At 44.3% G+C, this 287,896-nt stretch overlaps 1 long non-coding RNA gene across 14 annotated transcripts; it reads left to right on the top strand.

Annotated features, from left to right (window-relative positions):
- Positions 1-55,322: 55,322 nt before the first annotated feature.
- On the top strand, positions 55,323-216,578 carry LOC137312847 (uncharacterized). Of its 14 annotated transcripts, none has more exons than XR_010960839.1 (16): positions 55,409-55,678; positions 58,406-58,482; positions 61,684-61,920; positions 65,364-65,459; positions 90,979-91,090; positions 91,231-91,480; positions 99,129-99,224; positions 102,057-102,222; positions 117,335-117,527; positions 118,325-118,490; positions 133,361-133,526; positions 148,501-148,670; positions 158,330-158,495; positions 173,620-173,785; positions 185,941-186,106; positions 215,441-216,578. It is a non-coding gene; the product is annotated as an uncharacterized lncRNA (long non-coding RNA). The 14 variants fall into 14 exon arrangements; XR_010960832.1 differs by adding an exon at positions 210,607-213,675 and having other exon boundaries at positions 90,979-91,480; XR_010960834.1 differs by adding an exon at positions 210,607-213,683 and having other exon boundaries at positions 90,979-91,480.
- The last annotated feature ends 71,318 nt before the right edge of the window (positions 216,579-287,896 follow it).

The following is a 287,896-nucleotide window of genomic DNA, read 5'->3' as shown; positions in this document are numbered from 1 at the left end:
CCAATTGGGAAAATTGTACCTCACTCATGTCTTATTTGACTTTTGCCAATCTGTGTGCACATTTATCTCCTGAAAATACCACCCCGGATTTTAAAACCCTTTCTTTTATCTCATTTTGTTACAACCTCCCTGTTTACCCCTGGAACCTCTGTCAGTGATGTGACCCATTTGGCCTTTAACCTGTTCTTTATCCATCTGGTATTCAGCCTGCCCCACAGCTGGTCCCGTTGAATTTGCCTTCATTCCAGCCGATTCAATTGGGCCAGTTCCACTTTCAGGCGGGTCATTTCCTGTTCAGTATCATAATCTTCAAAAACCCCTTTCTTTATAAATACAGGTGGGATCATTTGGTATTACAGGTTACTTTAACCAGCAAATCTCCGCGTTGTGTTTTTCGCAATCCGCCATCTATTGCCCTGTTCTCCCGTTCGCTCAATTTAACATTTGTTCCTTTATACTGTCAGCCGTGACTAAGCGGTTGAATTCTCGATTCTGAGCCAGACGGTCATTGTATCGAACCGTAATCCAGAGATTCGAGCATATAATCTAGGCTGACACTTCAGTGCAGCACTGCGGGTGTGGTCGGCGATTGATTTTGAAAAGTATCCGAATACAAATGGGAGAGGTTTATCCTGGTACGTTTTTCACCAATGGTGCAGAGAAAACACAGACGAGGAAATCCCAACGTGTTTTCCTATCATCAGTACGTACGTTCCCATCAGCTGAGATCGCTTATCCTAAAGTACATCAGAAGACAATAGAGGGACACTCTGGGACTCAATGAGAGATTCACTCAACTGTGCCAGACAGGCGTAGGATTCAACTGTAATTTCAAAACAAAGATGGGAAATAAATATATTGCAATGTAACTAAATGAACATTTTGTGAGAATGTAAATTGTACTTGTAATCCTATTCTAACCGGCAGAAACTGCGGCACTAATACAGAACTGGAGATGTTAGGAAAGGAGACACTGACTGTTCAAAATCATGAACGGTTTTGAAAGAATCTATAAGGACAAAGTGTTTCCAGTGGAAAAAGGGCCGGTAACCATAGGACACAGGTATAAGGTGATCGGCAGAGCAGCCAGTGGCGACATGAGGAAATATTTTTTCACCCAGCGAGTTGTAATGATCTGGGATTCAGAGCATGAAAGGATGGAGGAAGGCAATTCAACAGTAACTTTCAAAAGGGCATTAGATAAACACTTGAAGGGGAAAAACACAGGGCGATGGGCAAAGAGCAGTGGAATGGTCATATTTTGATAGCTCTTTTGAAGATCCAGCGAGGCACGATGGGCCGAATGTCCACTTCCGGTGCTGTACCTTCTTTGAGACTATGACTGGAACTGAACCATTCGCGGAAATTTTCAGACATTTAAAGGCGTGTTTGTGATGGGCCAGGATTTGTCCTGTGACTCTGTCAGTAATGACAGGAAGCAGAAGGTGCAAAGTGTCCTAAACCATGAGCACATTCGTTTGATCTGTGAGACATGTTCAGCGTGGATAGTAGACTGAAAGTTGTTCAATAAATAGACTCGTCTAATATCATTGCTGGAGTTTGATAGAGAATATTTGAATCTTGGTAACACCGTACCACGTACAGAATCAATAGCCGACAGAAGCCTGGATAGTTTGGGAAATGACAAGAAGAGAAACACATTTAAGCAGGATTTACAGAATTATTAACTGGGTATAGAGATTTACCAGCCACACCAATAGCAGCAAAGATAAGCCAGTATTTTTATTTATCAATCAATGCATTAACAAAGACACAAAAAGTTGAAGCACAGAATTCCATTAAAACTGATGGTAAACAGGAAGAATAATATTAGAGTTAAACATGGTTTATAGAATTAATCACTGGACGTGGAATCTTACGATGCACACCAGCAGCAGCGAGGAGGGGATAGTAAATCTTCTGTATATCCTGAAATACTTTAAATATTTGTTCGCAAAAGGTATTGAAAATCGATCTGCGAATCCATGATTGTAATTCTGTGAGAGTGACTGATGGCTTTTATGCGAAAGCAATGAACTGACTGTATGAGTTCACACAGCGAAGGGAGCTCCTTATTTAAAGCAGGGAGCATTCATCACAGGCATTTAACAAACAGACTTGTTGTCAACATAACACTTTTCTACAACAGAATCTAGCTTAACATATAATACACATTTTTAAATTGATGGTAAGCGAATGCGAAATATTTCAACTGCCCATAAAATACCGAGGAAAAAACAGAAAAAAACGAGTTCCTCCTCCTGTGTTGAGCTAAAGCGGAGGAAGAAATACGAGATAGTGAAAGAAAAAAAGCAAGGAATGACAGCGGGAAAATATCTGGATCGCAGAAACTGGTTCTCTGTTTTAATCCATCCCAAGATATCAGGGTACACATTTCACGATAAACAACTCTTCCTAAATTGCAGAATCTTACCAAGCACGGATCCCGGCGATGGAACGATGAGCTGCTCCCAACTCAGGCCTTAAACGAGAACAAGACAACAACAACATGTTTCCAAAGAGTGACCTTACCCAGACAAACATATCATGGTTTTTACAGAGGGGGTGGAAAAATAAAAGAAGCAAAGGATTGACACCAAGGAATCAAAGGAAAACGTATAAAATATTAACAAATGAAATAATTAGCGTGGAAACATCGGAACACTCCATGAAACCCATTGAAACTTTCGCATTCTCGCAGAATAAAACTGTAAACTTTAACAGTCTCATACAAACACCCTGTAAATATGTATAAACTCACACAGCTCTCCTGTAGGTATAAACACAGTGAGAGAAACAACCTGTCACTATTTATAGATTCACACAACTAACATATAGATATAAACATGCCGAGAGAAACAACCTATCACTATTTATAGATTCACACCACTAACATATAGATATAAACATACCGAGAGAAACAACCTATCACTATTTATAGATTCACACAACTGTCATATGGATATGGACAAACACAGGGAAAAATCCTGTAAATAGTTATAAGTTCACGCAGCTATCATTCAAGTGAGAAGTGTTCCATTTTTGAAGGGGGAAACAGGCGAGGCAATGTAAAAAAATTGGTACAATTTTTAAGTGGGTGCAGGAATAGAGCGACCAGAGGGTTAACATATAGAAATCTTTGTCGGTCGCAAGACAAGTTGAGAAGGCTTTTAAAAATAATGTGGGTTCCTCGGCTTGAAAGAGAGGCATACAGTACTAAAGCAAGGAAGTTATACTAAACCTTTACAAATCACTGGTTAGGTCTCGGCTGTGGTATTGTGTCCAATTCTGAGCATCACACTTTCAGAAGGATGTCAAGGCATTGGAGATGAAGCAGGAGAGAATTACTAGAATGGTTCCAGGGTTGAGGGACTACAGTTATGTGGAGAGACTAGAGAAGCTGGGATGGTTCTCCTGAGAACAGAGAAGGTTAAGGCGAAAATTAATCGAGGTGTTCAAAATTGAGAGAGGGTTTGACAGAGAAAAAAATGAACAGTTTCCACTGGCAGGAGGGTCGATATCCAGAGTACACAGATTGAAGATAATTGGCAAAAGAACCGGAAGACAGATGAGGAGCAATTTCTTTACGCATCCAGTTGTTATGAACTGGAATTCACTGCCTAAAAGGGCGGTGAAAGCAGATTCAATAGTTACTGTTAAAAGGGAATTGGATATCTACTTGAAAAGGGGAGTGGCCTTGTGATTACTCAACATTGCCGACAGACCTCATGATGTGTCATTTCTTCAGCTCAAACCTCTTACGGATTATGACCATTATCGTCCTCCCTCAGCTGATGAATCAGTACTCATTCATGTTGAACATCATTTGTTGGAATCGCTGAGAGTCGAAAGAGCACAGAATGTACTCTGGATGGGGGAATTTCAATGTCCATCATCAAGATTATATCCGGATCATCCCAGCGGTGGATACGTTGAGCTGGCATCGACGTGGCGAGCTCACTTCTGGGAAAGGACAAAATGTCGGATGCGGAGTGGGCGTGGCAGCAGCGTTGGAGGCGGCCATGTTGGGTCATCATTGTCTTACGCGGCGAGGTCACTTCCTGTGAGTCGCACCGAGGCCAGAGCCCCTGTCCCCTCTCCCTTTCTGCAGACCTCCATTGTTCTCAATGTCTGGGGGTCGCTTTTCTTCTCTCACAGCAGGGGATTAAGAACAATGTTGAAGAGCTTCAAAAGGGTTTAAAAGGAGACTAATGTTATAAAGTGGATTAAAAAAGAGGGTTAAACGGGGTTAAATAAGTTACTGGTTGAAATGGTATTAAAGAGGTTAAAAAGAGGGCTAAATAAGTTGAAAGGTTAAAAAGGGGGTTAAACTTTTAAAAGGGGGTTGGAGGAAAAAAATTGGTTCAAGAGGTTAAAAGGTTTAAAAAGGACAGTTGTAAGCGGTTTAAGGAGGTTAAATAGTTAAACGGGCGGTAAGGGGGTTTAAAAGGGGTTAGGAGAGAGACTGTGAGCGCGGTGAGAAAGAGATGGGTTTCAAAAGGAACCACAGTCGGAGAGTTTGGAGAAAGACAGTCTCTCCAAAAAATGGGTTTAAAAAGGGGCCAAAATTACTTAAATAGTAGGGTTTAAAAATGAGGTTTAAAAGGGATTAAAAGGGGTTTAATGAAGTTTCAAACGATAAATTAAAGTGGATTTAATAAGGGGGGATAACATTGGTATAAAAAGGAGGTTTAAATAGAGGGTTCAGGGGGCCGATTGAACCTTGTCTTATTTGCGATTCTATATTTTAATTCTGGACCAGTGTGCGATGCTCATTTTCTCTCGTGCTCTGTCTGAGTTTGTGTCACACCTTTACTCTGTTTCTGTTCAATTCTCTCCCCCTCTGTCTCTCTGACTCTCTCATCTATCCCGCTCTATTTCTCACCACTTCTTGCACTGTGTGTCTCCCTTTCCCTCTCACTTTGGTACGGTCTTTCCCCTCACTCTTTGCCGAGGAGGGAATGCCATTGCCTGGTCCATTCCCACCTTTCCAGTCATCGTCAGAGAATCAACTGCAATTGCTTCTATTCCCGCTCCCGCACATTTACCCCCGCAATCCCCCATTGCTCTCCCCTTGGCCCCCGCCTATTTATCCTCTACATGCTGCGCCTCGCCGAGATCATCCGAAAACACAACGTCAGGTTCCAGACGGCCTGTGGCGATCAAGCGCTCGTCGGGATGTCGCTTTTTGATCCTTCGATGTTGGCTGTTCCTATCATTATGAGGGACAATTCACCCAGCGCTGGATTGTTCACACGCTAATATTGAACGGGAGCTCCGATCAGACCGTCGTGAGAAAGGTTAGTTTCACACCACGTAGACCTGTTGTTGCAATAGTAATCCTGCTCAGTCCGGGAGGAACCAGTTCAGGCTGCTGACGAGACCCAGCTCCACATCCCCACCATCTCTCCCGACCCCTCCACTGCCTCTGATTTGTTCGGCTGCTTCTCCGTCATCCAGCATTAGTTGAACAGAAATTTCCTCCGATTGAACGTCGGGAATACCGAAGCCATTGTCTTCGGTCCCTGCCACTAAATCCATTCCCTCGACAGTGACTCCATCCCTCTCCCTGGCCAATGTGTGAGGCTGAATCAAACCGTTCACAACCTTATCACCCAATTTGAATCTGAGATGAACTTCTGACCCCATATCCTCTCCATCACCAAGACCGCCTACTTCCGCCTCTGTAACATCGCCCGTCTCCACCCTTTGCCTCAGCTCATCTGCTGCTGAAACCCTCATCCATGCCTTTGTTACCTCCAGACTCAACTACTTCAATGCTCTCCCGGCCCGCCTCCAACCTTGAACCCTCTGCAAACTTGAGCTCATCCAAAACTCTGCTGCCGGAATTCTCACTCGAATCAAGTCCCGTGCTCCCATCACCCCTCTGTGTTCGCTGATCTTCATTGGCTCCCGGTCCAGCAACGCCACGATTTTAAAATTTTCATCTTTGTCTTCAAATCCATTTCCGGCCTCGCCCCACCTTATCTCTGAAACTTCTACCAGCCCGACAACCCTTCGAGATCTCTGCGCCCCTCCAATTCTGGCCTCTTGCCTTTCCCCGATTTTCATCGCCCCACCATTGGCGGCCATGCCTTCAGCTGCCTGACCTCTGAAGTGCCGTCGCAAAACCTCTTTGTCTCTCTGCCTTCCTTTCCCCCTTTAAAACGCTCCTTAAAACCTCCCTCTTTACCAGTGTTTTTGGTCACTTGTCCTCATATTTCCTTCGGCGGCTCGGTCTCAAATTTTGTTTGATAATCGGTCCTGTGAAACGCCCTGGGATGTTTCACTACGTTAAAGGCGCTGTATAAATGCGAGTTATTGTTGTTAATATTCACCTATATCTCTGTCAGGGTGTCAATATTCCTGAGATCAGTGGGAGTCTTTTACAGGTCACATGGTGTCTCTGGCGGGGGCGATGAAGTACAGAGTGTCTCAGTGAGAGTGTTAATATTAAGCTCTGTAATCTATCGGTGTGTTAATATTCATGAATCATTGGCAGTATGTTATTGTTTACTGGAATTCTCTGGCAGTGTTGTGGTTGGTACAGGGTGTCTGTTCATCAACTGTAATATTTACAGGATGCTTATGTTCTTTTATTAACTCATCCTGGGGGTCTCAGGGAGTGATTCCTTGCTGACAGGAAGTGACTGGCAATGTATTAGCATGGAAAGATGTCAGTATTTCAGGGCTTGATGCGTGTATCTGTGAGACTTTTCAATGTTTACAGGGTGTTTCCTTGAATCTGTTAATGTTTACAATGTTTCTGACAGTCTGTTAATGTTTACAGTGTATTTTTGTGAGTCTGTTAAAGTTTACAGTGTTTCTATGATTCTACTAATATTTACAGTGTCTTTCTGTGCGTATGTTATTATTTACAACCTGTTTCTGTGAATCGGTTAATGATTACACGGTGTTTCTGTGAGACTGTTCATGTTGACAGGTGGTTTCTGTGAATGTTAATGTTTACAGGTTGTTCCTGTGAGAAGGTTAATACCTAAAGAGCCATTCTGTGCGACTGTTGATGATTACAGCGTATTTCCTTGAGTCTGTTAATGTTTACCGGGTGTTTCTTGACTGTATAAATGTTCACTTGTTGTACAATTAAGTTTGCAAATATTCAAAGGAGTCTTCCGTCATGTTACTGAACGTTTAATTGACAATTTATTTCAATAATTTAAAGCATCTTCCAACGATTGGCCAGTCCCACAATGTCTCGACAGGAAGCAGTAGTGAAATTCCCGGCCCCATTCAAGAAGCACTGCAGGGAGCTCAGAGGTTGTGATCGTCCCCAAACCTCCATTCAAATTGGGAACCGATGATCGCATTTTGGACTGGTTCAGTGTCATAGCCGATTGACCCCAATATCTCTATAGCACAGACCCCGGGGGCGGAGCGGGTCGGACAGAACATGAAAGAGGATTGAGTTCTGATGCTGGGAATTCTTCCGTTCTTCTCATCATTTAATGGTTTTAACAATTAGAGAAAAGGGATATTTCAACATATTCTTCAACTGCTCTCTGAATTTAGTCTGGGTCACAGCATAAATACAAGTGTTTGTGCAGCAACTCAGGAGCTGGAGCATGAATCCCAGTTCCATGAGAAAGATAGGCGGTATTACATTCCGATCTTTGAAACCCAACACCCGCATCCATATAGAATACAACGTAAACATCGCCCATAACAGAATGAAATTCCACGAGATGACGAACAGTAAAATAATGGACTTCCTTCGACTCGTAATTTCTGGGTCACTGGGACCCTCTTCACTGCTGTGGTCCCGGACTCTCCTGCGGGCTCTGTTGGCCACAACAATGTGTCTCACGATTAAAACATTGAGCAGCAGAATCAGAAGAAATGGGACCCCCGGGGTTAGAATATAATGAAGAATTTCGATTGCTCCCCATACCCGCCAATCGTTAACACTGCCCTCGACAGCACAAAACCAGGGGACGTTGCCAAGAGTATACCAACGCGATAACATAAAGTACCAGGTGATGTCCTTTCAACAGCTCAGCACAGTCACTGTTCCCAGAACAACAGCCGCCGTTTTCTCTGTGCAATATTTAGTTTTCAGTTTCTGGCAACAAATGGCGACAAATCGATCAAAGGTGAAAGTGACGGTGAACCAGACAGAACAGTCTGTGGCTGCATAAAGCAGGACGGCGTGGATATTACACACGGGGAAGTTATCGAGTAAAAGCAATAGTTCGTAATAAGCAATGGGAATCTGCCTCAAAATCAGATCGATGATAACGACCAGTAGATCCGCCGCTGCCATGGCCACCAGGTAGCGAGTGACACATTTGGAGAGGCCGCACTTTCCTCGGGACAGGATCACAATTGTCACTAAGTTAACTGTAAGGAAGGGAAATGAACAGGGAAATTATACATCAAGCTGGGAGCAAAAGCAACAGTTTGATGAAGTTCGTGGTGAAATTTGCTCCTTTATTACTGCATCCAGTGATGGATCTGATTATTATACTTGTGATACGGCATTCTACTGAAGACAGTGTTTAAATATAATAATAGTGATTTGACTGGGGAACAGAGAAACAAACAGAGATTTCTGCTGGAATCAGGAGTGGATTGAGAACTAAATAAAAGAACGGGATTAAATTACACATGAAAGACAATAGGTTTCCAATGAAGCAGACCCCCCTGTAAATATTGGTAGATGCTTTGACTCAAGTGTAAATATTAATACAATCCGTGATTCCAAAGTAAATATTTTCATAATCTGTGGACCCACTTGTTAAAATCGGACCGTCCCATTAACTCTTGTCGATATGGCCACAGATTCTAAGCGCCCCTATAAACATTCAGGACATCCATTGATCCAACTTTCAATGTTCCGACAGTCTCTGGATCCTGTGTTAATGTGGTATAGTCCCTGAAGCCCTCTGAACAATTGGTACATTCACAAAATCCCCATTAATGTTGATCTTTTCATTCAGTCTCCAGACCGTGTCAGTCTAGAAAAGGGTCGGTGGACAGTGTCAATATTTCAAACAGTAAAAGAATCATAGAGAAGACAAGGAGGAAACTCGGTCCATCGTACCCGTGCCGGCTCTTTGAAAGAGTTACCAGTTAATCCCACTCCCCTGCCCTTTCCCGACAGCACTGAAAATGTTTCCTTTTCAAGTATGTATCCAATTACCTTTTGAAAGCTACTGTTAAATATTCTTCCACCACCTTTCAGACAATACATTCCAGATCATAACAACTCGCTGCATGAAAAAATATTCTCCCCATCTCCCCCTGCTTCCTTTGCCAATTTTCTTAAATCGGTTCCTTTGGTTACCGACCCTCCTGCCAGTGGATACAGTTTCTACTTGTTTACTCTCTCAAAACCCCTCATTATTTTGAACACCTTTATTAAATCTCCGCATGGTTTTTTCTGCTCTAAGTGAACAATCCCAGCTTCTCTAGTCTCTCCGCATAATGAAACCCTTTATCCCTGCTGCCATTTTAGCCAATGGCCTCTGCACTCTTTCTTTGACGAACTTTCTAAAGTATGGTTCCCAGAATTGGGCACAATACTCCAGCTGAGGCCGAACGAAACAGTACCAGAGCGTGTCGATATTCAGGCAGATGCCAGAATGCGTCAGTGTTGACATGGGTGGGTGAGTCAATATTTACAGGGTTACCAGGGTGCGTGCCCATTCAGGCAAAGCCCGAGTGCGTTGGTAAGTACAGGTTCTATAACAATAAGTCAATGCGAATCTAGAACAAAGGACCAGGAGTGGGCCATTGAGCCGCTCGAGTCTGTTCACCATCCAATGAGATCATGGCTGATCGACATCTCAACTCCTTTTACCGCCCTTTTGATCCATATCATTTGTTAATAAACACAAATCTATCGATTTCAGTCTCGAAAATGTGAATTTACCCAATACACACATCCATTTGGCGAAGAGTGTTCAAGGTTTCCACTACCCGTTGGGTCAAAAACTGCCTCCTGATTTCGCTCCGAAATGGAATAATTTGCCCTCTACTTTTGGATTCCACCAGAATGGAAACATTTTTTCGGTATCTACCCGATTCAATCCATTTGTGACTTTAAAAACGTCGATTAGATAACTTCTCAGATTTTAAACTAACGGGAATACAAAAAAAGTTTATGCATCCCACAAGTACTGACACGCACAAAGGAACATCCAGTAAAGAGTGAGAATCACTTGAGAATAACGTATAATTACTGACACACAAATAGAAAGATCCAGCAAATACTGACACAAATTTAGAAACAACCTGTAAATACTGACACTCAATCAGTAACATCCTGTACATGCTGACACTCAACCAGGAACATCCTGGAAATACTGACACTGACCTAGGAACATCCTATAAATACTGATACTCAACCAGGAACATCCTGTAAATACTGACACTCACCTCGGAACATTCCATAAATACTGTTACTTAACCAGGAACATCCTGTAAATACTGACACTCACTGAGGAAAATTGTGAAAATAATGATACTCAGCTAGGAATATCCTATAAATAATGACACTCACTCAGGAACATCCTGTAAATACTGACACTCACAAAGGAACATCCTCTAAATACTGACACTCAAACAGGAACATTCTTGAATTACTGACACTAAGCGAGGAACATCCTGTAAATACTAACACTCACCTGGGAACAACCTGTAAATACTGACACTCACCTAGTAACAGTCTGCAAATACTTACACTCACCCAGAACATCCTGAAAAAACTGTAACTCTCCCAAGATCATCCTCTAAATATTGACACTCACCTAGTAACATCCCACAAATACTGACACTGACCCAGGAACATCGTCTCAATACTGACGCTCACCTAGTAACAATCTATAAATACGGACACTCACCGAGTAACATCCTGTTAATACTGACACTGACCCAGGAACATCGTCGAAATACTGACACTCTACTAGGAACAATCTATAAATACTGACACCCACCTAGTAACATCCTGTAAATACTGACACTCAGCTAGGAACATCCAGTAAATACTGACAGTCAAACAGGAAATTCCTGCAAATACTGACACTCAAACAAGATTATCCTGCAAATAATGACACTCACTCAGGAACATCGTCCAAATATTGACACTCACCCAGGAACATCGTCTAAATACTGACACTCACCTTGTAACATCATGTAAATGCTGACACTGACCAAAGAACATCGTCTAAATACTGACACTCACCTCGGAACAATCTATCATTACTGACACTCACCGAGTAACATCGTGTAAATACTGACACTCACCGAGGAACATCCTGTAAATTGGGACACTCAAACAGGAACATTCTGTAAATATTGACACTCACCTAGGATCAGCCTGAAAATTATTACACTCATCCAGGAAAATCCTGACAAAAACTGAAACTCACCCAGGAAGATGCTCTAAATACTGACATGCACCTAGGAAGAATCTATCAAGACTGACGCTCACCTAGTAACATCCTGCAAATACTGACACTCAGCTAGGAACATCCTGCAAATACTGACACTCAAACAGGAACATCCTGCAAATAATGACACTCACCCAGGAACATCGCCAAAATACTGACACTCACCCAGGAACATTCTTTAAGCACTGACACTCACCCGGGACCCTGCTGTAAATACAGACAGTCAACAAGGCACATTCTGTAAATAATGTGAGTCACCTCGGAATATACTGTATATACTGACATTCAACCAGGAGCATTCTGTAAATACTGACACTCACCCAGGGCCATGCTGCGAATACAAACATTCAACCAGGAACATTCTGTCAATAGTGACACACACTCAGGGACATCATGTAAATAATGACACTCACCCAGGAACATCCTGTAAATAATGACAATCAAACAGGAACATCCTGTAGATACTAACATTCACTCAGCAACATCCTGTAAATACTGAAAATCACTGAGGAACATTCTATCAATACTGACACTCATTCAAGAATAACCTGCAAATACTGACACTCACTCAGGAACATCCTGTAAATACTGACACTCACTCTGGAACATCCTGCAAATACTGACACTCACTCAGGAACATCCTGTGAATACTGACACTAACACAGGAACATCCTGTAAACACTGACACTCAATCTGGAACATCGTGTAAATACTGAAACTCACTCAGGAACATCCGATCAATACTGACATTCATTCAAGAATAACCTGTAAATACTGAAACTCACTCAAGAACATCCTGTAAATATTGACACTCACCCTGGAACGAACTGTAAATGCTGACACTCACTCAGGATCGTTCCGTACATAAAGACACTCACTCGGGAACATCGTGTAAAGAAGGAATCTCGCCGATGAGCATCATGTAAATACTGAAACTAATTCAGCAACAGCCTGTAAATACTGACACTCATCTAGGATCATCATGTAAATACTGACACTCAAGCGGGATCTTCCTGTAAATACTCACGCACTCAGGAACATCCTGTAAAAACTAACACTCAATAAGCAACATCCTGTAAATATTGACACTCACTCAGGAATATCTTGAAAATACTGACACTCACTCAGGAATATCCTGTAAATGGTGACATTCACTCAGCAACATCCTATAAATACTGACACTCAAACAAGAATATTCTGTAAATACTGACACTCACTCAGGAATATCCTGTAAATGGTGACATTCGCCCAGGAACATCCTATAAATACTGACATTCGCCCAGGAACATTTTCTAAATAATTGCACTCACCTGGTAGATCGTGTAAATAAAAAATCACGCAGGAACATCCTGTAAATATTGACACTCCAACAGGATCATTCTTAAAATACTGACTCTAACCGGGGAACATCCTGTATGTACTGACACTCACCCAGGAAAATCCTACAAATACTGACACTCAACTAGGAACAGCTTGCAAATACTTACGCTCACTAAGGAACATCCTTAAAAAATTGACACTCACTGAGGAACATCCTGTAAATACTGACACTCACGGAGGAACATCCTGTAAATACAGACACTCACCGAGGAACAATCTATAAATACTGACACTCACCGAGGAACATCCTCTAAATACCAACAATCAAACAGGAACATCCTGTAAATACTGACACTCACTCAGGAGCATCATATGAATACTGACACTCATGCACGAACTTCCTGTAAACAATGGACTCACAGCGGAATATCCCGTCAATACTGACATTCACTCAGAAACATCCTGTAAATACTGACACTCACTCAAGAGCATCGTGTAAATAGGGAAACTCACTCATGAACGGCCTTTAATACTGACAGACACTCAGGAACTTTCAATAAATACTGACACACAGGAGCATCCTATAAATACTGACAATCACTCACGAACTTCCTCGAAATACTGAACTCACAGAGGAATATCCCGTCAATACTGGCATTCACTCAGAAACATCCTGTAAATACAGGTACTCACCAGGTACATCCAGCAAATACTGACACTCACCCAGGAAAATCGTGTGAATACTGACAATCACTAAGGAACATCCTGTAAATACGGACTCTCACTCAGGATCAACCTGTAAATATGTGCACTCATTCAGGAATATACTGTAAATACTGACACTCAATCAGAAAAATCCTGTAAATGCTGACACTGACTCAGGATCATCCAATAAATAATGACTCTGACTCAGGATCATCCCGTAAATACTGACACTCACTCAGAAAAATCCTGTCATTGCTGAGACTCACAGAGGAACTTCCAGTAAATATTGACACACAATCAGGAAGATCCTGTAAATAATGTCAATGACCCAGGAATAATCAGTAAATACTGACACTCACTCAGGAGCAACCTACAAATAATGACATTCACTCAGAAACTTCCTGTAAATATTGACACTCATTCAGTAACATCCGTTAAATACTGACACAAATTCAGGAACATCCTGTAACTACTAACAGTCATTCAGGAACAACCTCGAAATGCTGACACTCTACAAGGACTTCCCGTTAATAATGACACTCTCTCAGGAATACCCTCTAATTACTGACACTCACCCAGGAACAACCTGTAAATGTTGACAATGAGCCTGGAATGATCTGTAAATAATAACACTCACTCAGGGATCTCCGGTAAATACTGACACTCACTCAGGAACATCCTGTAAATATTGACAATCACTCAGGAACATCGTGTAAATAAAGACACTCACTCAGGATGCTCCTTGAAATATTGACACTCACTCACGAAAATCCTATCAATACTGACACTCACACAAGAATATTCTGTAAATACTGACACTCACTCAAGAACATCCTATGAATACTGACATTCGCCCAGGAACATCCTATAAATACTGACACTCACCTGGTACATCCTGTGAATAAAACCTCACGCTGGAAGATTATGTAAATACTGACACTCACTCAGGAACATCCTGTAAATCCTGACACTCACTCATGAACATCCTGTCAATACTGACATTCACCTGGTTCATCCTGTAAATACTGATACTCACCCAGGAAGAACCTTTGAATTCTGACACTGACACAGGAACATCCTGTAACACAGAAATGCACTCAGGGACAACCTGCAAATACTGATACTGACTCAGGGGCTTTTCTGGAAATACTCTCACTCACTCGGGACGTCGGGTTAATACAGACGCTCATCCTGGAACATCGTGTAAATACTGACAGTCGTAAGGATCATCCTGCAAATTACGACACTGGACCAGGAACAACCTGTAATTACTGAGAATCACTCAGGAACATCCTGTGAATACGAACATTCACCTAGGAACATGCTGTAAATACAGGCACTCACACAGGAACATCCTGTAAGTACAGACACTCACTCAGGAATATCCAGTAAATACTGACACTCACTCTGGAACATCCTGTAAATACAGACACTCACTCTGGAACATCCTGTAAATACTGACACCCACTCAGGAACATCCTGTAAATACAGACACTCACTCAGGAACATCCTGTAAATACTGACACTCACTCAGGAACATCCTGTAAATACTGACACTCAATCAAGAACATCCTGTAAATACTGACACTCACTCAGGAGCATCCTGTAAATACAGACACTCAATCAGGAACGTCCTGTAAACACTGACATTCGCCCAGGGTCATCATCTAAATAAAGACGCTCACCCAGGAACATGCTGTAAAAACAAACATCACGCTGGAAGATCCTGTAAGTACTGGCACTCAAACAGGAACATCCTGCAAATATAGAAACTCACCCAGGAAAAAAGCAGCAAATGCTGACACTGACCAAGGAATAATCCGTAAATAATGACACTCACTCAGGAACATCCTGTAAATAATGAAACTGACTCAGGAACATCCTGTAAATACTGACACTCACTCAGGAACATCCTGTAAATACTGAGAGTGACCCAGGAATAATCGGTAAATACTGACAGTGACCCAGGAACATCCTGTAATTAGTGACATACACACTGGAACATCCTGTAAATACTGACACTCACTTAGTAACACCTGTAAATACTGACACTCACTCAGGAACATCCTGTAAATACTGATACTCACGCACAAACATTCTGTAAATACCGACATTCACCCAGGAACATCCTGTAAATACTGACACTCTCCCGGGAAAAACCTATAAATTCTGACACTCACCTAGGAACAACCTGTAAATAGTGACAATGACACAGGAACATCGTGTAAATACTGACACTCACACAGGAAACTCCATTAAATACCCACACTCACACAGCAACACTCTGTAATATTGACACTTCTCCAGGAACATTATCTAAATACTGACACTCACTCTGGAACATCCTTTAAAGACCGACACTCACTCAGGAACAGTTTGTAATTACTGACACTTGCCTAATAACATCCTGTAAATACTGACACTCACTCAGGAATATCCTCTAAATACGGAAACCCTCACAGCTACATCCTGTGAATAGTAACACTCAATACGGTACTTCCTGTAATTATTGAGACTCATGCAGGAAAATCCAGTGAATAATATGACTCGCCCAGAGACATGCTTCAATTACTGGCACTCATGCAGGAACATTCTTATAATACTGACCTTTACGAAAGAACATCCTGTAAATACTGATACTCACTGAGAAACATCCTATGAATCCTGGAACTCGCCTACGAACATCCTACGAATACTGAAACGCAACTCGCAACATGTTGTATACACTGACATACTCCCAGACCCTGTGTATATACTGACATACTCCCAGACCCGGTGTATATAGTGACATACTTCCTGTACTATTTATTAATAACGACATTCTTCGAGGATTCTATGGCATCTCTGTGACACTCCAAGGTTCAGAACTTGATTGTAAACATTCCCGGGGACTCCCTGAGAAACCTGTCTCACTGGAAGAACCCCTGTAAATGCTCAACCACTCCCAAACATTCTGTAAATACTGACAACTTCAATTACACTTCATGTGAATACTGTCACAGTCCCAGGGATTATATATCAATGTTGACATTCTGTCCGGGGCCCACACCCCAAGGGCCCTCTTAAAGCAACCTCACACTCAGGCTCCCGATCATAGAGCTTAACTCCCAGGGACCCATGTTGCATTAAATCTCACATCCAGAAGACGTGCGTAAACACATCTCCCATCCTCGAAACCCCATATTTTAATAAAGGCTCAGCAGGAGACCCTGCAATTATATCTTCCATCCCGGAAAACCCCATATAGATTCAGCGACTTACCAGGAGACCCCGTAATTATATGTTTCATCCCTGAAACACCATATCTATAGCGAGACTTACCAAGAGACCCTCTAATTACAACTTTCATCCAGGAAAACCCCATATAGATACCGAAACATACGGGGAGACCCGATAATTAAAACTTCCATCCCGAAAAAACCCATATAGAGTTATAGACTCACCAGGAGAACCTGTAATTATATTTTCTATCCCGGAATCCCCACATGGGTATAAATACTTACCAGGAGACCCCGCAATTATATCGCCCTTCCCAGAAACCCCATATCGATATAGAGACTTACCAGCAGACCCCGTAATTTCACTTCTATCCCAGAAACCCTATATCGATATAGAGACTTACCAGGAGACCATGTAATTACATTTACCATCCCAGAAGATGCATATAAATTATAGAGAATGAGCAGGAGTTACCGTAATTAAATCTCCCATACAAGAAAACCCATATAGATAAAGGGACATGCCAGTAGATATCGGAATTACATCTCCCATTCTGGAAGCCTACATAGATAGAAAGACTTAGCAGGACACCTCTGCAATTACATCACCCATCCCAGTGACCGCTTAAAGATATAAAGTCCGAAGAAGAGTGCCCGTAATTAGAACACCCATCCCAGAAAACCCATATCGATATCAAGACTTATCAAGAGACGCCTGCAATTACATATAATATCCCAGAAACCCCAAATAGATATTCAGAATTAGCAGCAGAACCCCGTAATTTTATCTCCCATTCCAGAAACCACATATAGGTGCAGAGACTTACGAGGAGACCCCAAAATTACATCGCCCATCCCGGAAAACCCATATTGACATAGAGACTTGCGTGGAGTCCCCGTAATTATATCTCCCATCACAGAAAATCCTTACAGATATAGGGACAGACCTAGAATTCCTGGAATTATAACTCCCATTCCTGATACCCCATACAAATTTAGAGACACCCAAGGAGACCGAGTTTCCATCCTGGAAACCATATACAGATGTAGACTTACCAGGGGATTCCTTAATTGCATTTCCAATCCTGGAAACACCATATATAGATAATTTCTCAGCAGAAGACCTCCTTAATTATATCTCCCATCGGAGAAACCCGATATAGATATAGAGACTGAAGAGGACAGCCCAGAATTACATCTCCCATCCCGGATAAATAATGTAGCTATGGAGACTTAGAAGGAAAACCCGTAATTATCTTACATCCTGTAAACCGATATAGATATAGAGGTTTACGAGGAGACCCCGTAATGACATTTTCTATCCCGACAACCCCATATGGATATCGAGACTTAACAGGAGACCCCGTAATGACATCTCGCATCCTGGAAACGCATGTAGATATCGGACTTACCAAGAGACCCCGTACTTAAATCTCGCATCCTGGAAACACATGTAGATATAGAGACTTACCAGGAGACCCCGGAAATACATCTCGCATCCTGGAAACACATGTAGATATCGAGACTTACCAGGAGACCCCGTAATTACATCTCGCATCCTGGAAACACATGTAGATATAGAGACTTACCAGGAGACCAAGCAATTTCATCTCGCATCCTGGAAACACATGTAGATATAGAGACTTACCAGGAGACCCCGGAATTACATCTCGCATTCTGGAAACGCATGTAGATATAGAGACTTACCAGGAGACCAAGCAATTTCATCTCGCATCCTGCAAACACATGTAGATACAGAGACTACCAGGAGACCCAGTAATTACATCACGTATCCTGGAAACACGTGTAGATAGAGAGACTTACCAGGAGACGCCGTAATTACATCTCGCATCCTGGAAACAGTTGTAGATATAAAGATTGACCAGGAGACCCCGTAGTTACATCTCCTTCCCAGAGATCCCATATTGATATTGGAACTTACCAGCAAACATCGTAGTTAAACCTTGCGTCCCGAATCCCCCATATACAAATGCACGCTAAGCAGGAGCTCCAGGAGAAGTGAAGATGCGGCAGTAAATTTCGAGAACAGTAATACAGTGAAAGGTAGTTTACAAAACTAACAGCTGGATATAGAGGCTTATCAACAATAGCATCATCAGCGGGGAGCAGACAGTAAACGGGAAGAACAGTATTACAGTGAAACACGTGTTATAGAATTAATAGCTGATATATAAGTTACCAGGGACACCGACAGCAACGAGGAGGGGATTTTAATTTACAAGAACAGTAATACAGTGAAACATGGCTTGGAGAATTAATAGCTGGATATAGGATATAGAGGATTACCAGGGACACTAATAGAAGCGAGGAGGGAATTGTAAATGACAATAATAATAATACAGTGAAACCTGTTTTCTCGAGTTAATGGGTGAATATGGAGACTAACCAGGAACACTAACTGCAGAAAGGAGGGGATGGTAACTCACAAGAAATGTAATACGGTGAAACGTGGGACATATAAATAACAGCTCGATATTGAACTCACCAGGAACACCAAAATCAGCGAACTTGAAGAAATAAATGAGAGGAATATGCATACAGTTAATCGTGGATTATAGAATCGATAGTTTGATACAGAGACTTACCAGGCGCAGCAAGAGCAAGGAAGGGGAAGTAAATGAGAAGAACAGTAGTACAGTTAAACATGGTTTAGGGAATTAATAATATAGAATATTACCAGGGACACCTGCAACAGCGAGGATGGGATAGTAAATCTTTTGAATAATCCGAAGTGCCAAATATATCCGAACAGCTAATCTTAGTCTATCATAATTTGCAGAAAGATAATCAAACTCCCAGGAGAAACTCCTGCCCATTGATATAACATTCCAATCTATTGTAACCAGATTATGACCCATTGTTGTAACATTCCAATCTATTGTCTTCAGATTATGGCCCATTCTTGTCACTTTCCAATTTACTGATCTCTGATTCAGACGCTTTCTCCCACTCTCTGCAGAGCCGCTGATCCCTGTTAAGGACGGAGGTGGTACTTCACCTGACAATATGGGATAACACATTGCAAGGAGCTCCTCATTTATAGCAAAGGGAAACTCTCCAGTGAAACAATTAGGGCCCTTGGAGGCTGACTTGAATTACAGTCACAGAATAAACAGGTTCAGTTTACGCCTTTCAACACAATACATATTATATCACAACATATATTTATCCAAATAATTCACAGTTGTAAATCTAAAATTCAGCACATTATTTTAATTAATATTTCGAAGTACAGAAACTATGCGACCCGCAATCTGAGAGCATCGGTGTGCAGCGAGAGCAGCTTCAATTACAGATTGCAGATTATTTCTGAACGTGATTTATTGATAAATTTCAGTTAGTCTCTACCCATTTCTATAGGGTTGGGTTTACACTCAGAGATATGAACAGAATCATTTTACCAGTCAGCCTGAAGTCCACACTGACAATATTGGTGTAATCTCTGGATACCCCATCAATATTGGGAAGTCAACGGATTATCTTGCAAATATTGGTACAGTCTCTGGGCCCACCTTTAAGTATCGGTAATTTTTTGGATTGTACTGTATATATTCGCAAAGTCTATGGGGCTCCCTGCAAATATTCCTGTAAACTACGATAAAGGCTATGAATAATTCTGAAATTATTGGGCCATCTCATGATTTCCCATTATTATTGAAACATCTCTGGATAACCCCCCAAAATATTGGCACCCTCTCTGCATCCCTCTCTAAATACTAACACACTGTCTGCATCCCATGTAAATATTTGTCCAGTCTCTCCACGCACAGTGAAGTTCAGTGCAGTCTATGAATCTATTTGTAAATATTGTTTTTTTCTGAATCGCTTTGCAATCGTTGTAGAGTGTGTGGTTACCCTGAAATAAGAATTATAGCCTTACCCTCTCAATAATTAATAGCAAGAACTTTGTAGCAATTGCAAATATTGGTAGAGTCTCTAAGTTTTCTCCTTATATATTTGAACACTAACTACATCCATTCTAAATATTGGTGCATTCCATGAGACTATAGGGACTGACAGAAAGTGTAGTCTCCACGCTACACCGATACAGAAGAATATAAGATATCGGAGCAGCATTAGGCTATACGGCCCATCGAGCCCGCTCCGCCATTCAATCAGATCATTTTTTTTATTCGTTCACAGGATGTGGGCGTCGCTGGTGAGGCCAGCATTTATTGCCCATCCCTAATTGCCCTTGAGAAGGTGGTGGTGAGCCGCCTTCTTGAACCGCTGCAGTCCGTGTGTTGACGGTTCTCCCACAGTGCTGTTAGGAAGGGAGTTCCAGGATTTTGACCTAGCGATGATGCAGGAACGGCCGATATATTTCCAAGTCATGACTGAATTCTACCACAACTCCACTCTCCCGCCCGATTCTCATATCCCTTGATTCCATCAGTGACCAAAAATCTATCGACCTCAATTTTGAATGTGCTCAGCGACTGAGCATCCACATCCCGCTGGGAAGAGCATTCCAAAAAAAATCACATTCCTGTGAGTAAAGAATTTTTTCACATCTCAATCCTAAATATGCGACCCCGTATTCTGACATCATGACCACTTGTTCTAGACTCTCCAGCCTGGGGAAACCAACCCCTCAGCATCTACCCTGTCCAGCCCGCTCAGAATTGTGTTTGCGTTTCAATGAGTTCAACTCTCATTCTTCCAAACTCCAGAGAAAAAAATGCCCAATCAACACAATTTCTCCTCAAAGGACAACCCTCTCATCCCTGAAATCAATCTCGTGAACCTTCTTTGCACTGCTTCTAAGGCAAGTACATCCTTCCTTAGGTAAGGAGGCCCGAACCGTACACAGTAAATCAGGCGTGCACTAAACACCTTTTTAATTGCAGCAAGATGTCCTTACTCTTATACTCCAGCCCCATGCCATTAAGCATAACATATCATTTGCTTTCCTTATTGCTTGCTGTCCCTGCATTTTAACTTTCTGTGATTCGTGTATAACGACACCCATATCCCTCTGAATAACAATATTTACCATTCTCTCACATTTTAAAGAACATTCTGCTTTTCTATTCTTCCTACAAAGTGGATGATTTCACATTTCCTCACATTATACTTCATCTGTTACCGATTTGCCCAATCACTTAAACTGTCTTTAACCCTTTGCATCCTCTAGGTGTCAATCTCACAGCTTACTTTCCCACCTAGCTTTGTACCGTCAGCAAACGTGACTCCATTACACTAAGTCGCCTCATCTAAGTCTTTAATATAGATTGTAAATAGATGAGGGCCATGGACTGATCCTTGCCGCACCCCATTGGTTGAAACCTGCCAACCCGAAAATGAACTTTTTATTCTTACTCTGTGTTTTATTTCAGTCAACCGATCCTCAAACAATGCTGATATATTACCCCCAACCCCACGAGTCCTTATCTTGTATGACAACCTCTTGTGATGCACCTTATCAAACGCCTTTATAAAATCCAAACATGCGACATCCACTGGTTCCCCCTTAACTGTCCTGCTAGATAGACCCTAAAAAAACTTTATTAGATTTGTCAAATACGATTTCACTTTTATAAAACCGTGTTGACTCCACGTAATCATGTTATGATTTTCTATGTGTCCTTTCACCACAGCCCAATAATAGATTCTATCATTTTCCCTGAACACTGTTGTCACGCTTACTGGCCTGTAGTTCACTGTATTCTCTTTCCTTCCTTCCTTGAATAGCAGGGTTACATTTGCTGCCTTAGAATCGATGGGGATCGCGGGAAATCTGGAAGATGAAAACAAATGCATCCACTATCTCTGCAACCATCTCCATTAAAACCCTAGGATGCAAGCCATCAGGTCCAGGCGATTTGTTGGCTTTTAGTCCCATTAATTTATCCAGTGCCTTTTCTTTACTAATCTTAATTACTTTAAGTTCCTCACTCTCATTTGACCCCTGGTTCTCCACTATTTCCGGTACCTTTTGTGCCTTCTACTGTGAAGACAGATACAACATATTTGTTTAACGTCTCTGCCATTTCTTAATTGCCCATTATAATTTCTCCTGTCTCTGCCTCATCTAAAACCCTTCTTTTCTAACCAGTATTGTGTGCGGCATTGCTGTCGTCACAGCAAGACTACCGTTCCTGATGTGTGGTGCAGTGTTCGTACAGTGGTTACACACATGTTAAAAAATGGTGTAAGGATAAACTCAACAACTACAGACCAGTCAGTTTAACCTCGGGAGTGGGGAAACTTTTAGAAACGATAACACGGGACCAAATTAATAGTCATTTGGACAAGTGTGGATTAATTACGGAAAGCCTGCACGGATTTGTTAACAGCAAATCATATTTCACGAACTTGATTGAGTTTTTTGAAAGGGTAACAGAGAGGGTCGATGAGAGCAATGCGGTTGATGAGGTATAAATGTACTTTCAAAAGGCGTTTGAAAAATTGCCGCATAATAGGCTTGTCATCAAAGTTCAAGCCCATGGAATAAAGGGGCAGTGGTAGCAAGGATACAAAATTGGCTCAGTAATAGGAACAAAGAGCAGTGGTGAACGGTTGTTTTATGGACTGGGAAAGATATATAGTGGTGTTCCCCGGGGGTCTGTGGTTGGACCACTGCTGTTTTTGATATATTTTAATGACTTGGACTTGGGTGTACATGGCACAACTTCAAAATTTGAAGATGACACAAAACTTGGAAGGCTGTTGAACAGTGAGGAGGAAAGTGATAGAGTTCACTCGGACAGAGACAGGCTGGTGGCATGGGCGGACACGTGGCTGTTGAAGTTCAACGCAGAAAAGTGTGAAATGATATATTTCGGTGGGAAGAATGAGGAAAGGCAATATAAACTAAAGGGTATAAACTAAACGGGGTGCAGGAACAGAGAGATTTGGGAGTATATGTGCACAAATCGTTGAAGTTGACATGGTAGTTTGAGATTGCGGTTAAGAAATCATATGGGATCCTGGCCTATATAAAAAGAAGCATAGAGTAAAAAAACAAGGATGTTATGATGAACCTTTGTAAAATATTGGTTTGTCCACAACTGGAGTATTGTGTCCAGTTCTGGTCACCGCACTTTAGGAAGAATGTGAAGGCCTTAGAGAGGGTGCAGAAGAGAATAACTGGGATGATGCCAGGGATGAGAGACATCAGAGACGTGTATAGACAGGAGAAGCTGGGTTTATTCTCCTTGTAGGAGAGAAGGTTGAGAGGAGATTTGATAGAGGTGTTCAATATCATGAAGGGTCTGGACAGAGTAGATAGAGAAAAACTTTTCCCATTGGCGGAGGGGTCAAGAACCAGAGGGCATAGATTTGAGGTGATTGGCAAAATAACCAAAGGTGACATGAGGGAAAACTTTTTTCACAGCGAGTCTTCACATCCTTCCTAAAGTGCGGTGCTGGGAACTGGGCACAATACTCATGTTGTGGCCGAACCAGTGTTTTATAAATGTTCATCATAACTTCTTTGCTTTCGAACTCTATGCCTCTATCTCTAAAGCCCAGGATCCCGTACTCTTAAAACGTTTTTACACAGCGAGCCGTTGTGACCTGGAATGCACTGCCTGACGGGGTGATGGAGGCAGATTCAATCGCGGCTTATAGAATGGAATTGGAAAAAAACTGGAAGGGAAAAAAAATGCAATGCTACAAGGAAAGGGCGGGGGAGTGGGACGAGCTGAATTCCTCTTGCTGAGAGCCGGCACGGACTCGATGGGCCGAATGGCCTTCTTCCGTGCTGTAACCATTCTATGATTGTATGCTGAAGTACTGAACATCACGACCAGAATAAGAACCCACGCAATCTGAACACATGGCCTTAGACCATGCGGCCATCCTCGCTCCCGGGTGCATCATTCAAATCCATTCATCAACCGGTAACGTTCTGTATCAGATTGCCGGAAATCCTAACATGGTTAGCGAGTCGCCGTCAAAAATGTAATATTTTTTTTGTGTTTTACCCATGTTGATTGTCATCCATTTTCATAATACAGACGGTATTGGGGACTTGGGTAAAAATGTTCCGTGTTTATGTCGCCAGGAATCTAAAAAGAATTTAAATTCTCCACCTCACTAAAAAAGAACGGTAACTATTGCCCCCATTCTATCCTGCAACCACACCAAGTGCCGCTTCAATTGACAAACCTTAACTAATACCACCACTCTTTCCGCCACTATTGTACAACCTCAAGTGTGCATATACAAAGTGCGAGTGTGTTTGTTTGACTGTGATATTTATGTAATAGCAGCCTCCAATCCATCCGTGTCTCTGGAAAGTTTGTTCGTGACGATAGTCGAATCGCGCCCAGACAATACTGGAGCATCAATGTCCGGGGTCAGGCCACTCGATCACGCACGACGCCAGTGCTGTCCAATGGAAATTGCTAACTAACCGCAGGTGTGGTTATGGCGACACCGTTTTATCCACATGAACGGATTTTAATAGAAAACATCTCCTACACACAATACAGGGAAATAGACTTCACATGTGTGTATTTCATAACATCTTTCACCATTCAGTAACCAAGGAAGTAAAACACTCACAACGACGAAACGACACTCGCACACTCTGCTTTTCATCTTATCATTTTACCAACATTTTACCAACGCAGCTGCCGCATTGAACAAATTTGTAGACCTCTGTTCTCTTCTGAGTTGTTCCTATAATAATTTACAGAGCTGAGTTTCCTTGCGTAATGTTTATCACTCTCGCTTAAAACACGAGAAGTCCCTGGTTTAAAACTGCGTGGAATTATTTCGAAAACATTCATTTTTAAAACGACTCAATATAAACAGTGAAATAATTCATTTTGATGTTAAATATCAATAATATACAATATCTCACAGCCCCGGTGTAGCCTTTCTTTCTCTGTACAGTTCTACACACAAACACTACACAGATACCGGCAGTTTCTCTCCCTCACTCCCGTTCCCTGCCTTGATGATGCAAAAAGCCCCTCTCGAAGCAACACATTCAGTTTTTTTTGTGAGAGATCATTAAAGGGTCCTCAGCTTTTCGCTGTTTCCCAGCTCTCCGAGTGAATGAGGCCGCGACAACCAGAAACATTGAGGCCGCCTGTCCGACCCCGCTCTTTCCAATCACCAGCTACCGGTGGAAAGCAAGGATTCCAGACTCGCATTTCTGCTTCTCCCTGGGAAACATGATACGATGGCCCGGTCAGACCGCCGCATACAGCGAGCATATGGATATGAAATATTGGAGAGTTTGCATCTCAGTCACTCAGACCTCCTGAAGCAATTAACGAAGTCCGGAATTAGTGGAAATGTATTTGTGTTTTCATCTGGAAATGAGAGAATGCGACCACTGCACCCAGGAGTCGGGAATCTCAGGCGTTGCTTTATAGGTCGCGTGGAGCCGTGGGTTCGAATCCCAGTCCTGACGTTCAGTCCTTCACAAAAACTGAACAATTGTTGGTGCATTCGGCTGCAGGTCAGTTTTCGGCTTAGTTGATTTGCTCCTTCCAGAAAACCAACCTGACCTGCATCCGAACCATCAGGGAACCTGCTACAATTTTCCTGCAAGCAATCCGACCAACGCTGCTTTTCCTTCTTGTCCCTTTGAAATTCATGTCACTTCCGCCCCAAACAAGCTGCTAGAACAAAATGGCATTTATTGTAAGAACACGAAAGACGTGTTCAGAGAATGAAAGCACCAAGTGCGGGTTGGCATGAAAATGGAATGGACAGTGAGGGGAAATACTATCACAAGCTGCTGGTGTAACTGTTTCCATTTCCAAAACCCACCTACCTGATCAACGCATCTCCTTGGAAAGGTGCAAGGCAACGCCGGCCTCTCATGCCTCATTTGAAGCAAGTGACACTCACATTTTCTGACAGTTTCACCTGCCATCCCCTTCTGCTTCTCTCTGTTATTTTCCTCCAGCTTCCTCTGTTCCTGCAGATGACGGGGGAATGAGATGTTCGAAGCAAATGCAGCGACTGAAAATAAAACGCTTACCAGGAAAGCAGGGAGAGGGGAAGAAAGATGTTGGTCATTGAGAGATGATGGATTTTGCAGATGCCAGGATAAATAGACACAAATGTCTCAACTCGCTGTCTCTTTCAGCGACTGAATATCTTAATGCTCAAGAGAAGTTCTCACTGTCCCCGGACAATTATCCCGAATCGCACTGTCCCTGCAAATGCCTCGATTTTAAAATTCTCAATCATGTTTTCAAATCCCCCCGTGGCCTCGCCTCTCCCTATCGCTGTAACTTCCACCAGCCCTATACCCTCCGAGATCACTGCATTCCTCAAATTATGGCCTCTTGTGCACTCCTGACTTTAATCGCTCAACCATTGGCGGTGTTGGCTTCAGCTGCCTGGGCCCAAACACTGGAATACCCGGCGTAAACACCTCCGCCTCTCTCTTCTCCTTTATAATGCTCCTTAAAACCGAACTTTTTTGATGAAGTTTTAGTTCACCCGGATCTGTATCACATTTTAGCTGATTGCGTTCCTGTGGAGCGCCTTTGGACAGTTAATTATGTTAAAGGCGCGATATAAATGCAAGTTGTTGTAAATTGTAAGATCTCCAAACATTTGAAGAAGTGAGGATATGACAGTAAGCTTGGGAACTCCGAAGCGTCTATTGCTGCACCCGATTCACCGTTTCCATCACCAGCTCAGATGCATCCTCTCGAGAGGATGTATATCTTGAGACTGAAGGTATCTCACAGGGTGAAACACCGAGCACCAGTGAGTAGGAGGAGCTGGAAATAATTCTCGCTTACACCCCGGGGGAGGCAGAGAAACAACTGCCCTTGGGTGAGACATCCAAGGCCCCTAATCTCAGGACCCCAGTCATCACAGAACGTGGACTTGGTCGCACAGACCTAATGACCAGGCCTTGGAGACAGTCATCTCCCACATTCTCGAAATGGTCGATTATTTGGAGAAGTTCAAGAGCCGCATTTGTAAAACAGCACAGGAGGTATGTAATGCAGTGCAGAGCAACCTGGACAATGAGGCAGTCCAGGTGATCCCTGCAGCACCAAGGGATCTGGTGGAGATTCTAAGGGCGTTCGTTATCATTGTAAAAATTTGAACTAACCATTACCTCAACCGAGCCCATTCCCAGCACCAACGACGTGCAAGGAATGCAGATTTCACCGTTTCTAATGACGTGGAAAATGAGGGTGCTTCATTTCAGTGTGTGGTTCTGGACCGAACCTAGTAGGAATTAAATGTACAAGTGAGATGAGAGCAGAAACAGGTTCTGCAAGAACATCAACATCCCATCAGTCCAAGTCCCATTGCTGCTGCTGTGTTTGACCTGACATAGAATCGCTGGAGGGAAGATAGTTTGCTCTACATTGAAAACAGGGATAAAAGTTAAACGTTATATTCCACATACCCAAGTTGACGGAGGAGCCCGGACATAAACAGTGTATTGGAATAGGGACAAAGTGTTTGACTATTCGAGATGTGGAAAGTGACTTGACACTTTGGGCTGCTTGACAGATCATCAGTGAGTTAAACCTGGAGTGAACCTGCTGAGTCGCCCGGATCAGATCGGAGGCTGGTGGCTACACCCAGTTTCTCTAATCTCTCGACATAACTGAAGTTCCTCATCCCTGGTTTCATCATGGTAAACATCCTCTGTATCTTTTCCAATTCCTTAATATCCGTACTAAAGTGTGGTGCCCAGAATTGTGCAACATACTCCAGTTGATGCCAAACCATTGATTTGTAAAGGTTCAGCATGGACTCCCTTGTTTATGTATTCAATGCCACTATTTACAAAGCCACCTTTCCCATACGCTTTCTTATAAACTTGCCCTGTTCTGTGAATATGCACACCCAGGTCCTCTGTTATTGCATCTCCTCCGTCTCGAAATAGTATCATTTAGATTATACTGCCTCTCCATGTTGTTCCTCGCAAAGTGCATCACTTCACACTTATCCGCATTAAATTGCATCTGCCAAGTGACAGCACACCTTACCAGTCTGACTATGTTCTCCTGAAGTCTCCTGCGATTTTCCTCATTATTTACACTATTGTAAAGTTTTGTACCATCCGCAAAATTCGAAATTGTACTCCCCATACTCAAGTCTAGGTCATTTATATATAACAGGAAAAACAATGGCCCTTATAGTGACCCCTGGATGATCCCACTGCACACTTCAATCCATTCAGAAATACACCAGTTTACCACTACACTCTGCCTTCTGTCCCTTTGCCAATTACATACACACGGTACGACCGCCCATTTAAAAACATGGGCTTCTATTTTCAGAATAATTCTGTTCGGTGGCACTTTATCACATATGTCCTGATAATAGCTATAACCCCGTGATTTTAATCTTAAGCAATGAGAATACAAACATTCAGGCCGAATGAGAGATCGGGTTCATTCCCATTACTCGGGGGTGACGGGACCCGAGGAGAGCCAATCGCATATGGGTTTACAGTCTCCGAAATCAGAGACGGAAAATAGCAAATCTCATCCCATCGAAATACATCAATTGGGCTGAAGATCCGACAGCCCCTCGTCCCATCCCGGGTTTCCAGAACTGGCCGCTCAAGGGAACCTGAGAAGTCCATCAGAGGAAAACACACAGGGGCAAGAGACAGAGGCAGAGATAGAGAGATACATGCAAAGAAAAAAAGAGTAAAAATCACCAAGTTCAGTGACTGATCAGAATTGAAGGTGCAGCTTAAAGGAAATTCCATCCCATGCGGTGAAATCTTCCAGCTGAACATTGGGCTGGAGGATCTCTGAACCTCTAAGATAAGTTAGCGCTGCCTGGTACCGACAGACCTTATTTATTTGAGCATGTAACAGAATATTCCATCCCATGCGACACTGGTACAAGTACTGGGACAGGAAGGAACTGTACCATTAGAATGGACTCCACCTGAACCGAGCTCGGTCCTGGGTCCTAGCGGAAAGCATAAAATGGGCAGTCAAAAGGACTTTGAACCAGTAAATGGTGGGGGAATGCCTCAGGTTGAAAAGGTAGTATGAATAATAATTCTAAAACAAACGAAAGGGAAGAGAGTGAAGTAGTGCTCAGAAATTACACTTTAGGCACTACAGATAAAGGCAAAACTAAACGATATAATGTAATTATATTAGGAAAGAGAAATAAGAAATGTGTGAGAAAAACAACATGAGAGCAGAAGGAGAGGGTAGGGTGTGTGGCGGAAATGAAGCGTTCTTTATACATACACACCGAGTATAAGGAAGAAATTGAATGAATTGCAGGCGCAAGTTCAACTTAAAGGTTAAAGGATGGTAGCCATTACTGAGACATGGCTGCAAGACGATCAGAACTGGGAACTGAATATAGCAGGTTATAAGGCCCACAGGAAAGATAGGGAAACTGGAAGAGAGGGAAGAATAGCCTTAGTGATTAATGATGAAATGCTTCGATGATAAGAGAGGATATAATGAGAGATAGGCATGCAGTGGAGACTTTATGGGTAGAATTGAGATATAAAAAAAAACACTTAAAGCTGTAATGGGAGTTGTGTATAGGCCCCCTGAAAGCAGCTGTGAAGTGGCAGAATGTATACATTCACGGACAGGGCATACTGCAAAGGAGACTTTCTTGCTGGTCATCTTCTGAATCCAGGGCTTTGCCTATTTGGTAGATACTACACAGTGAACGAGTTATACTTATAAAATAATGTAATGCAACACCTTTATAAATCGCTGGGTTAGGCCTCGACTGGAGTATTGTGTCTAATTCGTGGACGCCACATATTACGAAGGCCCTGGAGATGGTGCAGAGGAGATTTACTTGTATCGTTCCAGGAATTAGTGAGTTCAGTTACGCGGGGAGACGAGAGAACTAGAATTGTTCTCCTTAGAGCAGAAAAGGTTAAGGGGAAATTAACGAGAATAGAGCCAGTGATATGGGACCTCAGTTAAGTGGAGAGACCAGAGAAGCTGAGATTGTTCTCCTTCGAGCAGAGAAGGTTCAGGGGAGATTTATTAGAGGTCTTCAAATTTACAAGGGCTTTTGATAGAGTGAAGAAGGAGAAATAGTTTCGACTGGCAGGATGGTGGGTAACCAGAGGACACAGATATAAGATAATTGGCCAAAGAACAGAGAGGTGAGATGAGGAGAAATTCCGTTTCCGCAGGGAGCTGTTATGATCTGGAATGCACTGCAGGAAAGGATGGATGAAGCAGATTCAATTGTTACTTTTAAAAAGGGAATTGGATAAAGACTGGAAGGGCAAAACAATTGCAGGACTATTATGAAAGCTGGGGAGTGAGACTAATTGGATAGCCGAAAAAGAGCCGACATCGCAATGATGGGCTGGAAGACCTCCTCCCGTGCTGTCAGATGCAACGACCGCTGAGGTGTTAAACTCCATGCCACCAGAAGATGGCATCTTTGCCTAAAACATTCCCACTCACCCCAGAGGACTGTTGGAAGCATAGATTCAGAGAATGGTTAAAGCACAGTAGGGGGCCATTCGGCACGTCGAGTCCGTGCCGGCTCTCTACAAGTCTAATCCAGCCAGTCCCACTCCCCGCGCTATCCCCGTAGCCCTGATTTTGTTTCCCTTCAAGTACTTATCAAATTCTCTTTTGAAAGCCACGATTGAAGCTGCCTCCACCATCCCTTCAGGAGGGTGATCATTCATTCCTGATCACAACCAATCGCTGTGTAAAAATGTCACGAGCGCGAGAGAGAGGGAGATTGAGGATGAGGAAGAGACAGAAAGGGAAAGACAAACACACACACGCACACACGGAGTTAGAGAGTGAGAGATACAGAGATAGGGAGAGAGAGAGAGGCAGATTGAGAGAGGTATAGGGAGAGAAACAGAGAAATCGAGAGCTAGAGAGACAGAGAGAGACAGAACGTAGACGGAGAGAGAGGGAGAGAACAAGAAGGAAAGTAACTGAGAGAGAAGGACACCTACGCACAGAATGACAGAGACAGAGACACACAGAGAAAGAGAGTGAGAGAGGGGCGAGAAGGAAAGAGACACAGAGGGAGAGATGGAGAGACAGAGAGAGAGAGAGAGTGACGTCAGAGATAGAGTCTCATAGAGGGACAGAGATATAGAAAGAGACATAGACAGAAACAGGGAGAGAGGGAGAGAGAGAGAGAGCGAGAGAGACAGAGAGAGAGACAAGGAGTGTGACAAAGCAATGGAGACAGAGAGAGAGAGAGCAGAGAGACAGGGAGAGTCAGAGAGAGAAAGGAAGAGAGACAGAGAGAGAGAGACGGAGAGAGAGAGACAGAGAGAGAGGAACCGTATCTGTAATGATTAACAGAAACAAAAAGAGAGAGTGAGAGAAAGGCAGACAGAGGGACAGCGAGCGAGAGACCGAGAGAGAGAAAGATAACGAGAGATAAGAGACAGAGAACGAGCGTCAGAGCAGATTGGGAGGCAGAAGGGGAGACAGTGAGAGAGAGAAAGACAAGAGGGACAGTCGGAGAGAGACAGAGAGGGAGAGGGGGACTGGGAGACAGGTAGTTGGAGAGAGAGAGATACAGAGCCACAGAGAGTCAGAGCGAATGGTGGAGAGAGCGGAGATAGAGACAGAGAGAGACAGAGAGAGAGAGAAACAGAGAGAGATTCACAGAGAGAGAGAGAGAGAGAGGCACAGCGGGAGAGAGACACACAAAGAGAAACAGAGAGAGTGTAACAGAGTCAGGGAGAAAAAGCAGAGAGAGAGGCACAGTGAGATAAAGAGAAAGACTGTGCAGTGTGAGGAGACAACTCTGAAATAATCAACAGAAACAAAAGAGAGGGGGAGAGGGAGACACAGAGAGAATGAGAGGGAGAGCGGAGAGGGGTCAGAGGGGAGAAACTGAGAAAGAGAATGACAAGAGGGTAGACAGAGAGACATACAGAGCGAGAAGATAGAGAGAGTAGAGATAGAGAGAATATAGACGGAGAGGGAGAGTGTGGTCGGAGAGAGACAAAGCAGACATTGAAAGACAGAACGACAGGGAGGGTCAGATAAATAGTTGAGGCGGAGGCAAGATTGCGAATGTAAAATAAAGACAGAGCGAGAAAGACAGGGAGAGAGAGAAATAGTGAGAGAGATAGAGAGACTGAGGAGAGAGGAAAACATACAGAAAAGAGGGAGACAAGGAGGTACAAGATGGAGAGACAGATGGATCGTGAGAGAAAGAGATCGAGATAAGACTGAGAGACAAAAGAAGAAAAAAGAGACGGAAAGAGGGTAATAGAGAGATAGAGAGAAAAAAAGAGACAGAAAAACAAAGATAGAGGGAAGAGAAAGGAAGTGAGAGAGTTGGGGCAGAGAGAGGGACAAAGATAGTGAAACAGGGTGAGAGAAAAAAGGCAAAGAGAGATAGACAGTGGGATAGAAATGAGAAGGAGAGAGAGAGGGGGAACGCAAAAGTGCAACGCAGCTGATGAATTCGGAGCTAATGTCTCCACATTTATGTCTCTTCGCCCTCACAGTGAAAAAATAGCAATTTTATTATACTTATGGTTCAGTGTATAACCTGCAGATGCTGATACAGTAGCTTTAGAGCAATAAATTCTGCAGAGTTTTACCTGATAATACAAGTCGTTCATTCAAAAGGAATGTGGTAAAGAGAGCTTAATATTGGTGACTTGAAATAGTTAGTGCTCAACTTGACATTGCTGTACATCGGAACAGAAAACGAGATTGGATGGACTGAGGTGACCTGAAAGGCTGGCTGCTCGGCTGTGCGTGGCTGCGATTTATACATTGTCTGCACAGCACTATTCGTGGTTCCCTGTTGTTTTCGGGTTAGAATTTTCGCTTCGAGCTGCTTAACTGATTGTGTATGCGAGCAGTCCCGGTGTGAAATACCAATCAAATACGGCTGTACCTCCACTGAAAGTGAAAATTGACTTAATTCCAGAGCATGTTTCAGCTCCAGAGGACAGAATGCCGAGGTTTCGTCAACGCAACGTACGTGGAGAAAAGAAAATGTCTCAAGATGTTGTGCAGATTGAAGCTGAACATGAATGTATCCCAATTCACGCGATGTCATGAACGCAGATGAAAATGCTCCTGCATTGGACGGTAATCGAACCCCAGCTTCCTGTGCGGCAGGCAAAAATTCGACAACGAAAACACCAATGTCCAAACGGCAGTTGGCTGCATGCGTCCACTTGGAAACTTGTCTGAAAGAACGGTAATTCTCACAGGCCGCAAATGAGGCTGTTTGCTGGGCGCACTAAACGAGCGCGGCTCCAGTCGCGCAATCGGTTAGCGCGCGATACTTCAATAACAGTGTAGACTCCAACAATGCCGAGGTTGTGAGTTCAAGCCTCACCTAGCGAAGTTTTACCTTTTGCTTCTGAATATTTCCACCGGAGCTGGTATGTTTCATGAAGCATCTCCTTCTTCGTGTTTTCATGTGGGCACTTCGGGTCCTCTGGCCGGACGTATCGCAAAAGCAGATGTTAATTTATTTGTTAATAGGCGGGAGAGGGAGCGATTGGCGACAGCATCAAATGACAAAGGAGGCGGCAGAAGATCTTTAAATCTAAAGAACCGAACACACAATTCTTCTTTTCGTGAAACAGACATTATTCTGTTTGAAGTGTCGTGTAGGAAAATTCGAATTTCTTTACTCGAATAAATTAGAAACTTTTTAATCCCCCACCTTCTCCTTGCAGACACTTCCAGCATCATCTCTGTGGGCGGGAGAATGCAGAGACATTCAGCGCTACAAATCAATCCGTGCTGCCTCTTACCGAAACTCGGGAACAATGTTAATCATTTCAGCCTCTCAGATGCCGATGTCGCCAATTTCTTCTTGAGCAGCCAGAACTCGTGGTCATTTCACAGTCACTGAAGTTCGCTTCACTTTCCCCAAAATTTACTCCAAGAGAGAACTACGAAAAATAAAGGAAAAGTGAGCGTTTCATCATTGGTGGCGAAGCAAAATCGCTGCTTTCATTCCTTCCACCTTTGATCTTCCTACTGGCTTTGAAACTTCTGCAATCTTCATTTTTATTAACATGACCAGGAAGTGAAACAAGTTGAATGTGAAAGTGGGAGCAACAAACTGGATCAAGCGGATAGGCGGGGCGGGATATTGCAAAACAAACAGCCAAGCAAGGAGGAGCGGGTCAGCTGTTACATAAGAACATAAGAAATAGTTGCAGGAGAAGGCCTTTCGGCCCCTCGAGCCTGCTCCGCCATTCAATAAGATCAGGGCTGATCTTCGACCTCGAATCCATCTTCCCGCCCGATCCCCATTTTCCTACACGACACTTCAAACAGAAGAATGTCTATTTCACCAAAGGAAGAATTGTGTGTTCGGTTCTTTAGATTTAAAGATTTCGTGCCGCCTCCTTTCACATTTCATGCTGTCGCCAATCGCCCTCTCTCCCGCCTATTAACAAATAAACTCACACCTGCTATTGCAATAAGGCCGACTGGAGAGCGCTAAGTGCCCACATGAGAACACGAAGAAGGAGATGCTTCATGGAACACACCAGCGGTACCTTCCGATCCGGTGGAAATGTGCAGAAGCAGAAGACTCAAATATTCCAGGTGAGGCTCGAAGTCACAACCTCGGCATTCCTCGAACCTGATACTGTTATGTAAAGACCGTACGCAAACCCATTGCGCTACTGGAACCACGTCAGAGTAATAGTCTCATCATACACTCTCATTTTCGGCCTGTAAGATTGTCTGTTCTTTCAGGCAGGTTTCCAAGTGGACACATGGCGCCACCTGCCTCTTGGGCGTTGGCGTTTTATTGGTCGAATTCGTGCCTGCCACAACGGAAGCGGGGGTTCGATTAACGCCCAATGCAGGAGCATGTTCATTCTGCATTCATGACACCGCGTGAATTGGGATAAATTCATATTCAGCTTCAATCTGCACAACATCTGGAGACATTTTCTTTTCTCCAGGTGTGTTGCGTTAATTTAACCTCGGCTTCTATACACAAAGGGTGGGAGACGTTTGAAACGCTCTTCTGCAGATGGTAGTTGATGGTAGCTCACTTGTGAATGATAATTCTGAGATTGATAGATTTCTGCGAACCAAGGGTATTAATGGATAAAGGGATAAGACACGTATATGGAGTTTGGTCACAGGTCCACCATGATCTCAGTGAATGGTGGAACAGGCTCGACTAGCTAAATGCCACTGCCACTTGCTGCCTCCTGATGTGCGCCACCTTCTCCTGCAAAAAACGGGACTTGCGTCTCGGTGATGTGCCTCTCATGGTTAAATAGATGCCAGTGTGTGTGGCCTGTGAGTTGTGGGTGGGCAGTTTGCCACAGTGGTAATGTGTAAGGGTGAGAGGAAGCCTCTGGTTACAAGAGTTGAATACAGATGGAAAGAGTTTGTTGGTATGTGGGGGATGGTGGGTGTATTTCGTGGTGCAGTTAGTAGGAGATGCCACTTGAGATTTGACCTCACTCGCCTTGACGATTCATATCAAAGCATTGAACTTCTTCCTGCACTGTATCCAAGTCTATGATGCTGTGGGACTGGCATTGACTTCGTCCTCCGCTGCCTCCCGCTGTCTTTTAGTATATGTCTAGAGGCCTCTTGCAAACCCTCCCCCCCCCCCCCCACCACCTACCCCCTGGGGATATAGGATGTCCTCCTTCGGTCCACCTCTTGCACCAAGGTCTCTCAGCATCAGCAGAGAACCTTGCTGCATGCACTTTCAAGGCCTGGTACCAACTCAGATCGGCAGATTGGTGCGATCTGGCGTGCAGATTGGAGGATGTGAGATATAGATTTGGACAACCTTTATTCAATGTTTTAACATAACTCATCCGCGTGTGAATATAACGATGGAACCTGCATCTGTGTTTTACGTGTGCGATGTCTGATCTCAGTTCAAACTCCGCGCAGACAGTAGATTGATATTTTCTGCAAATAACAGGTACCAGCGACCTTTGAGAGATTTCGAAGAAACATCTTCCCTTTAAGAGATTGAGCTCCACTGGTGGTGGAAAGTGCGAATTGATTTCACGTCCAAGGCCCGGAATGGAACGCTGATTGCAGGTGAGTCTTCGGCCAGCCGAATCTTGCGTCCTGCCTCCACAAGGGTAATTGGGCACGGGGAAACAGCGCATCACGCTACCGACGCCCAAAAATGGCCCTTTTCCAATTTTTCCCCAAACGTTTTCTGCTTGCGCCAGTCGACAGGATTTCGTTATGGTACATGGCACATGGGGCCGCGGGAAGAAATATTGTATTTAGATCGATCAATTTACCACCTCGGACGTCGAAAAGCGCTTTACAGACAATGAAGCACTTTTTGAGGTGTCGTCACTGCTGACATGTAAGAAACGAGGCAGCCATCATGCGCACAGCAAGATCCCAAACACAGTGATGTGACAATGACCAGATAATTTGTTATCGTGATGTGGCTGAAGGGATAAATGTTGAAAAGGGCTCCGGGGAGAAATAATCACCTTCAAAGACGGAGACGAGGTGATTGGATGAGTCCGAGTTTTGACCTTTGTAATGTTTTTCTTTCCTTATTTTCATCTTCTCCAGATTCCAACTGATCAGAAAACTGACATCTGAAGTCTCAGTGAATTTTCAATCAATCTGTCACTCAAAACAAACAATGTTATAAATAAAGAAATAAACCGGATTGAGACGGTTCGTTAACTTCACTGAAACGTCTAATTCCGGTTAAACCGGCGCGGCGGAGTCACAGCAGCTCATCGCTGATCTGCACTTCAACTCCATTCAGCGAAATAAACACTGGAAAACTCATGTTTCGAGACGAGTTTGCTAATTTCCTGTGAAATAAATATCACTAAACCAGCAAAACATTCCTGCCCTGATTAAACACACAGCAAGGGGATGTGTCAAATATACAGCAAGAAACCCGCGATTTTATTGTTACACGGATAGAATCCCGTGCTCAATATTAACATTAACACTGAGCGCCAGGTCTGGATCTGACCCGTTTACCCCGTGGTGCGGGACCCCGTCGCGTTTATATTTACCAAAAAAAAAGAGAATCAGAAAATAATAATCACACTCAGCAGAATTGGTGATTATTCGTATTTTACAGGACTGGATGAGGCCACTCGGCCCCTCGGGCTTGGATAGCAAATTCTGTTCACAATCTCCACTCGGTGTTGTTCTCCGAGTACATTTTTAATTAACCGATTTTACTTTTATTTTATTTCACCTCTCTCTATTTTGCAGACAGAGCGCGAAAGAGATTCGCTTTGGAGGCTAAACATTTGGTTCAAAGATTTGAACTTTGTTTATTCTGATTGTAGGTTTTTCGGCGACCCAGCGGGAGTTCAGTTCTCAGTTTCCGGATGAGTCGGAAAGAGTAAGACAATTTGCTGCAAGAGAGAAAACAATAAATGAACAACAGCTACAAAGTGGAAGGAAGTGAAAGATAAAAGCAGAGTCTGAACCACCCCTGCGCAGGATTTAACTTCATTTGGAGAACGAGTTCACGATGGATCGCGTGGCCTAATGGATAAGGCGTCCAACTTCAGAATTAATCGTGATATTATCAGATGATTGTCGGTTCGAGGTCTGTCGCGGTCGTTTTACTTGCTGGTTGAGATTGTGTCCACTGTGCGCCGTCACTGTTTTGCACCCGACCGTTTCGAACAGTCGGATGGAACGGAAATCCGTAAAATCCTGTGCTTACAGAAGTTGACCCGACATTTTCAATATTGTCGATCTGGGTGCACGGGCAGGACATAAAGTAAACGTGACCTTATTTCTACTGTTTGGATTCAGAAATGGTCGGCTCATCCATTGTGCTCTTTATGTCTGAGTCCGAATCCCATCCGTGTACTTATTGTATTGAATTTTTGATGCAGCCTTACTTAAGTTTTGTACAATCAAAATGGGCTTGAATGCTATTATTATCAATCCGACACCGGTCTGTGTCCCTGGATTGTTTATATTCTGTCAAATCTCCTCTTAACCTTCTCTGCTCGAAGGAGAAAAATCTCAGCTTCTCCAATCTCCACACATAACTGAAGTCCCTCATAACCGGTACCTTTTTTGCAAATCTCTCCTACACCCTCTCGAAAGCCTTGATGTCCTTCCTAGAATGTGGTGCCAATAATTGAACACAATGCTCCAGCTGAGGCCTAACCAGTATTTTATAAAGGTTGAGCATGACTTCCTTTATTTTGTACTCTATGGCTCTATTTACAAAGCGAAGGATCCCATTTGCTGATTTTAAAGCCTTCTCATCTTCTTCTCCCACTTTCAAAGATTTGATAACATAAACCCCCAGATCTCCATGTTCCTGCACCCGATTTAAAATTGTACCATTCATTTATATTGCCTCTCCTCATTCTTCAGAACAAAATGTATCACTTCACACCTCTTTGAGTAAAATTTCATTTGCCATGTTTCTGGCCATTTCATCAGTCTGTCAATATCGTCCTGAAGTCTGTTAATATATTTCCAATTGTTTACCACATTGTCGAGTTTCGTTTCATCTGCACACTTGGAAATTCTGCCCTGTCCATCCAAGTCCATGTTGTACACTATCTATTTCAAGCCGACACTATCAGTCCTTCTTTACCAAAATCGTTTTCAATGTGCGACTTGCATTATCAAGTAAGACTTTGCAGAATGTATGAGGTAAGAAACTACATTGTTGTCTGTATGTGCAACGGAATAAAGTGCTTCCTGATTTCACCAGTGAAAATTCGAGCTCTAATTTTATGCCCCGCCCCACCCACACCACCAGAGGAAATAGCTTCTCTGTATCTACTCCTCCGAATCGTTTTATTATTCTGAATACCTCAATCAGATCAACTTTTCAAACTGGAGGTATACAACCTGTCCTCATAATTTAACCATTTCAGACCAGGAATGATTCTGCACCCCCTCCAAGGCCAATATACCCTTCCTGACGCTCGGTGCCCAGAACTGAACGCAGTTCTCTAGATGCAGTCTGACCAAGTCTCTATACAACTGAAGCATAACTTCCTCCTCTTTGTATTCCAGTCCCCTTAAGATAAAGGCCAACATCCCATTACCTTTTGTATTGTCCACTAGTTTTTAGTGATTTGTGCACATGGACACACAAATCCCTTTGCTCCTCCACTGTTCCTAATATCTCGACATTTAGAACATTTTGCGATTGATTGTATCCGAAGTGAATTACCTCACACTTCCCCACATTGAACTCCATTTAACACAGTTTTGCGAGTCACTTAATCTGTCTTTGTCCCTTTGCAACGTCCTGATCCCATCCACACAGGTAACTGTGCCACCGATCTTACTGTCAGCTGCAAACTTGGATATACAACTCTCTAAACCTTCATCCAAGTCACTGAGGAATATTGGGAGTACATTCCTGAGTGTTCACTGAAATCCGGTTCCTTAATGTTTTGAGGACTTCTCGAAATTCCAGGCAGTCTCCCCACAGAGGTTTCAGTGAGCGCGGCATTAAATCTCGTCCTCGGGACTTTATTGGAAACCCTCAGTTTTTGCTGTTCAATCAGAATTGTCTTTGCATCCTGTGCTGGCGAGTCAGGGATTAGTGTTCTAAGAATCAGGAATAGGATCTGGAACCAGATCTTGCCGACTGCACCATTGGAGAAATACGAGTTCGATTTTTGTTTTTGATCCGCTCGAGCAGATTGAATTTGACCCAGAAACAGAAAGCGGTTTTGATTAAACTGATCCGCGGGTGAAGCGTGAAGGTGGTTGAAGCGATGAGCTGCTCAGTGATTGGATCTAGCCCGTGTGGATCGGGATCCCGGTCTGGTCTCGGTCGCTGACACTGTTTTCTCCCTGATCGGTTTCCCTCTGCTTTCCCCAATTGCCCCAGGGACCACCGTTTATATCTGGATTCAGCACCAGGCAGAGAGAGAGAAACAACTGTCTGGTGTTTATTGACTTGATCGGGATGTTAATGTCACCGATGGCTGATTCACTGAGATCTGTGCTCGGCTACCATATGGTTTGGTTCGCTGTTACGACGCTTGTTCTCGCCGGGTGAAGAAGACAGATTTTAGCTTTCACCAAGTTGTTACAATACAGGACCGGCCTAATTTTCTGTGTGAATAACTGGGATAAGTGGTCAGAGCAGGGACAGAGAAGGCTGTTGTAACCCGCAGTGAAACAAAGTATAACTTTTGACGGACCAGAATTATTTCACTGTCATTATAATCCTGCAATTGCTGGGACCTCGAGCCACAATGATGCATTCACGGCGTGCGCCATTGTCGAGAGGTGAATGTTGCAGCAAGTGAGATACGGGATGGGGGGATTTGCCCATAATTTCTGGAACATTTGCGCCGCTCCTCCGGAAGACTCAATTAAACGATAAAAGTTGTTTTCGTCGCTCAGCCCACCGTTGCCGTCAACCGTGATTCTGAATTCGCTGTATTTACGTCATTAATCGCGCCGCAGTCACTAGCAATTGGATAATAACGGCAAATGAAGTATGAGGCAGCAAGAAATGACTGAGAAAAGTCACAGACTTCAGCCTCTCAGCTTCTCTCCTGCCTTCTCACTCTTTTTCTCTCAGGTGCAACATTTTGTTCCTATTCAATCGTTTTTGTTTCTCTCTCCTGCTTTCCTTCCTTCTATACATCACCGCCTTCTTTCTTGGAAAAAGGCGCTTCTGCCATCCACAACTCTGAGAGAAGCGATTTGGTGATTTTTCACTCAGAACAAAAGCATAGGAAGGTTTGGCTGGGATTTCTCACCAATCAATCAATGAAAGCCCCAAAACGAGATTTACACCCGCAGACCAACGAACTAGAAGTAAAGGGAATTAGGGGTTACGGGGAGCGGGCAGAAATTGGACATGAATTTAGATTTGAGGTTAGGATCAGATCAGCCATGATCTTATTGAATGGCGGAGCAGGCTCGAGGGGCCGATTGGCCTACTCCTGCTCCTATTTCTAATGTTCTTTTAACCGCTGGCAATTGAACCATGCAGCCACTGCAAAATTTCGCTGCCACCCTCAGCCGATCAGCCATCCTTTCAGACTGTTCCTGTCCATCCAGTCTCGCTTTCTATTCCGATGTTCAGCACCATCGAGTTGTACACTAATTATTTCAAGTGAACAATATCAGCCTCTCTTCACCAAATTTTGAATGTACAACTTGTCTCATCAAGTAAGATTTTCTAAAATCGAAATGCTCTGAAGCCACATTGCCGTTTGTGTGAGAATAGGTACACTAGGTAGACAAGCGCTGGTACACATTTCCTAATGTAAAACACACACACTTTAAACTATTGTGCAGTCGTTGTGGGAGCTCACCCACAGGAGGAGGTCAGAGCCTGGTGTATCACAGACATTACTCACCAACATTTCGTGGGAAGAGGTGAGTAATGTAATAGGATAAGACCAGATATTGTGGAGAGAGTGTGGGAATACAACATGATGAATAGGGCTAGATATATGATGTACTGACAGGGGATAAGGAAGAGAAGGTCATGACTGATATCCATGGTTTCTCATGCAGAGACCGATGAACAAAAGATAGATGTTATTGCGCAGACGCATTGAAGGAAAAGACTCAACAAAGTCGCTTGGCACAGGTATCAATGCCATAACGTTGGGAAAGAGCAGCGCAAATGTGGCGCCGTGGCTCAGTGATTAAAGCACCTGTGTTATAAACAGGGGGCCCTGGGTTCAAATCATAGCGGTGCCTTTAGCTTATGGTGTTTGTCTCCATGTTTTGGCGAGGCCGGCATTTATTGCCCATCCCTAATTGCCCTTGAGAAGTTGCTGCTGATGTAATGTGTTTGTTCAATTGATTGTATAAATCAGGGCTTTTTGGAATGGACCAGCTCAGAGTGTCGACCGGAGCTATGGTTTCCAGGCCAACAGAAGTCAGTGCTTCTCGCAGAAATGCATTATCCAGTAATATATCAGGTACAGGACATTTACTATCCTGTTCTTGCAGCCGTTGGTGTTCCAGGTAAGCCGTTGTTGGTGTTAACTCTGCTGCAAAACTTGGCAAATTATTTTGTCTCCCTGCATGTTTTACACAGTGGCCTGTTCTGCTCCACTGGCTGAATGATGGAATGTGTTAAGTCTCTGCTCTTTCTGTCCTGTAGCAAATGCATTATAGCTGTAATTAAGTTTTATGTCCAACCCTGGCCTTGCTTCCGGGATTATTCTCTGTACTTACTCTATGTTGAGTAATGGAATGTCCTTAAATTCTAAACGTTCTCAATTGTCAAGTTACATTATATAGGGATGGGCAATAAATGCCGGCCTTGCCAGCGACGCCCACATCCCGTGAACGAATTAAAAAAAAATATCCGTTATGATATTTTTATATCCAGCCCTGGCATTGTTATTGGATTGTTCTCAGTACTTCATATATTGTCGAATGATGGTATGTCCTTAACACCGATATGTTCGATCATATAACAATTACCTGATATATTTAAAGACCATTTTTATGCCCTTGGATTATCACTGGATTAGTCTATGTACTGAATGTATTGTTGGATAATGGGATGCCTTCAGCTTCTAACCTTTCGGTCTTGTAGAAGTTACATATATTGTGAATCGAAACCTAGCATTGTTACTGGATTATTATCTGTACTGAATGTACTAGAACCAGGTGTCTTTGTTAAGAGCTGATATCAGACCACCAGGAGCTGTTAACCGTTTCATGACGGGAACTACCGTGTCCTGGAATATTTTTCAATCAATCTGTTTTCGGTGATTGATAATGAGACAGCCCAGGGTCTCAGTGTTACAAGGAGGCAGCACAAAGTCCTCCTGCCCCTAAAACATAATTCGGCTTAACCAGCATTTCAATGTATTTATTATCACTGTTATGTAACATTATTTCATCATGTGTGTATCTGACGCCACTTTTGGTGTCTGGCGACTGAACTGAGTTTGCTGCTGATTCTTTCACCTCTCCTTCTCTGCTGCACTGTGGATGAATTTACTGACAGTCATTGTAAAATGCAATGTTTGTAGTTATGTTGTGTCAGTTTGCATTGTTAAAATCAGGAGGCCATTTATCTGTGGATTATTGGTATAATGTTGCCGTTTTGTTAATTGAACAATCGCGCCATCTATCGCTTTTCTTCATAATTGCAGGAGAAGGAATCTCAATTATTTTGAGACCTGCCTGGAAGAGGTATTCGATTTTGCTTATTCTCTGATTTGCAGATGAAGTTAACTGTTAGGTGAAATAAGCAGACGTTCCTGAAAGTATCAGAAGATCAGACAGCATCTGTCGAGAAAGAGACAGAGTTAACCCTTCGGGTTGATGATCTTTCCTCAGAACGGGAAGTTAAAAATGTAACAGTTTTTAAGCAAGTACAGAGCCCGACAAAGTGGGGATGAAGGCGGGTGGGGGTTGGGTAGGTTGTGGGGGGGGGGAGAACAAAGGGGAAGATCTGTGATAGGGTGGAAGGTGAGAGTGATTAAATGACAAAATGATGCAAGATAAGCAGGGTGGCAATGGGACAAATAAATAAATAAATAAAAGATTGGTCTATGGGAACTGTAAACGACAAAAGCAGAACCATTACCAGCACCTACAGTCCGAAAAAATGAGAGCAGTGTTTATGATCTGAAGTAATTGAATCACTGTTGAGTCCGGAAGGTTGTAAAGTAACGAATGGAAAGATGAGCTGCTGTTAATCGAGCTTCCGCTGAGTTTCGTTGGAACAGTGTAAGGGTCCGAGGACACAGGGGACAGAGTGGCAGTGGGATAGAGAATTAAAATGGCAAGCGACCAGAAGGTGACGGTCAGGCAAAGCGGTTACCCAATCTGTGTTTAGTCTCCCCAATGTCGAGGTGCGAAGATTTGGCAGTGCAGGTGAACAGGTGGAGAGGTGAATGATCTGTAGATACAGTGAACTGTGCCTTGGCGGCTTCAGCATTTAACAAACTGACACAGAATAGGATCGGTGGAACACGTGGATGGTGAAAAGAATGCTGGTGTACGATGATAGGATTTAATCGGGAATGAAAATGCACTTGAGAAAGAGATGAGATCGAATGTTAGAGAAGGTGACTGAGAGAGAAAGCGATAGGCTGTGGTATGAATAATTCATCAGAATGAACTGCTGAAACTTCCACTACAATTAATCATAGAAAATGTGACTTGAAGGTATTATTATGATGTGGTCAGATTGAGTGAGTTTTTATTGAGGGATTCGCTCCTTATTTATATCCCTGTCAGGTCCTCAATCTGTTTTGTGAATTCTCCTTGTTTCCCAACTGAAATCTAAACAAAATTAAACCTTACTTAAACAGTAGAATCAGTAATTTATCGATCGTAATAAATTATTTGAATATCCTACCTTTAAAGCTCGGCTGAATTCAATAGAGAACGAGGCTGGTTTAATTAAAATTTTCAGTTTAACTTTAATTGAATGTACAAAGTAAATTTGATGATCACATTTTATCCCCTGACACCAATGACCACAGAAAAGAACTGTTGAATTTATGAGTTGGATTGTGTTAGTGGGACATATAGATTAGATTTCGTCTAACACTCTGCTGCAATCTCTTTCCCTGTGAATCCCAGCCTCTCCTCCCACTGCATTGAATCATCTGTCTCCTCATTGATTGCTTCAGTTGATCCGCTTTCTCAAACTATCTGCTCCGGACTCCCCTTCAGCTCCTCATGTCCATTTCCTTATCTCCCTCCAAATGTCACTCACTGGCTCCGTCTCCACCTGATTTTCCGTTTAGTGCCAGCCCCTGTCGACTCTCTTAACCCTGGGCAACAAATCAACAGCATCTCCCCCTGTCCCCTCGCCTTCCCGACCCTTCGCTCTCTTTCCACGTCCCAAATCCGGCTTTAATCCGCTGGATTCCAGCTCGGTCACGCCACGTCTCCTTTCCAAACCGAAACTGCGCCCTCACTCAGCCATTCCAATGGATCAGATGCTCATTTTACTCACTTTCTTTATCGATCTCCCAATTCATTATTGATCATTGTGTTTAAAAACAATTATCTGCCCGAAAGCGCTGACCAGGTCAATGAATCACTTTCCACCGTTAGATGCAGCAACAAAGCTGGAAATTTCACCCCAGATCCTCTCAAACTGCTGGTTTGGCTCCAGATCTGATCAGTAATTTCTCTGCCTCCTTTTCTCCCTCTTGCAGTTACCTTGGCAGCGATTGTGATCCTGTCCCGAGGAAAGTGCGGTCTCTCCAAATGTATCATTCGCTTCCTGGTGGGAATGGCAGTGGCCGATCTCCTGGTCGTTAACACTGATCCGATATTGAGATGGATTGGTCAGATTTATCTCCCATGGTCATTCCTGGACATTACTCCCGTGTGTAGTTTTTTCATCTTCTTGAGTTATGCAACCGCTGTGGTTTCAGTCTGTCTCACAGTCGCTTTCACCTTTGATCGATTTGTGGCCATTTGTTGCGTGGAGCTGAACACTAAATATTGCACCGAGAAAACAGCGGCTGTGGTTCTGGGAACAGTGAGTGTGCTGGGCGGTAAGAGGAAGAGAAAAGGAGGAATGGAAAGCAAGAAGAATAGAAAACAGGAGAGAGGAGGAGAAATCCAAAGATTAAAGCCGAGATAGAAAGAAATGGAAGAAAATACAGAAACAAATGCAAAGGAAAGAGTGAGAAACAAACAGATTGAAACAAAGACATGTGAAAATGGGAGCGCGAAGAAACAAATAGAGAGAAAGAAACAGTCAAAGTAGATACACAGAGAGAAATAAAGAGTGAGATAGACAGGGGCAAACAAAAAGGGACAGGAGGAAGCGGAGACAGAGGTGAAAGACTAAATGACAGATTAAGTCAGAGAGAGAGAGACAACGAGCGAGAGGGACAGGGAGGCGGTCGTTAAAAAAAGACATAGGAGGCAGAGAGAGAGAAGACAGGCAGCGTCGTACAGACACAGAGAGAGGCAAATAGTAAAACAAAAAGCCAAGAGTACAGATAGGAAAAGATAGAGAGAAAAACAGCGGCAGAGAATTAGTAATTAAAGTAGAAATAATAAGATAGGAAAACACACAGAAAATAAATGGAGATGAACGATATACACAGAAAACAGACACAATGAAAGACAGACCAATATATGAAATACAGGAGGTTCGAGTCAGGAGTGAGAATAAAACATAGAAAGCATTAAATATACAAACAAACTGTGTAATCAGCCTGGATGGTGAGTGCTGACTCGCAGAACAGCAGCAGATGAAGCCAGTGAGACAATTAATGTTTCCTTTTTTCTGGGTTAAACTCTTTTCGATTTAATTTTGACAGTTCTAAAGATGATGCCTGGAGGCTGCACAATAACGTCACTCAGCCTTGTGTAACTTACCCGGCCCATTATTTATTGCGGGAGTTTCCCAGATGCGCTGTGCAGTAAAAAAAAATCATCTGTTAAACGAAATCCTGATACTAAATCGGCTTCAGCATGTCTGGAGGAAAGGGTCTCTTAAAAGGTGGACGGGCTTTTAAAAGGATTGTTAATGGCCCATTGTAAAATACATACAGCAAAGGATAACAGCAAGAAGCACAATCCCAGGAGCGTTGGAGGTAGTTTGAACACCTGCCGACTTAACTTGGTTACATTGTGGACCCTCAGAGAAAACAAGTGAAGTGCCAATCAATCGTGGCTCTATTAGTACGAACCTATTGTTGACAAATCACCGCCCCAGTGGTTTGACTCTGTGTTAAAAAGGTCTTTAAAATCTGACCAGAAAGTGAGTGCGGAGAGGCACAGATCCACCAAGACTGCCCCGACTTCACCTTTCGCTTCCTGCCCTCACCACCACAGCTGTACTATTCATGACTGTTCGCTACCACACAGCTTGGTGCCTCGATGCATGTTCACAGATTGTCTGTGAAGCAGATGACCTGGCGACAAGAGAAAGACATGCGACTCTCCAACGGTATCCCTCAAAATACCCAGAATCTTCCCGGCAAGCTTGAGCCAACCATCAGGATATAACTTTCGTCCTGGGATTAATCGAAGATCGACATTTGATTTCCAAACGGTTATGCATTTTGGGAATTCAGAATGTATCGTTTTATTTTTGTTGAAGCGATTCTCAATCAGACATAAACCCCATGCAACATGTTGTTAACAGTCGAATGTCAATTTTCCCAATGTATTAATAATAAATTATTGTTTTCTTTGAAAGCCTTTGATTGTGCCTGAAGCTCTTTCGGGTAAAAAGCCCATTAAATTCAAAATAAAAATAAACCACGTCGAGATAAAAAACCATTGCCCCAAATTAAAGTGTAAAATCACATTGCAGCTTTTTGCTCCTCCCTAGTTTTGGTGGAGAATGCGGTCATCCTAATTTTTCACATCATAATGTTTTTGATTCTTAACTAGAAATCTTAATTTTGATATCCTGAGATATCTTATTTTGTAATTAAGGATCAGGAGATGTAGAATACAATTTTCAGGCATTCTGTGATTTTTAGAAAAGCAATCGAACTGATTTGACTTCAAGTGGCAGCTAAGACACTGCTAATTGAAGCTGAAATTAAAGCTTTAATGTACAGATATGGCGACTTTAAAGAGGAATTTGAGACTTGGAAAGTCTCTTCCCACAAATTGACAACAGAAGCGAAACATGGGCCCAACTCCAACGTAGAAAATGTTGAGGTTCCAGTAGAAATTTTGACTAACAAAAAAAAGGCTCTGGTCGAATGAATTGCTAAATGGGTAGCGCTTTGAGATTTTATGAAGCGGTTATTAATATCCCAGACAATAGACCACGAATCGTTACCAGATGAAAAGGAGAAATTGGAAAAGGGAAATTGCTGGTTTAACAGTAGAAGTGTTTTCTCCCCTACCATAGCAACACCTGCTGATCAGAGCAATAATGAATCTTTAACGTTCACTGTATTAAAAATATTGGGACCTGTCTAGGAGATATAGACAAATCAAGAACATATTAGGTTCCAAATGAAAAGTTATATGAATCCAGGACAAAGGGCGAGAAACATTTGTCCGAGTGCTGCAAGTTGAATAATTAAATACAATAGTTAGAAATACGGTTATACTCTGAATCATTTATGGGGCAAACAGTCCGTATTTCAGAAGCAGAGAATAGTGACTCAGAGGAAAAAAACGTTTGTTCTTCTGGAAGCTCCAGTGATAGATCTCTGCCCATATCTTCTTCTCGTTTCCGGGATCAGAAAATAAATGAGCGCACAGAATCAGTTGTGGTAATCCATGGTGTTAAGCATAGAAAGAGTGTAAGCACATTAACAGTAATGAATAAAATAATGGCACCAATAAGTGACAAGTCCCAGAGGACCAGGAGGTTGCCATCCCCGGGACTTAAAGGAAGTAGTTGAGAATATTGCAGATGCCTTAAATATAATCTTGCAAAGTTCTCTCGATTCAGGAACCGTTTCTTCAGATTGGAAAATTCCACATTGCACTCCGCTGTTTAAGAAAGGTGAGCGAGGGAAACCTGGGAATGATAGACCAGTTAGCCTAACATCTGTGGTCAGGAAATGACTAGATACTCTAATTAAGGATGGAGCTCCTAAATATCTTTAAAATTTCCAGCTGATCCGAGAGAGACAGCAGAGATTTGTAAAGGATAGGTCATGCCTGACGAACCTGATTGAATTTTTGAAATTGTGACTAAAGTGTTGAACAGGGGAATGTCGATGGATGTTGTTCATATAGTCTTCGAGAAGGCATTCGATAAAGTCCCTCATAAGAGACTGTTGGCTAAAGTTAAAGCCCATGGAATTGAGGGCAAATTATTGACCTTGTTAGGGAATTGGCTGAGCGGCAGGAGACAGCGAGTAGGGATAACGGATAGTTTATCAAATTAGCAGGATGTGAGGAATGGTTTCCCGCGGGGACCTTTGTTGGGACCTCAACTGCTCACTGTATTTATTAACGAATTAGATGACGGGATAGAGAGCCACATATCCAAGTTTGCTGATGACACAAAGCATTGTAAGCAACGTAAATGGGAGTATAAAGTAATAAAGATATTAGTAGATTAAATGAATGGGCAAAACTGTTGCAAATGGGTTTCAATGTAGGCAAACGTCAGGTCATCCACTTTGAAACTAAACAGGATAGATCAGAATATTTTATAAATGATAAAAAGCTCGAAACAGTGGAGGTCCAAATATACTTCGGGATCCATGTACATCGATCATTAAAATGTCATGGTCAGGTACAGAAAATAATCGAATAGGCGAATGAAATGCTGGCCTTTATATCAAGAGTACCAGAATACAACGGGGTAGAAGTTATACTGCAGCTATACAAAGGCTTGGTTAGACCACACCTGGAGTTCTGTCTTCAGTCCTGGACACTGCACCTTAGGATGGATATATTGACGTTGGAGGAAGTGCAGTGTCGATTCAAAAAATGATAGCTGGACTACAAGGGTTACATTTCGAGGAGAGATTACACAAACTAGAGTTGTATCCCCTGGAATTTAAAAGATTAAGTGGTGATTTGATCGTAGATTTCAAGACATCATGGGGAACTGATAGGTTAGATAGAGATAACCTATTTCTGATGGTTGTTGAGTCTGGGAATAGGGGACGTAGCCTAAAAATAGAGAAAGAACTTTCAGGAGTGAAGTTCAGAAGCATTTCTACTCGCAAAGGGTGATCGAAGTTTGGAACTCTCTTCCACAAACTGCAGTTGATGCGAGCTCTGTTGTTCATTTTAAATCTGAGATTGGTAGATTTTTGTGAACCAAAGGTATTAAGGGATATTGGGCTAAGGGGGCTATTTGGATTTAGGTCACAGATCAGCCACGATCTCATTGAATGGCCATGATGTAGAGATGCCTGTGATGGACTGGGGTTGACAATTGTAAACAATTTTACAACAACAAGTTATAGTCCAACAATTTTATTTGAAATTCACAAGCTTTCGGAGGCTTCCTCCTTCCTCAGGTGAATGTTGTGGAAATGAAATCCTCGAACCCTTCGCATTTATAAATCACAGAACAAAAGCTGGTGATTACAGACAGTCTTTCCAACTGCCCGTTGCCAAGGCAATCACAGTGTGCAGACAGAGAGGTGTTACCTACAAGGCCACCGAATATACAAACAATCAAAAAAAAAACAGAGAGAGCGATGCAGAAACATAGAGACTTCCGGAAGGAAGAGAAAGACAGCAAATGTCCCGTTACATTAAAAACAGATAACATTTGTTCACTGGTGCGGGTACGTGTAGCGTGACATGAACCCAAGATCCCGGTTGAGGCCGTCCTCATGGGTGCGGAACTTGGCTCGAAGATTTTGCGTTGTCGTGTGTCTCGAAGGCCGCCTTGGAGCTTACCCGAAGGTCGGTGGCTGAATGTCCTTGACTGCTGAAGTGTTCCCCGACTTTGAAAGGCGGAAGAGGCTCGAAGGTCTAATTGGCCCACTTCTGTCCCTATGTTTCTATTGGCACTTTAACCAACTACACCACGCAGCGAAATGACGCTCTCACAATCTCGTTGAGCTGCAGTCTGTGATTCTCCACCTGTTGTTTCTGAATGAATGAATTCGTCAGTTTGTATTTCTTTGTTTGTGAGCGGGAGAATTTTCGAAATGTTTTGAAGATTTCCGAGTAAATCATTCACACAGAGTTCTCCCGAACTTTGTACGAGTGCATTAATGTGAGGATCACAGACATCGTTCCCCAAACTCGTCCGCTAAAGTTTTAAACGCGACTGTGTTTATTGTGAGGCGGTTCGATTTATCCAGACACACATCTGGTATAAAGGTAACTGTGACCCCGACGTGATTTTAACTTGCAGCCTCCAGATCTGAATGTGCTACCTTATTGCCTCGAGGTCGTTGATGGTCAGTTCGCCCTTCCTGGCTATGGAGATATTTGAGGCACCGTTTCATAAATACTAGCTTTGTGATATATAAAGACTTTCAAATCTCCACCAGCTCCTGCAGGGTGTGATCCAGCCTTGGGAAGTAGAATTCCTTCTCAGCGCCCATATCGTACTCGTTTCAGCCGCCTTCTGTAGTGAATGGGAGTAAAAGAATGCAATGGAGAAAATAACGAGACTAAAGACACACAAATCTCCATGTGGTTTCCAACCCAGGGTATTAAAAGAAACAGACGAGGGCATTGTAGATGCTTTAATCATGATCTTCTACATCTCTCTTGATTCAGGAAGTTTCGTCTTGGATTGGAAAATTGCCAATGTCACTCCATTATTTAGGAATGGTGAGAGAGATAAACAAGGAAATTATATTCTATTTGTCTACCACCTGATATGGGGAAGTTAATTGAATCTGTTAGTAGAGACAGAGTGACTGAACATTTGGACGAACATGAACTGATCAGAGACAGCAAGCATGACTTTTTAAAGGGTATGTCATGTTTAACGAATCTAGTTGAATCGTTTGAGTATGTAACCAACGTGGTAAATAAGGGAGTGTCTGTTGATGTTATTTATATGGCATTCCAGAAGGCATTCGTTAGAGTTCCTCAAAAGAGACTGTTAACAAAAATGAGAGTGCATGTAATTGGAAGGAAACTATTGACAGGGATAGCGAAATGGTTAAGATGTAGATGATATAGAGTAAGGATAATGAGTGTGCTTCAATTGGCAGGATGTGACGAGAGGTGGCACCCACAGATTTGAGAGGGGGCCGCAGCTTTTCACTATATTTATAAATAACTTAGATGATGGAATGGAGAGCTAGACATCCAAGTTTGCTGACGATGCCAAGTCAGGTGGTACAGTAAATAGTGTAGATACGAGCAGAAATGTGCAAAAGGATATTGGCAGATAATTACGTGGAAAAAACTGTTTTGGATGGAGTTCAACGTGGAGAAGTATGAGGCCATCCACTTCGGAATAAAGATTGATAGATCGGAATATTTTCTAAATGACGAGAAGCTAGGAACTGTGGATGAGCAGAGGGAATTGGGGGTCCGAGTACAGAAATCATGAAAACCTGGTAGACAGGTACAAAAGATAATAAAAAAGACGAATGGAATGTTGGCCTCTTTCTCAAGGGGGTTAAAATATAAAGGGGTGTAAGTGATGTTAAAGTAATATAAAACTCTGGATAGACCACATCTCGAGTACTGTGTTCAGTTCTGGACACCGCAAATCAGGAAGGACATACTGACCTTCGAAGGGGTGCAGAGCAGTTTCACCAAAATATTACTGGGGCCAATAGGGTTAAATTTTGAGGACAGAATCCACATACGATGCTTGCATTCCCCTAAATATTGTGGTGTTTAAGATGATTAAAGGAGTTGATCGTGTCGATAGAGAGAAAATATTACCTCTGGTGGGAGAGTCAAGAACCTTTACATTAGAGCCAGGCAGTTCAGGGTTCATGTCAAGAAATATTTCTTCACACAGAGAGGACTTGAAATCTGAAACACTCTGCCCCAAAAAGCTGTTGAGGCTGGGCCAATTAAAAATTTCAAGACTGAGATTGAGAGATTTTTGTTTGGCAAGCGTACGACGGGTAAGGGAACCAAGGTTGTAGATTGAGTTAAGACACAGGCCAGCCATGATCCAATAAAATGATGGAACAGGCTCGAGGGGCTGAATCACCTACTTCTGCTCCTACGTTGCTATAAACATTAAAGTTAGGGTTTGCGTTAGGGTGACCCTAACCCATTCACACACACCCATTCTTCAATATAAACCTCACACTCATTCATACCCATACTTCATTTTTAAACGTCATACTCAAATGTATACTCCGATATTTTATAAAGCAAAAGCGCAGTCATATCCACATACCCAGTTTAAAACTTCGCCGGGTCCTGTTTGGAGCTCTCACGAAAGTCTGCACACTGAACGGTTAACTGTTTTCCAGACGCTGTCCGCATTGCTTTGTTTTGGTTTTGCTGCCTTCTGCTGACGGCAGGCGATTAATTCGAGCGCGATATCGCCCCTAGCGGCGAAAGCTGCTTCTGACGGATGTCTCCGTCTCCAGGAGCTGGTCGGGATTGGAAAGCTCTTGTGTCACACGAAGTGCCTGAAGAGCCCATAGAAACTTGAAGGTCATCAGTGCGCTGACTACAGCCTGAGGTTCAATAATAGCGTGTCTGGCATCAACTTAAAGGCGCTGTGTTCGAAATAGGTTGGGGGTCACAGTTTGTTTTTGGAGGAAACTGAACCGAAATCATTCAAGATGGCAGATTTTCTTTGCTGCATCACAATCAACAATATCTTGCTATAAATTTGTCTCATTAGTTCCCCAGTGTCAGAAGGAGAATTCTCTGATCTCCTTCGTATTACAAACAAACACAAACAGACGTCTTAAATCAGAATCAACTCACAAATTGACACAGATAAACAGAGCGAGAGACACTGGCAGTATCGGGAAAACTGCGGGAAATAGGCAAGAGAAGCGATGAGGATACTTCTCAAACCAACCTTCTCTGCTCTGCGGTAGCTGATCGATCGATCTCAGTGATTTGGCGCCGTAGTTTAGCTGGTCAAAGCACTTGTTTAATAAATAGGACATCCTGGGTTCGCTTTATCGCGGGGCCTTTTTATTACCTCAGTGATATTTATTCATTGTGAATTTAAGGAAAAAATATCCGAGGGCGCGATTTGTAATAGTTCGGGAGCCAACAAGGTAAGGATTCTGGAATTACTGTGTGTAAGCGCCCCTTCATTGTACAACAGGCATCTCACAGAATGTGTCCAGAACACATTTCACCGATACTGCTCTGAAGGGCTGATTTTCCAAACTTCTTTCCTTACAACCAGCAACGCATCTCCTACTCAAGGGTGCGAAGCAAAACTGGTTTCAAAGTCGTTTTCGATGTTCAGCTTTTATCCGCAACGTGCAATTGGTTGAAACTCTTTTACAACACATCTTAGTATCGATGAGAATGTCAGGCACAGGACGTTAGGGATGGAACCGCCTCTTACAATAAATACAAAGTATAATCGATTACAAAGTGAAAAAGCCAATCCAATCTCTCAGTCTCTCTCTCTAGGTCACGTTCTCTATGAGTGGACATAAACCAGCAGAAGATAACCGAACAGTATATTTTGTTTCATTTTCCTTCTGGTGAGTACAGTTGAAGAGAATGATCGCTGTGTTCTGCTGGACAAATAACCGGAATGAGCATTGTATCTGGTTCCGACGGTACCCAGTGAACCATCCACGTGTATATCTGATATTTACACTGATAGCTTCCTCCCGCACTAATTACAGGAAACTTTTGTCTCACGGTTCAACCACACTTCAGAAGTCCAGAAACAAAAAGAATGGTAAACGCCTCCTGATGATGTCAAATAGAGATGAAAGAAGTTTGCAGGTTTAGAGAATCATACAATGATACGTTCTTACAGAACAGAACGAGGCCCTTCATCCCGTCGGACCCGTGCCGGTTCTTTGAATGAACTGTCCAATTTAATGCCACTTCCCAGCTTTCGCCGGCCTTCAGTCAGTGTCTGAGCGAACAATTAGTGAATTGTTCAATCCCCGATGAATAGAGAGCTCCCTTCGTGGGGAACATATCCGAACGCGGGAAATCGGCTTCAGAAAAGAGGAAGGAGCAGGAAAAGTTAATTTAAAAACAAATTGACACTACGTTAACCTTACCTTGATCCCGCAAGTATTTTCCGTCTCTCACTGTCCGTGCAGATTTTGCAAATTATATCCTGGTTATTTCATTGTAATCAATCGAGTGCAAGTTCTTTGCTTCATTTTAGCAGTTCACAACTTGAGAATTTGATCTGATCCTTGTTGTGAGATTCAGAGTTCCGCCCACTGTGAAAGCTGCTGCCAGACATGAGGATGGATTTCAACACAAACATTCCTCATTTCTTTCAGAACAGGGAGCGGTCTTTCTGGTGGAATGTTATCGAGCCGCGTTCACAATTCGCTGCAAAGTCAATTGTGAACAAAGTTGGTTCTAAATGTTCTTTTTCTCTTCTTGTTTCTGGGAATTTCAGTAAAATAGATACTTGTTCAGAAATAAATTGTCACATTTGCAGGAGGGACGTTGTTTACGAAAGTCCCATCGATTTTCTGATGTTTGCGCTTTCAACCCTGCGACCAGGAGCCAGTGTTTCGTCAGTGAGGTGAGGAGAGGCTGCTTCTGCAAGTGAGGACATTAATCATTCAACCGCCGAATGAAACTATGGCTGAGCATCAATCAGCTCAAGCACTGGGGCAATGGACAGTGTGGGTAAATGGTGGGTTTATATATCATTAAATGTACTGTTAAATGGAAAGTGTGGATAATTGCTGGGTATATATACAATAAAATGCACTGTTAAATTGATAGTTAGTAAATGGTGGGGTTATATATCATTAAATACACTGTTAAATGGACAGGGTGGGTAAATGGTGGGTTTATATATCATTAAATACACTGTTAAATGGACAGTGTGGATAAATGGTGGGTTTATATATCATTAAATACACTGCTAAATGGACAGTGTGGGTAAATGTTGGGTTTATGTATCATTAAATACACTGTTAAATGGACAGTGTGGTTTAATGGTGGTTTTATATATCATTAAATACACTGTTAAATGGACAGTGTGGGTAAATGGTGGGTTTATATATCATTAAATACACTGTTAAATGGACAGTGTGGGTAAATGGTGGGTTTATATATCATTAAATACACTGTTAAATGGACAGTGTGGGTAAATGGTGGGTTTATATATCATTAAATACACTCTTAAATGGACAGTGTGGGTAAATGGTGGGTTTCGATATAATTAAATACACTGTTAAATGGACAGTGTGGGTAAATGGTGGGTTTATATATTGCTAAAAACTCAGTTAATTGGACATTGTGGGAAAATGGTCGATTAATTAACATTAAACAAGTTGTTAAATGGACAGTGTGGGTAAATGGTTGGTTTACATATCATTAAATACACTGTTAAATGGACAGTGTTTGTAAATGGTGGGTTTATATATCATTAAATACACTGTTAAATGGACAGTGTGGGTAATTGGTGGGTTTATATATCATTAAATACACTGTTAAATGGACAGTGTGGGTAAATGGTGGGTTTATATATCATTAAATACACTGTTAAATGGACAGTGTGTGTAAATGGTGGGTTTATATATCATTAAATACACTCTTAAATGGACAGTGTGGGTAAATGGTGGGTTTCGATATAATTAAATACAATGTTAAATGGACTGACAGTCCCTGTACTGATTATCGAGCTGATACTGCTGACAGTATAAGTTTTGCTGAAAGAGCTTATGCTTCTGAGATTAACTGTACTGATCATAGAGCTGATATTACTGACAGTATCTGTATTAATTGTAGAGCTGATACTATGAACAGTATCTGCTCTGAATATAGAGCTGGTATTATTGGCTTTATCTCTCCTGATTTTACATGTGATATTACTGAACGTACCTGTACTGATTATAGAGCCGATATTACTGACAGTACTTGTATTTATTATAGAGCTGATATTATTGATCATATCTGCACTGATTATAGAGCCGATATTACTGACAGTACTTGTATTTATTATAGAGCTGATACTACTGATCATATCTGCACTGATTATAGAACTGATATTAATGACAGTAGTTTTATTGATTGTCGAGCTGATATTACTGAAAGTATCTGTTCTGATTTTATAGAGCATAATCGTGAGAGTATTTTTTGTCGCTTATAGGGTTGTTATACTGAAAATGTCTGTTTTGATTATGGAGCTGATATTACTGACTGTATCTGTGCTAATATGACGCTGTTATTACTGACTGTATCTCTGCTCAATATAGCGCTGATATTACTGACAGTATCTGCGCTATTATCCTTCTATTCCTTTATCCGTCGTGTGTTTATTTAGCTTCCCTTAAATGCGTCGATGCGAGTCGCCTCAATTCTGCCTTGTGGTACTGAGTTCCACATTCCAACCACTCTCTGGGTCAAGAAATTTCTGCTCAATGCCCCATTGGATTTACCCCCAGAACCCTCTGCTCATCTACCCTATTTAGACACTTATTATCCAAGCAGTATGTGACCCCCTTATTTTTCTTACTAAAATCTAATACCTCACACTCATTAGGTACAGAGGAGGCATTTCCTCTGATGGAGGAATCCAGAACAAGGGGACACAATCTTCAAATTAGCTCGAGGCCGTTCAGGAGTGAAATCTGGACGCACGTTTTCACACAAAGTTTACTGGAAATGTGGAATTCCCTCCTCCAAAAGGTTGTGGATTCTGGGTCAACTGAAGTTTTCACGGTTGACAGCGGCAGTTTTTTTTAGTTCAGGGTATGAGCGAAATGGGTCAAGGGCAGGTAAATAGAGTTCAGGTACAGAGCGGCCATGATCTAATTAAATGGGAGAACAGATTCGAGGGGCTGAATGGCCTCTTCCTGGTCCTACGTTCTTATATTTAAACATGTGCTGGATTCCGGCATTTGGCGAATGTGAAGTTTAATTCGAGTTTCTGTACAATGACTTCAGCAACGGAAGGATTGTCTGTTCCCTTTAAATGGTTGCAACGTAGTATCATAGCAGGTACAGCACAGGAGTCCATTCAGCCCTTGACGCATGTGCTGGCTCTTTTAAAGTCCTTTCCAATTATTCCCTCTTCCATGCTCTTTCCCCAAAGCCCTGTAAATTTTTCCTTCAAGTTTTTTAATTCCCTTCAAATTCCCTTTTGAAATTTACAATTGGTTCTCTTTTTTTGCCCCTCTTATTTCCACCTTTTTTTTAGATCTCCTCTGTTCTTTCTGTATTCATCCTGGTTCTCTACTGTATTATAAATCTTACATTCGTCATTAGCCTCCATTTTCATTTTTCTAAATATCTCCATCTCTTTAGTCATTCAGGGTGATATAGTTTTGGATGCCTTTCCTTTCCCCCTCGTAGGGATATGTCCACACCGTACCCGAACCAAATGGGCTCTGACTGGCTGTTTGTATTTCAGGTTGAGCTCCATCGGTTCTGCAATTCGCAGAATTCCAGGGGAGTAAAGATCAGATAATCGGTGCAAGGGAATCGAAGGTAAACTTTGTTAAATATACTTTAGTAAACACACCCATTGTTCCACCCTGTGTCCAGTCAGAATTAAACAGTGAAACCCTGAAACCAAACTGCGATTTTATTTCGGGGACGGTTTAAAGTTCAGTACAAGAGATTCTGTATCTGTAGATTTTAAATACTATGGCCCTGAAATTGATGCTTTTTGTATCTGCCGAGATGCTGACCTGATGTGTCCAGGATTCTGGATCGGAATTCACCCCCCAACCAAACGCACGTTATCATAAGAATCTTGTTGTTCAGTCGATGAACAGTGAGACAGGTCAGAACATCGCACTCTCTGGCGCCGTTTTGGAGTCTCCGCCTCTGCCGGGCGAGTCCCAGCAGTTCTCCCGCACCCACCTGGCAGGACAAGACAACACTTGCACCAAAGGTTGTTTTTTTAATATGTGAGTTTGACAGTGCAGTCCTTCTAACTGATCAGCTTTAACCACAGCAATGCACAAACACAGCCTGCCGGCTCCGGGTATTTTATTGGTGCAGTTTTAAGTACCCCTTCTACCGTGCTCTGGATTGTGCCGAGATTGCCTGAATTTGCCCGCTCCCATGGGAGAAGATTGTGGCCTGGGTGTTCCTTACTGGCATTACTTTCTTTTAATTCCTGGCGTCACTTGTTCAATGCATTATTTACCAACAATATCAGGAAACATTTAACAGGCTCTGTCTATTTTCTCTATTCAGTTGAAGGCGGAGAGGTGAACTGATAGAGGTCTTTCATATTCGGAAGGGGTTCCATAGGCTCGAACTGGAGAGCATGTTTCCCCTTAAGGGCAGTCCAAAAATAGAGGCCATGAATATAAGAAAGTTACTAATGAAACCAAGATGTAATTCAGGAGAGACATCTTACTCAGAGAGTGGTGAGAATGTGCAATTATCTACCACATGGAATGGTTGAGGCGAAAAGTTAAGATGCATTTAAGGGGAAGGTAGATAGATACACGAGGGTGCTAGAAATAGAAAGATAAGTTGATAGGGTGCGATGAAATCGTGCGGGAGGACGCTCGTGTGGAGCATAAATCCAGGCAAAGACATGTGGGGAAAATGGGCTGTTCTTGAGCTGGATAATTCTAAGTCATTCAATGAATGTTTTTATTGTACCAGCTCTTTCATCAACACAGATACAGTCAGTCGTAACAGCTCAATATTGAGCAGGGATACTGTCAGAATAATCAGCCCTATATTGAACAGGGATACAGTCAGTAAAGCAGGGCTATTTTGAGCACAGATACATTCAGTAATATCAGTGCGATATTGAGCCGAAATACAGTTAGTAACCGCGACATATTAGCGCAGATACTGTCAGTAATATCAGCGCTATATTGAGCAGAGATACAGTCAGTAATAACAGCGTCATATTAGCACAGATACAGTCAGTAATATCAGTTCCATAATTAAAACAGACATTTTCAGTATAACAACCCGAGAAGCGTCAAAATACTCTCACTATTAAGCTCTATAAAATCAGGACAGATACTTTCAGTAATATCAGCTCGACAATCAATAAAAGTACTGTCATTAATATCAGTTCCATAATCAGTGCAGATATAATCAGTAATATCAGCTCGATAATAAATACAAGTACTGTCAGTAATATCGGCTCTATAATCAGTACAGGTACGTTCAGTAATATCACATGTAAAATCAGCAGAGATAAGGCCAGTAATACCAGCTCTATATTCAGATTAGATACTGTTCATAATATCAGCTCTACAATTAATACAGATACTGTCAGTAATATCAGCTCTATGATCAATACAGGTAATCTCAGAAGCATAAGCTCTATAAGCAAAACTTATACTGTCAGCAGCATCAGCTCGATAATCAGTACAGGGACTGTCAGTCCATTTAACATTGTATTTAATTTTATCGAAACCCACCATTTACCCACACTGTCTGTTTAACAGTGTATTTAATGATATATAAACCCACCATTTACACACACTGTCCATTTAACAATGTATTTAATGATATATAAACCCACCATTTACAAACACTGTCCATTTAACAGTGTATTTAATGATATATAAAACCACCATTTATCCATACTCTCCATTGAAAATTGTATTTCATGATCTATTAACTGAACATTTACCCACACTGTCCATTTAACAGTGTACTTAACGATATATAAACCCACCATTTACACAAACTGTCCACTTAACAGAGTATTTAATTATCACCACAATCTGTCCCTTGGATTGATCACAACAATCCGTCCCTCGGAATTATCACCACAATCTGTCCCTAGGATTGATCACAACAATCCGTCCCTCGGGATTATCACCACAATCTTTCCCTGGGATTGATCACAACAATCAGTCCCTCGGGATTATCACCACAATCTGTCCCGAGGATTTATCACAGCAATCCGTTTCGACAATTGTTCACAATAATCCGTCCGTCGGGATTATCACGACAATATGTTCATGGGATTGATCACAACAATACGTCCCTCGGAATTATCACCACAATCTGTCCCTGGGATTGATCACAACAATACGTCCCTCGGAATTATCACCACAATCTGTCCCTGGGATTGATCACAACAATCCGTCCCTCGGAATTATCACCACAATCTGTCCCTGGGATTGATCACAACAATCCGTCCCTCGGAATTATCACCACAATCTGTGCTCAAATACTTTCTCTCTTTGGACACTTCCAACCCGTGGAGTTGTTTTTGTATTCTGTCTGTGAACCCTCTGAAAATGGGGGAAATCCAATCCTTATACCAATCACAGTCCAGGAATGGTCCTTTCCGGAATTAACAATGTAACTGGTGTATCTGCTGAATATTCACTCTGATAAATGTTACTGTGGAATGTCAGTACTCGTTCCCCCAGTGATTGAGGTGATTGATGCTCAACAAGAGTTTAATTCGGAGGTTAAACTGTTAATGTCCTCACTTACAGAAACAGCCTGTCCTCAGCTCACTGACGAAACACGGGCTCTGGGCCCCAGGGTTGAAAGCGCAAACATCCGAAAATCGATGGGATTTTCAGCAAACAATGTCCCTGATGCAAATGTAACAATTTATTTCTAACCATGTATCTGCTTCACTGAACTTCCCTGGATCCAAATTTGAAAAAGTAAAATTTATAACTGACTTTGTTCACAATTGACGTGTCAGCGAATTGTTAACCCGCTTCGCTTTGATTCCACCAGAAAGGCCGCTCCCTGTTCTGAAAGAAATGAGGAATGTTTGTGTTGAAATCCATCCTGATGTCTGGCAGCAGCTTTCACAGTGTGTGGAGCTCTGAATCTCACATACCAAGGATCAGATCAAATTCCCAAGTTGTGAACTGCAAAAATAAAGCAAGGAACTTGTACTCGATTGGTTGTAATGAAATAACAAGGGAATAATTTGTAAAATCTGCACGGACATTGAGAGACGGGATCAAGGTAATGTTAATGTAATGTCAATTTGCATTTTAATTAAGTTCTTCTGGCCCTTCCTCTTTTCTAATGTCGATTTCCCGCGGTCAGATATGTTCCTCGGCGTCGGGAGCTCTCCATTCCTCGCGGATTGAACAATTCACGAATTGTTCGTTCAAACACTGACTGAAGGGTGGCTACTTTACACCTAGAATTTCGGGGCTTATACCTTCTTGGACCCCACCAATCTCCGCTCAGACACACTTTAAAGCGGTTACAGGACAGATAGCAGGAACACGAACTCTGGAGATTTGCAACATCCTCGTCCAGCGGTGTTTCCTCCCCATGTTAGAATTTGATATTCAGTGAACAGGAGTGGGAAACTGGCCTTTCTCACTCTATGTGCATTTATTTGTAACTGTGAAACTGGCTGTTCTTACTCACTGAACCGTTATGTGCCCGGCACACTTGTATTGAACTGATCAAAGACTGATCGAACACACAGTTCAGCTCAGTAAAGGGTTAACACATTCGCAATGGCCGATTGTCGCTCTCTGCCGGACACCTGGGAAATCAGCCTCAGCTGACCCGAGGCCGGACTGAACGCCATCCAATCACAGGATAGGAACAAAATCGGAGACAAAACTTGCTCCTGAATAATTATAATTAATTAGTTTAATGCGAATTAGGTGGGAGAATGGAGCAAGGACTTCACCTTTTTTCGAAAAATAAGTTATTGAGGTTGTTGGTTGTTAGATTTGTTCAACTGAAGAAAAAGAGGCCTCTCCCTTTAGGCAGGACTGTTTTAAAGAGAAACAGCTTCAGGGCTGAAACATCTTTCATAGAGAAAGGAGGTTCCTGATCGTTAATATTGATAATTTGAGTAGTTACTTCCAATATATACAGTTTGGAGGCCTCATCACTAGTCCTCATAAAAAAACTTACCAAAAGGCAGGAGTGTCCATCACTAATCTTTATATAAAAAGTCACTACTGTAATTAGCAACAGGCACGAGGATCTATCACTAATCTTTATATAAAAAGTAACAATCTAAATTACCAACAGGTAGGAGGGTCCATCAGTATTTTTTGTATAAAACGTAACGACATAAATTACAAATAGGTAGCAGGGCCTCACCACTAATTTTTATCGAAAAGGTAACAATTCCAATTACAATCAGGAAGGAGGGTCCATCTCAAGTCTTTATAACGAAATTAACCACTGAAATTACCAACAGGTAGGAGTGTCCAACACTAATCTTTAAATAAAACTAACAACTCAAATTACCAACAGGTTGGTGGGCCCATCACTAATCTTTAGAAAAAGTAGCTACTGCAATTCCCAACAGGTCGGATGGTCCATGACTAATCTTTACATAAAAAGTAACCATTCAAATTACCAACAGGTTTTCGGGCCCGATCTCTCGGCTTTATATAAAAAAGGAAGTAACTGCTCAAATGAATCTTGTATTTGATTACACTAATGTAATTAGTGTAGGTGTAAATGTAAGTTTTTGTTGCTGTTGTCCGTTTATTAAACTAGTGTGAGCGTGACTGAAACAACAGATAACTCCATCTTACAAGGTCTCAATCTTGGCTGCACATTTATGCTGGAGAAAACTTCAACTATAGTTTATAGAAATTTACTGACCGAGATGAATCGCTTTTACATTCCGACAGTGTGGAAAGGCAACCACCGGGACTGATAGTTTAATTTGTTGCTCGTGCCTTTGCGCACACACAGAGAGACAAACACACAATGGAGAATTATGATTGTAAAACAGCCCTCAAATCGACAACTTATATATTTGTGGTGGTTTTTGAGATTGTAAGACCCCTAAAGATAATCCAAAGATAACTGTGCAGCACCAGTTTAAGATTAAACGATTGATAACATTATACATTAGTGTTAATTTTATTGAACGGTGTAAAATTCGGAAACATAGGAAAAACAGGAACAGGAGTAGGCCATTCAGCCCCTCGTGCCTGCTCCGCCATTTGATAATACCATGGCTGATCTGTGATCCAACTCCATATAACCGCCTTTGGCCCATATCCCTTCATACTTTTGATTGCCAAAAAGCTATATATCTCACATTTAAATTTAGCAATTGAGCTAGTGTCAATTGCCGTTTGCAGAAGAGAGTTCCAATCTTCTACCACCCTTTGTGTGTAGAAACGTTTTCTAATCTCGCTCCTGAAAGGTCTGGCTCTAATTTTTAGACTGTGCCCCCACCTCCAAGATTCCCCAACCAGCAGAAATAGTTTCTCTCCATCCACCCCATCCGATCCCCTTAATATCTGATAAACTTCGAACTGATCACCCCTTAATCTTCGAAACTCTAGAGAATACAACCCCAATTTGTGTAATCTCTCCTCGTAACTTAACCCAGTAAACCTACGCTGCACTCCCTCCAAAGCCAACATGTCCTTCCGAAGGTGCGGTGACCAGAACTGTTCACAGTACTCCAGGTGCGGTCTGACCAGAGTTTTGTATCGCTGCAGCATGACCTCTGCCCCCTTGTACTCCAGTCCTCGACATATAAAGGCCAGCATTCCATTAGCCTTATTGATTATTTTCTGCACCTGATCATGACACTGCAATGATCTATGTCCCTGAACCCCAAGGTCCCTTTGGACATCCACTGTTTTTAACATTTTACCATTTAGAAAGTACCCTCTTCTATCCATTCTTGATCCAAAGTGAATGATCTCACATTTGTCTACATTGAATTCCATTTGCCACAGTTTTGCCCATTCACCTATTCTATCAATATCGCTTTGTAATTTCATGTTTTCATCTACACTGCTTACAATGCCACCAATCTTTGTGTCATCTGCAAACGTTAGTCAGGTGCTGATACCGTGAGAGATATGGTAAATATATTCAAATAGAAGCACCAACCAAAACACATCCCCATGAACACACGGACAACGTCACTACCCATAGAGAGCAGAGAAATCACACCCAGCTCCGTATTGTGTAAGTAGGTAGATATCAGGTTCATAAAATGCCAGAATTTAATATCAAAACTCAACAAATCAAAAAATTGCAACAAATCTGTGAATAAAATAATACAATAGCGCCAGACTGGGTAACACCGAGTGAAGAATCATTGAACTCATCACCTCGCTCCATATTGCTCTTCAGAATATTCACCAGCTCAGGGATAAGTCTGGTGCTGTCCTGCACGGAGACTAAATCTTACCAATGGGTGCTCCCAGTGCAGAATCTCGGCCGTCGAGAACTGGTTGTGGAGGTCTGCGGGACTCATTGGTTTTCCCTGGGCAGCTGTCTGTGCCGCACCTGATGTGGAGAATTGTTGGTAACAGTCGGGAAATGCTCGATCCCAGAGCTAACAATTGTTGTGCTGATGGGGGAGTAGGGACTTGATATCGCGACAAGGCGATGTTTTATCCTTCTCATCTTAATATTTCCGTCTAACCCTCCTATTAATATATTTATTACAGAGCAGCAGAATCTTGGAACGCCTGTCACCACCATGGCTGAAGGTCCAAACAGGGGAGAAGATCCAACTTCATCACCAAGAATGAGAATAGTCACCGGTAGGTTCAGATCAACCTTTACAATATCAATTATATCCTGATAAAGGGTACTGATCACGAGCAAGAACCTACAGCTCACTCAGGAAGAGGAAACCGAGCAGATACTGTGTAGATAGGGGGAAGTGAGTGAACATCTAGTGGGCCAGTGCAGTCGTAGGTGGAGGGATCTCAGTGCTGGAACTGTCCAATAGATATCTGGTGTTTCGACTGTAAGGTGGATAGCGACAGCGACGCAGGATGGTCCTTCTGAATAATAGTGTGAAACCAGGGAGTAGGGGCATGTATGAGAGGCAAGTTGGGCACATGAATAGGAGAGCGATAGTCCCAATTAGTAAGTTACCTTCCTGGTGTCAGAGCGAAGAACTTCCTGGAACAGGTGGGACACTCTCTGGGAAGGAAAGCAGAGCGGAAAATAGTCATGGCCGGAACCAATAACAAGGAAAGAGCTCCGTTGAGAGAGGGAATATTAACATTTGAGCTCGAGACTGAAAAACTAGGCCTTAACGTGGTGATCTCTGGATTGTTTTGCGCTGGGCTGCTAAAGGAGGACAATATGAGGCAGGTCAATGTCCGGCTACAGGGATGGAACTGGAGGGAAGGGTTCATGTTTTTGAGACCACAGGGTTAGTTCAGGACGAAATGGAGGGACGGTTACGAACTGAACCGACAAACTACAACGGTTTAACAGACTGAGTATATAGAGCAGTGGGAGGGTTTCACCTGAGAGGACTGGATCGTGTGAAATATCCGGATCTGAGACTAGAGAGTGGAAATAATAAAATTGTTGGAGCAGGAACAGAAGATTTGTGAAATAGTGAAAATTTATGAGCAGGAAAAAGGAAGGAGGTTTTGAAGTCGTGACAGAAGACGTAACTTAATATTAAAAGCAAAGAAAAACGAGAACAGGTCAACAGTCCAATGAATTGGAGTTCAGATTGTGTGTTATGTCTGTGAATCTACAAATCATTCCAAACACATTTGGAAAGTTAGATTGATGAGGGATGTGATCTATTATCTATAAGATTGGGCTGTGATGGATGAGGTTTTGGGGAGAAACAACACATTTCCTTTAGTTTCTAAAAGTGATGGCAGATGTGAAAATGTTGTTGTAACAGTGGAGCATGTGGGACCATATTTCGAGATAACTGTAGAAAAGGATTGGGATCTGAATTTAATAGCCGAGATGGATAAGTCACTGAGAAATAATGCACCCGAGGCTGTTAAATGAAGTCAGAGAGGAGATAGGAGGGAATTTGATCACAATTCAAAAAATCTATCGATCTCAGCCTTGAATATATTCAATGACTCATCATCCACAGCCCTCTGGGGTAGAGAGTTCCAAAGATTCAAAACACTCTGCATGAAGAAATTCATCCTCATCTCAGTCTTGAATGGCCGACCCCTTATCCTGAGACTATGCAACCTAGTTTTATAATCTCCATTTAGGGGAATCAATCTCTCAGCATCGAACCTGTCAAGCCCCATCATAATCTTATATGTTTCAATTAGATCACTATCATTCTTCTAAACTCCAGAGAGTACAGGCCCAATCTGCTCAATCTCTTCTCATAGGACAACCCTCTCATCCCAGGAATTAAGCTAGTGAACCCTCGTTGCACCGCCTCCAAGGCAAGCATACCCGTCCTTAGATAAGGAGACCAAAACTGGACGCAATACTTCAGGTGAGGTCTCACTAAAGCCGTGTACAGCTGTAGTAATTCTTCACTCCTCTTGTCCTCGAACCCCCTTGCAATAAAGGCCAACATGCCATTTGCTCTCCGAATTACCTGCTCTAGCTGCATACTACATTTTTGAGTTTATTATACAAGGACACCCAATTCTCTGTGAATACCAACATTTAATAGTCTCCCACCATTTTAAAATATTCTGTTTTTCTATCCTTCCTTCCAAAGTGAATATCCTCACATTTCCACACATTATGCCACAACTATCAGCGTCTTGTCCACTCACTTAATCTGTCTCTATCCTTTCACAGACTCTTTGTGTCCTCCTCACAAATTACTTTCCAACCTAGCTTTGTATCGTCAGCGAACTTGGACATTTTACACTGTCCCTTCAACTAATTCATCAATATAGATTGTAAATCGCTGAGGCCCAAGCACTGACCCCTGCGACACCCCACCAGTAACACCCTGCCAACCTGACAATGGCCCGTTCATCCCTACTTTCTGTTTCTTTCCTTTAACCAATCCCGGGTCATTCTGTGTCTGTTCAAAAGGGGTGTGCTGTCAGTCCCGGATCATTCTTTGTCTGTTTAAAAGGGATGTGCTGTCAGTCCCGGTTCATTCTGTGTCTCTTTAAGAGGGGCGTGCTGTCAGTCCCGGATCATGCTGTCCCTGTTTAAAAGGGATGTGCTGTCAGTCCCGGATCATTCTGTCCCTGTTTAAAAGGGATGTGCTGTCAGTCCCGGTTCATTCTGTGTCTCTTTAAGAGGGGCGTGCTGTCAGTCCCGGATCACACTGTCCCTGTTTAAAAGGGATGTGCTGTCAGTCCCGGTTCATTCTGTCTCTGTTTAAAAGGGATGTGCTGTCAGTCCCGGATCATTCTGTCCCTGTTTAAAAGGGATGAGCGATCAGTCCCGGATCATTCTGTCCCTGTTTAAAAGGGGTGAGCGATCAGTCCCGGATCATTCTGTCTCTGTTTAAAAGGGGTGTGCTGTCAGTCCCGGATCATTCTGTCCCTGTTTAAAAGGGGTGAGCGATCAGTCCCGGATCATTCTGTCCCTGTTTAAAAGGGGTGAGCGATCAGTCCCGGATCATTCTGTCCCTGTTTAAAAGGGGTGAGCGATCAGTCCCGGATCATTCTGTCCCTGTTTAAAAGGGGTGAGCGATCAGTCCCGGATCATTCTGTCTCTGTTTAAAAGGGGTGAGCGATCAGTCCCGGATCATTCTGTCTCTGTTTAAAAGGGGTGAGCGATCAGTCCCGGATCATTCTGTCTCTGTTTAAAAGGGGTGAGCGATCAGTCCCGGATCATTCTGTCTCTGTTTAAAAGGGGTGAGCGATCAGTCCCGGATCATTCTGTCTCTGTTTAAAAGGGGTGAGCGATCAGTCCCGGATCATTCTGTCTCTGTTTAAAAGGGGTGAGCGATCAATCCCGGATCATTCTGTCCCTGTTTAAAAGGGGTGAGCGATCAATCCCGGATCATTCTGTCTCTGTTTAAAAGGGATGAGCGATCAGTCCCGGATCATTCTGTCTCTGTTTAAAAGGGGTGAGCGATCAGTCCCGGATCATTCTGTCTCTGTTTAAAAGGGGTGAGCGATCAGTCCCGGATCATTCTGTCCCTGTTTAAAAGGGGTGAGCGATGAGTCCCGGATCATTCTGTCTCTGTTTAAAAGGGGTGAGCGATCAGTCCCGGATCATTCTGTGTCTGTTTAAAAGGGGTGAGCGATCAGTCCCGGATCATTCTGTCTCTGTTTAAAAGGGGTGAGCGATCAGTCCCGGATCATTCTGTCCCTGTTTAAAAGGGGTGAGCGATCAGTCCCGGATCATTCTGTCCCTGTTTAAAAGGGGTGAGCGATCAGTCCCGGATCATTCTGTCCCTGTTTAAAAGGGGTGAGCGATCAATCCCGGATCATTCTGTGTCTGTTTAAAAGGGATGAGCGATTAGTCCCGGATCATTCTGTCTCTGTTTAAAAGGGGTGAGCGATCAGTCCCGGATCATTCTGTCTCTGTTTAAAAGGGGTGAGCGATCAGTCCCGGATCATTCTGTCTCTGTTTAAAAGGGGTGAGCGATCAGTCCCGGATCATTCTGTCTCTGTTTAAAAGGGATGAGCGATCAGTCCCGGATCATTCTGTGTCTGTTTAAAAGGGGTGAGCGATCAGTCCCGTATCATTCTGTCCCTGTTTAAAAGGGGTGAGCGATCAGTCCCGGATCATTTTGTCTCTGTTTAAAAGGGGTGAGCGATCAGTCCCGGATCATTCTGTCCCTGTTTAAAAGGGGTGAGCGATCAGTCCCGGATCATTCTGTCTCTGTTTAAAAGGGATGAGCGATCAGTCCCGGATCATTCTGTCCCAGTTTAAAAGGGGTGAGCGATCAGTCCCGGATCATTCTGTCTCTGTTTAAAAGGGGTGAGCGATCAGTCCCGGATCATTCTGTCCCTGTTTAAAAGGGGTGAGCGATCAGTCCCGGATCATTCTGTCCCTGTTTAAAAGGGGTGAGCGATCAGTCCCGGATCATTCTGTCTCTGTTTAAAAGTGATGAGCGATCAGTCCCGGATCATTCTGTCTCTGTTTAAAAGGGGTGAGCGATCAGTCCCGGATCATTCTGTCTCTGTTTAAAAGGGGTGATCGATCAGTCCCGGATCATTCTGTCCCTGTTTAAAAGGGGTGAGCGATCAGTCCCGGATCATTCTGTCCCTGTTTAAAAGGGGTGAGCGATCAGTCCCGGATCATTCTGTCTCTGTTTAAAAGTGATGAGCGATCAGTCCCGGATCATTCTGTCTCTGTTTAAAAGGGGTGAGCGATCAGTCCCGGATCATTCTGTCTCTGTTTAAAAGGGGTGAGCGATCAGTCCCGGATCATTCTGTCCCTGTTTAAAAGGGGTGAGCGATCAGTCCCGGATCATTCTGTCTCTGTTCAAAAGGGGTGAGCGATCAGTCCCGGATCATTCTGTCCCTGTTTAAAAGGGGTGAGCGATCAGTCCCGGATCATTCTGTCCCTGTTTAAAAGGGGTGAGCGATCAGTCCCGGGTCATTCTGTCCCTGTTTAAAAGGGGTGAGCGATCAGTCCCGGATCATTCTGTCCCTGTTTAAAAGGGGTGAGCGATCAGTCCCGGATCATTCTGTCCCTGTTTAAAAGGGGTGAGCGATCAGTCCCGGATCATTCTGTCTCTGTTTAAAAGGGGTGAGCGATCAGTCCCGGATCATTCTGTCCCTGTTTAAAAGGGGTGAGCGATCAGTCCCGGATCATTCTGTCTCTGTTTAAAAGGGGTGAGCGATCAGTCCCGGATCATTCTGTCTCTGTTTAAAAGGGGTGAGCGATCAGTCCCGGATCATTCTGTCTCTGTTTAAAAGGGGTGAGCGATCAGTCCCGGATCATTCTGTCTCTGTTTAAAAGGGGTGAGCGATCAGTCCCGGATCATTCTGTCTCTGTTTAAAAGGGGTGAGCGATCAGTCCCGGATCATTCTGTCCCTGTTTAAAAGGGGTGAGCGATCAGTCCCGGATCATTCTGTCCCTGTTTAAAAGGGGTGAGCGATCAGTCCCGGATCATTCTGTCTCTGTTTAAAAGGGGTGAGCGATCAATCCCGGATCATTCTGTCCCTGTTTAAAAGGGGTGAGCGATCAATCCCGGATCATTCTGTCTCTGTTTAAAAGGGATGAGCGATCAGTCCCGGATCATTCTGTCTCTGTTTAAAAGGGGTGAGCGATCAGTCCCGGATCATTCTGTCTCTGTTTAAAAGGGGTGAGCGATCAGTCCCGGATCATTCTGTCCCTGTTTAAAAGGGGTGAGCGATGAGTCCCGGATCATTCTGTCTCTGTTTAAAAGGGGTGAGCGATCAGTCCCGGATCATTCTGTGTCTGTTTAAAAGGGGTGAGCGATCAGTCCCGGATCATTCTGTCTCTGTTTAAAAGGGGTGAGCGATCAGTCCCGGATCATTCTGTCCCTGTTTAAAAGGGGTGAGCGATCAGTCCCGGATCATTCTGTCCCTGTTTAAAAGGGGTGAGCGATCAGTCCCGGATCATTCTGTCCCTGTTTAAAAGGGGTGAGCGATCAATCCCGGATCATTCTGTGTCTGTTTAAAAGGGATGAGCGATTAGTCCCGGATCATTCTGTCTCTGTTTAAAAGGGGTGAGCGATCAGTCCCGGATCATTCTGTCTCTGTTTAAAAGGGGTGAGCGATCAGTCCCGGATCATTCTGTCTCTGTTTAAAAGGGGTGAGCGATCAGTCCCGGATCATTCTGTCTCTGTTTAAAAGGGATGAGCGATCAGTCCCGGATCATTCTGTGTCTGTTTAAAAGGGGTGAGCGATCAGTCCCGTATCATTCTGTCCCTGTTTAAAAGGGGTGAGCGATCAGTCCCGGATCATTTTGTCTCTGTTTAAAAGGGGTGAGCGATCAGTCCCGGATCATTCTGTCCATGTTTAAAAGGGGTGAGCGATCAGTCCCGGATCATTCTGTCTCTGTTTAAAAGGGATGAGCGATCAGTCCCGGATCATTCTGTCCCAGTTTAAAAGGGGTGAGCGATCAGTCCCGGATCATTCTGTCTCTGTTTAAAAGGGGTGAGCGATCAGTCCCGGATCATTCTGTCCCTGTTTAAAAGGGGTGAGCGATCAGTCCCGGATCATTCTGTCCCTGTTTAAAAGGGGTGAGCGATCAGTCCCGGATCATTCTGTCTCTGTTTAAAAGTGATGAGCGATCAGTCCCGGATCATTCTGTCTCTGTTTAAAAGGGGTGAGCGATCAGTCCCGGATCATTCTGTCTCTGTTTAAAAGGGGTGATCGATCAGTCCCGGATCATTCTGTCCCTGTTTAAAAGGGGTGAGCGATCAGTCCCGGATCATTCTGTCCCTGTTTAAAAGGGGTGAGCGATCAGTCCCGGATCATTCTGTCTCTGTTTAAAAGTGATGAGCGATCAGTCCCGGATCATTCTGTCTCTGTTTAAAAGGGGTGAGCGATCAGTCCCGGATCATTCTGTCTCTGTTTAAAAGGGGTGAGCGATCAGTCCCGGATCATTCTGTCCCTGTTTAAAAGGGGTGAGCGATCAGTCCCGGATCATTCTGTCTCTGTTCAAAAGGGGTGAGCGATCAGTCCCGGATCATTCTGTCCCTGTTTAAAAGGGGTGAGCGATCAGTCCCGGATCATTCTGTCCCTGTTTAAAAGGGGTGAGCGATCAGTCCCGGGTCATTCTGTCCCTGTTTAAAAGGGGTGAGCGATCAGTCCCGGATCATTCTGTCCCTGTTTAAAAGGGGTGAGCGATCAGTCCCGGATCATTCTGTCCCTGTTTAAAAGGGGTGAGCGATCAGTCCCGGATCATTCTGTCTCTGTTTAAAAGGGGTGAGCGATCAGTCCCGGATCATTCTGTCCCTGTTTAAAAGGGGTGAGCGATCAGTCCCGGGTCATTCTGTCCCTGTTTAAAAGGGGTGAGCGATCAGTCCCGGATCATTCTGTCCCTGTTTAAAAGGGGTGAGCGATCAGTCCCGGATCATTCTGTCCCTGTTTAAAAGGGGTGAGCGATCAGTCCCGGATCATTCTGTCTCTGTTTAAAAGGGATGAGCGATCAGTCCCGGATCATTCTGTCTCTGTTTAAAAGGGGTGAGCGATCAGTCCCGGATCATTCTGTCCCTGTTTAAAAGGGGTGAGCGATCAGTCCCGGATCATTCTGTCCCTGTTTAAAAGGGGTGAGCGATCAGTCCCGGATCATTCTGTCCCTGTTTAAAAGTGATGAGCGATCAGTCCCGGATCATTCTGTCTCTGTTGAAAAGGGGTGAGCTATCAGTCCCGGATCATTCTGTCCCTGTTTAAAAGGGGTGAGCGATCAGTCCCGGATCATTCTGTCCCTGTTTAAAAGGGGTGAGCGATCAGTCCCGGATCATTCTGTCCCTGTTTAAAAGGGATGAGCGATCAGTCCCGGATCATTCTGTCCCTGTTTAAAAGGGATGAGCGATCAGTCCCGGATCATTCTGTCCCTGTTTAAAAGGGGTGAGCGATCAGTCCCGGATCATTCTGTCTCTGTTTAAAAGGGGTGAGCGATCAATCCCGGATCATTCTGTCCCCGTTTAAAAGGGGTGAGCGATCAGTCCCGGATCATTCTGTCCCTGTTTAAAAGGGGTGAGCGATCAGTCCCGGATCATTCTGTCCCTGTTTAAAAGGGGTGAGCGATCAGTCCCGGATCATTCTGTCTCTGTTTAAAAGGGGTGAGCGATCAGTCCCGGATCATTCTGTCCCTGTTTAAAAGGTGTGAGCGATCAGTCCCGGATCATTCTGTCCCTGTTTAAAAGGGGTGAGCGATCAGTCCCGGATCATTCTGTCCCTGTTTAAAAGGGGTGAGCGATCAGTCCCGGATCATTCTGTCCCTGTTTAAAAGGGGTGAGCGATCAGTCCCGGATCATTCTGTCCCTGTTTAAAAGGGGTGAGCGATCAGTCCCGGATCATTCTGTGTCTGTTTAAAAGGGGTGAGCGATCAGTCCCGGATCATTCTGTCCCTGTTTAAAAGGGGTGAGCGATCAGTCCCGGATCATTCTGTCCCTGTTTCAAAGGGGTGAGCGATCAGTCCCGGATCATTCTGTCCCTGTTTAAAAGGGGTGAGCGATCAGTCCCGGATCATTCTGTCCCTGTTTAAAAGGGGTGAGCGATCAGTCCTGGATCATTCTGTCTCTGTTTAAAAGGGGTGAGCGATCAGTCCCGGATCATTCTGTCCCTGTTTAAAAGGGGTGAGCGATCAGTCCCGGATCATTCTGTCTCTGTTTAAAAGGGGTGAGCGATCAGTCCCGGATCATTCTGTCCCTGTTTAAAAGGGGTGAGCGATCAGTCCCGGATCATTCTGTCTCTGTTTAAAAGGGGTGAGCGATCAGTCCCGGATCATTCTGTCCCTGTTTAAAAGGGGTGAGCGATCAGTCCCGGATCATTCTGTCCCTGTTTAAAAGGGGTGAGCGATCAGTCCCGGATCATTCTGTCTCTGTTTAAAAGGGGTGAGCGATCAGTCCCGGATCATTCTGTCCCTGTTTAAAAGGGGTGAGCGATCAATCCCGGATCATTCTGTCCCTGTTTAAAAGGGGTGAGCAATCAGTCCCGGGTCATTCTGTCCCTGTTTAAAAGGGGTGAGCGATCAGTCCCGGATCATTCTGTCTCTGTTTAAAAGGGGTGAGCGATGAGTCCCGGATCATTCTGTCCCTGTTTAAAAGGGGTCAGCAATCAGTCCCGGATCATTCTGTCTCTGTTTAAAAGGGGTGAGCGATCAGTCCCGGATCATTCTGTCCCTGTTTAAAAGGGGTGAGCGATCAGTCCCGGATCATTCTGTCCCTGTTTAAAAGGGGTGAGCGATCAGTCCCGGATCATTCTGTCTCTGTTTAAAAGGGGTGAGCGATCAGTCCCGGATCATTCTGTGTCTGTTTAAAAGGGGTGAGCGATCAGTCCCGGATCACACTGTCCCTGTTTAAAAGGGGTGAGCGATCAGTCCCGGATCATTCTGTCTCTGTTTAAAAGGGGTGAGCGATCAGTCCCGGATCATTCTGTCTCTGTTTAAAAGGGGTGAGCGATCAATCCCGGATCATTCTGTCCCTGTTTAAAAGGGGTGAGCGATCAATCCCGGATCATTCTGTCTCTGTTTAAAAGGGATGAGCGATCAGTCCCGGATCATTCTGTCTCTGTTTAAAAGGGGTGAGCGATCAGTCCCGGATCATTCTGTCTCTGTTTAAAAGGGGTGAGCGATCAGTCCCGGATCATTCTGTCCCTGTTTAAAAGGGGTGAGCGATCAGTCCCGGATCATTCTGTCTCTGTTTAAAAGGGGTGAGCGATCAGTCCCGGATCATTCTGTGTCTGTTTAAAAGGGGTGAGCGATCAGTCCCGGATCATTCTGTCTCTGTTTAAAAGGGGTGAGCGATCAGTCCCGGATCATTCTGTCCCTGTTTAAAAGGGGTGAGCGATCAGTCCCGGATCATTCTGTCCCTGTTTAAAAGGGGTGAGCGATCAGTCCCGGATCATTCTGTCCCTGTTTAAAAGGGGTGAGCGATCAATCCCGGATCATTCTGTGTCTGTTTAAAAGGGATGAGCGATTAGTCCCGGATCATTCTGTCTCTGTTTAAAAGGGGTGAGCGATCAGTCCCGGATCATTCTGTCTCTGTTTAAAAGGGGTGAGCGATCAGTCCCGGATCATTCTGTCTCTGTTTAAAAGGGGTGAGCGATCAGTCCCGGATCATTCTGTCTCTGTTTAAAAGGGATGAGCGATCAGTCCCGGATCATTCTGTGTCTGTTTAAAAGGGGTGAGCGATCAGTCCCGGATCATTTTGTCTCTGTTTAAAAGGGGTGAGCGATCAGTCCCGGATCATTCTGTCCCTGTTTAAAAGGGGTGAGCGATCAGTCCCGGATCATTCTGTCTCTGTTTAAAAGGGATGAGCGATCAGTCCCGGATCATTCTGTCCCAGTTTAAAAGGGGTGAGCGATCAGTCCCGGATCATTCTGTCTCTGTTTAAAAGGGGTGAGCGATCAGTCCCGGATCATTCTGTCCCTGTTTAAAAGGGGTGAGCGATCAGTCCCGGATCATTCTGTCCCTGTTTAAAAGGGGTGAGCGATCAGTCGCGGATCATTCTGTCTCTGTTTAAAAGTGATGAGCGATCAGTCCCGGATCATTCTGTCTCTGTTTAAAAGGGGTGAGCGATCAGTCCCGGATCATTCTGTCTCTGTTTAAAAGGGGTGATCGATCAGTCCCGGATCATTCTGTCCCTGTTTAAAAGGGGTGAGCGATCAGTCCCGGATCATTCTGTCCCTGTTTAAAAGGGGTGAGCGATCAGTCCCGGATCATTCTGTCTCTGTTTAAAAGTGATGAGCGATCAGTCCCGGATCATTCTGTCTCTGTTTAAAAGGGGTGAGCGATCAGTCCCGGATCATTCTGTCTCTGTTTAAAAGGGGTGAGCGATCAGTCCCGGATCATTCTGTCCCTGTTTAAAAGGGGTGAGCGATCAGTCCCGGATCATTCTGTCTCTGTTTAAAAGGGGTGAGCGATCAGTCCCGGATCATTCTGTCCCTGTTTAAAAGGGGTGAGCGATCAGTCCCGGATCATTCTGTCCCTGTTTAAAAGGGGTGAGCGATCAGTCCCGGGTCATTCTGTCCCTGTTTAAAAGGGGTGAGCGATCAGTCCCGGATCATTCTGTCCCTGTTTAAAAGGGGTGAGCGATCAGTCCCGGATCATTCTGTCCCTGTTTAAAAGGGGTGAGCGATCAGTCCCGGATCATTCTGTCTCTGTTTAAAAGGGGTGAGCGATCAGTCCCGGATCATTCTGTCCCTGTTTAAAAGGGGTGAGCGATCAGTCCCGGGTCATTCTGTCCCTGTTTAAAAGGGGTGAGCGATCAGTCCCGGATCATTCTGTCCCTGTTTACAAGGGGAGAGCGATCAGTCCCGGATCATTCTGTCCCTGTTTAAAAGGGGTGAGCGATCAGTCCCGGATCATTCTGTCTCTGTTTAAAAGGGATGAGCGATCAGTCCCGGATCATTCTGTCTCTGTTTAAAAGGGGTGAGCGATCATTCCCGGATCATTCTGTCCCTGTTTAAAAGGGGTGAGCGATCAGTCCCGGATCATTCTGTCCCTGTTTAAAAGGGGTGAGCGATCAGTCCCGGATCATTCTGTCCCTGTTTAAAAGTGATGAGCGATCAGTCCCGGATCATTCTGTCTCTGTTTAAAAGGGGTGAGCGATCAGTCCCGGATCATTCTGTCCCTGTTTAAAAGGGGTGAGCGATCAGTCCCGGATCATTCTGTCCCTGTTTAAAAGGGGTGAGCGATCAGTCCCGGATCATTCTGTCCCTGTTTAAAAGGGATGAGCGATCAGTCCCGGATCATTCTGTCCCTGTTTAAAAGGGATGAGCGATCAGTCCCGGATCATTCTGTCCCTGTTTAAAAGGGGTGAGCGATCAGTCCCGGATCATTCTGTCTCTGTTTAAAAGGGGTGAGCGATCAATCCCGGATCATTCTGTCCCCGTTTAAAAGGGGTGAGCGATCAGTCCCGGATCATTCTGTCCCTGTTTAAAAGGGGTGAGCGATCAGTCCCGGATCATTCTGTCCCTGTTTAAAAGGGGTGAGCGATCAGTCCCGGATCATTCTGTCTCTGTTTAAAAGGGGTGAGCGATCAGTCCCGGATCATTCTGTGTCTGTTTAAAAGGGGTGAGCGATCAGTCCCGGATCATTCTGTCCCTGTTTAAAAGGGGTGAGCGATCAGTCCCGGATCATTCTGTCCCTGTTTAAAAGGGGTGAGCGATCAGTCCCGGATCATTCTGTCCCTGTTTAAAAGGGGTGAGCGATCAGTCCCGGATCATTCTGTCTCTGTTTAAAAGGGGTGAGCGATCAGTCCCGGATCATTCTGTGTCTGTTTAAAAGGGGTGAGCGATCAGTCCCGGATCACACTGTCCCTGTTTAAAAGGGGTGAGCGATCAGTCCCGGATCATTCTGTCTCTGTTTAAAAGGGGTGAGCGATCAGTCCCGGATCATTCTGTCTCTGTTTAAAAGGGGTGAGCGATCAATCCCGGATCATTCTGTCCCTGTTTAAAAGGGATGAGCGATCAGTCCCGGATCATTCTGTGTCTGTTTAAAAGGGGTGAGCGATCAGTCCCGGATCATTTTGTCTCTGTTTAAAAGGGGTGAGCGATCAGTCCCGGATCATTCTGTCCCTGTTTAAAAGGGGTGAGCGATCAGTCCCGGATCATTCTGTCTCTGTTTAAAAGGGATGAGCGATCAGTCCCGGATCATTCTGTCCCAGTTTAAAAGGGGTGAGCGATCAGTCCCGGATCATTCTGTCTCTGTTTAAAAGGGGTGAGCGATCAGTCCCGGATCATTCTGTCCCTGTTTAAAAGGGGTGAGCGATCAGTCCCGGATCATTCTGTCCCTGTTTAAAAGGGGTGAGCGATCAGTCGCGGATCATTCTGTCTCTGTTTAAAAGTGATGAGCGATCAGTCCCGGATCATTCTGTCTCTGTTTAAAAGGGGTGAGCGATCAGTCCCGGATCATTCTGTCTCTGTTTAAAAGGGGTGATCGATCAGTCCCGGATCATTCTGTCCCTGTTTAAAAGGGGTGAGCGATCAGTCCCGGATCATTCTGTCCCTGTTTAAAAGGGGTGAGCGATCAGTCCCGGATCATTCTGTCTCTGTTTAAAAGTGATGAGCGATCAGTCCCGGATCATTCTGTCTCTGTTTAAAAGGGGTGAGCGATCAGTCCCGGATCATTCTGTCTCTGTTTAAAAGGGGTGAGCGATCAGTCCCGGATCATTCTGTCCCTGTTTAAAAGGGGTGAGCGATCAGTCCCGGATCATTCTGTCTCTGTTTAAAAGGGGTGAGCGATCAGTCCCGGATCATTCTGTCCCTGTTTAAAAGGGGTGAGCGATCAGTCCCGGATCATTCTGTCCCTGTTTAAAAGGGGTGAGCGATCAGTCCCGGGTCATTCTGTCCCTGTTTAAAAGGGGTGAGCGATCAGTCCCGGATCATTCTGTCCCTGTTTAAAAGGGGTGAGCGATCAGTCCCGGATCATTCTGTCCCTGTTTAAAAGGGGTGAGCGATCAGTCCCGGATCATTCTGTCTCTGTTTAAAAGGGGTGAGCGATCAGTCCCGGATCATTCTGTCCCTGTTTAAAAGGGGTGAGCGATCAGTCCCGGGTCATTCTGTCCCTGTTTAAAAGGGGTGAGCGATCAGTCCCGGATCATTCTGTCCCTGTTTACAAGGGGAGAGCGATCAGTCCCGGATCATTCTGTCCCTGTTTAAAAGGGGTGAGCGATCAGTCCCGGATCATTCTGTCTCTGTTTAAAAGGGATGAGCGATCAGTCCCGGATCATTCTGTCTCTGTTTAAAAGGGGTGAGCGATCATTCCCGGATCATTCTGTCCCTGTTTAAAAGGGGTGAGCGATCAGTCCCGGATCATTCTGTCCCTGTTTAAAAGGGGTGAGCGATCAGTCCCGGATCATTCTGTCCCTGTTTAAAAGTGATGAGCGATCAGTCCCGGATCATTCTGTCTCTGTTTAAAAGGGGTGAGCGATCAGTCCCGGATCATTCTGTCCCTGTTTAAAAGGGGTGAGCGATCAGTCCCGGATCATTCTGTCCCTGTTTAAAAGGGGTGAGCGATCAGTCCCGGATCATTCTGTCCCTGTTTAAAAGGGATGAGCGATCAGTCCCGGATCATTCTGTCCCTGTTTAAAAGGGATGAGCGATCAGTCCCGGATCATTCTGTCCCTGTTTAAAAGGGGTGAGCGATCAGTCCCGGATCATTCTGTCTCTGTTTAAAAGGGGTGAGCGATCAATCCCGGATCATTCTGTCCCCGTTTAAAAGGGGTGAGCGATCAGTCCCGGATCATTCTGTCCCTGTTTAAAAGGGGTGAGCGATCAGTCCCGGATCATTCTGTCCCTGTTTAAAAGGGGTGAGCGATCAGTCCCGGATCATTCTGTCTCTGTTTAAAAGGGGTGAGCGATCAGTCCCGGATCATTCTGTGTCTGTTTAAAAGGGGTGAGCGATCAGTCCCGGATCATTCTGTCCCTGTTTAAAAGGGGTGAGCGATCAGTCCCGGATCATTCTGTCCCTGTTTAAAAGGGGTGAGCGATCAGTCCCGGATCATTCTGTCCCTGTTTAAAAGGGGTGAGCGATCAGTCCCGGATCATTCTGTCTCTGTTTAAAAGGGGTGAGCGATCAGTCCCGGATCATTCTGTGTCTGTTTAAAAGGGGTGAGCGATCAGTCCCGGATCACACTGTCCCTGTTTAAAAGGGGTGAGCGATCAGTCCCGGATCATTCTGTCTCTGTTTAAAAGGGGTGAGCGATCAGTCCCGGATCATTCTGTCTCTGTTTAAAAGGGGTGAGCGATCAATCCCGGATCATTCTGTCCCTGTTTAAAAGGGGTGAGCGATCAATCCCGGATCATTCTGTCTCTGTTTAAAAGGGATGAGCGATCAGTCCCGGATCATTCTGTCTCTGTTTAAAAGGGGTGAGCGATCAGTCCCGGATCATTCTGTCTCTGTTTAAAAGGGGTGAGCGATCAGTCCCGGATCATTCTGTCCCTGTTTAAAAGGGGTGAGCGATCATTCCCGGATCATTCTGTCTCTGTTTAAAAGGGGTGAGCGATCAGTCCCGGATCATTCTGTGTCTGTTTAAAAGGGGTGAGCGATTAGTCCCGGATCATTCTGTCTCTGTTTAAAAGGGATGAGCGATCAGTCCCGGATCATTCTGTCTCTGTTTAAAAGGGGTGAGCGATCATTCCCGGATCATTCTGTCTCTGTTTAAAAGGGGTGAGCGATCAGTCCCGGATCATTCTGTCTCTGTTTAAAAGGGGTGAGCGATCAGTCCCGGATCATTCTGTCCCTGTTTAAAAGGGGTGAGCGATCAGTCCCGGATCATTCTGTCCCTGTTTAAAAGGGGTGAGCGATCAGTCCCGGATCATTCTGTCTCTGTTTAAAAGGGGTGAGCGATCAGTCCCGGATCATTCTGTCCCTGTTTAAAAGGGGTGAGCGATCAATCCCGGATCATTCTGTCCCTGTTTAAAAGGGGTGAGCGATCAGTCCCGGGTCATTCTGTCCCTGTTTAAAAGGGGTGAGCGATCAGTCCCGGATCATTCTGTCTCTGTTTAAAAGGGGTGAGCGATCAGTCCCGGATCATTCTGTCCCTGTTTAAAAGGGGTCAGCGATCAGTCCCGGATCATTCTGTCTCTGTTTAAAAGGGGTGAGCGATCAGTCCCGGATCATTCTGTCCCTGTTTAAAAGGGGTGAGCGATCAGTCCCGGATCATTCTGTCCCTGTTTAAAAGGGGTGAGCGATCAGTCCCGGATCATTCTGTCTCTGTTTAAAAGGGGTGAGCGATCAGTCCCGGATCATTCTGTGTCTGTTTAAAAGGGGTGAGCGATCAGTCCCGGATCACACTGTCCCTGTTTAAAAGGGGTGAGCGATCAGTCACGGATCATTCTGTCTCTGTTTAAAAGGGGTGAGCGATCAGTCCTTGATCATTCTGTCTCTGTTTAAAAGGGGTGAGCGATCAGTCCCGGATCATTCTGTCTCTGTTTAAAAGGGGTGAGCGATCAATCCCGGATCATTCTGTCTCTGTTTAAAAGGGCTGATCGATCAGTCCCGGATCATTCTGTCCCTGTTTAAAAGGGGTGAGCGATCAGTCCCTGTTCATGCTGTCCCTGTTTAAAAGGGGTGAGCGATCAGTCCCGGATCATTCTGTCCCTGTTTAAAAGGGGTGAGCGATCAGTCCCGGATCATTCTGTCCCTGTTTAAAAGGGGTGAGCGATCAGTCCCGGATCACACTGTCCCTGTTTAAAAGGGGTGAGCGATCAGTCCTTGATCATTCTGTCCCTGTTTAAAAGGGGTGAGCGATCAGTCCCGGATCATTCTGTCTCTGTTTAAAAGGGGTGAGCGATCAGTCCCGGATCATTCTGTCCCTGTTTAAAAGGGGCGAGCGATCAGTCCCGGATCATTCTGTCCCTGTTTAAAAGCGATGTGCTCTCAGTCCTTGATCATTTTGCCCGATTCTCTGTCCCCATTCACGGGCCGCGCTCTAAGTTTTAAGCCCGAGCTGAGCGAGAGTTGTCTCCCATTGTGAAGTCAGAGGCGCAGCAACAGGGTCATGAGACTCAGTCATCCGGTCCCACAGCGCTGATTCTGCAGGATATCCGGGGCTAAATATTCCCTAATGGGGATTTTGTCAATGCACAGACAGGATGGGATCAGGGCAGGATTCAGTCTGGGCTGCAATGAGACACTGAGCAAATGTACATACAGGAAGGGACCAGGGTAGGACTCAGCCTGGTCTTCAGTGGGACACTGGGTCAATGAACAGAAATAAAGTGCCCATGGCGGTTTTCAGTCTGGGCTGCAATGGGACACTCAATGTACAGAAGGGCCCAGGGTGGGGCTAAGTCTGGACTGCAGTGGGACACTGAGTAAATGTACAGACAGGAAGGCCTCAGGGTGGGGCTAAGTCTGGACTGCAGTGGGACAGTGAGTAAATGTACAGACAGGAAGGCCTCAGGGTGGGGCTCAGTCTGGGCTGCAGTGGGACAGTGGACAAATGTACAGACAGGAAGGTCCCAGGGTGGGTCTCAGTCTGGGCTGCAGTGAGACGCTGACAATCGGACTCAGTGTTATAGAAGTTTACAACATGGAAACAGGCCCTTGGGCCCAACATGTCCATGTCGCCCAGTTTATACCACTAAGCTAGTCCCAATTGCCTGCACTTGGCCCATATCCCTCTATACCTATCTTACCCATGTAACTTTCCAAATGCTTTTTAAAAGAAAAAAATTGTTACCCGCCTCCACTACTGCCTCTGGCAGCTCGTTCCAGACACTCACCACCCTTTGAGTGAAAAAATTGCACCTCTGGACCTTTTTTAATCTCTCCCCTCTCACCTTAAATCTATGTCCCCTCGTTATAGACTCCCCTACCTTTGGGAAAAGATTTTGACTATCCACCTTATCTGTGCCCCCCATTATTTTATAGACTTCTATAAGATCACACCTTAACCTGCTACTATCCAGGGAAAAAAGTCCCAGTCTATCTAACCTCTCCCTATAAGTCAAACCATCAAGTCCCGGTAGCATCCTAGTAAATCTTTTCTGCACTCTTTCTAGTTTAATAATAGCCTTTCTATAATAGGGTGACCAGAACTGTACACAGTATTCCAAGTGTGGCCTTACTAATGTATTTTACAACTTCAACAAGACATCCCAACTCCTGTATTCAATGTTCTGACCAATGAAACCAGGCATGCCGAATGCCTTCTTCACCATCCTATCCACCTGTGACTCCACTTTCAAGGAGCTATGAACCTGTACTCCTAGATCTCTTTTTTTCTATAACTCTCCCCAACGCCCAACCATTAACGGAGCAGGTCCTGGTCTGATTCGATCTCCCAAAATGCATCACCTCACATTTATCTATATTAAACTCCATCTGCCATTCATCGGCCCACTGGCCCAATTTATCAAGATCCCGTTGCAATCCTAGATAACCTTCTTTACTGTCCACAATGCCACCAATCTTGGTGTCATATGCAAACTTACTAACAATGCCTCCTAAATTCTCATCCAAATCATTAATATAAACAACAAATAACAGCGGACCCAGCACCGATCCCTGAGGCACACCGCTGGTCACAGGCCTCCAGTCTGAAAAACAACCCTCTACACCCACCCTCTGTCTTCTGTCTTCAAGCCAATTTTGTATCCAATTGGCTACCTCACCTTGGATCCCGTGAGATTTAACCTTACGTAACAAGCTACCATGCGGTACCTTGTCAAAGGCTTTGCTGAAGTCCATGTCGACCACGTCTACTGCACAGCCCTCATCTATCTTCTTGGGTACCACTTCAACAAACTGAATCACATTCGTGAGACATGATTTTCCTCTCGCAAAACCATGCTGACTGTTTCTAATCAGTCCCTGCCTCTCCAAATTCCTGTAGATCCTGTCCCTCAGAATACCCTCTAACAACTTACCCACTACAGATGTCAGGCTCACCGGTCTGTAGTTCCCAGGCTTTTCCCTGCCGCCCTTCTTAAACAAAGGCACAACATTTGCTACCCTCCAATCTTCAGGCACCTCACCTGTAGTTGTCGATGATTCAAATATCTCTGTTAGGGGACCCGCAATTTCCTCCCTAACCTCCCATAACGTCCTGGGATACATTTCATCAGGTCCCGGAGATTTATCTACCTTGATGCGCGTTAAGACTTCCAGCACCTCCCTCTCTGTAATATGTACACTCCTCAAGACATCACTATTTATTTCCCCAAGTTCTATAGCATCCATGCCTTTCTCAACCGTAAATACCGATGTGAAATATTCATTCAGGATCTCACCCATCTCTTGTGGTTCCGCACATAGATGACCTTGTTGATCCTTAAGAGGCCCGACTCTCTCCCTAGTTACTCTTTTGCCCTTTATGTATTTGTAGAAGCTCTTTTGCCCTCCTGATTTCTCTCTTAACTCTCCTCCGGCAATCTCTATACTCTTCAAGGGATCCACTTGATCCCAGCTGTCTATGCATGTCATATGCCTCCTTCTTCTTTTTGACTAGGGCCTCAATCTCCCGAGTGATCCAAGGTTCCCTACTTCTACCAGCCTTGCCCTTCACTTTATAAGGAATATGCTTACCCTGAACCCTGGTTAACACACTTTTGAAAGCCTCCCACTTACCAGACGTCCCTTTGCCTGCCAACAGACTCTCCCAATCAACTTCTGAAAGTTCCTGTCTAATACCATCAAAATTGGCCTTTCCCCAATTTATAATTTTAACTTTTGGGCCAGACCTATCATTCTCCACAGCTATCTTAAAACTAATGGAATTATGATCACTGGTCCCAAAGTGATCCCTCACTAACACTTCTGTCACCTGCCCTTCCTTATTTCCCAAGAGGAGGTCAAGTTTTGCACTCTCTCTCGTCGGGCCATCCACATACTGAATGAGAAATTCCTCCTGTATACACTCAACAAATTTCTCTCCATCCAAGCCCCTAATGCTATGGCTGTCCCAGTCAATGTTGGGAAAGTTAAAGTCCCCTACTATTACCACCCTTTTTTTCTTGCAGCTGTCTGTAATCTCCTTACTTATTTGCTCCTCAATTTCCCGTTGACTATTTGGGAGTCTGTAGTACAATCCTATCAAAGTGATCTCTCCCTTCTTATTTTTCAGTTCTACCCATATAGACTCAGTTGGCGAACCCTCGGATATATCCCCTCTCACCACTGCCGTGATGTTCTCCCTAATCAAGAACGCAACTCCCCCTCCTCTCTTACCTCCTGCTCTATCTTTCCGATAGCATCTGTACCCTGGAACATTGAGCTGCCACTCCTGCCCCTCCCTTAGCCATGTTTCAGTAATTGCTATAACATCCCAGTCCCATGTACCCATCCATGCCCTGAGTTCATCTGCCTTGCCCATCTGACTTCTTGCATTGAAATAAATGCAGTTTAATTTAGACTTCCCTTGGTCTTTGCCCTGCTTTCTCAGACCATCTGACCGATCATGTTTCATACACTCTCCCTTACTGCCTTTTGTTTCTGTCACCACATTACTTCCCACTGACTTCCTGCATCGGTTCCCATCCCCCTGCCACATTAGTTTAAACCCTCCCCAACAGCACTAGCAAACACTCCCCCTAGGACATTGGTTCCAGTCATGCCCAGATGCAGACCGTCCAATTTGTACTGCTCCCACCTCCCCCAGAACCGGTTCCAATGGCCCAGGAATTAGAATTCCTCCCTCTTGCACCATCTCTCAAGCCACGTATTCATCCTAGCTATCCTGTCATTCCGACTCTGACTAGCCCGTGGCACTTGTAGCAATCCTGAGATTACGACCTTTGAGGTCCTACTTTTTACTTTAACTCCTAACTCCCTAAATTCAGCTTGTAGGACCTCATCCCCTTTTTTACCTATATCGTTGGTACCAATATGCACCACGACAACTGGCTGTTCACCCTCCCCCTCCAGAATGTCCTGCAGCCTGACCCTTGCACCAGGGAAGCAACATACCATCCTGGAGTCTGGTTGCGTCCGCAGAAACGCCTGTCTATTCCCCTTACAATCGAGTCCCCTATCACTATAGCTCTGCAACTCTTTTTCCTGCCCCCTGTGCAGCAGAGCCAGCCACGGTGCCATGAACCTGGCCGCTGTCACCTTCCCCTGGTGAGCCATCTCCCCCAACAGTATCCAAAACGGTATACCTGTTTTGGAGGGAGATGACCGCAGGGGACCCCTGCACTGCCTTCCTACTCTTCCTCTGTCTGTTGGTCACCCATTCACTATCTCCCTCAGTAATTTTTATCTGTGGTGTGACCAACTCACTGAACGTGCTATCCACGTCTTCCTCAGCATCGTGGATGCCCCAAAGTGAGTCCATCCGCAGCTCCAGAGCCGTCAAGCGGTCAAACAGTAGCTGCAGCTGGACACACTTCCCGCAGGTGAAGGAACCAGGGACACAGGAAGGATGCCTGAATTCCCACATCCCACAAGAGGAACATGACACGGGTCTGGGATCTCCTGCCATGACTTAACCCTTAAATTAGCTTAACAACAACTACAATGTCAAAAAAAAAGGAAAGAAAAACTAATTACCAGTCACCAGCCAATCATTTACCTGGTGGCTGTGACTTCGTGCCTCCAGCAGCTGCAGTAGCTCGATCCACCTCCGAGTCAACTTGCTTGCCCTCCTCACAGTGCCTCTTTTTTTTGGTTCGAGGAGGAGGGAGGGAAACACAAGTGTTGTGTTTCGGGTTTAACTGCTCCTCGACACCAGTTCTTCTGCTACCCACTGTTCAGTGGAGGTGACTGAGCCCACTTCTCCCAGAATGCCCCTCTGTCTCATTTGCTTGATGCTTTTCCTCCTGGTCGTCACTGAAAGGGCTTCATCTGCTACCCACTGTTCAGTTGAGGTGACTGAGCTGACTTCTCCCAGAATGCCCCTCTGTCTCCTCTGCTTCTGCGTTTGGGGGAGTGACAACACCCAGGGTTCCCGGTTGCGGCTTGAAAGTGCGGGTCTCTGATTGGCCTCGAAGTGTGGGATGAGAATGGATTCATAAATCTCTGATTGGCCCCTCAGTGCGGGAGGAGGTTTAATCCACACTACTCTTTATGAGGAGTGGGGATCTGGGGTTCAAAGGGATTGGATTCTTCTTACCCGGTTTATGTGGGAAAGAAACCACCCGAATGGCACGAAAACCGGGGTGTGGGGGGAGGTGTTGTTATCCCGAGTCTGAGCATCAGAGCGAACTCAGAGTCCCTGATATACTGTGGCGAATGAATGTGGCATGTTGGCGATTCGAGACTGTTTCAAAGTGCAAGCCTATTGGTAATAGAACAGCGCTCGGATCGTGAGTTCATATCTCAGCATAGCAATTGTGAAACTAAAAAGTGCTGATATTACTGACCGTATCGGTATTAATTATAGAGCCGATATTACGGACATGTGTTGATTACAGAGCTGATATTAATGTCAGTATCTCTACTGATTATAGAGCTGATATTAATGAGAGTATCGGTATTGATTACAACGATGATATTACTGACAGTATCTGTACTCATTTTAGAACTGCTCTTAATGACAGTAAGAATGATATTGCTGACAGTGTATGTACTGATTACAGGGCTGATATTAATGACAGTATTTGTACTGATTATAGAGATGATATTACTGACAGTGTCTGTGCTGATTATAGAGCTGATATTACTGAGAGTATCTGTATTGATTATAGAGCTGATATACTGACAGGATCTGTATTGATGATAGAGCTGATTTTACTGACAGTATCTGTGTTGATTATAGAGATGATACAACTGACAGTACACAGCTTATACTTCTGAGATTACCTGTATTGATCATAGAGCTGATATTACTGACTGCACCTGTGCTCAATATAGCTCTGATATTACTGACTGTATCTGTGCTCAATATAGCGCTGTTATTACTGAGAGTATCCCTGCTCAATATTGGGCTGTTATTACTGACAGTATCCCTACTCATTATAGGGCAGTTATTACTGAGAGTATCCCTGCTCATTATAGGGCTGATAATTCTGACAGTATCCCTGCTCAATATAGGGTTGTTATTACTGACTGCATCTGTGTTGATGAAAGAGCTGGTGTAATAAAAATATTAATTGAATTACATAGCATTTTACAGCTCAGGAACAGCCCATTTGTCCCAACAGGTCTTTGACTGTATTTATGCTCAACACTAGCGTTGTCCCACACTATTGCATCGCACCCTATCAACTTATCTTTCTATTTCTAGCCCCCTCGTGTATTTATCTACCTTCCCCTTAAATGCATCTGCACTTTTCGCCTCAACCATTCCACGTGGTAGCGAATTGCACATTCTCGCTATTCTATAAGATGTCTCTCCTGAATTATATCTTGGTGTCATTAGTAACTATCTTATATCCATGGCCTCTAGTTTTGGACCGCCCTCAATTGGTAGCATCCTCTCTCGGTCGGACCTATGGAACTCCTTCCGTATATTAAAGACCTCAATCAGGTCACCTCTCCGTCTTCAACTAAAAGAGAACAGAGCCACAGCCTGTTAAATCTTTCCTGATAATGTTGGTAAATAATGCATTGAACAAGTGACGACAGGAATTAAAGGAAAGTAATGACGGACAGGAACAACCCAGTACATAATCTTCTCCCCGAGTAGCGGGTAAATTCAGGCAATCTCGGCACAATCCAGAACACGGTAGAAGGGGTACTTCAAAATGCACCAATAAAATGCCCGGAGCCGGCAGGCTGTGTTTGTGCATTGCTGCGGTTAAAGCAGATGAGTTAGAAGGACTGCACTGTCAAACACACATATTAAAAAACAACCTTCTGTGCAAGTATTGCCTTGTCCTGCCAGGTGGGTGCGGGAGAACTGCTGGGACTCGCCCGGCAGAGGCGGAGACTCCGAAACGGCGCCAGAGAGTGCGATGTCCTGACCTGTCTCTCTGTTTATCGACTGCTCAAGATTCTTATGATAACGTGGGTTTGGGGGGTGAGGGGAGGTGAATTGCGATCCAGAATCCTGGACACATCAGTTCAGCATCTCGGCAGATACAAAAAGCATCAATTTCAGGAACTTAGTATTTAAAATCTACAGATACAGAATCTCTTGTACTGAACTTTTAACCGGCCACGTAATAAAATCGCAGGTTGGTTTCGGGGTTTCACTGTTTAATTCTGACTGGACACAGGGTGGAACAATGGGAGTGTTTACAAAACTATATTTAACAAAGTTTACCTTCGATTCTCTTGCACCGATTATCTGATCTTTACTCCCCTGGAATTCTGCGAAGTTCAGAACCGATGGAGCTCTGCCTTAAATAAAAACAGCCAGTCAGAGCCGATTTGGTTCGGGCACAGTTTAGACACATCCTAACGAGGGGGAAAGGAAGGGAATCCAAAGCTGGAGCTCCCTGGATGACTAAAGAGAGAGATATTAAAATGAAATTGAAAACTGAGGCTTATGACGAATGTAAGGTTTATAATGCAGGAGTGAACCAGGCTGAATACAAAAGGAACAGAGGAGATCTAAAAAAAAAGGTGGAAATAAGAGGGGCAAAAAGAGAGATTCAACAGTAAATTTCAAAGGGGAATTGGATAAAAACTTGAAGGAAAAATTTACAGGGCTTTGGGGAAAGAGCATGGAAAAGGGACTAATTGGAAAGCTCTTTCAAAGAGCCAGCACAGGCATCATGGGCCGAAAGGACTCCTGTGATGTACCTATTATGATACTACGATACAACCATGTAAAGGGATCGTGTAAACCCTCCAGTTGCTGAAGTCATTGCACAGAAACTCTAATTAAATTTCACATTCGCCAAATTCCGGAATCCAGCATATGTTTAAATATAAGAACATAGGAACAGGAGTAGGCCATTCAGCCCCTCGAATCTGTTCTCCCATTTAATTAGATCATGACCGCTCTGCAACCTGAATTCTATTTACCTGCCCTTGATCGATTTCGTTTCACACCGTGAACAAAAGAAATCTGCCGCTATCAACCGTGAAAATTTCAGTTGACCCAGAATCCACAACCTTTTTGAGGAGGGAATTCCACATTTCCAGTAAACTTTGTGTGAAAAAAAGTGCGTCCAGATTTCACTCCTGAACGGCCGAGTGCTAATTTTAATATTGTGTCCCCTTGTTCTGGACTCCTCCATCAGACGAAATGCATTATCTGTACCTAATGAGTGTGAGGTATTACATTTTACTAGGAAAAATAAGGGGGCCACAAACTGCTTGGATAATAAGTGTCTCAATCGGGTAGAGGAGCAGAGGGTTCTGGGGGTAAATCCATTAGGTAATTCAGCAGAAATTTTTCACCCAGAGAATGGTTGAAGCGACGAGAATAGATGCATTTACGAAACTTAGATAAACAAGCGACGGATAAAGGAATATAAGGATATGGTGGTAGGGATAGAAGAAGTAGGGGGTGGAGTCTCGTGTGTCGTATGGACATGTTGGGCCGAATGGCCTGTTATAATGCCATATGTTCTATGTAATTCTATGTAATTCTCTATTGAATCCTTTTATCATTTTAGAAATTTCAATTAACACACCCTGACTCCACGCAAACCCACCATTTAACAAAACCGTCCATTTAACAGTGTATTTAATGCTTTATCAACCTAACATTTACCCACACTGTCCATTTAATTGTGTATTTAATGTGAAAATTCACAGCATTGACCTAAACTGCCCATTTAACACTGCATTTAATGATAAATAATCCCACCATTTACCCACACTGTCCATTTAACAGTGTATTTAATATGATATAAACACACCATTTACCCACAATGTGTATTAAACAGTGGATTTAATGATATATAAACCCACCATTTACCCACAATGTCCATTTAACTGTTTATTTAATGATATATAAAACCATCATTTACCCACACTGTCCATTTAACATTGTATTTAATGATATATAAACCAACCATTTATCCACACTTCATTTAACATTGTATTTAATAATATATAAACCCACCATTTACCCACACTGTCCATTTAACAGTGTATTTAATGATACATAAGACAACCATTTACACACACTGTCCATTTAACAGTGTATTTAATGAAATATAAACCCATCATTTACCTCACTGTCCATTTAACAGTGTATTTAATGATATATAAACTCAGCATTTACCCACACTGTCCATTTGGCAGTGTATTTAATGATATATAAACCCACCATTTAACCACGCTGTTCATGTAACTATGTATTTAATGATATATAAACCCAGCATTTACCCATACTGTCCATTCCCCCAGTGATTGATCTGATTGATGCTTCGCAATAGTTTAATTCGGCGGTTTAATGGTTAATATCCTCACTTGCAGAATTCGCCTCTCCTCTGCTCACTGACGAAACACTGGCTCTTGGCCACAGGATTGAAAGCGCCAACATCAGAAAATCGATGGGACTTCAGTGAACAATGTCCCTGATGCAAATGTAACTATTTATTTCTCACCAAATATCTGTTTTACTGAACTTCTCTTTAAGAAGAAGAGAAAAAGTAAAATTTATCACCATCTTTGTTCACAATTGACGTGGCAGCGAATTGTCAACCCGGTTCGATTTGATTCCACCAGAAAGGCCGCTCCCTGTTCTGAAACACATGAGGAATGTTTGTGTTGAAATCCATCCTGATGCCTGGCAGCAGCTTTCACAGGGGGCGGAGCTCTGAATCTCACATAACAAGGATCAGATCAAATTCTCAAGTTGTGAACTGCTAAAATAATGCAAAGAACTTGCAGTCGATTGACTACATTGAAATAACAAGGATATAATTTGTCAAATCTACACGGACATTGCGAGGCGGAAAATACTTGCGGGATCAAGGTAAGGTTCATGTCGTGTCAATTTGATTTAAATTAACTTTTTCTGCCCCTTCCTCTTTTCCAAAGCCGATTTCCCGCTGTCAGATATGTTCTCCGGCGGAGGGAGCTCTCCATTCCTCGCGAATGGAACAATTCACTAATTGTTCGCTCAGACACTGACTGAAGGCCGGGTATTTTACACTGGGAATTTCAGTGCTTATCCCTTCATGGACCCCACCAATCTCCCCACAGGCACATTTTAAAGCGATTACGGGACAGAAAGCAGGAACACGAACTCTGGAGATTTGCACCATCTTAGTCCAGATGTGCCTCCTCCTCATGTTAGAATTTGATATTCAGTAAACAGGGGTGGGAAACTGGCCTTTCTCACTCTATTTGCATTTGTTAAACTATGACACTGGCTCTTTTTAATTACTGAACCGTTTGGTTCCCGGTACACTGATCAAAGACTGATCGAACACAAAGTTCAGCTCAGTAAAGCGTTAACAGATTCGCAATGGCCGATTATCGCTCTCTGCCGGGCACCTGGAAAATCAGCCTATGGTTACACGAGGCTGGACTGAACGCCATCCAATCACAGGACAGGAGCAAAATCGGAGCCAAAACTTGTTCCTGATCAATTATAATTGATTAGTTTAATGCGAATTAGGTGGGAGAATGGAGCAGGGACTTCTGTTTTTGCTGAAATATGTTCGTGACGGTGTTGAACTGGCTCAACTAAATAAAGAGAGGCCGCTCCCTTTGGAGAGAATCAAACTTCCAGAATGTTTTAAAGGGAAAACGGTTCAGGCGAAACCATCTTTCACAAAGATAGATCGTTCCTGACCGTTAATCTTGGTAATTTGAGTAGTTACTTTTAATATCAACAGGTAGGAGGGCCACAGCACTGAGTGGAATTAATAAAACTGTTGGAGCAGGAACAGAAGATTTATGAAACAGTGAAAAGTTATTAGCAGGAAAATGGAAGGAGGTTTTGAAGAGTAACTTGATCTTAAAAAGTAAAACGAGAACGGGTCAACATTCCATTGAATTGACATTCAGATTGTGTGTTACGTCTGTCAATCTCGAAATCATTCCAAACACGTTTGGAAAGTCAGAATCATGAGAAATGTGATCAGGTATCTTTAAAACAGGGCCTGGGTTTTCACAGAACACAGAGAAATGTTCCTGATTACAACATATTGAGGAGAGAGGACATCAGTATGAATAAATGGTTCTGTGACAGAGGTGGAAAAACTTCAATAAACTTGCAGGGCCGCAGCACTAATCTTTATATAAAAATTAACGACTGAAATTACCAACCTGTAGGAGGGTCAATCACTAACCTTTATAGAAAAAGTAAATACTGAAATTATCAACAGGGAGGAGAGTCCATCAATACACGTTATATAAAAAATAACTACTCAAATTACCTACAGTTAGGAGGGCGCATCACAGATCTTTTTTCAAAAAATAACAACTCAAATTAGCAACAGGTAGGAGGGTCCATCACGAATATTTATATAGAAGGTAACTACTGAAATAATCAACAGGTAGGAGGGTTAATCACTAACCTTTACATGAAAAGTGACTACTGAAATTACCAACAGGGAGGAGTGTCCATCTCTTATCTTTATATAAAAAGTAACAACTGAAATTACCAACAGGTAGGAGGGTCCATCACTAATCTTCATATAAAAATAACTACTGAAATTACCACCAGGTCGGAGGGTCCATCACTATTTTTTATACAAAAAGTAACTCCTGAAATTACCACCAGGTAGGAGGGTCCATCACTAATCTTTATATAAAAAAGTAACAAGTCAATTTACCAGCAGGTATGAGGGTCCCAGCACTAATCTTTATATGAAATTAACTATTAAATTTACAACCAGGTTGGAGGGTCCATCACTCATCTCCACATACAAATAACTACTGAAAATACCACCAGGTAGGAGTGTACATCACTAATCTTTTCATGAAAATTAACTAAAAAAATTATCAACAGAGAGAAGGGGCCATTACTAATCTTTATGTAAAAAGTATCTCCTGAAATTACCAACAGGTTGGATGGGCCATTACTAATTTTAGATAAAAATGTAACTACGGAAATTACCAACAGATTGAGGGGTCCATCACTAACCTTTATATAAAAAGCAAATGCTGAAATTACCAACAGGCAGGAGGGCCCATCAGTAATCTTTACATAAAAAGTAACAACTCAAATTACGAACAGTTAGGAGGGCCCATCACCAATTTTATAGTGATGGGCCCTCCTAACTGTTGATAATTTGAGTTGTTACTTTTTATACAAAAAATAAACTACTGAAATTACCAACGGGCAGGAGGGTCCATCACTAATATTAGAAAAGTTTAACGACCCAAATTACCACCAGGTAGGAGGGTCCATCACTAATCTTTATATAAAAAGTAACAAGTCAAATTACCAACAGGTAACCTTTTTATAAAAATTATCGAAAGAAATTAACAACAGCTAGGAGGGTCCATCACTCATCTTTATGTAAAAAGTAATAACTGAAATTACCAACAGATTGGAGGTTCCATCACCAACCTTTTTAAAAAAATAACTACTGAATTTACAAAAAGGCAGGAGGATCAATCGGTAATATTTATACTAAAAGTAACAACATAAATTACTAATAGGCAGGAGGTCCCATCACTAATCTTTATAAAAAAAGTAACTGCTCAAATTACCAACAGATAGTAGGGTCCATCACTAAATTTAAATAAAAAATAACGACTGAAATTACCACCAGGTAGGAGTGTCCATCATTAAACTTTACAGAAAAAGATACTACTGAAATTACCAACATGTCGGAGGGTCCATCACTCATCTTTATATAAAAAGTAATTACTGAAATTACCAAGAGATTGGAGATTCCATCACCAACCAATTTTTAAAAACTGACTACTGAAATTACAAAAAGGCAGGAGGATGAATCACTAATATTTATACTAAAAGTAACAACAGAAATTACGAATAGGCATGAGATACCATCACTAATCTTTATAAAAAAGTAACTACTCAAATTACCAACGGGTAGGAGGGACCATCACTAAACTTTACATACAAAAGTAACGATTGAAATTACCAGCAGGTAGGAGAGTACATCACGAATCTTTATATAAAAAACAACTACTGTAATTATCAACAGGATGGAGGGTCCAGCACAAATCTTTATATTAAAAGTAACAAGTCAATTTTCCAACAGGTAGGAAGGTCCATCACGAATCTTTAGATAACAAAAGTAACTAGTGACATCACCAACAGGCAGAAGGGTCCATCACTAATCTTCAGATAACAACCGTAACTACTGAAATTACCAACAGGTAGGAGTGCCGATCACTAATCTTTGTATAAAAAGTAACCACTGAAATTACCAACAGGAAGGAGTTTCCATCACTAATCTTTACATGCAAAATAACTACTGAAATTAGCAACAGGCAGGAGGTCCCATCATTAACCTTTTTTAAGAAAAAAACTAACCACTGAAATTACAAAAAGGCAGTAACAAGTCAATTTTCCATCAGGTAGGAGGGTCCATCACGAATCATTATGATAAAAGAAACTACAGAAATTACTAAAATGCAGGAGGGTCCATCACTAATCTATATATAAAAAGCAACTACTGAAATTCTAACAGGTAGGAAGGTCCATCATTAATCTTTATATAAAAAGTAACTACTGAAATTAACAACAGGTACTAGTGTCCATCACTAATCTTTAAAAAAAAACACTGAAATTACCAACAGGGATGAGTTTCCTCACTAATCTTTATATAAAAAGTAACTAATGAAATTACAAACAGGCAGTAGGGTCCATCATTAATCTTCATCAAAAAGAAACGACTGAAATTACCAAAAGGCAGGAGGGTCCATCATGAATCGTTAGATAACCGAAGTAACTACTGAAATCTGCAACAGTTGGTCGGGTCCATCACGAATCATTATTAAAAAAGAAACTATAGAAATTACCAAAAGGCAGGAGGGTCCATCACTAATCTTTAAATAAAAAGCAACGACTGAAATTATAACAGGTAGGAAGGTCCATCTGAAATTATAACAGGTTGTAAGTTCCATCGGTGATCTGTTGAAAGAAAGTAACTCCTGGAATTACCCACTGGTAGGCAGGTCCATCTCTAATATTTGTAAAAGTATAAACCACTGAAATGACCAACAGGGAGGAGGATCCATCACTTATCTTTATATAAAAAGTAACCACTGAAATTACCACCAGGTAGGAGTGTCTATCACTAATCTTTATATAAAAAGTAACGACTGAAATTACAAACAGGCTGGAGGATCCATCGCTCATCTTTATATAAAAAGTGACAAGTCAAATTAACAACAGGGAGGAGTGTCCATCACTAATGTTTATATAAAAAGTAACAACTCAAATTGCCAACAGGTAGGAGGGTCCATCACTAATCTTTATGTATAAAGAAACTACTGAAATTACCACCAGGGAGGAGTGTTCATCAGTAATCTTTATATAAATAGTCACTACTCGAATTACCAACAAGCTGGACGGTCCATCACTAGATAACAAAAGTAACTACTGACATTACCAACAGGGCAGAGTGTCCATCACTAATCTTTATATATAAAGTAACTACTTAAATTGCCAACTGGCAGGAGGGGACATCACTAATCTTTAGATTAAAAAAATAACGACATAAATTACCACCAGGTGGGAGGGTCCATCACTAACCTTTATAGAAAAAGTAACGACTGAAAATACAACAGGCAGAAGGGTCCGTCAATAATCTATAGATAAAAAAAAAACTACTGAGATGACCACCAGGTTTTCGGGTCCATCACTAATCTTTACATAAAAAGAGTAACTACACATATTACCAACAGGTAGTCGGGTCCATCACTAATATTTATATAAAAAGTAACAACTTAAATTAGCAACAGGTAGGAGTGTCCCTCACTAATCTTTGTATAAAAAGTAACGATTGAAATTACCAACAGGCAGGAGAGTTCGTCACTAATCTTTCGAATACAAAAATAACTTCTCAAATTACCAACACGCAGGAGGGTCCATCACGAATCTTTAGATAACAATAGTAATGCTGAAATTACCAACAGGGAGGAGTGTCCATCAGCAATCTTTATATAAAAAGTAACTACTGAAATTACCAACAGGGAGGAGTGTCCATCAGTAATCTTGAAATAAAAAGTAACGACTGAAAACACCAACAGGCAGGAAGGTCCATCACTAATCTTTAGATAAAAAGTAAGCACTGAATTTACCACCAGGGAGTATTGTCCATCACAAATCGTTATATAAAAAGTAAATACTGAAATTAAAAACAGGCATCACTAATGTTCAGATTAAAAAAATGAACTACTGAAATTACCAACAGGCAGGATGTCACATCACTAATATTTATAAAAAAAAGTAAATGCTGAAATTACCAACAGGTAGGAGGGTCCATCACTAACCTTTGCATAAAAAAGTAACCACTGAAATTAACAACAAGCAGGCGGACCCATCACTAATCATTACCTAAAAAAACGACTGAAACTACCACCAGGTAGCAGTGTACACCACTAATCTTTATATCGATAGTAAATGATGAAATTACAACAGGTCGGACGGTCCATCACTGATCTTTATATCAAAAGTAAGAACTGAAATTACCACCAGGTAGGAGGGTCCATCAGTCATCGTTATAAAAAATACACCACTGAAATTACCAACAAGCAGGACGTCCCATCACTAATCTTTACCTCAAGAATAACTACTGAAACTACCACCAGGTAGCAGTGTACATCAATAATCTTTATATAAAAATTAACAACTGAAATCAGCAACAAGTGGAAGTGTCCGTCACTAATCTTTATATAAAAAGTAACAAATGAAATTACCAACAGGTATGTGGGTCTATCATTAATCTATATATTAAAAGTAAATACTGAAATTATCAACAGGCAGCAGGGTCCATCAATAATCTTTAGATAAAAAAAGTAACGACTGAAATTACCAGCATGTAGGAGGGTCCATCACTAATCCTTTTATAAAAAGTAACTACTGAAATTACCAACAGGCAGTAGGGTCCATCACGAATCTTTAGATAACCGAAGTAACTACTGAAATCTGCAACAGTTGGTCGGGTCCATCACGAATCATTATTAAAAAAGAAACTACAGAAATTACCAAAAGGCAGGAGGGTCCATCACTAATCTTTAAATAAAAAGCAACGATTGAAATTATAACAGGTAGGAAGGTCCATCAGTAATCTGTTTAAACAAAGTAACTCCTGGAATCACCCACTGGTAGGCGGGTCCATCTCTAATATTAGTAAAATAATAAACTACTGAAATTACCAACAGGGAGGAGGATCCATCACTTATCTTTATTTAAAAAGTAACCACTGAAATTACCAGCAGGTAGGAGGGTCCATCACATAAAAATGTAACTATTGAGATTAAAAACAGGCAGGAGGTCTCATCACTAATATTTTCATTAAAAATAACTGCTGAATTTACCGCCAAATACGAGTATCAATCACTAATCTTTATATAAAACGTAACAACTGAAATTAAAAATAGGCAGGAGGACCTATCACTAATCTTCATATAAAAAGTAACGACACAAGTTAATCTTGTGTTTGATTGCACGAATGCAATTAGTGTAGGTGTAAATATATTTTTTTATTGCTCATGTCCGTTTATTACACAATTGTCAGCAAATGACTTCAACTATTGATTGAAGAAATTACGGACCGAGACTAATCTCTTTTACATTTCCACAGTGTGGAAAGGAAAGGACGGTGACTGATTGTTTCATTATTTGCTCTTGCCTGTGCGTGCACACACAGAGCGAGACACACACACAATGGGGAATTATGATTGTAAAACAGCCGTCAAATCTTCAACTTATATAGTTGTGATGTTTTCTGAGATTGTGAGACACCTAAAAATAATCCAAAAATAAATGTGCAGCACCTGTTTAAAGTTATGCAATTCATAATATTAAACATGAGTGTTAATATTATTGAACAGTGGTCATTCGTCAGGAGCTGATACTATGAGGGATAAGGTAAATATATTCAAATAGAACCACCAACCAAAACACATCTCCATGAACACACGAACAATGTCACTACCAAAGAGAGCAGAGAAATCACACCAAGCTAATATTGTGTATGTAGATAGATATCAGGCTTATAAACATCAGAATTTAATATCAAAACTTAACAAATCAAAAATATTAAAAACAAATCTGTGAATAAAATAATACAACAGCGCCAGACTGGGTAACAACGAGTGAAGGAACATTTAATTCATCACCTCGTTCCATATTGCCCTCCAGAATATTCACGACCTCAGGAATAAGTCTGGTGCTGGCCTGCACTGTGACCAAATCTTACCAATTGGTGCTCCGAGTGCAGAATCTCGGCCGACTCTCACTGGGTTGTCAAGATCAGAGGGACTCATTGGGTTTCACTGGGCAGCTGTCTGTGCCGCACCTCATGTGGAGAGTTGATCGTAAAAGTCGGGAAATGCTCGATCCCAGATCTAACAGCTGTTGTCCTGATGGGGGAGAAGGGACTTGATATCACATTCAACAAGACGCCGTTTTATCGTTCTCATTATAATATTTCAGTCTAACCTTCCTATTAATATATTTATTACAGAGCGTCAGAATCTTGGAACGCCTCTTACCACCATGGCTGAAGGTCCAAACAGGGGAGAAGATCCAACATCATCAACAAGAAAGGGAATAGACACCGGTAGGTTCAGAACAATCTTTAAAATATCAAATGTGTCCTGATAAAGGGTCAAGATCACGAACAAGATCCTGTTGCTCACACAGGAAGAAGAAACCGAGCATATGGTGTGTAGATAGAAGAAAGTGAGTGACCATCTCGTGGGGCAGTGCAGTCACAGGTGGAGGGATCTCAGTAGTGGAACTGGCAATAGACACCTGATGTTATGGACTGTAAGGTGGATAGAAACAGTGACTCAGATTGGTCTTCCTGAGTAACAATGTGAAACCAGGGATCATTGGGGGAGTGGTGAGAGGCAGGTAAGGCACAGGAATAGGAGAGCGAGAGTGGTGGGAGATTCTATGGTCAGGGGAATAGACAGACTCTTCTGCAGCCCTGAGCAGGTCCAAATTGTAAGTTGCCTCCCTGGTGCCACAAGGAAGTACTTCCTGCAACAGGTGTGACCATCTCTGGGAAGGAAAGGAGAGCGGTAAATATTCATAGTCGGAGCCAATAACACGGTTAGAAATACGTTTATACAGAGAATATTAGAATTTGAGCACGAGACCGAAAAACAAGGCCTCAAGTTGGTGAACTCCGAATTGTTTTGCACTGGGCCGCTTACTGAGGACAATATGAGGCAGGTCAATGTGCTGCTGCAGGGCTGGAGCAGGAGGGAAGGGTTCATGCTCTTGGGACACTAAGGTGAGTTCAGGACGAAAGGTAGGGACGGTTACGATCTGAACCAACCAGCCAAAACGGATTGACAGAATGGGTATAGGGAGCAGTGGGAGGGTTTCACCTGATAGGACTGGAGCATGTGAAATATCCGGATCTGAGATTAGAGAGTGGAAATAATAAAACTGTTGGAGCAGGAACAGAAGAAAGATGAAATAGTGAAAAGTTATTCGCAGGAAAAAAGGAAGGAGGTTTTTGAAGTAGTGACAGAAGAAGTAACTTGATATTAAAAAAAGAGAAAAAAACGAGAACTGGTCAACACTCCAGTGAATTGGAGTTCAGATTGTGTGTTATGTCTGTGAATCTACAAATCATTCCAAGCACGTTTGGAAAGTCAGAATCATGAGAGATGTGTTCTAGTGTCGCAAAGACAGGGCTGGAGTGGATGAACTTTTGGGGAGATACAAAATATTTCAGTCAGTTTCTAAAAATGATGGCAGATGTGCAAATGTTGGTTTCAAAGCATCAAAGTATCACAGTATCAAACTATCTACAGTAAAATTATTCAATACAAAGGCGTCGATACAGCATCTTCAGCGAGCCATATTTCGAGACAATTTTAGGGAAGGATTTGGTTGTGAATTTAATTGCCGAGCTGGATATGCCACTGAGCTCAGAGAAAACGCAACCGAGGCTTTTAAAGGAATTCAGAGAGCAGATAGGAGGGACTATGACCACAATTTTTCAAAACTCATAATTTTTGATAACACAATTGTTGATGAAAATATCCAGGTGGACTGAAAGAGACCAAGTAATGTCTGTGTTAAAATAAGGAGAATGTGTCAATCAGATAGCAGTGGTTGTTGGTGGCCGATCATCTCAGCCCCAGGACATTGCTGCTGGAGTTCCTCGGAGCAGTGTCCTGGGCCAAGCATCTTCAGCGGCTTCATCAATAAACTTCCCTCCATCATAAGGTCAGAAATGTGGATGTTCGCTGATGATTGCACAGTGTTCAGTTCCATTCGCAACCCTTCAAATAATGAAGCAGTCCGAGCCCGCATGCAGCAAGACCTGGACAACATCCAGGCTTGGGCTGACAAGTGGCAAGTCACATTCGCGCCAGACAAGTGCCACGCAATGACCATCTCCAACAAGAGACCGTCTAACCACCTTCCGTTGACATTCAACGGCATTACCATCGCCGAATCCCCCACCATCAACATCCTGGGGGTCACTATAAATACTGTGGCTAAAAGAGCAGGTCAGAGGCTGGGTATTCTGCGGCGAGTGACTCACCTCTTGACTCCCCAAAGCCTTTCCGCCATCTACAAGGCACAAGTCAGGAATCTGATGGATTACTCCACACTTGCCTGGATGACTGCAGCTCGAACAACACTCAAGAAGCTCGACACCATCCAGCACAAAGCAGCCCGCTTGATTGGCACCCCATCCACCACCCGAAACATTCACTCCCTTCACAACCGGCGCACAGTGGCTGCAGTGGCTCCATTCACAGGATGCACTGCAGCAACTCGCCAAGGCTTCTTCGACAGCACCTCCCAAACCCGCGACCTCTACCACCTAGAAGGACAAGAGCCGCAGGTACATGGGAACATCACCACCTGCACGTTCCCCTCCAAGTCATACACCATCCCGACTTGGAAATATATCGCCTTTCCTTCATCGTCGCTGGGTCAAAATCCTGGAACTCCCTTCCTAACAGCACTGTGGGAGAACCTTCACCACACGGACTGCAGCGGGTAAAGAAGGCGTCTCAAGGGCAATAAGGGATGGGCAATAAATGCCGTCTCGCCAGCGACGTCCACGTCCCAAGAAGGAATAAAAAAAAAGATAACTCGAGACTAATTTGTCCACGTCATTTGTCGACAAACCCCTCGAATCTGAAATTTCACGTCGAATTATTTAGCATTTAAGATTCAGTGAAGGCTGCAACGGCTAACTGTAGCATTTGACATTGTATTTGACAAATTTGATACAGCCGTGTTGAGACGAAAATATATCGGTCAATGGATTGTAACACATGCGGCATATATGGGTTTTCAGAAGGTATTTGATAACGTGGCTCACAGGAGGCGTCAGCCGTTTGGTATCAGAGGAAAGGACGCCGCCCGGATGGAAGGTCGATAATGTGATAATTTTCTCCATTGTTGTTCACAGACCGAACACTGCGATCACTGAGTTCTTGACAAAGTCTGAAGGTTACCAACTGATCCAGTTGACGAAATTCTACCGGGACAGACTGGAACAGGCAGCTGAAGAAGGGGTGGATTGAGTCAGTTCGTTGTCAACATCCGAGAGGCATTTCAGTGGACAAGAACATCAGGTAAGTGGGAGGGACATGGGATGAATTTGGATGATTTAAACATCACAAAACTAACAGACGATCAGATCTTAGAATCATAGAAGGTAACAGAAGAGAAACAGACCAAACTGGAAAGAAATGGTTCAAACTGCAATTATTGTGAATCTGAAACAATGAAAGAAAGAGGTGAAAATACCAAACGGATTGGTCAGTATCTGGACAAAGGACAGGGTGACGGTTCAGGTATAACTCTAGTGTGGACTGAAAACAAAGTGAAACAGTTTTAGTGGAACTGGGAAAAGGACAGAACAGAGGCGACAAACAGGAGTTAGTGGGAATGTCATTCTTTCACTGACCTGGAATCTATTTCAGGATATCAAGGAATTGAGAGATGACAAAAAATATCTGTGGAGGAAATGAGAGACATTTCAAGAACAAAAATGTTAAAATGATTGAATGTATAAAACCCGAACAGGAGAACTGATCAAACAAACTGTGGAGAGCGCGAAACCGAGGCCGTGCGGGGTTTTGTTCTCCCCCATTCATCACCGGGGGCTAATTCTGCCTTCAGCGGACTCTCAATCCGGGCAGTGGAACTTGCGGTGGAGCGTCACTCCCCGGGAGAGCACTTTCGGAAATTGCAGGCAATCAGCCCATAATATTCTGTCAATTACTTTTAATAGTATCGAAGTAAATGGAAGTGAAAATGGAGGACGGTGTGTAATGGACGGTCGATCTGACACCATCTGCTGAAGGTGGAAATCTTGGCAACCGAGTCATCGAATCATAGAAAAGAGGAGCAGGAGTAGGCCATTCGGCCCTTCGAGCCTGCTCTGCCTTTCAATATGATCATGGCTGATCGTCTCTCTCAATACCATATTCCCGTTTGTAGAAGTTTTTACAGTCCGCTTTTATGTTCCTTGCAAGTTCACTCTCATTCTCTATTTTTCCCTCTTAATCAATCTCTTGGCCCTTTTTTGCTCCGTTCAAAACTGCTCCCAATCCTCATGCTTGCTGCATTTTCTGGCAATTTGATATGACTCCACTTTGCATCGCATCCGAGCCTTAACTTATTTTGTTAGCCATGGTTGCGGCTCTTGTCCTTCTGTGTTTTTGTGCCAGAATGGAATGTATAACTGTTACGATTCATGCATTCGTTCCTAAAATGTTAGCCATTGCCTATCCACCGTCATGCCTTTTAATGAAGGTCCCAAATCTATCATAGCCAACTCACTCCTCATACCTTCGATTTAGTACCCTAGTTTCGGATTGCACTCCTTCACTTTCTATCTTAATGAAGAATTCTATCATGTTACAGTTACTCTCCTTTAAAGGACCCCGCACAACAATGTTATCAATTAACCGCTTCTCAATGCACCATACCCAATCTAGAATAGCCTGTTCCCGAATTGGCTGCTCAACATATTGGTTTGAAAAAACATCTCGTACACACTCCAGGAATTAATGCCCCGCAGTATTATTGCTAATTTGGTTTGGCCAGTATATATGTAGGTGAAAGTCAGCCATGATTAAGTTGGGATTCAGGGATATGGCGGAAAGATGTCTTCAGGTGATTGAGGGATATGGGAGGACGTTGTGGATTGAGGAATTTTTTTTTGATGTGTGTAGTTGGGGTTGAGTGATAAGGGGAGAAGGTGTATAGGTGGGATTGAGGGATATGACGATAATGTGGGTAGGTGGGGTTGACGGATATGGTGAGGGGGTGGGTAAGTGGTAATAATGGATATAGTGAGAAGGTGGTTGGGTGTATTTGAGTGATCTGTGGAGATGGTGCGTCGGTGAGTTTGTGGGATACGGAGAGAAGGTAGTTAGGTGGGCTTTGAGGGCTAAGCTGAGAAGTTGCGTAGGTGGAATTGAGGCATATAGGGAGAAGTTGGGTGAGTAGTTGGGGATTGAATGATATGGCGTGAAGGTGGTTATGAGGGACATGCGTCGAAGGTTGGAATGTGGGGTTGAGAGATTTTTTGAAAAGGTGGGTAGGTGAGTTTAGGCATATGGTGAGTCGATGGATATGTGTGGATTGAGGAATATTTGGAGAAGATGGGTAAGTATGAGTGAGGAATATGAAGAGAAGGCGGTTAGGTGGGGATTGAGGTATATGGTGCGAAGACGTGTAGGTGGTGATTGAGGGATGTTGTGAGAATGTGGGTAGGTGGGGTTGAGTGTTATGGGGATAAGTTGTGTAGCTCTGGTTTGATGAACATGGGGAGGTGTTTTGGTGGTATTGAGAGATATGGTGGGAAGTTGTTTAGGTGGGATTGAGGAATAAGGTGATAATGTGGGTAGGTGGAGATTGAGGTATTTGGGGGTAAGAAAGGTAGGTGGGGATTGAGGGATATGGTGGATGATTGGTAGTTGGGAATTGAGGGATTTTGACTGAAGGTGGGTAGGTGCAGTTGAGTGAAATGGGGAGAAGATGGATAGGTGGGGTGGACGGATATGGTGAGGAGTTGGTTAAGTGTGATTTTGGGAAATATTAATGAAGGGGGTAGGTTATGATTGAGAGATATTGTGAGAAGGTGGTTCGGTGGGTTAGAGTGATCTTGGGAAATGGATGGTAGGAGGGAGTGAGAGATATGGGGAGAAGATGGGTAGCCGTGTGTCAGGTATATGTGGAGAAGGTGATTAGGTGGAGTTTTAGTGAAATGTGGAGAATGTGTTTAAGTGGGGATTGATGGATATTGTGTGAATGTGTGTCGGTGGGGTTGAGTGATATGGGGAGAATTTCGGTAGGAGGGGTTGATGGATATGGTGAGAAGGTGGTAAGTTTTGTTGAGGGATATTGTGAGAAGGTTTGGGTGGTTGTGTTGAATGAAAAGGGTAGATAATTGTTGGTGGGAGTCTCTCTCTCTTTCCCTGTCCCCCTCCCTATACCCCTCACTCTCTCTCTCTGTGTCACCCTACTCGCTCTCTGCTCGTGCTCTCCCTCTGCTCTCTATCTCACCCCTTCCTCTCTCCCTCTCTCTCTCTCTCTCGGCCTCTCTCTCTCTGTGTCTGTCGCACTCTCCTCGCTCTCTACTCGCTCTCACCCTTTACTCCATATCTCTCCCTCTTCCCCTCCCTCTCTCTCTCTTTCTCTCTCATCCCCATCTCTCAATATTTCTCTTCCGTTTTTCTGTCTCCACTGTTTCTCTCTCTGTCTGTCTTTTTCTCCATCTGTCTGTCTCTTTCCTTCTTCCTCACCCCCACTATCTCTCTGTCTGTATAATTCAGATTCTCACAGTCTGCCTGCCTGTCTCTCTGTCACACCCCCCACCCCCTCCTCATTCTCCCTCTCGGTGTCTCTCTGCCTCTGCACTGTGTCTCCCTCTTTCGTTCTTCACTCTCTCCTCTCATTCTCTCGCTCTACTCTCGATATCTCTCCCTCTCCACCTCTAATCTCCACCTCTCTCAGTCAGTAACTCTCTCCCTTTCTATATATCTCTCCTTAAATTTCAAGCTTCCCTTTTACTCGTTCTCTTTGCTACTGCCACGACACTCTGTGCCACTACACTCTGTGCCACTACAGTCTGTGCCACTACACTCTCTGCCACTACACTCTCTGACCCATCCACATCTCTCTGTCTCTCTCTCTGTCTCTCTCCCTAAACTCTCTAACTCTGTCCCTTTCTCTCCCTCTGACTCTCCCACTCTGATTCTTTCCGTCTGATGCTCTCTCTTTGCCAGTCACTCAACCTCCACTCTCTTTCGCACTCTCTTTCTTTCTCCGTCTCTCTACATCTACCCTACTCTCTCTGTCTCTGCTCGCTCTCTCTCTGTCTCCCTCCATCTACATTCTCTGATCCATCCCCGTCTCTCCCTCTCTTTCTTCCTCCCTCCGCCCTCTCTGTTTGTCTGTTTCTCCCTCTGTTTGTGTCTTTCATTCTTTCGCCCCCACCATCTCTCTGTCTCTATAATTCTTTCTCTCTCTCTCCATGTCTCTCTCTCTCTGCTGATTCTCTGCCTTTCTATCACTATCTCTGTGTCTCCCTCTCCATCGCTCTCTCTCTCTCCCACAATTCGTCTCTCTCTTTCTCTCTCTCCATCTCCCTCTGCGTCTCACTCTCTTTCCCTCAGCTATCTCTTCCTCTATACTCGTCTCTCCCTCTATCCTCGTCTCTCCCTCTCTGTCTGTCTCTCTTTCGGCCTCTCCTATTTATCTCTATTTATTGCTCTCTGCTCTCTGTTTCTATCTCTCTTTGTCACCTGTCTGTCTCTCTCGTTCTCTCTCACGAACTATATCTCTATGTCTTCATTTTACTCTCTCCCTCACTCAACCTTTTGGCTTATGTCTCCCTTTCTCTTGCCCATTTATCTGTCTCTCTTTGCTCTGTCACTGCTGGTCAGCAGTGCCGCCTGCTGAAGATTGTGGTTGGTGATGACATTGACCAGGAACTTCGGAACCGGAGTCGGCATTTTGATCCCTGGAGCCTGTTGCGCCATTCAATGGCATCATGGTGGATCTCTGACCGAACTTAATTTACCCGCCTTAACCCCAATATTAACAGAGTTAAGAAAAATCTATCAACCTCAGAATTATAATTAACAATTGAGCTAACACCAACTTCCGTTTGCAGAAGAGAGTTCCAAATATCTCCCACCCTTTGCGTGTAGAAGTGTTTCATAACTTCACTCCTGAAAGTTCTGGCTCTAATTTTTCGGCTGAGACCCATAGTCCTGGAATCCCCAACCAGCGGACATTGTTTCTCTCTGTCTTCCCTATCAGATCCGCTTAATCGCTTGAAAAATTCGAACAAATCAACCCTTAATCTTCCAAATTCCAGAGAATGCAACCCTAGTTTGTGTAATCTATCATCATTATTTAACCCTTGATGTCCAGGTATCATTCCAGTAAATACAAAGTCCAAAATGAGTTTTTACAGCTCGGTAAGTTTTAATTACTGCCAATCAAGTAAATATGAACTTTTAATAACGAGGACTCTCATATCACTCCTTATTGTATTAGTTTTTTGGTTATTGAAGAAGAATGAAAATTACAATATTAATTTTTAAACGTTTTCCTTCTGTCTCATTAATTTAATTCAATTATTTCTTTGGTTTTTGATTTTAGAAAAAAATTACAATACCATACAGAATGCAAACTTTGAAGGAATGAAGTCTGCTTGATTGTTTGAGCAATGCAGCCTAATTCTGTGGGCGGGACGTCTCGTCCTTACCGAATTTGTGTTCGTGTCTTCTCCTCACACACCTTTCCAGCTACGCGGCAAATCACGCTGCTCAGAGGCTGGGTTGATAGAGCACAATTTTTGTAAAGTTCAAATTCAAGCAATTCATCGCCACAGAGCCGAGAGTCAGTATTTTTGTTAATTTAATTCGCATGAGCTGCAGTGAGTGTTGCCTCGCCGCTCGCAGCGACTTCAGGCCCAATGTCTCCTGCCGCTCTGCCAATTTCCTAACCAGGTCAATCATTTTCCCTCAATTCCATCAGCTTCAACTTTAGCTAACAGTCTCTTCTGAGGGACTTTATGGAATGCCTTTTGGAAGTCCATAGAAACAAACTCCATAGACATTCCCCTGTCCACTACTTTAGTCACCTCTTCAAAACAAAATCTATGCTGGCTCTTTCAATCAGCTGAAAATGTTCAATGTGTTCAGTCACTATCCTTAATTAGAGACTCGAGTAATTTCTCGAAAACAGATGTTTGGCGAACTGGTCTATAATTCCCTGGTTTCCTTCTATCACCTTTCTTAAATAGTGGAGTGACATGTACAGTTTTCCAATTTAGATCAATGCTCGTACACCGTTAGGCTGTTCATTAGTCTGGCCCATTGCTCATTATTAATTCTACTGTGGCCTGCCTCCTTGTTTCTCCTCGGTCATATTGTTGCAGAAAGTTTTCCTGAACATACTCAAGAAATTCGTTACCTTTCTGACATGAGCTCGTCTGTTTATCCCAATCTATATGAAAGTTAAAATCGATCCCCATATAAACCACTCTGCCTTTGCTACATGCTTGACTAATCTCCCCATTTATACATTCTGCCGCTTCACAGCTGCTACAGGGGTTCTATACACAACTCCCACTTTGGGATTAAATCGTTTTCTATTTCCTAATTCTACGCATAAAGTTCCCACTGACTGCCGACCTCTCGTTATATCATCTCTTATCAATGAAGAAATTTCATCCTTAATCACTCACTATCCTCCTCCCCCTCTACCAGTTCTCCTTTCCTTCCTATAGACCTTATAACCTGGTATATTCAGTTCCCATTCCTGACTGTTGTACAGCCATGCCTCACTAATGGCTACCATTTCGTACCCGGTAGGTTGAATTTGTGCCCGCATTTCAACAAATTTGTTGCTTATACTTCATGCGTTTGTATAAAGAACGCTTATTTGGGCCACACACCCTGCCCATATTGTAATATTGTATTTCTCACACATTCCTTATTTCTCTTTCCAGATTTAATTACTTTTCATCAATCAGTATTGTATTTCATACACATTCCTTATTTCTCTCTCCAGATTTAATTACTTTTCATCAATCAGTATTGTATTTCACACAAATTCCTTATTTCTCTCTCCAGATTTAATTACTTTTCATCTTTCAGTTTTTCCTTTACATGTAGTGCTGAAAGCATAATTTCTGACTATCACTCTACGCTCTTCCTTTTTGTTCCAGAATTGTTATTTATATTACTTTTCCAACTGAGCTCTAGACCCAATTACAAATTTAAAGCCGTATTTATTCTTAACGCTGGAACCCTGGTGCCAGCCCGGGTCACGTGGAGCCGGTCCCAACGGTACAATTCCATCGTGTCCGAGTACAGGTGCCAGTGTCCCACGAAATGGAACCTCTCCTTCCCACACCACTCCTTCATCCATGTGTTCTCCTCCCTAATCTGTTTATCCCTACGACTATTTGCACGTGGCTTAGGTAATAATCCAGAGATTATAACCCTTGTGTGTCTGTTCTTTTTAAAATTTTGCTCTTGAAACGCTCACTTTATGGACTGTCATCACCTCTCTCATGGCTGGAATGTGATCTCCTCTCTCAGTGTCTGGACTTTGATCTCTCTCAGTGTCTGGTCTGTAATACCCTCTCAGCAATTGGACTGTGATCACCTCTCTCAGTGTTGGGACTCTGATCTCCTCTCTCACTGTCCGGACTGAGATCGCCTCTCTCCGTGTCTGGACCGTGATCTCCTCTCTCAGTGCTTGGATTGTGAGCACATCTCTCAGATTCTGGACTGTGATCACCACTCTCAGTGTCTGGACAGTGATCCCCTCTCTCAGTGTCTGGACTGTGATCTCCTCTCTCAGTGTCTGGACTGTGATCTCCTCTCTCAGTGTCTGGACTGTGATCACCACTCTCAGTGTCTGGACTGTGATCACCTCTCTCAGTGTCTGGACTGTGATCTCCTCTCTCAGTGTCTGGACTGTGATCTCCTCTCTCAATGTCTGGACTGTGATCTCCTCTCTCAATGTCTGGACTGATCTCCTCTCTCAGTGTCTGGACTGTGTTTTGATCTCTCATTGAATGGACAACGATCTACTCTCTCTGTGTCTGCACGATGGTGGGCCCTGGGAACGATGCCCCCCCCCCCCCCCCCCCCCGACCATGATACAATTGCCACACTCAACACTGACCTGTGAAGCAATTGCTCGAGGAACCGAACACCAGTGAGAAACAGAACCTTCGGGTGTGAACAGCAAGATTTTTGTAATAACAGGGCTCACCAACAGAAATACAGTCACGGACTTAATGCATTGCAACATGAGGCATGGGAAATACCAACCTCCCTCGTTTAAACTGTTCCAAGGACAAGAATAAAATGGGTCAGATATAGAGTAAAGCTCCCTCTAAAATGTCACAACAAACACTCCCAGGGCAGGTGAAATAGGGGTTAGAAACAGAGTAATGCTGCATCGACACTGTCCCGTCAAACAGTCCCAGTTCAGGTACAGGGTTAGAAACAGAGTAAAGCTCCCTCTACACTGTCCCATCAAACACTCCGAGGCCAGTTACAACACAGGTGAGATACAGAGTAAAAGTCCCTCTGCACTCTCCCATGCTCTGTGTGTGGGTCTCAATCCCACTCCGGATGATATCTAGTAACGGACACCGGGATGGAGCCTGGGCCTTTTCCTGAGATCACTGCCTTCCCCCATTCTCGTTCATTTTCCCTTTCTTCGATGCTCTGCTCCAGTTTCTCAGTCCGATTGGTGTTAAAATACAAATTGCTGTTATTGTCAACATTCTTCCTGGAAAAAATCCATTGAAGCAGCAACAAGTGGCTATTTTTTTGCTGCCAACAGCTCAGAGGCATTTCCAAAACATCTCCTCCGGTCTCTATTTACTTATCCCTCCTCTGTTTCTCGATTTTCAGTTCCTCAAACTCTTTGTCTTTCTCTTTATGTCTCTCTCTGTCTCTATCGTGCTCTCTTTCTCCCTCTACTCTCTCTTTCTCCCTTTGCTCTCTCCGTCTCTCTTTATCTTACCCCCAACATACACCGTTCAGACATTCGTCCCAAAGAGTCCATGCCGTTGTCTTCTGCTCCACATGGTCCTCGTTTCACCCTGCTTCATCATGACCCAATCAACATATCTTTCTATTCCCTCATCCCTCGTGTGTTTATCTAGCTTAATCTTAACAGCATCGTTGCTCGTCGCCTCAACTCACTTGTGGTAGCGAGTTGCTCACTCTCACCACTCCCTGGGTAAACGAGTTTCTCCTGAGTTAATATTGGATTTATCATTGACTAGCTTCGATTTTTAACCCCGAGTTCTGCTCTCACCCGCGGGTGGAATCATCTTCTCTCCGTCTACCGTATCAAACCCGTCATTAAACTTAAAGACTTCTATCAGGTCACTCCTCAGTCTTCTCTTTTCAAGAGAAAAGACATCCAGCTTGTTCTCTCTTTCATGATAGTTATATCCTCCCCGTTCCATGATATTATTTCAGTAAACTGTCCGTGATGCACTCGGGAAATGTATTGCCATTATAACGCATTCAATGGGAAAATTAAAATCTCCGTTCATAACTGCTTTGCCTGAGCTACAGGCTCCTCTGATCTCCGTATTTCTGTATGGGTTCAATACTTCCTGTTTGAAGTATTTGTTTCATTAATTGAAAGCTTTTCATGTCCCAGTTCCCCTCAGTGCGTTGTGATCTCCAGTGTGTTCTTTCAAAGAGCCAGCACAGGCATGACGGGCCCAATGTATGCTAAGATTCCAGAAATACTTAGATTTGCACAGCTGAGAAACAGGCCATTCGGCACAATAGATACATGCCGTGGTTTATGTTCCACACGAGCAAAAGACCACCCTTCTTCATCTAACCCCATCAACATATCCTATTCCTTTCTCATCTCAGAGAAACATATGGTATTCTGAGGGACTTGACAGGATACATGGTGATTACACTGACTGGTGAATCAAGACCAATGGGGAATAGTCATTTCCCATTCCCCAGATAAGGGGTCGGCCATTAAAGACTGAGATGAGCGCACTCGCTTGAACATCTCATCCAAATGACGACACTTCAAAGGGTACAGCCCCCCCTCAGTACTGACCTTCCGACAGTGCAGCACTCCCTCAGTACTGACCTTCCGACAGTGCAGCACTCCCTCACTACTGACCTTCCGACAGTGCAGCACCCCCTCAGTACTGACATTCCGACAGTGCAGCACTCCCTCAGTACTGACCTTCTGACAATGCAGCACTCCCTCAGTACTGACCTTCCGACAGTGCAGCACTCCCTCAGTACTGACCTTCCGACAGTGCAGCACTCCCTCAGTACTGACCTTCCGACAGTGCAGCACTCCCTCAGTACTGACCTTCCGACAATGCAGCACTCCCTCAGTACTGACCTTCCGACAGTGCAGCACTCCCTCAGTACTGACCTTCCGACAGTGCAGCACTCCCTCAGTACTGACCTTCCGACAATGCAGCACTCCCTCAGTACTGACCTTCCGACAGTGCAGCACTCCCTCAGTACTGACCTTCCGACAGTGCAGCACTCCCTCAGTACTGACCTTCCGACAGTGCAGCACTCCCTCAGTACTAACCTTCCGACAGTGCAGCACTCCCTCAGTACTGAACCTCCGACAGTGCAGCACTCCCTCTTTACTGACCCTCCGAAAGTGCAACACTCTCTCAATACTGACCCTCCGACCGTGCGGCGCTTCCTCAGTACTGCTCCTCTGACAGTGCAGCATTCCCTCAGAACTGATCCTCTGAGCGTGCAGCGCTCCCACAGTACTGGCACAGGAAATTGTCGGCCAGGATTGAGATGCTCAAGTCTCTGCTGTGTGTGGGGTTCGAGCGCACGACCTTCTGACTCTGAGGGCAGATGCTACCCACTGAGCCCCGGCTCATAATGACTATGTCATAAGAACATAAGAACATAAGAAATTGGAGCAGGAGTAGGCCAATCGGCCCCTCGAGCCTGCTCCGCCATTCAATAAGATCATGGCTGATCTGATCCCAACCACAAATCTAAAGAACACAAGAAGTCGGAGCAGGACCCGGCCACATAGCCCCTGGGCCCTCTCCGCCACCCACAGGGCATTGACCGATCCGAACTCAGCTTCATGTCCAATTTCCTGCCCGCTCCCCATAACCCCTAATTCCCTTTACTTCTAGGAAACTGTCTATTTCTGTTTTAAATTTATCCAATGATGTAGCTTCCACAGCTTCCTGGGGCAGCAAATTCCACAGACCTACCACCCTCTGAGTGAAGAAGTTTCTCCTCATCTCAGTTTTGAAAGAGCAGCCACTTATTCTAAGATTATGCCCCCTAGTTCTAGTTCCACCCATCTTTGGGAACATCCTTACTGCATCCACCCGATCAAGACCCTTCACAATCTTATATGTTTCAATAAGATCGCCTCTCATTCTTCTGAACTCCAATGATAGAGTCCCAATCTACTCAACCTCTCCTCATATGTCCGCCCCCTCATCCCCGGGATTAACCGAGTGAACCTTCTTTGTACTGCCTCGAGAGCAAGTATGTCTTTTCTTAAGTATGGAGACCAAAACTGTATGCAGTATTCCAGGTGCGGTCTCACCAATACCTTATATAACTGCAGCAATACCTCCTTGTTTTTATATTCTATCCCCCTAGCAATAAAAGCCAACATTCCGTTGGCTTTCTTGATCACCTGCTGCACCTGCATACCAACTTTTTGATTTTCTTGCACTAGGACCCCCAGATCCCTTTGTACTGCAGTACTTTCCAGTCTCTCGCCATTATGTTATTGCTTGACGAGTCCGTGGGACAGATCTCCCAACTTTGGCACCAGTTCACAGACGTTAGTGAGAAGGACTTTGCAGGCCCGTCTGGGCTCGGTGCGCCTGTCTGATACCGAGGCCATATTTCAGAGGGCAGTTAAGTCAACCAGGTTAGTGTGAGAGTTGATTCAGAGTTGGAGGGAAAGATTGAGTATCAGGAACAAAATAGCTCTTTATACCCCTTCAGAAACTGGAATACTCCTGGGAGTGATTCTGAGTCCAAACTCACCTTAATGAGAGGAGTATGTTCTGAACTCTTGAGAAGGTGGGTAGTTGGGAATTACGGATAAGGGGAGAAGGTTGCTTGGTGAGAATGAGCAATATGGAGAGAAGATGGATTGGTGAGATGAAGGAATATGGGGAGAAGGCGGGTAGGTGGGGATTGAGGGATATCGTGGGAAGGTGGGTAGGTGGGGATTGAGGGATATGGTGGGAAGACGGGTAGGTGGGGATTGAGGGATATGGGGAGAAGGCGGGTAGGTGGGGATTGAGGGATATCGTGGGAAGGTGGGTAGGTGGGGATTGAGGGATATGGTGGGAAGGTGGGTAGGTGGGGATTGAGGGATATCGTGGGAAGGTGGGTAGGTGGGGATTGAGGGATATGGTGAGAAGGTGGGTAGGTGGGGATTGAGGGATATGGTGGGAAGGTGGGTAGGTGGGGATTGAGGGATATCGTGGGAAGGTGGGTAGGTGGGGATTGAGGGATATCGTGGGAAGACGGGTAGGTGGGGATTGAGGGATATCGTGGGAAGACGGGTAGGTGGGGATTGAGGGATATCGTGGGAAGACGGGTAGGTGGGGATTGAGGGATATGGTGGGAAGACGGGTAGGTGGGGATTGAGGGATATGGTGGGAAGGTGGGTAGGTGGGGATTGAGGGATATGGTGGGAAGACGGGTAGGTGGGGATTGAGGGATATGGTGGGAAGGTGGGTAGGTGGGGATTGAGGGATATGGTGGGAAGGTGGGTAGGTCACGTTGAGCGTTAGGGAGAGAAGGTTTTCAGTTGGGGATTAAGGGATATGTGGAGAAGGCGAGTAGGTAGGCTTTGGTGATGTGGGGAGAAGGTGGGCAGGTGTGGATTGAGGGTTATTGTGAGAAGGTGCATTTCAAGGAGCTTCATAAAGGAGGAGAGTGAACTCGAGAGTTAACGGAGGGAATTCCAGAGGCTGGTGACCAGGCAGCTGAAGGCACGGCCGCCAATGGTGGAGTGCAAGAAATCGGGGATGCGCAAGAGGCCAGAATGTGAGGAGCGCAGAGACCTCAGTGGGGGAGGATGGGGTTGAATTCTTGGGGGAGGTTACAGAGATAGCGGGATCGATGGCCGTGGAAGGATTTGAACACAACGATGAGAATTTTAAAATCGAGGCGTTGCCGGACAGGGAGCCAATTTAGGTGATGATTGAAAAGGACTTTGTGCGAATTAGGATACGGGCAGCTGAGTTTTGGATGAGTTGAAGTTAATGAAGGGTGGAAGATGGGAGGTTGGCCAGAAGATCATTGGAATAATCCAGTTTCGCGGTAACAAAGGCACGGACAAGAGTTTCAGCAACAGATGAGACGAGGCAGAAGCAGAGACGGGCGAGTAACAGAGATGGAAGTAGGCGGACTTGGTGATGGAGAGAATATGTGGTCGGAATCTCAGCTCAGGGTCAAATTGGACGTCAAGGGTTGTGAATGGTCTGTTTCAGCATCAGACGGTGTCCAGGGAGAAGGATGGAGTCGGTGGGTTGGGCTTGTTACGGGAGCACACGATGTGGACTGGCAGTGATACACCCCAAGGTACAATAACCACATTCAGCGCTGATCCGTGCGGCAACTGCCGGTGGAACACGGATCCATGCGAGAGGCAGAACCATCGGAGGTGAACAGAAAGAGTTTTATAATAACAGGGCGGAGCAAAATAAAACATTGTCACAGTGTTTAATGCTTAGGAATGTGAGGCATGAGGAATATCAACCACCTCAGTCTGAACTGTTCACAAGTTCGAAAGAGAACGGGTTAGATAGAGAGTAAAGCCCCCTCTACACAGTCCCATCAAACACTCCCAGGACAGGTACAGCACGGATTAGATGCGGAGTGAAAATCCCTCCAGAGTGTCCCGTCAAATACACCCAGGGCAGGTGCAGCACGGTGAGATACAGAGTAAATCTAGCTCCACACTGTCCCATCAAACACTCCCATGCATGTACAGCATGGGTTAGATCGAGAGTACAGATCCCTCTACAGTGTCCCATTGAATATTTCCAGGGCAGGTAGAGCACGAGTTCGATAGAGAGTCAAGCTCCCTGTACACTATCCATTCAAACACTCTCAGGGCAGGAACAACACTGTTTAGATACAGAGTAAAGCTCCCTCTACATTCTCCCATGCTCTGTGTGTGGGCGTCAGCCGCACACCGTGTGAGATCTACCAACAGAGACTGGGATGGAGCCTGGTCCTTCCCCAAAGATCAATGACTTCCCCCCTTCTCGGTGATTCCAACGCCCTCTGATGCTTTGATCCTGATTGTTTCTCTCTCTCTCTCTCTCTCTCTCTCTCTCTCTCTCACTCTAATCTCTCTCTCTCTGACCAGTCTCTATCACTCGCTCTGTCCCTGTCTCTCCCTCTCTCGGTCCGTCACTCCCCTGTTACTCTCTCTGTCTGTTTCTCTTCCTCTCTCTGTCCCTCTGTCGTTCTCTCTCACTCTCCTCGTGGTCTTTATCTGTCTTCCCCTTTTTGTCTCTTTTTCTCTTCTTGTGTTCTCCTTATCTTCCTCTTGTCTCTGTCTCATCCTCTCTACCCTCTATCCATTTATCCTCTCTGTCTTCTTCTACTCTCTCTCATTCTCTCTTTCTCACCCTACTCTCCTCTCTCCCTATCTCTGTCTCTCGTTCTTTCTCTGTATGTACTCTCTCTGTCTCCTTCTACTTTCTCTCTATCTCTCTTCCTCACATTACTCTCCTCTTTCTCCTGCTCTCTTTGTCTGTACACTCTCTGTCACCTTCTACTCTGTCTTTCTCGCGCACTCCACTTTCTCTCTCTCTCTCTCTCTCTCTCTACCGCTCCCCTGTGAGATAAAAAAAACACTTGGCAATATATCTCAATGGGAAATGAAGAAATATTTTTTCATCGAGGTGTGTTATTATGTGGAATGCAATACCTAAAAGAGCGGTGGAACCACATTCCATAGGCACTTTCAAACGGCAATTGGACATGTCATTGAAGAGGAATAATTTGCAGGGTGATGAGGAAATCGCTGGGTTGTAGGACTAATTTGGGCAGTTCTTTCAAAAAGCTAGCACAAGCATGGCGGGCCGAATGTAGGCTAAGATAACAGAATTTCGTGGACTGCTCAGCTCAGAAACAGGCCATTCAGCCCACAAGGTCCATGCCGGTGCTTATGCTATAAACCACCCCACGCCTCTCCTTCTCCATCTAACCCCATCAATATGTCCATCTATTCCTCTGCCATCTCATTGAAACATCTAAAATAGAACATAAGATTCTGAGGGGACTTGACAGGATAGATCCGGAGAGATTGTTTCCCTTGGCTGTCGAGTCGAGAACAAGGGGAAATTGTCTTCAGATAAGGGGTCGGCCATGAAAGACTGAGATGAGGAGGAATTTATTCATTCAGAGGGATGTGAATCAATGGAATTCTCTACCCAGAGGACTGTGGATACTGAGTCGTTGACTATATTCAAGGCTGGAATTAATAGAATTTTGGGCTCGAGGGGAATCAAGGGATTTGGGGATCGGGCGGGAAGGTGGAGTTTAGGTAGAAGATCAAGCATGATCTGATTGAATGGTGGAGCAGGCTCGAGGGCCCGGATGGCCTCCTCCTGCTCACATTTGTTATGTTCTCATGTTCTTTCTCTCTCATCTGTTTATCCAGATTCCCCTTAAATGCATCTTTGCGATTCTTCTCAACTACACTTCGTGGGCGCGAGTTTCACATTCTCACCAGTCGCTGTGTTAAGACGTTTTTACTGAATTCATTATTCGATTCAATTCGATTTATTAGTGACAATCTGATAATAATGGCCCTTGGTTCGAGTCTCCCGTTCAAGTGGAAACATCTTCTTCAGGTATAAACTATCAAACACATCATTAATCTTAAAAACCTCTATCACGTCACTCCTCAATCTTCTCTTTTCCAGAGAAAAAAGCCCCAGCTTGTTCTCTCTTTCCTGACACGTGTAACCTCTCAGTTCTATGATATTTTTTCAGAAAACTGTCCTGGATGCATTCTGGAAATGTATTGCCTTTGTGTCTCAGTCTATGTGAAAATTAAAATCTCCCTTCATAACTCCTTTGCCTGAGCTACATGCTCCTCTGATCTCCGTATTTCTGTGTAGGGTCAATACATCCTGTTTGAAGTATTTGTTTCATTAATTGAAAGCTTTTCATGCCCCAGTTCATCTTATTTAGTTGTGATCTGCAGTGTGATCGAGCCGTCTATGGGTTCAGGCTCTGAACAGCAACTTGATTCTCTGATCCGGGACTGACAGCACATCCATTTTAAACAGACACAGAATGATCCGGGACTGACAGTACACCCATTTTAAACAGACACAGAATGATCCGGGACTGACAGCATACGCCTGTTAAAAAGACATGTAATTCGTGAGCATTTCAGATTCGGGGAAGGTTAGAACGGATTGACTGTGGACATTTGACATCGTATTTGACAAATTGTACACAGCCTTGTTGAGACATGACTATATAGGTCAATGGATTGTAACACATGCGGCATATATGGGTTTTCGGAAGGTATTTGATAACATGGCTCACAGGAGGAGTCAGCCGTTTGGTGTCAGAGGAAATGTCGCCGCCCGGATGGAAGGTCGATAATGTGTTTGGTTTTCTCCATTGTTGTTCACAGACCGAACACTGCGATCACTGAGTTCTTGATCAAGTCTGACGGTTACCAACTGGTCCAGTTCACGAAATTCTACCGGGACAGATTGGAACAGGAAGTTGAAGAAGGGGTGGACGGAGTCAGCTTGTTGTCAACATACGAGAGGCATTTCAGTGGACAAGAACATCGGGTAAGTGGGAGGGGCACGGGATGAGTTTGGATTATTTAAACATCACAAAACTAACAAGTTATCAGAGCGTAGAATCAGAGAAACTAACAGAAGAGAAACAGACCAAACTGTAAAGAAATGGATCAATGTGTAATTATTGTGAATCTGAAACAATGAAAGGAAGAGGTGAAAATACCCAGCGGATCGGTCAGTATCTGGACAAAGGACAGGGTAACGGCTCAGGTAAAACTCTAGTGTGGACTGAAAACAAAGTGAAACAGTTTTAGTGGAACTGGGAAAAAGGAAAGAACGGAGGCGACAAACGGGAGTTAGATGGAATTTCATGCGTTGACTGACCTGGAATCTACTTCAGGATATTAAGAAATGGAGAGATGACAAAACATATCTGCGGAGTAAATGAGAGACATTTCAAGAACAAAAATGTTAAAATGGTTAGAATGTGTAAAACCCGAAAAGGGAAACTAATCAAACAAACTGTGGAGAGCGCGAAACCGAGGGCGTGCAGGGTTTTGTTCTCCCCCAGTTATCACCGGGGGTTTATTCGACCTTCAGCGGACTCACAATCCGGGCAGTGGAACTTGCGCTGGAGCGTCACTCCCCGGGAGAGCACTTTAGGAAATTGCAGGCAATCAGCCCATAATATTCTGTCAATTACTTTTAATGGAATCGATGTGAAAATGTGGCAGTGTGTGCAATGGACGGTCGATCTGACACCACCTGCTGAAGGTGGAAATCGAGGCAACCGAGTCATCGAATCATAGAAAATAGGAGCAGGAGTCGGCCATTCGGCCCTTCGAGCCTGCCTTAGCATTCAATATGATCATGGCTGATCCTCTATCTCAATATCATATTCCCTCTTGTGAAGTTCTTGTAATCCGCTTTTATGTTACTTGCAAGTTCACACTCATACTCTATTTTTCCCTCTTAATCAATCTCTTGGCTCTTTTTTGCTCAATTCTGAACAGCTCCCAATCCTCAGGCTTGCTACATGTTCTGGCAAATTTCTATGACTCCTCTTTGGATCTCATCCTATCCATAATTTCTTTTGTTTGCTATGTTTAGGACTCGTTTCCTTTTGTCTTTTTGTGCCAGATTGGAATGTATAACTGTTGCAATTCATGCATTTTTCTTTAAATGTCAGCCATTGCCTATCCACCGTCATGACTTTTAATGAAGGTTCCAAATCTATCATAGCCAACTCACTCCTCATACCTTCCTCGTTTCCTTTGTTTAGATTCAGTACCCTAGTTTCGGATTGCACGACTTCACTTTCTATCTTAATGAAGCATTCTATCATGTTACGGTCACTCTTCCTGAAAGCACCCCGCACAACAAGGTTATGAATTCACCGCTTCTCAATGCTCAATACCCAATCTAGGATAGCCTGTTCCCAAATTAGCTCCTCAACATACTGGTCTAAAATATCATCTCGTACGCACTCCATAATTTAATGCTAAGTCACCCATGATTAAGTGGGAATTGAAGGATATGGCGGAAATACGTCAATAGGGGGTTGAGGGATAAGAGAGGTAGTTGTGGATTGAGGGATTTTTGTGAATGCGGGTCGGTGGGGTTCAGTGATATGGGGAGAAAGTATGTAGGTGGGGATTGATGGATATGGGTAGAATGTTTGTAGGTGCGTTAGACGGATATGTTGAGAGCGTGGTTCAGTGGTAATTAACGGATATAGTGAGAAGGTGGTTGGGTGTGTTTGAATGATCTGCTGAGATGGTGCTTTTGTGGGATACGGAAGGTAGGTATTTTGGTGGGGATTGAGGAGTATGCTGAGAAGTTGGGTTGGTTGGATTGAGGGATATGGGGTTAAGGTGCATGGATGTTGATTGAGGGATCTGGGAATGTGGTTAGTTGGGATTGACTGACATGGTTAGAAGTTGGTAGATGGGATTGAGGGATATGTTGGGAAGGTGTGTTGGTGGGGATTGAGGGATGTTGTGAGAATGTGGGCAGGTGGGGTTGAGTGTTATGGGGAGAAGGTGTGTAGCTGTGATTTGAGTGTTATTGGGAGTTGGTTAGGTTGTACTGAGGGATATGGTGAGAATTTGGGTATCTGGGGTTTGAGGGATAGGGTGAGAAGTTGTGTCGGTGGGATTGAGGAATAAGGAGAGAATGTGGGTAGGTTGGGATCGAGGGATATGAGGGGATGATTTGTAGTTGGGAATTGAGGGATTTTGTGTGAAGGTGGGATGGTGTGGTTGAGTGACATGGGGAGAAGGTGTGTCGGTGGGGATTGAGGAATATGTGGAGAAGGTGGTAGGTGGGGTGGACGGATATGGTGAGGAGTTGGTTAGGTGTGATTGTGGGAAATATTAATAAAGGTGGTTGGTTATGATTGAGAGATATTGTGAGAAGGTGGTTCGGTGGGTTAGAGTGATCTTGGGAGAAGGATGGTAAGAGGGAGTGCGAGATATGGGGAGAAGTTGGGTAGCCGTGTGTCAGTTATATGTGGAGAAGGTGATTAGGTGCAGTTTGATTGAAATGTGGAGAATGTGTGCAGGTGGGTATTGATGGATATTGTGTAAATGTGTGCAGGTGGGGTTGAGTGATGTTGGGAGAAATTCGGTCGGTGGGGTTGATAGATATGGTGAGAAGGTGGTAAGATTTGTTGAGGGATATTGTGAGAAGGTTGGGTGATTGTGTTGAGTGAAATTGATAGAAGATCGGTCGGTGGGAATCTCTCTCTCTTTCCCTGTCCCCCTCCCTATACCCCTCACTCTCTCTCTGTGACTCACCCTCATCGCTCTCTGCTCGTGCTCTCCCTCTGCTCGCTATCTCACCCCTTCCTCTCTCCCTTTCTCTCTCACGGCCTCTATCTCTGTTTCTGTCGCACTCTCCTCGCTGTTTACGAGCTCTCACCCTCTCCTCCATGTCTCTCCCCCTTTCTCTCTCTCTCTCTCTCTCTCTCTCTGTCTCTGACTCATCCCCATCTCTCATTATTTCTCTTCCGTTTCTCTGTCTCCAATGTTTCTTTCTCTTTCTGTCTGTTTCTCCATCTGTCTGTCTCTTTCTTTCTCCCTCACCCCACTATCTCTCTGTCCGTATTTTTCAGATTCTCACAGTCTGTCTGCCTGTCTCTCTGTCACTCCCCCGCCTCGTCATTGCCTCTCTCGGTGTCTCTCTGCCTCTGCACTGTGTCATCCTCTTTCGTTCTTCACTCTCTCCCCTCACTCTCTCCCTCCACTCTCCATCTCTCTCCCTCTCCACCTCTCGGCTCCACCTCTCTCAGTCACTAACTCTCTCCCTTTCTATATATCTCACCTTCAATTTCAAGCTTCCCTTTTATACGTTCTCTTTCTCTCTGCCACGACACTCTGTGCCACTACACTCTGTGCACTACAGTCTGTGCCACTACACTCTCTGTCCATCCCCATCTCTCTGTCTCTCTCTCTGTCTCTCGCCCTGTACTGTGTAACTCTGTCCCTTTATCTCCACCTCACTCTCTCCCTCTGAATATTTCCCTCTGATTCTCTCTTTTCCAGGCACTCACCCTCCACTTTCTTTCTCTATCTCTTTCTTTCCCCGTCTCTCCATATCTACCCTCGTCTATCTGTCTCTACTCGCTCTCTCTCTCTCTGTCTCCCTCCATCTACACTCATTGATCCATCTCAGTCTCTCCCTCTCTTTCTTCCTCCCTCCGCCCTCTCTCTCTGTCTGTTTCTCCCTCTGTTTGTGTCTTTGATTCTATCTCCCCCACCATCTCTCTGTCTCTATAATTCTGTCTCTCTCTCTCTGTCTCTCTCTCTCTCTGCTGGTTCTCTGCCGTTCAATCACGATCTCTCTGTCTCCCTCTCCATCGTTATCACTCTCCCCCCCCCCCCAACCTCCATTCGTTTCTCTCTCTCTCTCTCTTTCTCCGTCTCCTTCTGCGTCTCTCTCTCTTTCCCTCAGCTATCTCTCCCCCTATCCTCGTCTCTCCCTCTATCCTCTTCTCTCACTCTCTGTCTGTCTCTCTTTCGGCCTCTCCTACTTCTCTCTATTTCTTGCTCTCTCCTCTCTTTTTCAATCTCTCTTTGTCACCTCTCTGTCTCTCTCGTTCACTCTCCCGAACTATATGTCGATGTCTTCATTTTTCTCTCTGAATTCCTCTCCCCATTTCTCAACCTTTTTGCTTATGTCTCTGTTCCTCTTGCCACTTTCTCTGTCTCTCTTTCATCTGTCACTGCTGGTCACCAGCGCCGCCTGCTGAAGATTGGGGTGGGTGATGACATTGACCAGGAACGTCGGAACAGGGGGAAGCCATTTGATCCATCGAGCCTGTTACGCCATTCACTGGGATCATGGCGGATCTCTGACTGAACTTCATTCACGCGCCTTAAATCCAATATTAACAGAGTTAACAAAAATCTAACAACCTCAGATTTAAAATTATCAATTGAGCTAACATCAACTTCCGTTTGCAGAAGAGAGTTCCAAACATCTCCCACCCTTTGCGTGTAGAAGTGTTTCATAACTTCACTCCTGAAAGTTCTGGCTCTATTTTTTGTTCTCAGACCCCGAGTGCTGGACTCCCCGACCAGCGGATCTAGTTTCTCTCTATCTACCCTATCATTTCACCTGAATATCTTGAAAACTTCGAACAAATCTCCCTTAATCTTCTAAATTCCAGAGAATGCAACCCTAGTTTGTGAAATCTCACTTCATTATTTAACCCTTGAAGTCCACTTCTCATTCTAGTTAATACAAAGTCCAAACTGAATTTTAACAGCTCGGTAAGTTTTAATGACTGCCAAACAAGTAAAGATTAACTTTTATAAACGAGGACTCTCATGTTACACTTTAGTTTATTAGTTTTTGGTTATTGAAGAAGAATGAAAATTACAACATTATTTTTTAAACATTTCCCTTCTGTCTCTTTAATTTAATTCAATTATTTCTTTGTTTTTTGATTTAAAAAAAAAAATTAGAATGCCATACAGCATGCTAACTTTAAAGGAATTAAGTCTGCTTGATTGTTTGAGCAATGCAGCCTGATTCTGTGGGCAGGTATTCTCGTCCTTACCGATTTTTGTGGTCGTGTCTTCTCCTCACACACCTTTCCAGCTGCGCAGCAAATCACGCTGCTCAGAGGCTGGGTTGATAGAGCACAATTTTTGTAAAGTTCAAATTCAAGCAATTCATCGCCACAGAGCCGAGAGTCAGTATTTTTGTTAATTTAATTCGCCTGAGCTGCAGTGAGCGTTGCCTCGCCGCTCGTAGCGATTTCTGGCCCAATGTCTCCTGCCGCTCTGCCAATTTCCTAACCAGGTCAATCATTCCCCCTCAATTCCATCAGCTTCAACTTTAGCAAACAGCCTCTTCTGAGGGACTTTATCGAATGCCTTTTGGAAGTCCATAGAAACAAACTCCATAGACATTCCCCTGTCCACGACTTCAGTCACCTCTTCAAAACAAAATCCATGCTGGTTCTCACTGATCAGCTGAAAATGTTCAAGGTGTTCAGTCACTATCCTTAATAAGAGACTCGAGTAATTTCTCGAAAACAGGTGTTTGGCGAACTGGTCCATAATTCCCTGGTTTCCTTCTGTCACCTTTCTTAATTAGTGGAGTGACATGTGCAGTTTTCCAATTTAATAAATGTTCAGGCACCGTTAAGCTATTAACTAATCTGCCCCATTACTCATTATTAATTCCAGTATGGCCTGCCCCCTTGTTGGTCCTCGGATATATTGTTGCAGAAATCTTTCCTGAACCTACTCAAGAAATTCGTTACCTTTCTGACATGAGCTCGTCTGTTCATCCCAATCTATAAGAAAGATAAAATATATCCCCTTTGCAAACACACTGCTTGTCTAATCTCCGCATTTATACATTCTGCCGCTTCACAGCTGCGACAAGAGGGTCCATGCACAACTCCCACTTTGGTCTTAATTACTTTTCTATTTCCTAATTCTTCCAATAAAGTTTCCACTGCCTGCTTACCTATCGTTGTATCCTCTCTAATCAATGAAGTATTTTCATCCTTAATCACTCAGGATACTCCTCCCCCTCTGCCAGTTCTCATATCCTTCCTATAGACATTATAACCTGCTATATTCAGTTCCCATTCCTGACTGTTGTGCAGCCATGCCTCAGTAATGGCTACCATTTCGTACCCTGTCGGTTGAATTTGTGCCCGAATTTCATTCAATTCGTTGCTTTTGCTCCATGCGTTTGTATAAAGAACTCTTATTTGGGCCACACACCCTACCCATATTGTAATATTGTATTTCTCACACTTTCCTTGTTTCTCCCTCCCGATTTAATTACTTTACATCTTTCAATTTTTCCTTTACCTTCAGTGCTTAAAGCAAAATTTCTGACGATAGTCTCTTCCCTTTTGTTCTCGAATTGTTATTTATATTACTTTCCAACTGAGCCCTACACCCCATTTACTCGTTTAAAGCCCGATTTATCCTTCGCGCTGGGATCCTGGCCCCCGCCCGGGTCAGGTGGAGCCGCTCCCAACGGTACAGTTCCATCCTGTTTTATTACAGGTGCCAGTGTCCCACGAAATGGAACCACTCCTTCATCGATGTGTTCTCCTCCCAAATCTGCTTATCCCTCCGACTATTTGCACCTGGCTCAGGTAATAATCCAGAGATTATAACCCCGAGTGCATTTTTTTAAAATATTGATCCTGATATTCTCAGTGTCTGTACTGTGAACTCCTCTCTCATGGCTGGACTGTGATCCACTCTCTCAGTGTCTGGACTGTAATACCCTCGCAGTATTTGGACTGTGATCACCTCTCTCAGTGTCTGGACTCTGATCGCCTCTCTCAGTGTCTGGACTCTGATCGCCTCTCTCAGTGTCTGGACTGTGATCGCCTCTCTCACTATATGGACTGTGATCCCCTCTCACTGTCTGGACTGTTTACTCCTCTCTCAATGTCTGATTTAATCTCAATTCTCAGTGTCTGGACTGCGATCTACTCTCTCTGTGTCTGCACGATGGTGGGCCTGGGAATGATGCCCCCCCCCACCATGATACAATTGCCACACTCAGCACTGACCTGTGAATGAACTGCTCGAGTAACGGAACACAAGTGAGAGACAGAACCTTCCGGTGTGAACAGAAAGATTCTTGTAATAACAGGGCTCACCAACAGAGACACTGTCACGGAATTAATGCTTTGGAATATGAGGCATGGGAAATACCAACCACCTTAGTTTAAAGTGTTCCCAGGACAGGTATAAAATGGGTCAGATATAGAATAAAGCACCCTCTACAATGTCACATCAAGCACTCCTAGGGCAGGTGAAGTTGGGGTTCGTAACAGATTACTGCAGTCTTCCATCAAACCGTCCCAGGGCAGGTCCAACAACGGATAGATACAGAGTAAAGCTCCCTTTACACTGTCCCATCAAACACTCCGGGGGCAGTTAGAACACAGGTTAGATACAGAGTAAAAGTCCCTCTGCACTCTCCCATGCTCTGTGTGTGGGTCTCAATCCCACACCAGGCGATATCTACGAACGGAGACCGGGATGGAGCCTGGGCCTTTCCCAGAGATCAATGCCTTCCCCCATTCTCGGTCATTCTCGCTTCCTTCTCTGTCTGCTCCACTATCTCAGTCCGATTGATGTTAAGATACAAATTGCTGTTTTTGTCGAAATTCTTCCTGGAACAAATCCATTGAAGCAGCAACAAGTGGCTATTGTTCAGCTGCCAACAGCCCACAGGCATTTCCAAAACATTTCCTTCTGTATCTATTTACTTATCCCTCCTCTCTTTCTCGATATTCTGTTCCTCAAACTCCATCTCTTTCTCTGTCTGTCTCTGTCTGTCTCTCTTTTGTTCTCTCTCTCTCCCTCTACTCTCTCTTTCTCCCTTTACTCTCCCTCTTTCTCTTACCCCCTACATACACTGTACAGCACAGAAACAAGCCATTCGTCCCAACGAGTCCATGCCGTTGCTCATGCTGCAGATGATCCTCCTTTCACCCTTCTTCATCGAACCCAATCAACATATCCTTCTATTCCCTTTTTCCCTCGTGTGTTTATCTCGCTTAATCTTAGCAGCATCTTTGCTCGTCGCCTCAACTCACTTGTAGTCGCGAGTTGCTCACACTCACCACTCCCTGGGTAAAGGAGTTTCTCCTGAATTAATATTGGATTTATCAGTGACCAGCTTCGATTTGTAACCCCTTGGTCTGCTCTCACTCGCGGATGAAATAATTTTCTCTCCGTCTACCCTATCTAACCTGTCATTAAACTTAAAGTTTTCTATCAGGTCACTCCTCAGTCTTTTCTTTTCAAGCTTGTTCTCCGTTTCGTGATAGTTATATCCTCCCCGTTCTGTGATATTGTTTCAGTAAACTGTCCGAAATGCACGATAACGCAGACAATGGGAAAATTCAAATCTCCGATTATGACTGCTTTGCCTTAGCGACAGGCTCCTCTGATCTCCGTATTTCTGTGGGGGCTCAATTCTTCCTGTTTGAAGTATTTGTTTCATTAATTGAAAGCTTTTCATGCCCCAGTTCCGCTCAGTGGGTTGTGATCTCCAGTGTGATCGAGCCGTCGACGGTTTCAGGCTCTCAACCGTAACTTGAGTCTGTGATCCAGGACTGACAGCACACCCCTTTAAAACAGACACAGTATGATCCTGGACTGACAACACACCCCTCATAAACAGTCACATAATGATGCGGGACTGACAGCACATCCCTTTAAAACAGACGCAGAATGATCCGGGAGTGACAGCGCACCCCTTTAAAACAGACACAGGATGATCCTGGACTGACAGCACATCCCTTTAAAACAGACGCAGAATGATCCGGGACTGACAGCACATCCCAGTAAAACAGACACAGGATGATCCAGGACTGACAGCTCACCCCATTTAAACAGACACAGAATGATCCGGGACTGACAGCACCAACATGAAAATGCTTCTCCGATGCTCTGTTCTGAGTGAATTTCCTTCCAAACTTTGCATTTATAATTCGCTCGCAGTCTAAAATAAAGAGTGGAAACTGCGCTCTTCATAAAAAGAACGTTCATGGTCCTTACAGGGATCAAACCTGAGCCCATTGTGGAATTAATATCACGCTCTCACCACCTGATCTAATCGTCACTCTCTCTGTTTGTCTTCCCTGTTTTTAGTTCTCTCTCTGATTTATTTTTTCTCTCTCTTGCCCTGTGTCGGTCTCTCTCCTTATCCCCCTTGTCTTTCTCTGTCTTCCCCTCTGTCTCTGTTTCTCTTCTAGTGCTCTCCTTCTCTCTCTCTTACCCCGTCTCATCCCCTCTCACTCTCTCTCTCTTTCTCACCTGATTCTCCCGATGTTTCTCTCTCTCTCCTGCTCTCTCTCTCACTATACTAGTTCTGTCTCTCGATAAACTCTCCCTCTTTCTTCAGCTCTATATTCTTTCTTCAGCTCTCCTCTCTGTGATAACAAAATAATTAGCCAAAGATCTCGGGTAAATATGAAAACATTTTTTCACTGAGGTTTATTATGATTTGGAATGCATTTCCTGAAAGAGCGGTGGAACCACATTCCACAGGCACTTTCAAAAGGCAAGTGGGCATATCATTGAAGAGGACTCGTTTGCAGGGTTATGGGGCAAAATCTGGTGTGTTGGACTAAATTGTGGAGTTCTTTCAAAGAACGAGCACAGGCATGACGGTCCCAATGTATGCTAAGTTTCCAGAAAAACTTAGACTGTACAGCTGAGAAACAGGCCATTCGGCACAATAGATACATGCCGGGGTTTATGTTCCACACGAGCCTCCCACCACCCTTCTTCATCTAACCCCATCAACATATCATATTCCTTTCTCATCTCATTGAAACATATAGTATTCTGAGGGGACTTGACAGGATAGATGGTGACTCCACTAACTGGCGAATCTAGAACATTGGGGAATATTCATTCCCCATTCCCCAGATAAGGGGTCGACCATTTATGACTGAGATGAGCGCACTCGGTTTAACATCTCATCCAAATGACGAAACTTCAAAGAGTACAGCCCTCCCTCAGTACTGACCTTCCAACACTGCAGCGCTCACTCAGTACTGACCTTCCGACAGTGCAGCACTCCCTCAGTACTGACCCTCCGACAGTGCAGCACTCCCACTTTACTGACCCTCCGAAAGTGCAACACTCCCTCATTACTGATTCTTCGACCGTGCGGCGCTTCCTCAGTATTGCTCCTCTGACAGTGCAGCATTCCCTCAGTACTGACCTTCTGAGCGTGCGGCGCTCCCACAGTACTGGCATAGGAAATTGTCGACCTGGATTAAGATGCTCAAGTCTCTGGTGTCTGTGGGGCCCGAGCGCAGGGCCTTCTTACTATGAGGCCAGATGCTGCCTACTGAGCCTCGGCTCATAATGACCATGTCAGGTTATTGCTTGACGAGTCTGTTGGACAGATCTCCCAGCTTTGGCACCAGTTCCCATTCGTTAGTGAGAAGGACTTTGCAGGCCCGTCTGGGCTCGGTGCGCCTGTCTCATACCGAGGCCATATTTCAGAGGGCAGTTACGTCAAACAGGTTAGTGTGGGAGCTGTTTCAGAGTTTGATGGAAAGTTTGAGTATCAGGAACAAAATAGCTCTTTTTCCCCCTTCAGAAACTGGAATACTCCTGGGAGTGATTCTGAGTCTCCAAACTCACATTAATTAGGGGAGTACGTTCTGAACTCTTGAGAAGGTGGGTAGGTGGGACTGAGGGATAAGGGGAGAAGGATGGTAGGTGAGAGGGAGGAATATGGGCAGACGATGGATAGGTGAGATTAAGGAAAATGGATAGAAAGTGGGTAGGTTGGAATTAGTGATATGGGGATAAGGTTGCTCGTTGGGGATTGAGGGATATGGTTGGAAGGTGGGATTGAGGGTTATTTTGAGACGGTGGGTAGGTCGTGTTTAGCGATTTGAAGAGAAGGTTTGCAGTTGGCGATGAAGGGATATGAGGAGAAGGCAGGTTGGAGGTGTTTCGTGATAAGAGGAGAAGGTGGGCAGTTGTGGATTGAGGGATATCGTGAGAAGGTGCATTTTAAGTAGCGTCAAAAAGGAGGAGAGTGAATCAGAGGCAGGAAATTCCAGAGCTTATGGACCAGGCAGCTGAAGACTCGGCCGCCAATGGTGCAGTGCAGGAAATCGGGGATGCGCGATGGACCAGAATGGGAAGAGCGCAGAGACCTCAGTGGGGGACGATGGGGTTGTAGTCTTGTTGGAGGTTACAGAGATAGGGGGAGCGATGGCCGTGGAAGGTTTTGAACACAACGATGAGAATTTTCAAATCGAGGCGTTGCCGGACCGTGAGCCAATGCGAACACAGGGGGTGATGATTGAACCAAACTTTGTGCGAATTAGGATACGGGCAGCTGAGTTTTGGATGAGCTGAAGTTAATGAAGGGTGGATGATGGAAGTTGGCAGAAGAGCATTGGAATAGTCCAGTCTCGAAGTAACTAAGGCACGGATAAGGGTTTCAGCAATAGATGAGAAGAGGCAGGAGCGGAGACGGGCGAATTACAGAGATGGAAGTAGGCGGACTTGGTGATGGAGAGAATATGTGGTCGTAATCTCAGCTCAGGTTCCAATCGGACGTCAAGGATTGTGAATGGTATATTTCAGCATCAGACGGTGTCCAGGGAGAGGGATGGAGTCGTTGGGTTCGGCCTGTGACGGGAGGACATGACGTGGACTGGCAGTGATAAACCCCATGGTACAATAACCAGACTCAGGACTGACCTGTGGGGCATCTGCCGGTGGAACACGGATCCATGCGGGAGGCAAAAAATTCTGACCTGATCAGAGAGAGATTTACAATAACAGGGCGGAGCAAAATAAAACACTGTCACGGTGTTTCATGCTTAGGAATGTGAGGCATGAGGAATATCAACCACCTCAGTCTAAACTGTTCAAACGTTGGAATCAGCACGGGTTAGATACAGAGTACAGCCCCTCTACCCTCTCCCATCAAACACTCCCATGGCAGGTCCAGCACGAGTTAGATACAGAGTAAAGCTCCCTCTACACTGTCCCATCAAACACTCCCAGGGCAGGTACAGCACGGGTTTGATACAGTGTGAAAACCCCTCCAGAGTGTCCCGTCAACTACTTCCAGGTTGGATGCAGCACCGGTTAGATACAGAGTAACTCCCCCTAGACACTGTCCAATCAAAAACTCACAAGACAGGTACAGAACGGATTAGGTAAGGGGTGAAAACCCCTCCAGAGTTTCCCGTCAAATACTCCCAGGGCAGGTAGAGCACAAGTTAGACAGAGAGTTCCGCTCCACCGACATTATCCCTTCAAACACTCTCAGGGCATGAATAACAGAGTTTGGACAAGAGTAAAGCTCCCTCTACAAACTCCCATTCTCTGTGTGTGGGTGTGAGCCGCACACTGGGTGAGATCTACCAACAGAGACTGGGATGAAGCCTGGGCCTTCCCCACAGATCATTGTCTTCCCCCATGCTCGGTGATTCCAACGCCTTGTGATGCTGTGATCCTGATTGTTTCTCTCTCTCTCCCGATCTCTCTCTCTCTGCTCTCTCTCTCCCTGACCAGTCTCTGTCACTCGCTCTGTCCCTATCTCTCACACTCTCCTTCCGTCTCTCCCCTGTTTCACTCTCTGTCTGTTTCTCTCCCTCTCTCTGTCCCTCTGTCGGTCTCTCTCACTCTCCTGTGATCGTTCTCTGCATTCCCCATTGTCTCCTTTATCTTCTTGTGTACTCCAGATCTTCCTCTTGTCTCTGTCTCATCCTCTCTTCCCTTCTATCCCTCTACCCTCTCTGTCTTCTTCTACTCTCTCTCTTTCTCTCTTTCTCACCCCACTCTCCTCTCTCTATCTCTGTCTCTCGTACACTCTCTGTCTGTACTGTCTCTGTCTCCTTCTACTCTCTCTCTAACTATCTCTCTTCCACACCTTACTCTCCTGTATCTCCCACTCTCTCTGTCTGTACCCTCTCTGTCTCCTTCTACTCTGTCTTTCTCACGCACTCTACTCTCTCTCTCTCTCCCGCGCCTTTGTGAGATAAAATTAATTTGCAATATATCTCGATGGGAAAAGAAGAAACATTTTTTTCAGCATGATTTGATATGATATGGAATGCAATACCTAAAAGAGCGGTGGAACCACATTCCATAGGCACTTTCAAAAGGCAATTGAACATGTCATTGAAGAGGAATAATTTGCAGGGTGATGGGGGAATCGCTGGGTTGTAGGACGAAATTGGGCAGTTCTTTCAAAAAGCTAGCACAGGCATGACGGGCCGATTGTAGGCTAAGATTCCAGAATTACGTGGACTGCACAGCTCAGAAACAGGCCATTCAGCCCACAAGGTCCATGCCGGTGCTTATGCTATAAACCACCCCACGCCTATCCTTCTCCATCTAACCCCATCAATATGTCCATCTATTCCTCTGCCATCTCATTGAAACATAAAATAGAACATAAGATTCTGAGGGGACTTGACAGGATAGATCCGGAGAGATTGTTTCCCTTCGCTGTCGAGTCTAGGACAAGGGGAAATTGTCTTCAAATAAGGGGTCGGCCATGTAAGACTGAGATGAGGAGGAATTTATTCACTCAGAGGGATGAGAATCATTGGAATTCTCGACCCAGAGGACTGTGGATGCTGAGTCGTTGAGTATATTCAAGGCTGGAATTGATATAATTTTGGGCTCGAGGGGATTCAAGGGATTTGGGGACCGGGCGGGAAAGTGAAGTTGAGGTAGAAGATAAAGCATGATCTGATTGAATGGTGGAGCAGGATCGAGGGGCTGGATGGCGTACTCCTGCTCCCACTTTTTATGTTCTTATGTTCTTTCTCTCTCATCTGTTTATCCAGATTCCCCTTAAATGCAACTTTGCGATCCTTCTGAACTGCACTTCGTGGGAGCGAGTTTTACATTCTCACCAGTCACTGGGTTACGAAGTTTTTACTGAATTCATCATTCGATTCAATTCGATTTATTGGTGACTATCTTATAATAATGACCCTTGATTCTGGTCTCCCCTTCAAGTGGAAACATCTTCTCCAGGTCTAACCTATCAAACACATCATTAATCTTAAAAACCTCTATCACGTAACTCCTCAGTCTTCTCTTTTCCAGAGAAAAGAGCCCCAGCTTTTTCTCTCTTTCCTGACATGTGTAACCTCTCAGTTCTCTGATATTGTTTCAGAAAACTGTCCTGGATGCATTCTAGAAATGTATTGCCGTTGTGTCTCAGTCTATGTGAAAATTAATATCTCCCATCATAACTGCTTTGCCTTAGCTGCATGCTCCTCTGATCTCCGTATTTCTGTGTAGGGTCAATACTTCCTGTTTGAAGAATTTTTTCATTAATTGAAAGCTTTTCATGCCCCAGTTCGTTTCAGTTGGTTGTGATCTCCAGTGTAATCGAGCCGGCTCTGGGTTCTGCTCTGAACAGCAACTTGATTCTCTGATCCGGGACTGACAGCACACCCATTTCAAACCGACACAGAATGATCCGGGACTGATAGCACAACCCTTTAAAAACGACACAGAATGATCCGGGACTGACAGTACACGCCTTTCAAACAGACACAGAATGATCAGGGACTGACAGTGCACCCCTTTTAAACAGACACAGAATGATCAGGGACTGACAGCACACCCCTTTTAAACAGACACGTAATTAGTGAGCAATTCAGATTCGGGGAAGTTTAGAACGGATTAACTGTGGACATTTGACATTGTATTTAACAACTTTGACACAGCTTTTGTTGAGACGTGATTATATCGGTCAATTGATTTTAACACATGCGGCATACATGTGTTTTCAGAAGGTATTTGATAACGTGGCTCACTGGAGGCTTCAGCCGTTTGGTGTTGGAGGAATTGTAGCCGCCTGGATGGAAGGTCGATGATGTGTTTAGTTTTCTCCATTGTTGTTCACAGACCGAACACCGCGATCACTGAGTTCTTGATCAAGTCTGACGGTTACCAACTGGTCCAGTTCACGAAATTCTACCGGGACAGACTGGAACAGGAAGTTTAAGAAGGGGTGGACGGAGTCAGCTTGTTGTCAACATAAGAGAGGCATTTCAGTGGACAAGAACATCGGGTAAGTGGGAGGGGAACAGGATGAGTTTGGATTATTTAAACATCACAAAACTAACAGGATATCAGATCTTAGGATCATAGAAGGTAACAGAAGAGAAGCAGGCCAAACTGGAAAAAAAATGTGTCAAACTGCAATTATTGTGAATCTGAAACAATGAAAGGAAGAGGTGAAAATACCCAGCGGATCGGTCAGTATCTGGACAAAGGACAGGGTAATAGTTCAGGTCTAACTCTAGTGTGGACTGAAAAAAAGTGAAACAGTTTTAGTAGAACTGGGAAAAGGACAGAACGGAGGCGACAAACAGGAGTTCGTGGGAATTTCATGAGTTGACTGACCTGGAATCTACTTCAGTATATTAAGAAATTGAGAGATGACAAAAATATCTGCGGAGTAAATGAGAGACATTTCAAGAACCAAAATTTTAAAATGTTCAAAATGTTTAAGACCCGAACAGGCAAACGAATCAAACAAACTGTGGAGAGCGCGAAACCGAGGCCGTGCCTGGTTTTGTTCTCCCCCATTAATCACCGGGGGTAAATTCGACCTTCAGCGGACTCACAATCCGGCAGTGGAACTTGCGGTGGAGCGTCACTCCCCGGGAGAGCACTTTAGGAAATTGCAGGCAATCAGCCCATAATATTCTGTCAATTATTTTCAAAGGAATCGAAGTGAAAATGTGACAGGGTGTGTGATGGACGGTCGATCTGACACCACCTGCTGAAGGTGGAAATCCAGGCAACCGAGTCACCGAATCATAGATAATAGGAGCATACCTTTTAATGAAGGTTCCCAATCTATCATAGCCAACTCACTCCTCATAACTTCCTTGTTTCCTTTGTTTAGATTTAGTACCCGAGTTTCGGATTGCACGACTTCACTTTCTATCTTAATGAATAATTTTATCATGTTCCGGTCACTCTTCCCGTAAGAATCCCGCACTACAAGGTTATTAATTAACCGCTTCTCAATGCACAATACCCAATCTTGGATAGCCTGTTCCCAAATTAGCTCGTCAACATTCTGGTCTAAAATATCATCTCGGACACACTCCATAATTTAATGCTCCAAAGTAATATTGCTAATTTGGTTTGGCCAGTATATATGTAAATTAAAGTCACCCATGATGAAGTGGGAATTGAAGGATATGGCGGAAATACGTCAATAGGGGGTTCAGGGATAAGAGAGGTAGTTGTGGATTGAGGGATTTTTGTGCATGCGGGTCGGTGGGATTCAGTGATATTGGGAGAAGGTGTGTAGGTGGGGATTGAGGGATATGGGTAGAATGTTTGCAGGTGCGGTTGACGGATATGGTGAGAGGGTGGTTGAGTGGTAATTAATGGATATAGTGAGAAGGTGGTTGGGTGTGTTTGAATGATCTGCTGAGATGGTGCGTTTGTGGGATACGGAAGGAAGGTGGTTAGGTGGGGATTGAGGACTATGCTGAGAAGTTGGATTGGTGGGATTTAGGGATATGGGGTTAAGGTGCATGGATGTTCATTGAGGGATCTCGGAATGTGGTTAGTTGGGATTGACTGACATGGTGAGAAGTCGTGTAGATGGGATTGAGGGATATGTTGGGATGGTGTGTTGGTGGGGATTGAGTGATGTTGTGAGAATGTGGGCAGTTGGGGTTGAGTGTTACGGGGAGAGTTGTGTAGCTGTGATTTGAGTGTTATTGGGAGTTGGTTAGGTTGTACTGAGGGATATGGTGAGAATTTGGGTATCTGGGGTTTGAGGGATAGGGTGAGAAGGTGTGTAGGTGGGATTGAGGAATAAGGAGAGAATGTGGGTAGGTTGGGATTTCGGGATATGGGAGTAAGATAGGTCGGTGGGCAATGAGGGATATGGGGGGAAGATTGGTCGTTGTGAATTGTGAGATTTTGTATGACGGTGGGTAGGTGTGGTTGAGTGATATGTGGAGAAGGTGTGTAGGTGGGGATTGAGGAATATGGGGAGAAAGTGGTAGTTGTGGTGGACGGATATGGTGAGGAGATGGTTAAGTGTGATTGTGGGAAATATGAATAAAGGGGGTAGGTTATGATTGAGAGATATTGTGAGAAACTGGTCAGGTGGTTTACAGTGATCTTGGGAGAAGGATGTCGGAAAGAATGCGGGATATGGAGAGAAGTTGGGTAGCCGTGTGTCAGGTATATGTGGAGAAGGTGATTAGGTGGAGTTTGAGGGAAATGTGGAGAATGTGAGTTGGTGGGTATTGATGGATATTGTGTGAATGTGTGTTGGTGGGGTTGAGTGATGTGGGCAGAAATTCGGTAGGTGGGGTTGATGGATATGGTGAGAAGGTGATAAGTTTTGTTGAGGGATATTGTGAGAAGGTTTGGGTGGTTGTGTTGAGTGAAATGGGGAGAAGATCGGTCGGTCGGAGTCTCTCTCTCTTTCCCTGTCCCTCTCCCTAGACCCCTCACTCTCTCTCTGTGTCTCACCCTCCTCGCTCTCTGCTCGTACTCTCCCTCTGCTCGCTATCTCACCCCTTCCTCTCTCCCTCTCTCTCTCTCGGCCTCTCTCTCTCTGTATGTCGCACTCTCCTCGCTCTGTACTCGCTCTCACCCTCTACACCATGTCTCTCCCCATTCCTCTCTCTCTCTCTCTGTCTCTCTCACTCACTCTCTCTGTCTCTGACTCATCCCAATCTCTCACTATTTCTCTTCCGTTTCTCTGTCTCCACTTTTTCTTTCTCTTTCTGTCTGTTTCTCCATCTGTCTGTCTCTTTCTTTCTCCCTCGCCCCTACTATCTCTCTGTCTGTATTATTCAGATTCTCACAGTCTGTCTGCCTGTCTCTCTGTCACTCCGCCACCTCCTCCTTGTCTCTCTCGGTGTCTCTCTGCCTCTACACTGTGTCATCCTCTTTCGTTCTTCACTCTCTCCCCACTCTCTGCCTCCACTCTCCTCTCCATCTCTCTCCCTCTCCACCTCTTGTCCTCACCTCTCTCAGTCACTAACTCTCTCCCTTTCTATATATCTCACCTTCAATTTCAAGCTTCCCTTTTACTCGTTCTCTTTCTCTCTGCCACGACACGCTGTGCCACTACACTCTGTGCACGACAGTCTGTGCCACTACACTCTCTGCCACTACACCCTCAACTCCCATTCCCATCCCTCTGACTCTTTCCCTCAGGTTCTCTCTTTCCCAGTCACTTAGCCTCCACTTTCTTTCATTCCCCGTCTCTCTACAAGCACCGTCCTCTCTCTGTCTCTACTGTCTCTCTCTCTCTCTCTGTCTCCCTCCATCTACACTCATTGATCCATCTCCGTCTCTCCCTCTCTTTCTTCCTCCCTCCGCCCTCTCTCTCTGACCGTTTCTCCCTCTGTTTGTATCTTTCATTCTTTCTCCCCCACCATCTCTCTGTCTCTATAATTCTGTCTCTCTCTCTATGTCTCTCTCTCTCTCTGCTGATTCTCTGCCTTTCAATCACTATCTCTCTGTCTCCCTCTCCATCGCTCTCCCCCCGCCATTCGTCTCTCTCTCTCTCTCTCTCCTTCTCCCTCTGCGTCTCTCCCTCTCTTTCCCTCAGCTCTCTCTCCCTCTATCCTCGTCGCTACCTCTCTGTTTGTCTCTCTTTCGAGCTCTCCTATTTCTCTCTATCTCTTGCTCTCTCCTCTCTGTTTCTATCTCTCTTTGTAACCTGTCTGTATCTCTCGTTCACTCTCCCGAACTATATGTCGATGTCTTCATTTTTCTCTCTCCCTCCCTCTCCCCATTTATCAACCGTTTTGCTTTTGTCTCTCTTTCTCTTGCCCCTTTCTCTGTATCTCTTTGCTCTGTCACTGCTGGTCAGCAGCGCCGACTGTTGAAGATTGGGGTGGTTGATGACATTGACCAGGTATGTCGGAACAGGAGTCGGTCATTTGATCCCTCGAGCCTGTTACGCCATTCATTGGCATCATGGCGGATGTCTGACTGAACGTCATTCGCCCGCCTTAAACACAATATTAACAGAGTTAACAAAAATCTAACAACCTCAGATTTAAAATTAACAATTGAGCGAACATCAACTTCCGTTTGCAGAAGAGAGTTCCAAACATCTCCCACCCTTTGCGTGTAGAAGTGTTTCATAACTTCACTCCTGAAAGTTCTGGCTCTAATTTTCAGGCTGACACCACTATTGCTGGACTCCCCAACCAGCGGACATAGTTTCTCTCTATCGACCCGATCAGTTCCCCTTAATGTCTTGAAAACTTCGAACAAATCACCCCTTAATCTTCTAAATTCCAGAGAATGCAAACCTAGTTTGTGTAATCTCACTTCATTGTCTAACCCTTGAAGTCCAGGTATCATTATAGTAAATACAATGTCCAAACTGAGTTTTAACAGCTCGGTAAGTTTTAATGACTGCGAAACAAGTGAAGATTAACTTTTAAAAACGAGGACTCTCATGTTACTCTTTATTTTATTAGTTTTTGGTTATTGAAGAACAATTAAAACTCCAAAATAATTTTTTAAACTTTTCCCTTCTGTCTCTTTAATTAAATTCGATTATTTCTTTGGTTTTTGATTTTATTTAAATTTACAATGCCACACAGAATGCTAACTTTAAAGGAATGAAGTCTGCTTGATTGTTTCAGCAATGCAGCCTGATTCTGTGGGCGGGACTACTCGTCCTTACCGATTTTTGTGGTCGTGTCTTCTCCTCACACACCTTTCCAGCTGCGCAGCAAATCAGGCTGCTCAGAGGCTGGGTTGATCGTACACAATTTTTGTGAAGTTCGAATTCCAGCAATTGATCGCCACAGAGCCTACAGTCAGTAGTTTTGTTAATTTAATTCGCAGTAGCTGCAGTGAGCGTTGCCTCGCCGCTCGTAGCGATTTCTATCCAATGTCTCCTGCAGCTCTGCCAATTTCCAATCCAGGTCAATCATTTCCCCTCACTTCCACCAGCTTCAACTTTAGCGAACAGTCTCTTCTGAGGGACTTTATCGAATGCCATTGAAACAAACTCCATTGGCATTCCCCTGTGCACAACTGCAGTGACCTCTTCAAAACAAAATCCATGCTGGCTCTTTCGATCAGCTGAAAATGTTCAAGGTGTTCAGTCACTATCCTTAATTAGAGACTCGAGTAATTTCTCGAAACAGATGTTTGGCGAACTGGTCCATATTTCCCTGGTTTTCTTCTGTCACCTTTCTTAAATAGTGGAGTGACATGTGCAGTTTTCCAATTTAGATAAATGTTCATGCACCTTTAGGCTATTAACTAATCTGCCCCATTACTCATTGATAATTCCAGTATGGCCTGCCCCCTTGTTGGCCCTAGGATATATTGTTGCAGAAATCTTTCCTGAACTTACTCCAGAAATTCGTTACCTTTCTGACATGAGCTCGTCTGTTTATCCCTATCTGCATGAAAGTAAAAATCTATCCCCTTTACAAACACACTGCTTGTCTCATCTCCGCATTTATACATCCTGCCGCTTCACAGCTGCTACAGGAGGGTGCATACACAACTCCCACTTTGGTCTTAATTCCTTTTCTATTTCCTAATTCATCCAATAAAGTTTCCACTGCCTGCTTACCTCTCCTTATATCCTCTCTTATCACTGAAGTAAATCCATACTTAATCACTCAGGATACTCCTCCCCCTCCACCAGTTCTCCTATCCTTCCGACAGTTCCCATTCCTGACTGTTGTGCAGCCATGCCTCAGTAATGGCTACCATTTCGTACCCTGCAGGTTGAATTTGTGCCCGCATTTCATTCAATTTGTTGCTTATACTCCATGCGTTTCTATAATGAACGCTTATTTGGGCCAAACACCCTACCCATATTGTATTATTGTATTTCTCACAATTTCCTTGTTTCTCCCTCCCGATTTAATTACTTTACATCTTTCAATTTTTCCTTTACCTGCAGTGCCTAAAGCATAATTTCTGACGATAGTCTCTTCCCTTTTGTTCTAGAATTGTTATTTATATTACTTTCCAACTGAGCCCTACCCCCCATTTACTCGTTTAAAGCCCGATTTAACCTGAGCGCTGGGATCCTGGCCCCCGCCCGGGTCAGGTGGTGCCGCTCCCAACGGAACAATTCCATCCTGTCCTCGGACAGGTGAATGTGTCCCACGAAATGGAACCACTCCTTCATCCATGTGTTCTCCTCCCAAATCTGCTTATCCCTCCGACTGTTTGCACGTGGCTCAGGTAATAATCCAGAGATTATAACCCTTGAGTGCATTTTTTTAAAAAAAATGCTCCTGATATTCTCAGTGTCTGAACTGTGATCTCCTCTCTCATGGCTGGACTGTGATCCACTCTCTCAGTGTCTGGACTTTGATCTCTCTCAGTGTCTGGACTGTAATACCCTCGCAGTATTTGGACTGTGATCGCCTCTCTCAGTGTCTGGACTGTGATCGCCTCTCTCAGTGTCTGGACTGTGATCACCTCTCACTGTCTGGACTCTGATCTCCTCTCTCAGTGTCTGGAATGTGATGCCCTCTCACTGTCTGGACTGTGATCTCCTCTCTCCCTGTCTGGTCTGATCTGCTTTCTCAGTGTCCGGGCTGTGGTCTCCTCTCTCAGTGTCTAGACTCTGATCACCACTCTCAGTGTCTGGACTGTGATCACCACTCTCAGTGTCTGGACTGTGATATCCTCTGTCAGTGTCTGGACTGTGATCTCCTCTCTCAGTGTCTGGGCTGTGATCTCCTCTCTCAGTGTCTGGACTGTGATCTCCTCTCTCAGTGTCTGGACTGTGATCTCCACTCTCAGTGTCTGGACTGTGATCACCACTCTCAGTGTCTGGACTGTGATCTCCTCTCTCAGTGTCTGGACTGTGAACTCCTCTCTCAGTGTCTGGACTGTGATCTCCTCTCTCAATGTCTGGACTGTGATCTCCTCTCTCAGTGTCTGGACTGTGATCACCACTCTCAGTGTCTGGACTGTGATCTCCTCTCTCAATGTCTGGACTGTGATCTCCTCTCTCAATATCTGGACTGATCTCCTCACTCAGAGTCTGGACTGTGTTTTGATCTCTCATTGAATGGACAACGATCTACTCTCTCTGTGTCTGCACGATGGTGGGCCCTGGGAATGATGCCCCCCCCTCCCCCACCATGATACAATTGCCACACAGCACTGACCTGTGAAGGAACTGCTCGAGTAACAGAATACCAGTGAGAGACAGAACCTTCCGGTGTGAACAGAAAGATTCTTGTAATAACAAGGCTCACCAACAGAGACACTGTCACGGAATTAATGCTTTCTAATATGAGGCATGGGAAATACCAACCAACTTATTTTAAAGTGTTCCCAGGACAGGTATAAAATGGGTCAGATCTAGAGTAAAGCACCATCTACAATGTCACATCAATCACTCCGAGGGGAGGTGAAGTTGCGGTTCGTAACAGATTAAAGCTCCCTCTGCACTCTTCCATCAAACCGTCCCAGGGCAGGTCCAACAACGGTAAGAAACAGAGTAAAGCTCCCTTTACACTGTCCCATCAAACACTCCAGGGGCAGTTAGAACACAGGTTAGATACAGAGTAAAAGTCCCTCTGCACTCTCCCATGCTCTGTGTGTGGGTCTCATTCCCACACCGGGTGATATCTTCGAACGGACAACGGGATGGAGCCTGGGACTTTCGCAGAGATCAATGCGTTCCCCCATTCTCGGTCATTCTCCCTTTCTTCTCTGTCTGCTCCACTCTCTCAGTCCGATTGATGTTAAGATACAAATTGCTTTTTTTGTCGAAATTCTTCCTGGACCAAATCCATTGAAGCAGCAACAAGTGGCTATTGTTCAGCTGCCAACAGCTCACAGGCATTTCCAAAACATCTTCTTCTGTCTCTGTTTACTTATCCCTCCTCTCTTTCTCCATATACTGTTCCTCAAACTCCATCTCTTTCTCTGTCTGTCTCTGCCTGTCTCTCTCGTGTTCTCTCTCTCTCCCTCTACTCTCTCTTTCTCCCTTTGCTCTCTCTCTTTCTCTTACCCCCTGCATACACTGTAGAGCACTGAAACAAGCCATTCGTCCCAACGAGTCCATGCCGTTGCTTATGCTGCAGATGGTCCTCCTTTCATCCTTCTTCATCGAACCCAATCAACATATCCTTCTATTCCATTTTCCCCCGTGTGTTTATCTCGCTTAATCTTAGCAGCATCTTTGCTCGTCGCCTCAACTCACTTGTGGTAGCGAGTTGCTCACTCTCACCACTCCCTGGGTAAAGGAGTTTCTCCTGAAATAATATTGGATTTATCAGTGACCAGCTTCGATTTGTAACCCCTTGGTCTGCACTCACTCGCGGATGACATCATTTTCTCTCCGTCGACCCTATCGAACCTGTCATTAAACTTAAAGATTTCTATCAGGTCACTCCTCAGTCTTTTCTTTTCAAGCTTGTTCTCCGTTTCGTGATAGTTATATCCTCCCCGTTCTATGATATTGTTTCAGTAAACTGTCCGAAATGCACTATAACGCAGACAATGGGAAAATTGAAATCTTCGTTCATAACTGCTTTGCCTTCGCGACAGGCTCCTCTGATCTCCGTATTTCTATGGGGGCTCAATTCTTCCTGTTTGAAGTATTTGTTTCATTAATTGAAAGCTTTTCATGCCCCAGTTCCCCTCAGGGGGTTGTGATCTCCAGTGTGATCGAGCCGTCGACGGTTTCAGGCTCTCAACAGTAACTTGAGTCTGTGATCCTGGACTGACAGCACGCCCCTCATAAACAGTCACATAATGATGCGGGACTGACAGCACATCCCTTTAAAGCAGACGCAGAATGATCCGGGAGTGACAGCACACCCCTTTTAAACAGACACAGGATGATCCTGGACTGACAGCTCACCCCTTTTAAAATGACACAGAATGATACGGGACTGACAGCACCAACATGAAAATGCTGCTCCGATGCTCTGTTCTGAGTGAATTTCCTTCCAAACTTTGCATTTATAATTCGCTCGCAGTCTAAAATTAAGAGAGGAAACTGCGCTCTTCATAAAAAGAACGTTCATGGTCCTTACAGGGATCAAACCTGCGCCCATTGTGGCTTTAATATCACGCTCTCACCACCTGAGCTAATCGTCAATCTCTCTGTTTGTCTTCCCTGTTTTTTTTCTCTCTCTGATTTATTTTTTCTCTCTCTGGCCCTGTCTCGGTCTCTCTCCTTATCCCCCTTATCTTTCTCTGTCTTCCCATCTGTCTCTGTTTCTCTTCTTTTGCTCACCTTCTCTCTCTCGTACCCTGTCTCATCCCCTCTCACTCTCTCTCTCTTTCTCACCTGATTCTCCGGATGTTTCTCTCTCTCTCCAGCTCTCTCTCTGACTATACTCGTTCTGTCTCTCTATACACTCTCCCTCTTTTTTCAGCTCTATATTCTTTCTTCAGCTCTCCTCTCTGTGATAACAAAATAATTGGCCAAAGATCTCGGGTAAATTTGAAAACATTTTTTCACTGAGGTTTATCATGATTTGGAATGCATTTCCTGAAAGAGCGGTGGAACCACATTCCACAGGCTCTTTTTGAAGGCAAGTGGGCATATCATTGAAAAGGACTTGTTTGCAGGGTTATGGGGCAAAATCTGGGGTGTAGGACTAAATTGGGGAGTTCTTTCAAAGAACGAGCACAGGCATGACGGCCCAATATATGCTAAGTTTCCAGAAAAACTTAGACTGTACAGCTGAGAAACAGGCCATTCGGCACAATAGATACATGCCGGGGTTTATGTTCCACACGAGCCTCCCACCACCCTTCTTCATCTCACCCCATCAACATATCCTATTCCTTTCTCATCTCATTGAAACATATAGTATTCTCAGGGGACTTGACAGGATAGATGGTGACACCACTGACTGGCGAATCTAGAACATTGGGGAATATTCATTCCCCATTCCCCAGATAAGGGGTCGGCCATTTATGACTGAGATGAGCGCACTCGGTTTAACATCTCATCCAAATGACGAAACTTCAAAGAGTACAGCCCTCCCTCAGTACTGACCTTTCAACACTGCAGCGCTCTCTCAGTACTGACCTTCCGACAGTGCAACACTCCCTCATTACTGACCTTCCGACAGTGCAGCACTCCCTCAGTACTGACCCTCCGACAGTGCAGCACTCCCACTTTACTGACCCTCCGAAAGTGCAACACTCCCTCATTACTGATTCTCCGACCGTGCGGCGCTTCATCAGTATTGCTCCTCTGACAGTGCAGCATTCCCTCAGTACTGACCCTCTGAGCGTGCGGCGCTCCCACAGTACTGGCATAGGAAATTGTCGACCTGGATTAAGATGCTTAAGTCTCTGGTGTGTGTGGGGCCCGAGCGCAGGGCCTTCTTACTATGAGGCCAGATGCTGCCTACTGAGCCTCGGCTCATGAAGACGATGTCAGGTTATTGCTTGACGAGTCGGTTGGACAGATCTCCCAACTTTGGCACCAGTTCCCAGTCGTGAGTGAGAAGGACTTTGCAGGCCCGTCTGGGCTCGGTGCACCTGTCTGATACCGAGGCCATATTTCAGAGGGCAGTTACGTCAACCAGGTTAGCGTGGGAGCTGATTCAGAGTTTGAGGGAAAGTTTGAGTATCAGGAACAACATAGCTCTTTTTACCCCTTCAGAAACTGGAATACTCCTGGGAGTGATTCTGAGTCTCCAAACTCACCTTAATTAGGGGAGTACGTTCTGAACTCTTGAGAAGGTGTGTCGGTGGGACTGAGGGATAAGGGGAGAAGGTTGGTAGGTGAGAGGGAGGAATATGGGCACACGATGGATAGGTGAGATTAAGGAAATTGGGTAGAAAGTGGGTAGGTTGGAATTAGTGATATGGGGATAAGGTTGCTAGTTGGGGATTGAGGGATATGGTTGGAAGGTGGGATTGAGGGTTATTTAGAGACGGTGGGTAGGTCGGGTTTAGCGATTGGGAGAGAAGGTTTGCAGTTGGCGATTAAGGGATATGAGGAGAAGGCAGGTAGGTGGTGTTTAGTGATATGAGGAGAAGGTGGGCAGTTGTGGATTGAGGGATATCGTGAGAAGGTGAATTTTAAGTAGCGTCATAAAGGAGGAGAGTGAATCGAGGCAGGAAATTCCAGAGCTTAGGGACCAGGCAGCTGAAGACACGGCTGCCAATGGTGCAGTGCAGGAAATCGGGGATGCGCGGTGGACCAGAATGGGAGGAGCGCAGAGACCTCAGTGGGGGACGATGGGGTTGTAGTCTTGTTGGAGGTTACAGAGATAGGGGGGAGCGATGGCCGTGGAAGGTTTTGAACACAACGATGAGAATTTTCAAATCGAGGCGTTGCCGGACGGTGAGCCAATGCGAACACAGGGGGTGATGATTGAACCAAACTTTGTGCGAATTAGGATACGGGCAGCTGAGTTTTGGATGAGCTAAAGTTAATGAAGGGTGGATGATGGAGGTTGGCAGAAGAGCATTGGAATAGTCCAGTCTCGAAGTAACGAAGGCACGGATAAGGGTTTCAGCAATAGATGAGAAGAGGCAGGAGCGGAGACGGGCGAATTACAGAGATGGAAGTCAGCGGACTTGGTGATGGAGAGAATATGTGGTCGGAATCTCAGCTCAGGGTCAAATTGGACGTCAAGGATTGTGAATGGACTCTTTCAGCATCGGGGAGAGTGATGGAATCGGTGGGTTCGGCCTGTTTCGGGAGGACATGACGTGGACTGGCAGTGATAAACCCCATGGTACAATAACCAGACACAGCACTGACCTGTGGGGCATCTGCCGGTGGAACACGGATCCATGCGGGAGGCAGAAGATTCTGAGGTGATCAGAGAGAGTTTTACAATAACAGGGCGGAGCAAAATAAAACACTGTCACGGTGTTTAATGCTTAGGAATGTGAGGCATGAGGAATATCAACCATCTCAGTCTAAACTGTTCAAACGTTGGAAACAGCACGGGTTAGATACAGAGTACAGCCCCTCTACACTGTCCCATCAAACACTCCCCTGGCAGGTACAGCACAGGTTAGATACAGAGTAAAACCCCCACTACAATGTCCCATCAAACACTCCCAGGCCAGGTCCAGCACGAGTTAGATACAGAGTAAAACTCCCTCTACACTGTCCCATCAAACACTCCCAGGGCAGGTACAGCACGGGTTAGATACAGAGTGAAAACCCCTCCAGAGTGTCCCGTCAACTACTTCCAGGATAGGTGCAGCACCGGTTCGATACAGATTAACTCCCCCCAGACACTGTCCCATCAAAAACTCACAAGACAGGTACAGAACGGATTAGATAAGGGGTGAAAACCCCTCCAGAGTGTCCCGTCAAATACTCCCAGGGCAGGTCGAGCACAAGTTAGACAGAGAGTTACGCTCCATCTACACTATCCCTTCAAACACTCTCAGGGCATGAATAACAGAGTTTGGATACAGAGTAAAGCTCCCTTTACACTCTCCCATACTCTGTGTGTGTGTGTGAGCCGCACACTGGGTGAGATCTACCAACAGAGACTGGGATGAAGCCTGGGCCTTCCCCACATATCATTGTCTTCCCCCATTTTCGGTGATTCCAACGCCCTGTGATGATGTGATCCTGATTGTTTCTCTCTCTCTCTCGATCTCTCTCTCTCTACTCTCTCTCTCCCTGACCAGTCTCTGTCACTCGCTCTGTCCCTGTCTCTCACACTCTCCGTCCGTCTCTGCCCTGTTTCACTCTCTGTCTGTTTCTCACCCTCTCTCTGTCCCTCTGTCGGTCTCTCTCACTCTCCTGTGGTCGTTCTCTGCCTTCCCCATTGTCTCTTTTATCTTCTTGTGTTCTCCTGATCTTCGTCTTGTCTCTGTCTCATCCTCTCTTCCCCTCTATCCCTCTACCCACTCTGTCTTCTTCTATTCTCTCTTTTTCTCTCTTTCTCACCCCACTCTCCTCTCTCTATCTCTGTCTCTCGTACACTCTCTGTCTGTACTGTCTCTGTCTCCTTCTACTCTCTCTCTCTCGATCTCTCTTCCACACCTTACTCTCCTGTATCTCCCACTCTCTCTGTCTGTACCCTCTCTGTCTCCTTCTACTCTGTCTTTCTCACGCAATCTACTCTCTCTCTCTCTCTCTCTCTCTCTCCCGCGCCTCTGTGAGATAAAATTAATTTGCAATATATCTCGATGGGAAATGAAGAAACATTTTTTTCAGCGTGATTTGATATGATATGGAATGCAATACCTAAAAGAGCGGTGGAACCACATTCCATAGGCACTTTCAAAAGGCAATTGAACATGTCATTGAAGAGGAATAATTTGCAGGGTGATGGGGAAATCGCTGGGTTGTAGGACGAAATTGGGCAGTTCTTTCAAAAAGCTGGCATAGGCATGACGGGCCGAATGTAGGCTAAGATTCCAGAATTACGTGGACTGCACAGCTCAGAAACAGGCCACACAGCCCAATAGGTCCATGCCGGTGCTGAAGCTCTCAACGACCCCACGCCTCTCCTTCTCCATCTAACCCCATCAACATGTCCATCTGTTCCTCTGCCATCTCATTGAAAAATCGAAAATAGAACATAAGATTCTGAGGGGACTTGACAGGATAGATCCGGAGAGATTGTTTCCCTTGACTGTCGAGTCGAGAACAAGGGGAAATAGTCTTCAGATAAGGGGTCGGCCATGAAAGACTGAGATGAGGAGGAATTTATTCACTCAGAGGGATGTGAATCATTGGAATTCTCGACCCAGAGGACAGAGGATTCTGAGTCATTGAATATATTCAAGGCTGGAACTGATAGAATTTTGGGCTCTAGGGGATTCAAGGGATTTGGCGATCGGGCGGGAAATTGGAGTTGAGGTAGAAGATCAAGCATGATCTGATTGAATGGTGGAGCAGGATCGAGGGGCTGGATGGCGTACACCTGCTCCCACTTTATATGTTCTTATGTTCTTTCTCTCTCATCTGTTTATCCAGATTCCCCTTAAATGCATCTTTGCGATCCTTCTCAACTGCACTTCGTGGGAACGAGTTTTCCATTCTCACCAGTCACTGGGTTAAGAAGTTTTTACTGAATTCATTATTCGATTCAATTCGATTATAGGTGACTATCTTATAATAATGACCCGTGGTTCTGGTCTCCCCTTCAAGTGGAAACATCTTCTCCAGGTCTAAACTATCAAAGAGATCATTAATCTTAAAAAACTCTATCACGTAAGTCCTCAGTCTTCTCTTTTCCAGAGAAAAGAGCCCCAGCTTTTTCTCTCTTTCCTGAAATGTGTAACCTCTCAGTTCTATGATATTGTTTCAGAAAAATGTCAGGGATGCATTCTTGAAATGTATTGCCTTTGTGTCTCAGTCTATGTGAAAATTGAAATCTCCAATCATAACTGCTTTGCCTCAGCTACATGCTCCTCCGATCTCCCTATTTCTGTGTCGGGTCAATACTTCCTGTTTGAAGAACTTTTTCATTAAGTGAAAGCTTTTCATGCCCCAGTTCGTTTCAGTTGGTTGTGATCTCCATTGTGATCGAGCCGTCTCTGGGTTCAGCTCTGAACAGCAAATTGATTCTCTGATCCGGGACTGACAGCACACCCATTTCAAACCGGCACAGAATGATCCGGGACTGATAGCACAACCCTTTAAAAACGACACAGAATGATCCGGGACAGACAGTACACCCCTTTTAAACAGACACTTAATGATCTGGGACTGATAGCACAACCCTTTAAAAACGACACAGAATGATCCGGGACTGACAGTGCACGCCTTTCAAACAGACACAGAATGATCAGGGACTGACAGCACACCCCTTTTGAACAGACACGTAATTAGTGAACATTTCAGATTCGGGGAAGTTTAGAACGGATTAACTGTGGACATTTGACTTTGTATTTGACAAATTTGACACAGCTTTTGTTGAGACGTGACTATATCGGTCAATGAATTTTAACACATGCGGCATATATGGGTTTTCAGAAGTTATTTGATAACGTGGCTCACAGGAGGCTTCAGCCGTTTGGTGTGAGAGGCATTGTCGCCGCCTGGATGGAAGGTCGATAATGTGTTTAGTTTTATCCATTGTTGTTCACAGACCGAACACCGCGATCACTGAGTTCTTGACAAAGTCTGACGGTTACCAACTGATCAAGTCAGTCAACGAAATTCTACCGGGACAGACTGGAACAGGAAGTTGAAGAATGGGTGGACGGAGTCAGCTTGTTGTCAACATACGAGAGGCATTTCAGTGGACAAGAACATCGGGTAAGTGGGAGGGGAACAGGATGAGTTTGGATTATTTAAACATCACAAAACTAACAGGATATCAGATCTTAGGATCATAGAAGTTAACAGAAGAGAAGCAGACCAAACTGGAAAGAAATGGTTCAAACTGCAATTATTGTGAATCTGAAACAATGAAAGGAAGAGGTGAAAATACCCAGCGGATCGGTCAGTGTCTGGACAAAGGACAGGGTAACGGTTCAGGTCTAACTCTAGTGTGGACTGAAAAAAAGTGAAACAGTTTTAGTGGAACTGGGAAAAGGACAGAACGGAGGCGACAAACAGGAGTTAGTGGGAATTTCATGATTTGACTGACCTGGAATCTACTTCAGGATATTAAGAAATTGAGAGATGACAAAAATATCTGCGGAGTAAATGAGAGACATTTCAAGAACAAAAATTTTAAAATGTTCAAAATGTGTAAGACCCGAACAGGGAAAGTAATCAAACAAACTGTGGAGAGCGCGAAACCGAGGCCGTGCAGGGTTTTGTTCTCCCCCATGAATCACTGGGGGTGAATTCAACCTTCAGCGGACTCACAATCCGGGCAGTGGAACTTGCGGTGGAGCGTCACTCCCCGGGAGAGCACTTTGGGAAATTGCAGGCAATCAGCCCATAATATTCTGTCAATTATTTTCAATTGAATCGAAGTGAAAATGTGGCAGGGTGTGTAATGGACGGCCGATCTGACACCACCTGCTGAAGGTGGAAATCTGGACAACCGAGTCATCGAATCATAGATAATCGGAGCAGGAGAAGGCCTGCTCCACCATTCTTGTGAAGTTCTGACAACCCGCTTTTATGTTCCTTGCAAGTTCACACTCATACTCTATTTTTCCCTCTTAATCAATCTCTTGGCTCGTTTTTGCTCAACTCTGAACAGCTCCCAATCCTCAGGCTTGCTACATTTTCTGGCAAATTTATATGACTCCTCTTTGGGTCTCATCCTATCCATAATTTATTTTGTTTGCCGTGTTTGGACCTCGTTTCCTTTTGTCTTTTTTGTGCCAGATTGGAATGTATAACTGTTGCAATTCATGCATTCGTTCTTTAAATGTCAGCCATTGCCTATCCACCGTCATACATTTTAATGAAGGTTCCCAATCTATCATAGCCAACTCACTCCTCATAACTTCTAAGATTCCTTTGTTTAGATTTAGTACCCTAGTTTCGGATTGCACGACTTCACTTTGTATCTGAATGAATAATTTTATCATGTTGCGGTCACTCTTCCCGAAAGCACCCAGCACAACAAGGTTATTAATTAACCACTTCTCAATGCACAACACCCAATCTTGGATAGCCTGTTCCCAAATTAGCTCCTCAACATACTGGTCTAAAATATCATCTCGTACACACTCTATAATTTAATGCTCCAAAGTAATGTTGCTAATTTGGTTTGGCCAGTATATATGTGAATTAAAGTCACCCATGATGAAGTGGGAATTGAAGGATATGGCGGAAATACGTCAATAGGGGGTTGAGGGATAAGAGAGGTAGTTGTGGATTGAGGGATTTTTGTGAATGCGTGTCGGTGGGATTCAGTGATATGGGGAGTAGGTGTGTCGGTGCGGATTGAGGGATATGGGTAGAATGTTTGTATTTGCGGTTGACGAATATGGTGAGAGGATGGTTAAGTGGTAATTAATGGATATTGTGAGAAGGTGGTTGGGTGTGTTTGAATGATCTGCTGAGATGGTGCGTTTGTGGGATACGGAAGGAAGGTGGTTAGGTGGGGATTGAGGACTATGCTGAGAAGTTGGGTTGGTGGGATTGAGGGATATGGGGTTAAGGTGCATGGATGTTGATTGAGGGATCTCGGAATGTGGTTAGTTGGGATTGACTGACATGTTGAGAAGTTGGGTAGATGGGATTGAGGGATATGTTGGGATGGTGTGTTGGTGGGGATTGAGTGATGTTGTGAGAATGTGGGCAGGTGGGGTTGAGTGTTACGGGGAGTGTTGTGTAGCTGTGATTTGAGTGTTATTGGGAGTTGGTTAGGTTGTACTGAGGGATATGGTGAGAATTTGGGTATCTGGGGTTTGAGGGATAGGGTGAGAAGGTGTGTAGGTGGGATTGAGGAATAAGGAGAGAATGTGGGTAGGTTGGGATTGAGGGATATGGGAGTAAGATAGGTCGGTGGGCAATGAGGGTTATGGGGGGAAGATTGGTAGTTGGGAATTGTGGGATTTTGTATGACGGTGGGTCGGTGTGGTTGAGTGATATGTGGAGAATGTGTGTAGGTGGGGATTGAGAAATATGGGGAGAAATTGGTCGGTGTGGTGGACGGATATGGTGAGGAGATGGTTAAGTGTGATTGTGGGAAATATGAATAAAGGGGGTAGGTTATGATTGAGAGATATTGTGAGAAACAGGTTAGGTGGGTTAGAGTGATCTTGGGAGAAGGATGGTCGGAAGGAATGCGGGATATGGAGAGAAGTTGGGTCGCCGTGTGTCAGGTATTTGTGGAGAAGGTGATTAGGTGGAGTTTGAGGGAAATGTGGAGAATGTGGGTTGGTGGGTATTGATGGATATTGTGTGAATGTGTGTTGGTGGGGTTGAGTGATGTGGGCAGAAATTCGGTAGGTGGTGTTGATGGATATGGTGAGAAGGTGATAAGTTTTGTTGAGGGATATTGTGAGAAGGTTTGGGTGGTTGTGTTGAGTGAAATGGGGAGAAGATCGGTCGGTGGGAGTCTCTCTCTCTTTCCCTGTCCCTGTCCCAAGACACCTCACTCTCTCTCTGCGTCTCACCCTCCTCGCTCTTTGCTCGTATTCTCCCTCTGCTCGCTTTCTAACTCCTTCCTCTCTCCCTCTCTCTCTCTCGGCCTCTCTCACTCTGTATGTCGCATTCTCCCCGCTCCGTAATCGCTCTCACCCTCTCACCCACTCCATGTCTCTCCCCATTCCTCTCTCTCTCTCTCTCACCCTCTCACCCACTCCATGTCTCTCCCCATTCCTCTCTCTCTCTCTCACCCTCTCACCCACTCCATGTCTCTCCCCATTCCTCTCTCTCTCTCTCTCTCACCCTCTCACCCACTCCATGTCTCTCCCCATTCCTCTCTCTCTCTCTCTCACCCTCTCACCCACTCCATGTCTCTCCCCATTCCTCTCTCTCTCTCTCTCACCCTCTCACCCACTCCATGTCTCTCCCCATTCCTCTCTCTCTCTCTCTCTCACCCTCTCACCCACTCCATGTCTCTCCCCATTCCTCTCTCTCTCTCTCTCACCCTCTCACCCACTCCATGTCTCTCCCCATTCATCTCTCTCTCTCTCTCTCACCCTCTCACCCACTCCATGTCTCTCCACATTTCTATCTCTCTCTCTCTCTCACCCTCTCACCCACTCCATGTCTCTCCCCATTCCTCTCTCTCTCTCTCACCCTCTCACCCACTCCATGTCTCTCCCCATTCCTCTCTCTCTCTCTCACCCTCTCACCCACTCCATGTCTCTCCCCATTCCTCTCTCTCTCTCTCACCCTCTCACCCACTCCATGTCTCTCCCCATTCATCTCTCTCTCTCTCTCACCCTCTCACCCACTCCATGTCTCTCCCCATTCCTCTCTCTCTCTCTCTCTCACCCTCTCACCCACTCCATGTCTCTCCCCATTCCTCTCTCTCTCTCTCTCTCTCACCCTCTCACCCACTCCATGTCTCTCCCCATTCATCTCTCTCTCTCTCTCTCACCCTCTCACCCACTCCATGTCTCTCCACATTTCTATCTCTCTCTCTCTCTCACCCTCTCACCCACTCCATGTCTCTCCCCATTCCTCTCTCTCTCTCTCACCCTCTCACCCACTCCATGTCTCTCCCCATTCCTCTCTCTCTCTCTCACCCTCTCACCCACTCCATGTCTCTCCCCATTCCTCTCTCTCTCTCTCACCCTCTCACCCACTCCATGTCTCTCCCCATTCCTCTCTCTCTCTCTCACCCTCTCACCCACTCCATGTCTCTCCCCATTCATCTCTCTCTCTCTCTCACCCTCTCACCCACTCCATGTCTCTCCCCATTCCTCTCTCTCTCTCTCTCACCCTCTCACCCACTCCATGTCTCTCCCCATTCCTCTCTCTCTCTCTCTCACCCTCTCACCCACTCCATGTCTCTCCACATTCATCTCTCTCTCTCTCTCACCCTCTCACCCACTCCATGTCTCTCCCCATTCCTCTCTCTCTCTCTCTCTCTCTCACCCTCTCACCCACTCCATGTCTCTCCCCATTCCTCTCTCTCTCTCTCTCACCCTCTCACCCACTCCATGTCTCTCCCCATTCCTCTCTCTCTCTCTCACCCTCTCACCCACTCCATGTCTCTCCACATTTCTCTCTCTCTCTCTATGTCTGTCTCTCTCTCTCTCACTCTCTCAGTCTCTGACTCTTCCCCATCTCTCACTATTTCTCTTCCGTTTCTCTGTCTCCACTTTTTCTTTCTCTTTCTGTCTGTTTCTGTCTGTTTCTCCATCTGTCTGTCTCTTTCTTTCTCCCTCGCCCCCACTATCTCTCTGTCCGTATTATTCAGATTCTCACAGTCTGTCTGCCTGTCTCTCTGTCACTCCGCCGCCTCCTCATTGTCTCTCTCGGTGTCTCTATGCCTCTGCACTGTGTCATCCTCTTTCGTTCTTCACTCTCTCCCCTCACTCTCTGCCTCTACTCTCCATCTCTCTCCCTCTCCACCTCTCGTCTCCACCTCTCTCAGTCACTAACTCTCTCCCTTTCTATATATCTCACCTTCAATTTCAAGCTTCCCATTTACTCGTTCTCTTTGTCTCTGCCAAGACACTCTGTGCCACTACACTCTGTGCACTACAGTCTGTGCCACCACACTCTCTGCCACTGCGCCCTCTATCCCGTCCCCATCCCTCTGACTATTTCCCTCAGGTTCTCTCTTTCCCAGTCACTCACCCTTCACTTTCTTTCTCTCTCTCTTTCTTTCCCCGTCTCTCTACAAGCACCGTCCTCTCTCTGTCGCTACTCTCTCTCTCTCTCTCTCTGTCTCCCTCCATCGACACTCACTGATCCATCTCCGTCTCTCCCTCTCTTTCTTCCTCCCTCCGCCCACTCTCTCTGTCTGTTTCTCCCTCTGTTTGTATCTTTCATTCTTTCTCCCCCACCATCTCTCTGTCTCTATAATTCTGTCTCTCTCTCTATGTCTCTCTCTCTCTCTGCTGATTCTCTGCCTTTCTATCACTATCTCTCTGTCTCCCTCTCCATCGCTCTCCCCCCGCCATTCGTCTCTCTCTCTCTCTCCGTCTCCCTCTGCGTCTCTCTCTCTCTTTCCCTCAGCTCTCTCTCCCTCTGTCCTCGTCTCTCCCTCTATCCTCGTCGCTACCTCTCTGTCTGTCTCTCTTTCGGGCTCTCCTATTTCTCTCTATCTCTTGCTCTCTCCTCTCTGTTTCTATCTCTCTTTGTAACCTGTCTGTATCTCTCGTTCACTCTCCCGAACTATCTGTCGATATCTTCATTTTTCTCTCTCCCTCCCTCTCCCCATTTATCAACCGTTTTGCTTATGTCTCTCTTTCTCTTGCCCCATTCTCTGTCTCTCTTTGCTCTGTCACTGCTGGTCAGCAGCGCCGACTGTTGACGATTGGGGTGGTTGATGACATTGACCAGGAACGTCGGAACAGGATTCGGTCATTTGATCCCTCGAGCCTGTTACGCCATTCAATGGCATGATGGCGAATGTCTGACTGAACTTCATTCACCCGCCTGAAACCCAATATTAACAGAGTTAACAAAAATCTAACAACCTCAGATTTAAAATTAACAATTGAGCGAACATCAACTTCCGTTTGCAGAAGAGAGTTCCAAACATCTCCCACCCTTTGCGTGTAGAAGTGTTTCATAACTTCACTCCTGAAAGTTCTGGCTCTAATTTTCAGGCTGACACCACTATTGCTGGACTCCCCAACCAGCGGACATAGTTTCTCTCTGTCGACCCTATCAGTTCCCCTTAATGTCTTGAAAACTTCGAACAAATCACCCCTTAATCTTCTAAATTCCAGAGAATGCAAACCTAGTTTGTGTAATCTCACTTCATTGTCTCACCCTTGAAGTCCAGGTATCATTATACTAAATACAATGTCCAAACTGAGTTTTAACAGCTCGGTAAGTTTTAATGACTGCGAAACAAGTGAAGATTAACTTTTAAAAACGAGGACTCTCATGTTACTCTTTATTTTATTAGTTTTTGGTTATTGAAGAACAATTAAAACTCCAAAATAATTTTTTAAACTTTTCCCTTCTGTCTCTTTAATTTAATTCGATTATTTCTTTGGTTTTTGATTTTATTTAAATTTACAATGCCACACAGAATGCTAACTTCAAAGGAATGAGGTCTGCTTGATTGTTTCAGCAATGCAGCCTGATTCTGTGGGCGGGACTACTCGTCCTTACCGATTTTTGTGGTCGTGTCTTCTCCTCACACACCTTTCCAGCTGCGCAGCAAATCACGCTGCTCAGAGGCTGGGTTGATCGTGCACAATTTTTGTGAAGTTCGAATTCCAGCAATTGATCGCCACACAGCCTGCAGTCAGTAGTTTTGTTAATTTAATTCGCAGCAGCTGCAGTGAGCGTTGCCTCGCCGCTCGTAGCGATTTCTGTCCCAATGTCTCCTGCAGCTCTGCCAATTTCCAATCCAGGTCAATCATTTCCCCTCACTTCCACCAGCTTCAACTTTAGCGAACAGTCTCTTCTGAGGGACTTTATCGAATGCCATTGAAACAAACTCCAGAGGCATTCCCCTGTCCACTACTGCAGTGACCTCTTCTAAACAAAATCCATGCTGGCTCTTTCGATCAGCTGAAAATGTTCAAGGTGTTCAGTCACTATCCTTAATTAGAGACTCGCGTAATTTCTCGAAACAGATGTTTGGAGAACTGGTCCATAATTCCCTGGTTTTCTTCTGTCACCTTTCTTAAATAGTGGAGTGACATGTGCAGTTTTCCAATTTAGATAAACGTTCATGCACCTTTAGGCTATTAACTAATCTGCCCCATTACTCATTGATAATTCTCTGTGTGTGGGTGTGAGCCGAACACTGGGTGAGATCTACCAACAGAGACTGGGATGAAGCCTGGGCCTTCCCCACAGATCATTGTCTTCCCCCATTTTCGGTGATTCCAACGCCCTGTGATGCTGTGATTCTGATTGTTTCTCTCTCTCTCTCGATCTCTCTCTCTCTACTCTCTCTCTCCCTTACCAGTCTCTGTCACTCGCTCTGTCCCTGTCTCTCACACTCTCCGTCCGTCTCTCCCCTGTTTCACTCTCTGTCTGTTTCTCACCCTCTCTCTGTCCCTCTGTCGGTCTCTCTCACTCTCCTCTGGTCGTTCTCTTCCTTCCCCATTGTCTCTTTTATCTTCTTGTGTTCTCCTGATCTTCCTCTTGTCTCTGTCTCATCCTCTCTTCCCCTCTATCCCTCTACCCACTCTGTCTTCTTCTATTCTCTCTTTTTCTCTCTTTCTCACCCCACTCTCCTCTCTCTATCTCTGTCTCTCGTACACTCTCTGTCTGTACTGTCTCTGTCTCCTTCTACTCTCTCTCTCTCGATCTCTCTTCCACACCTTACTCTCCTGTATCTCCCACTCTCTCTGTCTGTACCCTCTCTGTCTCCTTCTACTCTGTCTTTCTGACGCACTCTAGTCTCTCTCTCTCTCTCTCTCTCCCGCGCCTCTGTGAGATAAAATTAATTTGCAATATATCTCGATGGGAAATGAAGAAACATTTTTTCAGCGTGATTTGATATGATATGGAATGCAATACCTAAAAGAGCGGTGGAACCACATTCCATAGGCACTTTCAAAAGGCAATTGAACATGTCATTGAAGAGGAATAATTTGCAGGGTGATGGGGAAATCGCTGGGGTGTAGGACGAAATTGGGCAGTTCTTTCAAAAAGCTAGCACAGGCATGACGGGCCGAATGTAGGCTAAGATTCCAGAATTACGTGGACTGCACAGCTCAGAAACAGGCCATACAGCCCAATAGGTCCATGCCGGTGCTGAAGCTCTCAACGACCCCACGCCGATCCTTCTCCATCTAACCCCATCAACATGTCCATCTGTTCCTCTGCCATCTCATTGAAACATATAAAATAGAACATAAGATTCTGAGGGGGCTTGACAGGATAGATCCGGAGAGATTGTTTCCCTTGGCTGTCGAGTCGAGAACAAGGGGAAATAGTCTTCAGATAAGGGGTCGGCCATGCAAGACTGAGATGAGGAGGAATTTATTCACTCAGAGGGATGAGAATCATTGGAATTCTCCACCCAGAGGTCTGTGGATACTGAGTCGTTGAGTATATTCAAGGCTGGAATTGATAGAATTTTGGGCTCTAGGGGATTCAAGGGATTTGGGGATCGGGCGGGAAATTGGAGTTGAGGTAGAAGATGAAGCATGATCTGATTGAATGGTGGAGCAGGATCGAGGGGCTGGATGGCGTACACCTGCTCCCACTTTTTATGTTCTTATGTTCTTTCTCTCTCATCTGTTTATCCAGATTCCCCTTAAACGCATCTTTGCGATCCTTCTCAACTGCACTTCGTGGAAGCGAGTTTTACATTCTCACCAGTCACTGGGTTAAGAAGTTTTACTGAATTCATTATTCGATTCAATTCGATTTATTAGTGACTAACTTATAATAATGGCCCTTGGTTCTGGTCTCCCCTTCAAGTGAAACATCTTCTCCAGGTCTAACCTATCAAACAGATCATTGATCTTAAAATCTCTATCACGTAACTCCTCAGTCTTCTCTTTTCCAGAGAAAAGAACCCCAGCTTTTTCTTTCTTTCCTGACATGTGTAACCTCTCAGTTCTATGATATTGTTTCAGAAAACTGTCCTGGATGCATTCCAGAAATGTATTGCCTTTGTGTCTCAGTCCATGTGAAAATTGAAATCTCCCATCATAACTGCTTTGCCTTAGCTACATGCTCCTCTGATCTCCGTATTTCTGTGTCGGGTCAATACTTCCTGTTTGAAGAAAATTTTCATTAATTGAAAGCTTTTGATGCCCCAGTTCGTTTCAGTTGGTTGTGATCTCCAGTGTGATCGAGCCGTCTCTGGGTTCAGCTCTGAACAGCAACTTGATTCTCTGATCCGGGACTGACAGCACACCCATTTCAAACCGGCACAGAATGATCCGGGACTGACAGCACAACCCTTTAAAAACGACACAGAATGATCCGGGACCGACAGTACACGCCTTTCAAACAGACACAGAATGATCCGGGACTGACAGTACACCCCTTTTAAACAGACACTTAATGATCCGGGACTGATAGCACAAACCTTGAAAAACGACACAGAATGATCCGGGAATGACAGTGCACGCCTTTCAAACAGACACAGAATGATCAGCGACTGACAGTACACCCCTTTTAAAAAGACACGTAATTAGTGAGCATTTCAGATTCGGTGAAGGTTAGAACGGATTAACTGTAGACATTTGACATTGTATTTGACAAATTTGACTCAGCTTTTGTTGAGACGTGACTATATCGGTCAATGGATTTTGACACATGCGGCATATATGGGTTTTCAGAAGTTATTGATAACGTGGCTCACAGGAGGCGTCAGCCGTTTGGTGTCAGAGGAATTGCAGCCGCCTGGATGGAAGGTCGATAATGTGTTTATTTTTCTCCATTGTTGTTCACAGACCGAACACCGCGATCACTGAGTTCTTGATCAAGTCTGACGGTTACCAACTTGTCCAGTTCACGAAATTCTACCGGGACAGATTGGAACAGGAAGTTGAAGAAGGGGTGGACGGAGTCAGCTTGTTGTCAACATACGAGAGGCATTTCAGTGGACAAGAACATCAGGTAAGTGGGAGGGGAACAGGATGAGTTTGGATTATTTAAACATCACAAAACTAACAGGATATCAGATCTTAGGATCATAGAAGGTAACAGAAGAGAAGCAGACCAAACTGGAAAGAAATGGTTCAAACTGCAATTATTGAGAATCAGAAACAATGAAAGGAAGAGGTGAAAATACCCAGCGGATCGGTCAGTATCTGGACAAAGGACAGGGTAACGGTTCAGGTATAACTCTAGTGTGGACTGAAAAAAAGTGAAACAGTTTTAGTGGAACTTGGAAAAGGACAGAACGGAGGCGACAAACGGGAGTTAGATGGAATTTCATGAGTTGACTGACCTGGAATCTACTTCAGGATATTAAGAAATTGAGAGATGACAAAAATATCAGCGGAGTAAATGAGAGACATTTCAAGAACAAAAAATTTAAAATGGTCAAAATGTGTAAGACCCGAACAGGGAAACTAATCAAACAAACTGTGGAGAGCGCGAAACCGAGGCCGTGCAGGGTTTTGTTCTCCCTCATTAAACACCGGGGGTGAATTCGACCTTCAGCGGACTCGCAATCCGGCAGTGGAACTTGCGGTGGAGCGTCACTCCCCGGGAGAGCACTTTAGGAAATTGCAGGCAATCAGCCCATAATATTCTGTCAATTATTTTCAATGGAATCGAAGTGAAAATGTGGCAGGGTGTGTAATGGACGGTCGATCTGACACCACCTGCTGAAGGTGGAAATCGAGGCAACCGAGTCACCGAATCATAGAAAATAGGAGCAGGAGTAGGCCATTCGGCCCTTCGAGCCTGCTCCACCATTCAATATGATCATGGCTGATCCTCTATCTCAATATCATGTTCCCTCTTGTGAAGTTCTTACAACCCGCTTTTATGTTCCTTGCAAGTTCACACTCATACTCTATTTTTCCCTCTTAATCAATCTCTTGGCTCGTTTTTGCTCAATTCTAAACAGCTCCCAATCCACAGGCTTGCTACATTTTCTGCCAAATTTTTATGACTCCTCTTTGGGTCTCATCCTATCCATAATTTCTTTTGTTTGCCGTGTTTGGACCTCGTTTCCTTTTGTCTTTTTGTGCCAGATTGGAATGTATAACTTTTGCAATTCATGCATTCGTTCTTTAAATGTCAGCCATTGCCAATTCACCGTCATACCTTTTAATGAAGGTTCCCAATCGATCATAGCCAACTCACTCCTCATACCTTCCTAGTTTCCTTTGTTTAGATTTAGTACCCTAGTTTCGGATTGCACGACTTCACTTTCTAACTTAATGAATAATTTTATCATGTTACGGTCACTCTTCCCGTAAGCATCCCGCACTACAAGGTAATTAATTAACCGCTTCTCAATGCACAATACCCAATCTTGGATAGCCTGTTCCCAAATTAGCTCGTCAACATACTGGTCTAAAATATCATCTCGTACACACTCCATAATTTAATGCTCCAAAGTAATATTGCTAATTTGGTTTGGCCAGTATATATGTAAATTAAAGTCACCCATGATGAAGTGGGAATTGAAGGATATGGCGGAAATACGTCAATAGGGGGTTGAGGGATAAGAGAGGTAGTTGTGGATTGAGGGATTTTTGTGAATGCGGGTCGGTGGGATTCAGTGATATGGGGAGAAGGTGTGTAGGTGGGGATTGAGGGATATGGGTAGAATGTTTGTAGGTGCGGTTGACGGATATGGTGAGAGGGTGGTTAAGTGGTAATTAATGGATATAGTGAGAAGGTGGTTGGGTGTGTTTGAATGATCTGCTGAGATGGTGCGTTTGTGGAATACGGAAGGAAGGTGGTTAGGTGGGGATTGAGGAATATGCTGAGAAGTTGGATTGGTGGGATTTAGGGATATGGGGTTAAGGTGCATGGATGTTGATTGAGGGATCTCGGAATGTGGTTAGTTGTGATTGACTGACATGGTGAGAAGTTGTGTAGATGGGATTGAGGGATATGTTGGGATGGTGTGTTGGTGGGGATTGAGTGATGTTGTGAGAATGTGGGCAGTTGGGGTTGAGTGTTACGGGGAGAGTTGATGTAGCTGTGATTTGAGTGTTATTGGGAGTTGGTTAGGTTGTACTGAGGGATATGGTGAGAATTTGGGTATCTGGGGTTTGAGGGATAGGGTGAGAAGGTGTGTAGGTGGGATTGAGGAATAAGGAGAGAATGTGGGTAGGTTGGGATTTCGGGATATGGGAGTAAGATAGGTCGGTGGGCAATGAGGGATATGGGGGGGGGAGATTGGTCGTTGGGAATTGTGGGAATTTGTATGACGGTGGGTCGGTGTGGTTGAGTGATATGTGGAGAAGGTGTGTAGGTGGGGATTGAGGAATATGGGGAGAAAGTGGTCGGTGTGGTGGACGGATATGGTGAGGAGATGGTTAAGTGTGATTGTGGGAAATATGAATAAAGGGGGTAGGTTATGATTGAGAGATATTGTGAGAAACTGGTTAGGTGGTTTACAGTGATCTTGGGAGAAGGATGTAGGAAAGAATGCGGGATATGGAGAGAAGTTGGGTAGCCGTGTGTCAGGTATATGTGGAGAAGGTGATTAGGTGGAGTTTGAGGGAAATGTGGAGAATGTGAGTTGGTGGGTATTGATGGATATTGTGTGAATGTGTATTGGTGGGGTTGAGTGATGTGGGCAGACATTCGGTAGGTGGGGTTGATGGATATGGTGAGAAGGTGATACGTTTTGTTGAGGGATATTGTGAGAAGGTTTGGGTGGTTGTGTTGAGTGAAATGGGGAGAAGATCGGTCGGTCGGGGTCTCTCTCTCTTTCCCTGTCCCTCTCCCTGGTCCCCTCACTCTCTCTCTGTGTCTCACCCTCCTCGCTCTCTGCTCGTACTCTCCCTCTGCTCGCTATCTCACCCCTTCCTCTCTCCCTCTCTCTCTCTCTCGGCCTCTCTCTCTCTGTATGTCGCACTCTCCTCGCTCTGTACTCGCTCTCACCGTCTACTCCATGTCTCTCCCCATTCCTCTCTCTCTCTCTCTGTCTCTCTCACTCAATCTCTCTGTCTCTGACTCATCCCCATCTCTCACTATTTGTCTTCCGTTTCTCTGTCTCCGCTTTTTCTTTCTCTTTCTGTCTGTTTCTCCATCTGCCTGTCTCTTTCTTTCTCCATCGCCCCCACTATCTCTCTGTCTGTATTATTCAGATTCTCACAGTCTGTCTGCCTGTCTCTCTGTCACTCCGCCACCTCCTCATTTTCTCTCTCGGTGTCTCTCTGCCTCTGCACTGTGTCATCCTCTTTCGTTATTCACTCTCTCCCCACTCTCTGCCTCTACTTTCCATCTCTCTCCCTCTCCACCTCTCGTCTCCACCTCTCTCAGTCACTAACTCTCTCCCTTTCTATATATCTCACCTTCAATTTCAAGCTTCCCTTTTACTCGTTCTCTTTGTCTCTGCCACGACACTCTGTGCCGCTACAATCTGTGCACTACAGTCTGTGCCACTACACTGTCTGCCACTACACCCTCTATCCCATCCCCATCCCTCTGACTCTTTCCCTCAGGTTCTCTCTTTCCCAGTCACTCAGCCTCCACTTTCTTTCATTCCCCGTCTCTCTACATGCACCGTCCTCTCTCTGTCTCTACTCTCTCTCTCTCTCTCTCTCTGTCTCCCTCCATCTACACTCATTGATCCATCTCCGTCTCTCCCTCTCTTTCTTCCTCCCTCCGCCCTCTCTCTCTGACCGTTTCTCCCTCTGTTTGTATCTTTCATTCTTTCTCCCCCACCATCTCTCTGTCTCTATAATTCTGTCTCTCTCTCTCTCTGCTGATTCTCTGCCTTTCTATCACTATCCCTCTGTCTCCCTCTCCATCGCTCTCCCCCCGCCATTCGTCTCTCTCTCTCTCTCTCTCCGTCTCCCTCTGCGTCTCTCTCTCTCTTTCCCTCAGCTTTCTCTCCCTCTGTCCTCGTCTCTCCCTCTATCCTCGTCGCTACCTCTCTGTCTGTCTCTCTTTCGGGCTCTCCTATTTCTCTCTATCTCTTGCTCTCTCCTCTCTGTTTCTATCTCTCTTTGTCACCTGTCTGTATCTCTCGTTCACTCTCCCGAACTATATGTCGATGTCTTCATTTTTCTCTCTCCCTCCCTCTCACCATTTATCAACCGTTTTGCTCATGTCTCTCTTTCTCTTGCCGCTTTCTCTGTCTCTCATTGCTCTGTCACTGCTGGTTAGCAGCGCCGACTGTTGAAGATTGTGGTGGGTGATGACATTGACCAGGTACGTCGGAACAGGAGTCGGTCATTTGATCCCTCGAGCCTGTTACGCCATTCATTGGCATCATGGCGGATGTCTGACTGAACGTCATTCGCCCGCCTTCAACACAATATTAACAGAGTTAACAAAAATCTAACAACCTCAGATTTAAAATTGACAATTGAGCGAACATCGACTTCCGTTTGCAGAAGAGAGTTCCAAACATCTCCCACCCTTTGCGTGTAGAAATGTTTCATAACTTCACTCCTGAAAGTTCTGGCTCTAATTTTCAGGCTGAGACCACTAGTGCTGGACTCCCCAAACAGCGGACATAGTTTATCTCTATCTACCCTATCAGCTCCCATTAATGTCTTGAAAACTTCGAACAAATCTCCCCTTAATCTTCAAAATTCCAGAGAATGCAACCCTAGTTTGTGTAATCTCACTTCATTGTCTAACCCTTGAAGTCCAGGTATCCATCTGGTAAATACAATGTCCAAACTGAGTTTTAACAGCTCGGTAAGTTCTAATGACTGCAAAACAAGTGAAGATTAACTTTTTAAAAACGTGGACTCTCATGTTACTCTTTATTTTATTAGTTTTTGGTTATTGAAGAACAATTAAAACTGCAATATTAATTTTTAAAACTTTTCCCTTCTGTCTCTTTAATTTAATTCGATTATTTCTTTGTTTTTTGATTTTTAAAAAAAATTACAATGCCACACAGAATGCTAACTTGAAAGGAATGAAGTCTGCTTGATTGTTTCAGCAATGCAGCCTGATTCTGTTGGCGGGACGACTCGTCCTTACCGATTTTTGGGCGTGTCTTCTCCTCACACACCTTTCCAGCTGCGCAGCAAATCACGCTGCTCAGAGGCTGGGTTGATCGTGCACAATTTTTGTGAAGTTCGAATTCTAGCAATTGATCGCCACAGAGCCGACAGTCAGTAGTTTTGTTCATTTTATTCTCAAGAGCTGCAGAGAGCGTTGCCTCGCCGCTCGTAGCGATTTCTGTCCCAATGTCTCCTGCCGCTCAGCCAATTTCCTATCCAGGTCAATCATTTCCCCTCAATTCGACCAGCTTCAACTTTAGCGAACAGTCTCTACTGAGTCATTTTATCGAATGACTTTTGGAAGTCCATTGAAACAAACTCCATAGGCATTCCCCTGTCCACTACTTTCATCACCTCTTCAAAACAAAATCCATGCTGGCTCTTTCGATCAGCTGAAAATGTTCAAGGTGTTCAGTCACTATCCTTAATTAGAGACTCGAGTAATTTCTCGAAACAGATGTTTGGCGATCTGGTCCATAATTCCCTGGTTTCCTTCTGTCACCTTTCTTAAATAGTGGAGTGACATGTGCAGTTTTCCAATTTAGATAAATGTTCATGCACCTTTAGGCTATTAACTAATCTGCCCCATTATTCATTGATAATTCCAGTATGGCCTGCCCCCTTGTTGGTCCTCGGATATATTGTTGCAGAAATCTTTCCTGAACTTACTCCAGATATTCGTTACCTTTCTGACATGAGCTCGTCTGTTTATCCCAATCTATAAGAAAGTTAAAATCTATCCCCTTGACAAACACACTGCTTGTCTAATCTCCGCATTTATACATTCTGCCGCTTCACAGCTGCTACAGGAGGGTCCATACACAACTCCCACTTTGGTCTTAATTCCTTTTCTATTTCCTAATTCATCCAATAAAGTTTCCACTGCCTGCTTACCTCTCGTTACATCCTCTCTTATCAATGAAGTAAATTCATACTTAATCACTCAGGATACTCCTCCCCCTCTACCAGTTCTCCTATCCTTCCTATAGACATTACAACCTGGTATATTCAGTTCCCATTCCTGACTGTTGTGCAGCCATGCCTCAGTAATGGCTACCATTTCGTACCCTGTCGGTTGAATTTGTGCCCACATTTCATTCAATTTGTTGCTTATACTCCAAGCGTTTCTATAATGAACGCTTATTTGGGCCACACACCCTACCCATATTGTAATATTTTATTTCTCACACTTTCCTTGTTTCTCCCTCCCGATTTAATTACTTTACATCTTTCAATTTTTCCTTTACCTGCAGTGCCTAAAGCATAATTTCTGACGATAGTCTCTTCCCTTTTGTTCTAGAATTGTTATTTATATTACTTTCAAACTGAGCCCGAACCCCCATTTACTCGTTTAAAGCCCGATTTAACCTGAGCGCTGGGATCCTGGTCCCCGCCCGGGTCAGGTGGTGCCGCTCCCAAAGGTACAGTTCCATCCTGTCCTCGTACAGGTGAATGTGTCCCACGAAATGGAACGACTCCTTCATCGATGTGTTCTCCTCCCAAATCTGCTTATCCCTCCGACTATTTGCACCTGGCTCAGGTAATAATCCAGAGATTATAACCCTTGAGTGCATTTTTAAAAAAAAATTGCTCCTGATATTCTCAGTGTATGCACTGTGATCTCCTCTCTCATGGCTGGACTGTGATCCACTCTCTCAGTGTCGGGACTTTGATCTCTCTCAGTGTCTGGACTGTAATACCCTCGCAGTATTTGGACTCTGATCGCCTCTCTTAGTTTCTGGACTGTGATCGCCTCTCTCAGTGTCTGGACTGTGATCCCCTCTCACTGTCTGGTCAGTGATCGCCTCTCTCAGTGTCTGGGCTATGATCCCCTCTTTCAATATCTGTTCTGATCTGCATTCTCAGTGTCTGGACTACGATCTCCTTTCTCTGTGTCTGCACAATAGTGGGCCATGGGAATGATGCCCCCCTCCCCACACGATGATCCAATTGCCACACTCAGCACTGACCTGTGAAGGAACTGCTCGAGTAACCGAACACCAGTGAGAGACAGAACCTTCCGGTGTGATCAGAAGGATTTTTGTAATAACAGGGCTCACCAACAGAGACACTGTCACGGAATTAATGCTTTGGAAAATGAGGCATGGGAAATGCCAACCACCTGAGTTTAAAGTGTTCCCAGGACAGGTATAAAATGGGTCAGATATAGAGTAAAGCTCCATCTGCAATGTCACATCAAGCACCCCAAGGGCAGGTGAAGTTGGGGTTAGTAACAGTTTCAATCTCCCTCTGCACTTTTCCATCAAACCGTCCCAGGGCAGGTCCAACAACGGTTAGATACAGAGTAAAGCTCCCTTTACACTGTACCTTCAAACACTCCCGGGGCAGTTACAACACAGGTTAGATACAGAGTAAAAGTCCCACTGCACTCTCCCATGCTCTGTGTGTGGGTCTCAATCCCACACCGGGTGATATCAACGAACGGAGACCGGGATGGAGCCTGGGCCTTTCCCAGAGATCAATGGCTTCACCCATTCTCGCTCATTCTCCATTCCTTCGATGTCTGTTCCAGTCTCTCAGTCCGATTGATGTTAATATACAAATTGCTGTTTTTGTCGAAATTATTCTTGGAGCAAATCCATTGAAGCAGCAACAAGTGGCTATTGTTCAGCTGCCAAGAGCTCACAGGCATTTCCAAAACATCTTCTTCTGTATCTATTTACTTATCCCTCCTCTCTTTCTCGATATTCTGTTCCTCAAACTCTATATCTTTCTCTGTCTGTCTCTGCCTGTCTCTCTCGTGTTCTCTCTCTCTCCCTCTACTCTCTCTTTCTCCCTTTACTCTCTCTCTTTCTCTTACCCCCTACATACACTGTACAGCACAGAAACAAGCCATTCGTCCCAAAGAGTCCATGCCGTTGCTTATGCTGCAGATGATCCTCCTTTCATGCTTCTTCATCGAACCCAATCAACATATCCTTCTATTCCCTTTTCCCTCGTGTGTTTATCAAGCTTAATCTTAACAGCATCTTTGCTCGTCGCCTCAGCTCACTTGTGGTAGCCAGTTTCTCACTCTCACCACTCCCTGGGTAAAGGAGTTTCTCCTGAATTAATATTGGATTTATCAGTGACTAGCTTCGTTTTATAACCCCGAGGTCTGCTCTCACTCGCGGGTGAAATCATATTCTCTCCGTCTGCCCCATCAAACCTGTCATTACACTTAAAGACTTCTATCAGGTCACTCCTCAGTCTTTTCTTTTCAAGCTTGTTCTCTCTTTCGTGATAGTTATATGCTCCCCGTTCTATGATATTGTTTCAGTAAACTGTCCGAGATGCAGTATAACGCAGACAATGGGAAAATTCAAATCTCCGTTCATAACTGCTTTGCCTTAGCTACAGGCTCTCTGATCTCCGTATTTCTGTGGGGGCTCAATTCTTCCTGTTTGAAGTATTTGTTTCATTAATTGAAAGCTTTTCATGCCCCAGTTCCCCTCAGTGGGTTGTGATCTCCAGTGGGATCGAGCCGTCTACGATTTCATTCTCTGAACAGTAACTTGAGTCTATGATCCAGGACAGACAGAACACCCCTTTAAAACAGACACAGTATGATCGTGGACTGACAGCACACCCCTTATAAACAGTCACATAATGATGCGGGACTGACAGCACATCCCAGTAAAACAGACACAGAATGATGCGGGACTGACAGCACATCCCTTTAAAACAGACACAGAATGATCCGGGACTGACAGCACTCCCCTTATAATCAGACGCAGAATGATCCGGGACTGACAGCACACCCCTTTAAAACAGGCACAGAATGATCCAGGACTGACAGCACACCCCTTTAAAGCAGACACAGAATGATCCGGGACTGACAGCACACCCCTTTAAAACTGGCACAGGATGATCCTGGAGTGACAGCACATCCCCTTTAAACAGACGCAGAATGATCCGGGACTGACAGCACACCCCTTTAAAACTGGCACAGGATGATCCTGGACTGACAGCACACCCCTTTTAAACAGACGCAGAATGATCCGGGACTGACAGCACACCCCTTATAAACAGACACAGGATGATCCTGGATTGAGAGCATACTCATTTTAAACAGGCACGGTATGATCCAGGACAGACAGCACCAACATGAAAATGCTTCTCCGATGCTCTGTTCTGAGTGAATTTCCTTCCGAACTTTGCATTTATAATTCGCTCACAGTCTAAAATAAAGAGAAGATACTGCGCCTCAATATAAAAACGTTCGTGGCCCTGACATGGATCAAACCTGCGCCCTTTGTGGTATTAATATCTAACCAACTGAGCTAATTTTCACTCTCTCTGTTTGTCTCCCCCGTTTTTTTTCACTCTCTCTGACTTTTTTTTATCTCTCTGGCCCAGTGTCGGTCTCTCTCCTTATCCCCCTTATCGTTCTCTGTCTTCCCCTCTGTCTCAGTTTCTCTTCTTGTGCTCACCTTCTCTCTCTCTTACCCTGTCTCATCCTGTCCTCTGCCGCTGCCTCTCTACTCTCTCTCTCTTTCTCACCTTATTTTCTGTATCTCTCTCTCTCTCTCTCTCTCCTGCTTTCTCTCTCACTATAATCGTTCTGTCTCTCTCTGCATTCTCTCTTTCTTCAGCCCAATATTCTCTCTCTCTATTTCTCCTCTGTGATAATAACATAATTGGCAAAAGATCTCGGGGAAATTTGGACACATTTTTTTCACTGAGGTTTGTTATGATTTGGAATGCATTTCCTGAAAGAGCGGTGGAACCACATTCCACAGGCACTTTCAAAAGGAAAGTGGGCATATCATTGAAGCGGACTAATTTGCAGGGTTATGGGGCAAAATCTGGGGTGTAGGACTAAATTGGGGAGTTCTTTCAAAGAACCAGCACGGGAATGACGGGCCCAATATATGCTAAGATTCCAGAAATACTTAGACTGTACAGCTGAGAAACGGGCCATTCGGCACAATAGATACATGCCGGGGTTTATGTTCCACACGAGCCTCCCACCAACCTTCTTCATCTAACCCCATCAACATATCCTATTCCTTTCTCATCTCATAGAAACATATAGTATTCTGATGGACTTGACAGGATAGATGGTGACTCCACTGACTGGCGAATCTAGTCCAATGGGCAATAGGCATTCCCCATTCCCCAGATAAGGGGTCGGCCATTTAAGACTGAGATGAGCGCACTCGGTTTAACATCTCATCCAAATGACGAAACTTCAAAGAGTTCAGCCCTCCCTCAGTACTGACCTTCCAAAACTGCAGCGCTCTCTCAGTAGTGACCTTCCGAAAGTGCAACACTCCCTCAATACTGACCCACCGACCTTGTGGCGCTTCTTCAGTACTGCTCCACTGACAGTGCATCATTCCCTCAGCACTGACCCTCTGAGCGTGCAGCGCTCCCACAGTACTGGCACAGGAAATTGTCGGCCTGGATTAAGATGCACAAGTCTCTGGTGTGTGTGGGGTCCGAGCGCACGACCTTCTGACTCTGAGGAGAGATGCTACCGACTGAGCCTCGGCTCATAATGATTATGTCAGGTTACTGCTTGACGAGTCTGTGGGGCAGATCTCCCAACTTTGGCACCAGTTCACAGACGTTAGTGAGAAGTACTTTGCAGGCCCGTCTGGGCTGGGTGCGCCTGTCTGATACCGAGGCCATATTTCATAGCGCATTTAAGTCAACCAGGTGAGTGTGGGAGTTGATTCAAAGTTTGAATGAAAGTTTGAGTATCATGAAAAAATTAGCTCTTTAAACCCCTTCAGAAACTGGAATACTCCTGGGAGTGATTCTCAGTCTCCAAACACACCTTAATGAAAGGAGTATGTTCTGAACTCTTGAGAAGGTGTGTAGGTGGGAATGAGGGATAAGGGGAGAAGGTTGGTAGGTGAGAGTGAGCAATATGGGGAGAAGATGGATCGGTGAGATTAAGGAATATGGGCAGAAAATGGGTAGGTTGGAATTAGGAAATGTAGGGAGAAGGTTGCTAGTTGGGGGTTGAGGGATATGGTTGGAAGGTGGGAAGCTGGGTAGGTAGGGATTGAGGGATATGTTGAGACGGTGGGTAGGTCGGGTTCAGCGATTGGGGAGAAGGTTCGCAGTTGGGGATTAAGGTAATGGGGAGAATGCGAGTAGGTGGGGTTTAGTGATATGGGGAGAAGGTTGGCAGTTGTGGATTGAGGGATATCGTGAGAAGCTGCTTTTTAAGTAGCGTCACAAAGGAGGAGAGTGAATCAGAGGCAGGAAATTCCAGAGCTTATGGACCAGGCAGCTGAAGTAACAGCCACCAATGGTGCAGTGCAGGAATTCGGGAATGCGCGAGAGGCCAGAATGGGAGGAGTGCAGAAACCTCAGTGGGGGAGGATGGGGTTGTAGTCTTGGGGGAGATTACAGAGATAGGGGGATCGGTGGCCGTGGAAGGATTTGAACACAACGATGAGAATTTTAAAATCGAGGCGTTGCCGGACCGGGAGCCAATGCGAACACAGGGGGTGATGATTGAACAGGACTTTGTGCGAATTTGGATACGGGCAGCTGAATTTTGGATGAGCTGATGTTACTGAAGGGTGGAAGGTGGGAGTTTGGCCAGAAGAGCATTGGAATAGTCCAGTCTCGAGGTAACAAAGGCACGGACAAGGGTTTCAGCAATAGGTGAGAAGAGACGTGAGCGAGACGGTCGAGATACAGAGATGGAAGTAGGCGGACTTGGTGATGGATAGAATATGTGGTCGGAATTTCAGCTCTGGGTCAAATCGTAAGTCGAGGTTTGTGAATGGTCTGTTTCTGCACCAGACGTTCGCCAGGGAGAGGGATGGAGTCGTTGGGTGTATCACTGCCAGTCCACATTATGAGCACATGATGTGGACTGGCAGTGATACACCCCATGGTACAATAACCACACTCAGCGCTGACCCGTGGGGCATCTGCCGGTGGAACACGGATCCATGCGAGAGGCAGAAACTTCTGAGGTGAACAGAGAGAGTTTTATAATAACAGGGCGGAGCAAAATAAAACACTGTCACAGTGTTTAATGCTTCGGAATGAGAGGCATGAGGAATATCAACCACTTCAGTCTGAACTGTTCACAAGTTAGAAAGAGCACGGGTTAGATACAGAGTGCAGCCCGCTCTACATTCTCCCATCAAACACTCCCCTGGCAGGCACAGCACAGGTTAGATACAGAGTAAATCCCCCACCACACTGACCCATCAAACACTCCCATGGCAGGCACAGCACAGTTTAGATACAGAGAAATTCCCTCTCTACACTGTCCCATTAAACACGCCCAGCACAGGTACAGCACGGATTAGATACGGAGTGAAAACCCTTCCAGAGTGTCCCATCAACTACTCCCAGTGGAGGTGCAGCAAAGGTTAGATACAGAGTCAAGGCCCCAAGACACTGTCCCATCAAAAACTCGCAGGACAGGTACAGCACGGATTAGATAGGGAGTGAAAGCCCCTCCAGAGTGTCCCGTTAAACACTCCCAAGGCAGGTACCGCACGCGTGAGATGGAGAGTTAAGCTCCCTCTTCTCTCTCCCATTCTCTGTGTGTGGGTGTCAGTCGCACACCGGGTGAGATCTACCAACAGAGACTTTGATGAAGCCTGGGCCTTCTCCAGAGATCACTGCCTTCCCCCATTCTCAGTGATTCCAACGCCCTGTGATGCTGTGATCCTTGTTCTCTCTCTCTCTCTCTCTCTCTCACAGACACACACACTCGACTCTCTCTCTCTCTGACCAGTCTCTATCACTCGCTCTGTCCCTGTCTCTCCCTCTCTCCGTCCGTCTCTACCCTGTTTCTCTTTCTGTCTGTTTCTCTCCCTCTCTCTGTCCCTCTGTCGTTCTCTCTCACTCTCTCCGTGGTCATTCACTGTCTTCCCCTTTGACTCTATTTCTCTTTTTGTGTTCTCCTTCTTCCTCTTGTCTCTGTCTCATCCTCTCTTCCTCTCTACCCCTCTACCCTCTCTGTCTTCTTCTATTCTCTCTGTTTCTCTCTTTCTCACCCTACTCTCCTCTCTCTCTATCTCTGTCTCTCGTGCTCTCTCTGTACTCTCTCTGTCTCCTTCCACTCTCGCTCTAACTCTCTTCCTCAAGTTACTCTCCTCTTTCTCCTACTTTCTCTGTCTGTACCCTCTCTGTCTCCTTCTACTCTGTCTTTCTCACGCCCTCTACTCTCTCTCTCTCTCTCTCTCCCTACCGCTCATCTGTGAGATAAAAAATAATTGGCAACATATCTCGATGGGAAATGAAGAAACATTTTTTCACCGAGGTTTATTATGAGATTGAGTGCAATACCTAAAAAAACGGTGAAACCACATTCCATATGCACTTTCAAAAGGCAATTGGACATGTCATTGAAGAGGAATAATTTGCAGGGTGATGGGGAAATCGCTGGGATGTCGGACTAAATTGGGCAGTTCTTTCAAAAAGCTAGCACAGGCATGACGGGCCGAATGAAGGCTAAGGTTCCAGTATTCCGTGGACTGCACAGCTCAGAAACAGGCCATTCACACCACAAGGTCCATGCCGGTGTTTATTCTATAAAACACCCCACGCCTATCCATCTTCATCTAACACCATCAACATGTCCATCTATTCCTCTGCCATCTCATTGAAACATATAAAACAGAATATAAGATTCTGAGGGGGCTTGACAGGATAGATCCGGAGAGATTGTTTCCCCTGGCTGTCGAGTCTAGAACAAGAGGAAATAGTCTTCAGATAAGGGGTCGGCCATGTAAGACTGAGATGAGGAGGAATTTATTCACTCAGAGGGATGTGAATCTTTGGAATTCTCCATCCAGAGGTCTGTGGATGCTCAGTCGTTGAGTATATTCAAGGCTGGAATTGATAGATTTTTGGGCTTAGGGGAATCAAGGGATTTGTGGGTCGGGCGGGAATGTGGAGTTGAGGTAGAAGATCAGCCAAGATCTGATTGAATGGTGGAGCCGGATCGAGGGGCCGGATGGCCTCCTCCTGCTCCCATTTTTTATGTTCTTATGTTCTTTCTCTCTCATGTGTTTATCCAGATTCCCCTTAAATGCATCTGTGCGATTCTTCTCAACTACCCTTTGTGGTAGCGAGTTAAACATTCTCACCAGTCTCTGGGAAAAGACGTTTTCACTGAATTCATTATTCGATTCAATTCGATTTATCAGTGACTATCTTATAATAATGACCCTTGGTTCTGGTCTCCCCTTCAAGTGGAAACATCTTCTCCAGATCTACCCTAACAAACACATCATTAATCTTAAAAACCTCCATCACGTCACTCCTCATTCTTCTCTTTTCGAGAGAAAAGAGCCTCAGCTTGTTCTCTCTTTCCTGACATGTGTAACCTCTCAGTTCCATGACATTGTTTCAGAAAACTGTCCAAGATGCATTCCAGAAATGTATTGCCTCCGTGTCCCAGTCTGTATGAAAATTAAAATCTCCCTTCATAACTGCTTTGCCTTAGCAACAGGCTCCACTGATCTCCGTATTTCTGTATTGGGTCAATACTTCCTGTTTGAACTATTTTTTTCATTCATTGAAAGCTTTTTATGCCCCAGTTCATCTCAGTTGGTTGTGATCTCCAGTGTGATCGAGACGTCTATGGGTTCAGGCTCTGCACAGCAACTTGATTCTCTGATCTGAGACTGACAGCACACCCATTTTAATCAGGCACAGAATGATCCGGGACTGACAGCACACCCATTTCAAACAGGCACAGAGTGATCCGAGACTGACAGCACAGCCCTTTTAAACAGACACAGAAAGATCCGGGACTGACAGCAAACCCCTTTCAAACAAACACAGAATGATCAGGGAATGAAAGCGCATCCCTTTGAAACAGACACGTAATTAGTGAGCATTTCAAATTCGGAGAAGGTGAGAACGGATTAACTGTAGACATTTGACATTGTATTTGACAAATTTGAGACAGCCTTGTTGAGACGTGACGATATAGGTCAATGTATTGTAACACATGCGGCATATATGGTTTTTCAGAAGGTATTTGATAACGTGGCTCACAGGAGGCGTCAGTCGTTTCGTTTAAGGGCAAATGTAGCCGCGCGGATGGAAGGTCGATAATGTGTATTTTTCTCCATTGTTGTTCACAGACCGAACACTGCGATCACTGAGTTCTGGACAAAGTCTGCCGGTTACCAACTGATCCAGTTTAAGAAATTCTACCGGGACAGACTAGAACAGGAAGTTGACGAAGGGGTGGACGGAGTCAGTTCGTTGACAACATACGAGAGGCATTTCAGTGGACAAGAACATCGGGTAAGTGGGAGGGGACAGGATGAGTTTGGATTATTTAAACATCACAAAACTAACAAGATATCAGATCTTAGAATCAGAGAAGGGAACAGAAGAGAAACAGACCAAACTGGAAAGAAATGGGTCAAACTGCAGTTATTGTGAATCTGAAACAATGAAAGGAAGAGGTGAAACACCCAGCGGATCGGTCAGTATCTGGACAAAGGACAGGGTAACGGTTCAGGTATAACTATAGTGTGGACTGAAAACAAAGTGAAACAGTTTTAGTGGAACTGGGAAAAGGACAGAACGGAGGCGACAAATTCCCTCTAATTCCCGAGTTAGAGGGAATTTCATGCTTTCACTGACGTGGAATCTATTTCAGGATATTGAGGAATTGAGAGATGACAAAAATTTCTGCGGAGTAAATGAGAGACATTTCAAGAACAAAAATGTTAAAATGGTTGAAATGCCTAAGACCGAACACGGAAACTAATCAAACAAACAGTGGGTAGCGCGAAACCGAGGCCGTGCGGGGTTTTGTTCTCCCCCATTCATCACCGGGGGTTAATTCTGCCTTCAGCGGACTCACAATCCGGGCAGTGGAGCTTGCGCTGGAGCGTCACTCCCCGGGAGAGCACTTTAGGAAATTGCATGCAATCAGCCCATAATATTCTGTCAATTACTTTTAATGGTATCGAAGTAAATGGAAGTGAAAATGTGACAGGGTGTGTCACGGACGGTCGATCTGACACCACCTGCTGAAGGTGGAAATCTCGGCCTCCGAGTCATAGAAACATGGAAAAGATGAGCAGGAGTAAGCCATTCGGCCCTTCGAGCCTGCTCCACCATTCAATATGATCATGGCTGATCGTCTATCTCAATACAATATTCCCGTTTGTCGAAGTTTTTACAGTCCGCTTTTATGTTCCCAGATAGTTCACTCTCATTCTCTATTTTCCCTCTTAATCAAACTCTTGACCATTTTTTGCTCCGTTCAAAACTGTTCCCAATCCTCTGGCTTGCTGCATTTTCTGGCAAAATGTTATGATTCCACTTTGCATCGCATCCTAGCCTTAACTTCTTCTGTTAGCCATGGTTGGGCCTTTTGTCCTTTTGTCTTTTTGTGCCAGAATGGAACGTATAACTGATGCAATTCATGCATTCGTTCCTCAAATGTTAGACATTACCTCTTCACCGTCATGCCTTTTAATGAAGGTCTCAAATCTATCACAGCCAACTCACTCCTCATACCTTCGATTTAGTACCCTAGTTTCGGATTGCACTCCTTCACTTTCCATCTTAATGAAGATTTATATCATGTTCCGGTCACTCTCCTCTAAAGGACCCCGCACAACAATTTAATGAATTAACCGCTTCTCGATGCACCATACCCAATCTAGGATAGCCTGTTCCCGAAATGGCTGCTCAACATATTGGTTTGAAAAACCATCTCCTGCACACTCCAGGAAATAATGCTCCACAGTATTATTGCTAATTTGGTTTGGCTAGTATATATGCATATAACAGTCACCCATGATTAAGTGGGGATTGAGGGATATGGCGGAAAGATGTCTTCAGGTGATTGAGGGATATGGGAGGTAGTTGTGGATAGAGGAATTTTTTTTAATGTGTGTAGTTGGGGTTGAGTGATACGGGGAAAAGGTGTCTCGGTCGTGATTGAGGGATATGAAGATAATGTGGGTAGGTGGTGTTGACGGATATGGTGAGAGGGTGGGTAAGTGGTAATACTGGATAGAGTGAGAAGGTGGTTGGGTGTGTTTGAGTGATCTGTGGAGATGGTGCGTCGGTGAATTTGTGGGATACGGAGGGAAGGTAGTTTGGTGGGGATTGAGGGCATTGCTGAGAAGTTTGCGGAGGTGGGATTGAGGGATAGGAGGCCAAGGTGCGTATGTGTTGATTGAGGTATATGGGGATGTGGTTCGTTGGGATTGACTGACATGGTGAGAAGTTGGGTAGATGGGTTTGAGGGATTGGGACAACGTGAGTAGTTGGGGATTGAATTATATGGCGTGAAGGTTGTTATGAGGGATATGGTCGAAGGTTGGAAGGTGGGGTTGAGAGATTTGTTGAAAAACTGCGTAGGTGAGTTTAGGCATTTGGTGAGTCGATGGATATGTGTAGAATGAGGAATATTTGGAGAAGATGGGTAAGTATGAGTGAGGGACATGAAGAGAAAGCGGTTAGGTGGGGATTGTGGGATATGGTGCGAAGAAGTGTAGGTGGTGATTGAGAGATGTTGTGAGAATGCGGGTAGGTGGGTTTGAGTGTTATGGGGAGAAGGTGTGTAGCTGTGAATTGAGGGATATGGGTAGGTGTGTCGGCCCGATTGAGGGATATGGTGAGAAGTTGGGTGGTTGTGGATTGAGGGATATGGTGAGAAGTTGATTAGGTGGAATTGAGGTATAAGGAGCTAATATGGGTTGGTGGGGATTGAAGGAATTGTTGTGAAGGTCCGTAGGTGGGGATTGAGGGATAAGTGGGGAAGGTGGGTATGTGGGCATTGACGGATGAGATGAGAATGTGAGTAGGTGGGGTTGAGGGATATGTGTAGAAGGTGCTTCAGTGGAGATTTAGTTAAATGAAGGGATGGTGGGTAAGTGGGGGTTGTGGGATATTGTGAGAAGGTGGGTAGGTGGGGTTGAGGCATGTGGAGAGAAGGTGTGTAGGTGAGTAGGTGCGATTGAGGGATATGGCGAGAGATTGGGTGGGTGAGGATTGTGGTCTTTGGGGATGTGGATAGGAGTGTCGGAGGAATCTGGTCTGAAGATGGCAGGTGTGGATTGAGGAATATGGGGAGAAGATAGATAGGTGTGAGTGAGGGATATGAGGAGAAGGTGGTTAGTTTGGGATTGAAGGATATGGTGGGAATGTGTGTTGGTCGGGATTGAGGGGTCTTATGAGAATGTGGGTAGCTGGGGATGAGTGTTATGGGGAGAAGGTGTGTAGTTCTGGTTTCAGGGATATGGGAGGTGTTTACGTGGTATTGAGAGATAAGGTGGGATGTTGTGTCCGTGGGATTGAGGAATAAGGTCATAATGTTGGTAGGTGGGGATTGAGGTATTTGGGGGTAAGATAGGTAGGTGGGGATTGAGGGACACGGGGGATGATGGGTAGTTTGGAGTTGAGGGATTTTGTATGAAGATGGGTAGGTGTAGTTGAGTGAAATGGGGAGAAGGTGTGTCGGTGCGGTCGACCGATATGGTGAGGAGTTGGGTAAGTGTGATTGTGGGAAATGTTAATAAGGCTGGTAGGTTATGATTGAGAGATATTGTGAGATGGTGGTTATGTGGGGTTGAGTGATCTTGGTAGAGGGTGGGTAGGAGGTAGTGAGAGATATGGAGGAGAAGTTGGTTAACCGTTTGTGAGGTATATGTGGAGAATGTGTTTCAGTGGGGATTGATGGATATTGTGTGAATGTGTGTAGGTGGGGTTGAGTGATATGGGGAGTAATTCGGTCGGTGGGGTTGATGGATATGGTGAGAAGGTGGTAAGTTTAGTTGAGGGATATTGTGAGAAGGTTTGGGTGGTTGTGTTGAGTGATATGAGGAGCAGATCGGTAGTTGGGATTCCCTCCCACTTTCCCTGTCCCCCTCCCTCTACCCCTCTCTCCATCTCTGTGTCTCACTCTTCTCGCTCTCTACTCGTGCTCTCCCTCTACTCGCTCTCCAGACCCTCTCTCTCTCCCCCTCTCTCTCTCGGCCTCTCTCTCTCTGTCTGTCACACTCTCCTCACTCTCTGCACGCTCTCACGCTCGACTCAATGTCTCTCCCACTTCCTCTCTCTCTCTCTCTCTGCCTCTCTCTGTACGCTCCTTGTCTCATCCCCATCTATTACTCTTTGTCTTCCGCTTCTCTGTCTCCCCTGTTTCTCTCTCTTTCTTTATCTGTCTGTCTCTTTCTTTCTCCCTCACCACCACCATCTCTCTCTCTCTGTATTATTCAGACTCTCACAGTCTGTCCGCCTCTCTCTCTGTCAATCCCCCCCCCCACATCCTCATAATCCCTCTCGGTGTCTCTCTGCCTCTCCACTGTGTCTCCATCATTCGTTCTTCACTCTTTCCCCTCACTCTCTCCCCCTACTCTCCAACTCTCTCCCTCTCCACGTCTACTCTCCACCTCTCTCAATCACGAACTCTCTCCCTTTCTCTATATCTCACCTTCAATTTCAAGCTTCCACTTTACTCTTCCTCTTTGCCTCTGCCACTTTACTCTGTGCGACTGCACTCTGTGCGACTACAAACTCTGACCCAGCCCCATCTCTCTGTCTCTCTTTCTCCCTATCTCTCGCCCTCTGACCATCCCCGTCTCATCCTCTCTCTATCTGTCCCTCCCTCTGTCTCTCTCCCTATACTCTCTAACTCTGTCCCTTTCTCTCTCCCTCTGACTCTTTCCCTCTGGTTCTCTCTCTTTTCCGGTCACTTACCCACCACTCCCTTTATCTCTCCCTTTCTGTCCGAGTATATCTGCACCTACACTTCTATCTCTGTCTCTCATCGCTCTCTTTCTCTCTGTCTCCCTCAATCTACACTCTCTGATCCATCCCCGTCTCTCACTCCATGTCTATCTTGTTTCTCTGCCTCCCCTGTTTCTCTCTCTCTGTCTGTCTGTTTCTCCCCCTGTCTGTCCCTTTCTTCTCCCTCACCCGTACATTTTATCTGTCTCGATTATGCTTACCCTTACAATCTGCCTGTCTCTCTGCCACTCTCAAAGTCGTCATTCTCCCTCTCTCTGTTTCTGTCTCCCGGTCTCTCTCCCTCTAATCTGTCTCTCCTTCTCCACTTTCCGTCTCAAATCCATTGAAGCAGCAACAAGTGGCTATTGTTCAGCTGCCAACAGCTCACAGGCATTTCCAAAACATCTCCTTCTGTCTCTATTTACTTATCGCTCCTCTCTTTCTCGATATACTGTTCCTCTAACTCTATCTCTTTCTCTGTCTGTCTCTGCCTGTCTCTCTCGTGTTCACTCTCTCTCCCTCTACTCTCTCTTTCTCCCTTTACTCTCTCTCTTTCTCTTACCCCCTGCATACACTGTACAGCACAGAAACAAGCCATTCGTCCCGAAGAGTCCATGCCTTTGCTTATGCTGCAGATGATCCTCCTTTCACGCTTGTTCATCGAACCCAATCAACATATCGTTCTATTCCCTTTTCCTTCGTGTGTTTGTCTAGCTTAATCTTAACAGCATCTTTGCTCGTCGCCTCAACTCACTTGTGGTAGCGAGTTGCTCACACTAACCACTCCCTGGATAAAGGAGTTTCTCCTGAATTAATATTGGATTTATCAGTGACCAGCTTCGATTTATAACCCCGAGGTCTGCTCTCACTCGCGGGTGAAATCATCTTCTCTCCGTCTACCCTATCAAACCTGTCATTTAACTTAAAGACTTCTATCAGGTCGCTCCTCAGTCTTTTCTTTTCAAGCTTGTTCTCTCTTTCGTGATAGTTATATCCTCCCCGTTCTGTGATATTGTTTCAGTAAACTGTCCGAGGTGCACTATAACGCAGACAATGGGAAAATTGAAATCTCCGTTCATAACTGCTTTGCCTTAGCGACAGGCTCCTCTGATCTCCGTATTTCTATGGGGTCTCAATTCTTCCTGTTTGAAGTATTTGTTTCATTAATTGAAAGCTTTTCATGCCCCAGTTCCCCTCAGTGGGTTGTGATCTCCAGTGTGATCGAGCCGTCTACGGTTTCAGGCTCAGAACAGCAACTTGAGTCTGTGATCCAGGACTGACAGCACACCCCTTTAAAACAGACACAGTATGATCCTGGACTGACAGCACACCCCTTTAAAACAGACACAGGATAATCCTGGACTGGCAGCACACCACTTATAAACAGACGCAGAATGATCCGGGACTGACAGCACACCCCTTTAAAACAGGCACAGGATGATCCTGGATTGACAGCACACCCCTTTTAAACAGACACAGAATGATCCGGGACTGACAGCACCAACATGAAAATGCTTCTCCGATGCTCTGTTCTGAGTGAATTTCCTTCCAAACTTTGCATTTATAATTCGCTCACAGTCTAAAATAAAGAGAGGAAGCTGCGCCCTCAATAAAAAGAACGTTCGTGGTCCTTGCAGGGATGAAACCTGCGCCCTTTGTGGCATTAATATCACGCTCGAACCACCTGAGCTAAATGTCACTCTCTCTGTTTGTCTCCCCTCTGAATTTCATGTCTCCCTGACTTTTATTTTCTCTCTCTGGCCCTGTGTCGTTCTCTCTCCTTATCACCCTTATCTTTCTCTGTCTTCCCCTCTGTCTCTGTTTCTCTTCTTGTGCTCACCTTCTCTCTCTCTTACCCTGTCTCATCCTGTCCTCTGCCTCTGCCTCTCTACTCTCTCTCTCTCTTTCTCACCGAATTCTCTCTATATATCTCTCTCTCTCCTGCTCTCTCTCTCACTATACTCGTTCTGTCTCTTCGTCTACACTCTCTCTCTTTCTTCATCCCAATATTGTCTCACTCTCTATTTCTCCTCTCTGTGATAATAAAATAATTGTCAAAAGACCTCGGGGAAATTTGAACACATTTTTTCACTGACGTTTGTTATGATTTGGAATGCATTTCCTGAAAGAGCGGTGGAACCACATTCCACAGGCACTTTCAAAAGGCAAGTGGGCATATCATTGAAGAGGACTAGTTTGCAGGGTTATGGGGCAAAATCTGGGGTGCAGGACTAAATTGGGGAGTTCTTTCAAAGAACCAGCACAGTCATGATGGGCCCAATGTATGCTAAGATTCCAGAAATACTTGGACTGTACAGCTCAGAAACAGGCCATTCGGCACAATAGATACATGCCGGGGTTTATGTTCCACACGAACCTCCCACCACCCTTCTTCATCTAACCCCATCAACATATCCTATTCCTTTCTCATCTCATAGAAACATATAGTATTCTGAGGGGACTTGACAGGATAGATGGTGACTCCACTGACTGGCGAATCTAGAACATTGGGGAATATTCATTCCCCATTCCCCAGATAAGGGGTCGGCCATTTCAGACCGAGATGAGCGCACTCGGTTTAACATCTCATCCAAATGACGACACTTCAAACAGTTCAGCCCTCCCTCAGTACTGACATTCCAAAACTGCAGCGCTCTCTCAGTAGTGACCTTCCGACAGTGCAGCACTCCCTCAGTACTGACCATCCGACAGTGCAGCACTCCCTCAGTACTGAGCCTCCGACAGTGCAGCGCTCTCTCAGTACTGACCCTCCGAAAGTGCAACACTCCCTCAATACTGACCCTCCGACCGTGCGGCGCTTCCTCAGTACTGCTCCTCTGACAATGCAGCATTAACTCAGTACTGACCCTCTGAGCGTGCAGCGCTCCCACAGTACTGGCACAGGAAATTTTCGGCCTGGATTAAGATGCTCAAGTCTCTGGTGTGTGTGGGGTCCGAGAGAACGATCTTCTGACTCTGAGGACAGACGCTACCTCCTGAGCCCCGGCTCACAATGACGATGTCAGGTTATTGCTTGACGAGTCTGTGGGACAGATCTCCCAACTTTGGCACAAGTTCACAGTCGTTAGTGAGAAGGACTTTGCAGGCCCGTCTGGGCTCGGTGCGCCTGTCTGATACCGAGGCCATATTTCAGAGGGCAGTTAAGTCAACCAGGTTAGTGTGGGAGTTGATTCAGAGTTTGAAGGAAAGTTTGAGTATCAGGAACAAAATAGCTCTTCATACCCCTTCAGAAACTGGAATACTCCTAGGAGTGATTCTCAATCTCCAAACTCACCTTAATGAAAGGAGTATATTCTGAACTCTTGAGAAGGCGGGTAGGTGGGAATGAGGGATAAGAGGAGAAGGTTGGTAGGTGAGAGTGAGCAATATGGGGAGAAGATGGATTGGTGAGATTAAGGAATATGTGTCGAAAGTGGGTAGGTTGGAATTAGGGATGGGGGGAGAAGGTTTGCTCGTTGGGGATTGAGGGATATGGTTGGAAGGTGGGAAGGTGGGTAGGTCGGGATTGAAGGATATGTTGAGACGGTGGTAGGTCGGGATTCGCGATTGGGAGAGAAGGCTTGCAGTTGGGGATTAAGGGATATGGGGGGGAGGCGGGTAGGTGGGGCTTACTGATATGGGGAGAAGGTGGGCAGTTGTGGATTGAGGGATATCGTGAGAAGGTGCATTTTAAGTAGCGTCATAAAGGAGGAGAGTGAATCAGAGGCAGGAAATTCCAGAGTTTAGGGACCATTCAGCTGAAGGCACGGCCACCAATAGTGCACTGCAGGAATTCGGGCATGCGCGAGAGGCCAGAATGGGAGGAGCGTAGAGACCTCAGTCGGGGAGGATGGGGTTGCAGTCTTGGGGGAGGTTACAGAGATGGCCGTGGAAGGATTTGAACACAACGATGAGAATTTTAAAATCGAGGCTTTGCCGGACCGGGAGCCAATGCGAACACAGGGGGTGATGATTGAACAGGAATTTGTGCGAATTAGGTTACGGGCAGCTGAATTTTGGATGAGCTGAAGTTAATGAAGGGTGGAAGATCGAGTTTGGCCAGAAGAGCATAGGAATAGTCCAGTCTCGAGGTAACAAAGGCACGGACAAGGGTTTCAGCAATAGGTGAGAAGAGGCGGGAGCGGAGACGGTCGAGATACATAGATGGAAATAAGCGGACTTGGTGATGGAAAGAATATGTGGTCCGAGTTTCAGCTCAGGTTCAAATCAGACGTCGAGGGTTGTGAATGGTCTGTTTCTGCACCAGACGTTCGCCAGGGAGAGGGATGGAGTCGGTGGGTTGGGCCTTTTTCGCGAGCACATGATGTTGACTGGCAGTGATAGACCCCATGGTACAATAACCACACTCAGCACTGACCCGTGGGGCATCTGCCGGTGGAACACGGATCCATGCGAGAGGCAGAACCTTCTGAGGTGAACAGAGAGAGTTTTATAATAACAGGGCGGAGCAAAATAAAACACTGTCACAGTGTTTAATGCTTCGGAATGTGAGGCATGAGGAATATCAACCACTTCAGTCTGAACTGTTCACACGTTAGAAAGAGCACGGGTTACATACCGAGTGCAGCCCCCTCTCCACTCTCCCATCAACCACTACCCTGGCAGGCACAGCACAGGTTAGATACAGAGTAAATCCCCCACCACACTGTCCCATCAAACGCTCACAGGGCAGGTACAGCACGAGTTAGATACAGAGTATAATCCCCTCGACACTGTCCCATCATACACTCCCATGGCAGGCTCAGCACAGTTTAGATACAGAGTAAATCCCCCACTGCACTGTCTCATCAAACACTCCCAGGGCAGGTACAACACGAGTTAGATACAGAGTATAACCCCCTCCACACTGTCCCATTAAACACACCCAGGATAGGTACAGCACGGATTAGATACGGAGTGAAAACCCTTCCAGAGTGTCCCGTCAAGTACTCCCAGTGCAGGTGCAGCACCGGTTAGATACAGAGTAAAGGCCCCAAGACACTGTCCCATCAAAAACTCGCAGGACAGGTACAGCACGGATTAGATATGGAGTGAAAGCCCCTCCAGAGTGTCCAGTTAAACACTCCCAAGACAGGTACCGCACGCGTGAGATGGAGAGTTAAGCTCCCTCTACACTATCCCATCAAACACTCTCAGGGCAGTAACAACAGAGTTTAGATACAGAGTAAAGCTCCCTCTTCTCTCTCCCATTCTCTCTGTGTGGGTGTCAGTCGCACACCGGGTGAGATCTGCCAACAGAGACTGGGATGAAGCCTGGGCCTTCTCCAAAGATCACTGCCTTCCCCCATTCTCAGTGATTCCAACGCCCTGTGATGCTGTGATCCTTGTTGTCTCTCTCTCTCTCTCGCTCTCACACTAGACTCCCTCTCTCTCTGACCAGTCTCTATCACTCGCTCTGTCCCTGTCTCTCCCTCTCTCCGTCCGTCTCTCCCTGTTTCTCTTTCTGTCTGTTTCTCTCCATCTCTCTGTCCCTCTGTCGTTCTCTGTCACTCTCTCCGTGGTCTTTCACTGTCGTCCCCTTTGACTCTATTTCTCATTTTGTGTTCTCCTTATCTTCCGCTTGTCTCTGTCTCATCCTCTCTTCTTCTCTACCCTTCTACCCTCTCTGTCTTCTTCTATTCTCTCTGTCTCTCTCTATCTCTGTCTCTCGTGATCTCTCTGTACTCTTTCTGTCTCCTTCCAACCTCTCTCTATCTCTCTTCCTCACCTTACTCTCCTCTTTCTCCTACTCTCTCTGTCTGTACCCTCTCTATCTCCTTCTACTCTGTCTTTCTCACGCCCTCTACTCTCTCTCTCTCTCTCTCTCTCTCTCTCCCCACCGCTCCTCTGTGAGATAAAAGATAATTGGCAATACATCTCGATGGGAAATGAAGAAACATTTTTTCACCGAGGTTTGTTATGAGATTGAGTGCAATACCTAAAAAAACGGTGAAACCACATTCCATAGGCACTTTCAAAAGGCAATTGGACATGTCATTGAAGAGGAATAATTTGCAGGGTGATGGGGAAATCGCTGGGGTGTAGGACTAAATTGGGCAGTTCTTTCAAAAATCTAGCGCGGGCATGACGGGCCGAATATAGGCTAAGGTTCCAGAATTATGTGGACTGCACAGCTCAGAAACAGACCATTCACCCCACAAGGTCCATGCCGGTGTTTATTCTATAAAACACCCCACGCCTATCCATCTTCATCTAACACCATCAACATGTCCATCTATTCCTCTGACATCTCTTTGAAACATATAAAATAGAATATAAGATTCTGAGGGGGCTTGACAGGATAGATCCGGAGAGATTGTTCCCCTGGCTGTCGAGTCTAGAAAAAGAAGAAATTGTCTTCAGATAAGGGGTGGGCCATGTAAGACTGAGATGAGGAGGAATTTATTCACTCAGAGGGATGTGAATCTTTGGAATTCTCCACCCAGAGGTCTGGGGATGCTCAGTCGTTGAGTATATTCAAGGCTGGAATTGATAGAATTTTGGGCTCTCGGTGAATCAAGCGATTTGTGGGTCGGGCGGGAAAGTGGAGTTGAGGTAGAAGATCAAGCATGATCTGATTGAATGGTGGACCAGGATCGAGGGACCGGATGGCCTACTCCTGCTCCCATTTTTTATGTTCATATGTTCTTTCTCTCTCATGTGTTTATCCATATTCCCCTTAAATGCATCTGTGCGATTCTTCTCAACTACCCTTTGTGGTAGCGAGTTTCACATTCTCACCAGTCTCTGGGTAAAGACGTTTTCACTGAATTCATTTTTCGATTCAATTCGATTAATCAGTGACTTTCTTATAATAATGGCCCTTGGTTCTGGTCTCCCCTTCAAGTGGAAACATCTTCTCCAGATCCACCTGAACAAACACACCATTAATCTTAAAAACCTCTGTCACGTCACTCCTCAGTCTTCTCTTTTTGAGAGAAAAGAGCCCCAGCTTGTTCTCTATTTCCTGACATGTGTAACCTCTCAGTTCCATGATATTGTTTCAGAGAACTGTCCAAGAAGCATTCTAGAAATGTATTGCATACGTGTCCCATTCTACGTGAAAATTAAAATCTCCGTTCATAACTACTTTGCCTTAGCTACGGGCTCCTCTGTTCTCCGTATTTCTGTATTGGGTCAATACTTCCTGTTTGAAGTACTTTTTTCATTAATTGAAAGCTTTTTATGCCCCAGTTTATCTCAGTTGGCTGTGATCTCCAGTGTGATCGAGCCGTCTATGGGTTCAGGCTCTGCACAGCAACTTGATTCTCTGATCTGGGACTGACAGCACACCCATTTTAATCAGGCACAGAATGATCCGGGACTGACAGCACACCCATTTCAAACAGGCACAGAATGATCCGGGACTGACAGCACAGCCCTTTTAAACATACACAGAATGATTAGGGACAGAAAGCACATCCCTTTTAAACAGACACGTAATTGGTGAGCATTTCAAATTCGACGAAGGTGAGAACGGATGAACTGTAGACATTTGACATTGTATTTGGCAAATTTGAGACAGCCTTGTTGAGACGTGACTATATAGGTCAATGTATTGTAACACATGCGGCATATATGGGTTTTCAGAAGGAATTTGATAACGTGGCTCACAGGAGGCGTCAGCCGTTTGGTGTAAGAGCAAATATAGCCACCCGGATGGAATGTCGATAATGTGTATTTTTCTCCATTGTTGTTCACAGACCGAACACTGCGATCACTGAGTTCTGGACAAAGTCTGCCGGTTACCAACTGATCCAGTTGACGAAATTCTACCGGGACAGACTAGAACCGGCAGTTGAAGAAGGGGTGGACGGAGTCAGTTCGTTGACAACATACGAGAGGCATTTCAGTGGACAAGAACATCGGGTAAGTGGGAGGGGAACAGGACGAGTTTGGATTATTTAAACATCACAAAACCAACAAGAAATCAGATCTTAGAATCAGAGAAGGTAACAGAAGAGAAACAGACAAAACTGGAAAAAAATGGGTCAAACTGCAATTATTGTGAATCTGAAACAATGAAAGGAAGAGGTGAAAATACCCAGCGGATCGGTCACTATCTGGACAAAGGACAGGGTGACGATTCAGGTATAAATCTAGTGTGGACTGAAAACAAAGTGAAGCAGTTTTAGTGGAACTGGGAAAAGGACAGAACGGAGGCGACAAACAGGAGTTAGAGGAAATGTCATGCGTTGACTGACCTGGAATCTATTTCAGGATATTGAGGAATTGAGAGATGACAAAAATTTCTGCGGAGTAAATAAGAGACATTTCAAGAACAAAAATATTAAAATGGTTAAAATGTCTAAGACCGAACACGGAAACTAATCAAACAAATAGTGGAGAGCGCGAAACCGAGGCCGTGCCTGGTTTTGTTCTCCCCCAGTTATCACCGGGGGTTAATTCGACCTTCAGCGGACTCACAATCCGGGCAGTGGAACTTGCGGTGGAGCGTCACTCCCCGGCAGAGCACTTTAGGAAATTGCATGCAATCAGCCCATAATATTCTGTCAATTACTTTTAATGGTATCGAAGTAAATGGAAGTGAAAATGTGACAGGGTGTGTAATGGACGGTCGATCTGACACCACCTGCTGAAGGTGGAAATCTAGTCCACCGAGTCATAGAAACATGGAAAAGATGCCCTTCGAGCCTGCTCCACCATTCAATATGATCATGGCTGATCGTCTATCTCAATACAATATTCCCGTTTGTCGAAGATTTAACAGTCCGCTTTTATGTTCCTTGCAAGTTCACTCTCATTCTCTATTTTCCCTCTTAATCAATCTCTTGACCCTTTTTTGCTCCGTTCTGAACTGTTCCCAATCCTCTGGCTTGCTGCATTTTCTGGCAAAATGTTATGATTCCACTTTGCATCGCATCCTAGCCTTAACTTCTTCTGTTAGCCATGGTTGGGCCTCTTGTCCTTTTGTCTTTTTGTGCCAGAATGGAACATATAACTGTTGCAATTCATGCATTCGTTCCTCAAATGTTAGACATTGCCTATTCACCTTCATGCCTTTTAATGAAGGTCTCAAATCTATCATAGCCAACCCACTCCTCATACCTTCGATTTAGTACCCTAGTTTCGGATTGCACTCCTTCACTTTCGATCTTAATGAAGAATTGTATCATGTTACGGTCACTCTCCTCGAAAGGACCCCGCACAACAATTTAATTAATTAACCCCTTCTCAATGCACCATACCCAATCTAGAATAGCCTGTTCCCGAATTGGCTTCTCAACATATTGGTATCAAAAACCATCTCGTGCACACTCCAGGAAATAATGCTCCACAGTATTATTGCTAATTTGGTTTGGCCAGTATATATGCAGATGAAAGTCACCCATGATTAAGTGGGGATTGAGGGATATGGCGGAAAGATGTGTACAGGTGATTGAGGGATGTGGGAGGTAGTTGTGGATAGAGGTTATTTTTTAATGTTGGTAGTTGGGGTTGTGTGATCCGGGGAGAAGTTGTACAGGTCGGGATTGAGGGATATGAGGATAATGTGGGTAGGTGGTGTTGACGGATATGGTGAGAGGGTGGGTAAGTGGTAATAATGGATATAGTGAGAAGGCGGTTTGGTGTGTTTGAGTGATCTGTGGAGATGGTGCGTCGATGAGTTTGTGGGATATTGAGGGCAGGTAGTTACCTGGGGATTGTGGGCAATGCTGAGAAGTTGCGGAGGTGGGATTGAGAGATATGAGGCGAAGGTGCGGAGGTGTTGATTGAGGTATATTGTGATGTGGTTAGTTGGGATTGACTGACATGATGAGAAGTTGGGTAGAAGGTTTTGAGGGATTGGGACAACGTGAGTAGTTGGGGATTGAATGATATGGCGTGAAGGTGGTTAGGAGGGATATGGGTCGAAGCTTGGAAGGTGGGGTTTAGAGATTTGTTGAAAAGGTGCGTAGGTGAGTTTAGTCATTTGGTGAGTCGATGGATATGTGCAGATTGAGGAATATTTGGAGAAGATGGGTAAGCATGAGTGAGGGACATTATTGAGAAGGCGGTTAGGTGGGGATTGAGCGTTATGGTGCAGAGAAGTTTCGGTGGTGATTGAGAGATGTTTTGAGAATGTGGGTAGGTGGGGTTGAGTGTTATTGGGAGAAGGTGTGTAGCTGTGAATTGAGGGATATGGGTAGGTGTGTCGGCCCGATTGAGGGATATGGTGAGAAGTTCGGTGGTTGTGGATTGAGGGATATGGTGAGAAGTTGATTAGTGGGATTGAGGTATAAGGAGCTAATATGGGTTGGTGGGGATTGAAGGAATTGTTGTGAAGGTCGGTAGTTGGGGATTGAGGGATAAGTGGGGAAGGTGGGTCGGTGTGGATTGACGGATGAGATGAGAATGTGAGTAGGTGGGGTTGAGGGATATGTGTAGAAGGTGCTTAAGTAGGGATTTAGTGAAATGATGGGATGGTGGGTGGTGGGGATTGTGGGATATTGTGAGAAGGTGGGTAGGTGGGGTTGAGGCATGTGGAGAGAAGGTGTGTAGGTGGGTAGGTGCGATTGAGGGATATGGCGAGAGGTTGGGTGGGTGAGGATTGTGGTCTTTGGGGATGTGGATAGGAGTGTCGGAGGAATCTGGTCTGAAGATGGTAGATGTGGATTGAGGAATATGGGGAGAAGATAGGTAGGTGTGAGTGAGGGATATGAGGAGAAGTTGGTTAGTTTGGGTTTGAGGGATATGGTGGGAATGTGTGTTGGTTGGGATTGAGGGGTCTTATGAGAATGTGAGTAGGTAGGGTTGAGTGTTATGGGGAGAAGGTGTGTAGCTCTGGTTTGAGGGATATGCGAGGTGTTTAGGTGGTATTGAGAGATATGGTGGGAAGTTGTGTCGGTGGGATTGAGGAATAAGGTGATAATGTTGGTAGGTGGGGATTGAGGTATTTGTTGGTAAGATCGGTCGGTGGCGATTGAGGGATACGGGGGATGATGGGTAGTTTGGAATTGAGGGATTTTTTATGAAGATGGGTAGGTGTAATTGAGTGAAATGGGGAGAAGGTGGATAGGTGGGGTCGATGGATATGGTGAGGAGTTGTGGGAAATGTTAATAAGGTGGGTAGGTTGTGGGAAATGTTAATAAGGTGGGTAGGTTGTGATTGAGAGATATTGTGAGAAGGTGGTTAGGTGGGGTTGAGTGATCTTGGTAGAAGGTGAGGAGGAGGTAGTGAGAGGTATGGAGGTGAACTTTGGTAGCCGTTTGTGGGGTATATGTGGAGAAAGTGATTATGTGGAGTTTGAGTGAAATGTGGAGAATGTGTTTAAGTGGGGATTGATGGATATTGTGTGAATGTGTGTCGGTGGGGTTGAGTGATATGGGGAGACATTCGGTCGGTGGGGTTGCTGGATGTGGTGAGAAGGTGGTAAGTTTTGTTGAGGGATATTTTGAGAAGGATTCGGTTGTTGTGTTGACTGATATGAGGAGAAGATCGGTGGGTGGGAGTCTCTCCCACTTTCCCTGTCCCCCTCCCTCTACCCCTCTCTCCATTTGTGTGCCTCACTCTTCTCGCTTTCTATTCGTGCTCTCTCTCTCCTCGCTCTCCCGACCCTCTCTCTCTCTCGGCCTCTCTCTCTCTCTGTCTGTCACACTCTCCTCACTCTCTACTCGCTCTCACCCTCTACTCCATGTCTCTCCCACTTCCTCCCTCTCTCTCTCTCTGTTCACTCTTTGACTCATCCCCATTCATTACTCTTTGTCTTCCGTTTCTCTGTCTCCCCTGTTTCTCTCTGTTTCTTTATCTGTCTGTCTCTTTCTTTCTCCCTCACCACCACCATCTCTCTGTCTGTATTATTCAGACTCTCACAGTCTGTCCGCCTCTCTCGCTGACAACCCCCGCCCCCCCCTCACCCACACGCATGTCCTCATATTCCCTCTCGGTGTCTCTCTGCTTCTCCACTGTGACTCCATCTTTCGTTCTTCACTCTTTCCCCTCACTCTCACCATCTACTCTCCAACTCTCTCCCTCTCCACCTCTCTCAATCATGAACTCTCTCCCTTTCTCTATATCTCACCTTCAATTTCACGCTTCCCCTTTACTCTTTCTCGTTGCCTCTGCCACTTTACTCTGTGCGACTACACTCTGTGCGAATACACTCTCTGACCCAGCCCCATCTCTCTGTCTCTCTTTCTCCCTATCTCTCACCCTCTGACCATCCCCGTCTCATCCTCTCTCTATCTGTCCCTCCCTCTGTCTCTCTCCCTATACTCTTTAACTCTGTCTCTTTCTCTCTCCCTCTGACTTTTTCCCTCTGATTCTCTTTCTTTCCCGGTACTTACCCTCCACTCTCTTTCTCTCTCTCTTTCTGTCCGAGTCTCTCTGCGTCTACACTTCTATCTCTGTCTCTAATCGCTGTCTCTCTCTCTGTCTCCCTCAATCTACGCTCTCTGATCCATCCCCGTCTCTCACTCTCTGTCTTCCTTTTTTCTCTGCCTCCCCTGTTTCTCTCTCTCTGTCTGTCTGTTTCTCCCTCTGTCTGTCCCTTTCTTCTCCCTCACCCGTCCTATTTCTCTGTCTCGATTATGCTTACCCTTGCAATCTGCCTGTCTCTCTGCCACTCTCAATGTCGTCATTCTCCCTCTCTCTGTTTCTGTCTCCCGGTCTCTCTCCCTCTAATCTGTCTCTCATTCTCCACTCTCCGTCTCAACTCTCCATCTCCACTCTCCGTCTCCACTCTTCTTCTCCAACCTATGCCCGTCTCTCCCTTTCTCTCTTCCTCCCTCCGCCCTCTCTGTCTGTCTGTTTGTTCCTCTGTTTCTGTCTTTCATTCTTGCTCCTCCACCATCTCTCTGTCTCTATAATTCTGTCTCTCTCTCTGTCTCTCTCTCTCTTCTGATTCTCTGCCTCTCTATGCTATCTCTCTGTCACCCACTCCATCGCTCTCTCCCCACCCCCACCCCCCCTCTGCGTCTCTCTCTCTGTCTCTCTCTCTTCCCCTCATCAATCTCCCCCTTTACCCGCGTCTCTCCCTCTCCGTCTGTCTCTGTTTCTGTCTCCCCAGTTTCTCTCATTCTCTTGCTCTCTCCTCTCTGTTTCTCTTTCTCTTTGTCCGCTGTCTGTTTCTCTTGTTCACTCTCCCCAACTATCTGTCTATGTCTTTATTTTTCTCTCTCCCTCCCACTCCCCATTTCTCACTCGTTTTGCGTATGTCTCTCTTTCTCTTGCCCATTTCTCTGTCTCTCTGCTCCGTCACGGCTGATCAGCAGCGCCGCCTGCTTGAGGTTGTGGTCTGTGGTGACATTGACCAGGAACGTCGGAACAGGAGTTGGCCATTTCGCCCTTTTAGACTGTTACGCCATTCAATGGGATCATGGCGGATCTCTGACCGAACTTCATTTACCCGCCTTAATCCCATAGTCCCTGAACACATGGTTAAGAAAATCTATCTATAAAATTAACAACTGAGCTAACATCAACTTCCGTTTGCAGAAGAGAGTTCAAACATCTCCCACCCTTTGCGGGTAGAAATGTTTCATAACTTCACTCCTCGAAGTTCTGGCTCTAATTTTTAGGCGATGACTCCTGGTCCTCGATTCCCCAACCAGCGGATATAGTTTCTCTCTATCTACCCTATCAGTTCCCCTTAATATCTTGAAAAATTAAAACAAATCACCCCTTAATCTTCTAAATTCCAGAGAATGCATCCCTAGTTTGTGTAATCTCTCTTCAAAATTTAACCCTTGATGTCCAGGTAGCATTCTAGTAAATAAAGACAAACAGAGTTTTAACAGCTCGGTAAGTTTTAATGACTGCCAAACAAGTAAAGATTATCTTTTAAAAACGAGGGCTCTCATATCACTACTTATTTTATTAGTTTTTGGTTATTGAAGAAGAATTAAAATTACAATATTATTTTTTAAACTTTTCCCTTCTGTCTCTTTAACTTAATTCTATTATTTCATTGGTTTTTGATTTTTTAAATTTACAATGCCACACAGAATGCCAACTTGAAAGGAATGAATTCTGCTTGATTGTTTGAGCAATGCAGCCTGATTCTGTGGGCGGGACTTCTCGTCCTCACGAATTTTGTGGGCGTGTCTTCTCCTCACACACATTTCCAGCTGCGCAGCAAATCACGCTGCTCAGAGGCTGGGTTGATGATGCAAAATTTTTGTGAAGTTCGAAATCAAGGAATTCATCGCCACAGAGCCTACAGTCAGTATTTTTGTTAATTTAATTCGCAAGAGCTGCAGTGAGTGTTGCCTCGCCGCTCGCAGCGATTTCTGGCCCAATGTCTCCTGCCGCTCTGCCAATTTCCTAACCAGGTCAATCATTTCCCCTCAATTCCATCAGCTTCAACTTTAGCTAACAGTCTCTTCTGAGGGACTTTATCGAATGCCTTTTGGAAGTCCATATGAACAACATCTATAGACATTCCGCTGTCCACTACTTTAGTCACCTCTTCAAAACAAAATCCATGCTGGCTCTTACTGATCAGCTGAAAATGTTCAAGGTGTTCAGTCACTATCCTTAATGAGAGACTCGAGTAATTTCTCGAAAACGGATGTTTGGCGAACTGGTCTATAATTCCCTGGTTTGCTACTGGCACCTTTCTTAAATAGTGGAGTGACATGTGCAGTTTTCCAATTTAGATAAATGTTCATGCACCATTAGGCTGTTAATTAAATCTGCCTCATTACTCATTATTAATTCGAGTAAAGCCTGCACCCTTGTTGGTCCCAGGACATATTGTTGCAGAAAGCTTTCCTGAACCTACTCAAGAAATTCGTTACCTTTCTGACATGAGCTCGTCTGTTTATCCCATTCCATATGAAGGTTAAAATCTATCCCCATTAAAACCACACTGCATTTGCTACATGCGTGTCTAATCTCCGCATTTATACATTGTGCCGCTTCACAGCTACTACAAGGGGGTCGATACACAACCCCCACTTTGGTCTTAAATCCTTTTCTATTTCCTAATTCTACGCATAAAGTTTCCACTGCCTGCCTCCCTCTCGTTATGTCCTCTCTTATCATGAAGTAATTACATCCTTAATCACTAAGGATACTCCTCCCCCTTTACCCATTTTTTCTATCATTCCTATGACCTTATAACATGATATATTCAGTTCCCATTCCTGACTGTTGAGCAGCCATGCCTCAGTAATGGCCAACATGTCGTGCCCTGTCGGTTGAATTTGTGCCCGAATTTCATTCAATTTGTTGCTTATACTCCATGCGTTTGTATAAAGAACGCTTATTTGGGCCACACACCCTACCCATATTGTAATATTGTATTTCTCACACTTTCCTTATTTCTATCTCCAGATTTAATTACTTTACATCTTTCAGTTTTTCATTTACCTGTAGTACCTAAAGCATAATTTCTGACTATCACTCTACTCTCTTCCTTTATATTCTCGAATTTTTATTTATATTACTTTTCCAATGAGCCCTACCCCCATTTACTAGTTTATGGCCTTATTTATCCATGGCGCTGTGACCCTGTTCCCACCGAGGTCAGGTGGAGCCGGTCCCAACGGTACAATTCCTTCCTGTCCCAGCACAGGTGCAAGTGTCCCACGAAATGGAACCTCTCCTTCCCACACCACTCCTTCATCAATGTATTCACCTCTCTAATCTGCTAATCCCAACAACTATTTGCACGTGGCTCAGGTAATAATCCAGAGATTAGAACCCTTGAGTGCCTGTTTTTAAAAAAAAATTGCTCCTGATACTCTCAGTGTCTGGACTGTGATCACCTCTCTCAGTGTCTGGACTGTGATCTCCTTTCTCAGTGTCTGGACTGTGATCTCCTCTCTCAGTGTCTGGACTGTGATCCTCTCTCAGTGTCTGGACTGTGATCTCCTCTCTCATTGTCTGGACTGTGATCTCCTCTCTCAGTGTCTGGACTGTGATCCTCTCTCTCAGTGTCTGGACCGTAACCTCCTCTCTCAGTGACTGGACTGTGATATCCTTTTAGTGTTAGAACTGTGATCATCTCGCTCAGATTCTGGACTGTGATCACCACTCTCACTGTCTGGGCTGTGATGTCCTCTCTCAGTGTCTGGACTGTGATCACCTCATTCAATGCCTGGTCTGTAATCTCCTCTCTCAGTGTCTGGACTGTGATCTCCTCTCTCAGTGTCTGGACTGTGATCACCTCATTCAATGCCTGGTCTGTGATCTCCTCTATCAGTGTTGGGACTGTGATCTCATCTCTCAGTGTATGGACTGCGATCTCCTCATTCAATGCCTGGTCTGTGATCTCCTCTATCAGTTTCTGGACTGTGATCTTCTTTTTCAGTGTATGGACTGTGATCCTCTCTCTCAGTGTCTAGACCGTGACCTCCTCTCTCAGTGACTGGAATGTGATATCCTTTTAGTGTTTGGACTGTGATCACCTCTCTCAGATTCTGGGCTGTGATCACCTCTCTCTGTGTGCGGGCTGTGATCTCCTCTCTCACTGTCTGGACTGTGATCACCTCTCTCAGTGTCTGGACTGTGATCTCCTCTCTCAGTGTCTGGTCAGTGATCACCTCTCTCAGTGTCTAGACCGTGACCTCCTCTCTCAGTGACTAGACTGTGATATCGTTTTCGTATTTGGACTGTGATCACCTCTCTCAGATTCTGGACTGTGATCACCACTCCCAGTGTCTGGACTGTAATCTCCTCTCTCAGCGTCTGGACTCTATTCTCCTCTCTCAGTGTATGGACTGTGATCTCCTCTCTCAGTGTGTGGGCTGTCTTCTCCACTCTCAGTGTCTGGACTGCGATCTCCTCTCTCAGTGTATGGACTGTGATCTCCTCTCTCAATGCCCGGTCTGATCTTTTCTCTCAGTGTCTGGACTGTGTTTTCATCTCTCATTGTCTGGACTACGATCTACTCTCTCTGTGTCTGCACGATGGTGGGCACTGGGATTGATGCCCCCAATGATACAATTGCCACACTGAGCACTGACATGTGAAGGAACTGCTCGAGTAACTGAACACCAGTGAGAGACAGAACCTTCCGTTGTGAACAGAAAGATTTTTGTAATAACAGCGCTCACCAACATAAACACTGTCACGAACTTAATGCTTTGGAATATGAGGCATGGCAAATATCAACCACCTTCGTTTAAACTGTTCCCAGGACAGGTATAAAATGGGTCAGATATAAATGGGTCACTGTCACATCAAACACTCCCAGCGCAGGTGAAGTAGGGGTTAGATATAGAGTAAAGCTCCCTCTACACTGTCCCGTCAAACACTCCCAGGGCAGGTACAGGGTTAGAAACAGAGTAAAGCTCCCTCTATACTGTCCCAACAAACACTCCCAGGGCAGTAACAGGGTAAGAAACAGAGTAAAGCTCCCTCTATAATGTCCCATCAAATTATTCCCAGGGCAGGTACAGGGTTAGAAACAGAGTAAAGCTCCCTCTGCATTCTCCCATCAAACACTCCTAGCGCAGGTGAAGTAGGGGTTATATATAGAGTAAAGCACCCTCTACGCTGTTCCATCAAACAATCCAAGAGCAGGTACAACACAGGTTAGATACAGCGTAAAGCTCCCTTCACACTGTCCCATCAAACACTCCCAGGGCTGTTACAACACAGGTGAGATGCAGGGTAAAAGTCCCTCTGCACTCTCCCATGCTCTGTGTGTGGGTCTCAATCCCACACCGGGTGATATCTACTGACGGAGACCGGGATGGAGCCTGTGCCTTTCCCTGAGATCAATGCCTTCCCCCATTCTCGCTCATTCTCCCTTCCATCGATGCTCTGCTCCAGTCTTTCAGTCCGATTGATGTTAAGATACAATTTGCTGTTATTGTCGACATTCTTCCTGGAACAAATCCATTGAAGCAGCAACAAGTGGCTATTGTTCAGCTGCCAACAGCTCACAGGCATTTCCAAAACATCTCCTTCTGCCTCTATTTACTTATCCCTCCTCTCTTTCTCGATATTCTGTTCCGAAAACTCAATCTCTTTCTCTGTCTGTCTCTGTCTGTCTCTCTCGTGCTCTCTCTCTCTCCCTCTACTCTCTGTTTCTCCCTTTACTCTCTCTCTTTCTCTTACCCCTACATAGACTGTACAGCTCAGAAACAAGCCACTCGTCCCAAAGAGTCCATGCCGTTGTTTATGCTACACATGATCCTCCTTTCACCCTTGTTCATCGAACCCAATCAACATATCCTTCGATTCCCTTTTCCCTCGTGTATTTATCGAGCTTCCCCTTAAAAGCATCTTTGCTAGTCGCCTCAACTCGTTTGTGGTAGCCAGTTGCTCACTCTCTCCACTCCCTGGGGAAAGGAGTGTCTCCTGAATTAATATTGGATTTATTAGTGACTATCTTAGATTTATAACCCCTAGTTCTGCTCCCTCCCGCGGGTGGAATAATCTTCTCTCTGTCTACCCCATCAAACCCTTCATTAAACTTAAAGACTTCTATGACGTCACTCCTCAGGCTTCTCATTTCCAGAGAAAAGACATCCAGCTTGTTCTCTCCTCTGATCTCCGTATTTCTGTGTAGGGTCAATACTTCCTGTTTGAAGTATTTGTTTCATTAATTGAAAGCTTTTCATGCCCCAGTTCCCCTCAGTGGGTTGTGATCTCCAGTGTGAACGAGCCATCTCCGGGTTTAGGCTCTGAACAGTAAATTGAGTCTTCGACCCAGGACTGACAGGACACTCTTTTTAAACAGGCGCAGAATGACCCGGGACTGACAGAACACCCCTTTTAAACTGGGGCAGATTGATCCGGGACTGACAGCACACCCTTTTAAACAGGGACAGAATGATCCCGGGCTGACAGGACACCCCTTTTAAACAGGGACAGAATGATCCGGGACTGACAGCACACCCTTTTAAACAGGGACAGAATGATCCGGGACTGGCAGCACCAACGTGAAAATGCTTCTCCGATGCTCTGTTCTGAGTGAATTTCCTTACAAACTTTGCATTTGTAATTCGCTCAAAAACAAAGAGCAGAAACTGCGCTCTTAACAAAAAGACGGTTCACTACCTTAACAGGTATCGAACCCGCTATCTTTGTAATATCAATAGCACGCTTTAAACAACGGAGCTAATCGACCATGGCCGAACGATGGCTCTTGTGCTTTCATTTTACTTTGTATTGATGGCGTTCCCGGGAAACAAATCCTCTGCAGCTGCCAATCAAACAAACCGTTGGAGGGAACTTCCTGCATGCAACCAACCACAAGCAGTCTGCAGCTGTCAATCAAACCACATTTCCCCAGGGAGACTGCCTGCAGTCTGCAGTCTGCAGCTGTCAATCAATCCCCCTCCTCCCCAGAGACACTGTCTGCAGTCTGCAGCTGTCAATCAATCCCCTGTCTTCCCCAGGGAGACTGCCTGCAGTCGACAGTCTGCAGCTGTCAATCAATTCCACCCACCACCCCAGAGGGACTGACTGCAGTCTGCAGCTGTCAATCATCCAGTCACCTCAATCCACTCTATCTACTCCCGTCATAATTTCATATACCTCAATTAAATCTCGTCTCAGCCTCCTTTGTTCCGAAGAAAACAACCCGAGCCTATCCAATTCTTTCCCATGGCTAAAATTATCCAGCACTGGCGATATCCTCGTCAATTTCACCTGCCTCCCCTCTTGTGCAATCACACCTTTCCGGTCATGTGGTGATTTCCCCTCCCTATGATGCTCAGATCCTTATTCTCTCTCGGACTCTCTCTCTCTGTCATGTTTTTATCACTCGTTTTGTCGCCTTCTCACCCTCTCTCTGTTTGTCTCCCATGTTTCTCTGTCTCTCTCTCTCTCTCTCTGTCTGTTTCTATCTCTGTCTGGCCCTCTGTCAGTTTCTCTCCCTCTCCCCATTGTCTTTCTCTGTCTTCTCCTCTGTCTCTGTTTCTCTTCTTGTGCTCACCTTCTCTCTCTCTTGCCCCGATCTCATCCTCTCCTCTCTCTGTCTATGTCTCTCAACTTTCTCTCTCTCGTTCTCACGTTATTCTCTCTCTTTCTCTATGTCCTACTTCCTCTCCCTGTACTCTCTCCGTCTCCTTCTACTCTCTTTCATTCTCACCTTATTCTCTGTATGTCTCTCTCTCTCCTGCTCTGTATTCCCTGTACTCTTTCTGTCTCTCTCTACTCTCTCTCTGTCTCTCTTTCTCCAGCCGTCTATTCTCTCTCTATCTCTCCTCACTATGATAATAAAATAATTGGCAAAAGATCTCTGGGAAATTTGAAAAAACTTTTTTCACTGAGGTTTGTTATGATTTGGAATGTATTTCCTGAAAGAGCGGTGGGACCACATTCCACAGGCACTTTCAAAAGGCAATTGGACATGTCCTTGAAGAGGACTAATTTGCAGGGTTGTGGGGAAAAAGCTGGGGTGTCGGAAGACAGTGCTTTCAAAGGCCCAGCATAGGAATGACGGGCCGAATGTATGCTCAGATTCCAGAAATACTTAGACTGTACAGCTGAGAAATAGGCCATTCAGCACAATAGATGCATGTTCCACAAGAAACCCCCACCACCCTTCTTCATCTAACCCCATCAACATATCCTATTCCTTTCTCATCTCATTGAATCATATATTATTCTGAGGGGTCTTGACAGCATAGATGGTGACTCCACTGAATGGCGAATCTAGAAAAATGGGGAATAGTCATTTCACATTCTCCAGATAAGGGGTCGGCCACTTAAGACTGAGATGAGGGCACTCGGTTTAACATCTCATCCAAATGACCACACTTCCGAGGGTACAGCCCTCCCTCAGTACTGATGCTCCAACACTCGCTCAGTACTGACCTTCCGACAGTGCAGCACTCCCTCAGAACTGACCTTCCGACAGTGCAGAAATCCCTCGGTACTGACCCCCCCCCCCGCCTCCAGAGTGCAGCCCTTCCTCTTTACTGACCCTCCGACAGTGCAGCACTCCCTCAATACTGAACGTCCGACCGTGCAGCGCTTCCTCAGTGCTGACCCTCTGAGCCTGAAGCACTCCCGCATTACTGTCACTAGGAATTGTCGGCGTGGATTAAGAGGCTCAAGTCTCTGGTGTATGTGGGGTTCGAGCGCATGACCTTCTGACTGTAAGGCCAGATGCTACACACTGAGCTTCGGCTCATAATGACTATGTCAGGTTATTGCTTGACGAGTCTGTGGGACAGATCTCCCAACTGTGGCACCAGTTCACTGCCGTTAGTGAGAAGGACTTTGCAGGCCCGTCTGGGCTGGGTGCGCCTGTCTGACACCGAGGACATATTTCAGAGGGCACTCAAGTCAACCAGGTTAGTGTGGGAGTTGAGTGAGAGTGTGAGGGAAAGGTTGAGTGTCAGGAACAAAAAAGTTCTTTTTACCCCTCGAGAAACTGGACTACTCCTGGGAGTGATTCTGACTCTCCAAAATCTCCTTAATGAGAGCAGTATCATCTGAACTCCTGAGAAGGTGGGTAGGTGGGATTGAGGGATATGGGGAGAAAGTGGGTAGGTTGGATTGAGGGATCTGGGCAGAAGTGCGGTGGTGGAGATTGAGGGATTTGGTGGGAGGTTGGGTAGTTCGGGATTGAGGTATATGTTGATAGGGTGGGTAGGTCGGGTTGAGCGATAGGAGGAGAAGGTGTGTAGGTGGTTATTAAGGGATATGGGGATTAGGCGGATCGGTGGAGTTTAGTGATATGGGGAGAATGTGGGCAGGTGGGGATTGAGGGACACCGTGAGAAGGTGCCTTTTATGGAGCGTCGTAAAGGAGGAGAGTGAAGCAGAGAGTTTAGGGAGGGAATTCCTTAGCTTAGGAACTCGGCAGCTGAAGGCACGGCCGCCAATGGTGGAGTCCAAGAAAACAGGGATGCGCAAGGGGCCAGATTAGCGCATAGACCTCGGTTGGGGAGGATGGGGTTGTAGGGTTGGAGGAGTTTAAAGAGATAGGGGGAGCGATGGCCGTGGAAGGATTTCAACACAACAATAAGATTTTAAAATCAAGGCGTGGCGGACCGGGAGCCAATATACATCAGCGAACACAAGGCGGGGGATGATTGAACAGGACTTGGCGCGAATTTGGTTACGGGCAGCTGAGTTTTGGATCAGTGAAGTTAATGAAGGGTGGAAGGTGGGAGGTCGGCCGGAAGAGGATTGGAATAGTCAAGTTTCGAGGTAACAAAGGCACGGATTAGAGTTTCAGCAACAGATGAGATGAGGCAGGAGCGGAGATGGGCGATGTTACGGAGATGGAAGTAGGCGGTCTTGGTGATGGAGAGAATATGTGGTCGGAATCTCAGCTCAGGGTCAAACAGGACGTCAAGGGTTGTGAATAGCCTGTTTCAGCATCAGACAGTGTCCAGGGAGAGGGATGGAGTCGGTGGGTTGGGCCTGTTCCGGGAGCATATGACGTGGACTGGCAGTGATACACCCCATGGTACAATAACCACACTCAGCACCGACGCGTGGAGCATCTGCCGGTGGAACACGGATCCATGCGAGAGGCAGACCCTTCTGAGGTGATCAGAGAGAGTTTTATAATAACAGGGCGGAGCAAAGTAAAACACTGTCACAGTGTTTAATGCTTCGGAATATGAGGCATGAGGGATATCAACCACTTCAGTCTGAACTGTTCACACGTTAGAAAGAGCACGGGTTAGGTATAGATTAAAGCCCCCTCTACTCTGTCCCATCAAACACTCCCAGTGCAGGTATAGCACGGGTTAGATACAGAGTAAAGCTCCATCTACACTGTCCCATCAAACACTCCCAGGGCATGTACAGCACTGGTTAGATAAAGAATGAAAACCCATCCATAGTTTCCCGTCAAAGACTCCCAGGGCAGATGCAACACGAGTTAGATAAAGAGTAAAGCCTGCTTTACACTGTCCTATCAAACAATCCCAGGGCAGGTACAGCACTGGTTAGATAAAGAGTAAAGCTCCCTCCGCACTTTCCCGTTGAACACTCCCAGGCATGTACAGCATGGGTTAGATACAGAGTAAAGTTCCCTCTACGCTGTCCGTTCAAGCACTCTCAGTGCAGGAACAAGAGTTTAGTTAAAGAGTAAAGCGCCCTCTACACTCTCCCATGCTCTGTGTGTGGGTGTCAGCAGCACATCGGGTGAGATCTAACAACAGAGACTGGGATGAATCCTGGGCCTTTCCCAGTGATCACTGCCTCCTCCCATTCTCGGTGATTCCCCTCCCTGTGATTCTGTGATCCTGATTATTTATCTCTCTCTGCCTCTCTCTCACTCTACCCTCTCTCTCTCTGACCAGTCTCTATCACTCGTTAAGTTCCTGTCTCTCCCTCTCTCTGTACGTCTCTCCACTGTTTCTCTCTCTCTCTCTGTATCTCTCCCTCTCTCTGTCCCTCTGTCTGTCTCTCTCACTCTCCCCCTTCTCTTTCTCTGTCTTCACCTTTGTCTCTTTTTATCCTCTTGTGCTCTCCTTCTCTCCCTCTTGTCGCTGTCTCATCCTTTCTTCCCCTCTCTCTCCCTCTACCCTCTCTGCGTACTTCTACTCTCTCTCTCTTTCTCTCTTCCTCACCCTACTCTCCTCTCGCTCTGTCTCTCTGTCACTCCTACTCTCTCTGTCTGTACCCTGTCTGTAACCTTCTACTCTCTATCTTTCTCTCTTCCTCACCTTACTCTCCTCTCTCTCCTAATCACACTGTCTGTACCCCCTCTTTCTCCTTCTACTCTCTCTTTCTCTCTTTCTCACCCTACTCTCCTCTCTCTCGATCTGTCTGTCTCGTACTCTATCTGTCTGTACCCTCTCTGTGTCCTTCTACTCTCTCTCTATGTCTCTTCCTCACAATTGTCTCCTCTCTCTCCTACTACCTCTCTCTGTACCCTCTCTGTCTCCTTCTACACTCTCTCTATCTCCCGTCCTCACCCTACTCTGCTCTCTCTAAGCTGTCTTTCTCATACCATCTACTCTCTCTCTCTGTACCGCTCCTCTGTGAGATAAAACATCATTCGCAAAATATCTAGATGGGGAATGAGGAAACATTTTTTCACTGAGGTTTGTTATGAGATGGAATACAATACCTGAAAGAATGGTGGAACCACATTCAATAGGCACTTTCAAAAGGCAATTGGACATGTCTCTGAAGTGGATTAATTTGCAGGGATATGGGGATAACGCTGGGGTGTGGGACTAAATTGGGCAGTTCTTTCAAAAAGCTAGCACAGGCGAGACGGGCCGAATGTTTGCTAAGATTCCAAAATTACGTCGAGTGTACAGCTCAGAAACAGGCCATTCAGCCCACTAGGTCCATGCCGATATTTATGCTCCAAATGAACCCCCTCCCATCCTTCTTCGTCTAACCCTATGAACGAGTCCTTCTATTCCTTTCTCATCTGATTGAAACATATAAAATAGAATATTAAATTCAGAGGGGGCTTGACAGGATAGATGGAGAGAGATTGTTTCCACTGGCTGTCGAGTCGAGAACAAGGGGGAATAATCTTCAGTTAAATGGCCGGCGATTTAAGACCGAGATGACGAGGAATTTGTTCATTTAGAGGGATGTGAATCTTTGGAATTCTCTACCCAGAGGGCTGTGGATGCTCAGTCGTTGAGTATATTCAAGACTGGGAATGATAGATTTTTGGACTCTCGGTGAATCAAGGGATTTGGGGATCGGGCGGGAAAGTGGAGTTGAGGTGGAAGATCAGCCATGATCTGATAGAAAGGCGGAGCAGGCTCGAGGGGCCGGATGGTCTACTCCTGCTCCCATTTTTTATGTGCTTATGTTCTTTCTGTCTCTTGTGTTTATCTAGCTTCCCCTTAAACGCATCTTTGCTATTCGTCTCAATTACTCTTTGTGGTACCGAGTTTTACATTCTCACCAGTCTCGGGACAAAGAATGATTTCCTGAATTAAATATTCGATTCAATTCGATTTATTAGTGACTATCTGATAATAATGACCCTTGCTTCTGGTCTCCCCTGCAAGTGGAAACATCTTCTCGAGGTACACCCGATCAAACACATCATTAATCTTAAAGACCTCTATCACGTCACTCCTCAGTCTTCTCTTTTCCAGAGAAAAGAGCCACAGCTTTTTCTCTCTTTCCTGACATGTGCAACCTCTCAGTTCAATGACATTGTTTCAGAAAACTGTCCTAGTTGCATTCTAGAAATGTATTGCCTTTGTGTCCCAGTCTATGTGAAAATTAAAATCTCCCTTCATAACTGCTTTGCCTTAGCTACAGGCTCCTCTGATCTCCGTATTTCCGTGTAGGGTCAATACTTCCTGTTTGAAGAATTTGTTTCATTAATTGAAAGCTTTTGATGCCCCAGTTTATCTCAGTTGGTTGTGATCTCCAGTGTGATCGAGCCGTCGACGGGTTCAGGCACATTCGCAGACATACACATACACAAACATAAAGGTATACAGTCATTGAAATTTAAAGCACAGAAGGAGGTCCAATCGGCTCATTGTGCCTCTGCCGGCAGGTAAAGAGCTATCCAGTTTAATCCCACTTTCCAGCAGTTGGTCCGGAACCCTGTAGGTTGCGGCACTTCAAGTGCTCATCCAAGTGATTTTAAATGAGTTGAGTGTTTCTGCCTCAACCACCCTTTCAGGCAATGAGTTCCGGATCCTCACCACCTTCTAGGTGAAATCTTTTGACCTCAACTCCCCTCTAATCCTTCTACCAATTACTTTAAATCTTTGTCCCTGGCACAGACATCTCTGCTAAGGGAAGTAGGCAATCTCCATCCACTCCATCCAATCCCATCATTATATTATACACCTCAATTAAATCTCCCCTCAGCCTCCTTTGTTCCAATGAAAATAACCGCAGCCTATCCACGCTTTTCTCATAGCTAAAATTCTGCAGCCCTGTCAATGTCCTAGTAAATCTCCTCTGTTTCTCCCCAGTGTAATCACATCTTTCCTGTAATGTGTGACCTGAACTGTACGCAGTAACCAAGCTGTGGCCTAAACAATGATTTATACAGTTCGAGTATAACCTCCCTGCTCTTGTATTCTATGCCTCTGCTAATAAAGGAATGTATTCCATATGCCTTCTTAACCACCTTATCTACCTGTCCTGCTACCTTCAGCGATCTGTGGATATGCAATCCAAGGTCCCTTTGTTCCTCTACACTCTCAGTATCCTCCCATTTATTGTTTATTCCCTTGCCTTGTTTGCCTTCCCCAAATGCATTATCTCGCACTTCTCTGGATTAAATTCCATTTGGCACTTTTCTCCCCACCAACATGGCCAATTTTTGGATTACCTGCCAACTTCTTGATCAAGCCCCCCACATTCAAGTCCAAAACATTAATATATACCAGAAAAAGCAACGGGCATAGTACTGAGCCTTGCGGACCCCCACTGGAAACAGCCTTTCAGTCGCAAGAACACCCGTCGACCATTAATCTTTACTTCCTGCTACTGAGCCAATTTTAGATCCAATCAATCACTCTCCCTTGGATCACATGGGCTTGTACTTATTGACCAGTGTGCCATGTGGGACCTTGTCAAAAGCCTTGGTTAAATCCATGTACACGAGATCAAACGCGTTACCCTCATCCACCCTCCTTGTTACCGGCTCAATAAATTCAATCAAATTAGTCAGACACGACCCTCCCTTAAAAAACCCATGCTGACTGACCTTGATTAACCCATGCCTTTCTAAATGACGGTTTGTTATCCTTCAGAATCGATTCCAATAATTTGTCCACCACCGAGGTTCGACTGACTGGATATATTAGTCCATCTATCTCTTTCTCCCATTTTAAACAATGGTACCGAGTTAGCAATCCTCTAATCCTGTGGCACACAGCTATAGCCAGGAAGGATTGGAAAATGATGGTTAGAACCTCAGCTATTGCCTCCCTTTTTTCTCTTCACAGCCTGTGACACATTTCGTCCGGGGCTCGTGATTTATCTACTATCAAAGATGCCAATCACCTTAATATTTCCTCTCTCTGACTATGTTTATCACATCGAATATTTCACACTCCTACTCCTTAACTTCAATGCCTGCATCTTCCCTCTTCTTTGTGAAGACAGAAGCAAAGTATTCATTAAGAACCATACCCACATTTTCCACCTCCACATATAGGTTGCCTTATTGATGTCTAATAGCCCGTACCTTTTACTTAGTTATCCTCTTGCCCTTTATGTATTTATAAAACACTTTTGGGTTTTCATTAATTTTAATTGACAGTATTTTTCTTTGCTTTCCTAATTTCCTTTTTAATTTCACCTATTTAATTTAATTTCACTTTCTATACTCCTCTAGGCTTTCTGCAGTATTGAGCTCTTGGTGTCTGTCATAAGCTTCTCTTTTTTGCTTTATCTTTTGTAAACAATTTTACAACACCAAGTTATAGTCCAGCAATTTTATTTTAAATTCACAAGCTTTCGGAGGCTACCTCCTTCGTCAGGTGAACGATGTGAACATCGTTCACCTGACGAAGGAGGTAGCCTCCGAAAGCTTGTGAATTTAAAATAAAATTGCTGGACTATAACTTGGTGCTGTAAAATTGTTTACAATTGTCAACCCCAGTCCATCACCGGCATCTCCACATCATTGCTTTATCTTAGCCTGGATGCTCCTTCTCATTCAGGAGGCTCCAGATTCGGCAGTCCCAGCCTTTATCTTTGTGGCAACACGTTTACTCTGAAATTCTTTAATCTCTCCGTTTAATGGCTCCGACTGCTCTGACACTGATTTACCTTCAAGTAGCTGTTCCCATTCCACTTTTGCTCATTCATTTCTCAGCTTAGTAAAATTGGCCTCAAAGCAATTTTGAACTTTAACTCGTGTTCTATCTCTCCTCCACCCTACTTCATCTAACCCTATCAGCATACCCTTCTATCCATTTCTCCCTCGTGTGCTTATATAGGGATTTAAATGGGATTTCGTTGTCCTTGTAGAAGAATCATAGAAAGTTAGCATGCAGGTACGACAATCAATTAGGAAGGCAAATGGCATGTTAGCCTTTCTTGCAAGGGGGTTGGGTTAAAATAGTAAGGAGGACTTGCTGCAATTGTACACGGCACTGGTGAGATCACACCTGGGGTACTGTGTACAGTTTTGGTCTCCTTATCTGAGGAAAGACCAAGTTGCCTGAGAGGAGGTGAAACGAAGGTTCACAAGGTTAATTCCGGCTCCCTAGATTCATCTTTGTTTGTGGAAATACGCTTGGCAGAATAGCAGGTATTGCTTGCCAGCTAGTCAAACATTTCAGATCAAATTAGAAAATGAACAAACAGATTCAGTTACAGAGACGGACTGTCAAAAATGATGAAAAACAAGGTCCAGAAGATTTACAGAGAGAAGCAAATCAGAGGCATGTATAATTCCTGGATAAAGAAGAGGGTGTATATGTCACTTGAAGATGGAAGGTAATAAAATTAGTTCAGGAATCGAGGTTGGATGAGAAGTGGGGGCAGAGGTGCGGCACAACTTAGAACCAAAAGCAGGCTTCCCTCTCGAGCAATGGCAAAGTCTTCCAGGACCCCAGGCCACTGGTGGGCCTTGCGCATCCTGAGCAGCTCATTTGCGAACTAGGGGTGCAGAAACTGTGATCAGCTCATGCAATGTGTTCAGAGTACAGGCTGGGATCAGTGTGAAATTGTTTGTGTTTGGATAGTCCTGTTGCATCAGGGATCTTAACTTAGAAAGAAGACAAGGACAGAGAGAGAAAGTGAGTAAGTGAAAGGCAGCTAGGAAACAGTGACAGGTGGAAATAAGAGAGAGAGAGACTTAGAGAGAGCGAGAGAGAGAAGAGAGGGTAGGAGAGAGAGAGTGAGGCAGAGAGATAGAAAGGAGGGAGGGAAGATACAGCAGCAGAGATGGAAAGGAAGAGAATGAGGCAGAGATAGAAAGAGGAGAGAGAGACAGGAAATCGACAGAAGTGGCGAGAAACAACGAGGCAGAGAGAAGAAAGATGGACGATACAGATGGAGTGATGGGGAATTAGTGCGAGGCAAGAAGAGGGAACGTGAGATAGAGAACAGAGGAAGGCAGGAAGTGTAAGAGAGACGAGGCAGAGTGAAATAAGCGAGAGGTAGAGAGAGAGTGATTGAGAGAAAGAAAAGAGAATCCCCGTAAAGGTGAATGAAAGAGGGAGAACGAGGCAGGGAGTGACAGGGCGAGAGATAAATAAACAGAGGCAGAGAAATCAGAGGCAGAGAAAGAAAAGCATAGAGAGAAATAAAATAAGTCAAAGAGGGAAAGAGTGAGATAAAACGAGACCGAGGGATTTGGCAGAGGCAGGGAGAGAGAGACAGAAGGTGGAACAGATTTTGTCCCTGCTTCCGTACACAGTTAAATATTTCTTATATTTTTTATTCTTCTATAATAAGAGCGCTGTTGGATTATAATCACAGATTTTGAACCCATAAAATTTTGCTCAATAAGTATTGATTTTGAGACAGTTACTGATGTCAGAGCAGGTTCATCCAGCAGCATCGAGTTATACTGCCAGCGACACATGGGTCTCTGGTCAATCGCCCTCTGCGTTGACACATCAAACTCTCCCAGGGCAGGTACAGCAAGGGTTAGAAGGAGATTAAAGCTCCATTTACACTGCCCCCATCAAATACTCCCAGGGCAGGAACAGCACGGATTAGATACAGAATAAAGCTCCCTCTACACTGCCCCATCAAATACTCCCAGGGCAGGAACAGCAAGGGTGAGAAGGAGAGAAAAGCTCCATTTACACTGCCCCCATCAAATACTCCCAGGGCAGGAACAGCACGGATTAGATACAGAATAAAGCTCCCTCTACACTATCCCATCAAACATTCCCAGGGCAGGAACAGCACGGGTTAGATTCAGAGTAAAGCTCCCGCTTCAATGTCCGATCAAACAATCTGATGGGCCTGATGCAATGCGCGTCTCCTTCCAATCTTGAACCTTGAACGGTCAGAGTGCTGACACTCTGGGACACCTGTCTTATTTCAGTAACTTTCTGAATGTGTGATTAGGCACTTTCAGAGATCCCCTTCTGTGGTCTCCTCTTCCCATTACCTACAATTCCCACATCTTCCCGCAGCCTCATAAGACCCCTGAACACCCCATCCTCGGACACAATGATCCAAAAGAGAAACAATACACGGATATGAAGCTGTGATCAATGCAGTGAGATTTATTTCTGAGTACAGCCCATTATTCAGACAGCAGTAATACAGGGTCAGGGGTTGTGGGATCTACACAATCAAATAGAGCCTGCTCCCCGTGAACGAAGGTTTCATTCAGTGAGAACTTGGAGAGCTCGGGCTGGTGAGAATCCGTCACTGGATCTTTCACTCGTTCGGTCCACAACATTGTAACCCATCTCCGCAGAATTTCGGCAGAGTCTCCTCGTTTGTGTGACAGGATCCTGTACGACACATTCCTACAAGAGGGCTGCATCTGTCGTTGGCATCTAAAATCCAAAATGAAGAGGTAATTAATTGACCGTTCTGGACATAGAGGGAGGGAGAACAATGAGAAAACATGAAGCTGAGTCTGTCCGTGTTACTTGGACTGACTCTGGACCACACATGAACCTCAGCTCATTTGTACTTCATTAAACCTCACCCTGACCCCTCCCCGACCGGTAGAGACTCACTCTTTGTTCTCAAGGGCAGCCCAATAGTTTTTCCACAGAATGGAGCCAACCGTTCGTGCTTTCTGAGACTAGAGACAAAGAAAAGAATGATCTCACATTTATATGGAGCTTTTCCCGTTAACAGAAGGGCCCGAAGACTTTCACAGACAAAGGATTATTTCTGAAGTACCGACACTGTTTTGTAACCAAATTGCTCACAGCAAAGTCCCACAAACAGCAAATGAGATTTGACAGTGTGGGGAGTTTCTGGTGATGTTAGTTGAGAAAGTGATGTTTGTCCAAGAAACCAGGAGAACTCCCAGCTCTTCAAATAATGCGATCAAGTGTTTCCTGCCCCATGAACAGGTAGACAAGGTCTCCGATTAACGATTCATTCAAAAGATGACACCTCCAACAGTGCTGCACTCCCCCAGTGCTGGGCTGTATGTACTGGAGTGGGACATCAACCCTTAACTTGTTCACTCAACTCCCAACTGAGGTAAACTGACACCCGGCTCCTGAAAATTGATAGTTTCACCGCTTGACTCGTCCACGTATTTAGTGTCCTCATATCCTGATCTCTATGAAGGCTGCAGAATGATTAGAATTCAGAAACCTATTTTGAAACCCTTTTGATCCAATCCCCTCCCCTCATGTTATGAAAATCTGACTCATCTCTGGGGATCGGTTCCTCAGACGCCTCCAGTATCGATCCCAATTCACGATTCTTTGTCTGTGGGTCTGAGCAGCGAGTGTGGGGGAAAGGGACTGAAGGAGCTCCCGTCCGCACACTCACATTTTACAGCAGGTAACACTGATCGGGAGCAGGAACTGTGAGTTTCCCCCTCCATAGTCGCTGGGTACTGAAGCCAATTACAGACTTTCCCAAACAGGTCAATTCTCCGGCTGAGATCCGGTAACTCGGCACTGGCCAGTAATTTGTGCTTTAATTGTTGGTCTGTTTGGATCCTCACACAACACCCACCATTCCCACTCCCCGCTCAGGTACCGACTAAACAATCGGACGATTTTCCTGTGGAACTGGTTCAGGTTAAATTCTTCATTCATTGTTACAATATTACAATAATGTTCATTTAAGCAATCAAACCGTGAGCTTCAGTCAGAGAATAAAATAGTTTAAACAAAAATTGGTATTGAGAGATCAAATAAACTTACTTTTTTCAAAGAAAGAAGATCCGATACCTATAACACTTCCACTGAACAGATGTCGAGCAGTGATGGACTGAGTCAGCACCAGGAATACAAATACCAAAATTAGAACTTTCGCCATCTTCCGCTGAGTTCCTCAGAGTCAGGATCAGACGGCTGGAGTTCACAAATTTTGTATCTGGTCTTAGAGAGTTTGCTGTATTTATAATCACATAAAAGGGGAGTGACTCTCTGAAAAGATCCTGGTAAAAGGACTTTCCCTTCGGTATGACGGTGGATCAGTTGGCAGCTTGCCTCAGTTGGCAGGTCTCTGTCTTTCAGATCACAAGGTTGTGTTTTTGGCCCCACTTCAGGGTTTGAAACATGAGCTCATCTGACAGGTTGTACCAGGTACAAAAGCAGGACATTTAATGGTTAACTCCACCCCCACTATTGCTTCCACAGGAGCTCTAAATCTGCCCACTCTCTCCTGTTCCCTCCTCGTGCCCTTTAATATACCACTTAAATTGATCTCACTTCCACCGAGCCCACTTCAAGCAGTGATAGATTAATTCAACACCAGGACTCCAAAGAACGAGAGCAGCGATTTCATTTGTTTTGGCAAGGAGTTTGCTGCATTTTATCATCACACACACGGGGACTGACCGGTCTCTGAAAATATCCTGGGAAAAGTTGCTTCCATCCTGTGTGACTGCTGATCAGTTGACAGGTGGACTAAGCTGTCAGTTATTTATCTTTCAGATCACAAGATTGTGAACTTGGACCCAACTGAAAGGCTTAACATGTGAGTTCCGCTGACAGGATGTGCCAGGTAGACGAACAGGGCATTTAACCCATCAACTCCAAAGACAGTATTCTCCCCACATGAAGCCTGCATCGAGCCCCTCGCTCCTGCTTGCTCCCTGTGCCCTTGAATATTTTCCAGCCTGATCGCTCTTCCACCGTTAAACAGGCACAGAATGATTCGGGACTGATGCACATCCCTTTCCAATGGATACAAACATAAAATGATCTGGGACTGAGAACGCACCTTTTTAAAAGACATCGACACAAAATGATCCGGTATTGACTGCACAATCCTTTTAAACCGACATCGACACAGAATGATGGGGGATTGAGTGCACATCGCTTTTAAAAAAAACATCGGCACAGAATGATCCGGCACTGACTGCACACCACTTTTAAACAGACATAGACACAGAATGATCCGGCACTGACGGCAGACCCATTTTCAACAGATACAGAATGATCCGGAACGACAGGACACCAAGATTAAACAGACAGTGACACAGTATGATCCAGGACTGATGTATATTATTGACCTGAACTTAGGTAAACAGTATATAATTTAAAGTTTTCAGCAGACAAGAAACTCAGAAACGTGGTAAACAATGTGGCGAACAGTCATAGTCTTTAGGAGGACACAGAGAGACTGGTGAAATGGGTGGACCCATGGCAGATGTAATTTAACACAGAGACGTGCAGTGAGACATTTGCTGGAAGAATGAGGAGAGGCAATACAAATGAAATCGTACAATTTTAAAGGGCGAGCAGGAACAGAAAGATTTGGGGGTATATGTGTGCACATCTTTGAAGGTTGACAAGTTGAGAAGGCTGTAAAAAACATATGGGATCCTGTGCTTTATTAATGGAGGCATAGAGTATGAATGCAAGAAAGTTTTGCTGAACATTTATTTTACACCGGTTAGGCCTCAGCTGGAGTATTGCGTACAATTCTGGACACCACTCTTTAGGAAGGATGTCAAGGTCTTGGAGAGGGCACAGTCGAGGTTTTCCAGGATGATACCAGCGATGAGGGACTTCAGTTATGTGGAGAGATTGGAGAAGCTAGGATTGTTCTCATTGGAGCAGAGAAGGTTATGGGATACCTATAGAGGTATTCAAAATAATGAGGGGTTTTGATAGAGCAAGTAGGGAGAAAGTGTTCATTTTGGCAAGTGGATCGGTAACCAGAGGTAATAGATTTAAAATAATTGGCCAACGAACGAGAGGGGAAATGAAGCGATTCTTTCACACGGAGGGTTATGAAGATCTAGAACGCATTACCTGAAAGTTCCTATCAGGCTCGATAGGACCTTTCAAAAGGCAATTGGACATGGACTTGAACAGGACTAATTTGCAGGACAATGTGGAAAAAGCTGGGAAGTGGAATTAAATTGGACAGTTCTTTCAAAGAACCGGCACAGGCCCGACTGGACGAAGGGCCTCGTTCTGTTCTGTCAGAAGGTATCATTCTATGATTCTCGAAACCTGCAAACTTCTTTCATCTCTATTTGACATCATCAGGAGGCGTTTACCATTCTTTGTGTTTCTGGACTTCTGAAGTGTGGTTGAACCGTGAGACAAAAGTTTCCTGTAATTAGTGCGGGAGGAAGCTATCAGTGCAAATATCAGATATACACGTGGATGGTTCACTGGGTCCCGTGGGAACCAGATACACTGCTCATTCCGGTTATTTGTCCAGCAGAACAGAGCGTTCATTCTCTTCAACTGTACTCACCAGAAGGAAAATGAAACAAACTAAACTGTTCTGTCATCTTCTGCTGGTTTATGTCCACTCATAGAGAACGTGACCTAGAGAGAGAGACTGAGAGATTGGATTGGATTTTTCACTTTGTAATCGATTATCCTTTGCATATATTGAAAGAGGCGGTTCCATCCCTAACGTCCTGTGCCTGACATTCTCATTGATACTAAGATATGTTGTAAAAGAGTTTCTACCAATTGCACGTTGCAGATAAAAGCTGAACATCGAAAACCGCTTTGAAACCAGTTTCGCTTCGCACCCTTGAGTAGGAGATGGGTTGCTGGTTGTAAGGAAAGAAGTTTGTAAAATCAGCCCTTCAGAGCAGTATCGGTGAAATGTCTTCTGGACACATTCTATGAGATGCCTATTGTACAATGAAGGGGCGCTTGCACACAGTAATTCCAGAATCCTTACCTTGTTGGCTCCCGAACTGTTACAAATCGCGCCCTCGGATATTTTTTCCTTAAATTCACAATGAGTAAATATCACTGAGGTAATAAAAAGGCCCCGCGATAAAGCGAACCCAGGATGTCCTATTTATTAAACAAGTGCTTTGACCAGATAAACCACGGCGCCAAATCACTGAGATCGATCAGCTACCGCAGAGCAGAGAAGGTTGGTTTGAGGAGTATCCTCATCGCTTCTCTTGCCTATTTCCCGCAGGTTGACCGATACTGCCAGTGTCTCTCGCTCTGTTTATCTGTGTCAATTTGTGAGTTGATTCTGATTTAAGACGTCTGTTTGTGTTTGTTTCTTATACGAAATAAATGAGGAGATCAGAGAATTCTCCTTCTGACACTGGGGAACTAATGAGACAAATTTATAGCAAGATATTGTTTATTATGATGCAGCAAAGAAAATCTGCCATCTTGAATGATTTCGGTTCAGTTTCCTCCAAAAACAAACTGTGACCCCCAACCTATTTCGAACACAGCGCCTTTAAGTTGATGCCAGACACGCTATTATTGAACCTCAGGCTGCAGGCAGCGCACTGATGACCTTCAAGATTCTATGGGCTCTTCAGGCACTTCGTGTGACACAAGAGCTTTCCAATCCCGACCAGCTCCTGGAGACGGAGACATCCGTCAGAAGCAGCTTTCGCCGCTAGGGGCGATATCGCGCTTGAATTAATCGCCTGCCGTCAGCAGAAGGCAGCAAATCCAAAACAAAGCAATGCGGACAGCGTCTGGAAAACAGTTAACCGTTCAGTGTGCAGACTTTCGTGAGAGCTCCAAACAGGACCCGGGGAAGTTTTAAACTGGGTATGTGGGTATGACTGCGCTTTTGCTTTATAAAATATCGGAGTATACATTTGAGTATGACGTTTAAAAATGAAGTATGGGTATGAATGAGTGTGAGATTTATATTGAAGAATGGGTGTGTGTGAATGGGTTAGGGTCACCCTAACGCAAACCCTAACTTTAATGTTTATAGCAACGTAGGAGCAGAAGTAGGTGATTCAGCCCCTCGAGCCTGTTCCATCATTTTATTGGATCATGGCTGGCCTGTGTCTTAACTCAATCTACAACCTTGGTTCCCTAACCCGTCGTACGCTTGCCAAACAAAAAACTCTCAATCTCAGTCTTGAAATTTTCAGTTGGCCCAGCCTCAACAGCTTTTTGGGGCAGAGTGTTTCAGATTTCTAGTCCTCTCTGTGTGAAGAACTATTTCTTGACATGAACCCTGAACTGCCTGGCTCTAATGGAAAGGTTATGCCCCCTTGTTCTTGACTCTCCCACCAGAGGAAATATTTTCTCTCTATCTACACGATCAACTCCTTTAATCATCTTAAACACCACAATATTTAAGGGAATGCAAGCATCGTATGTGGATTCTGTCCTCAAAATTTAACCCTATTAGCCCCAGTAATATTTTGGTGAAACTGCTCTGCACCCCTTCGAAGGTCAGTATGTCCTTCCTGATTTGCGGTGTCCAGAACTGAACACAGTACTCGAGATGTGGTCTATCCAGAGTTTTATATAACTTTAACATCACTTACACCCCTTTATATTTTAACCCCCTTGAGAAAGAGGCCAACATTCCATTCGCCTTTTTTATTATCTTTTGTACCTGTCTACCAGGTTTTAATTATTTCTGTACTCGGACCCCCAATTCCCTCTGCTCATCCACAGTTCCTAGCTTCTCGTCATTTAGATAATATTCCGATCTATCAATCTTAGTTCCGAAGTGGATGACCTCATACTTCTCCATGTTGAACTCCATCCAAAACAGTTTTTTACACGTAATTATCTACCAATATCCTTTTGCACATTTATGCTCCTATCTACACTATTTACTGTACCACCTGACTTGGCATCGTCAGCAAACTTGGATGTCTAGCTCTCCATTCAATCATCTAAGTTATTTATAAATATAGTGAAATGCTGCGGCCCCCCTCTCAAATCTGTGGGTGCCACCTCTTGTCACATCCTGCCAATTGAAGCACACTCATTATCCTTACTCTATATCATCTACATCTTAACAAATTCGCTATCCCTGTCAATAGTTTCCTTCCAATTACATGCAATCTCATTTTTGTTAACAGTCTCTTTTGAGGAACTCGAACGAATGCCTTCTGGAATGCCATATAAATAACATCAACAGACACTCCTTATTTACCACGTTGGTTACATACTCAAACGATTCAACTAGATTCGTTAAACATGACATACCCTTTAAAAAGTCATGCTTGCTGTCTCTGATCAGTTCATGTTCGTACAAATGTTCAGTCACTCTGTCTCTACTAACAGATTCAATTAACTTCCCCATATCAGGTGGTAGACAAATAGAATATAATTTCCTAGTTTATCTCTCTCACCATTCCTAAATAATGGAGTGACATTAGCAATTTTCCAATCCAAGACGAAACTTCCTGAATCAAGAGAGATGTAGAAGATCATGATTAAAGCATCTACAATGCCCTCGTCTGTTTCTTTTAATACCCTGGGTTGGAAACCACATGGAGATTTGTGTGTCTTTAGTCTCGTTATTTTCTCCATTGCATTCTTTTACTCCTATTCACTACAGAAGGCGGCTGAAACGAGCACGATATGGGCGCTGAGAAGGAATTCTACTTCCCAAGGCTGGATCACACCCTGCAGGAGCTGGTGGAGATTTGAAAGTCTTTATATATCACAAAGCTAGTATTTATGAAACGGTGCCTCAAATATCTCCATAGCCAGGAAGGGCGAACTGACCATCAACGACCTCGAGGCAATAAGGTCGCACATTCAGATCTGGAGGCTGCAAGTTAAAATCACGTCGGGGTCACCGTTACCTTTATACCAGATGTGTGTCTGGATGAATCGAACCGCCTCACAATAAACACAGTCGCCCTTAAAACTTTAGCGGACGAGTTTGGGGAACGATGTATGTGATCCTCACATTAATTCACTCGTACAAAGTTCGGGAGAACTCTGTGTGAATGATTTACTGGGAAATCTTCAAAACATTTCGAAAATTCTCCCGCTCACGAACAAAGAAACACAAACTGACGAATTCATTCATTCAGAAACAACAGGTGGAGAATCACAGACTGCAGCTCAACGAGATAGTGTGAGCGTCATTTCGCTGCGTGGTGTAGTTGGTTCAAGTGCCAACAGAAACATAGGGACAGAAGTGGGCCAATTAGACCTTCGAGCCTCTTCCGCCATTCAAAGTCGGGGAACAATTCAGCAGTCAAGGACATTCAGCCACCGACCTTCGGGTAAGCTCCAAGGCGGCCTTCGAGACACACGACAACGCAAAATCGTCGAGCAGAAATTGATAGCCAAGTTCCGCACCCATGAGGACGGCCTCAACCGGGATCTTGGGTTCATGTCACGCTACACGTACCCCCACCAGGGAACAAATGTTATCTGTTTTTAATGTAACGGGACATTTGCTGTCTTTCTCTTCCTTCCGGAAGTCTCTATGTTTCTGCATCTCTCTCTCTGTTTTTTTTGATTGTTTGTATATTCGGTGGCCTTGTAGGTAACACCTCTCTGTCTGCACACTGTGATTGCCTTGGCAACGGGCAGTTGGAAAGACTGTCTGTAATCACCAGGTATTGTTCTGTGATTTATAAATGCGAAGTGTTCGAGGATTTCATTTCCACAACATTCACCTGAGGAAGGAGGAAACCTCCGAAAGCTTGTGAATTTCAAATAAAATTGTTGGACTATAACTTGTTGTTGTAAAATTGTTTACAATTGTCAACCCCAGTCCATCACAGGCATCTCCACATCATGGCCATTCAATGAGATGGTGGCTGATCTGTGACCTAAATCCAAATAGCCCCGTTAGCCCAATATCCCTTAATACCTTTGGTTCACAAAAATCTACCAATCTCAGATTTAAAAAGAACAATAGAGTTCGCATCAACTGCAGTTTGTGGAAGAGAGTTCCAAACTTCTATCACCGTTTGCGAGTAGAAATGCTTCTGAACTTCACTCCTGAAAGTTCTTTCTCTATTTTTAGGCTACGTCCCCTATTCCCAGACTCAACAACCATCAGAAATAGGTTCTCTCTATATACCCTATCAGTTCCCCATGATGTCTTGAAATCTACGATCAAATCACCACTTAATCTTTTAAATTCCAGGGAATACAACTCTAGTTTGTGTAATCTCTCCTCGAAATTTAACCCTTGTAGTCCAGCTATCATTTTTTGAATCGACACTGCACTTCCTCCAACGTCAATATATCCATCCTAAGGGGCAGTGTCCAGGACTGAAGACAGAACTCCAGGTGTGGTCTAACCAAGCCTTTGTATAGCTGCAGTATAACTTCTACCCCCTTGTATTCTGGTCCTCTTGATACAAAGGCCAGCATTTCATTCGCCTATTCGATTATTTTCTGTACCTGACCATGACATTTTAATGATCGATGTACATGGATCCCGAAGTATATTTGGACCTCCACTGTTTCGAGCTTTTTATCATTTATAAAATATTCTGATCTATCCTGTTTAGTTTCAAAGTGGATGACCTGACGTTTGCCTACATTGAAACCCATTTGCAACAGTTTTGCCCATTCATTTAATCTACTAATATCTTTATTACTTTATACTCCCATTTACGTTGCTTACAATGCTTTGTGTCATCAGCAAACTTGGATATGTGGCTCTCTATCCCGTCATCTAATTCGTTAATAAATACAGTGAGCAGTTGAGGTCCCAACAAAGGTCCCCGCCGGAAACCACTCCTCACATCCTGCCAATTTTATAAACTATCCGTTATCCCTACTCGCTGTCTCCTGCCGCTCAGCCAATTCCCTAACAAGGTCAATAATTTGCCCTCAATTCCATGGGCTTTAACATTAGCCAACAGTCTCTTATGAGGGACTTTATCGCATGCCTTCTCGAAGACTATATAAACACCATCCATCGACATTCCCCTGTTCAACACTTTAGTCACAATTTCAAAAATTCAATCAGGTTCGTCAGGCATGACATATCCTTTACAAATCTCTGCTGTCTCTCTCGGATCAGCTGGAAATTTTAAAGATATTTAGTAGCTCCATCCTTAATTAGAGTATCTAGTCATTTCCTGACAACAGATGTTAGGCTAACTGGTCTATCATTCCCAGGTTTCACTCGCTCACCTTTCTTAAACAGCGAAGTGCAATGTGCAATTTTCCAATCTGAAGGAACGGTTCCTGAATCGAGAGAACTTTGCAAGATTATATTTAAGGCATCTGCAATATTCTCAATTAATTCCTTTAAGTCCCGGGGATGGCAACCTCCTGGTCCTCTGGGACTTGTCACTCATTGGTGCCATTATTTATTTCATTACTGTTAATGTGCTTACTCTTCCTATGCTTAACCCCATGGATTACCACAACTGATTCTGTGCGCTCATTTATTTTCTGATCCCGGAAACGAGAAGAAGATATGGGCAGAGATCTATCACTGGAGCTTCCAGAAGAACAAACGCTTTTTTCCTCTGAGTCACTATTCTCTGCTTCTGAAATACGGACTGTTTGTCCCATAAATGATTCAGAGTATAACCGTATTTCTAACTATTGTGTTTAATTATTCAACTTGCAGCACTCGGACAAATGTTTCTCGCCCTTTGTCCTGGATTCATGTAACTTTTCATTTGGAACCTAATGTGTTCTTGATTTGTCTATATCTCCTAGACAGGTCCCAATACTCTTAATACAGTGAACGTTAAAGATTCATTATTACTCTGATCAGCAGGTGTTGCTATGGTAGGGGAGAAAACACTTCTACTGTTAAACCAGCAATTTCCCTTTTCCAATTTCTCCTTTTCATCTGGTAACGATTCGTGGTCTATTGTCTGGGATATTAATAACCGCTTCATAAAATGTCAAAGCGCTCCCCATTTCGCAATTCCTTCGACCAGAGCCTTTTTTTTTGTTAGTCAAAATTTCTACTGGAACCTCAACATTTTCTACGTTGGAGTTGGGCCCATGTTTCGCTTCTGTTGTCAATTTGTGGGAAGAGTCTTTCCAAGTCTCAAATTCCTCTTTAAAGTCGCCATATCTGTACATTAAAGCTTTACTTTCAGCTTCAATTAGCAATGTCTGAGCTGCCACTTGAAGTCAAATCAGTTCGATTGCTTTTCTAAAAATCACAGAATGCCTCAAAATTGTATTGTACATCTCCTGATCCTTAATTACAAAATAAGATATCTCAGGATATCAAAATTAAGATTTCTAGTTAAGAATCAAAAACATTATGATGTGAAAAATTAGGATGACCGCATTCTCCACCAAAACTAGGGAGGAGCAAAAAGCTGCAATGTGATTTTACACTTTAATTTGGGGCAATGGTTTTTTATCTCCACGTGGTTTATTTTTACTTTGAATTTAATGGGCTTTTTACCCTCAAGAGCTTCAGGCACAAACAAAGGCTTTCAAAGAAAACAATAATTTATTATTAATACAATGGAAAATTGACATTCGAATGTTAACAACATCTTGGGTTTATGCCTGATTGAGAATCGCTTCAACAAAAATAAAACGATATATTCAGAATTCCCAAAATGCATAACCGTTTGGAAATCAAATGTCGATCTTAGATTAATCCCAGGACGAAAGTTATATCCTGATGGTTGGCTCAAGCTTGCCGGGCAGATTCTGGGTATTTTGAGGGATACCGTTGGAGAGTCGCATGTCTTTCTCTTGTCGCCAGGTCATCTGCTTCACAGACAATCTGTGAACCTGCATCGAGGCACCAAGCTGTGTGGTAGCGAACAGTCATGAATAGTACAGCTGTGGTGGTGCGGGCAGGAAGCGAAAGGTGAAGTCGGGGCAGTCTTGGTGGATCTGTGCCTCTCCGCACTCACCTTCTGGTCAGCTTTTAAAGACATTTTTAACACAGAGTCAAACCACTGGGGCGGTGATTTGTCAACAATAGGTTCGTACTAATAGAGCCACGATTGATTGGCACTTCAATTGTTTTCTCTGAGGGTCCACAATGTAACCAAGTTAAGTCGGCAGGTGTTCAAACTACCTCCAACGCTCCTGGGATTGTTCTTCTTGTTGTTATCCTTTGCTGTGTGTATTTTACAATTGGCCATTAACAATCCTTTTAAAAGCCCGTCCACCTTTTAAGAGACCCTTTCCTCCAGACATGCTGAAGGCGATTTAGTATCAGGATTTCGTTTAACAGATGATTTTTTTTTACTGCACAGCGCATCTGGGAAACTCCCGCAATATATAATGGGCCGGGTAAGTTACACAAGGCTGAGTGACGTTATTGTGCAGCCTCCAGGCATCATCTTTAGAACTGTCAAAATTAAATCGAAAAGAGTTTAACCCAGAAAAAAGGAAACATTAATTGTCTCACTAGCTTCATCTGCTGCTGTTCTGCGAGTCAGCACTCACACTCCAGGCTGATTACACAGTTTGTTTGTATATTTAATGCTTTCTATGTTTTATTCTCACTCCTGACTCGAACCTCCTGTATTTCATATATTGGTCTGTCTTTCATTGTGTCTGTTTTCTGTGTATATCGTTCATCTCCATTTATTTTCTGTGTGTTTTCCTATCTTGTTATTTCTACTTTAATTTCTAATTCTCTGCCGCTGTTTTTGTCTCTATCTTTTCCTGTCTGTCCTCTTGGCTTTTTTTTTACTATTTGCCTCTCTCTGTGTCTGTACGACGCTGCCTGTCTTCTCTCTCTGCCTCCTATTTCTTTTTTTTACGACCGCCTCCCTGTCCCTCTCGCTCGTTGTCTCTCTCTCTCTGACTTCATCTGTCATTTGGTCTTTCACCTCTGTCTCCGCTTCCTCCTGTCCCTTTTTGTTTGCCCCTGTCTACCTCACTCTTTATTTCTCTCTGTGTATCTACTTTGACTGTTTCTTTCTCTCTATTTGTTTCTTCCCGCTCCCATTTTCACATGTCTTTGTTTCAATCTGTTTGTTTCTCACTCTTTCCTTTGCATTTGTTTCTGTATTTTCTTCCATTTATTTCTATCTCGGCTTTAATCTTTGTATTTCTCCTCCTCTCTCCTGTTTTCTATTCTTCTTGCTTTCAATTCCTCTTTTTCTCTTCCTCTTACCGTCTTATTATGTCTGAAACTCTCGTGCTCTGTCTATCCCTCAGTCTTTAATTGATTTGGTTTGACTTATTCTGTCTATTAACCAACCTGCTGCTATCACTTTATAATTCTTTATCAGTGTCTCACTCTCTCGTTCCATCCATGTTTGCATTCTCTCTCTCTCTCTCTCTCTCTTTCTACATATATATATTTACCTGTTTTATTTCACCCTTTATTTTTCCCTTCTGTCTGAATAACTCTCTATTTATTTCTCTCCATCTCTGCCCAACCGTGTCTCTGCCCCTCTTTATTTCTATATATCTCCTTCACACACACTCCCACCCCTTTATGTGAACCTGTCTTCATTTTTGTCGGTGTTTTTTTATCATTACGTTTCTTTTGTCCTTGTATTCTCTATCCGTGTCCTACTTCCGATTTTTATTTTTGTCCCTATCCATATCACTTCTTTCCTTTGGTCCATTTCTTGCCTTCTCCCTGTCTCTTTCCTACTTTCTTTTCCCTTTCTGTCTTTTGTTTGACTATCTCTGTTTATTTCTCCGATTATATCTCTATCCGTCTTCATGTCTTTCTAATCGCCTCTCATGTGTTTTTTGATTTTTCTTTTCTTTTCTCCTCCTCAATCACTGTCTTATTATTTTCCGTTTACTTTCGTTTCCTTTCTATCTGTCTCTCCCCTGATCTCTTTCTGTCTTTAACTCTATATCTGTTTCTGAGTTTGAGTCTGCCATTCTCTCAATCTCCATTTCTGTTTGCCTTCATTAGTATGTTTATCTTCCTGTGCAACTGTGCCTCATCCTTTCCACACCTCCCTCTCTTTCTATATTCTATCTCTCTCTCACACACAAACACACAAACACAAACACACACATACGCACACACACCAGACACACACTCGCTCTCCGGAAGCAGCATTGAAAATCTTACAGGGATAGTTCCAAACAATGTAGTTACAGTATAGTAGCAGATTTCAGCAAGACATAGACAGACTGGTGTAATGGGCAGGCACATGGCAGAGAAATTTAACGCAGGGAATTGTGAAGTGATGCAGTTTGGATGAAAGGGTGAGGAGGTGCAACATAAACTAAATGGTAAAATTTTGAATGGAATGCAGGAACAGAAAGGACTGCGGGTTTAAGTGCACAAATCTTTGAACGTGGCAGGACAGATTGATGAGTGTCACAAAAATCATACCGGTTCATTGGCTTGACAAATGGAGTCATAATGCATAAAAGCAAGGAATTTAAGCTAAATCATTGTAAATCAGTGATTACGTGTCAGCTGGAGTATTGCGTCTAATTGTGGGCACTACACTTCAGGAAGGATGTCAAAGCCCTGGAGATGGTGCAGAGGATATTTACTAAAATGGAATAAGGGAGGAGGGACTTCCTTGATGTGGTCTCTCTTTGTCTTGATCTCTATCTCCAACTATCTTTCTTTGTCTCTCCCTCTCGCCCTCTGCCTGTGTCTCTCTCGCATATTTCTTTCTCTCTCTCTCCCTCTGTCTGATCATCTATCTCTACCTCTCTCTCCCTTGGTCTTTGTGTCCGTCTCTCTCTATACCTGTCTTTTCTTCTGCCTGTCTGTCTGTCTGTCTCTCTCTCTCCATTTATGTGGACTGCACCCATTCTGATCAGGCCTAAGGGAGCTATTTTGATTGCCAGGTTTGCCCATTTTGCGGGGCAGCCATTTAGTTGAAGTCCAGCTGAGATCTTTAGTCGGGCCATTTTGACCAACCATTCAAGTGTTGTCTGTAAAGCAAGCCCCGCCTCAATAAATCAGATTATCAATGAAATATAATCTCAGAATCCGATTTAAGATCATGTCATGGCTCTGTGCTGCTGATATAAAATGTACTTTTCGTCCCCTGAGAAGTGTTGGGGGTGGATTATAAAATGGGAATTGGTTCCAATGCTTGAAACCCATCAGCTCCTTCTATGATCTCACTCATTTCACAATTAGATGGAATGGATATTTCACCGCGTTCTTCAGCTCCTCTCTGAATTTAGTTTGAGTCAGGACATAAATACACGTGATTGTGCAGGAACTGAAAAGCTGCAGCATCTTTGCTGTGTGTTCTGCGATATAAACAGGGTCAGTTCCAGAGTTATAAGACTGAATGTTTGTAATTCGCGCAAAAATGTAAAATATAACCTGTGTTACCCAGAACAACATAAAACTGCCCGATACGCTGAAGAGTATAATGATGGATTTCTTTCGGTTCTCCATCTCTGCATCCTTGTGATTCTCTCCATTGCTGTGGCCCCGGAGTCCACTGCGGGCTCGACTGGCCACTAAAATACGTCTGACCGTCAGAACATTGAGCAGCAAAATCAGACAGAACGGGACACAAGGGGTTAAAATGAGGTGAAACAAGTCAAATGCAGACCATGCGGGGGATGTCCGGAAGCTCCGTGTTATCACACAAAACCAGGCAACATTATCAATTATATAGTCAGGTTTAAGTGTAAAGTGCCAGGGGAGACTTTCCAAACAGCCCAGCACACTCACTGTTCCCAGAACCACAGCCGCTGTTTTCTCGGTGCAATATTTAGTTTTCAGCTCCTCGCAACAAATGGCCACAAATCGATCAACGGTGAAAGCGACTGTGAGCCAAACTAAAACCACAGCGGTTGCATAACTCAAGAAGATAATAAAACTACACACGGGAGTAATGTCCAGGAATGACCGTGGGAGATAAATCTGACCAATCCATCTCAATATCGGATCAGTGATAACGACCAGGAGATCGGCAACTGCCATTCCCACCAGGTAGCGACTGATACATTTGGAGAGACCGCACTTTCCTCGGGACAGGATCACAATCGCCACCAAGGTAACTGCAAGAGAGAGAAAAGGAAGCAGAGAAATTACTGATCAGACCTGGAGCCAAAACAGCAGTTTGAGAGGATCTGCGGTGAAATTTCCAGCTTTGTTGCTGCATCTAACGGTGGAAAGTGATTCATTGACCTGGGCTGCGCTTTCGGTCAGAGAATTGTTTTTAAACACAATGATCAATAATGAATTGGGAGATCGATAAAGAAAGTGAGTAAAATGAGCATCTGATCCATTGGAATGGCTGAGTGAGGGCGCAGTTCCGGTTTGGAAAGGAGACGTGGCGTGACCGAGCTGGGATCCAGCGGATTGAAGCCGTATTTGGGCTCCTAACGGACGGGAAAACAGAGCGAAGGGTCGGGAAGGCGAGGGGACAGGGGGAGATGCTGTTGATTTGTTGCCCAGGGTTAAGAGAGTCGACAGGGGCTGGCACTAAAGGGGAAAATCAGGTGGAGACGGAGCCAGTGAGTGACATTGGGAGGGAGATAAGGAAATGGACATGAGGAGCTGAAGGGGAGTCCGGAGCAGATAGTTTGAGAAAGCGGATCAACTGAAGCAATCAATGAGGAGACAGATGATTCAATGCAGTGGGAGGAGTGGCTGGGATTCACAGGGAAAGAGACTGGAGCAGAGTGTTAGAGGAAATCTAATCTATATGTCCCACTAACACAATCCAACTCATAAATTCAACAGTTCTTTTCTGTGGTCATTGGTGTCAGGGGATAAAATGTGATCATCAAATTTACTTTGTACATTCAATTAAAGTTAAACTGAAAATTTTAATTAAACCAGCCTCGTTCTTTATTGAATTCAGCCGAGCTTTAAAGATAGGATATTCAAATAATTTATTACGATCGATAAATTACTGATTCTACTGTTTAAGTAAGGTTTAATTTTGTTTAGATTTAAGTTGGGAAACAAGGAGAATTCACAAAACAGATTGAGGACTTGACAGGGATATAAAAAAGGAGCGAATCCCTCAATAAAAACTCACTCAATCTGACCACATCATAATAATACCTTCAAGTCACATTTTCTATGATTAGTTGTACTGGAAGTTTCAGCAGTTCATTCTGATGAATTATTCACACCACAGCCTATCGCTTTCTCTCTCAGTCACCTTCTCTAACATTCGATCTCATCTCTTTCTCAAATTCATTTTCATTCCCGATTAAATCCTATCATCGTACACCAGCATACTTTTCACCATCCACGTGTTCCAACGATCCTATTCTCAGTGTCAGTTTGTTAAATGCTGAAGCCGCCAAGGCACAGTTCACTGTATCGACAGATCATTCACCTCTCCACCTGTTCACCTGCACTGCCAAATCTTCGCACCTCGACATTGGGGAGACTAAACACAGATTGGGTAACCGCTTTGCCAGACCGTCACCTTCTGGTCACTTGCCATTTTAATTCTCTATCCCACTGCCTCTCTGACCCCTTTGTCCTCGGACCCTTACACTGTTCCAACGAAACTAAGCGGAAGCTCGATTAACAGCAGCTCATCTTTCCATTAGTTACTTTACAACCTTCCGGACACAACAGTGATTTTAATTACTTCAGATCATAAACACTGCTCTCATTTTTTCGGACTGTAGGTGCTGGTAATGGTTCTGATTTTGCCATTTACAGTTCCCATAGACCAATCTTTTATTTATTTATTTATTTGTCCCATTGCCACCCTACTTATCTTGCATCATTTTGTCATTTAATCACTCCCACCTTCCACCTTATCACAGATCTTCCCCTTTGTACACCCGCCCCCCCCCCCCCCCCCCCCCCACAACCTAACCAACCCCCACCCGCCTTCATCCCCACTTTGTCGGGCTCTGTACTTGCTTAATAACTGTTACATTTTAAACTTCCCGTTCCGAGGAACGATCATCAACCCGAAGGGTTAACTCTTTCTCTTTCTCGACAGATACGGCCTGATCTGCTGATACTTTCAGGAACGTCTGCTTATTTCACCGAACAGTTTACTTCATCTGCAAATCATAGAATAAATAAGCAAAATCGAACACCTCTTCCAGACAGGTCTCAAAATAATTGAGATTCCTTCTCCTGCAATTATGAAGAAAAGCGATAGATGGCGCGATTGTTCAATTTATAAAACGGTAACATTATACTAATAATCCACAGATAAATGGCCTCCTGATTCTAACAATGCAAACTGACACAACATAACTACAAACATTGCATTTTACAATGACTGTCAGTAAATTCATCCACAGTGCAGCAGAGAAGGAGATGTGAAAGAATCAGAAGCAAACTCAGTTCAGTTGCCAGACATCAAAAGTGTCGTCAGATACACACATGATGAAATAATATTACACAACAGTGATTCTAAATACATTGAAATGCTAGTTAAACCAAAGTATGTTTTAGGGGCAGGAGGACTTTGTAACACTGAGACCCTGGGCTGTCTCATTATCAATCACCGAAAACAGATTGATGAAAAAATATTCCAGGACAGGGTAGTTACCCGACATGAAACGGTTAACAGCTCCTGGTGGTCTGATATCAGCTCTTAACAAAGACACCTGGTTCTAGTACATTCAGTACAGAGAATAATCCAGTAACAATGCTTGGTTTCGATACACAATATATGTAACTTCTACAAGACCGAACGGTTAGAAGCTAAGGGCATCCCATTATCCAACAATACATTCAGTACATAGACAATTCCAGTGATAATCCAAGGACATAAAAAAGGTCTTTAAATATATCAGGTAATTGTTATATGATCGAACATATCGGTGTTAAGGACATACCATCATTCGACAATATATGAAGTATTGAGAACAATCCAACAACAATGCCAGGGCTGGATATAAAAATATCATCACGGATATAATGTAACTTGACAATTGAGAACGTTTAGAATTTAAGGACATTCCATTACTCAACATAGAGTAAGTACAGAGAATAATCCCGTAAGCAAGGCCAGGGTTGGACATAAAAACTTAATTATAGCGATAATGCATTTGCTGCAGGATAGAAAGAGCAGAGACTTAATACATTCCATCATTCAGCCAGTGGAGCAGAACAGGCCACTGTGTAAAACATGCAGGGAGAAAAAATAATTTGCCAAGTTTAGCAGCAGAGTTAACACCAACAACGGCTTACTTGGAACACCAACGGCTGCAAGAACAGGATCGTAAATGTCCTGTACCTGATATATTACTGGATAATGCATTTCTGCGAGAAGCACTGACTTCTGTTGGCCTGGAAACCTTCGCTCCGGTATGCACTCTGAGCTGGTCCATTCCTAAAAGCCCTGATTTATACAGTCAATTGAAAAAACACATGACATCAGCAGCACCTTCTCAAGGGCAATTAGGGATGGGCAATAAATGCCGGCCTCGCCAGCGACGCCCAAATCCGATGAACGAATAAAAAAAAAGAATAATGTGGTGGATAGAACACAAACATCTCAAAGTCCAGGATATTATCTCAATCAGACCTCGCTCAGGAATAAAGTTATAAACTGTACTCATGCAGGACTGATCCAAGAATAATGAGCGGCTTCATTTACAGTTTTTCTACAGTTGAAATTTTATTGATCATGTTCACTCCTGGCGATTCATTTATAAATGTTACCGATTTCTCTGCAGTGTAAACTGAATCCAGGGACACAAGAATACCGGTTTCACTTTGTTCCTGCAGTTTCCCAGTTAAAATATGAACTTTGAATGTCTGACACAAGGTCATTAAAGGGTAGGTTCAGGACTACAGCCTAGAAATGACTGTGGGTGATATTGGGGTACAGACACTGAACGTACCCCGTTGACATCCCTCTCTCCGCTATTTAAGTGCAGATTTACCAGTTTATGCTTCATTGGTTAACAACTCCAAGAACATTGGCCCCGTGTAATACCGTGCTGAGCTCATGACCCGATTTGACCTCCATCACAAAGGTCCCGTGATGCCCTCACCAGCCTCCATTCCTTCCTTCACCTATTTCCATAGAAACCCCCATCCATGTCACTGTCCCCTCCAGACTCCATTACTCCAATGCACTCCTGTAGACACCATAACTCTAGCTTCCGACCCGCACCAGGTCCTGCTTGTTCTCACATTATCTTCCTTGGCTCCCATTTCCCCATCGCCTTAAATTTAAAATTCTCATTGTTGGGTTAAATCCCTCCATGGCCCACCACTCCCTATCCCCCTCCCCTCCTCCACACATAATATCAAAGAAGCATATAGCCCAAAGCAGAGAAGAAGGCCATTCGATCCCTTATGCCGGCTCTTTGAAAGAGCTGTCTACACTGAGCGCAGAGCCTTGTAAATTTCCCCATACACCAACAACAAACCTACCCCTGACCCCCTTATTGAATGGACACTGTCCTCCTTTGTTGGGACTACCCTCGCTTGGTTCCACTCACCAATCTGATCACAGCCATGAGAAGCTCCTCTTCACAACCTATCACGGATTTTCTCTGATGTTTCTGAAGGTTGAATCCATGGCTCCCTTCTTTTCCTCATCTACAGGCTGCCATTTGGTGACATAGTCCGCAGTCACAAACTGGTTTTCAGATGTCCGCTTATAAAACCTCGGCTTCTCTGGACGCTTCCAATGTCTTTGTTTTTTACAGACCGACATCGTGTTTTAGATGAGCCACGATAACCTCCAGTTACAATTGGAGAATCATGCTCTTTGGTCCCACAACCTCCATATCGTTGTCATTGATTCCAACCCCATGTCTGGCCTTAGTCTGAGGCTGATCCTGACTGTTCATAACTGCAGCGTCCTATTCGACCACAAGCGAAACTTCTGACTCCATATCCTCTCCATCCCAAAGACAGCCTACTTCTACATCTGTAATAACATCCCACCCGTCGAGCTCATGTGCTACTAAAACCCTCAGCCATGCCTTTGTAACGTCTTTGGTCTTTGATTTACTCTCCGGCCTCTCCACAAACTTAAGCTAATCCAAAACTTTGCTGTCCGTGTCCTATCCCGCACAATGTCCGTCACCAATCATCCAAGTCCTTATTGGATGCAATGGTTTCCTGTCTCCTGAGCCTGCAGTTTAATTTTTCTTTCGTCTATGGGAACAGAAGAAATAGGAGCAGGAAGAGGCCATTCATCCTCTCGAGCCTGCTTCCGTATTCAATAATATCATGGCTTATCTTCGACCTTAAACACATAAGAATCTCACGCCTCCCAATCTCTGTAATCTCTTCCAGCTCTACAGCCCCTCCGACTGCGCTTCAAACTTTGGCCGCTTGTGCATCTGCACTTCATTTGCCCTAATTTTGGCAGACGCGGCTTAAGCCATATCCACGCTCCAAAATACCCGCCCTCAGCCCCGTGACCTTTCATCTCCGTCTCCCCCATTCAGACCTTGCAAGAAACCAATCTCATGCTCCAAGCTTTTGACACGCCTCCTAATATCTCCTCCATTGGCTGGGGGTCCATTTTTGTCTGATATATACTCCTGTGAAGCACCTAGTGATCTTTATCAATGTTGAAGGCGCTACAAGTTATTCTTGTTTCATTTAACCGACCTCCACTCTCTCCGTCCCACCATTGGTGGCCATGCCTTCAGTCAGCTAAGTCTCCCACTCTTCCTTTTACATCCTCCTTAAACCTACTCTTTGACCAAGCTTTTCATTACTCCTCTCGGTATCTTCTTATTTCTTTTGTGACCGTGTTTTCTCATTAGTTGTTCATTATATGAGCAAATGTTGTTTCTGGGCTAAAATTCTTGTACCAGACAGAGATTTATACAACAGATGGGCTTGTTGAGATAAATTAACATTGAAAACTATTCGTCGACACAGCTTTGTTCGAACAACATAAATTGGTTTATGTGCAGACATTGCATTGAAATAGATTTGTACAACTCGAAGGAAGCTTTTACTGATCTCTTGAACTGATGACGAGCATGACGCTTAATTAGGAACATAGGAACATAGGAACAAGATTCGGCATTCAGCCCCTCGTGCCTGCTCCGCCATTTGATAAGATCATGGCTGACCTGTGATCTAGCTCCATTTACCTGCCTTTGGCCCATATCCCTTAATACCTTTGGTTTCCAAAAAGCGATCTATCTCACATTTGAATTTAGCAATTGAGCTCGTATCAATTGCCGTTTGCAGAAGAGAGTTCCAAACTTCTACCACACTTTGTGTGCAGAAATTTTTTTCTAATCTCGCTCCTGAAAGGTCTGGCTCTATTTTTTAGACTGTGCCCCCTACTCCTTGAATCCCCAACCATCGGAAATAATTTGTCTCTATCCACCCTATCCGTTCCCCTTAATATCTGATAAACTTCGATCAGATCACCCCTTAACCTTCGCAACTCTGGAGAATACAATCCAATTTGTGTAATCTCTCCTCGTAACTTAACCCTTGAAGTCCGGGTATCATTCTCGTAAACCGACGCTGCACTCCCTCCAAGGCCAATATGTCCTTCCGAAGGTGCGGTGCCCAGAACTGCTCATAGTACGCCAGGTGCGGTCCAACAAGTGTTTTGTATACCTGCAGCATAAATTGTGCCTCCTTGTACTTTAGTCCTCTAGATATAAAGGCCAGCATTCCATTCGCCTTCTTGATTATTTTCTGCACCCGTTCATGACACTTCAATGATCTATATACCTGAACCACTATGTCCCTTTGGATATCCACATTTTTCAACTTTTTACCATTTAGAAAGTACCCTGTTCTATCCTTTTTTGATCCAAAGTGGATGACCTCACATTTGTCTACATTGAATTCCATTTGCCACAGTTTTGCCCATTCACCTAATCTATCAATATCCCTTTGTAATTTTATGTTTTCATCTACACTGCTTACAATGCCACCAATCTTTGTGTCATTGCAAACACAGATACGAGACATTCTATGCCTTCATCTAAGTCGTTAATAAATATTGTGAATAATTGAGGCCCCAAGACAGATCCCTGCTGGACTCCACTACTCACATCCTGCTAATGTGAGTGCCTTCCCATTATCCCTACTCTCTGTCGCCTTTCGCTCAGCCAATTTCCTAACCAAGTCCGTACTTTTCCCTCGATTCCATGGGCTTCTAACTTAGCAAACAATCTCTTTCGTGGAACTTATCAAATGCCTTCTGGAAGTCCGTATAAATAACATCCATTGACATCCCCATGTCCATTACTTTAGTCACATCTTCAAAAAATTCAATCAGGTCAATCAGTGCGACAGGACGGTGTGCGGACAACACAGTGAACTGCTGAGAGTTTGGTAAGTGTGGGAGTATTCGGATAAATCTCGTTAAAATCTAGTGCATAATGCTTTCAACTGTTTAAGTTCAATTGCTATCAAGTGTTTAAGTTCAATTTTGAAGTTAAATTTTTCTACTATCTTTCAGGCTTCAGCAGAGAGAGCTGCTGTAGGAAGTTAATTGGTTAGCTAGTTTAAACTGGTTCCTGAAGGTGGGGCAGGCCTGACTCATCTGAGTCACAAACTGTCGAAATACTGGGGCCTATCAGTGCGACAGGACGGTGTGCGGACAACATAGTGAACTGCTGAGAGTTTGGTATGTGTGGGAGTTTAAGGGTTAATCTCTTTAAAATCTAGTGCATATTGCTTTCAACCATTTAAGTTCAATTTTAAAGTTTACATTTTTAAGTTTTTGCCAGGCTTCAACAGAGAGAGCTGCTGTCGGAAGTTAATTGGTCAGCTGGAGTAAACTGGTACCTGAAGGTGGGGCAGGCCTGACTCATCTGAGTCACAAACTGTAGAAACACAGAGGCATGTCAGTGCGACAGAACGGTATGCGGACAACACAGTGAACTGCTGAGAGTTTGGTAAGTGTGGGAGTTCGGTGAAGTGGGGGAAGGAGGTGCTGCTTTGCCTTGCTTTTCCTAACGTTTTCCACAGAGCGGCAGTTGCCCTGAGCGTTGAAGACTGAGATTGGGGAATAAAAGCAGCAGCAGCAGACCTGCAACAAGAGAAAACTACTGTGCGACGTCACAGTTGAGGCAGGAGAGTCCGAGAGGTGAGCACAGTATAACAGGAGAAAACTAGAGCGGGAGGAGAGTCTGAGAGTCTAAAGCAATCATGGCAGGACAGCTCGCACACATGATATGCTCCTCCTGCACTATGTGGGAAGTCATGGACACTACCAGTGTCCCTGGCAACCATGTGTGCAGGAAGTGTGTCCAGCTGCAGCTACTGGCTAACCGTATTTCGGAGCTCGAGCTGCGTGTGGATTCACTGTAGAGCATCCGCGATGCTGAGACTATCGAGGATAGCACGTTCAGTGAGGTGGTCACAACGCCGGTAAAGATTACGCAGGCAGAAAGGAATGGGTGACCGCCAGGCAGAGTAAAAGGACTAGGCAGATAGAGCAGGAGTTCTCTCGGGGCATCTCCCTCACAAATAGATATTCTGCTTTGGATACTGTTGGGGGAGATAGCTTATCAGGGGAAAGCAGCAAGAGCCAAGTTCGGGGCACCACGGGTAGCTCCGCTGCACAGGAGGGGAGGAAGAAGAGTGGCAGGGCTATAGTGATAGGGGATTCAATTGTAAGGGGAACAGATAGGTGATTCCGCTGCCGCAAACGTGACTCCATAATGGTATGTTGCCTCCCTGGGGCGAGGGTCAAGGATGTCACGGAGCGGATGCAGGGCATTCTGGAGGGGGAGGGTGAACAGCCAGTAGTCGTGCTCCATATTGGTAACAACGACATAGGTAAAAAAGGTATGAGGTCCTGCAAGGTGAATTTAATGAGTTAGGAGATAAATTAAAAAGCAGGACTTCAAATGTACTGATCTCAGGATTACTACCAGTGCCACGTGCTAGTGAGTATAGGAACAGGAGAATAGACAGGATGAATGCGGGGCTGCGGGGATGGTGTCGGAAGGAGGGATTTAGACTCCTGGGGCATTGCGACCGGTTCTGGGGAAGGTGGGACCTGTACAAACTGGACGGGTTACACCCGAGCAGGACCGGGACCAATGTCCCCGCCTGGGCGTTTGCTAGTGCTGTTGGGAAAGGTTTAAATTAGAGTGGCAGGGGGATGGGATCCTGAGCGGGGAGTCAGAAGGGTATAAATTTGAGAGCAGCAAGCGAGGGGAAGACCCAGGGGAAATTTACAATACAAATAGTACAAACAGTTATTCAAGAACAAGTGAAAGGGAAAAGCGTAAAGCAGCGGAAAGAAAGTGTACTTTCGGCACGACGGATAAAATTAAAACTAGAAGGCGTAATGCGATTAACCCTGCATCAAAGCTGAAGGTCAGGCTCGGGTGTGTGGCCCAACTAAGATTTCTATATACAAATGCACGGAGTATAAGGAATAAATTAAATGAACTACAGGTTCAAATTCAAAATGGAGGGTATGACATGATAGATATTACTGAGACTTGGCTGCAGGATGGCCAGGATTGGGAACTAATTATACAAGGTTATAAGGTCTACAGGAGAGATAGGGTAAATGGAAGAGGGGGAGGAGTAGCCTTAATGATTAGAGATGAAATCACTTCAATGATAAAGGGGGATATAACGAGAGGTAAGCAGCCAACAGAGACCTTATGCGTTGAATTGAGAAATAGGAAAGGATCTAAGACTATAGTGGCAGTTGTATATAGGAGCCCTGGAAGCAGCTCTGAAGTGCTAGATTGTATAAATGCAGAGATTCGACAAGCTTGTGAGAAAGGCATTGTGGTCTTAATGGGGGACTTCAACCTTCACATAGATTGGGAAAAGCAGACTAGCAACTGTCAGAAATGTAGTGAATTTCTTGAGTGTGTCCGGGATAGTTTTCTACAGCAGTATGTCCTAGAGGCAACAAGGGGGCAAGCCATACTAGATTTGGTAATGATTAATGAACCAGATTTAGTTAACGGCTTAACTGTGCGTGAACATCTATCCAATAGTGATTATAACATGATCGAGTTCAATGCAGTGTTTGAAACGGAAAAAAGCGAATCAGCTGCTAAGATTCCAGACTCGGGCAAGGCCGACTTCAATGGGATGAGACAGAGACTGTCCACAGTAAACTGAGCAAATCTGTTAATGGGTAAAACGACTGATGATCAGTGGGAAATGTTTAAAGAAACATGTAACGTGATACAGAATCGGTTTATACCCCTGAGGGGCAAGAACTCTACTTGGCAATAAAAAACAGCCATGGACAACTAAAGAGGTAAGGGACAGTATAAGACATAAGGAAAGGGCATACAAAAAGACAAAAAATGGCACAGATCCTGGCGAATGAGAAAGATACAAAGATCAACAAAGGGAACACTTCAAGGGAAAAATACAAGGCTATGGCGAAAGAGCAGGGGAATGGGACTGATTGGATAGGTCTTTCACAGAGCTGGCACTGGAACGAAACAGCTCTAACCTCTGCAACAATGTGCAACATCGGCCTGGAAATTTTCTAATATATTCAACAATCAGTAACATAGGGCTGAAACATCTCTAATATAAGCAGAAATGTGTAACATAGGCCTGAAACATTTCTAATGTAAACAACAATGTGTAACATAGGCCTGAATTATCACTAATATATACAACAATGGGTTACATAGGTCTGAAACATCTCTAATGTATACAACAATGTTATAACACAGGCCTGAAACATCTCTAATTTAAACAAAAATGGGTAACGTAGGCTTGAAAAATCACTTATTTTAACAACGATGTGTAACATAGGCCTGAAACATCTCTAATTACACAGCAATGTGTAACATAGGCCTGAATCATCTCTAATGTATACAACAATGTGCAACATAGGCCTGAATCAAACCTAATGTATACAACAATGTGTAACAGAGGCCTGAATCATCTCTAATGTATACAACAATGTGTAACACAGGCCTGAATCATCTATAATATATAAAAAATGTGTAACATACGCCTGAAATTTCTCTAATGTATAAAACAATGTGTAATATCCGCCTAAGTCATCTTTATTGTAAACAATAATGTGTAAATTGGGCCTGAAACATCTCTAATGTATACAACATTGTGTAACATAGGCCTGAAGCAGCTCTAATGTGAACAACAATGTGTAACATGGGCCTGAATCATCTCTAATGTATACAAAAATGTGTAACTTTGGCCTGAATCAGCTCTAATTTAAACAACAATGTGTAACATGGGCCTGAATCATCTCTAATGCATCCAAAAATGTGTAACATAGGCCTGAATCCTCTCTATTATATACAACAATGTGTAACATAGGCCTGAATCATCTCTAATGTATACAGCAATGTGTCACACAGGCCTGAAACATCTCTAATGTATAAAACAACGTGTAACATCGAACTGAAACATTTCTCATCAATACAAAAATGTGTAACATAGACCGGGAACATCTCTAATCTTTACATCAATGTATAAAAAAGGCCTAAAGCATCTCTAATCTCAATAACAATGTGTTGCGTAAGCCAGTAAATTCTTTATTCCGTGCAACAACGCCAATCTCAACAATAATGTACAACATTGGCTGGAAACTTCTCTAGTATCTGCACAATATATAAAATAGCCCTTAAACATCTCTTACCTGCGACAATTTGTAACATAAGCCTGAAAAATCTGTAATTGATGCGAAAATGTGCAGCATATATAGCTTTTTGCAACCAAAGGTATTAAGGGATATGGGCCAAAGGCAGGTATATGGAGTTAGATCACAGATCAGTCATGATCTTATCAAATGGCAGAGCATGCACGAGGGGCTGAATGGCCTACACCTGTTCCTATGTTCCCATGAAACATCAATAATCTTTACAACAATGTTCAACATAGGCGTGAAACATCTGTAAGGACTACATAAATGTTTAACAAGGGACGGAAACATCTGCAGTTGCTCCAACGATGACTAACATAGGACTGAAACATCTCTAATCTCTAAAACAACTCGTAACATAGGCCTAAAACATTGCTCATTTCTGCAACAATTTAAAACCTAGGGAGGAAACATCACCAATCTGTACAACAAACTGTAACATTTGCCTGAAGTATCGGCAATCTTTGCAATAATGTATAACATGGACCTGAAACACCTGTCATCTCGACAACAATGTGTACGAATAGGCCTGTGATATCTGCAATCACCATAACAACGTGCAACATTGTCCTGAAACACGAATAAATACTGCAACAATGTATAAAATAGACCCGAAACACCTCTAATCTCGTCAACAGTTCATAACATAGGGCTGGAACATCTCTAATCTCTACAAAAGTGTGACACACGGACCTAGAAAGTCTCTAATCTCTACAACAATGTGTAACATCAATCTGAAACATCGCTAATCTCTACAACAATGTATAACTTCGGCTCGAAACATCTTTGATCTCCACAACGATCTGTAACATAGGCCTGAATCATCTGTAATCTTTGCAACAATATCTAACACAGGTATGAAACCTGTCTAATCTTTGAATCAATGTGTAAGGTAGGTTTAAAAATCTGTCATCTTTGGATCAATATGTAACATAGGTTTGAAACATCTGTAATCTTTGAATCAATGTGTAACGCAGGTCTGAAACATCTATAATCTTTGAATCAATGTGTAACATGGGCCTTAAATATTGCTATCAATTGCAAAAATTTGCACCACTGTCGGAAGAACGAGGAGAGGCAATATTATCGAAAGGTTACAATTGCAAATGGGGTGCAGCAATAGAGAGACCTGGGGGATTATGTGCACAGGTCGTTGAAGGTGGCAGGTCAGGCTGAGAAGGTGGTTAAAAAACGAAAGGGATCCTCGGTTTTATAAATATGGGCATGGAGTACAAATGCAAGGAGGTTATGACCAACCTTTATGAAACACTGGTTCAGCCACTTCTGGTGCATTGTGTCCCGTTCTAGGCACTGCACATTGAGAAGGATGTGAAAGTCTTAGAGAGGATGTGGAAACTATTTACTGGAATTGATCCAGGGATGAGGGACTTTAGTTATGTGGATAGACTGATGAAACTGGGATTGTTCTCCATAGAGCACAGAAGATTGAGAGGAGATTTGATAGAGGTGTACAAAATCATGAGGGGGCTAGGCAGAGTGGATATAGAGAAACTCTTCCCAATGGCGAAAGGGTCGAGAACCAATGGACACAGATTTTCGGTGATTGGCAAAATAACTAAAGGCGAAACGAGGACATTTTTTTAGCGAGCGGTTATGATCTGAAATGCAATGCCTGAAAGATTGGTGGAGGCAGATTCAATCTTAGCTTTGCAACGGGCATTGGACAAGTGCTTGAAGGGAAACATCTGCAGGGCTACGCGGAAAGGGCGGGTAGTGGGGTTAACTGGATTGTGCTTCCAGAGAGCCGACACATGCTCAATGGCCTCCTTCTGAGCTGTAACCATTCTGTGAATATACGATTCTACGTGGGCCTGAAACATCTGTCATCGTTGCAACCATGTATAAAACAAGCTTGAAAAGAATGCAATCTTTACAACAACATGTAACACAGGCCTGGAACATCGCTTATCTCTACAAAAATATTTAACATATGTCTGAAACATCTGTAATCTCTGCAACAACCTGGAGCATAAGCCTGAAACATCTGTGATCGTTTTAACAGTGTATAACGTGGGATTATAACTTCTCTATGTTGTAGGGCTTTGTTGTTGGGAATAGAGATGTTTCAGGCCTGTGTTACACATTATTTTAATGATTAAAGTGGTTTCAGGACATTGTTACAAGTTGTACAGATTGTAAATGCTTAAGGCCCATGTCACACATTGTTGTCGAGATTAGAGATGCCACAGGTCCATGCGACACATTGTTGTAGAGATTAGAGATGCACCAGCCCCACGTTACACATTATTGTAGAGATTAAAGAAGCTCCAGGGCTCGGTTAAACATTGTGGTAGAGATTAGAGAAGTTCCAGGCCGATGTTACACATTGTTTTAGAGATGAGGGATGCTCCAGGCCTATGTTAAACATTGTTTTAGCGATTTGAGAAGCTCCAGGCCGATGTTACACATTGTTGTAGAGATTAGAGATGCTCCAGGTCTATGTTACACATTGTTTTCGAGATTAGGGATGCTTCAGGCCTATGTTAAACATTGTTTTAGCGATTTGAGAAGCTTCAGGCCTATGTTACACATTGTTGTAGAGATTAGAGATGCTCCAGGTCTATGTTGTACAATCGTTTAGAGATTCGAAATGTTTCAAGCCTATGTTACACGTTGTTGTAGAGATTAGAGATGCTCCAGGTCTATGATATGTATTATTATAGAGATTGGAACTGTTTCAAGCCTGGGTTACACATTGTTGCAGCGACTACAGATGTTTCACGTCTGTGATTTACATTGTTCTATGGAGGGCAGATGTTCCAGGCAAATGTTACACTTTATTGCGAAGATTACAGATATTCCATGTCTACGTTGCACATTTTTGCAATGAGTACAGATATTTCAGGTCTATTTCACACATTTCTGCAGAGATTAGAGATGTTTCTTGCTCATGTTACACACACTCCTTTTAAGCAGACACAGTCTGATCGGGGACTGATAGCACACCCCTTCTACACAAATATAGACACAGATCTCTGATTGTTTCTCTGACTCACTCTCGTTCATTCTATGTCATCGTCTCTCTATCTGTCTGTCCCTCTAGTTGTCTCCCTCACTCTTTCACAACCGTCTCTCTCTCTGTCTCTCCTTGTTAATCTCTGATTCTCTCTCTCCCTCTCTCTGTCTGTCCCTCTCTCACCCTCTCTTCCTCTCGCTCATTATCTCTCTCTGTCTCTATTTTTCTGTCTCACACACTCTTCCTGTCTCTCTCTCTTTCTCTCTCTGTCTCTCTCCTTTTCGCTCCCTCTGTCACCCCATTTATCTCCTTGTCTCTCCCTCTGCCTCTCTCTCTCTCGCTCTCTCTGTTCATATTTATCTCTCTGTCTCTGTTTCTCTTTGTCTCTTTTTCTCTTTGACACTGTTTCACTTTTTTGATCCCAATCTCTCTGCCCGCCTCTCTCTCTTTCTCTGTGCCGATCTCTGTTTCTCTCTCTCTCTCGTTTTTCTCTATCTCTTTTTCTCCCTCTTGTCACCGTCTCTTTCTCTTTCTATGCTCTCTGTCTCTCCCTCTTGTCTCTATCTCCAACTCTCGCTCGCACTATCCCTCTTTCCCTCCATTTTTTCTTACTTTCTCTCCCTCCTTTCTGTGTTTCTTCCACTCTCTCACTCTCCACTCTCTCTATCTTTGCATTTCACTCTCTCCCTGGCTTTTCCTCTATGTATTTATTTTACTTTCTCATTCATGCCTCAACCTCAACTCTTTCCCTATCCCTTTCTTTCGGTCTGTCTGTCTTTCTGTGTCTGTTGTGTCTATCTCCCCCTCCACGCACTTTGTCTCCGTCTCTGCTCTCTTTCACTCCCGTTCTGTATATCTCTCTGTCTCCCCCTATTGACTTTCTCTCTCACTGTCTTCCTGTCCCCCTCTCTGCTCTCTCTCCCTGTGTCTCTCTCTCCATGTGTCTCTCTCTCCCCCTCTCTTTTTGTTTCTGTTGAATATTACAGAGTTGTTTCCTCACTTCGCACCGTCTCTCTTTGACTCGGTCTCTCCCCCTTTGACAGTGATTCTGTCACACTCTTTCTGTCTCTCTTTGTATGTGTCTGCGCCTCTCCCTGTCACTCTCTCTTTCTGTGACTTTCTCTCTGTTTATTTCTGTGTCTCTATAACTCCTCTCTCTTTCCGATCTCTCTCTGTCTCTCTCTCTCTTGATTTCTGTATCTCTCTTTCTCAACCTCCCTCTCTGTCTCCATCTCTCATTCTCTGTCTCTGTCTCTCTCCCTGTCTCTTCACCTTGTCTTTCTATCTGCCCTGAACAATCCTCTGCCCCCTCTCTGCTTTGTGTATCGCTCTCCATCTCTATTTCTCTCGCTATCTATCTCCCTCTGTGTCTGTGTGTGTGTGTGTGTCTCTCTCTCTTTCTTTCACTCTCTCTTTTTATTTCTGTTGATCATTACAGATTTTTCCTCCCTCGCTGTCTCTCCCTCTCTCTGCCCCTCTGCATTTGTTTCTGTCTCTCTCTTTCTCTCTTTCTGTCCCACTCCTTGTCTCTCTCCCTGCGTCTTACTCCCTCTGTCTCTCTCTCTGTCTGGCTCCCTCTCTCTCTGTCTCGCTCTGTCTCTCTAGATCTCCCTCTCTCTCTCTCTCTCTTGTTTTCCCTTTCCCGCTATCTCCCTCTCCGGCCTCTCTCTATCTGTCTCTATATATTTCGCTCTCTGTCTATTACTCTCTCTCTCACGGTTTCTCTCGGTCCCTTTTTCTCTGACTCTCTCCCTCTCCCTCTTTGTATCTGTCTTTCTCTCTCTCTGTCTGTCTCTCTCTCGCTCTCTGCCTCCACATCTCTAGGTCTCCCTCTGTCTCTTTCTCTCTCTCTGACGCCGTGTGTGTGCGTATCTTTCTCTCCCCCTCTTTCTTACTCACCCTTTATCTCCCCCTCTCTCCCTCCTGTCTCTCTCTCTTTCTCTCTGTCTCCTCATCTCTATGTCTCTCTCTCTGACTCCTTGTATGTGTGTGTGTGCGTCTTTCTCTCTCTGTCCCTTTCTCACCCTCTATCTCCCTCTCTCTCCCCCTGCAATCTGTCTCTCTCACTGTCTCTCTATCTCTCGCTCACTCTGTTTCATTCACTCTCTCTGTCTTTCTCTCCCTTTCACTCTCTCTTTCTCCTTCTCCCCATCTCTCTATATATCTCCCTATCTGTCCCTCTCTCTGTTAGTCCCTCTCTCTCGATCTGCCTCTCTCTCTCCCTCTCACCCTCACTCTCCCTCTCTCCCCCATCTATCTCTCTGTCACTCCTGGTCAGCAGGGTCCCCTGGTGGATGGTGCAGTCGGTGCTGACACGCAGCGTCCATTCTCTCACAGGAGATAAGGCCCTTGGGGTGACGTGCCAATGAGGCACCCTGTCATTGTTCAGCCCGTCCCTCAAGGACAGTCCGTACCTGTTGGGGTGGGAGGAGGTAGAAAGGAAAGTTCAATATCATGTGAATCACTAATGTTACCAGAGTTAGTGTTAAAAGCGGAGGGTTAAACTTAGCTGAATTTCACCAACAGGCCTCTGGGGGGAGCGGGAATGTTTTAGACAAAGGTGACATCTTCTGGTAGCAGGAAGTATTACACCTCAACGTTCGTTGAATCTTCCGTCACAGGAGAGGGCCACTCGGCCCTTCCTGCTGGTGCTGGCTCTTTGAAAGTGCAATCCAATTAGCCCTACTCCTCATTTCTTTCCCAATCGCACGGCAAATTTTAGCCCTTCAAGTATTTATCAAATTCCAGTTGAAAAGTCACAATTGAATCTGCTTCCTCCACCTTTTCATGCAGTGTTTTCCAGATCATAACAACTCGCCAATAAACGAGAATTCTCCTCATCTCCCCACTCTGGTTCTTTGGCTAATTATCTTAAATCTGTCTCCTCTGGTTACCGACATTCTTGCCAGTTGAAGTCGCCAATCATTGGCTCTATTGTCGACAATCTCTCCTTATGCCTTTCTGCTCCAAGGAGAACAATTCCAGATTCTCCAGTCTCCCCACGTAACTGAACAACCTCATCCCTGGACCTATACCAGTAAATCTCCTCTGCATCCTCCCGAAGGCCTTCCTAATGTGTAGTGCCCAAGAATCGGACACAATGTTCCAGCCGAGGCCTAACCCAGCGATTTATAAAGGTGTTGCCGAACATTGTTTTATAACTATATCAAGTTCACTGTGGAGGATCCAACGAAAAGCCAAAGTCCTGGATTCTGAAGGTGACCAGCAAGAAAGTTTCCTTTTCAGTATGCCCTGTCCGTGAATCCAATATTGACAGTGTTTGAAATGTAGAGACAACTTCTGTGAGGAACGTTCAGCGGAAGACCAGCTCTCTCTGCTGGATGAGGACAGACTGAAGCCTGGGATCGCCTCTCTTCGTTTCGAAGGATTATAGGAACAGGAGTAGGCCTTTTACCCCCTCTAGCCTTTTCCGTCATTTAATGAAATCATGGCTGACCTGTGACCTAAGTCCATATACTCGCCTTAGCCCCAAATCACTTAATAACTTTGGTTAACAAAAATCGATCAATCTCAGATTTAAAATCAACAACTGAGCAATCATCAACTGCCGTTTGCTGAAGAGAGTTCCATACTTATACCACTCTTTGCGTGTAGAAGTGTTTCCTAACTTCACCCCTGAAAGTCCTGGCTCTAATTTTTAGGCTATTTCCCCTCGTCCCAGAATCCCCGACCAGCGGAAATAGTTTCTCTCTATCTATCCTATCAGTTACCCTTAACATCTTGAAAATTTCGATCAAATCACCCCGTAATTTTCTAAATTCCAAGGAATACAACCCTAGCTTGTATAATCTCCACTCATAATTTAACCCTTCGAGTCCAGTTATCATTCTAGTAAATCTACGCTGCACTCCCTCCTAGGCCAAAATGTCCTGCCTCAGGTGCGGTATCCAGCACTGAAGACAGATCTCCAGCTGTGGTCTAACCAGGGCTTTGTATAGCTGTATCGTAACTTGTACCCCCTGTATTCTAGTCCTCTAGAATCAAGGCTGGCATTCCATTAGGCTTTTTGTTTATTTTCTGGACCTGCCCATGACATTTTAATGAACCATGTACATGGACCCCTAAGTCTCGTTGGAGCTCTACTGGTTCGAGCTTTCCACCATAAAGAAAATTCTTTGATCTATCCTTTTAGGTCCAAAATTGATGACCTCACAGTAACTTGCATTGTGATCCATTTGCCACAGTTTTGCCCATTTACTCAATTTATTAATATTTCTCTGTAATTCTATGCTTCTATCTACACATTTAAAATGCTGCCTATCATTATGTCATCGACAAATTTGCCTATGTGGCTCCCTACCCCGACATCTAAGTCGTTAATAAACACAGTGAATATTTGTGGTCCGACCTCAGATCCCTGTGGGATACCACCATTCATATCCTGCCAATGTGAGTACCTGGCCATTATCCCAAGTATATGAAGTAGAGAGAATCCGGAGATATTCCCGTGAGAGACTATTGAACAAGTTCGGAGGAAAGATCACACGCAGTCTTCAGTCAACAGATGGAAAAAACTTGCGTTTATCAAGCGCCTTTCAGGGCCTCGGGAGGTCCCAAAATCGCTTCACAGCCAATGAATATAATCACTGTTCTAATGTAGGAAACGTTGCAGCCAATTTGCGCACAAGGTCAAATAAATAGCAGTAGGAAAATGATCAGATAATCTGTTTTTAGTGATGTTAGTTGAGGGATAAATGTTGGCCAGGACGCCGCGAAGAACTCCCCTGTTCTTCTTCCAACAGTGGCCGTGGGATCATTTACATCCACCTGTGAGGGCAGAGGGGGCCTCAGTTTAACGTCTCATCCGAAAGACGGCACCGACGACAGTGCAGCACCCCCTCGGCATTGGCGACCTAGATTGTGGGCTTAAGCATCTGGAGTGGAGAACGAATCCACGACCCACTGACTCAGAGGCGATGGAGCGACCAACTGAGCTCGGTGAAAGAGCAGGAGATAATTGGAGGGAGTGAAGAATAAATGTCCATTTTAAAAACATCCATTCTCTCCTTACTCCCATTGAACTGCTCAGTGTCCCGCTACCTTGAACGTGGGCATAGAAAGAATAAGAAACACTGGAACAAGTGATTTCAAATGAGATGATAGATATCGATTGCCACAAGATGGTTTAAATTATCAATATCGTGTATAAAAATGGCTGCTTTCGATCACAAGAATGTCACTTTAAATAAGTAAAAACTGCTTCAATAAATACATTGTTTTAAATGATTCATCCACTGCTTGAAGTTATATTTGTTCTCTGAAATTTTAGATAAGCGATTTTAATTTATAGACATTTTGCACTAAATTACACATAGATAAGTCAGGTAAATGCGTGGCTGGATCAATGGTGCTGGAGGGATGGCGTCAGGTTCCTGGGACATTGAGATCAGTTCTGGGGCAGGAGAGATCTGAACAAGCTGGACGGTTTGCGCCTCGATAGAGCTGGAAAAAATTTCCTTGCGTGGAATTTAACTGGTGCTGTCGGGGAGGGTTTTAAATAATTTGGCAGTGGGTGGGCACCAGAACGAAACATTGGCGAGGAGAAACAAGGTGCACAGAGGACCGGGAGAGACAAATATCAGTAGAGTAAAGAGTAGTACAGAAATAGGAGGAATCAAGCAGTGAGCCAATGGGATGAGGCAGTCTACGATGTGTTTGGAGTGCGTGTGTGTAATTACTGGTAGCGTGGAAAATAAGGTTGGTGAACTCCATGCACATGTCGCCTCATGGACTATGATACAGTGGTAATCGCAGAAACCTGGCTCAAGGACGAGTAGGATTAAGTACTTAATATTCTGGGCTGCACGCGATTCTGGAAATATAGGGAAGGAAAGAAAGGATGGGGTCAGTGGCAGTTCTGATCAAATAAAGTATTTTAGCACTGGAAAGGGATGATGTAGTGCTGGTTCAACGAAAGAATCTGTTTGCTTAGAATTAAGGGACAAAAGAGGAGCTATTTCACTCATGGGTATATATTACAGGCTAACAAATAGCGGGAAGGAGATAGAGGAGCAAATGGGCAGGCTAATAACTTAAAGATGGAAGAACTATAGAGTAGTGACAATGCGGTTCTTGAATTATCCCAAATATAGTCTGGGACAGTAACAGTGTAAAGGGCAAACAGGGGAGGAATTCCTGAAATGTATACAATTTCTTGATCAGTGTGTTTCCAGCCTAATGAGGAAGGAAGCAGTCGTGGACCTAGTTCTGCGGAATGAAGTAGGCAGGTGGAGCATGTATCATTGTGGGAACATCTGGGGAACAATGATCACAATATTATTAGGTTTACAATCGTTATTGAATAGGACATGGATCAACCAAGCATAAAAATACTTAACTGGAGGATGGCTAATTTCATTCAGCTAAAAAGAGACCTTGCCTTATAGAATTTTATAATGGTTTCAGCAGAGGGCGGGTCATTTGGCCAATCTAACCCGTACCTGCTCTAATAAGCGGAGTTTAGTTAGTTCCATTCCCCCGCTCTTTCCGTGTAGCGCTAAATATTTTCCATTTAAGTATTTATCCAATTCCTTTTTGAAAATCCTTGGTGAATTGGAATCATGAATTGGGAGGCAAAGCAGCAATTGAACAATGGGAGGCCTTCAACGATGAGATAGTTCAGGTACAGTGTTGACACATTCCCACGGGGGAAAGGAAGGGCATCGAAAGCGAGAGCTCTCTGGAAGACTAAAGATGTGGAGATTAAAATGAAACAGATAAAGGAGGTTTATGACACGTGTACGGTTCATAACACAGTAGAGAACCAAACTAAATATGAAAAGTAGAATAAGTGGAGCAAAGAAAGGATGTGATAATAGATTATTGGCGATATTAAAAAGGAATACAAACGTATTTTATGAACATATTAATAGTGAAAGGATAGGTAATGGAAGGGTGGGGCCGATTAGAGACAAAATGAGGTTTTCCTGTGTGGGCAGAAGGTATGTCTGAGGTACTAAATGAATTCTTCGCATCGGTCTTCACGAGATAAGAGGATGCTGCCAATGTAGCAGTGAAGCAGGAGGTAGGAATGACATTGCACAGCCTAAAAATAGATGAAGAGGAGGTAATTAAAAGGATGGCAGTACTCAAAGTAGAACAGTCACCCAGTCCAGATGGAATGCATCCCAATTTACTGATGGAAGTAAGGGTAGAAATTGCGGAGGCTCTGGCGACAATATTCAAATCGTCCTTAGATATGGGGGCGGTGCCAGAGGAATGGAGAATTGCAAATGTTACACGCCTGTTCAAAAAATTGAATACAATAACCCTGGAAAGCATTAATTGGCACTTGGAAAAGTAAGCACTGATTTGTTAAAGGTGTTCAAAGTCATGAAAGTTTTTGATAGAATAAATAAGCGGAAATTGTTTGCAGTGACAGAAGGATTTGAAACCAAAGGATACAGATTTAAATTAATTGACAAATGAAACAGAGGCGACATGAGGAAACGTTTTTAAAGCAGAGAGTTGTAATGGCATGGAATGCTTTGGCTGAACGATTGGTGGGAGCAGATTCAATCGAATATTTCTCAAGGAAATTGGAAAATAATTGATGGGGAAAAATACAGTGCTACGGGGGAAGACCAGCGGAATGGGACTAATTGGATAGCACTTTCAAAGAGCCGGCACAGGTAGGATGGGCTGAATGGCCTCCTTCTGTGCTGTGACATAAAATGATACTACTTTGATACGCAGCGAGTTGTAATGATCTGGAATGCGCTGCCTGAAAGGGTGGTGGAAACAGATTCAATAATAACTTTCAAAAGATAATTGGATAAATACTTGAAATGAAAAAAAAAATCAGGGCTATGGGGAAAGAGCAGGGAATGGGACTAATTGGAAAGCTCTTTCATAGAGCCGGCACAGGCACGATGGGCCGAATAGCCTCCTCCTGTGATTTACCTACTTTGATAATATGACACGATGAAGGTGCCAGTGACCAATGCGTTAATTGCGCGAGGGGTAGAGGATATCCCGGGACTGTCGGTGTCGGTGATCAGTGTGCTCGTGGGGCGGGAGGTAGAGGAGGTCGCGGGACTGCAGGTGCCGTTAAGCAGTGTGTTAATGGGGCTGGAGTTCGAGGAGTTCCCGAGACTGTAGGTGCCGGTGACCAATGTGAAGATCTGAAGACTTTCGAAGAGCAGAGTCAGTCCTGTGTCATCGAGTGTCTGATCCTCTCTCCATTAGGCCGCGGTACTGCAAAGACTGTGTATCCAGCAATCAATGAAACATTTATAACCTGATGCTATCTATGAACTCAATTTGCAGCGTTTGTGAATGTTTACATCTCATGCAGTGATAAGTAGTAAAATAATATGAGGCTACTAATTGCACCAAATGTTTGATCATATTGGAGAAAGTACAAGGAAATAAAATAAACAGTGAAATAAAATAAATGAAGTGCCGGTGACCAGTGTGTTAATGGGGCGGGAGGTAAAGGCGATCCCGGGACAGTTGGTGCAGGTGACCAGTGTGTTAATGTGGCGTCAGGTAGGGGAGATCCCGGGACTGTCGGTGCCGGTGAACAGTGTGTTAAGGGGGCGTCAGGTGGGGGAGATCCCGGGACAGTTGGTGCAGGTGACCAGTGTGTTAATGGGGCGTCAGGTGGGGGAGATCCCGCGACTGTAGGTGCCGGTGACCAGTGTGTTAATGGGGCGGGAGGTAAAGGAGATCCTGGGACTGTTGGTGCCGCTGAACAGTCTGTCATTGGGGCGGGAAGAAGAGGAGATCCAGGGATTGGAGGTGCCGGTGACCAGTGTGTGAATGGGGCGGGAGGTAGAGGAGATCACGGGACTGTAGGTGCCGGTGACCAGTGTGTGAATGGGGCGGGAGCTTTGGCAGGTCCAAGGTTTGTCGGCGGCGGATGGTCCCTGGAAATGTAAATGTTTGCAGGATGGTCCCCGGGAATGAAATTGTTTCTGGGATGGTCCCGTGGCATTTAGATGTTTGCCGGCTTGTCCCGCAGATCATAAGTGTTTATTGGATGGCCTCTGGAAATGTAATTATTTACCGTATGGTCTCTGGGAAGGGATGTGTTCACCGAATGGTCTCTGGGAAGGGATGTGTTTACCGAATGGTCTCTGGGAAGGGATGTGAATACCGAATGGTCTCTGGGAAGGGATGTGTTTACCGAATGGTCTCTGGGAAGGGATGTGAATACCGAATGGTCTCTGGGAAGGGATGTGTTTACCGAATGGTCTCTGGGAAGGGATGTGTTTACCGAATGGTCTCTGGGAAGGGATGTGAATACCGAATGGTCTCTGGGAAGGGATGTGTTTACCGAATGGTCTCTGGGAAGGGATGTGTTTACCGAATGGTCTTTGGGAAGGGATGTGTTTACCGGATGGTCTCTGGGAAGGGATGTGTTTACCGAATGTTCTCTGGGAAGGGATGTGTTTACCGGATGGTCTCTGGGAAGGGATGTGTTTACCGGATGGTCTCTGGGAAGGGATGTGTTTACCGAATGGTCTTTGGGAAGGGATGTGTTTACCGGATGGTCTCTGGGAAGGGATGTGTTTACCGGATGGTCTTTGGGAAGGGATGTGTTTACCGAATGGTCTCTGGGAAGGGATGTGCTTACCGGATGGTCTCTGGGAAGGGATGTGCTTACCGGATGTTCTCTGGGAAGGGAAGTGAATACCGAATGGTCTCTGGGAAGGGATGTGTTTACCGAATGGACTATGGGAAGGGATGTGAATACCGAATGGTCTCTGGGAAGGGATGTGTTTACCGAATGGTCTCTGGGAAGGGATGTGTTTACCGAATGGACTCTGGGAAGGGATGTGAATACCGAATGGTCTCTGGGAAGGAATGTGTTACCAGAATGGTCTCTGGGAAGGGATGTGAATACCGAATGGTCTCTGGGAAGGGATGTGTTTTCCGAATGGTCTCTGGTAAGGGATGTGTTTACCGGATGGTCTTTGGGAAGGGATGTGAATACCGAATGGTCTCTGGGAAGGGATGTGAATACCGAATGGTCTCTGGGAAGGGATGTGAATACCGAATGGTCTCTGGGAAGGGATGTGTTTACCGGATGGTCTCTGGGAAGGGATGTGTTTACCGAATGGTCTTTGGGAAGGGATGTGTTTACCGGATGGTCTCTGGGAAGGGATGTGTTTACCGAATGTTCTCTGGGAAGGGATGTGTTTACCGGATGGTCTCTGGGAAGGGATGTGTTTACCGGATGGTCTCTGGGAAGGGATGTGTTTACCGAATGGTCTTTGGGAAGGGATGTGTTTACCGGATGGTCTCTGGGAAGGGATGTGTTTACCGGATGGTCTTTGGGAAGGGATGTGTTTACCGAATGGTCTCTGGGAAGGGATGTGCTTACCGGATGGTCTCTGGGAAGGGATGTGCTTACCGGATGTTCTCTGGGAAGGGAAGTGAATACCGAATGGTCTCTGGGAAGGGATGTGTTTACCGAATGGACTATGGGAAGGGATGTGAATACCGAATGGTCTCTGGGAAGGGATGTGTTTACCGAATGGTCTCTGGGAAGGGATGTGTTTACCGAATGGACTCTGGGAAGGGATGTGAATACCGAATGGTCTCTGGGAAGGAATATGTTACCAGAATGGTCTCTGGGAAGGGATGTGAATACCGAATGGTCTCTGGGAAGGGATGTGTTTTCCGAATGGTCTCTGGTAAGGGATGTGTTTACCGGATGGTCTTTGGGAAGGGATGTGAATACCGAATGGTCTCTGGGAAGGGATGTGAATACCGAATGGTCTCTGGGAAGGGATGTGAATACCGAATGGTCTCTGGGAAGGGATGTGTTTACCGGATGGTCTCTGGGAAGGGATGTGTTTACCGAATGGTCTCTGGGAAGGGATGTGTTTACCGGATAGCCTCTGGGAATGGATGTGTTTACCGGATAGTCTCTGGAAATTTAAGGGTTAACCGGATGATCAACGGGATTGCAATTGTTTACTGGATGGTCGCTCGTAATCTAAATGTTTACAGGATGGTCCTTGGGAATGTAAGTGTTTACAGGATGCTCCTTGGGAATATAACTGTTTGCTGGATGGTCCGCGGAAATGTAAGTGTTTACTGGATGATCCCCGGGAATGTAAGGTTTTTGACCTGATGGTTTCTGGTCCCTTGAAGTGTTTACCGGATGGTCCCTGGAATTTGAAGTGTTTACCAGATGCTCCCTGAGAATGTTAATGATTACCAGATGGTCCCTGAGAATTTAAGTGAATACCAGATGCTCCCTGGGAATATTAGTGATTATCGTATGATCACTGGGAATGTTAGCGATTACTTTATGATCACTGGGAATGTAAGTGTTTACTGGATAGTCACTGGGAATGTAAGTTTATAGGATGGTCCCTAGGAATATAAGAGTTTATCGGATGATCTCCGGGAATTGACGTGTTTACCGGAAAATCCCTGGGAATATAAGTGTTTATCGCATGCTCACTGTGAATGCAAGTATTTACCGGATGGTGCGTGGGACGGTTCGTGATTACCGGATGGTCACTGGGAATGTAAGCCTTTACTGGATGATCCCTAGGCATTTAAGTGTTTAATGGATGGCCCCTTGGAATGTTACAGTTAATCGGATAGTCCATGGAAACTGACGTGTTTACCGGAAAATCCCTGGGAATAAAAATGTTTTATCACATGCTCGCTGCAAATGCAAGTGTTTATCGGGTGGTCTGCGGGAATTGAAATATTTGCTGGTTGGTCGCTGGGAATGTACGTGTTTAACGGATTCTCCCTGGGAATTTAAGTGTTTAACGGATTCTCTCTGGGAATGTAAGTGTTTACCGGATGATCACTGGGAATGTAAGTGTTTATCAGAGGGCTCCTGGGAATGTAGGTGTTTACTGGATGGTCCCCGGAAATGTAAGTGTTGACTGGATTGTCCCTGGGAATGCAATTAATTACTGCATGACCTCTGAGAATGTAAGTGTCTACCGGACGATCCCTGGAATTGTATGTGTTTACTGGACTAAGTCTGGGAATGTAACTGTTTACTGGACAATCTCTGGGAATGTAAGTGTTTACGGGACAACCCCAGTGAATGTAAGTGTTTACTGGACAATCCCTGGGAATGTAAGTGTTTACTAGACGATCCCTGGGAATGTAAGTGTTTATTAGACGATTCCTGGGAATATAAGTGTTTACTGGACGAACTCTGGTAATGTAAGTGTTTACTAGACGATCCCTGGGAATATAAGTGCTTACTAGACGATCCCTGGGAATGTAAGTGTTTATTAGACGATCCCTGGGAATATAAGTGTTTACTGGACGAACTCTGGGAATGTAAGTGTTTACTAGACGAACTCTGGGAATGTAAGTGTTTGCTGGACGATCCCTGGGAATATAAGTGTTTACAATACGAACTCTGGGAATGTAAGTGTTTACTAGACGAACTCTGGGCATGTATGTGTTTGCTGGACTAACTCTGGGAATGTAAGTGTTTACTAGACGATCTCTGGGAATATAAGTGTTTGCTGGACTAACTCTGGGAATGTAAGTGTTTGCTGGACGAACTCTGGGATTGTAAGTGTTTGTTGGACGAACTCCCGGAATGTAAGTGTTTACTGGACGAACTCTGGGAATGTATGTGTTTACTGGACGAACTCTGGGAATGTAAGTGTTTGCTGGACGATCCCTGGGAATATAAGTGTTTACAATAAGAACTCTGGGAATGTAAGTGTTTACTAGACGAACTCTGGGAATGTATGTGTTTGCTGGACTAACTCTGGGAATGTAAGTGTTTACCAGACGATCTCTGGGAATATAAGTGTTTGCTGGATTAACTCTGGGAATGTAAGTGTTTGCTGGACTAACTCTGGGATTGTAAGTGTTTACTGGACGAACTCTGGGATTGTAAGTGTTTACTGGATGAACTCTGGGATTGTAAGTGTTTACTGGACGAACTCTGGGATTGTAAGTGTTTACTGGACGAACTCTGGGAATGTAAGTGTTTGCTGGACGAACACTGGGAATGTATGTGTTTACTAGACGAACTCTGGGAATGTAAGTGTTTGCTGGACGAACTCTGGGAATGTAAGTGTTTGCTGGACGAACTCTGGGAATGTAAGTGTTTGCTGGACGAACTCTGGGACTGTACTCGTACTCTTTCCTCCGACAAGTCACCTTAGATTGTGCGCAGACAGATTTTTTTAATGGCCTGGTTTAAATTTGAGACTCCTTCTCTCCAGATCATTGGCCACTCTACCCCGGGATGAAACCGAGGTAGAGTGGATTGGACACAATATTAAATAGACTTGAATTCAATTAAGATAATCCTGCGTCTCGGCCCGTTATTTAATGAATTTAACAATTATAGTGAAGGGATAATTCACCACATTTTTCAACTGGTCTCTGAATTTAGTCTGGGTCACTGCATAAATAAAAGTGTTTGTGCTACAACTAAGAAGTTGCAGCATAAATCCTGCTTCTTGTACATATCTAGGAAGAGCTGCAACATCACCAAGAAAATAATACATACGGTTCCATACAGATTGCATCATAAGCATTGCCCATAACAGGATGAAATTCCCCGAGATAACAAACAGTAAAATAATGGATTTCCTTCGGCTCACCATCTCTGGGTCACTCGCACTCTCCCCCGTGTCGTGGCCCCGGAGTCTCCTGCGGGCTTTGTTTGCCACTAAAATGTTTTTGACGATTAAAGCATTGAGCAGCAGAATCAGAACAAACGGGACAAACGGGGTGAGAATATAATGAAGGAGTTCGACTGCTGTCCACAATTGTGAATCAGTAACTTCGGGCGGAACGGAGCAAAACCACGGGTCATTATCAAGTTTATATTTACCCGTATACATAAAGTACCAGGTGATGTTTTTTAAACAGCCCAGCACAGTCACTGTTCCTAGAACCACAGCCGCCGTTTTCTCGGTACAATATTTAGTTTTCAGCTTTTGGCAACAAATGGCCACAAATCGATCAAAGGTGAAAGTGACTGTGAACCAGACAGAACAGTCTGTGGCTGCATAGAGCAGGACGGCGTGGATATTACACACGGGGATGTACAATAGAAAAATAAATTGTTCGGAATAAACAATCGGAATCTGCCTGAATATCAGATCGATGATAACGATCAGTAGATCCGCCGCTGCCATGGACACCAGGTAGCGAGTGACACATTTGGAGAGACCGCACTTTCCCCGAGACAGGATCACAATCGTCACTAAGTTAACTGTAAAGAAGGGAAATAGACAGGGAAATTATACATCAGGCTGTGAACAAAAAAGCAGTTTGAAGGAGTTCAGAGTGAAATCTGCAACTCATTCCTGACATTCAATAATAGAATCTAATTCCATTACCTTTGGAGCTGACGAGAGACTTTATTATAAACATAATCGGTGAACACAATAAATAAGTGGGAATAAATACATGATGAAAGTAGCAGGTGTAAGATCAATGAGAGATTAAATGACTGCTGCCTGCAGCCCAGCAGATAAAAACACCACCCGAGGTCACAGGGACTGAAACACCAGAACCTCTCAGGAATCCTTCGTGTCCCGGGATTAGTGAACATTTGGAGCGGTGCGATTCGCTTCTGTGTCCTGTATTAGGGAAGGGGAAAATGCCACTTGGATTCCTGCTACTGGTTAGAATATTAATGCGGTTTCATTATATTGAGAACTGAAATGAATGCAACAGAAAACTGCAGAAAATTCAACCTTGACATGCAATAATTACAAGTAATTGTATTTAAAATGCACTCATGTAAATTTTAAGATAATAAATACAAGAGCACTGCAGTTGTAAACATAACTAGGCGTAAAAAGTGTTTTAAAGATTGAGTTTTCTACATCTTTGTTGAAATACACAAATTGCAGCTCAGTGAAAGGAAGATTTTCCAAATAACATCACAATAACATGAGTAAGAATGGGCTGTGACTTCAAATAGTGTGATATCATTGACCATGTAATGTTCCATTAATTGCATTGATTAGTGTCGAAATCAGACGAATTATCCAATTGGCAATGTGGTCGGTGATTGATTTTGTAAAGTATCCGAATATAATTGGGAGAGGTTTGTCCTGGTACTTTTTTCACCATTGTTTGGAAATCGTGAATAGAAAAATAGCCGAGGGGTTGTCAACTTTTTTCCTTATTCTCAGTACTTCAGTTCCCATCAGCTGAGATCGCTTATCCTGGAGTACAGAAGAAGACAATAGAGGGTCACTCTGGGACTCACTGAGAGATTCACTCAACTCTGCCAGACGGGCGTCGGTTTCAACTGTAATTTCAAAACAAAGATGGGAAATAAATATATAGCAATGTAACTGAATGAACATTTTGTGAGAATGTAAATTACACTTGTAATCATATTCTAACCGGCAGAAACCTTGACACTAATACAGAACTGGAGATGTTTGGAAATGAGACACTGACTGTTCAAAATCATCAACGCATTTGGAAGAGTCAAAAAGGACAAACTGTTTCCTTATCGGTAACCAGAGGACACAGATTTAAGGTGATCGGTCGAACAGCCAGAGGCGACATGAGGAAACATTTTTTTTCACCCAGCGAGTTGCAATGATCTGTGATTCACTGCTTGAAAGGATGGCTGAAGGCAATTCAACAGTAACTTTCAAAAGGGTATTAGACAAACACTTGAAGGGAAAAAATACAGCGCTATGGGAAAGAGCAGGGGAATGGTACTATTTGGATAAGAAACAGCACAGGCACGATGGACCGAATGTCCAACTCCGGTGATGTGCCTATTATGATACTATGACAGGAATTGAACCATGAGCGGATATTTTCAGACATTTAAAGGCGTGTTTGTGATGTGCCAGGATTTGCTCCTGTGACTCTGTGCAAGTAACCATAGAGAGCAGAAGGTGGAAATTGTCCTCAACCATGAGCACATTCGTCTGATCTGTTAGAAACGTTCAGTGTAGATAGCAGACTGAAAGTTGTTCAAAATATAGACTCGTCCAATATCATTGCTGAAGTTTGATACAGAATATTTGAATCTTGGTAACACGGTATCACGTGCAGAATCAATAGCCGACTGAAGCCTGGATAGATTGGGAAATGACAAGAAGAGAAACACAGTTAAGCATAATTTTCAGAATCCCCAACTGGATATAGAGATTTACCCGCCACACCAATAGCAGCAAAGATATGCCAGTATATTTATAAATCAATATGTTAACAAAGACACAAAAAATTAAAACATAGAATGGCATTAAAAACTGAATATCCCAAGGTAAACAGTAAGAATAATATTACAGTTAAACATGGTTTATTGAATTCATAACTGGACGCAGAAACTTACGAGGAACACCAGCAGCAGCGAGGAGGGGATAGTAAATCATCTGTATATCCTGAAATACTTTTAGTATCCGAATTTGATGGAAAATGTATTGAAGATCGATCCGCCAATCCATGATTTTAATTCAGTGAGAGTGGCTGATGGCTTCTTTGCTGAAAGCTATGAACTGACTGTATAAGTTGACACGGTGAAGGGAGCTCTTTATTTAAAGCAGGGAGAAATCCCCAAGTCACATAATTAAGCGTCATTGCAACTGGCATTAATCACAGTCATTTAACAAACAGACTTGTTGTCAGCATAACACTTTTCTACATTAGAACATAGCTTAACAGATAAACCACATTTTTAAATTGAAGGTAAGCGAATGCGAAATATTTCATCTGCCCATAAAATACGGAGGAGAAAACTGATAGAGCGGAGTTCCTCCTCCTGTGTTGAGCTGAATCGGAGGAACAAATACAAGATAGTAACAGAGAAAAGCAAGGAATGACTGCCGGAAAAAGGCTGGATCGCAGAACGTGGTTCTCTGTTTTATTCCATCCTAAGCCATCAGGGTACAAATTTCACGATAAATAACTTTTCCGAAACTAGCAGAATCTTACCAAGCACGGATCCCGGCGATGGAACGATGAGCTGCTCCCGACTCAGGCCTTAAGCGAGAACATGAAAACACAAACTTGTTTCAAAAGAATGACCTTACCCAGACAAACATATTATGGTGTTTACAGAGGGGATGGAAAAATAAAAGGAGCAAATGATTGACACCAAGGAATCAAAGGAAAACGTATAAAATATTAACAAATGAGATAAATACCCTGGAAACATCTGAACACTCCATGAAACCCATTCGAAGCTTTTGCAGTCTCGCAGAATGAAACTGTAAACTTTAACAGTCTCATAGAAACACCCTGTAAATATGTATAAACTCACACAACTATCACATAGAGATAATCACAATCAGAGAAACAACCTTTCAATATTTGTACAATCACACAACTATCATATAGACAGGGACGCACGCAGAGAAACAACCTGTCACCATTTATAGATTCACACAACTATCATATAGACAAGAACACACTCAGATAAACAACCTGTCAATATATATAGATTCATGCAACTAATATATAGACATGAACACACTCAGAGAAACAACCTGTCAATATTTATAGATTCACACAACTATCATATAGACAGGGACAAACTCAGAGAAACAACCTGTAAATATTTATAAATTCACGCAGTTAGCATTTTAGTGTGAAGTGATGAATTTTGGAAGGGGGAATAAGGAGAGGCAATTTAAATTAAGTGGGTGCAGGACTGGAGCGACCAGGGTGTGAACATATAGAAATCTTTGTAGGTGGCAAGACAAGTTGAGAAGGCTGTTAAAAATTAATGTGGGATCCTCGGCTTTATAAATAGAGACACAGAGTACTAAAGCAAGACAGATGTGTTAAACCTTTGCAAATCACTGGTTAGACCTCGGCTGTGGTATTCTGTCCAATTCTGAGCATTACATTTTCAGAAGGATGTCAAGGCCTTGGAGATGATGCAGGAAATATTTACTAGAATGGTGCTAGGGATTAGGGGCGTCAGTTATGTGGAATGATTGGAGAAGCTGTGATTGTTCTCCATAGAATAGAGAAGGTTCAGGCGAGAATTAATAGAGGTGTTCAAAATTAAGAGAGGGTTTGATAGAGAATAAAAAAGAGGAACTGTTTCCACTGGCAGTAGGGTCGATATCCAGAGTACACAGATTGAAGATAATTGGCAAAAGAACCGGAGGAGAGATGAGGAGCAACTTCTCTATGCATCGAGTTATTATGAACTGGAATGCACTGCCTAAAAGCGCGGTGGAAGCAGATTCAATAATAACTGTCAAAAGGGAATTGGATGTATACTTGAAAAGGGGAGTGGCCTTGGGATGCTCAACATTGCCTAGAGACCCCATGAAGTGATACGGCTTCACCTCAAACCTTTTGCGGATTATTAACATTATCGCCCTCTCTCAGCTGATGAATCAGTACTCCTTCACGTTGGACATCACTTGTGGGAATCGCTGAGGGTAGAAAGATCACAGAATGTACTCTAGGTGGGGGGATTTCAATGTCCATCACCAAGATTGGCTCCGCAGTATCACCAGTGACAGGGTTGGCAATGTCCTGAAGCACACAACTGCCAGACTGGGCTTTGGCAGGTCGGGCGAGAACAGACAATCGTAAATGGTGGTTGGCAATTAAGCCATTTCCCCACAACTCTGCAAAAATTTCCTTTTCAACTATATATCCAATTACCATTTCAAAGTTACTAATGTATCTACGTCCACTGCCCTTTCAGACAGTTCATTCCAGGTCAAGACAACGCGCGGCATAAAAACAGTTCTCCTAACCTACCGTCTGGTTGTTTTGTAAATGACCTTAAATCTGTTTGCTGTGGTTACCGACCCTTCTGCCAGTGGAAACAGGTTCTCCTCTTTTACGATTTACTCCTTCAAAACCTCTCGTAATTTTGCAGAGCTTTGTTAAATCTCCCTTTAATCTCCTCTGCTTTAAAAAATACAATCCCGGCTTCTCCGGCCTCTTCACATAACTGAAGTCCCTCATCCTTGTGATCAATCTGGTAAATTCGCACTACACAAGTGCCAAACAATGAACATCTCCAACATGGGAGACTCTAAACCACCTCCACTTGACAGTCAATGGAATCACCATTATCGATTCCACCGCCTTCAACATCCTAGGGATCACTATCGACCAGAAACTCAACTGGACCAATCACATAATGCCCTGGCTATTGGAGCCGGTCTGAGGCTGGTTATTCTGTAGCAGGTGGCTCACCTCCTCACTCCCCAAAGATTCACCACCTCCTACAATGCACAAGTCAATAGTGTGATGGAATAATCTCTGTGGACAGGGATAGGCCAGGCGTTGAAAACCCAAATAATTCTAATAACTTTATAACACATTTCTCATTATTAAAGACACTTGCACATATTAAAACTAGGAATCTACAAATGAGCAAGTTCTCAGACGTCATATTGAGGACAATATTAGAACCTGTGAACAAACATTAATGGACTCACAATCTGTAAGGGCAGACTTGTTATGTTCCAGGCACCGGGACAGATAGTCAGAAGACTGAGTGAATGCAAAAGACTAATAGGGAACGTTTCAGAAAAGATGAAACAGTGAGAAACAAACCGTGAGAAGAACAATGGACAATGAATATATAACATCGCACAGACTCACTAAAGAGGATTACATAATTTACAAGATGACTTAAAGGGTTAACAAATCAGTAATTGCAGAAGTGCAAGACGACGACGACGACAACAACAACAACAACAACCAACACGCCTTTATCATCGCCTTTAAATTAGTATAACGTCCCAAGGCGCTTCACAGGAACACGATGAAACAAAATTTGACACCGAGACGCATAAGGAGATATAACGTCAGGTGATCAAATGCATAATCAAAGGGGAACGTTTTTAGGATCGTCTTAAAGGAACGAGAGAGGTAGAGAGGCCGAGAGCTTCGGTCCGAGGCAGCTGAATGCAGGGCAACAAGGCCATAGAAAGTGCAAACAAAGCAATGGGGTTAATTTCTAGAAGAGTAGAATTCAAAAGCAGAGAGGTTATGTTAAATTTTATCGAACCTTGGTTAAAAACTACTTCGAGTGTTGTGTACAGTTCTAGTCCCCATATTACAAAAAGCCTAGAGATGCACTGGAAAACGTTCAAACACAATTTACAATGAAGATATCAGAACTGAGAAGTTATAACTATCAGGAAAGACTGAACAGGCTGTGCTGCTTTTTTCTACAAAAGAGAAGTCTGAGAGGTGAACTTATATAGGTTATAAATTATGAAGGGGTTCTATAGGGTCGACATAGAGAAGATGTTTCCCCTTGTGGGAGAGACCAAAACTGGGTAGCATAAATTCAGCAATAAATCCAATAGGGAATTCAGGAGAATCATCTTTACCCAGCGTGTGGTTCGAATGTAGAGCTTGTTAGCAGAAGGAATTGTTCAGGCGAATAGCAGAGATGGATTTAGGGGAAAGTTAGATGAGTACAAGAAGGAGAAAGGAATATAAAGATATGATGCTGGAGTGAAGTGAATTAAGATGGGAGGAGGCTCGTGTGGAGCATAAACACCCTCATGTACCTGTTGGGCCGAATGGCCTGTTCCTGCTCTGTGCATTCTCTGTAATTCTATGTTATTCCCTCCTTCTGCTTGGGTTCGTTATTTGAGGGCATGGGGTTATTGAAAATGAAGATTCAATATCTGTAGGTGAACTTCAGTGGGAGATCATCTCTCGCCACGAGATGGACAAATGCCGGACAGACTGAAGACTCTGAGTTGGAAATGGCGGGGTGCAAAATACATTCAGAATATGTCGGGAAAGGAAACGCCCAGTGTGTAGAATGACCACAGCACGACTCGAAACTGCAATCTTCTGATAACATCACGACGTGAACTGACATCAGACGCCTTAGCCATGAGGTCACGCGGCTAATGACTTGTTAGTAATATTTATTGGAGAGAATTCTGACCAGTTTCAGGGCGAGTGGTCTCCAGGGTGAAAGGATGAAAGAAAAATAACAGGTTTCGAATAACTGAAAAGATGCGCTACGAGCAGAGGTAGAATCTGCCCGGGGAAAGCCCAATGGACTTTAAGTCAAACGACCTGAACTTATGAGTCATCGCAGCTGAAATCACAACACTCCGGGACTGACAGCACATCCCTTTTAAACAGACACACAATGATCCGGGACTGACAGCACACGCCTTTTAAACCGACACAGCATGATCCGGCACTGACAGCACACCACTTTTAATCAGATATAGAATGATCCGGGACTGACAGTACACCCCTTTTAAACCGACATCGAATGATGCGGGACTGACAGCACACCCCTTTTAAATAGGGACAGAATGATCCGGGACTGACAGCACAACACTTTTAAATAGGGACAGAAGGATCCGGCACTGACAGCACAACCCTTTTAACAGATACAGAGACAGAACTCTATCTCTCTCTCTTTCACTGACTAGCTCTCTTTCACTCTATGTCCCTGTCTCTCTTTCTGTCTTTCCCTCACGTTGTCTTTCTGTCTCACCGTTTATTGGTCTTTCTCAATCTGCCTCAGCTTTTTCTATCTCTGTCTCTGCTTGTTGATTTTTGTATTTCTCTCTCCATCTCTCCGTCTTTCCATCTCTCACTCTCCCTTCCTCTCTCTCTCTCTGCTCCCTCTCCCTTCCTATTTCCACCTCTCTCTCTCTCCCTCTCTGACTGTTAATTTCTATCTCTCAGTCTGTCTGTCTTTGTCTTTGTTTCTCTCTCATCCTGTTTCTCTTCCTTTGTCTGTAGGAATAAACGGGTCTTTTTCCGAGTGGCAGGCAGTGAATAGTGGGGTACCGCAGGGATCAATGCTTGGGCCACAACTATTCACAATAAATAGCAATGATTTGGATGAAGAAACTAAATGAACATTTCCAAGTTTGCAGACGACAGAAAGCTGGGTGGAATGTGAGCTGTGAGGAGGATGCAAATCGGCTCCAATGTGATTTAGACACTTGGCTGAGTGGGCAATAACATGGCAGATGCAGTATAACGTGGATTAATGTGAGTTTATCCACATTGGTTGTAAAAACAGAAAAGCAGATTATTACCTGAATGGTGATAGATTAGTAAAAGGGGTGGTGCAATGAGACCTGGGTATCCTTGTACACGATTCGCTGAAAGCGAGCATTCAGGTGCAGCGAGCAGTTAGGAAGTCAAATAGTATGTCGGCCTTCATTGCAAGAGGATTTGAATACAGAACCAGTGATGTCTTACTGCAGTTATACAGGGATTGGTGAGACCACATCTGGAGTATTGTGTGCAGTTTTGTTCTCCTTACCTGAGGAAGGATGTCCTTACCATGGAGGAAGTGCAACGAAGGTTTACCAGACTGATTCCTGGAATGGCAGGATTGACGCGTGAGAGATTGGGTCGAATAAGCCTATATTCACTCGAGTTTAGAAGAATGAGAGGTGATCTCATTGAAACATATAAAATTCTAACATTACCAGACAGACAAGATGCAGGGAGAATGATCCCGATGGCTGGGGAGTCCAGAACCAGGGGTCACAGTCTCAGGATATGGAGTATGCCATTTAGAACCGAGGTGAGGAGAAATTTCTTCACTCCGTCGGTGGTGAACCTGTGGAATTCTCTACCACAGAAGGTAGTGGAGGCCAATTCATTAAATATATTCAAGAAGGAGATAGATATATTTCTTAATGCTAAAGGGAACAAGGGATATGTGGAAAAAGCGGGAACAGGGTACTGAATTCATTGATCAGCCATGATCATTTTGAATGGCGGCGCAAGCCCGAAGGGCCGAATGGCCTACCCTTGATCCTATTTTCTATGTTTCTATGTTACTCGCTCATTATCTCTCTTTGTCTCTATTTTTCTTTCTAACACACTCTTCCTCTGTCTCTCTATACCGTTCCCTATGTGGTTCTATCTGTCTCTCTCTCTGTCTCTGTCTCTCCTCTTGTCTTTTTCTCTCTCACTGACTCCCCCTCTTCACACTCTCTACTCTGTCTCTCGCCCCCTTTCTCGTTATCTCTCGCTATCTATTTCTCTCACTCTCTATCTCTCGCTCGCTGTCTCTCTATTTGCCTTTCTCTCACGCTCTCTCTTTGTTTTTGTTCATCATTACAGATTTGTTTCCTCTCTCTCTGTCCCTTTCTGCCTCTCTCTGTCTCTCTCTATCTCTCTTCCTCACCCTTTCTCAATATCTTTGTACAACTCCTTATCTCTCTCTGTCTCTCTCACTCCGTCTCTCTCTGTGTCCTCTAACTCTGTCTCTTTCTCTGTCTCTGTCCCTCTTTAAGACTCTGTCTCTCTCTCTCTCTCTCTCTCTGTCTCCCCCTCTCTCTCACTCTCATTCTCACCCTCTGACTCTGTCACTCTCTGCGTGTGTGCCCTTCTCTCTCTCTCTCTCTGTCTTTCCTCTCTCGTTATCTCCCTCTACGCGCTCTCTCTCACTGTCTGTCTATCTGTCACTCTATCTGTATCTCTCCCTCTCCCTCTCAGTTTCTGTCTCCAAATCTATCTCTATCTCTGACTCTGTCTATATCTCTGTCTCTCTGACTCCATGTGTGCGTGTGTGTTTGTCTTTCACTTTCTGTGTCTTCCTCACCCTCGATCTGCCTCTCTCACGCCCTCTCTGTCTCTCATTATCTCTCTCTCTCTTTCTCTCTCTGTCTCTATCCCCCTCTCTGTCTCTCTGTCGGGTTTTCTCTTTCCGTCTCTCTTTTTCTCTCCCTCTCTGTCTCTCTCTCCGTCTCTCTCTCTCTTTCGCTCTGTCTCTGTCTCTCTCCCTCCATCTGTCTTTCTCTCTCCCCCTCTCTCGCCCACTCTCACTCGATCATTCCTGGTCAGCAGTTCCCCCTGGTGGAAGGTGCGGTAGGTGCTAACACCGATTCTCCTTTCTGACACACAAGATAAGGACCTTGGGGTGAATGGCCAAGAAGGCCGTCCCTCAGCTACAGTCAGTACCTGCAGGGGGTGGGTGAAGGGAGACAGGAAAGTTCAATATTAAGTGAATCACTAATGTTACCAAAGTTATTATTAAATGTGGACGGTCAAACTTGGCTGCATTTCATTGGACAGTGAGATCTGGGGGGATATGTGCACAGATCGTTGAAGATGGCAGGGCAGGTTGAGAAATCGGTTAAGAAAGCAAACAGGATCCTGCGCTTTATAAATAGAAGCATAGAGTTCAAAAGCAAGGAGGATACGATGAATCTTTATAAAACACTGGTTCGGCCACAACTGGAGGATTGTCTTCAGTTCTGGGCATCGCACTTTAGGAAAGATGTGACGGCCTTAGAGAGGGTACAGAAGAGATTTGCTAGAGTGATTACAGGGAAGAGGCATTCGGATGCGTGCATAGACTGGAGAAACTGGGGTTGTTCTCCTTAGAGCAGAGAATGTTGAGAGGAGATTTGATAGAGGTGTTCAAAATCATGAAGAGTCTGAACAGAGTAGATAGAGGTTAACTTCCGACTGGCGCGGCCATGAACCAGGGGACATAGATTGAAGGTGATTGTCAAAAAAAATAAAGACGACATGAGAAAAACTTATTTACACAGTGAGTGGACTCGACCGGCCGACTAGTTTCCTTCCGCGCTGTAACCATTCTATGAATCTATGATTCCAACAGTCCTCTGGGGTGAGCGGGAATGTTTTAGGCAAAGGTGCCATCTTCTGGTAGCAGGGAGTTTTACACCTCACCGTTCGTTGAATCTTTCAGCACAGGTGGAGGCCATTCAGCCCATCATGGCGATGTCGGCTCTCCAATTCGTCCCACTCCCCTGCTCTTTCACAACAGCCCTGCAAGTTTTTTGCCCTTCCAGGATTTATCCAATTCCCTTTCTGAAAGTCACAATTGAATCTGCTTCCTCCACCCTTTCGTGCAGTACATTCCAGATCATAACAGCTCGCTGCGGAAACGGAATTTCTCCTCACCGACCCTCTCTGGTTCTTTGGCCATTTATCTTTAATCTGTTTCCTCTGGTCACCGACCTTCCTGCCAGTGTAAACAATTTCTTCTTCATAATTCTATCAAAACCCCTCCTAAAAATCAACTCCAGCCCAAAGAACAGTTTCGTGCGTGTGAAGGACTAAATGTCAGAACTGGGATTCGAACCCACGCCTCGAGGAGAGACAGCGACCTGAACGCAGCGCCTTAGACCGCTCGGCCATCCTGACTCCGAAAGATCTGTGTTGCTGATACTGATTTTCCCGCAGTGGGCCAATGACATTTTCACTCTGTTTCTCGGTGAATCTTGGTGGGAGACCGAGTGACCAGGGGACAAGCTTCCCGGATTTTCATGTGCCTGATCTCGGTGTATGGGGAGGTTTGGTCGCGCCGTGATATATTTTTTTCCTGGGGAGGGGCAGTTACGCGCGGACTGAGACTGGATTCGGTGCTTTCCGTCGGCAGCGGGTGATTACATAAGCGAGGCCGGACAGGCGGTCTGAATATTGCACCATCGCGGCCTCACTCACTCCGGGAGCTGGGGAACAGCGAGAAACTGATGGGTTTGTTGCTTCGAACTGTTGTTATTAACGGAGGCAGCGCTGCGGGATCTTTTAATGATCGCTCAGAAATCCACAGAAACCTGTTGGAATGTGAATAAAATTAAGGGAGCGACATTCATTGTGGAAACAAGGAAAGAGTCTGTTGTCGCTCACTGCAGAAATATCCATGTCACAGTGAGTCAGCTCTCCTGTAACCAGTAAATCCTCCCTTCGGACCTTGTCTGTCATGAAGAATTCTGATTTCCGTGAAGCCAATCTCGGTTCTTTATTGCAAAATACTGCGGTTGCTGCAAATCTAAAATTAAAGTGAAAATTCGTCAAGACTTTTGACGAAAGGTCTTCGATCTGAAACGATAACTCAGTTTCTTCCTCCAAAGATGCCACCTCATTTCCTGAGCTTTTCCTTATAAAGGAAGCCTCAAAACAAGGCGAGGAAGAGTGCAGAGTTAATCAATAAGTATTTAATTCATCGGTTAGTGTTCTACTGTCAGATAAACAGTGAGACTTGGAAGTGTAGTAAACAGTGAGGAGGAAAGTGATCAACTTCAAGAGGATATAGACAGGCTGGTGGAATAGGAGGACACGTGGTAGATGCAATTTAACGCAAACAAATGCGAAGTCATGCTTTTCTGTATGAAGAACGAGGAGAGGCAATATAAATTAGAGGGCACAATTCTAAAAGCGGCACAGGAACAGAGAGATCTGAGGGTTTATGTGCACAAATCATTGAAGGTGGCAGGGAGGATAAGGAAGCGGTTTAAACAGCACACGGATTTCTGGGCTGTATAAATAGAGGCATAAATTACAAAAATAAGGAAGTCATGAAGAAACTTTACAAATAGCTGTTTCGGCCACAACTGGAGTAATGTGTCAAGTTCTGGGCATCGCACTTTAGGAAGGATGTGAAGGCGTTAGAGAGGGTGCAGAAGAGATTTACGAGAATGATTCCAGGGATCAGGGACGTTAGTTATGTGGATAGACTGGAGAAGCTGGGCTTATTCTCCTTGGAACAGTGACGGATGGGAGGAGATTTGATAGAGGTGTTCAAAACCATGAAAGGGCTAGACGGAGTAGATAGAGAGAAACTGTCCCCATTAGCAGAAGCGTCAAGAACCAGAGGACATAGATTTAAGGTGATTGGCAAAAGAGCCAAAGGTGAAATGAGAAAAAACGTTTTTCACCGGCCAGTGGTGAGGACCTGGAATGCGCTGCCCGAGGGAATGGTGGAGGCAGATTCAATCATGGTCATCAAAAGGGAACTGGAATGTACTTGAAAAGAAAAAATTGCAGGGCTACGGGAATAGGGCGGCGGAGCGGTTTTAATCTGGAAATGAGAGAATCTGACCATTGCACCAAGGAGTCAGGAGTCTCAGGCAGGTCCTTTACAAAGATGGAACAATTGTTGGTTCTTTCGGCTGGAGGTCATTTTTCAGTCTTGTTACCATGTTCCTTCCAGAAAACCGACCCGACCTGCATCTTAATCCTCACCACCAGGGAACCGACTGCAATTTTACCGCTTTCAAGCCGACCAACGCTGCTTTTCCGAATTGTTCCTTTGATATTCAGGTCACTTTCGCCCCAGACAAGCTGGCTTTTCCTGTCAGAACAAGAAATACGTGTTCCGAGAATGAAAGCACCAAGTGCCAGTTGGCATGAACATGGAATGGACAGTGAGGGGAAATTCTATCACAAGCTGCTGGTGTAACTGTTTCCATTTGCCAAACCCACCTACCTGATCAACGCAACTCATTGGAAAGGTGCAAGGCAACGCTGGCCTCTCAGGCCTCATTTGTAGCAAGTGACACTCACATTTTCTGCCAGTTTCATCTGCCACCTCCTTCCTCTTCTGTCTATTATTTTAATCCATCTTCGTCTGCACCTCCAGATGCCGGGGAATTATATGTTCGAAGCAAATACAGCGACGGAAAATATAACGCTTATTGGTCATTGAGAGACGATGGATTTTGCAAATGCCAGGATAAATTGACACACAGATCTCATCTCACTGCCACTTTCATGTACTGAATATCTGAATGCTCGAGAGATATTCTCACTGCTCCAGGACAATTATCCCGAGTCGCCCTGTCCCTCCAATCCTGTATACGGTACTTAGCTTTTAAACTGTCCATCACCCCTCTGCTCGCTCACCTACATTGGCTCCCGGTCCGTCAATGCTCGATTTTAAAATTCTCATCCTTGTGTTCAGATCCCTCCGTGGCCTCGCCTCTCCCTATCGCTGTAACCACCCTGAGCCCTACAACCCTCCGAGATCACTGCGTTCCTCAAATTATGGCCTCCTGTGGACCCCTGATTTTAATCGCTCCACCATTGGCGGTCTTGCCTTCAACTGCCTGGGCCCATATCTCTGGAATACCCGACTTAAACCCCTCCGCCTTTCTCTCCTCTTTTATGACGCTCCTTCAAACCTTCCTTTTTTGACTAATTTTTAGTTCCCCTGTCCGAATATCTCCTTTTGTAGATCTGTGTCAATTTATACCTGATTACTCTCCTCTGAAGCTCCTTGGGACATTTTATTATGTTAAAGGCGCTATATAAATATAAGCTGTTGTTAATTGTAAGGTCTCCCACCATTTAAAGAAGTAAGGATACGTCATTAAGCTTGGTAACTCCGAAGCGTCCATTGCTGCACCCGATTCACCGTTTCCATCACCAGCCCAGGTGCACCCTCTTTAGAGGATGTATATAGTGAGACTGAGGGTATCTCACAGGGTGAAGCACCGAGCACCAGTGAGCAGGAGAAGCTGGAAATAATTATGATAATTACTATTACACAAAATTTGAACAGCCCAAACCTTAAACAATGACCCAATATAAAACTAATCGCCAGTCCCCGAGTCGATGTACTCGGGTCGTGATTTGCACACGGTTCTGACTCACTTGGTACCAGACGCGCTCCCGTCAACAGTAAAGTGTTGGAGCCGAATCCAGAAGAAATAAATCAGGAACGACCTCAGCGGAGCACCCAGAGTGTGGGAGGCCGATAACAGCAGCAGACAGAGCAGTTTCTAAACCAACCGCTGAAGCCGGAGTGAAGCGAGTCCCATTCCGAACCGTGTCTGCCAACCGCCTGCCGGGCCTCCACACACGGAAGAGGACCGATTCAGGACGAACTCTCACGCACAGATTTCAGTCAGGAAGACTGTCTTCAGTCATCCTGTGATTACGGTGGTCGAGCGGCCGAAAGCGCAGTGTTTAGGTCACGATTACTTCTGTAGAAGGCCGTTCAAAACACACTCGATAATTAGTCACTTTTATTCACATACGGAGTTCTTTCTGTGCATTCGGCTGGAGGTCCCTTCTCCTGCCCAGTGAGATTTGCCCCTTCCAGAAAATCAACCCGACCTCCATCCAAGGCAGGTTTTGACATCCTTCGATTTATCGTAAAACCGAGCTTTAAACAAAAACATACAACACAAGAACACACGGCGGGCCATTCAGTATAAGCGGAGAGAAGAGACAAGTTTAATTTATGCTCAACTGATTTAAACATTAAATAAACAAACGGTTTGTAAATAGCAAACGAAGTGGCAGAACTGGGAAAAGTGACCTTGCTAACTGACCCTCCTAACTTCAAAATCGACTCAGTAACTACTTCTTCGCCCATTTCATCACTAACCTCCCCTTCCCTTCGTCAGTCTGAGGCTGTGATGGACTCGGGGAACGAACAGGTCCCCTCGGGCATTTGGCCCTTTGCTCCCCGCGCAAGCACAGTCTTTCAAACAAACCCGGATGTACCAACGTGCTCCTCCCTCCGGCAGGGTGTGATCAACAAATGAAAAGGCTTGAAAGTCTGTATGAAAGTCCATTATCTAATGTATGTGAGAATGTGCACTGTTAATGAATCCAGGGAAATCTTCAGCACATTTCAGCATATACACAGGTATATGCGCACAAATCTTTGAAGGTGTCAGAATAGGTTGAGAACGCGGTTAAAAAAGCATACAGGATCCTGGGCTTCATAAATAGAGGCAGAGAGTAAAACAGCAAGGAAGTGATTTTCAACCTTTATAAAACACTGGTTCGGTCACATTCCAATCCTGGGCACCACGTTTTTTGAACGATGCGAAGGCCTTCGAAAGGGTGCAGAAACGATTTACTGGAATGGTTCCAGAGATGAGGGACTTCAGTTACGTGGAGAGACAGGAGAAGCTGGGGTTGTTCTCCTTAGAGCAGAGAAGGTTGAAAGGAGATGGTAAGTTTTCAAAATCATGAAGGGTTTAGATGAAATAAATAAAGATAAATTGTTCCCATTAGCGGAAGGGTCGAGAACCAGAGGGAACAGGTTTAAGGTGATTGGCAAAAGAACCATAGGCGACAGGAGGAAAAGCTTTTTTACACAGCGAGTAGTTATGATCTGGAATGTCCTGCCTGAAAGGCCGGTGGAAGCAAATTCAATCGTGGCTTTCAAAAAGGAATTGGATAAATACTTGAAGGGTAAAAATAGCCGGGTTACGAGGAAAGAGCAGGGGAATGGGACTAAAGGGATTGCTCTTACAAAGAGCAGGCACAAGCACGATGGGCCGAATGGCCACCTTCTGTGCTGTAACCATTCTTTAAGTCTATGATTTATATCTATAATCGACCACAGCTTGCATTTATATACCGCATTTAAAATAGCACAACTTCCCAAGTCGCATCACAGGAACATTATCAAACACAATTTGACACTGAGCCACATAAGGAGGCATTAGGACAGTTAACTAAAAGCTTGGTCAAAGAGGTAGATTTTAAGGAACGTCTTGAAGGAGCAGACAGAGGTAGAGAGGCGGAGAGGTTTAGGGAGGGAATTCCAGAGGTTACGGCCCAGGCAAATGAAGGCACGGCCGCCAATGGTGGAGCGATGAAAATCGGGAATGCACAAGGGGCAAGAATTGGAGGAGTGCAGAGTTCTCGGGAGGTGGTGGGAGGAGGGTGGGTGATATAGGGCTGGCGGAGGATACAGAGATAGGGAGCGACGAGGCCCTGGAAGGATTTTAACACGAAGATGGAAATGTTTAATTCGAGGTGTTGCCGCACCATTATTCAATGTGTTTCATACTTCTCCACATTAAACGGCATCTGCCACCTGTTAATCCATTTCAGTCCAAACCATCACTGTCTTCTTGAACTCATTTAAATTTTCGTTACTGGTTGTCAAAACTCCTAATTTTGTTTCATCAGCAAATGTTCGGATTGTGCTCCCGATTCCCAAATCCAAATAGTCTACATATACGGAGTGGAGATGTGGGCCCAGCACCGACCCCGAGGATAATCACTTCCACCGCTCCTCCATTGGAACATAGTTACATGTGAACATAGGAACATAGGGACATAGGAACAAGAGTAGACCATTCAACCCCTCGAGTCTGTTTCGATCAATTAGATCATGACTGATCTGAATCTTAACTCCATCTACCCGCATTGGTTCCATAACTCATAACACCCGTGCCTAACAAAAGTCTATAAATCTCAGTTTTGGAGTTTTCAATGGATCCCCAGCCTCAACAGCATTTGGGGTCGAGAGTTTCACATTTACACTGCCCTTTGTGTGAAGACGTTCTATCTGACTTCACCCCTGAACGGCCCGGCTCTAATTTTAATATTATTCCCGTTGTTCTGCACTGCCCCACCAGAGGAAACAATTCCTCTCTATCATCTGAAACACTTTTAGCAGATCTTCTATTAGAATTAGAATCTTCTATTCTCAAGGGAACGATAGCCATTGAAACAAATCCTCGGAACGACCCTTTTTTGGTCCAAAATGGATGACCTCACACTTAATTGCTTTGAAGTCGATCTGCCACAGTTTTGCCCACTCACTTGATCTACAAATGTTTCTTTGTAATTTTCTGCTACCGTGTACCGTGCTACCGTGTACTCTTGAGAGAGTGGGATGGGGGTTATGAGGTCGGGAATGTGTTCAGGTGGCTGGAAGGAGCAGACGGGCGATCCTGTGTGTCTCCCTCTCCCCCTCTGACTTTGGTTCGCTCTTTCCGCTGAATCTTTGTCGAGGTGGGACTGCCCTCGCCTGGTCCATTCCTATCTCTCTAGTTGTAGTCAGAGAATCAACTGCAATGGCTTCTCTTCCCGCTCTCACACCTTTACCTCTGAAATCCCCCAATGATCTCCATTTGGCCCCGCCTATTTCTCCTCTACATGCTGCCCCTCGCCGACATCATCGGAAAACACAACGTCAGGTTCCAGACGGCCTGTGGCGATCCAGCGCTCGTGGGGATGTCGCTTTTTGATTCTTCGATGTCCGCTGTTCCTATCATTGTGATGTAGACTTCACCCAGCGCTGGATTGTTCACACACTAATATTAAACGTTAGCTCCGATCAGACCGTCGTGAGACAGGTTAGTTTCACATCACTGATGATGTGTTGTTGCAATAGTAATCCTGCTCAGTACGGGAGGAACCAGTTCAGGCTGCTGACGAGACCCAGCTCCACATCCCCACCACCTCTCCCGACCCCTCCACTGCCTCTGATATGTCAGGCCGCTTCTCCGTCATCCAGTATTAGATGAACAGAAATTTCCTCCGATTAAACGTTGGGAATACCGAAGCCATTGTCTTCGGTCCCTGCCACTAACTCCATTCCCGAGACAGTGACTCCATCCCTCTCCCTGGCCAATGTGTGAGGCTGAACCACATCGTTCACAACCTTAGCGCCTTATTTGATTCTGAGATGAACTTCTGACCCCATGTCCTCTCCGTCACCAAGACCGCCTACTTCCACTTCTGTAACATCGCCCGTCTCCACCCTTTGCCTCAGCTCATCTGTTGCTGAAACCCTCATCCATGCCTTTGTTACCTCCAGACTCAACTACTTCAATGCTCTCCCGGCCGGCCTCCAACCTTGAACCCTCTGCAAACTTGAGCTTATCCAAAACTCTGCTGCACAAATTCTCACTCGAATCAAGTCCCGTTCTCACATCAACCCGATGTGCTCGCTGACCTACAACGCTTCGAAATCTCTGCGCCCCTCCAATTCTGGCCACTTGCCTTCCCACGCTTTTCATCGCCCCACCATTGGCGGCCGTGCCTTCAGCTGCCTGACCTCTGAAATGCCCTCGCTAAACCTCTCTGCCTCTCACCCGTCCGTTCCCCATTTAAGACGCTCCTTAAAACCTACCTCTTTACCGATGCTTTTGGTCACTTGTCCTCATATTTCCTTTGGCGGCTCGGACTCAAATTTTGTTTGATAATCGGTCCTGTGAAACGCCCTGGGATGTTTCACTACGTTAAAGGCGTTGTATAAATGCGAGTTATTGTTGTTAATATTCACCTATATCTCTGTCATGGTGTTAATATTCCTGAGATCAGTGGGAGTCTTTTACAGGTCATATGGTGTCTCTGGCGGTGGCTATTGAAGTACAGAGTGTCTCAGTGAGAGTGTTAATATTAAGCTCTGTAATCTATCGGTGTGTTAATATTCATGAATCATTAGCAGTATGTTATTGTTTACTGGAATTCTCTGGCAGTGTTGTGGTTGGTACAGGGTGTCTGTTCATCAACTGTAATATTTACAGGATGCTTATGTTATTTTATTAACTCATCCTGGGGGTCTCAGGGAGTGATTCCTTGCTGACAGGAAGTGACTGGCAATGTATTAGTATGGAAAGATGTCAGTATTTCAGGGCTTGCTGCGTGTATCTGTGAGACTTTTCAATGTTTACAGGGTGTTTCCTTGAATCTGTTAATGTTTACAAAGTTTCTGACAGTCTGTTAATGTTTACAGTGTATTTTTGTGAGTCTGTTAAAGTTTACAGTGTTTCTATGATTCTATTAATATTTACAGTGTCTTTCTGTGCGTAAGTTATTATTTACAACCTGTTTCTGTGAATCGGTTAATGTTTACAGGGTGTTTCTGTGAGACTTTTCATGTTGACAGGTGGTTTCTGTGAATGTTAATGTTTACAGGGTGTTCCTGTGAGAAGGTTAATACCTAAAGAGCCATTACGTGCGACTGTTGATGATTACAGCGTATTTCCTTGAGTCTGTTAATGTTTACCGGGTGTTTCTTGACTGTAAGTGTTCACATGTTGTCCAATTAAGTTTGCAAATATTCAAAGGAGTCTTCCGTCATGTGACTGAACGTTTAATTGACAATTTATTTCAATAATTTAAAGCATCTTCCAACGATTGGCCAGTCCCACAATGTCTCGACAGGAAGCAGTAGTGAAATTCCCGGCCCCATTCAAGAAGCACTGCAGGGAGCTCAGAGGTTGTGATCGTCCCCAAACCTCCATTCAAATTGGGAATCGATGATCGCATTTTGGACTGGTTCGGTGTCATAGCCGATTGACCCCAATATCTCTATAGCACAGACCCCGGGGGCGGAGCGGGTCGGACAGAATATGAAAGAGGATTAAGTTCTGATGCTGGGAATTCTTCCGTTCTTCTCATCATTTAATGGTTTTAACAATTAGAGAAAATGGATATTTCAACAAATTCTTCAACTGCTCTCTGAATTTAGTCTGGGTCACAGCATAAATACAAGTGTTTGTGCAGCAACTCAGGAGCTGGAGCATGAATCCCAGTTCCATGAGAAAGATAGGCGGAATTCCAGTCCGACCTGTGAAACCGAACACCCGAATCCATATAGAATACAACATAAACATCGCCCATAACAGAATGAAATTCCCCGAGATGACGAACAGTAAAATAATGGACTTCCTTCGACTCGTAATTTCTGGGTCACTGGGACTCTCTTCACTGCTGTGGTCCCGGAGTCTCCTGCGGGCTCTGTTGGACGCTACAATGTGTTTCACGATTAAAACATTGAGCAGCAGAATCAGAAGAAATGGGACCCCCGGGGTTAGAATATAATGAAAAATTTCGATTGCTCCCCATACCCGCCAATCGTTAACACTGCCCTCGACAGTACAAAACCAGGGGACGTTGCCAAGAGTATACCAACGCGATAACATAAAGTACCAGGTGATGTCCTTTAAACAGCTCAGCACAGTCACTGTTCCCAGAACCACAGCCGCCGTTTTCTCGGTGCAATATTTAGTTTTCAGTTTCTGGCAACAAATGGCGACAAATCGATCAAAGGTGAAAGTGACGGTGAACCAGACAGAACAGTCTGTGGCTGCATAAAGCAGGACGGCGTGGATATTACACACGGGGATGTTATCGAGTAAAAGTAATAGTTCGTAATAAGCAATGGGAATCTGCCTCAAAATCAGATCGATGATAACGACCAATAGATCCGCCGCTGCCATGGCCACCAGGTAGCGAGTGACACATTTGGAGAGGCCGCACTTTCCTCGGGACAGGATCACAATTGTCACTAAGTTAACTGTAAGGAAGGGAAATAAACAGGGAAATTATACATCAGGCTGGGAGCAAAAGCAACAGTTTGATGAAGTTCGTGGTGAAATTTGCTCCTTTATTACTGCATCCAGTGATGGATCTGATTATTATACTTGTGATACGGCTTTCCACTGGAGACAGAGTTTAAATATAATAATAGTGATTGTACTGGGGAATAGAGAAACAAACAGAGATTTCTGCTGGAATCAGGAGTGGATTGAGAACTAAATAAATGAACGGGATTAAATTACACATGAAAGACAATAGGTTTCCAATGAAACAGATCCCCCTGTAAATATTGGTAGAGCCTTTGACTCAAGTGTAAATATTAATATAATCCGTGATTCCAAAGTAAATATTGTCATAATCTGTGGACCCACTTGTTAACATCGTACCGTCCCTTTAACTCTTGTAGATATGGCCACAGATTATAAGCGGCCCTATAAACATTCAGGACATCCATTAATCCAACTTTCAATATTCCTACAGTCTCTGGATCCCGTGTTAATGTGGTATAGTCCCTGAAGCCCTCTGAACAATTGGTACAGTCACTAAATCCCCATTACTGTTGATCTTTTCATTCAGTCTCCAGACCGTGTCAGTCTAGAAAAGGGTCGGTGGACAGTGTCAATATTTCAAACAGTAAAAGAATCATAGAGAAGACAAGGATGAAACTCGGTTCACCGTACACGTGCCGGGTCTTTGAAAGAGTTACCAGTTAATCCCACTCCCCTGCCCTTTCCCGAAAGCACTGAAAATGTTTCCTTTTCAAGTATCTATCCAATTACCTTTTGAAAGCTACTGTTAAATATTCTTCCACCACCTTTCAGACAATACATTCCACATCATAACAACTCGCTGCATGAAAAAAAATTCTCCCCATCTCCCCCTGCTTCTTTGCCAATTTTCTTAAATCCGTTCCTTTGGTTACCGACCCTCCTGCCAGTGGATACAGTTTCTACTTGTTTACTCTCTCAAAACCCCTCATTATTTTGAACACCTTTATTAAATCTCCGCATGATTTTTCTGCTCTAATTGAACAATCGCAGCTTCTCTAGTCTCTCCGCATAATGAAACCCTTTATCCATGCTGCCATTTTAGCCAATGGCCTCTGTACTCTTTTTTTGACGAACTTTCTAAAGTATGGTTCCCAGAATTGGGCACAATACTCCAGCTGAGGCCGAACGAAACAGTACCAGAGCGTGTACATATTCAGGCAGACGCCAGAATGCGTCAGTGTTTACATGGGTGGGTGAGTCAATATTTACAGGGTTACCAGGGTGCGTGCCCATTCAGGCAAAGCCCGAGTGCGTTGGTAAGTACAGGTTCTATAACAATAAGTCAATGCGAATCTAGAACAAAGGACCAGGAGTGGGCCATTGATCCGCTCGAGTCTGTTCACCATCCAATGAGATCATGGCTGATCTGCATCTCAACTCCTTTTACCGCCCTTTTGATCCATATCATTTGTTTATAAACACAAAACTATCGATTTCAGTCTCGAAAATGTGAATTTACCCAATACACACATCCATTTGGCGAAGAGTGTTCAAGGTTTCCACTACCCGTTGGGTCAAAAAGTGCCTCCTGATTTCGCTCCTAAATGGAATAATTTGCCCTCTACTTTTGGATTCCACCAGAATGGAATTTTTTTTCGGTATCTACTCGATTCAATCCATTTGTGACTTTAAAAACGTCGATTAGATAACTTCTAAGATTTTAAACTAACGGGAATACAAAAAATGTTTATGCATCCCACAAGTACTGACACGCACAAAGGAACATCCAGTAAAGAGTAAGAATCACTTGAGAATAACGTATAATTACTGACACACAAATAGAAAGATCCAGCAAATACTGACACAAATTTAGAAACAACCTGTAAATACTGACACTCAACCAGTAACATCCTGTACATACTGACACTCGACCAGGAACATCCTGGAAATACTGACACTCAACCAGGAACATCCTGTAAATAATGACACTCAACCAGGAACATCCTGGATATACTGACACTGACCTAGGAACATCCTATAAATACTGATACTCAACCAGGAACATCCTGTAAATACTGACACTCACCTCGGAACATTCCATAAATACTGTTACTTAACCAGGAACATCCTGTAAATACTGACACTCACTGAGGATAATTGTGAAAATCATGATACTCAGCTAGGATATACTGACACTGACCTAGGAACATCCTATAAATACTGATACTCACTCAGGAACATCCTGTAAATACTGACACTCACAAAGGAACATCCTCTAAATACTGACACTCAAACAGGAACATTCTTGAAATACTGACACTAAGCGAGGAACATCCTGTAAATACTAACACTCACCTGGGAACAACCTGTAAATACTGACACTCACCTCGTAACAGGCTGCAAATACTTACACTCACCCAGAACATCCTGAAAAAACTGTAACTCACCCAAGAACATCCTCTAAATACTGACATTCACCAAGTAACAATCTATAAATACTGACACTCACCGAGTAACATCCTGTAAATACTGACACTCACCGAGTAACATCCTGTAAATACTGACACTGACCCAGGAACATCGTCGAAATACTGACACTCAACTAGGAACAATCTATAAATACTGACACTCACCTAGTAACATCCTGTAAATACTGACACTCAGCTAGGAACATCCAGTAAATACTGACGGTCAAACAGGAAATTCCTGCAAATACTGACACTCAAACAAGATCATCCTGCAAATAATGACACCCACCCAGGAACATCGTCCGAATATTGACACTCACCCAGGAACATCGTCTAAATACTGACACTCACCTAGTAACATCCTGTAAATACTGACACTGACCAAAGAACATCGTCTCAATACTGACACTCACCTCGGAACAATCTATCATTACTGACACTCAGCGAGTAACATCGTGTAAATACTGACATTCACCGAGGAACATCCTGTAAATAGGGACACTCAAACAGGAACATTCTGTAAATATTGACACTCACCTAGGATCAGCCTGGAAATTATTACACTCATCCAGGAAAATCCTGACAAAAACTGAAACTGACCAAGGAAGATGCTCGAAAGACTGACATTCACCGAGGAAGAATCTATCAAGACTGACGCTCACCTCGTAACATCCTGTAAATACTGACACTCAGCTAGGAACATGCTGCAAATAATGACACTCACCCAGGAACATCGCCAAAATACTGACACTCACCCAGGAACATTCTTTAAGCACTGACACTCACCCGGGACCCTGCTGTAAATACAGACAGTCAACGAGGCACATTCTGTAAATAACGTGAGTCACCTCGGAATATACTGTATACACTGACATTCAACCAGGAGCCTTCTGTAAATACTGACACTCACCTAGGAACATCCTGTAAATACTGACACTCACCCAGGGCCATGCTGCGAATACAAACATTCAACCAGGAACATTATGTCAATAGCGACACACACTCAAGGACATCATGAAAATACTGACACTCACCCAGGAACATCCTGTAAATAATGACAATCAAACAGGAGCATCCTGTAGATACTAACACTCACTCAGCAACATCCTGTAAATACTGAAAATCACTGAGGAACATTCTATCAATACTGACACTCATTCAAGAATAACCTGCAAATACTGACACTCACTCAGGAACATCCTGTAAATACTGACACTCAATCTGGAACATCCTGTAAATACTGACACTCACTCAGGAACATCCTGTAAATACTGGCACTCAATCTGGAACATCGTGTAATTCCTGAAACTCACTCAGGAACATCCTGTAAATATTGACACTCACCCAGGAACGAACTGTAAATACTGACACTCACTCAGGATCGTTCCGTACATAATGACACTCAATCGGGAACATCGTGTAAAGAAGGAATCTCGCCGATGAGCATCATGTAAATACTGTCACTAATTCAGCAACAGCCTGTAAATACTGACACTCATTTAGGATCATCCTGTAAATACTGACACTCATTTAGGATCATCCTGTAAATACTGACACTCAAGCGGGATCTTCCTGTAAATACTCACGCACTCAGGAACATCCTGTAAAAACTAACACTCAATAAGCAACATCCTGTAAATATTGACACTCACTCAGGAATATCCTGAAAATACTGACACTCACTCAGGAATATCCTGTAAATGGTGACATTCACTCAGCAACATCCTATAAATTCTGACACTCACACAAGAATATTCTGTAAATACTGACATTCGCCCAGGAAAATTATCTAAATACTTACACTCACCTGGTAGATCGTGTAAATAAAACATCACGCAGGAACATCCTGTAAATATTGACACTCCAACAGGAACATTCTTAAAATACTGACACTAACCGGGGAACATCCTGTATGTACTGACACTCACCCAGGAAAATCCTGCAAATACTGACACTCAACTAGGAACAGCTTGCAAATACTTACGCTCACTAAGGAACATCCTCAAAAAATTGACACTCACTGAGGAACATCCTGTAAATACTGACACTCACCGAGGAACAATCTATAAATACTGACACTCACCGAGGAACATCCTCTAAATACTGACACTCACCGAGGAACATCCTCTAAATACTGACACTCACCGAGGAACATCCTGTAAATACCAACAATCAAACAGGAACATCCTGTAAATACTGACACTCACTCAGGAGCATCCTATGAATACTGACACTCATGCACAAACGTCCTGTAAACACTGGACTCACAGAGGAATATCCCGTCAATACTGACATTCACTCAGAAACATCCTGTAAATACTGACACTCACTCAAGAGCATCCTGTAAATACGGAAACTCACTCAGGAAGGGCCTTTAATACTGACAGTCACTCAGGAACTTTCAATAAATACTGACACACAGGAGCATCCTATAAATACTGACAATCACGCACGAACTTCCTCGAAATACTGGACTCACAGAGGAATATCCCGTCAATACTGGCATTCACTCAGAAACATCCTGTAAATACAGATACTCACCAGGTACATCCAGCAAATACTGACACTCACCCAGGAACATCGTGTGAATACTAACAATCACTAAGGAACATCCTGTAAATACAGACTCTCACTCAGGATCAACCTGTCAATATGGGCACTCATTCAGGAATATACTGTAAATACTGACACTCAATCAGAAAAATCCTGTAAATGCTGACACTGACTCAGGATCATCCAATAAATAATGACTCTGACTCAGGATCATCCTGTAAATACTGACACTCACTCAGAAAAATCCTGTAAATGCTGAGACTCAAAGAGGAACTTCCAGTAAATATTGACACACAATCAGGAAGATCCTGTAAATAATGGCAATGACCCAGGAATAATCAGTAAATACTGACACTCACTCAGGAGCAACCTACAAATAATGACATTCACTCAGAAACTTCCTGTAAATATTGACACTCATTCAGTAACATCCGTTAAATACTGAAACAAATTCGGGAACATCCTGTAACTACTAACAGTCATTCAGGAACAACCTCTAAATGCTGACACTCTACAAGGACTTCCCGTTAATAATGACACTCTCTCAGGAAAACCCTCTAATTACTGACACTCACCCAGGAACAATCTGTAAATGTTGACAATGAGCCTGGAATGATCTGTAAATAATAACACTCACTCAGGGATATCCGGTAAATACTGACACTCACTCAGGAACATCCTGTAAATATTGACACTCACTCAGGAACATCGTGTAAATAAAGACACTCACTCAGGATGCTCCTTGAAATATTGACACTCACTCACGAATATCCTATCAAGACTGACACTCACACAAGAATATTCTGTAAATACTGACACTCACTCAAGAACATCCTATAAATACTGACATTCGCCCAGGAACATCCTATAAATACTGACACTCACCTGGTACATCCTGTGAATAAAACCTCACGCTGGAAGATTATGTAAATACTGACACTCACTCAGGAACATCCTGTAAATCCTGACACTCACTCACGAACATCCTGTCAATACTGACATTCACCTGGTTCATCCTGTAAATACTGATACTCACCCAGGAAGATCCTGTGAATTCTGACACTCACACAGGAATATCCTGTAACACAGAACTGCACTCAGGGACAACCTGCAAATACTGATACTGACTCAAGGGCTTTTCTGTAAATACTCTCACTCACTCGGGACGTCGGGTTAATACAGACGCTCATCCTGGAACATCGTGTAAATACTGACAGTCGTAAGGATCATCCTGCAAATTACGACACTGAACCAGGAACATCCTGTAATTACTGAGAATCACTCAGGAACATCCTGTGAATACGAACATTCACCTAGGAACATGGTGTAAATACAGGCACTCACACAGGAACATCCTGTAAATACAGACACTCACTCAGGAACATCCTGTAAATACAGACACTCACTCTGGAACATGCTGTAAATACTGACACTCACTCAGGAACATCCTGTAAATACTGATACTCACGCACAGACATTCTGTAAATACAGACATTCATCCAGGAACATCCTGTAAATACAGACACTCACTCAGCAACATTCTGTAAATAGTGACACTCTCAGGAACATCCTGTAAATATTGACACTCACTCAGGAACATCCTGTAAATACTGACACTCACTCAGGAACATCCTGTAAATACAGACACTCAATCAGGAACATCCTGTAAATACAGACACTCACTCAGGAACATCCTGTAAATACAGACACTCACTCTGGAACATGCTGTAAATACTGACACTCACTCAGGAACATCCTGTAAATACAGACACTCAATCAGGAACATCCTGTAAATACTGACACTCACTCAGGAACATCCTGTAAATACAGACACTCACTCAGGAACATCCTGTAAATACTGACACTCACTCAGGAGCATCCTGTAAATACAGACACTCACTCAGGAACATCCTGTAAATACTGACACTCACTCAGGAACATCCTGTAAATACCGACACTCACTCAGGAACATCCTGTAAATACAGACACTCACTCAGGAACATCCTGTAAATATTGACACTCACTCAGGAGCATCCTGTAAATACTGACACTCACTCAGGAACATCCTGTAAATACTGACACTCACTCAGGAGCATCCTGTAAATACAGACACTCACACAGGAACATACTGTAAATACAGACACTCAATCAGGAACATCCTGTAAATACAGACACTCACTCAGGAACATCCTGTAAATACTGACACTCACTCAGGAACATCCTGTAAATACCGACACTCACTCAGGAACATCCTGTAAATACTGACACTCACTCAGGAGCATCCTGTAAATACAGACACTCAATCAGGAACATCCTGTAAATATTGACACTCACTCAGGAGCATCCTGTAAATACAGACACTCAATCAAGAACGTCCTGTAAACACTGACATTCGCCCAGGGTCATCATCTAAATAAAGACGCTCACCCAGGAACATGCTGTAAAAACAAACATCACGCTGGAAGATCCTGTAAGTACTGGCACTCACACAGGAACATCCTGCAAATATAGAAACTCACCCAGGAAAAAAGCAGCAAATGCTGACACTGACCAAGGAATAATCCGTAAATAATGACACTCAATCAGGAACATCCTGTAAATAATGACACTCAATCAGGAACATCCTGTAAATAATGAAACTGACTCAGGAACATCCTGTAAATGCTGACACTCACTCAGGAACATCCTGTAAATACTGACACTCACTCAGGAACATCCTGTAAATACTGATACTCACGCACAAACATTCTGTAAATTCCGACATTCATCCAGGAACATCCTGTAAATACTGACACGCATACAAGTACATTCAGTTAATACAGACACTCTCCCGGGAAAAACCTGTAAATTCTGACACTCACCTCGGAACAACCTGTAAATATTGACAATGACACAGGAACATCGTGTAAATACTGACACTCACACAGGAAACTCCATTAAATACCGACACTCACACAGCAACAATCTGTAATATTGACACTTACCCAGGAACAATATCTAAATACTGACACTCACTCTGGAACATCCTTTAAAGACCGACACTCACTCAGGAACAGTTTGTAATTGCTGACACTTGCCTAATAACATCCTGTAAATACTGACACTCACTCAGGAATATCCTCTAAATACGGAAACCCTCACAGCTACATCCTGTGAATAGTAACACTCCATCCGGTAATTCCTGTAATTATTGAGACTCATGCAGGAAAATCCAGTGAATAATATGACTCGCCCAGAGACATGCTTCAATTACTGGCACTCATGCAGGAACATTCTTAAAATACTGACCTTTACGAAAGAACATCCTGTAAATACTGATGCTCACTGAGAAACATCCTATAAATCCTGGAACTCGCCTACGAACATCCTACGAATACTGAAACGCAACTCTCAACCTGCTGTATACACTGACATACTCCCAGACCCTGTGTATATACTGACATACTCCCTGACCCGGTGTATATAGTGACATACTTCCTGTACTATTTATTAATAACGACATTCTTCGAGGATTCTATGGCGTCTCTGAGACACTCCAAGGTTCAGAGCTTGATTGTAAACATTCCCGGGGACTCCCTGAGAATCCTGTCTCACTGGAAGAAGCCCTGTAAATGCTCAACCACTCCCAAACATTCTGTAAATACTGACAACTTCAATTACACTTCCTGTGAATACTGTCACAGTCCCAGGGATTATATATCAATGTTGACATTCTGTCCGGGACCCACTGTAAATAATAACACACCCCAAGGGCCCTCTTAAAGCAACCTCACACTCAGGCTCCCGATCATAGAGCTTAACTCCCAGGGACCCATGTTGCATTAAATCTCACATCCAGAAGACGTGCGTAAACACCTCTCCCATCCTCGAAACCCCATATTTAAATAAAGGCTCAGCAGGAGATCCTGCAATTATATCTTCCATCCCGGAAAACACCATATAGATCTAGCGACTTACCAGGAGACCCCGTAATTATATCTTTCATCCCGGAAAAACCATATCTATAGCGAGACTTACCAAGAGACCCTCTAATTACAACTTTCATTCAGGAAAACCCCATATAGATACCGAAACATACGGGGAGACCCTTTAATTAAAACTTCCATCCCGAAAAAACCCATATAGAGTTATAGACTCACCAGGAGACTCCGTAATTATATCTTCTATCCCGGAAACCCCATATGGGTATAAATACTTACCAGGAGACCCCGCAATTGTATCGCCCTTCCCAGAAACCCCATATCGATATAGAGACTTACCAGGAGACCATGTAATTGCATTTACCATCCCAGAAGATGCATATAAATTATAGAGAATTAGCAGGAGTTCCCGTAATTAAATCTCCCATACAAGAAAACCCATATAGATAAAGGGACATGCCAGTAGATATCGGAATTACATCTCCCATTCTGGAAGCCTACATAGATAGAAAGACTTAGCAGGACACCTCTGCAATGACATCACCCATCCCAGAGACCGCTTAAAGATATAAAGTCCGAAGAAGAGTGCCCGTAATTAGAACACCCATCCCAGAAACCCCATATCGATATCAAGACTTATCAAGAGACGCCTGCAATTCCATATAATATCCCAGAAACCCCAAATAGATATTCAGAATTGGCAGCAGAACCCCGTAATTTTATCTCCCATTCCAGAAACCACATATAGGTGCAGAGACTTACGAGGAGACCCCAAAATTACATCGCCCATCCCGGAAAACCCATATTGACATAGAGACTTCCGTGGAGTCCCCGTAATTACATCTCTCATCAGGGAAAACCCTTACCGATATAGGGACAGACCTAGAATTCCTGTAATTATAATTCCCATTCCTGATACCCCATACAAATTTAGAGACACCCAAGGAGACCGAGTTTTCATCCTGGAAACCATATACAGATGTAGACTTACCAGGGGATTCCTTAATTGCATTTCCAATCCTGGAAACACCATATATATATATATAATTTCTCAGCAGAAGACCTCCGTAATTATATCTCCCATCGGAGAAACCCGATATAGATATAGAGACTGAAGAGGACAGCCCAGAATTACATCTCCCATCCCGGATAAATAATGTAGCTATGGAGACTTAGAAGGAAAACCCGTAATTATCTTACATCCTGGAAACCGATATAGATATAGAGGTTTACGAGGAGACCCCGTAATGACATTTTCTATCCCGACAACCCCATATGTATATAGAGACTTAACAGGAGACCCCGTAATGACATCTCGCATCCTGGAAACGCATGTAGATATCGGACTTACAAAGAGACCCCGTACTTTAAACTCGCATCCTGGAAACACATGTAGATATAGAGACTTACCAGGAGACCCCGGAATTACATCTCGCATCCTGGAAACACATGTAGATATAGAGACTTACCAGGAGACCCCGTAATTATATCTCGCATCCTGGAACCACATTTAGATATAGAGACTTACCAGGAGACCAAGCAATTTCATCTCGCATCCTGGAAACACATGTACATATAGAGACTTACCAGGAGACCCCGGAATTACATCTCGCATTCTGGAAACGCATGTAGATATAGAGACTTACCAGGAGACCAAGCAATTTCATCTCGCATCCTGGAAACACATGTAGAAATAGAGACTTACCAGGAGACCCAGTAATTACATCACGTATCCTGGAAACACATGTAGAAAGAGACTTACCAGGAGACGCCGTAATTACATCTCGCATCCTGGAAACAGTTGTTGATATAAAGATTGACCAGGAGACCCCGTAGTTACATCTCCTTCCCAGAGATCCCATATTGATATTGGAACTTACCAGCAAACATCGTAGTTAAACCTTGCGTCCCGAATCCCCCATATACAAATGCACGCTAAGCAGGAGCTCCAGGAGAAGTGAAGATGCGGCAGTAAATTACGAGAACAGTAATACAGTGAAAGGTAGTTTACAAAACTAACAGCTGGATATCGAGGCTTATCAACAATAGCATCATCAGCGGGGAGCAGACAGTTAACGGGAAGAACAGTATTGCAGTGAAACACGTGTTATAGAATTAATAGCTGATATAGGATATAGAGGATTACCAGGGACACCAATAGAAGCGAGGAGGGAATTGTAAATGACAAGAATAATAATACAGTGAAACCTGTTTTCTAGAGTTAATGGGTGAATATAGAGACTAACCAGGAACACTAACTGCAGAAAGGAGGGGTTGGTAACTCACAAGAAATGTAATACGGTGAAACGTGGGACATATAAATAATAGCTCGATATTGAACTCACCAGGATCACCAAAATCAGCGAACTTAAAGAAATAAATGAGAGGAATATGCGTACAGTTAATCGTGGATTATAGAATCGATAGTTTGATACAGAGACTTACCAGGCGCAGCAAGAGCAAGGAAGGGGAAGTAAATGAGAAGAACAGTAGTACAGTTAAACATGGTTTAGGGAATTAATAATATAGAATATTACCAGGGACACCTGCAACAGCGAGGATGGGATAGTAAATCTTTTGAATAATCCGAAGTGCCAAATATATCCGAACAGCTAATTTTAGTCTATCATAATTTGCAGAAAGATAATTAAAGTCCCAGGAGAAACTCCTGCCCATTGTTGTAACATTCCAATCTATTGTAACCAGATTATGACCCATTGTTGTAACATTCCAATCTATTGTCTTCAGATTATGGCCCATTCTTGTCACTTACCAATTTACTGATCTCTGATTCAGACGCTTTCTCCCACTCTCTGCAGAGCCGCTGATCCCTGTTAAGGCCGGAGGTGGTACTTCACCTGACAATATGGGATAACACATTGCAAGGAGCTCCTTATTTATAGCAAAGGGAAACTCTCCACTGAAACAATTAGGGCCCTTGGAGGCTGACTTGAATTACAGTCACTGAATAAATAGGTTCAGTTTACGCCTTTCAACACAATACATTTTATATCACAACATATATTTATCCAAATATTTCACAGTTGTAAATCTAAAATTCAGCACATTATTTTAATTAATATTTGGAAGAACAGAAACTATGCGACCCGCAATCTGAGAGCATCGGTGTGCAGCGAGAGCAGCTTCAATTACAGATTGCAGATTATTTCTGAACGTGATTTATTAATTAATTTCAGTTAGTCTCTACCCATTTCTATAGGGTTGGGTTTACACTCAGAGATATGAACAGAATCATTTTCCCAGTCAGCCTGAAGACCACACTGACAATATTGGTGGAATCTCTGGATACCCCATCAATATTGGGAAGTCAACGGATTATCTTGCAAATATGGGTACAGTCTCTGGGCCCACCTTTAAGTATCGGTAATTTTTTTGAATTGTACTGTGTATATTCGCACAGTCTCTGGGTCTCCCTGCAAATATTCCTGTAAACTACGATAAAGGCTATGAATAATTCTGAAATTATTGGGCCATCTCATGATTTCCCATTATTATTGAAAGATCTCTGGATAACCCCACAAAATATTGGCACCATCTCTGCATCCCTCTCTAAATACTAACACACTGTCTGCATCCCATGTAAATATTTGTCCAGTCTCTCCACGTACAGTGAAGTTCAGTGCAGTCTATGAATCTATTTGTAAATATTGTTTTTTTTTTCTGGATCGCTTTGCAATCGTTGTAGAGTGTGTGGTTCCGCTGAAATAAGAATTATAGACTTACCCTCTCAATAATTAACAGCAAGAACTTTGTAGCATTTGCAAATATTGGTAGAGTCTCTAAGTTTTCTCCTTATATATTTGAACACTAACTACATCCATTCTAAATATTGGTGCATTCCATGAGACTATAGGGACTGACAGAAAGTGTAGTCTCCACGCTACACCGATACAGAAGAATATAAGATATCGGAGCAGCATTAGGCTATACGGCCCCTCGAGCCTGCTTCGCCATTCAATCAGATCATTTTTTTTTTCGTTCACAGTATGTGGGCGTCGCTGGTGAGGCCAGCATTTATTGCCCATCCCTAATTGCCCTTGAGAAGGTGGTGGTGAGCCGCCTTCTTGAACCGCTGCAGTCCGTGTGGTGACGGTTCTCCCACAGTGCTGTTAGGAAGGGAGTTCCAGGATTTCGACCTAGCGATGATGCAGGAACGGCCGATATATTTACAAGTCATGACTGAACTTCTACCACAACTCCACTCTCCCGCCCGATTCTCATATCCCTTGATTCCATCAGTGACCAAAAATATTTCGACCTCAATTTTGAATGTCCTCAGCGACTGAGCATCCACAGCCCGCCGGGAAGAGCATTCCAAAAAAAAAAATCACATTCCTGTGAGTAAAGAATTATTTCACATCTCAATCCTAAATATCCGACCCCGTATTCTGAGACCACGACCACTTGTTCCAGACTCTCCAGCCTGGGGAAACCACCGCTCAGCATCTACCCTGTCAAGCACGCCATGAACTATGTTTGCGTTTCAATGAGTTCAACTCTCATTCTTCCAAACTCCAGAGAAAAAATGCCCAATCAACACAATTTCTCCTCAATGGACAACCCTCTCATCCCTGGAATCAATCTAGTGAACCTTATTTGCACTGCTTCTAAGGCAAGTACATCCTTCCTTAGGTAAGGAGGCCCGAACCGTACACAGTAAATCAGGCGTGCACTAAACACCTCTTTAATTGCAGCAAGATGTCCTTACTCTTATACTCCAGCCCCATGCCATTAAGCATAACATATCATTTGCTTTCCTTATTGCTTGCTGTCCCTGCATTTTAACTTTCTGTGATTCGTGTATAACGACACCCATATCCCTCTGAATAACAATATTTACCAGTCTCTCATATTTTAAAGAACATTTTGCTTTTCTATTCTTCCTGAAAAGTGGATGACTTCACATTTCCCCACATTATACTTCATCTGCTGCCGATTTGCCCAATCACTTAAACTGTCTTTAACCCTTTGCATCCTCTATGTGTCAATCTCGCAGCTTACTTTCCCACCTAGCTTTGTACCGTCAGCAAACGTGACTACATTACACTAAGTCGCCTCATCTAAGTCATTAATATAGATTGTAAATAGATGAGGGCCATGGACTGATCCTTGCGGCACCCCGCTAGTTAAAACCTGCCAACCCGAAAATGAACTTTTTATTCTTACTCTGTGTTTTATTTCAGTCAACCGATCCTCAAACAATGCTGATATATTACCCACAACCCCACGAGTCCTTATCTTGTATGACAACCTTTTGTGATGCACCTTATCAAACGCCTTTATAAAATCCAAACATGCGACATCCACTGGTTCCCCCTTAACTGCCCTGCTAGATAGACCCTCAAAAAACTTTATTAGATTTGTCAAATACGATTTCTCTTTTATAAAACCGTGTTGACTCCACGTAATCATGTTATGATTTTCTATGTGTCCTTTCACCACAGCCCAATAATAGATTCTATCATTTTCCATACCACTGTTGTCACGCTAACTGGCCTGCAGTTCCCTGTATTCTCTTTCCTTCCTTCCTTGAATAGCGGGGTTACATTTGCTGCCTTAGAATCGATGGGGATCGCGGGAAATCTGGAAGATGAAAACAAATGCATCCACTATCTCTGTAGCCATCTCCATTAAAACCCTAGGATGTAAGCCATCAGGTCCAGGCGATTTGTTGGCTTTTAGTCCCATTAATTTAACCAGTGCCTTTTCTTTACTAATCTTAATTACTTTAAGTTCCTCACTCTCATTTGACCCCTGATTCACCATTATTTCCGGTACCTTTTGTGCCTTCTACTGTGAAGACAGATACAACATATTTGTTTAAAGTCTCTGCCATTTCTTAATTGCCCATTATAATTTCACTGTCTCTGCCTCATCTGAAACCCTTCTTTTCTAACCAGTATTGTGTGCGGCATTGATGTCGTCACAGCAAGACTACCGTTTCTGATGTGTGGTGCAGTGTTCGTACAATGGTTACACACGTGTTAACAAA

The sequence above is a fragment of the Heptranchias perlo genome, unplaced genomic scaffold (genome assembly GCF_035084215.1).
Source record: "Heptranchias perlo isolate sHepPer1 unplaced genomic scaffold, sHepPer1.hap1 HAP1_SCAFFOLD_44, whole genome shotgun sequence".
NCBI lineage: Eukaryota > Metazoa > Chordata > Chondrichthyes > Hexanchiformes > Hexanchidae > Heptranchias > Heptranchias perlo.
Note: the sequence above shows the minus strand (reverse complement) of the source record. Positions and strands in the feature narration are given on the sequence as shown.